This window comes from Cherax quadricarinatus, chromosome 22 (assembly GCF_038502225.1).
Source record: "Cherax quadricarinatus isolate ZL_2023a chromosome 22, ASM3850222v1, whole genome shotgun sequence".
Lineage (NCBI taxonomy): Eukaryota > Metazoa > Arthropoda > Malacostraca > Decapoda > Parastacidae > Cherax > Cherax quadricarinatus.
The window spans coordinates 26,849,034-27,081,533 of NC_091313.1; the positions used below are offsets into that span (position 1 = coordinate 26,849,034).

The 232,500-nt window shown below is 41.7% G+C and overlaps 6 protein-coding genes across 7 annotated transcripts in view; 3 read left to right on the forward strand and 3 right to left on the reverse strand.

Annotated features, from left to right (window-relative positions):
- The window catches only part of Usp14 (ubiquitin specific protease 14), a 39,642-nt gene extending 27,826 nt beyond the window's left edge, over nt 1–11,816 (forward strand). Inside the window, exons 11-12 of the mRNA XM_053778043.2 lie at nt 6,740–6,922; nt 11,252–11,816. Coding sequence (XP_053634018.1) covers nt 6,740–6,922; nt 11,252–11,352 — 284 coding nt within the window. The 3' untranslated portion in view covers nt 11,353–11,816. The remainder of the gene's footprint in view (nt 1–6,739; nt 6,923–11,251) is intronic.
- A 10,145-nt stretch (nt 11,817–21,961) lies between these two features.
- LOC128689707 (uncharacterized) lies at nt 21,962–100,407 on the forward strand. The gene is made up of 9 exons (XM_070087608.1): nt 21,962–22,182; nt 39,630–39,773; nt 41,801–41,854; nt 64,321–64,419; nt 69,591–69,752; nt 71,657–71,790; nt 79,164–79,302; nt 86,379–86,508; nt 100,114–100,407. Exons 1-9 carry the CDS (start codon nt 22,045–22,047, stop codon nt 100,203–100,205), a joined length of 1,092 nt encoding a protein of 363 aa, XP_069943709.1. The 5' UTR covers nt 21,962–22,044; the 3' UTR covers nt 100,206–100,407.
- A 303-nt stretch (nt 100,408–100,710) lies between these two features.
- LOC128689708 (tubulin beta-1 chain) lies at nt 100,711–151,757 on the reverse strand. The gene is made up of 10 exons (XM_070087607.1): nt 151,017–151,757; nt 125,977–126,085; nt 121,382–121,492; nt 119,337–119,452; nt 116,875–117,003; nt 114,968–115,167; nt 112,447–112,654; nt 111,218–111,365; nt 109,355–109,466; nt 100,711–104,385 (listed from the first exon to the last, which is right to left on the reverse strand). Exons 1-10 carry the CDS (start codon nt 151,071–151,073, stop codon nt 104,142–104,144), a joined length of 1,434 nt encoding a protein of 477 aa, XP_069943708.1. The 5' UTR covers nt 151,074–151,757; the 3' UTR covers nt 100,711–104,141.
- Nucleotides 151,758–162,638: 10,881 nt separating this feature from the next.
- Nucleotides 162,639–179,658, forward strand: LOC128689705 (proclotting enzyme). Its single transcript, XM_053778088.2, has 10 exons — nt 162,639–162,816; nt 168,054–168,293; nt 168,730–168,863; nt 170,078–170,173; nt 170,814–171,266; nt 172,098–172,258; nt 173,433–173,596; nt 173,908–174,006; nt 174,206–174,366; nt 178,655–179,658. Exons 2-10 carry the CDS (start codon nt 168,221–168,223, stop codon nt 178,835–178,837), a joined length of 1,524 nt encoding a protein of 507 aa, XP_053634063.1. The 5' UTR covers nt 162,639–162,816; nt 168,054–168,220; the 3' UTR covers nt 178,838–179,658.
- Nucleotides 179,659–180,552: 894 nt separating this feature from the next.
- On the reverse strand, nt 180,553–193,555 carry LOC128689706 (galactoside alpha-(1,2)-fucosyltransferase 2-like). 2 transcript variants are annotated; one of them, XM_070087605.1, is made up of 9 exons: nt 193,173–193,555; nt 189,068–189,675; nt 188,597–188,779; nt 186,436–186,514; nt 186,023–186,142; nt 185,566–185,651; nt 184,257–184,364; nt 183,113–183,272; nt 180,553–182,034 (listed from the first exon to the last, which is right to left on the reverse strand). In XM_070087605.1, exons 1-9 carry the CDS (start codon nt 193,234–193,236, stop codon nt 181,829–181,831), a joined length of 1,614 nt encoding a protein of 537 aa, XP_069943706.1. In that variant the 5' UTR covers nt 193,237–193,555; the 3' UTR covers nt 180,553–181,828. The 2 variants fall into 2 exon arrangements, with proteins under 2 accessions (XP_069943706.1, XP_069943707.1); XM_070087606.1 differs by lacking the exon at nt 184,257–184,364.
- Nucleotides 193,556–193,990: 435 nt separating this feature from the next.
- Nucleotides 193,991–200,209, reverse strand: LOC128689870 (glutamate receptor-like). The gene is made up of 5 exons (XM_053778367.2): nt 199,868–200,209; nt 198,721–198,971; nt 195,950–196,145; nt 194,766–194,909; nt 193,991–194,221 (listed from the first exon to the last, which is right to left on the reverse strand). The coding sequence occupies exons 1-5, from the start codon at nt 200,207–200,209 to the stop codon at nt 193,991–193,993; spliced, it is 1,164 nt and encodes a 387-aa protein (XP_053634342.2).
- Between the last annotated feature and the right edge of the window lie 32,291 nt (nt 200,210–232,500).

Below are 232,500 nucleotides of genomic sequence, written 5' to 3' on the forward strand. Positions count from 1 at the left end.
GCGGGAACGCTTCACTCTGGAGGTCCCAAGGTGGTAATAGCAGTGATGTATAACCCACCACAGAACAGCAGGAGGCCAAGGCAAGAGTACGACGAGAGCAATAGAGCGATGGTTGACACACTGGCTAGAGTGGCCAGAAGAGCTCATGCATGCAGGGCAAAGCTCCTGATCATGGGTGACTTTAACCACAAGGAGATCGATTGGGAGAACTTGGACCCACATGGGGGCCAAGATACATGGAGGGCTAAGATGATGGAGGTGGTACTGGAAAACTTCTTTTGCCAACACGTAAGGGACACTACAAGAGAGAGAGGAGAGGATGAACCAGCAAGGCTGGACTTAGTATTCACCTTGAGTAGTGCAGATATCGAGGACATCACATATGAAAGACTCCTTGGGGCCAGTGACCATGTGGTTTTAAGCTTCGAATACACAGTAGAGCTACAAGTGGAGGGAGAAGCAGGAAGGCCAGGACGAATGAAGCCAAACTACAAGAAAGGGGACTACACAGGAATGAGGAACTTCCTGAACGGGGTTCAGTGGGACAGAGAACTGGCAGGGAAGCCAGTTAATGAGATGATGGAATATGTAGCAACAATATGCAAGGAGGCTGAGGAGAGGTTTGTACCCAAGGGTAACAGGAATAATGAAAAAGCCAGGATGAGCCCATGGTTTACCCAAAGGTGCAGGGAGGCAAAAACCAAGTGTGCTAGGGAATGGAAGAAATATAGAAGGCAAAGGACCCAGGAGAATAAGGAGAGCAGTCGTAGAGCCAGAAACGAATATGCACAGATAAGAAGGGAGGCCCAAAGACAATATGAAAACGACATAGCAGCGAAAGCCAAATCTGACCCGAAACTGTTGTACAGCCACATCAGGAGGAAAACAACAGTCAAGGACCAGGTAATCAGGCTAAGGAAGGAAGGAGGAGAGACAACAAGAAATGACCGTGAAGTATGTGAGGAACTCAACAAGAGATTCAAAGAAGTGTTCACAGAGGATACAGAAGGGGCTCCAGAAAGACGGAGAGGTGGGGTACACCACCATGTGCTGGACACAGTGCACACAACCGAGGAAGAAGTGAAGAGGCTTCTGAGTGAGCTAGATACCTCAAAGGCAATGGGGCCAGATAACATCTCCCCATGGGTATTGAGAGAGGGAGCAGAGGCGCTATGTGTACCCCTAACAACAATATTCAATACATCTATCGAAATGGGGAGATTGCCTGAGGCATGGAAGACAGCAAATGTAGTCCCAATCTTTAAAAAAGGAGACAGACATGAAGCATTAAACTACAGACCAGTGTCACTGACATGTATAGTATGCAAAATCATGGAGAAGATTATCAGGAGAAGAGTGGTGGAACACCTAGAAAGGAACGATCTCATCAACGGCAGCCAACATGGTTTCAGGGACGGGAAATCCTGTGTCACAAACCTACTGGAGTTCTATGACATGGTGACAGCAGTAAGACAAGAGAGAGAGGGGTGGGTGGATTGCATTTTCTTGGACTGCAAGAAGGCGTTTGACACAGTTCCACACAAGAGATTGGTGCAAAAACTGGAGGACCAAGCAGGGATACAATGGATCAGGGAATACTTGTCAGGAAGACAGCAGCGAGTCATGGTACGTGGCGAGGTGTCAGAGTGGGCACCTGTGACCAGCGGGGTCCCGCAGGGGTCAGTCCTAGGACCAGTGCTGTTTCTGGTATTTGTGAACGACATGACGGAAGGAATAGACTCTGAGGTGTCCCTGTTTGCAGATGACGTGAAGTTGATGAGAAGAATTCACTCGATCGAAGACCAGGCAGAACTACAAAGGGATCTGGACAGGCTGCAGACCTGGTCCAGCAATTGGCTCCTGGAGTTCAATCCCACCAAGTGCAAAGTCATGAAGATTGGGGAAGGGCAAAGAAGGCCGCAGACGGAGTACAGTCTAGGGGGTCAGAGACTACAAACCTCACTCAAGGAAAAAGATCTTGGGGTGAGTATAACACCAGGCACATCTCCCGAAGCGCACATCAACCAAATAACTGCTGCAGCATATGGGCGCCTAGCAAACCTCAGAACAGCATTCCGACATCTTAATAAGGAATCATTCAGGACCCTGTACACCGTGTACGTTAGGCCCATATTGGAGTATGCGGCACCAGTTTGGAACCCACACCTAGCCAAGCACGTGAAGAAACTAGAGAAAGTGCAAAGGTTTGCAACAAGACTAGTCCCAGTGCTAAGAGGTATGTCCTACGAGGAGAGGTTAAGGGAAATCAGCCTGACGGCACTGGAGGACAGGAGAGATAGGGGGGACATGATAATGACATACAAAATACTGAGAGGAATTGACAAGGTGGACAAAGACAGGATGTTCGAGATTGGACACAGTAACAAGGGGACACAGTTGGAAGCTGAAGACACAGATGAATCACAGGGATGTTAGGAAGCATTTCTTCAGCCACAGAGTAGTCAGTAAGTGGAATAGTTTGGGAAGCGATGTAGTGGAGGCAGGATCCATACATAGCTTTAAGCAGAGGTATGATAAAGCTCACGGCTCAGGGAGAGTGACCTAGTAGCGATCAGTGAAGAGGCGGGGCCAGGAGCTCGGACTCGACCCCCGCAACCTCAACTAGGTGAGTACAACTAGGTGAGTACACACACACACACACACACACACACACACACACACACACACACACACACACACACACACACACACACACACACACACACACACACACACACACACACACACACACACACACACACACACACACACACACACACACACACACACACACACACACACACACACACACACCCTCCCTCTCTCCCTACCAAGCTTCCAGATGCTAATAGCAGTTGTAGGAAAGTGTCCGGTGACTGTATATGTATATATATTATGGAACAATAGTAATAAAAAAAATTTTGTGTTGTTGGTTTATGTAAACAAGTTTTGTATATATGATGGTAATGTTTGTGCAGTTATTGTGTTGCATACAATGAGTGTATATATGTACATTGCAATTTTCTTTGGTCTCACGGGCCACATAAGATACTTGGAAAAAAAAATATTGGAAAATAGAAGAAACCTTTGAATGGGAGAAAATATAAGTGTACCAGGTGAGCGACATTCACCGCTGTTGCCATACGTGGCTCATTTTCTGCAGCTTCATGCCTCTATTTCTCGGTAGGTATTGATCACAAAAAAAAAAAAAATTAGGCTTAAAACTCTAAGCAAATTAATCCTAACATTTTGCTAAGATTTTTTTTTTTTTTATTTTGTGACACATGGAGACAGTTTCAGAATTGGGGTTGAGACAGTCAAAGGGTTAAAGAGTGTATTTTCAACAAATTTTTGTCTATATATCTGAACAATGATGAAATTTTTTTTTTTTTTTTTTTTTTTTTCTTTTTGGGTTTTTCTTTCTCTTTGGGTCACGCTGCCTCATTGGGAAACGACCAACATGTTAAAAAATAAAAGTATGCACGTGTATACAAGGGTAACATTAATGTATGTAGTGTATGTAAAGCATTATACCTCCGGGGGAGTTTTTCCTGCAAATTAATTTTTGAAGGGCATTTATTTTCAAGAATTTTGGGGTGCCAGGGGTAAATGTAAATGGGGAGCCTTTAATTGAGCTATGTGTAGAAAGAGATTTGGTAATAAGTAATACATATTTTATGAAAAAGAGGATAAATAAATATACAAGGTATGATGTAGCACGTAATGAAAGTAGTTTGTTAGATTATGTATTGGTGGATAAAAGGTTGATGGGTAGGCTCCAGGATGTACATGTTTATAGAGGGGCAACTGATATATCGGATCATTATTTAGTTGTAGCTACAGTTAGAGTAAGAGGTAGATGGGAAAAGAGGAAGGTGGCAACAACAAGTAAGAGGGAGGTGAAAGTGTATAAACTAAGGGAGGAGGAAGTTCGGGGGAGATATAAGCGACTGTTGGCAGATAGGTGGGCTAGTGCAAAGATGAGTAGTGGGGGGGTTGAAGAGTGTTGGAATAGTTTTAAAAATGCAGTATTAGAATGTGGGGCAGAAGTTTGTGGTTATAGGAGGGTGGGGGCAGGTGGAAAGAGGAGTGATTGGTAGAATGATGAAGTAAAGGGTGTGATAAAAGAGAAAAAGTTAGCTTATGAGAGGTTTTTACAAAGCAGAAGTGTTACAAGAAAAGCAGAGTATATGGAGAGTGGGAGAGGCACTGTCAAGAAATTTTAATGAAAATAAGAAAAAATTTTGAAGTGAGTTAAACAAGTTAAGAAAGCCTAGGGAAAGTATGGATTTGTCAGTTAAAAACAGAGTAGGTGAGTTAGTAGATGGGGAGAGGGAGGTATTAGGTAGATGGCGAGAATATTTTGAGGAACTTTTAAATGTTGAGGAAGAAAGGGAGGCGGTAATTTCATGCACTGGTCAGGGAGGTATACCATCTTTTAGGAGTGAAGAAGAGCAGAATGTAAGTGTGGGGGAGGTACGCGAGGCATTACGTAGAATGAAAGGGGGTAAAGCAGCTGGAACTGATGGGATCATGACAGAAATGTTAAAAGCAGGGGGGATATAGTGTTGGAGTGGTTGGTACTTTTGTTTAATAAATGTATGAAAGAGGGGAAGGTACCTAGGGATTGGCGTAGAGCATGTATAGTCCCTTTATATAAACGGAAAGGGGACAAAAGAGATTGTAAAAATTATAGAGGAATAAGTTTATTGAGTATACCAGGAAAAGTGTACGGTAGGGTTATAATTGAAAGAATTAGAGGCAAGACAGAATGTAGGATTGCGGATGAGCAAGGAGGTTTCAGAGTGGGTAGGGGATGTGTAGATCAAGTGTTTACATTGAAGCATATATGTGAACAGTATTTAGATAAAGGTAGGGAAGTTTATATTGCATATATGGATTTAGAAAAGGCATATGATAGTGGATAGGGGAGCAATGTGGCAGATGTTGCAAGTATATGGAATAGGTGGTAAGTTACTAAATGCTGTAAAGAGTTTTTATGAGGATAGTGAGGCTCAGGTTAGGGTGTGTAGAAGAGAGGGAGACTACTTCGCGGTAAAAGTAGGTCTTAGACAGGGATGTGTAATGTCACCATGGTTGTTTAATATATTTATAGATGGGGTTGTAAAAGAAGTAAATGCTAGGGTGTTTGGGAGAGGGGTGGGATTAAATTATGGGGAATCAAATTCAAAATGGGAATTAACACAGTTACTTTTTGCTGATACTGTGCTTATGGGAGATTCTAAAGAAAAATTGCAAAGGTTAGTGGATGAGTTTGGGAATGTGTGTAAAGGTAGAAAGTTGAAAGTGAACATAGAAAAGAGTAAGGTGATGAGGGTATCAAATGATTTAGATAAAGAAAAATTGGATATCAAATTGGGGAGGAGGAGTATGGAAGAAGTGAATGTTTTCAGATACTTGGGAGTTGATGTGTCGGCGGATGGATTTATGATGAGGTTAATCATAGAATTGATGAGGGAAAAAAGGCGAGTGGTGCATTGAGGTATATGTGGAGTCAAAAAACGTTATCTATGGAGGCAAAGAAGGGAATGTATGAAAGTATAGTTGTACCAACACTCTTATATGGGTGTGAAGCTTGGGTGGTAAATGCAGCAGCGAGGAGACGGTTGGAGGCAGTGGAGATGTCCTGTCTAAGGGCAATGTGTGGTGTAAATATTATGCAGAAAATTCGGAGTGTGGAAATTAGGAAAAGGTGTGAAGTTAATAAAAGTATTAGTCAGAGGGCAGAAGAGGGGTTGTTGAGGTGGTTTGGTCATTTAGAGAGAATGGATCAAAGTAGAATGACATGGAAAGCATATAAATCTATAGGGGAAGGAAGGCGAGGTAGGGGTCGTCCTCGAAAGGGTTGAAGAGAGGGGGTAAAGGAGGTTTTGTGGGCGAGGGCTTGGACTTCCAGCATGCGTGCGTGAGCGTGTTAGATAGGAGTGAATGGAGATGAATGGTACTTGGGACCTGACGATCTGTTGGAGTGTGAGCAGGGTAATATTTAGTGAAGGGATTCAGGGAAACCGGTTATTTTCATATAGTCGGACTTGAGTCCTGGAAATTGGAAGTACAATGCCTGCACTTTAAAGGAGGGGTTTGGGATATTGGCAGTTTGGAGGGATATGTTGTGTATCTTTATATGTATATGCTTCTAAACTGTTGTATTCTGAGCACCTCTGCAAAAACAGTGATTATGTGTGAGTGTGGTGAAAGTGTTGAATGATGATGAAAGCATTTTCTTTTTGGAGATTTTCTTTCTTTTTTGGGTCACCCTGCCTCGGTGGGAGATGGCCGACTTGTTGAAAAAAAAAAAAAAAAATTGAAAAAATATGCATTGAGATACAGTCTCTCCTCTCTTGATGGATTTCCATTCCTAAGACCACGATAAACGAATTCATTGCCGAGTGAGGAGCATTCTATAATGGTAGTGGGGTTGAGTCGGCCCTCTTTGATATTGTTTTAATGTCACCTTTGCACCATTTATAACATTTCTGGTATATTTTTAAATGTTTATACAGTAGTGTACTCTATATTGTAATAAACAAAATAAAGGAAATCAGCTCTAATATGCATTATTTAGGCATGCATACTGATCCGAGAGCCTGTCGCAAGTCCGAGTCGCCAGTAAGTGAGGAGAGACTGTACTGTAATGTGGCAGTAAATTTGGGTTAATTCCTTTGATTTCCCTAATGCGATATAATATCTAGTTTATATAATTTTCATTTTTCTTTAGATTATGGGAGCAACAACAGTGGATTCTACAAGTTACAGGCTGTATTAACTCATCAGGGAAGGTCATCATCTTCTGGTCACTATGTAGCCTGGGTACGGTGGAAGGGTAACGAATGGTTGAAGTGTGATGATGATGATGTTACTTCTGTTACAGAAGAGGATATCCTCAAATTATCTGGAGGAGGTAGGATTTGGTTGACAGTGTTACTCAGGTTAACATTGATTGATTTCTACTAGATTTTCATATGATCTGTATTTGTATTTCTCGTGTCCTCACGTTGAGACTTTTTTCCCCCAGGTTAGCCAGGTATAAGTTGATGGGGCACTGCTCATAAGTATGCATAAACATTCAGTTTCTTGACCTTACTGTTGTACTCTTTTTTTTTTTTTTTTTTTTTTACATGGTAAATTGTTTTCCACATCGTATGGTAAAAAAAAAAGTTGCACAATACTGTGCACTAATCCTTTGAATAATATGATTTTTATTGTTTAATTTTGTTTAGATTATAGATCCATAGAGAAAGAATTTTGTTGAGTGAGAACCTGTGCCTTACATAAGTAAGCTTTTGTAGACATTCCTAATTACTAAATTCTATAAAATGAAAATAAATATAGACTCTTAAGGGTATTGAGTAGTCATAGACTCAGTGTTTAGAAAACATTTACTGATTATTTTCTGAAAAATCTTAAGGGCTTGGTCTGTCTTTCAACACACCGGCCGTATCCCACCGAGGCGGGGTGGCCCAAAAGGAAAAACGAAAGTTTCTCCTTTTACATTTAGTAATATATACAGGAGAAGGGGTTACTAGCCCCTTGCTCCTGGCATTTTAGTCGCCTCTTACAACACGCATGGCTTACGGAGGAAGAATTCTGTTCCACTTCCCCATGGAGGTAAGAGGAAATGAACAAGAACAAGAACAAGAACTAGAAAGAAAATAGAAGAAAACCCAGAGGGGTATGTATATATATGCTTGTACATGTATGTGTAGTGTGACCTAAGTGCAAGTAGAAGTAGCAGGACATACCTGAAATCTTGCATGTGTATGAGACAGAAAAAAAGACACCAGCAATCCTACCATCGTGTAAAACAATTACAGGCTTCAGTTTTACACTCACTTGGCAGGACAGTAGTACCTCCCTGGGCGGTTGCTGTCTACCAACCTACCAACACACCGGCCATATCCCACCGAGGCGGGGTGGCCCAAAAGGAAAAACGAAAGTTTCTCCTTTTACATTTAGTAATATATACAGGAGAAGGGGTTACTAGCCCCTTGCTCCTGGCATTTTAGTTGCCTCTTACAACACGCATGGCTTAAGGAGGAAGAATTCTGTTCCACTTCCCCATGGAGATAAGAGGAAACAGACAAGAACAAGAACTAGAAAGAAAATAGAAGAAAACCCAGAGGGGTATGTAAATATATGCTTGTACATGTATGTGTAGTGTGACCTAAGTGCAAGTAGAAGTAGCAAGACGTACCTGAAATCTTGCATATTTATGAGACAGACAAAAGACACCAGCAATCCTACCATCATGTAAAACAATTACAGGCTTTCGTTTTACACTCACTTGGCAGGACGGTAGTACCTCCCTGGGCAGTTGCTGTCTACCAACCTACTACCTAGAAGGGCTTGGTATATACATTAAATGAAAAGTTTCAAAAAGAAAATATTAATGTGATTTCTGTCTTATACTTTAAAACATGGCAACTTCTGATATGATGACTTGTTTAAATGTTCTGTATAAGTTATATAAATAGCATTATTTGACAATGTATGGCATACTGTTATTTTTTTTTTAACACCACCTACCATTTCTGTGAGGCAGGATGACCTAAGGAGAAAAATGAAAATTTTTTCTTTTACATTTTAGTAATCTGTACAGGAGAAGGGGTTACTATCCCATCGCTCCCTGCTATAAATTTATTTGTTTAAATTTATTGCTCTCGTGCTTACAATGCAGGGAAAACACTTGTTAAGTCATATTTCATCAGTGACTAATTACCAAAAAATCCATATAATAAAAAAACATTGTTTATCAGAAAATTAGACCATTCATAAAATGGAAAATTGTGCAGTTTTAGCTTTTATAAATGACAGTTGAATTCAATTCCAAAGATTAAATCTCAGTACTGAGATAAATGTCTTTTTTATATTGGTCATCTCTTCCCAAGATGGTGTGACTAAAAGATAAAAAATTCATTTACTATCATTCATTCAACATCTGTCCTGCCAGAACTACATACAATCACAAATCAGATGACCCACTAAAGTGCAGCACCCCCACCCATCCATCAGAGCAGGCACTGGTACCTTGAAGCTGGTGAAAGGCTTTTGATCTAAAGAATTGGAGCTACTCTTCATTTTCTTAGATTGAATCTGATTGCCTTTCAATCCCCAAGGCACTGTATGACCTCTACAGTTTTAACTCGCCCAACATAGAGTAACTAAATAAATAAATCATGATCTGGCCATTTTCTGTCTGTTTTATTTATCTACGATGCTGATGTTATTGAAATTATATACACTTCAGGAGACAGGTTTGGTGTACAGCGGAACCTCAATATTCGTATGTCACCATATTCATATAAGTTGACATTTGTCCAGTTGTTTTGAGAAAAATTTGACTTAGTATTTGGACGTTGCCCTGATATTCAACTTAAACAAAACGGTCCATCTGGACAAAGTCCAACGAAAACAAAGCATCATGCGCTCAGTCTCTCATCAGCTTTTGTTCATTAAGTTTCGTTTGCACAAGCTCTGTGAAACTTTCTGGCATTTCATTGTTATTCTTTTTGATGTTTTTTAAATATTTTCATTGAAAATAAGTAATCATGCCCCCCCAAAAATAGTAGTGATCCAAACAACCCTAAAAGCAGTGAGAGCAACAAATAAAGTAAAAAAAGAACTCATTGCGAAGTGGGTAAAGTGTAACACATGTATTTCACTTTGAGTCAGAGCCTGTAGTGAAGGATATTGTTTCTCTGGGCCACTTCCATGGGTTTGGAAATGGATGATGAGGATGTAGAGGAGTTGGTGGAGGATCACAAGAATGAGCTCACCACAGAACTTCAAGATGTGCACAAGGAGCAGCAAGAAGTGGTTGAGGAAATTTCGTCAGAGAAGGGAAGCAGTAAGGGCAATATTTCCACTGCAGTAAATTAAGGAACTGTGTGTTATCATTGGGCTCAGACTCTGAGCCTGATGGAAAAAATGGCATCCTAACATTACTGTTGTGAATAGGAGCATTGACCTGTTCATGACAATGTTGTTGACCACTTTAGAAAAATTTTGAAAAGTCGTCAAAAACAGACAACGTTGGACAGCTTCTTTAGTAAAGAAAAAAATCAAATGGTTGTGAATCCCCATCCTCTTCAAGTGCTACTGCACAGAGACAGAAAAGAGAAACAACACCAGACTGGCAGTTACCTGATATTTTTATGGAAGGTGACACTCTTTCCAAACAATAACATATCTCCACTTAAATTTTCATGTATTTGTTTTAAAGTTTTCATGTATGATTTCATGCATGCAAATATTATTATACAGGTTTGAATAAGCAATATTTTCACTTAGTTTTTTATAATTGGTATTTTTTTGGGGTCTGGAATGGATTAATCCAATTTACATTATTTCTTATGGGAAAAATCTATTCAGTATTCGTATGACTTACTATTTGGACAGCCTCTGGAATGGATTAAGCTCAAATATTGAGGTACCACTGTAATGCTTACTCCCAAATAATACATGGTAGGCAACAACCATCCAGGGAGGTACTACCATCCTGCTTTTAGCCCTGTAATATTTCTTTTCTAGTTTAGAAGGCATGGTCTGAGACAGCTGTAAGAGAGATGATCCCAGCCCCATTAACAGATAACAGGTCTTCTTTTGCTTCATAAACTTCGTCCCTTACAGTAGTTTTGCTGTCTTGGTTCTCCTTTGTGTGTAGCCTTTTTTTAGCAGTTTGACTTCAGTAGACATTTACTTGACTGTTCTTTATCCTGTCTAGAGCCTTGTGTGGTTTGTTTTTGCCGACTTATACCTTTTCCTTATTATTGTGGCATTGTAAACATAAATACTATATAAAGGTGTTTATCCCAACTGGGAATAGTGTGGGGCATATTTCTTACCTTTAGGGGACTCTTACTACTGTTGTTACTTTCACATCTTGACATTTTATCCTTCCCTGTGACTTGTGTTGTCTTACAGATATTCCTGATTTTTAGTCATCCTGTCATCCCTGCTTATATCCCAGATTTGTTTAGTATTATTGTATGTGGTTCTATGTCAAAGGTGCTCTTGTGATTTAGAGCTGTGTGGTTTATCCATCCCTTTCTTATTTTCCTACCTAATCATCTTCAACCTGTTATAGGCTTCTTCTTGTCTTAGCTGGAAAGACATACATGTATTTCCCATTCCTGTAATTGCTTATGCTTTATGAGGAATTGTTTTTTAGTTTGTATTTGTATGTACTTTTTTACAATGTTTATAATTTTATATTTTTTTTTGTTTTTAGGAGACTGGCACTGTGCTTACATTTTGTTGTATGGACCACGGATATTGGAAGTAGTAGAAGACCTCAAACCAGTGGATGAGGTCAAAATGGAGGCTGAGTGAAATGGCTATATCTAAATAGTTTGTGATCTTGTTGGTAAGATTGTCAAATATGAAAATATCAGGTCGCTTCCTACATTTTTGACCAATAAAATGTGATATGCAGGGTCCTCTTATGGGTTTCGGTTAATGAATTCTTAAGTTATGCCTCAAAACTGATGGTAATGGACTATCCAGACTGTTAAGAATTCTAAGCTGAATATTTTTTTCATTAATTTGTTTGAGAGGTAGTTAAATAAAGCAGCCTTTTGTAATCCTTATGAAGACCATTTTAATTCCATGAATAATGCCCATCTTCAGGGAAGTATTTTTTTTTTTAGGCAAGATATAGTATTTTATTAATTTAATATCTTTATGAGACATCCTGTTATAAAGATATGGATTATTGCCTTTTTGTACTACTGTAATTGTTTGTCTCTACCTCTCAAAGAAAATCGTTACTGTAAAATAAATTTTATTAATACCAAGTTTTTCTTTTATCATTTACCTAATATATCATTGTTAGTTTAGTACTGTACAATAACATTCCTCTGCTCAAATTTAATATTAGCAGTTCATTCAAATTTATAGTTAAAATTAAGAATTTCAAAAGGAATTTTCAGAAGAGCAAAATCTTTGAATTTAAATTCTGAACTCGTACGTTGAATAATATGCAGAGTGTAGCAATGCGAGTTGTCAGCTAGGTGCCATATCTTGCCCAAATGTAGTAACTTTTGCCACAATTCAAAATAATGTATCATTAATTTTATATTTAGCCTCATTTGTTAACTAATGAGAAACTGAAATTAATTCTTAAGATTTGAACAGAACAATACAGTAGTTGTAAGTTATTTTAAGGCTGCAAAAAGTACTCTGCATAACCAGGGGGCTTTATATACAGTGTCAATGATATCATATTTTATGTACTAATTGTTTCCTTGTGGGCTCGCTGCTTAGTTTTGATTGTAATAACAATCTGTACCAAATGTAAACCAGAAATTCTTTTTAGAATTTTTTTTTTTTTTTCCAACAAGTCGGCTGTCTCCCACCGAGGCAGGGTGACCCAAAAGAGAAAGAAAATCCCCAAAAAGAAAATACTTTCATCATCATTCAACACTTTCACCACACTCACACATTATCACTGTTTTTGCAGAAGGTGCTCAGAATACAAAAGTTTAGAAGCATATACGTATAAAGATACACAACATATCCCTCCAAACCGCCTATCCCAAACCCCTCCTTTAAAGTGCAGGCATTGTACTTCCCATTTCCAGGACTCGAGTCCGACTATATGAAAATAACCGGTTTCCCTGAATCCCTTCACTAAATATTACCCTGCTCACACTCCAACAGATCGTCAGGTCCCAAGTACCATTCGTCTCCATTCACTCCTATCTAACACGCTCACGCACGCTTGCTGGAAGTCCAAGCCCCTCGCCCACAAAACCTCCTTTACCCCATCTCTCCAACCCTTTCGGCTTAGCGCTTCTTTTTTTATTATAATAATAATCCAACCCTTTCGAGGACGACCCCTACCCCGCCTTCCTTTCCCTATAGATTTATATGCTTTCCATGTCATTTTACTTTGATCCATTCTCTCTAAATGACCAAACCACCTCAACAACCCCTCTTCTGCCCTCTGACTAATACTTTTATTAACTCCACACCTTTTCCTAATTTCCACACTCCGAATTTTCTGCATAATATTTACACCACACGCTGCCCTTAGACAGGACATCTCTACTGCCTCCAACCGTCTCCTCGCTGCTGCATTTGCCACCGAAGCTTCACATCCATATAAGAGTGTTGGTACTACTATACTTTCATACATTCCCTTCTTTGCCTCCATAGATAACGTTTTTTGACTCCACATATACCTCAATGCACCACTCGCCTTTTTCCCTCATCAATTCTATGATTAACCTCATCCTTCATAAATCCATCCGCCGACACGTCAACTCCCAAGTATCTGAAAACATTCACTTCTTCCATACTCCTCCTCCCCAATTTGATATCCAATTTTTCTTTATCTAAATCATCTGATACCCTCATCACCTTACTCTTTTCTATGTTCACTTTCAACTTTCTGCCTTTACACACATTCCCAAACTCATCCACTAACCTTTGCAATTTTTCTTTAGAATCTCCCATAAGCACAGAATCATCAGCAAAAAGTAACTGTGTCAATTCCCATTTTGAATTTGATTCCCCATAATTTAATCCCACCCTTCTCCCGAACACCCTAGCATTTACTTCTTATACAACCCCATCTATAAATATATTAAACAACCATGGTGACATTACACATCCCTGTTTAAGACCTACTTTTACTGGGAAGTAGTCTCCCTCTCTTCTACACACCTTAACGTATCCTCATAAAAACTCTCTACAGCATTTAGTAACTTACCACCTATTCCATATACTTGCAACATCTGCCACATTGCTCCTCTATCCACTCTATCATATGCCTTTTCTAAATCCATAAATGCAATAAAAACCTCCCTACCTTTATCTAAATACTGTTCACATATATGCTTCAATGTAAACACTTGATCTACACATCCCCTACCCACTGAAACCTCCTTGCTCATCCGCAATCCTACATTCTGTCTTACCTCTAATTCTTTCAATTATAACCCTACCGTACACTTTTCCTGGTATACTCAGTAAACTTATTCCTCTATAATTTTTACAATCTCTCTTGTCCCCTTTCCTTTTATATAAAGGGACTATACATGCTCTCCGCTAATCCCTAGGTACCTTCCCCTCTTTCATACATTTATTAAACAAAAGTACCAACCACTCCAACACTATATCCCCCCCTGCTTTTAACATTTCTGTGATGATCCCATCAGTTCCAGCTGCTTTACCCCCTTTCATTCTACGTAATGCCTCACATAGCCTCCCCCACACTTACATTCTGCTCTTCTTCACTCCTAAAAGATGGTATACCTCCCTGGCCAGTGCATGAAATTACTGCCACCCTTTCTTTCTCAACATTTAAAAGTTCCTCAAAATATTCTCGCCATCTACCTAATACCTCCCTCTCCCCATCTACTAACTCCCCTACTCTGTTTTTTAACTGACAAATCCACACTTTCCCTAGGCTTTCTTAACTTGTTTAACTCGCTCCAAAATTTTTTGTTATTTTCATTAAAATTTCTTGACAGTGCCTCTTCCACTCTATCATCTACTCTCCTTTTGCACTCTCTCACCACTCTCTTCACCTTTCTTTTACTCTCCATATACTCTGCTTTCTTATAACACTTCTGCTTTGTAAAAACCTCTCATAAGCTACCTTTTTCTCTTTTATCACACCCTTTACTTCATTATTCCACCAATCACTCCTCTTTCCTCCTGCCCCCACCCTCCTATAACCACAAACTTCTGCCCCACATTCTAATACTGCATTTTTAAAACTATTCCAACCCTCTTCAACCCCCCCACTACTCATCTTTGCACTAGCCCACCTTTATGCCAATAGTCGCTTATATCTCACCCGAACTTCCTCCTCCCTTCACTAAATATTACCCTGCTCACACTCCAACAGATCGTCAGGTCCCAAGTACCATTCGTCTCCATTCACTCCTATCTAACACGCTCACGCACGCTTGCTGGAAGTCCAAGCCCCTCGCCCACAAAACCTCCTTTACCCCCCCTCTCCAACCCTTTCGAGGACGACCCCTACCCCGCCTTCCTTCCCCTATAGATTTATATGCTTTCCATGCCATTCTGCGTTGATCCGTTCTCTCTAAATGACCAAACCACCTTTTTAGAAATGGTTTATTTTATTTGCATGATAAAAGTCTGTGAATGTTGGGGAACTAAGCAGGCTACATTCATCCCACCCAAGTTATTTATCTCTTGAAATATGAAAGAAATTGACATTTATGTTATATTAATCAACACTTAGAGATTCTCTTCCGAATTATTGACAAAATACTCCTACCATATCTCCACCAAAATTGGGCAGATTCCTGTTATTCATCAGATTGTGTTATTGAGATGTACAGTTTACATTATCGATTCTCGTCTTTATTAGTTTAGTGCTGATAAATATAATGATAATAATAATAATAATATACATTCATGTTTTGTAGCTTTTAACACCCAGTAAAAGTAGGAATGTGTGATACCACCATGTCTGCTTAATATATTTATAAATAGGATTGTAAAAGAGGTGGATGGTAGGGTAATTGGGACAAGCATGAGATTGATATACAGTGGACCCCCGGTATTCGATGTCATCGGTATCCGATAAATTCGGTATTCGATGCATTTTAACGCAAAAATTTCGCCTTGGTATTCAATGCGATTCATACGAGACGTGTGCACGTGTGGCCTGAACTGCCCCGTGTGTGCCAGTGTTTACAAGCCAGGCAGTGTGCGCGCATCTAAGGATACATTCGGTACATTCCATATTATCACTGTTTTTGGTGCTTTTTTTTTTTCCCCCAACAAGTCGGCCGTCTCCCACCGAGGCAGGGTGACCCAAAAAAGAAAGAAAATCCCCAAAAAGAAAATACTTTCATCATCATTCAACACTTTCACCACACTCACATATTATCACTGTTTTTGCAGAGATGCTCAGAATACAACAGTTTAGAAGCATATACGTATAAAGATACACAACATATCCCTCCAAACTGCTTGTTTCTGCAAAATAAGTCACCATGGGCCCCAAGAAAGCTTCTAGTGCTAACCCTTTGAGAAAAAAGGTGCTAATGACTATTGAAATGAAGAAAGAGATAATTGCAAAGTACAAAAGTGGAGTGCGTGTGTCGGAGGTGGCCAGGTTGTAGAGTAAACCCCAATCGACCATCTCTACTATAGTGACCAGGAAAACTGCAATCAAGGAAGCTGTTCTTGCAAAAGGTGCAACTGTGATTACGAAACAGCGACCGCAAGTGTTAGAAGATGTTGAGAGACTGTTATTGGTGTGGATAAATGAAAAACAGATAGCAGGAGATAGCATCTGTCAAGCGATCATTTGTGAAAAGGCTAGGCAGTTGCATGACGATTTGGTAAAGAAATTGCCTGCAACTAGTGCTGATGTGAAAAGTCATAAAGGAATGAGAGGTACAGGCCTCTATGGGCAGATATGTTGTGCGACAGAAGTCCAGTGACTCTCAAGCTGGTCCTAGTGGCATTAAAAGAAGGGAAGTAACCCTGGAAAAGGACTTGCTACCTCAAGTCCTAATGGAAGGGGATTCCCCTTCTAAACATTAACAACTTCGACACTCCCCTCGTCCCATCCCATCAATCATCACCAGATCTTCATTAAAGGTAAGTGTCAATTATTCTATTGTTATTATTGTATTGTTACTGTAATGATTCTATTGCATTAAACTTAATATTTCATGTGGTAAAATTTTTTTTTTCATACTTTTGGGTGTCTTGCACGGATTAATTTGATTTCCATTATTTCTTATGGGGAAAATTGATTCGCTTTTCGATATTTTCGGTATTCGATGAGCTCTCAGGAACGGATTAATATCGAATACCGGGGGTCCACTGTATAAGGCTTAATGCCAAGTTGGAATTATCACGGTTGCTGTTTGCTGATAACAGTTCTCTTGGGAAACTCTTAAAAGAAGTTGTAAGGCTTGAAGTTTGCAAGGATGTGTAAAAGAAATTCAAAGTTAATATAGAAAAGAGGAAGGCGAGAGTAACAAGAGGATTAGGCACCGAAAGATTGGATATTAGTGGAAGAAGAAAGCCGATGTCTTGATATATTTGGGAGTGGATGTGTTGGCAAATGGGTTGATAAATGATTAGGTAAACCATGGAATAGATGATAAAAAAAATAGGTAGTGTCGAGGCATCTGTGAATGGAAAAAGGTATATCTGTCCAGATGATGCCTGGACATTTCAGTAACATTAATGGTATGCTGATTATAAAGTTGTGTGTCCTGAGAGCAACTTTTACTGTGTGCCTTGTCTCTTCAACCTGCAGTGAATATGGCCAGCTGTTCTGTTGACACCTTGAACTAAGTGTTTTTCGTACTTATTCAATGAGTCAAGTTTTTTTTTTTTTTTTTTCAACAAGTCGGCCGTTTCCCACCGAGGCAGGGTGACCCAAAAAAAAAAAGAAAGAAAATCCCCAAAAAGAAAATACTTTCATCATCATTCAACACTTTCACCACACTCGCACATTATCACTGTTTTTGCAGAGGTGCTCAGAATACAACAGTCCAGAAGCATACACATATAAAGACACACAACATATCCCTCCAAACTGCCAATATCCCAAACCCCTCCTTTAAAGTGCAGGCATTGTACTTCCCATTTCCAGGACTCAAGTCCGACTATATGAAAATAACCGGTTTCCCTGAATCCCTTCACTAAATATTACCCTGCTCACACTCCAACAGATCGTCAGGTCCCAAGTACCATTCGTCTCCATTCACTTCTATCTAACACGCTCACGCACGCTTGCTGGAAGTCCAAGCCCCTTGCCCACAAAACCTCCTTTACCCCCTCTCTCCAACCCTTTCGAGGACGACCCCTACCCCGAATATCTCAGATTTTTTTTTGGTCTGAATAGATGTAATCGGCTTTTTATTAACTTGGAACTTTCTGCAATTTAGACACCTTGTATGCATTACAGTGGAACCCCGGTTTCATCTGTAATCACTTCCAGAAGGTTGGCCGAAAACCGATTTGTATGAAAACTTAAAGTAATATTTCCCATAAGAAATAATGTAAATCCAATTAATCCATTCCAGACACCCAAAAATGTTAACAAACAATACATTTTATAGAAAATAACTAAAGTTTTACATACAGAAAACAATGAGAAATATAAATGACTAATGAAGTGGATAAATGAACATTTAACATAACTTTTACCTTATTGAAGACTCTTGCTGGCATAAGGAAGACGGCGAGGAGGGGAGAGGGAGACGTTATTGTTTGGAAGGGGAATCCCCCCTCCATAAGGACTGAGGTATCAAAGCCCTATCCAGGGTTACTTTCCTTCTTCGTCTTTTACTGGCACTAGGACCAGCTTGAGAGTCCCTGGACCCCTGTCGCACAAAATATCTGGCACTCAGAACTTTCTTTGGCCCCATGGTGGCTTATTTAGCAGTCTCAAGTACAAAAAACAATGGATTATTATGAAATGTTTTGGATGAATGCATGGAGTAATGCTCACTGAACGAGTAACAAAGGCAGACTAAGTCACGAATGTATGAGCAGCCACATCCTGAGGGCAGGCGGATATGTCTGGTACAGACGATTTCCAAGCGTATGTACAAAAACGGGGAAAATTTATCCGAAAAAAGTGGTCGAAAACTGAATTGTACGATAACCGGACGGGACGAAAACCTGAATTCTATATTTTTTATTATTATTAACACACTGGCCGATTCCCACCAAGGCAGGGTGGCCCGAAGAAGAAAAACTTTCACCATCATTCACTCCATCACTGTCTTGCCAGAAGGGTGCTTTACACTACAGTTAAAACTGCAACATTAACACCCCTCCTTCAGAGTGCAGGCACTGTACTTCCCATCTCCAGGACGGGACGAAAACCTGAATTCTATAATACTATTTAATTGACAGGAGGGTGCAGGTGCTTATTAGGGTAATTTGTGCTGTACATAAACCCCTATTTTTTTTTTTTTTTTTTTTTGTCATTGAGGAGTTCTTGATCCAAAGAATTAGATTTGACCCCCTCTTCCTTGGATCAAACCTGATTATTTTATACATATTTCCTGTTTGTTCCAACCTCTCAAGAGAGGGGCTCATGATTCATCCTTCCCTTCCGTGAATTGAACCTGAATGCCTCTCATTTCCCAGGAGCTATATGACCTCATCAGATTTAGCACTTCCCCTGAATAACAGGGTTAGTACTCCTTTCTCTGAATAATAAGTACAGTTCTCCAAATAAAAAAAAATAGTCTATGAATTAAATGATTAATTATTTTCCCCATTCGGGTGGCACCAGAATTTCTATACTAAGGGGCATAGGGGTTGCTATCTGGTTGGAAAGCTAGGAAACTTGTTTTGAAGCAGCATTATTATTATTTTGGGGCTGAAACCACTCCAACTCCCCTCCCCCCTCCTCAATCGTTGGCACTGCCACTGTCCCTATTAGATTACAGCTTTCCATTCTCCTTCAGTTAAATATCTTTTATTTTGGAACCCCTTCAAGAGGAGTGGCTATATGCTGAGGAGTGGCACTTGACCAAAGAAACTGAAGCTATTCTTCCTAAGATTAAAACTGATTGCCTCCCATTTCCCATCTTATTGTTATCTTCCCAAACACTAGCTTTCCCATTTTATACTTTCCCACAAATATAAAAATCTGAGTCTGTGCTGTATGACCCATGCAGGTTTAGTGCTAGTTTTTTTTTTAATATGATGATAAATAGTAATGCATCTCTGCATGTACATTTATAGTGAACAATTTAATATGTTCTGGTGTGTGAAATACTGCTGCAGTATCTTCCCATTCCTTGCCAGGCAGGCGCCTACCCTCCTGGGATGTTCCTCCATATTCTCCCCCTCAAGGAAGGTTCCTTGACGCTGGTGAGGGGCTCTTGGTCTAGGGAATTGGATCTGTGTTCCGGTTCCCTGAATTAAGCCTGAATACCTTCCACATCCCCCCACAGGCACTGTATAATCCTACGGGTTTAGCGCTTCCCCCTTGATAATAATAATCCTCCATACTCTTGGTCTAAGAAACTGGACCTGTGTTTCCTTTCCTTGGATCAAATTTGAATATTTCCTATTCTCCCCCAGGAGTTGTATGACTACCTACGGGTTTAGCTTTTCCCCGAGTACAAAAAAGATGTCCACATTGAACGTTCCACTTCACTTTCACTTGGTATTTGCTTCCTTGTCTGCTCATCTCATGTCTCGGTAACTTGTACCTCTCCTGCCCTCCCTTCATGCTGGTGAAGGGCTCTTCATCCAAGGAACTGCAGCTATCCCCCCTTCATGAATATAATATTCCCGGTGAGTGGCTCTTGATTCGATTCAAGGAATTAGAACTAATCTTCCTTGGATCAAAAGTAATTACCTCCCATTCCTCCAGACAATACATGATTCATGAGCATTAAAAAATAGTTATACTCAAGAGCATAATTTTTAAAGGGGGCGGACGGGTAAGCCAGTGGAAGGCCTCGGTCAAATGACCAAAAGCTCCAGCTGTGGGTCATCATATGACTAAAACCCGCGTCAGGAAACTCGTTTCTTGATAAACCTTGCTGTATAGTCCTTGTGGCTTAGCGCTTCTTTTTGATTATAATAATAATTGATAAACCTTACCTAACTTTCCACGATCCCACGGGTTTACGCTCCTCCGTAATAAGTATACAATATTTCTTTCTGCAGTATTACAATATGCAGTTTACATGTAATAAAATATTGTTAAGCACTAAAGAATAAGTAAGTTTATTAAGGTATACACAAATATAGTTACATAGATCATCATACATAGCAGCATATGTGTAGAGAATCCAGGATGATCCGAAAAAGTCAGCATGCGATGCATTTCGGGCAGATCAGGATAAGATAAGATTTTGTTCGGATTTTTAACCCCGGAGGGTTAGCCACCCAGGATAACCCAAGAAAGTCAGTGCGTCATCGAGGACTGTCTAACTTATTTCCATTGGGGTCCTTAATCTTGTCCCCCAGGATGCGACCCACACCAGTCGACTAACACCCAGGTACCTATTTGCTGCTAGGTGAACAGGACAATAGGTGTAAGGAAACGTGTCGGAATTTCCACCCGCCGGGAATCGAACCCGGGCCCTCCGTGTGTGAAGCGGGAGCTTTAGCTACCAGACCACCGGGCCACCACCAGTTTAACATACTTTTTATTGTGGGTAATATAACACAAAAACCATATTGTAAAAAAATATAATAACTAAGATTAACATAATCTTAACTTTTTTAACTTAAAATACATTTCCTCACCCTACACAAGGTGTGGTTGCTTTGATGACTGGCTGTTGATCCAAGGAATTCGGGCTCCCCCTCCTCTTTTTCTCATCAAATCTGATTGCCCCTCATTTCTCGGGTGCTGTATGACCCATACAGGTTCAGCACTTCCCCGTGATTATAGAGATACAAACGGAGCAGCGTCGTGCATCAGGCACCTGGCACATTGATTCATATTCGCTACTGCGTCACCAGACGCACGATTACAACGCTTGGCTTAAATGCTAAATAAAGATACTTACAAAACCTATTCTCAACATAAATATTTACCATCACAGAAACAACCGTGTCGTCTTATTAAATCTTATACCTTGAAACCATATACATATATTATTTGTATATAATAATTGCAATTTCACGTTTAGATATTTCCTCGATGATTTCACATTTATATTGCATTTCCTTTATACTCTCACGTTAAGTATATATTTTCTTAATTTCACTTTTATGATATTTCATAACAAGGTGCCCTGAAAGAAATGTTGATCAGGCTGACCCCTCCCCTCCCCCCCGTTGATGTTTTGAAACTGGTAAGATGCTCTTGATCTAAGCAGTTGGACCTATCTCCCATTCCTTGGATCGAACTTGATTGCCTCCTATTTCCTCAGGCACTGTATGCATCCTACTGGTTTAGTGTTTCGCCATAATCCTAATAATAAAAGATATGCTTGGCAGAGCTGGCACTGAGCTGAGGCCGTAGTGCACGTCAGACCTTCACGGCGGACGCACCTGCAAGTAAAGGCTCTTTCCTCGTCTAACACCATTATGGGGGGTGATCCACAGCCAGCAGCTAAGAGAGAGACTCGCTCTAAAGTTAAGGAAGCGGTCTCGACGGAGGAGCAAGCGATGGAGATGGTGAACGAGGAGATAATGACATTGTATGAACTGCTGGAGCGGCAAGGGGTGAGTTAATACATTGTTGGGCAGCCAGCAGCTCCTCGACCTGTTGTCCTTTGCCAGATTTCCCGTTACATCAGCACAAGGGCATGTTTAATGTCTTGTTCCCAGTTTCCAGACCTTTACGGCATTATTAATAACAAAATCCTTCTTGGATAGCCACTGTGTACGGGTTTAGCGCTCCCGTGATTATAGTACGTATAATCTAGATAAATGATAAACTTTATTTCAGTAAAGTATATCAATAATATCACTTATAAGTATTACTTGTAAGTATCCCTTATATTACTTGAATTTTTGTTGTTGGAAGTTTTAGAAAATTAGCTGTTACGTTTGTGGCAGTTATTAGTCAATTATAGATGCAGATAATCAAAATTTCAGAATTACTGGACAGGACAAAACTTGGCCTATACTATACTTGAAATTTACTCAGTTAATTCATAATAAAAACTCACATTAAGAAGATATAATTGTCAAGTTTAGCCGAGTGGTACTAGTTACTTTAGTTACAATACTAAATATAATGAGCTAGTATATGCATCTGATATATGGGTATTGACTGAGAGCAGGAAGAACAGGGACAATTAGATAAAAACAGGTTTCGGTATTTGTTGGCAAAGTGTATTGTCAGGTTCTTATGAATGTACGCTTGTTTCCCCAGGCGCTTTATGAACCCCCTACGGGTTTAGCGCTTCCCCAGGAATATAGTAATTGTAAACATACGTTTAATATGGAGATCCGGGCTCTTTGAGAAGTCTCACAAAAAGCTAACTTATTTCACCCCGAAATGTGTCACTCGTCACTCCATGAAAGAAAATGTTACAACGTATACTGAAGATTGAGACACATATGCAACATATGGGAATCTTGATTCAGGAAACGTTTCGCCACAGTGGCTTCAGTCCAATACAAAGTAGAAAGGCGTAAGGAGAGGAGGAGTAGTTTGAGGTAATCAGTCCCTCAGCCTGGAGTCGATGTGTTCAGTCCATCAATCTTGTAGAATGTACAGCATACGATACGATAGGACTCACAGGTAAGGACCCACGAGGGGCGAGGGGCAAGTGGGGACAGTGCGAAGAACAGACGGTGAGAGGAATGTCTTGAGTTGAAGAGAGAAGAGTCAGGACTAGACCCAACTGCTAAGCCTGGATAAACAATAACGAAGACGACATAAAAGACAACAGGGACTCTGCGGGAGCTGACTGCAACTGACTGGAAGCACATCAACTTGCAATGACTGGATATGGTTCAGGGACACGTTGCTGCAAAGGCGACGCAAACGCACATCGCAAGCACTTCAGCCCCAAAAACGCACAAAGACAGCTATACGGCAATGGCACTTTTAAGTTATTTGAAATTTTAAGCAAAAGTCAGATAATTTATGTGTATTGTGGTGGAGGTGCCGGATCATTCAACGATTGAAAAAGATTTACATCATTGTAAGGACGTCTGAGAGTATCTGCTAAGTATGTAGTCCAGTAGTCATGATATGTTTCAAGTCTGTCAAGTTGTTTGTCACTAAGTGTCTTCCAGTATACGTTCAAAGCTGGTGTGTTTGTCGTGAGGTAGAGAGATTCACTGGTGGCAAATTCGTCCCACCTCACTCCCAACACCCAACGTAATGCACGATTCTGGATACGTTGAAATTTTAGTGCGTTTGTCTTGGCGATTAACGTCAGAGCGAGTGGAAAGTAAGAGAGTAGAGGACGAATAAGTGCTTTGTAAAGATGTAGTTTTGTCTTGGGACTGGCTCCTCGCAGCTTATATAACCTTGAGAGTGCAGTTCCCGCCAGTGTGGTCTTTGCAGTAATGTGAGATTTTAAGTTCAGTGTGTGGTCGAGGGTAACACCAAGGACAACTGTCGAGAAGGAGCGTGGGATGGGGGTACGGGAGGTGCTTGTTTTGAGTTCGACAGGAGTGGGGACATCACGCATTCCGTGGAAGTAAGTGATTTTTGACTAATTTGGGTTGGTTTTGATGCGCCATAATAATTCCCAGGCGGTAATCCTGTCGACCTCTCTTTGTGTTCTGCGTGCAAAGAAACGAAAGTTTTCATGTGTTGTGAGTTGAGTGATGTCGTCTGCGTAAGAAAGGGTAAGTGTGTTTGGGTAAAGAGGTTCAGGTAAATCATTCGTGTAGAGTATATATAGGGTGGGAGACAGGACAGAGCCTTGGGGTACACCCGCTTTTAATGTGAAATAGTCCGAATAATGATCTCTGAACCGTATACGCATCATTCGGCCATCTAAAAAGTGACATAATAATTTCATCATATTTATAGTTAAGTCAAAGGATGTGCAAAGTTTGTATTTTAATCCTTCATGCCAGTGTCAAAAGCTTTCTCTACATCTTTGGCGACAAGGGCGGAGGTACAGTTCTGGGCTTTATTGATACGTACAGAGTTCAGGATTATATTCAAAACGTCTTGGGTAGATCGTTGTTGTCGGAAACCGAATTGTCTTTCAGTAAGCAAGTTATGTGTCTCTAGGTGAGTCCTGAGTCTCATATTTACAAGTCGTTCAAAGGTCTTACCCAAAATTTCTAGGAGGCTAATAGGTCTATAGTTCTTGGGGTCAGTCAAGTCTTTCCCAGGTTTTGGTATGAGACATGCAGTTGCAGATTTAAAGAATGGGGGGAAATAGCCAGATGCAAGAGAGGCATTAAAGAGGTCAGTGATAGCAGAAGCAACAGAAAGTGGAAGGTGACGAAGGACTGAATGTGACAGACCTGAAGCACCTGGAGCTTTTTTTGGAAGGTGTGTTAGTAAGGAGTGAACATCATTTACAGTAAAAGGAGAGTTTAGAGGATGTGTGGAAGATAGGGTGTTTAGGTTTATGATTGGATCAGGATTGGTTAAATCTTCATGGTTGGATACCCATTTCTCTGTCTAATGTGTGTGCTATGACAGCTTGGTCTGGTGGATGTGGGTGGAAGATGTTTTCCCATATGTCTTTGAAAATATGTACCGCTTCAGCAGGGTCAGAGATCTGTCTGTTGTTGCTGTTTGTGTGTCTAAAGGTTGTGGATCGAGGGGTGCCTGTAAGTTTCCGAATGGATGACCAGAATGCTTTGGGATCTCTTGTACGCTGTACATCTGTATTGTTTATAACTGATTGCCAGTGTCGGGCGTGGTCATCTAGGCTATGGATATGTGTACGTAAAATAGTGAGGTCCCATCGGATGATATTGAGTCTGTTTTGGTTTGCTAGGAAACGGTGTCTGTAACATGTGAGTATTCTTTTTGTTCTTTCTGATGGGCGAAAAGAGTAACGTACTTTGTGGTGTGTCATTGGGACAACCTCTGTAGCAGTTTGGGTAATTGATTGTTGAATGCGTTGAATTTGTGTCTATGTCTGATACTGGTCTATTGTCATAGTTGTGTGTGAGATCAAGAGTGTTTAGGCGTTGTTTGAACAGATCCCAGTCCGCCTGAGAATAAGCTGGAGAGGGGCGAACTGGAATGAGTATAGGATTTGAGGAAATATGGAAAATGATAGGAATGTGGTCAGATCCAGAGAGCGGTCCTGGTGTTGTGTAGTGATGTAAGCGATTACTAGCTCTGTTTGTAAAAAATTTATCAGGGATGCCTTGGCCATTGTGTGTATAGACTGTTGGGAAGTAAGGTCCGAGGTGTATGAGATGTTTCTGTGTTACAAGTGTATGAAGTTGCCTTCCACGCAAATTTGTGGAGTTGTCATGGAAGTCTGTGTGTTTGGCATTTAGGTCGGCAAGTAGGTATTCAGGGAGATGTGTATGATTAAAAAGAATGGTTAAATCATGAATGTTAATGTTTTGATGGGGTCTGGTATATGTCGTGTACAGGATGATGGGTCCGTGTATCGTGTAAATTTTCACAGCCATGCTGTGAGAATATGTAAATGGAAGGGATAAGAACTCATGTTTAATTGTACTTTTAACAAGAATAGCTACGCCATTCCAGTGTTCAGCAGGAGATTGACGGGCTGTATATCCTAAGTGTCTGACACGTTGATCATCACGTACACACGTGCTGTTTAATAACAACACGTCTGGTTGTTCTGATTCAACGAGGTCAGCAAGAATGTATTTGTTTGCGTTATAAGCTCTTATGTTAAATTGAATAACCTTAAGGGCCATGGTTGGGGTTACTTGAAGGTCGGAATTGTAAGTCTTTCCTATTTTTTTCGTGCTAACCCATCATGTGTGTACCAGCACCTGATCTATATTTGGTCGGTTGTGTTTTACGGTTACTGGATTGAGATCGGGAAGGGGAAGGTGAGAGGGGCCTGGAGTAGGAGGTGGGACTAGAGGTAGTGTTAAGATGAGAGGATGAGTTGGGGCGAGAGGGAGAGGGCGAGGGCGAGGGTTGATTCATTAAGTGCTGAACTTCATCCAGACATTTGTTGAATCCGGGAGAGTTGGTATACTGTTGTGGTCGAGACTTGAGAGTAGGAGAACGAGAAGGACGAGTAGAGGAAGAATGAGGTTGAGATCGTTTGGTGTTGGAGCCAGAGCTGGTGGAAGGATTAGAAGGAAAGGATTTTGGCATATGGGTGGAAGGAGAAGGGGCTGCTTGAGTAGAAGCTTGAAGAGGAGTTTCTGGAGTGGAGAGAGAGGAGTTGGGAAAAAGTTCATCCTTAGGAAGAAAGAAATCAGGAGGGAAAATGATGGGGTCAAAGTTGTTGGCTTTCAAAAGATCATTCAGCATCGTTGGATAGTTGGCGCTTTTAAATGCTTTATGACAGTATACAGCAGTGAGCACAATGGTCTCAAGGATATTAGAATGTTTTGAGGATGAAGAGGCCGAGGGAAGGTTTGTTTGTGCAGCAGCAGCATAGGAAGGATAAGTTGTAGAAGTGGTAGCAGGAGGAACATAAGAGTTTGGTTGGTAAGTGGATGAGAATGTTGTCTGTGTTTGTGAGCATGGAGTCAAGACTGGGTTTGGGAGGTTCAGAGGTTGGTCTTTCCGTAAGGAAGAAACATATTCCTTACGAGTAGGGCAGTTGAAAGAAGTAGCAGAATGTGCCTGAGAGCAGTGCAAACATTTTGGAGGGTTGGAACATTTTTGCCATGTGTGGCCTAGAGAAGAACACTTAGAACACAGCTGTTGCTTGTCACAAGTATTCTTTAAATGTCCAAACTCAAGACATTTGTAGCACTGATGAATAGCGACATAGGTAGAAACAATGAAGTAGGTGGAATAAGAAAGTAGTTAGCTCGAACACCATGTTTGAACAATTTATCAGCCTCATCTGGAGTGGAACATCTGATTTTAAGGATATTAGAACGTTCAGGATGGAAAAGTTCCTCAACTGTGACTTGATTTTGAGATGAAATGTCTCTCATCAAGTCGTCTTTGTTCTGAGTGTATTCGTTTAGCAGGGATGAGTCAACAAATTTTGCCACGACTGTACTCCTGGCCTTATGATCAGGAGCCCAATCGATAGCAAAACCTGCCTGAAAGAGCTTTTCTCGGACTTCCTTACTTGTACATAGGTCATAGTTGACAGGATCAAGATTAACCTTACATCCGGTATGAGTCTTGAAGATGTTTATCATTCGGGCCTGGGTAATGTTGAAAAAGGTAGAGGCATAGTCAATCGTATCCTTGTCAGCTTTAGAGTACTTTAACATCAAAGCCATTGTCGGAAAACTGGGTCTCTGTGCAGTTGCCATGATGGCAACAGCACAGGTGGATATGCTGCTTGAATCGTGAGTGGCGTCTAAGGGGCATCAAGTGCGTAATTCTGACAGGTCATGTTTGTGTTGTAAGTGTACCTGCCAAGATGAGGCTTCCCGTGCGTTAATTACAAGGAATGCAGCCACGGGCACCGGACCAGACGAATACTCCCACCGACGCAGGAGCAGGTCCAGCCGATCCAGAAAAAAAGAAGAATTTTTAGAGGAGAGAAAGGTGCTGGTGTCTCCAGAGCGATGTAGTCAAGCCGATCCACTGTGTGGGGATCTTTAACCACCTCAATGAAGAGGGCTTGACTGTCCTCTGAGGAGATTACGGCACAACAGAGAGCTAAACCCGTGTCACACACAAAAAAAGATATTGTTTAAAAAAAAGCTGTCTAATTCTCCGAGATGCCTTCACAACCGAACATAGGGAAGAGGATGTCGGTAAGCAAGGATTACACATACACAGAGTGCAGAGGTGTGGTGGTGATGCTCTTGAACAATATATCAGCAGGTTACATCCAACAGGTTGAGGTGGGAAGACTTCACCCAGCTGCAAGAGTGCAGAGGCCAACGGTCTGCCTTTGGGCAGGCAGCCAGCGACGCACCAAGTCCTGGAGCCAAGATGAAGAGTCTCCAGAAATCAACCAATCAGGCAATGTCTTCTTGAAACAAGAAAATCAATGCAATATTTCCTCAAACACACCAAAAGCTTCTTCCAGCAAGTGGATCGCAAGGCAGCCAATCAGGAGCAAGCAAAGCATGCAGCCAATCAGGAGCAAGCAAAGCATACAGCCAACCGGGAGCAGGTACGTCTGTCCAATGCGGAAGCTAGCAGAGGAATGTCTCCTGTACAGCATAGGGCCGTAGACGTGGCTTATATACTGTAGTGAGGTGAGGTGAAGCAGGAGGGGGGATCATAGTGGTACCATCCTCTAGTCGAAGTACGTCTTCGTCCAAAGGTTGGACAAGTGTAGAAGAATTCTTTGTAACAAGATCCCAAGTGTCTCAATCTTCAACTTGTCGGTTTTTCAAACCATTCATCACAACTGTCAGACACTGCAGCATCATGGCCACTAGTAGAGGTAAGAATGTAGTCGTTGGGAGGTCAGGTCCCTCTCAAATCCAGCCATTCTCACTAGTAGAAGTTGTCCAAGTTGATTTCAGGTCTGTACCAAGATACCCTTGTGTTGCAGTGTCTGACAGAGTGAACATTAAAATGGTATAAAATACCGACAGGTTGTTAGGTAAGACACATATACAACAGTTAGGTATCTATTTCGAAATAAAGATACCTAACTGTTGCATATGTCTTGCCTAACAACCTGTCGGTATTTTATACCATTTTAATGTTTACCTGGAGAGAGTTCCGGGGGTCAACGCCCCCGCGGCCCGGTCTGGGACCAGGCCTCCTGGTGGATCAGAGCCTGATCAACCAGGCTGTTACTGCTGGCTGCACGCAAACCAACGTACGAGCCACAGCTCGGCTGGTCAGGAACCGACTTTAGGTGCTTGTCCAGTGCCAGCTTGAAGACTGCCAGGGGTCTGTTGGTAATCCCCCTTATGTATGCTAGGAGGCAGTTGAACAGTTTCGGGCCCCTGACACTTATTGGTCTCTTAACGTGCTAGTGACACCCCTGCTTTTCATTGGGGGGATGTTGCATCGTCTGCCAAGTCTTTTGCTTTCGTAGTGAGTGATTTTCGTGTACAAGTTCGGTACTAGTCCCTCTAGGATTATCCAGGTGTATATAATCATGTATCTCTCCCGCCTGCGTTCCAGGGAATACAGGTTTAGGAACCTCAAGCGCTCCCAGTAATTGAGGTGTTTTATCTCCGTTATGCGCGCCGTGAAGGTTCTCTGTACATTTTCTAGGTCAGCAATTTCACCTGCCTTGAAAGGTGCTGTTAGTGTGCAGCAATATTCCAGCCTAAATAGAACAAGTGACCTGAAGAGTGTCATCATGGGCTTGGCCTCCCTAGTTTTGAAGGTTCTCATTATCCATCCTGTCATTTTTCTAGCAGATGCGATTGATACAATGTTATGGTCTTTGAAGGTGAGATCCTCCGACATGATCACTCCCAGGTCTTTGACGTTGGTGTTTCGCTCTATTTTGTGGCCAGAATTTGTTTTGTACTCTGATGAAGATTTAATTTCCTCGTGTTTACCATATCTGAGTAATTGAAATTTCTCATCATTGAACTTCATCTTGTTTTCTGCAGCCCACTGAAAGATTTGGTTGATGTCCGCCTGGAGCCTTGCAGTGTCTGCAATGGAAGACACTGTCATGCAGATTCGGGTGTCATCTGCAAAGGAAGACACGGTGCTGTGGCTGACATCCTTGTCGATGTCAGATATGAGGATGAGGAACAAGATGGGAGCGATTACTGTGCCTTGTGGAACAGAGCTTTTCACCGTAGCTGCCTCGGACTTGACTCTGTTGACTACTACTCTCTGTGTACTGACTGGGGAGATTTAAACTTGCGACACCTAAAATGGAGGAATGTACCTGGAGTTTACCTGGAGAGAGTTCCGGGGGCCAACGCCCCCGCGGCCCGGTCCGTGACCAGGCCTCCTGGTGGATCAGAGCCTGATCAACCAGGCTGTTGCTGCTGGCTGCACGCAAACCAACGTACGAGCCACAGCCCGGCTGATCCGGAACTGACTTTAGGTGCTTGTCCAGTGCCAGCTTGAAGACTGCCAGGGGTCTGTTGGTAATCCCCCTAAAGACAGTTCCTGATCAGCCGGGCTGTGGCTCGTACGTTGGTTTGCGTGCAGCCAGCAGCAACAGCCTGGTTGATCAGGCGCTGATCCACCAGGAGGCCTGGTCACAGACCGGGCCGCGGGGGCGTTGACCCCCGAAACTCTCTCCAGGTAAACTCCAGGTATGTGTGCAGAGATCACCCCAAGAGGCAGCTCAGATGAAAATTCACACACCCACACACACACACACACACACACACACACACACACACACACACGAGTTATTAAATCTTTGCACCAAATTCACCTTAAACCAGCAAATATTAGAGCCTACAAGAATAAAAAGTACGCTGGACCTCATCTTTACTAACAACGATGATCTGATACGTAATATAACTATCAAAGACAATACACTCAGATCACAACATAGAGGTACAGACATGTATGCACAGGGCTCCTGGCCAGCAAAATGTGATCAGTCATGAGGGTGTCTTCACAGAGTTAAACTTCAATAACAAAAAACATACAATGGGAACAAGTCAACCATGTCCTAAATGAAACAAGCTGGGAAGATATCCTAAACAACACAGATCCGAACCTTTGCCTAGAAAAAATGAACTCTGTGGTTCTTGAGATTGCTCACTGCACATTCCCGGCTTAAGAAAACGAAAGAGACGAAGGCGAAGAATCACAGAGATGCTGAGAGGGGCCAATAAATTTGAAATACGAAGGAAGACACTGATCAATGAAATAACAAATATCAAACTTTAGCTGAAGAATCTTACAGGAGACAAGAATCGCAGGAAGAACTAAAAGCCGTAAAGGAAATTGAAAAATAAAGCAGAATATGTACTTATGCCAAATCTAAGGAAAAAAAACATCCAATATTGGGCCCCTGCTTAGGCGAGATAGGACATACACAGATGACAGCCAAGAAATGAGCGAGTTAGTAAAGTCCCACTACGACTCAGTGTTCAGCCAGCCGTTACCCAGGCTAATTGTCGACAATCCAAATTAATTCTTTATGAACGAGACCCAAAATTTGGTCATCTCAAGAATCTCTGATATTATCCTAACACCACAAGACTTTGAAAAGGCAATGACATGCTCATGCACTCTGCCCCGGGCCAAGACTTATGGAACTCTGTATTCATTAAGAGCTGCAAGAAGCCCCTGTCATGTGCCTTCAGCATTCTATGGAGAGGGACCTCTTCAAGGGGGGCTCCTTGGCGTGGTGAAGAGGCTCTTGGTCTGAGGAATTAGACCTATCGGTCTTCTTCCTCAGACCGAACCTAATTACCCCCCAATCTCCCCTCCCCTATCCCATCCTCCCCATCCTCCCCTTTTTCCTTTCCTCCTCCCCCTCCCCACTCCTCCCTTTTGCCCTTCCTCTTTTTGTCCTTTGGGATTTCTCCCACAGGCGCGCTAGTTCCTGGGTAGGAGAAAGGATACCGGGGTCCATCCCATTCCGTTGAGGTTCTTAGCGGTGGCGTAGTTTGCCGTGGAATCTGGATCGCCTGGGGATGTCCCGATCCCTCTCCGGTATCCCGGAGTAGCTTTGGGTGTCTCGGGCGACGAGTGTATCTCTGGAAGCCACCTTTCGGATTCCGGGGGTGGTGGCCGAAGGAGGTATGCTTTGTGGCGGATATCCGGCCGCCCTCTCTTTTGTCCACCGAGGTAGCTCGGCAGATGTGAGGTTGCTATCCCGGATTGTTAGTTTACTAGCATGATGGGTAGGGTATGGCACGGGTTCCATGCTGCATCTGCGCTACTTGCGGTGCTGAGGTCCTCTTGGGCGCGGAGGGAGATTTCTGGCCCTTTCATTCCTCCTAGGAACTATCCCTCCCCGGTCCCCCCTTTTTTTTTCTTTTTTTTATTTTTATTTTCTTTTCTTCTTTCTTTTTTTTTCTTAAAAACAAAAAGAAAGAAGTAACCTAACCATGGCAGCCCTAGTCCATGAACCTGGTACCCCCGGGCCCCTTCTTGATACCGCACCCCGTTCTGACCCCGCCTCGTCTTTGGACCACTCTTCAGACATTCCTCATGCCTCTGTACCTATTGCCGGTGCTGTTTCCTCACCCGCTTCAGGTACTGAGGCCTTGACTGACTCCTTTGATTTATCAGACCTTCGCTCTCCTCTGACTATGCTTCCGGCCTCTCCCTCTACGGTGCGGCAATTTTCAAATCGCCGACCCGTTCCACGTCGGACCAACTCTGGTCCCACGCCTAAACGTCAACGACAATTACCTGCTGATGATACTTCTCCACCTTCACCTTCTCGTTCTTCTCAGAAACGATCGACACGTCCTTCACTACCTTTCCACGCTCAGTTTCAGACTGAACAGTGGACTAAATTCTTCACTTTACGACCAACTTCCTCTACTGCCTATCTTTCTGACCATAGTATTGGCAAGGCACTCCTACGCCATGTTGGTAAAGATATTTCTTTTCATGCTCTTAAGAGCGGTACGCGCATCATTACCGTACAGAATGCTACCCAGGCTCGTGAGCTCTCTCGTCTTTCCCATATAGATACTGTTCCTGTCACCCTTGAAAAACATCATTCCCTCAATTCTTGTAGTGGTACCGTCATTCTGCCCCATACCATAGTTCAACAAAATTTCCAGACATGTGGCACCGACATTCTAGAACAGCTGGAACTCCAAGATCTCCCAATCCTCAAGGTAGACACTTACGTTCTTCCTGCCCGTGGGCGGAGACGATACCCTAGCAATGTGGCTCGTTTAACTTTTGACAGCCGAGAACTCCCATCCTCAGTTTATATAGCAGGACATCGGTTACAAGTTCGAAAGGTGATCCCTACACCACAACAGTGTAGAAATTGCTGGCGATTTGGCCATCCAGCGAAATATTGCAGATCTATCGCCGAATGCCCAGTCTGTGGTGCCGATGACCATTCTAATACGTCTTGCAATCGATCTCCCTCTTGCCTTAACTGTCATGAGGCTCACCCTTCGTACTCTCGCCGTTGTCAGGTCTATTTAAACGAGCGGGAAATCCGTTACCTCAAAGAGACAGAAGGTCTCCCTTATGCCATGGCAGTTTCTCATCTCCGCCTCCAAGGGAGACTCCCACGTGTTTCTTATTCCCGTGTTTCAAAACGTCCCCCCACTTCTGGTATCCCATCTTCTACACCCACCTCTGTGGTTACCTCTCCCATAATCACTCCTGTATCTAATCCTTTTGCTGTCCTCGGCTCAGACGTCCCTACTTCAACGCCTCAGTCTAATCTCGCTTCTTCAAGTTCTCTCTTACAAGCCTCAGTATCGACGAGACCTCGTACGACACCTCTTCCCAATCGTCCCTCTACTTCTCAAAAGTCAAAAAAAGGTCCGGTAACACCTCCTACCCATCTTCCACCTCCTCATTTTACCCTCCCTGTCTCTGTCCCTAGTTCTTCCCCTCTCACTGGCTCAGTTACAAGTGTAGAGGTTCACCCTCCTCCTCGTAATGTACCTTCCTTCCCTGTTCCCTCCCAAGTTTCTTCCTCTTCTGCCACCTCCCAGGTTCCTGTCTCTTCTGTCCCCTGCCACGCTTCTCCAGTTCCCTCCACCCTTTCGCCCCCCCCTACCTTGGTACAGTCCAATACAGTTCCAATCTTTACTCATCCTCCCCCTACCATTCCCAATATTGTCTCCCATACGACATCTCTGAATTCCGAAACACTTGAAGCAATCTCTGAATATATTGCAGAGACCAAACCATCAATGGACACTGATCCACCTTCCGCTCTTTCTCTCTCCTCTGCTCCATCTGCGCAACTCCTTTCTTCACAGCGCACCGTTCCTTCGCTGCTTGAACATTTTCCACTGCCTCCGCATGTGGACTTTTCTAACCCTTCTAGTCCGTAGGAACCCTTACCTGCGGATTTCAAGTATCTTTATCATTGCCAATCATGGCCTTTTTACAGTGGAATATACGCGGCCTCAGGGGTAATCGGGGTGAGCTTCAGATGTTACTCTCCCAGTTTGCCCCTGTTGGTGTTTGCTTACAGGAACCAAAATTACACTCTGCTGTTATTTCTCACATCTCAGGCTATAATTTATTGTATTCTTCAGATCCTTTTCCTGATGGGACCTTTAATGAAAGTGCCCTTCTTCTCCGCACTGATATTCCGTACCATCAGCTATTTGTTCATACTTCGCTGCATTACACAGCAGCCCGTATCCACTTACATAGGTGGTATACGCTCTGTTCTTTATATCTCTCTCCTTCTCGGGCATTATCTATTCCAGATTTTGCCTTCCTTGTTTCGTCATTACCGCCACCGATTCTGTTACTTGGTGATTTTAATGCCCACCATTTCCTCTGGGGGGGGTCTCACTGTGATTCCCGTGGAATTCAGTTAGAGGCTTTTCTTGCCACCCACCCCCTCCATGTTTTAAATACAGGTACTCACACCCATTTTGATCCTCGGACTCATACTCTCTCTTGCATCGATCTCTCAGTTTGCTCTTCCTCCGCCGCATTAGACTTCACTTGGTCTGTTCTCCCGGACTTACATGACAGTGATCATTTCCCAATCATTCTTACTTCCCCTTCATATTCGCCACCTCTTCGCACCCCACGCTGGCAATTTAATCGGGCAAATTGGAACCATTACTCACACCTGACTGTTTTTAAAGAGGTTCCTTCTTCGTCCTCCATCGATGAGCTTTTACACCTCTTCTCGTCCTCCGTTTTCACCGCAGCTTCTCATTCTATACCCCAAACTTCGGGCAGGCATTCTCAGAAATGCGTGCCTTGGTGGTCTCCTGCTTGTGCTCGTGCAGTACGTTTGAAACGCGCTGCATGGGGCAGGTACCGGTACAATAGAACCACAGAGAGACTCCTTGATTTTAAACAGAAGCGTGCGATCGCTCGCCGTGTCATCCGTGACGCTAAACGCACTTGCTGGCGAGATTATGTCTCCACCATCACCTCTGCTTCCTCTATGAGTGCAGTCTGGAAAAAAGTACGAAAACTGAGTGGTAAATATTCTCCTGACCCGGCTCCTGTTCTGCGGGTTGCCGGTGTTGATATAGCAAACCCACTAGATGTTGCCAATGAAATTGGCAATCATCTGGTCCGTATTTCTCAGGGACTCCATCTATGCCCCTCATTTCTTTCCTCAAAGTCTGCCAGAGAGTTAGCACCCTTGGACTTTTCTTCTCTCAGAGAAGAACAGTATAATGTGCCTTTTACACTTCAAGAACTGGAGGCAACACTCTCAGCTTGTCGATCATCGGCAGCTGGGCCCGACGACATTCATATTCGTCTGCTACAACATTTACATCAGTCAGCCCTTGCAGTCCTATTACGCCTTTACAATCTTATTTGGTCACAAGGAGTTCTTCCACAGCTGTGGAAATCCGCCATTGTTCTCCCTTTCCGCAAACCAGGCACTACGGGACATGAAACCTCCCACTATCGTCCCATTGCTCTTACCAGTGCAGTTTGCAAAGTAATGGAACGTCTAGTAAATAGACGTTTAGTGTGGTATTTAGAGACACACAACAGTCTCTCCACTCGTCAATATGGCTTTCGTAAGGGACGTTCTACCATAGACCCCTTACTGCGCTTGGATACGTATGTTCGTAATGCCTTTGCGAATAACCACTCAGTTATTGCCATATTTTTTGACCTTGAGAAGGCATATGACACAACTTGGAGGTATAATATTTTAGCCCAAGCCCACTCCTTAGGCCTTCGAGGCAATCTACCATCCTTCCTTAAGAACTTTTTAACTGACAGGCATTTCCGTGTTCGGGTTAATAATGTGCTCTCCCCGGACTTTATCCAAGCTGAAGGTGTCCCCCAGGGATGTGTTCTGAGCACAACACTTTTTCTCCTTGCTATTAATGATTTGGCCTCTAGTCTTCCATCAAATATTTGGTCGTCACTCTATGTTGATGACTTCGCTATTGCCTGTGCAGGCGCTGACTGTCACCTCCTTACAGTTTCTCTCCAGCATGCAGTCGACCGTGTTTCCAATTGGGCCACCACACATGGGTTTAAATTTTCCAGCACTAAAACCCACCAAATCACTTTCACTAGACGCTCTGTCATCTCCGATCATCCTTTGTACCTCTATGGCTCCCGTATCCCTGAACGTGATACAGTCAAGTTTCTGGGCCTCCTCTTTGATCGTAGGTTATCCTGGAAACCTCACATTACCTCTCTGAAGGCAACTTGTCACAGCCGGCTGAACCTTCTTAAAACCCTTGCTCATCTTTCGTGGGGAGCTGATCGTCGAACCCTCCTTCACCTACATTCCACCCTTATTTTATCGAAACTTGATTATGGTGACCAGATCTATTCAGCGGCATCTCCTGCTACTCTCTCTAGCCTTAACCCCATTCATCACCAAGGATTACGTTTATGCCTTGGTGCTTTTCGCTCTTCCCCTGTCGAAAGCCTCTATGCAGAAGCGAACGTTCCATCCTTATCCGATCGCCGTGATGCCCATTGCCTGCGCTACTATGTACGCTCTCATGATCTCCGCAATCCTTCCATTTATAGAATGGTCACTGATATTAGTAGACATTCTTTATTTGTTCGCCGCCCCTGCTTACTCCGTCCCTTCTCTCTTCGCCTTCATTCGCTCTTGTCTTCTCTTCAACTACCACCTTTCTATGTACATGTAGCATCTCACTTTTCCCTACCCCCCTGGGAAGTTCCAGCTGTTCGAGTCTGTTCTTTCTCCCTCCCTTGCTCGAAAGCCCAACTGTCTACGGTCGCTTCCCGCTCTCTTTTTCTTGACCACTTTCACTCTCATTCTCATGCCATTGCTGTGTACACAGATGGCTCTAAGTCTTCTGACGGCGTAGGATTCGCAGCAGTGTTTCCGGACAGCGTCGTACAAGGGCATTTACTATCTTCAGCTAGTATTTTTACTGCTGAATTATATGCCATCCTTACAGCACTTATCCGTATTGCATCTATGCCTGTGTCATCATTTGTGGTTGTCTCAGACTCCCTTAGTGCTTTACAGGCTATACAAAAATTTGATACACCTCACCCCTTAGTCCTCCGTATCCAACTTTGGCTACGCCGCATCTTTACTAAGCATAAAGATATTGTTTTTTGTTGGGTCCCTGGTCATGTTGACGTACAGGGCAATGAACAGGCAGACACTGCTGCACGGTCAGCAGTACATGACCTACCAGTTTCTTATAGAGGTATTCCATGTACGGACTATTTTGCTGTAATATCTTCCCACCTTCACACCCGTTGGCAACAACGTTGGTCTACTATACTCGGCAACAAACTTCAGTCTATTAAACCGAGTATAGGTTACTGGCCGTCTTCTTATCACCAGTGTCGAGGTTGGGAGACTACTCTCTCCCGTCTTCGCATTGGCCATACTCGTCTTACTCATGGATATCTCATGGAGAGGCGTCTTGCTCCTCTCTGTGAGAATTGCCAAGCTCCATTATCAGTCAGCCACATTCTGTTGGACTGCCCACTTTATCAACGAGCACGCAGAATTTACCTCTGTCGTCGTCTTCGCCCCGCTGCTCTCTCTTTACCTTCCCTTCTCGCTGATGGACCCACCTTTCATCCGGACTCTCTCATTGACTTTTTGACAACGACTGACTTACTTCACAAATTCTGATACTTTCAGCCCTTTCTACTTGAATCTCTTGCTACCCTCTACCCCCGTACTATCCCCTGCCCCGCTGTTTTCTGTAACCTGCTGATCATCCCCCCTCCCTTCTGCCATCCAATTCCCTTGCTTCCTTCCCTACCCTGCAGCGCTGTATAGCCCTTGTGGCTTAGCGCTTCTTTTTGATTATAATAATAATAATAATATGGAGAGGGAGCATGGACACAGGGGTCATCCCACACTCACTAAAAACAACAGACATTGCCCCACTCTACAAAGGTGGCAGTAAAACAATTGCAAAGAACTCCAGACCGATAGCACTAATATCCAATATAAAAATATTTGAAATGGTTCTAAAAAGCAAGATCGCCAACCACCTAGATACTCATCAGTTACACAATCCAGGGCAACACAGATTTACAGCAGATTGCTCTTGCCTGTCCCAGCTACTGGACCACTATGACAATGTCCTGATGCTATAGAGGATAAAATGCAGATATAGTATACACAGACTTTGCAAAAGCCTTCGACAAGTGTGACCACGGTGTAACCGCACAAAATGCGTGATAAAGGAATAACAGGAAAAGTTGGTAGATGGATCTATAACTTCCTGACCCTTCAAGGAAGGTTCCTTGATGTTGGTGAGGGGCTCTTGATTTAGGAAATTGGATCTGTGCTCCAGTTCCCCGAATTAAGCCTGAATGCCTTCCACATCATCCCCCCAGGCGCTGTATAATCCTCCGGGTTTAGCGCTTCCCCTTGATTATAATAATAATAATATAACTTCCTGACAAATAGAACACAAAGAGTAATAGTAAACAGAGTAAAGTTCGAAGCAGCTACAGTGAAAAGCTCTGTTCCACAAGGCACAGTACTCACTGCCATCCTATTCCTCATCCTCATATCCATCGAAGACACCTCAAGACTCCAAGTGGACATCAACTGAATCTTCAAATGGGCCACTCAGAACAATATGAAGTTCAATGAAGAGAAATTTCAACTACTCAGATATGGAAAACTTGAGGAAATTAAAACTATTAGGGTGTACAACAAATTCTAACCATACAATAGAGCGAAAAAAGTAATGTGAAGGACCTGGGAGTGATAATGTCAGATCTCACCTTCAAAGGCCACAACAATGTATCGCCTGCATTCCAGGGAATACAAATCAAGGGACTTCAACCGTTTCCAGTAATTTAGGTGCCTTATCGTACTTGTGTACCGTGAAACTTCTTTGTACACTCCAGCAGTTTCGCCTGCCTTGAAGGGGGAAGTTAGTATACAGCAGTATTCCAGCCTAGAGAGGACAAGTGATTTGAAAGAAATCATCATGGGCTTGGCGTCCCTAGTTCTGAAGGTTCTCATTAGAAACTTATCCAGGTGGGAGACGGTTATTGTTAAAAAGGTTTTTCCCAGAATGGCATGTCTTGGACCATTATAGAGATGTGATTTGGTAATGTTAAATTTTTCCACTCTTGTTAGTTGAACAAGAGTGAATGGGAGGTGGTGACGCAGCCACTAGTGGAGGCCGTGAGGCGGGCGCAACTTCGCCGAAGGGCGGCCTCTATCGCCAGATGGGCGGGCGTCCTCTTGGTACTTCTCATCGTAGTCTACCTCCTTCTCCAGGTATGTCTATCACACCATTCTGATTCGTGTTTTTTTTTATCGTGCCGAATAGGCAAAACTTGCGATTTTGGCTTAAACATCAACGCTCTTGCCGAATAAGCAAAATTTGTGTATCCAATAATTTCGCAAAAATCATTCTGGACCTAACGAAGAAAATATATTTCACTATGTTTATTTAATTATTGTAAACATATCTAAAATATATTTATTTTGATTAGGCTAAATTAAATTGTGCTTGTTATAATAAGGTTAGGTAAGTTTTCTAAGGTGCTTTTGGTAAAAAATTATTAATTTTTATATTACCATAAATGAAAAAAATGTATCTTTAAACGTATAAGAGAAAATTTTGAGAGGACTTAATTTTTAAACGAGTTCTTGCTAAGTGACCAGTTTTACGTATTCGGCACTATACACGCACACAAATTATATATATATATATATATATATATATATATATATATATATATATATATATATAAATATATATATTTATATATATATATTTATATATATATATATATATATATATATATATATATATATATATATATATATATATATATATATATATATATATTTATATATATATGTATATATATTTATATATATATGTATATATATATATATATATATATATATATATTTATATATATATATATATATATATATATATATATATATATATATATATATATATATATATATATTATTGTTCCCACGGAGCAAGTATTGATCAATAACAACACTGCACTAGCCATGGAGTCGAACCCATTCTGTTTTGGCCTGTATGGTTTAGTGGTCTAAAGCATCATGCGTTTTCTCTCACCATGAGGGGGGCCAAAACAGCATGGGTTCGACTCCTTGGCTAGTGCAGTGTTGTTATATATATATATATATATATATATATATATATATATATATATATATATATATATATATATATATATATATATAACAACACTGCACTAGCCAAGGAGTCGAACCCATGCTGTTTTGGCCCCCCTCATGGTGAGAGAAAACGCATGATGCTTTAGACCACTAAACCATACAGGCCAAAACAGAATGGGTTCGACTCCATGGCTAGTGCAGTGTTGTTATTGATCAATACTTGCTCCGTGGGAACAATAATAATATATATATATATATATATATATATATATATATATATATATATATATATATATATATATATATATATATATATATATTTATTTATGAATAAACAATTCGCGCAATTCGGTGAATTGCTCGCCAAATTGTGGTTGCAAGGGTCGTCTCAGTTCCTGGCCCCGAGTCTGCTGCCGCTAATATTAGGTTTCACTCGTGTCTGCGTGAGCCCTGTCTTACCTATTCTTAAAACTATGTATGGATTCTGCCTCAACCACTTTTCTGTCTAGGACTTCAAGCTGTGATCTCGTGTACCGTAGACCCGCCTCTCAGTTTCTCCCAGTTAGTTCCTCTAGAGTATTTTGTACGTCGTTATCATGACACCTCTAGTTCTTCTGTCATCCATTGTCGTCAGGTTTAGCTCCTTTAGTCTCTCCTTGTAGGTCATACCCCTCCGCTTTAGAACTGGCTTCGTTGCAAACCTTTCCATTTTTCCAGCTTTACATGCTTAACCAGATATGGGAGTATAAGCGACCAGGGAAGACTAACAAAATTGAATTTAATGACAGTGGAGGATAGAAAAACGAGAGACAATATAACACATAAAATACTCTGAAGAATTTAAGTGTAGAGAGGGACAGGCTGTTTGAGAAGCAGTAAGAAGGTACTCGGGAGCACAGCTGGAAGTTAGACATGACCATAGGGATGTCAGAAGTATTTCTTCTGTCTCAGTGTGACAGTGAAATGACTTAGTCGAGGAAACTTGCCGCTTCTCCAAGCGGCAAGTTGAGAAGCTGGGCTAGGAGCTAAAACTTTGCCCCTACAGCCACGTTTAGGTGAGTACATGAGCATGAATATACACGCTCATATTTGTTTACTTATGTGAAATCCATAGTTATAATTATCTTGATATATTGCAGATAGCGTGGGTGCAGAGGATGATGACGGTGGTATTCCGTCACTGTCTGTTGCTGGTGAGTGATGATTTACATGTACTGTTGTTGCTTAAGTATGACTAAAAAGTCTTTTAATGGTGAGCTTTCGTATATGTAAGGTGCTTTCTTTTCATAACATTTTGTTTGAGTCGTGTTCATTTCTCTTAAGACAACTTCTAACCTGATGCTTAAAATATTAGTTGCAGCTAGGAAATTTCGCAATCCCGTAGCAGTTCTTTCATTCGATCTTCCACACAGTGTGTTATTACAATCTCGAAATACGAGATTATTATTATTATTATTATTATTATTATTATTATTATTATTATTATTATAAAAAAACTAAACCCACTGGGGACATGCAACGTTGGCAAAATACGAAAGCGTAATAAGCTATGTAAGGTGATTGATTAGCGTCCATAATGCTAGGCTGTTTTCCTGTCATCTCCAGTGCGATTAGAAAAAGAAAATGTTTGTTTGCATTCTGGTAATTGTGTAAACACTTAATATATAGTATTGGGGGTCTTATTACACGCCTTGGCAAATGTATGCGCATCTTTGTTCACATGCACATAAAAGCTGCATACCTCTTAACCCGTTCGGTTTCTCTGCACAATTATCTGTGATAACTACATACAGCTTGTAATTATGGGATTTGAAATCTGTATATCGTATGTACTACGATCACCTCTGTATACTGTATGACTTGTCTAAATAATGAACTGAGGTGGATTGAACATGGTGTGCGTGACAAATGTACCGTCTCCCGCACAACCTCACAGGTGACCAGACGGGTTCCACTAGGCTGCTCCCACACACTCAATACATTCACCTCCAATTTCTTCTCCCTTCTCTTGGTGATGAGGAAGATATTGTTGCATCTCGACACTAGTTACCTGATTTTGTGGCTAAGAAAACCCAAGTTAGTCGAGGTCCAAAAATAAAAAAGTAGAAGATGCTATTAGCGTGTATTAATAAATTCACTGGGAATCACTAAACCCATCGATAAGTTGGATGTAAGGTGTGAGAAAGTAGCTCTGATTCCTTGGATCAGGGCTCCTTCACTAACATCAGAGTGGAATCTCACCCCTGGAGGACTTTAGCTTTTAATAATGCGAGGGTCTATTTATAGGGCCAGAGCAATAATTATTTCTACAAGTACATGTACAATGTATACAGGCTTGCTGATATCAATGACGTACTATTATATAGAAAGTCCCTTGTTATGCAGAGTATTTTGAACAAATTAGGTCAACTTTATCCCCAGGATGCGACCCACACCAGTCGACTAACACCCAAATACCTATTTTAGGGATAGGTGAATAGGGACTAATGTTTCCACCCGTGGTTGAGGTACCAATGAACTAATTGTAAATAGTTAAACCTCATGTGAAGGAGGTTGGAGATATCAGAAACCTGAAGTCATTGTAACGGTGCATAGGTGTTTGTAATATAGGTAATAGATGGCTTATCTTCGTATCAAGGTATAATTAACCTTCTATCGTTTGGCAAAACCTCATTCGGTTTGTGCGATGTAGTTCTGGTCTATATAGCATAATGGACAAAATTAAGGCGAAACGTATCATACGAAAAAAAACTCTCTATGGAGGTAAATTATGAGTAATAAATTAACATTTTCGTGAAAGTCAGAATCTCAGGTGATGTTTTTACAAGGAGGTGGAAGCGCAACTGAAGAGGAAGCCGCTAAAAATATCAAACTAAAACACAGCTCGCAGCAACTGTGATAATTGAGAAATGTGGCAAATTTATTACAAAAAATGCAAATAGACTTTGGCTTGAGCAAGTAACTCTACCCCAATGAGAGTACAAAAGAACCCCTATAGGGAGGTTCCTTGATGCCGGCGAGGGGCGCTTTGTGTAAGGAATTGGTCCTCCCTTTCCTCGAATCAGATCTGATTTCCTCCCATTCTTTCAGGCTCTTTATGGTGCCTGCAGGTTTGGTTCTTACCCTAGGATGATGAATTGATGATGATGATGATAATAAAAGCTTCGATCTTGACCAGTTTCTCCTTTCTGCTTCTAAGCACGTTTTACATGCTTCTCGAAGCCGGGTAAAGGTTTATTAAAATGGTCTTCACGATATCAAATGCAGGAAGCACCTTGTCCTCATACAGTGGATGTTATATAGTGCATTCCAGTTCCCGTATTTCTGAACGATCTACGCTGCTACACTTTTCAGTCATTGACTAAAACAACGAAAGTAATTTAATTAACGTACATTACTTTAACGTTATTCCCAGTTTACGAAATTTAACTGTAAACCAAACATTCATTGTGTAAGATTGTGAGAATGGGTTGACTGTGGGGGTGGGTGGGTGGGTATGTGTGTCTGAGTTAATGCAATTAATTAAGCTCTGTTGCTAGAAGAGAATATCCATGTATAATTATGACGGAAAAACTCGAAAGATAGTACTTTTCAGTTTGTTTGGTGCACGTTTACTCTGTTCTTCACTTTCAGTGATAGTAACATGAGATGAACAAGAAAGTGGGCGACTCGGGTGCAAGTCATTGTAACGTGTGTTTGTGTGTGAAACGCGGAAACTGAGCCACGGTACTGTGCTACAAAGATGCGAATTGTTGTAATGATACATAAGTAACTGAGGCGTCGCTGCTGTAGTGCAGTGCTACTGTCAACCAGTGTACAGATCATCACTGTTGTAGCATCTGTGTACCATAATGTGCACTTTGTAGTCGCCGTGCTGTATGACACTTTACTGTCATTGTATGAGTTAGTGTATTGTACGAGTCAGGAGTTGTGTGAAGCATTGTAGTTTGTAATTATGCTAGTAATGCGCTATGCGTCATTACTGTGTCGATCGTTATAATGTAAATCATTGAATTGAGTCATTATAATGTCATTCATAGGGAAGTATTAAACCCGTAGGGGTCAAACAGCGCCTGGGTTATGGGAAGTTATCAGGTTTGATCTAAGGGAAAGGAAGGGAGGGGGAATTTCAATTCCTAAGGTACCCCACATCTTGAAGGGGGAATGGTTTATTGGTTTAAGACTAGATAAAGTTTTGCCCGCAATACTGTGCATCTTATGGGCCTTCAGATTATTGTATTTCTTTATGTATGGTAATTTTGAACGTGATTGTCTGATTTGAGAGATTACTTTCCAGGTTTAATTTTAGCATTTATTTCCTACAATGATTTTTTTTAATACACATGTTTAACTCGCCTGATGTACTGGTCAGAGCTGAGGAGTGAACTGGTATTTCCTTGCTGACTTAACCAAACTTTCTTATTGCAGTCGTGTTTTTTGTCAGTAGATGCAAGTACTATATACATTCTGTAAGCCGGGAGTTGAATATTCTTGTAGTTAAGATTAGTAATGATTAATAAGTTTTATTTAAGCTAAATTTACTGATATTTTAGACCCGTTTTAAATTTCTACAATGTTTGCCTAAAGACATACTTTTATAGGTATTGGAGCCCTTTGAATGTGTATAAACGAACGGATTTCTGTTGTCTTTTCCACGGTTATTTCTTATTTATATGCGCGTGTTTTATAACAATTTCTTCCCACGGTGTCAGTAAATAAAGGTTTAAATAGTCATTACTCCGTAAGTAGTTATTATATATGCCTCATGCATAATTTAAAACTTTCACAATGATTTTATTTAGTAAATTAAGTAGAATTTAACCTATAATAACCCAGCCCCCGTGCTGACCCAGCCCCAGTGCTGACCCAGACCCAGCCCCCAGCCTTACTGCCAGCCCAGACTCTCCTAGGGACACTACCAAAACCACCAGAAAAACAGTAAATATACAACCATCTAGAACCGTAAATATACAACCATCATTGCACAAGACCGTGGCCCACAGTACAGATGTTGGAGAGGAGTCTCCTCCTTCTTCCTCTACTGGGGAAAGTAGATGGAATCCAGGACGGGGTCGCCCTGGCTTGGATACTGAGGATTATAGTGCAGTCCCAGAACCTGCAGAAATTGACAACACACCTCCCAACAATTCTCAACCAAAGGTGAATTTGTGCAGATATTATGCTTGGGGCATCTGTAAGCATGGAATAACAGGGAAAAAAATGGGACATGCAACTTTGAGCATCCCAAAAAAATGTAGCAACCTCATGTCTAAAGGAGTGTGTCGTTCTTCTTCCTGTACTCTCTTTCACCCAAAAATGTGCGACTCCTCGGTCCTCCAGAAGCAGTGTTTACCTGGAGAGAGTTCCGGGGTTCAACGCCCCCGCGGCCCGGTCTGTGACCAGGCCTCCTGGTGGATCAGAGCCTGATCAATCAGGCTGTTGCTGCTGGCTGCACGCAAACCAACGTACGAGCCACAGCCCGGCTGGTCAGGAACCGACTTGAGGTGCTTGTCCAGTGCCAGTTTGAAGACTGCCAGGGGTCTGTTGGTAATCCCCCTTATGTATGCTGGGAGGCAGTTGAACAGTCTCGGGCCCCTGACACTTATTGTATGGTCTCTTAACGTGCTAGTGACACCCCTGCTTTTCATTGGGAGGATGTTGCATCGTCTGCCAAGTCTTTCGCTTTCGTAGCGAGTGATTTTCGTGTGCAAGTTCGGTACTAGTCCCTCTAGGATTTTCCAGGTGTATATAATTATGTATCTCTCCCGCCTGCGTTCCAGGGAATACAGGTTCAGGAACCTCAAGCGCTCCCAGTAATTGAGGTGTTTTATCTCCGTTATGCGCGCCGTGAAGGTTCTCTGTACATTTTCTAGGTCAGCAATTTCACCTGCCTTGAAAGGTGCTGTTAGTGTGCAGCAATATTCCAGCCTAGATAGAACAAGTGACCTGAAGAGTGTCATCATGGGCTTGGCCTCCCTAGTTTTGAAGGTTCTCATTATCCATCCTGTCATTTTTCTAGCAGATGCGATTGATACAATGTTATGGTCCTTGAAGGTGAGATCCTCCGACATGATCACTCCCAGGTCTTTGACGTTGGTGTTTCGCTCTGTTTTGTGGCCAGAATTTGTTTTGTACTCTGATGAAGATTTAATTTCCTCATGTTTACCATATCTGAGTAATTGAAATTTCTCATCATTGAACTTCATATTGTTTTCTGCAGCCCACTGAAAGATTCGGTTGATGTCCGCCTGGAGCCTTGCAGTGTCTGCAATGGAAGACACTGTCATGCAGATTCGGGTGTCATCTGCAAAGGAAGACACGGTGCTGTGGCTGACATCCTTGTCTGTGTCGGATATGAGGATGAGGAACAAGATGGGAGCGAGTACTGTGCCTTGTGGAACAGAGCTTTTCACCGTAGCTGCCTCGGATTTACTCTGTTGACGACTACTCTGTGTTCTGTTAGTGAGGAAATTATAGATCCATCGACCGACTTTTAATGTTATCCCTTTAGCACGCATTTTGTGCGCTATTACGCCAGTGTTACAACATCGACTGCCCTGCATACCATCTAAAAGGGACCAGGAGGCACAGACCCCACAAGACAAACAATAGTAGCTACGACAACCCAACTCCAGGTGATTTTTTAGTGGCAGGAAACGGAAAAAGAAAATGGAAGGAAATAACAAAAATAGTCCACCTCAGAGCCTTGTTGGACTGGAGGCGCAGCCAGTGGCCACCCATGGCTCTCCAGAATTACAACTACTGATACCAATAACAAAATCCCCCCAACAAACACAGAATACAACCTCGTTCATATTTGCTAATATACAGGACCTTAAGCCATCCACCAACAACAAAATACCTTTTATAGTGGACTTCTAGAGGAGTCTAATGCAATGTTTGCAGCCTTCACAGAGACTCACACAAAAGATCACTTTGACAGTGAAATATGGATAAGTGGTTACAACCTTTTTAGATGCGACAGAAAAAACAGGCAACAAGGGGGGGGGGGTTGGCCTGTATGTTAAAGAGTCCCTTATCTGCACGGAGTTGCTGAACACCACAAATGAGGTAGTTGAAGTTCTATCAATAAAGATCGAGAACCAAAACCTAGTCATTGTGGTTGTATACAAGCCACCAGATGCAACCTCACAACAGTTCAAGGAACAGCTACTGAAAATTGATTACTGTTTGGAAAACCTTCCAGCTCCATCCCCAAACATCTTACTGCTTGGTGATTTCAACCTAAGGCATACAAAATGGAAGAATGTAGCAAATAATGTTATAGCTGAAACAATCCATGGAGGTAGCGCAGATGAAAGGTCACACACACATGAGCTACTAAGTCTCTGTGAAAAACACACCTTAAGCCAGCAGATAGTGGAGCCAACAAGACTAGAAAACACACTTGACCTTATCTTCACAAATAATGAGGACCTGATAAGAGACATAAGAATATCAAAAACAACTAATTCCGATCACAACCTAATCGAAGTCCAGACGTACATGCATAGGTGTCCTGATCAGCAGAATGCATGTACCTGTGAAGGTGTCTTCACAAAATACAACTTCAACAACAAGAACATCAACTGGGACCAGGTAAACCATGTCCTAAACGAAACATGTTGGGAAGATGTCTTAAATGACATGGATTCAAACCAGTGCCTTGAAAGGATCAACTTCCTGGCAGCCGAAGCATGTTCTAGGCATATTCCCCTAAGAAAGAAGAAGAGCAGGAGTAAACTGGAGAGAGAAAGGCGCTCCCTCTACAGAAGACGACGAAGAGTCACTGAGCTCCTCAGGAGCGATAGAATATCGGATACACGAAAGGAGGTGTTGACCAGGGAAGTGGAAACTATCGAACTTAAGTTAAATGACTTTTACAGGAACCAGGGGAGGCAGGAGGAGCTTAAAGCTATTAGTGAAATTGAAAGAAATTCAAAATATTTCTTTTCATATGCCAAAAACAAGGCAAATACCACATCTAGTATCGGGCCCTTACTCAGACAGGATGGGACTTACACAGATGACAACAAGGAAATGAGTGAAATATTGAAATCCCAGTACGACTGTGTTTAGTGAACCACTAATCGGTCTGAGGATCGACGACCCAAATGATTTCTTCATGAATGAGCCTCAAAACTCCATAAATGTATGCCAGATTTCCGACATTACCCTAACTCCGATAGATTTTGAAAAAGCCATTGACAACATGCCTATGCACTCAGCCCCGGGCCCAGACTCGTGGAACTCTGTTTTCATTAAGAACTGCAAGAAACCCCTCTCTCATGCCCTAAGTACACTATGGAGGAGGAGCTTGGACATGGGTGAAATTCCACAGTCACTTAAAACAACGGATATAAGTAAGTAAGTAAGTTTATTCAGGTATACACAAATACAGTTACATAGAATTATCATACATAGCAGCATATGTGTAGAGAACCTGGGATAACCCAAAAAAGTCAGACAGAGTGACTTATTTCCATTGGAGTCCTTTTACCTTATTATTATAATATAAAGGTTATAATATTTTCTTATTATTCTACAATGAAGATAACATCTTATTATACTAAAAAGACTATCTACTACACGAGGGTCATTACTAGGAATAAGGTAAAATTTACACGTATGTTAGCTAAAAAATAGAAAATCATTCCCCTCCCTTTCTGTAGCTACATTCATCAGACACCTTTTGGCACTCTCCTTGAACTGGTTCATGCTATGACTGGCTTTGACATGCGCGGGTAGTCTGTTCCATTCCTTTATTGCTGTACAATAAAAGGTGTTTGAAGCCTGGCCAATGACTGTGGGTACTACAAAGTTGTGCTCTCTCCCCCTAGTACTATGATTGCTTTGGTTCCCAACCTTGACAAAATTGACAGCAAGATATTCTGGACACTGTTTGTGAGCAATTTTATAAACATGATTTAGCTTCAGTTGTTTTACTCTGTCTTCAACATTCAACATATAGCCCCCACTCCATGAAGGTGGCAGCAAAGCATTAGCTAAGAACTATAGACCAATAGCTCTGACGTTCCACATCATAAAAATCTTTGAAAGAGTGCTAAGAAGCAGGATTGCAAATCACCTGGATTCCCAAAATCTGCACAATCCAGGCCAACATGGGTTCAGGGCAGGTCGCTCCTGCCTCTCACAACTACTGGATCACTATGACATGGCCTTGGATGCACTGGAAGAAAATCAGAATGCAGATGTAATATACACAGACTTTGCAAAAGCATTTGACAAATGCGATCATGGCGTAATAGCCCATAAAATACGTGCTAAAGGAATAACTGGGAAAGTGGGGAGATGGATCTTCAACTTCCTAACAAATCGAACACAAAGAGTAGTGGTCAACAGAGTTAAATCGGAGGCTGCCATAGTGAAGAGCTCTGTTCCACAAGGCACAGTACTCGCCCCCATCTTATTCCTTATCCTCATATCAGACATAGACAGAGATATACACCACAGCACCGTATCATCCTTTGCGGATGATACTAGGATCTGCATGAGGCTGTCATCTGCTGAGGACGCGGTTAACCTCCAAGAAGATATAAACAAAGTTTTCCAGTGGGCAACGGTAAACAATATGATGTTCAATGAGGACAAATTCCAACTACTCCGTTATGGAAAACTGGAGGAGATAATAACTAGAACAGAGTATACTACTGACTCCGGCCATACAATAGAGCAGAAAAATAATGTAAGGGACCTGGGAGTAGTAATGTCTGAGGATCTCACTTTCAAGGATCACAACAGTGCCACGATCGCACGTGCAAAGAAAATGATAGAATGGATAATGAGAACTTTCAAAACGAGAGATGCCAAGCCAATGATGATCCTTTTCAAATCACTTGTTCTCTCTAGGCTGGAATACTGCTGTACATTAACATCTCCATTCAAAGCAGGTGAAGTCGCAGATCTAGAGAGTGTACAGAGATCCTTTACTGCACTTATAAGTTCTGTCAAGCTCCTTAACTACTGGGAACGCTTGGAAGCACTTGACTTGTACTCGTTGGAACGCAGGAGGGAGAGATATATCATAATCTACACTTGGAAAATCTTGGAAGGAATGGTCCCAAATCTGCACACACAAATCACTCCCTAGGGGCGCCATTGGTACACTAAGGGAAAACACCTTAAGTGTCCGGGGCCCAAAACTGTTCAACAGGCTCCCATCAAGCATTAGGGGAATTGTCAATAAGCCCCTGGCTGCCTTCAAGAGAGAGCTGGACAGATACCTAAAGTCAGTGCCGGATCAGCCGGGCTGTGGCTCGTACGTTGGACTGCGTGCGGCCAGCAGTAACAGCCTAGTTGATCAGGCCCTGATCCATCGGGAGGCCTGGTCATGGACCGGGCCGCGGGGGCGTTGATCCCCGGACTAACCTCCAGGTAGTGCTCGTGGTTCTGATGATAGCTTCCTCAACTGGCACACGCAAACCCGTGTCGATCCCAGCATGGGTGAAACGTTGGGCATGTTTTCTTACACCTGCTGCCCCTGTTCACATAGCAGGAAGTAGGTACCTGGGTGCTAGTCGACTGTTGTGGATCACACCCTGGGGAAGAAGAGTAAAGGATGCCATTGGAAATAAGAGTCCCCTATGACGCACTGACTTTATTGGGTTATCCTGGGTGGTAACCCACCGGCTTAAAAAGTCGAACAAAATCTTATTCCTTCAGGTTACAAATAGAGTACCAGCTTAATAACGAGCGACGCTATCATCGTAAAGCAATATATTGGGTTCACCATCTGTAATGGGTTTTCAGAGAGGAAACTTTCTTCCATTTTCTGCTTGGTGTTCTCTGGTTAAAAAGTGAACTGTTGCTTGGGGCGAGAATGGTAGTGTTAGGGTGGAATGTCGACCTTAATGGTGAGGTGGGTTACGCTCCCTTCCTTCCGTGACTCGCAGCGCAATCTTGTGTGGACAGGCAAGGCTCGCTCTTGGAGTCCAGGGAGAGGGAGGCTGGGCTTCCTTCTGGGAGGAGAGAGCGATGGAGGGGGCTGCATCGAGGAACCGGGGGAGGGGGAATGCAGCGAAGAACCAGGGGAGGGGGGTGCTGGGTGAGTAATCAGTTGGGGGATTTCGGCGGAAAAGTTGGATCACCAGGGAGGAGGAGGAAGAGAGAGGAGGGAGGTAGGAGAGGAAGGAAGATATAGGAGGAGGTGGGAGATGAAGCAGGGGAAGGGAGGTGGAGGAGGAGGCGGCAGTGGGGAATGGGGTGGGGGGCATTTTTGGAAGAGGATGTGCAGTTGCGGCGGACGGAGACGACGACGGCATTTAAGAAAAATAAGGGAAGCAATGATCCCTCTAGGAAGAGGAGGAGCAGAAGCAAGGCTTCCTCTTGGAGGTTAGTTCGTTTAATATCCTTATTATGCACCCCATACCCATCCTGTGGGGGGTAGTCAAAAGATTAGAGGTACATAATGGGTCCAGAGACTGGGCCCCAAAGTTTTGATAGCTGAACAAGTTACAAAGTTAGTTTAATATGTTTATTATGCACCCCATACCCATCCTGTGGGAGGTAGTCAAAAGATTAGAGGTACATAATTGGTCCAGGGACTGGACTCCAAAGTTTTGATAGCTGAGCAAGTTACAGAGGTAATAAACTCTCAATTTACAAAGGTAATGAACTCACAATTTACAAAGGTAATGAACTCACAATTTACAAAGGTAATGAACTCACAATTTACAAAGGTACTAAACTCCAGGTAGGTCTGGTCACAATCATGACAAGTTACAAAGGTATTTACAGATTACAGAGGTACGTAATGGGTCCAGGGACTGGGCCCCCAAAGTTTTGATAGCTGAACTAGGTACAAAGGTAATGAGCTCACAAGTTACAAAGGTAATGAATTCCGTAGAATGGTTACTTACGTTTATACATGGCTACAATCATGAACAAATTATAGTGTAATGAGCAATTCACACTTCCACACCCGGTCACAACTGTAATGAGTTATTGGTGCAAATATTGATTGTTGAGACACACACACACACACACACACACACACACACACACACACACACACACACACACACACACACACACACACACACACACACACACACACACACACAACGTGAGTGAGTACACACACACACACACACACGACTTACAAAATACTGAGAGGAATTGACAAGGTGGACAAAGACAGGATGTTCCAGAGACTGGACACAGTAACAAGGGGACACAGTTGGAAGTTGAAGACACAGATGAATCAAAGGGATGTTAGGAAGTATTTCTTCAGCCACAGAGTAGTCAGGAAGTGGAATAGTTTGGGAAGCGATGTAGTGGAGTCAGGATCCATACATAGCTTTAAGCAGAGGTACGATAAAGCTCATGGTTCAGGGAGAGTGACCTAGTAGCGACCAGTGAAGAGGCGGGGCCAGGAGCTTGGACTCGACCCCTGCAACCTCAACTAGGTGAGTATAACTAGGTGAGTACACACACACACATGGAGCCACATGGGGGTCCCGAAACATGGAGAGCCAGGATGTTGGACGTGGTGCTGGAAAACCTCATGCACCAACATGTTAAGGACACTACCAGAGTGAGAGGGGAGGATGAACCAGCAAGATTGGACCTTGTGTTCACCCTGGGCAGGTCAGACATTGAGGACATCAAGTATGAGAGTCCCCTAGGAGCTAGCGACCACATGGTTCTGTGCTTTGAATACATAGAGCTGCAAGTGGAGAGAATAACAGGAGTAGAATGGGAAAAGCCTGACTATAAAAGAGGGGACTACATAGGGTTGAAGAACTTCCTGCAGGAGGTCCAGTGGGACAGAGAACTGGCAGGAAAGCCAGTAAATGAAATGATGGAATATGTAGCAACAAAATGCAAGGAGGCAGTGGAAAGGTTCATTCCCAAGGGCAACAGTAACAACGGGAAGACCAGAACAAGTCCCTGGTTTACCCGACGGTGTAAGGAGGCAAAAACAAAGTGCAATAGAGAATGGAAAAAGTACAGAAGGCAGAGAACACACGAAAATAGGGAGATCAGTCGCAGAGCCAGGAATGAGTACGCACAGGTAAGGAGGGAGGCCCAGCGACAGTATGAAAATGACATAGCATCGAGAATCAAGACTGACCCGAAACTGTTGTATAACCACATCAGGAGGAAGACAAAAGTCAAAGACCAGGTGATCAGATTAAGGACAGAAGGTGGAGAACTCAAAAGAAATGATCAGGAGGTATGTGAGGAGCTGAACAGGAGATTTAAGGAAGTTTTTACAGTAGAGACAGGAAGGGCTGTGGGAAGACAGCACAGAAGGGAACATCAAGAGGGAATATACCAACAAGTGTTGGATGACATACGAACAACTGAGGAGGAGGTGAAGAAGCTCTTAAGTGACCTTGACACCTCAAAGGCGATGGGATCGGACAACATCTCCCCATGGGTCCTTAGAGAAGGAGCAGAGATGCTGTGTGTGCCTCTAACCACAATCTTCAACACATCCCTTGAAACTGGGCAACTACCTGAGAAATGGAAGACAGCTAATGTAGTCCCCATATTTAAGACAGGAAACAGAAACGGGGCACTAAACTACAGACCTGTGTCTCTGACATGTATTGTGTGCAAAGTCATGGAGAAGATTATCAGGAGGAGAGTGGTTGAACACCTGGAAAGGAACAAGATTATAAATGAAAACCAGCATGGGTTCATGGAAGGCAAATCTTGTATCACAAACCTCCTGGAGTTTTATGACAAGGTAACAGAAGTAAGACACGAGAGAGAGGGCTGGGTAGATTGCGTTTTCCTAGACTGCAGGAAGGCCTTTGACACAGTTCCCCACAAGAGATTAGTGCAGAAGCTGGAGGATCAGGCACACGTAAAAGGAAGGGCACTGCAATGGATAAGGGAATACCTGACGGGAGGCAGCAACGAGTCATGGTATGTGAAGAGGTATCACAGTGGGCGCCTGTTACGAGCGGGGTCCCACAGGGGTCAGTTCTAGGACCAGTGCTATTTTTGATATATGTGAACGACATGATGGAAGGAATAGACTCTGAAGTGTCCCTGTTCGCAGATGACGTGAAGTTGATGAGAAGAATTAAATCGGACGAGGATGAGGCAGGACTGCAAAGAGACCTGGAGAGGCTGGACATGTGGTCCAGTAACTGGCTTCTCGAATTCAATCCAGCCAAATGCAAAGTCATGAAGATTGGGGAGGGGCAAAGAAGACCGCAGACAGAGTATAGGCTAGGTGGACAAAGACTACAGACCTCACTCAGGGAGAAAGACCTTGGGGTGACCATAACACCGAGCACATCACCGGAGGCACACATCAACCAAATAACCGCTGCAGCATACGGGCGCCTGGCAAACCTGAGAATAGCATTCCGATACCTTAATAAGGAATCGTTCAAAACACTGTACACTGTGTATGTTAGGTCCATACTGGAGTATGCAGCACCAGTCTGGAACCCACACCTGGTCAAGCACGTCAAGAAGTTAGAGAAAGTACAAAGGTTTGCAACAAGGCTAGTCCCAGAGCTCAAGGGAATGTCGTACGAGGAAAGGTTAAGGGAAATCGGACTGACGACACTGGAGGACAGAAGGGTCAGGGGAGACATGATAACGACATACAAGATACTGCGGGGAATAGACAAGGTGGACAGAGGTAGGATGTTCCAGAGAGGGGACACAGGGACAAGGGGTCACAACTGGAAGCTGAAGACTCAGATGAGTCACAGGGACGTTAGGAAGTATTTCTTCAGTCATAGAGTTCTCAGCAAGTGGAATAGCCTAGCAAGTGAAGTAGTGGAGGCAGGAACCATACATAGTTTTAAGAAGAGGTATGACAAAGCTCAGGAAGCAGAGAGAGAGAGGATCCAGTAGCGATCAGTGAAGAGGCGGGGCCAGGAGCTGAGTCTCGACCCCTGCAACCACAATTAGGTGAGTACAATTAAATGAGGTGAGTACACACACACATGGTAATGCATTATTTACAGCTAGCAAAGTCAGGGTATTTCTCCAGAATGGTCTGAGTTGTTTCTAAATTCATTAATTTGATCACACTCCAGTACATAATGACGCAAGGTGTGACAATAGTCCATTTGGCAAAGTTTACATTTCGTTTGGTCTACATCTGGTGGTGGTGATTTAACCTGCCAAAGATACTTGTAACCCAGCCGGAACCGGGCAGTAGTGACATCCAAGAGTCTGCTTATCTTGTTGGATGCACCATAGACATGTGGCTCCTCCTGCATGATGGAATGATGATAGATGGACTGACTTGTGTCAATCTCCCTAAGTCTTAAGTCAATAAAGTTCATTTGAAGTTCTTTTCGTATTACCTGGAGAGAGTTCCGGGGCTCAACGCCCCCGCGGCCCGGTCTGTGACCAGGCTGCCTGGTGGATCAGAGCCTGATCAACCAGTCTGTTGCTGCTGGCTGCACGCAAACCAACGTACGAGCCACAGCGCGGTTGGTCAGGAACCGACTTTAGGTGCTTGTCCAGTGCCAGCTTGAAGACTGCCAGGGGTCTGTTGGTAATCCCCCTTATGTATGCTGGGAGGCAGTTGAACAGTCTCGGGCCCCTGACACTTATTGTATGGTCTCTTAACATGCTAGTGACACCCCTGCTTTTCATTGGGGGGATGGTGCATCGTCTGCCAAGTCTTTTGCTTTCGTAGTGAGTGATTTTCGTGTGCAAGTTTGGTACTAGTCCCTCTAGGATTTTCCAGGCGTATATAATCATGTATCTCTCCCGCCTGCGTTCCAGGGAATACAGGTTTAGGAACCTCAAGCGCTCCCAGTAATTGAGGTGTTTTATCTCCGTTATGCGCGCCGTGAAGGTTCTCTGTACATTTTCTAGGTCAGCAATTTCACCTGCCTTCAAAGGTGCTGTTAGTGTGCAGCAATATTCCAGCCTAGATAGAACAAGTGACCTGAAGAGTGTCATCATGGGCTTGGCCTCCCTAGTTTTGAAGGTTCTCATTATCCATCCTGTCATTTTTCTAGCAGATGCGATTGAAGGTGAGATCCTCCGACATGATCACTCCCAGGTCTTTGACGTTGGTGTTTTGCTCTATTTTGTGGCCAGAATTTGTTTTGTACCCTGATGATTTAATTTCCTCGTGTTTACCATATCTGAGTAATTGAAATTTCTCATCGTTGAACTTCATATTGTTTTCTGCAGCCCACTGAAAGATTTGGTTGATGTCCGCCTGGAGTCTTGCAGTGTCTGCAATGGAAGACACTGTTATGCAGATTTGGGTGTCATCTGCAAAGGAAGACACGGTGCTGTGGCTGACATCCTTGTCTATGTCGGATATCAGGATGAGGAACAAGATGGGAGCAAGTACTGTGCCTTGTGGAACAGAGCTTTTCACCGTAGCTGCCTCGGACTTTACTCTGTTGACGACTACTCTGTGTGTTCTGTTAGTGAGGAAATTATCGATCCATCGACCGACTTTTCCTGTTATTCCTTTAGCACGCATTTTGTGCGCTATTACGCCATGGTCACACTTGTCGAAGGCTTTTGCAAAGTTTGTATATATTACATCTGCATTCTTTTTGTCTTCTAGTGCATTTAGGACCTTGTCGTAGTGATCCAATAGTTGAGACAGACAGGAGCGACCTGTTCTAAACCCATGTTGCCCTGGGTTGTGTAACTGATGGGTTTCTAGATGGGTGGTGATCTTGCTTCTTAGGACCCTTTCAAAGATTTTTATGATATGGGATGTTAGTGCTATTGGTCTGTAGTTCTTTGCTGTTGCTTTACTGCCCCCTTTGTGGAGTGGGGCTATGTCTGTTGTTTTTAGTAACTGTGGGACGAACCCCGTGTCCATGCTCCCTCTCCATAGGATGGAAAAGGCTCGTGATAGGGGCTTCTTGCAGTTCTTGATGAACACTGAGTTCCATGAGTCTGGCCCTGGGGCAGAGTGCATGGGCATGTCATTTATCGCCTGTTCGAAGTCATTTGGCGTCAGGATAACATCGGATAGGCTTGTTTTAATCAAATTTTGTGGCTCATAAAAAATTCATTTTGATCTTTGACTCTCAGTCTGGTTAGCGGCTTGCTAAAAACTGAGTCATATTGGGACTTGAGTAGCTCACTCATTTCGTTGCTGTCATCTGTGTAGGACCCATCTTGTTTAAGTAGGGGCCCAATACTGGACGTTGTTCTTGACTTTGATTTGGCATAGGAGAAGAAATACTTTGGGTTTCTTTCAATTTCATTTATGGCTTTTAGTTCTTCCCGCGATTCCTGACTCCTATAAGATTCCTTTAGCTTAAGTTCGATGCTTGCTATTTCTCTGACCAGTGTCTCCCTACGCATTTCAGATATATTGACCTCTTTTAGCCGCTCTGTTATTCTTTTCCGTCGCCTGTAAAGGGAGCGCCTGTCTCTTTCTATTTTACATCTACTCCTCCTTTTTCTTAGAGGAATATGCCTTGTGCATACATCGAGTGCCACCAAGTTAATCTGTTCTAGGCATAAGTTGGGGTCTGTGTTGCTTAGTATATCTTCCCAGCTTATATCGGTTAGGACTTGGTTTACTTGGTCCCACTTTATGTTTTTGTTATTGAAGTTGAATTTGGTGAATGCTCCCTCGTGACTAGTCTCATTATGTCGGTCTGGGGCTCCACGCATACATGTCTGAACCTCAATTATGTTGTGATCTGAGTATATTGTTTTTGATATGGTGACATTTCTTATCAGATCATCATTGTTAGTGAAGATGAGGTCTAGTGTATTCTCCATTCTAGTAGGCTCTTATTATTTGCTGGTTTATATTGAATTTTGTGCAGAGATTTAAAAGCTCGTGTGAGTTTTCATCAGAGCTTCCTCCTGGTGTTATTACTGCAACAATATTATTTGCTATATTCCTCCATTTTAGGTGCCTTAAGTTGAAATCCCCCATGAGCAAGATGTTGGGTGCAGGAGCTGGAAGATTTTCCAGACAGTGGTCAATTTTTAACAGCTGTTCCTGGAATTGCTGGGATGTTGCATCCGGAGGCTTGTAGACTGCTAACTGCAAACTGCTAACTGACAACCCAAGATTTTAATCTACTCCATCTTTGAAAGCATACAGCTTAGCCAATTTATCAGTTCTATCATGCATCTGAAGACCAGTGTGAGATGGAATCCAGAGCATGTGCACTCTGACTCCACTGTCCACAATCTTACCATACCTATGTCTGGCTTCTGACACAAGCATGCCACAATTTATACTTAATGAGTTGAGAGCATTTATGGATGACAGAGAATCAGTTACAATTAAAGTGTCAACCTTAGATACATGGACACATTTGAGTGCAAGGAATATGGCAAACAGTTCTGTTTGAAGGGTAGAGGCCCAGTTATTGATGCGTGCTCCAATTTCTTTATGAGAGCCATCACTCTGTGTGACAACAGCAGCACTACCAGCTGCACCAGTGGACTGGTGAACAGAACCATCGACGTAAATAATTTGTGAAAGAGTGTTCTGTGACTAAGTTATCAATACAGCTTAAAAATGGAGGAATGGTAGTTTGGAATGGGGTAATATCCCATGGAGCAGGGAAATGTCTCTGTTGTCTAACTTGATATAGGTCATGTAGCTGGTTCATGCGGAGGTCGGTTCCAGTTTTTTCGATCCATCTGGAAGGATGTTCACCAGTGCTGACTAAAGTTTGGAGGGCTTCTGTGCAGGGGTTTGAATGGGCTAGCCTAAGCATATTGACCCCAATAAGGATATTTCTTTCAGTAACACGATCTCTTATGCTTGGAATATTAAGGTCTTTCCTCATATTTAAAATTTTGGCAGTACGAGGGCATCCTAGGATGATCCTCATTGCTTCGTTTTGCAGTTTTTCCAGCCCTCCAAGCTTCCAGTCAGACACGAGTGCAAGTAGTGGCGCCGCATAATCAACCAATGATCTGATATAAGCAAGATACATCATTTTCACAATTTTAACATTAGCACCATACCTGGGATGAAAACCTGCCACAACTCTAAGTGCTCTCAGCCTTTCTTTGTATTGGCGACAAAGTCTCGTTACAACAGGTCCAAATAGTGGAACCTCAAAGCCTAGATACCTGTATCTGCTTACATATTCTAGAAGAAACCCATCATGCAATTCTGCCGAGGAGGACGCCTGTTGAGTATCTTTGTTTTATCCCCTGAGATTATTAACCCCAGGTCCTGACACGAGGCTAGTACATGATTAAGAATGTTTTGGGTGTTGGAGAATCCGGTGTTGTGAATCATTATGTCATCAGCAAAACTAACCATATAATGATGGGGCTGGCTAGGCATGGCATTAAGTAAGGCATTAATCAAAATGTTGAAAAGGGTGGGACTAAGCACACCTCCCTGTGGGGTTCCTAATTCAAAATCTTTAGTTACATTTCTATGTCCCTGGAACAACACAGACGACTTTGTTGGACAGGTAACCTTTAATTCAGCGGAGAAGCCATCCTCCAACATCCATTCTGGCAAGTTCACTAATGATTACATGTCGGTTGGCTACATCAAAAGCGGATTTAAGGTCAAGGAACGTAGTGTATGAGCTGTCAGTGTGCAGAGTGAGAAAGGTGATAATGCAATGATGCACACTCCTTCCATGCATGAAGCCATGCAACCGGGGTGACAAGAATTCCTTAATTCTGTGCATAAGACGATTAAGAATCATCCTTTCGAATGTTTTACACAAGCAGCTAGTAAGGGATATTGGGCGAAATGAGTTTTGTTGATTGGGCTTCGGAATGGGAATAATGAGGCTATTGGTCCATGATTTAGGGAGCTCCCCAGTGACATAACTCATGTTATATAATTCAAGAAAGGATTACCTGGTACTCGACACAGCAATCTGAGTATGTTGTAAGTAATACCATCCTCACCAGGCGACGTGGAGTTGCCCTTAGTGCTGCATCAAGTTCATAATTAGTGAAAGGAATGTTGCAGTCATCTGCCTTGCTGAGCATAAAGCAAACAAGTCTCTCCCTTGCATCATATTTGTCCATTAATTTCGCCTGTGTGGTACTGGGAAGACTGTCATAGCTAGATGTAGCAGCCCAAGCACTGACTAACTCATTCGCCCTATGCAAGGGATGAGGGTGCGCGATCTGCCCAGTTCTGTTACCCTTAATTCTATTTATGTCCCTCCATGCCCGGTTAAGTGGGGTGTGAGCATTGAGACCATTGACAAATTGTTCCCAGTCTGTTTACCGCAGCTCTGTCATACGCTCTCTGGCAGCAGCAAGGGCAGTTTGGAAGAGGCTCAGCATTTCAGGGGTACGATGGTTTCTATAGGCTAGGCCTAGTCTGCGAGCAGTACGTTTCAATGTTTGAAGTTTAGAATGTTACAAGGGTAATGAACATTTACATGTCTATATCTGGTCAGTCATGACCAAGTGTAGATCTCCCTGGAAGAGGAAGGAGAGTGCACACACACTCTCTCTCTCTCTTCTCATCTCTTCTTTCATCTGCTCTCTCTCTCTCTCTCTCTCTCTCTCTCTCTCTGTCTCTCTCTCTCTGTCTCTCTGTCTGTCTCTGTCTCTCTGTCTCTCTCTGTCACACACACACACACACACACACACACACACACACACACACACACACACACACACAGGCAAAAACTAGGTGTACTAGAGAATGGAAAAGGTACAGAAGACAGAGAACTCAGGAAAATAAAGAGATTAGCCGAAGTGCCAGAAACGAATATGCACAGATAAGAAGGGATAAGGAGGGATATGTTGTGTATCTTTATATGTATATGCTTCTAAGCTGTTGTATTCTGAGCACCTGTGCAAAAACAGTGATTATGTGTGAGTGTGGTGAAAGTTTTGAATGATGATGAAAGCATTTTCTTTTTGGGTCACCCTGCCTCGGTGGGAGACGGCCGACATGTTGAAAAAAAAAAAAAAGAAGGGAGGCTCAGCGACAATATGAAAATGACATAGCATCGAAAGTCAAGTTGACCCAAAGCTGTTGTATAGCCACATCAGGAGGAAAACAACAGTCAAGGACCAGGTAATCAGACTGAGGAAGGGTGATGGGGACTTCACAAGAAAAAACCGAGAGGTATGTCAGGAGCTCAACACGAGATTTAAAGAAGTATTTACAGTGATAACCAGTAGGACTCCAGGAAATCAGAACAGGGGGGTACACCAGCAAGTGCTGGATGAGGTACATATAACCAAGGAGGAGGTGAAGAAGCTGCTATGCGAACTTGACACCTCAAAGGCGGTGGGACCAGACAACATCTCTCTGTGGGTCCTTAAAGAGGGAGCAGAGATACTGTGTGTGCCAGTAACAAAGATCTTCAACACATCAATTGAAACTGGGCAACTCCCTGAGGTATGGAAGATGGCAAATGTAGTCCCAATTTTTAAAAAGGGAGACATGAGGCACTAAACTACAGACCTGTATCATTAATGTGTATAGTATGCAAAGTCATGGAGAAGATCATCAGGAGGAGAGTGGTGGAGCACCTGGAAAGAAACAAGTGTACAATTGACAACCAGCACGGCTTCAGGTAAGGAAAACCCTGTGTCACAAACCTACTGGAGTTTTATGACAAGGTGACAGAAGTAAGACAAGAGAGAGAGGGGTGGATCGACTGCATTTTTTTGGACTGCAAGAAGGCCTTCGACACAGTTCCTCACAAGAGGTTACTGCAAAAGCTAGAGGATCAGGCACACATAACAGGAAAGGCACTGCAATGGATCAGAGAATACCTGACAGGGAGGCAACAACGAGTCGTGGTATGTGACGAGGTGTCAGAGTGGGTGCCTGTGACAAGCGGGGTTCCACAGGGGTCAGTCCTAGGACTTCTGTTCTGTTCTTGGTATATGTGAATGACATAACGGAAGGGATAGACTCAGAAGTGTCCTTGTTTGCAGATGATGTGAAGTTAATGAGAAAAATCAAATCGGATGAGGATCAGGCAGGACTACAAAGAGACCTGGACAGGCTACAAGCCTGGTCCAGCAACTGGCTCCTTGAGTTTAACCCTGCCAAATGCAAAGTCATGAAGATTGGGGAAGGGCAAAGAAGACCGCAGACACAATATAGTTTAGATGGCAAGACTCCAAACCTCACTCAAGGAAAAAGATCTGGGGGTGAGCATAACACCGAGCATATCTCCTGAGGCGCACATCAATCAGATAACTGCTGCAGCATACGGGCGTCTGGCAAACCTACGGATAGCGTTCCGATACCTCGGTAAGGATTCGTTCAAGACTCTGTATACCATTTACGTCAGGCCCATACTGGAGTATGCAGCACCAGTTTGGAATCCACTCCTAGTCAAGCACATCAAGAAATTAGAGAAAGTGCAAAGGTTTACAACAAGACTAGTCCCAGAACTAAGGGGATTGTCCTACGAAGAAAGGTTGAGGGAAATAGGCCTGATGGCACTGGAGGACAGGAGGGCCAGGGGAAACATGATAACGACATATAAAATACTGCACGGAATAGACAAGGTGGACAAAGACGGGATGTTCCAGAGAAGGGACACAGACACAAGAGGTCACAATTGGAAGTTGAAGATTCAGATGAATCAAGAGGGATGTTAGGAAGTATTTCTTCAGTCATAGAGTAGTCAGGCCGTGGAATAGACTAGAAAGTGACGTAGTGGAGGCGGGAACCATACATAGTTTTAAGGCGAGGTACGATAAAGCTCATGGGGCAGGGAAAGAGAGGACCTAGTAGCAATCAGCGAAGAGGCGGGGCCAGGAGCTGTGAATTGACCCTTGCAAACACAAATAGGCGAGTACACACACACACACACACACACACACACACACACACATACACACACACACACACACACACACACACACACACACACACATACATGCAACAGGCCTAGTGTCTAATCGACATGTGCCTAGGACAAAATGGTAACTAACTAACAGCTAAGGGGAATGTCCCTACGAAGAAAGATTGAGAAAATCGGCCTGACGACACTGGAGGACAGGAGGGTTAGGAGAGACATGATAATGACATACAAAATACTGCATGGAATAGATAAGGTGGACAGACAGGATGTTCCAGAGAGGGGACACAGAAACAAGGGGTCACAATTGGAAGATGAAGACTCGAATGAGTCAAAGGGATGTTATGAAGTATTTCTTCAACCGTAGAGTTGTCAGGAGGTGGAATAATCTAGCAAATGATGTAGTGGAGGCAGGAACCATACATAGCTTTAAGACAAGGTATGACAAAGCTCATGGAGCAGGGAGAGAGAGGACCTAGTAGTGATCAGTGAAGAGGCGGGGGCAGGAGCTGAGTCTTGACCCCTGCAACTACAATTAGGTGACACACACAGTGAAGAGGCAGGGCCAGGAGCTATGATGCAAGCCCTGTAACCACAAATAGGTGAGCACGCACACATTATGTGTATACTGTATCAGGTTCCATATTTTGTATGAAATACTTTCCAGGCTTCATTCATGGATTTCATTATAATTATTCTACTATACTCCTGGTTAAGGGTTAAACTTGTATGTCACAAGTACCTTTGTTAATGTACTTGATATGCTACCATGCCCTCCATGTTTTATCACTAACTAGTCTGTATTCATCATGTTATGTCCTCCTCATTACCTGTCACCTGCCTGATTTTTATAGCATCACTGCAAGATAAGTGTGCATCACTCTTGCTTGTTGTATTCCGAACTGATGTGTAATAACTACTCTTCATTATCTTTACAGCTCTTACCACGCTGGGATTGGACTCGTATTTACTACTCTGATTGTTTCATCATTAACCCTTATTATGTGAGCCGCTCCTTGACTGAGGATGACTGCAATGTAAGCTCAGTATTGTGAACATTTCTGGTACAGTATTGATTATTCATATTGATGTTTAATTTATGGTGCTTCTGTGTATTACATACATATGTCTTTTCTTTTTTTTCCTTAATATTTTTCTGTTTTATTTTGTAAATAGTCACTGTGTTGTATGGTACTACTTTTGAAAATGCACAAATTTGACATCAAAGAGAATACAGGAGTTACGTTATATAGTACCCTATACAGTGGAACCTCTACTTACTAGTGCATCCATGTGCAAGTTTTTTGAGATAGGAGCAGTCGCTCAGTCAATTTTTTGCTTCCAGATGCAAGCGAAATTTCCAGATGTGAGCGGGCCTCGAGGGAAGTTCCTTGATGCTGGTGAGGGGCTCTTGCTCTTAATCTAGGGAATTGGATCTCAGTTGTTTGTTGGACTATCTTATTGAAACTTGGGCAATATATGGTGGAGAAATGCTTCTTAACGTACACCAAAAATGAAAGAAATCGGACCATAAATAACTGAGTTCACTTCTCAGCCATTAGTCGCCCCTTAGCGGAATTTTTGTATGATTTTTATGGTTGTATTCTCTTTTTTTGATATTATTGATAGAATGGAAGATATATTTCAGAAATAGATATGATTTTGATTGGTTTCACAATGAAAAGTACCTTGAAACTGAGCTCAAAGTAGCAGAAATGTTCGATTCTTTAGCTATGTTCAAGAGTAAACAATATGCAGTTATGAATGGGTTGACATTATTTATACAATTATTACAATAATGCAGTAGTGTACATAACAGTAAATCTTTGTGTGAATAAAAATTATAAATTATTTATATTGTAATAATAATAATAATTTTAGGTAGTAGGTTGGTAAACAGCAACCACCCAGGGAGGTACTACCATCCTGCCAAGTGAGTGTAAAATGAAAGCCTGTAATTGTTTTACATGATGGTAGAATTGCTGGTGTCCTTTTTTTCTGTCTCATAAACATGCAAGATTTCAGGTACATCTTGCTAATTCTACTTACACTTAGGTCACACTACACATACATGTACAAGCATATATACACACACTCCTCTAGGTTTTCTTCTATTTTCTTTCTAGTTCCTGTTCTTGTTTATTTCCTCGTACCTCCATGGGGAAGTGGAACAGAATTCTTCCTCCATAAGCCATGCGTGTTGTAAGAGGCGACTAAAATGCCGGGAGCAAGGGGCTAGTAACCCCTTCTCCTGTATAAATTACTGAATTTAAAAAGAGAAACTTTCGTTTTTCTTTTTGGGCCACCCGGCCTTCGTGGGATACGGCCGGTTTGTTGAAAAAAAAATAATAATAATACATGTCAACAGAGTAAAGTCCGAGGCAGCTATGGTGAAAAGCTCTGTTCCACAAGGCACAGTACTCGCTCCCATCTTGTTCCTCATCCTCATATCCGACATAGACAAGGATGTCAGCCACAGCCTGTACATTACAGAGTCACTTGTTTGCACAGAACTGCTTAATGCCTCAAATGATGTAGTGGAAGTTTTAGCAGTAAAGGCCGAGAACCAAAACCTAGTCATTGTGGTAGTCTACAAGCCTCCGGATGCAACATCCCAGCAATTCCAGGAGCAGCTGTTAAAAATTGACCACTGTCTGGAAAATCTTCCAGCTCCTGCACCCAACATCTTGCTCCTGGGGGATTTCAACTTAGGCACCTAAAATGGAGGAATATAGCAAATAATATTGTTGCAGTAATAACACCAGGAGGCAGCTCTGATGAAAACTCACACTCACACGAGCTTTTAAATCTCTGCACAAAATTCAATTTAAACCAGCAAATAATAGAGCCTACTAGACTGGAGAATACACTAGACCTCATCTTCACTATCAATGATGATCTGATAAGAAATGTCACCATATCAAAAACAATATACTCAGATCACAACATAATTGAGGTTCAGACATGTATGCGTGGAGCCCCAGACTGACATAATGAAATTAGTCACGAGGGAGCATTCACCAAATTCAACTTCAATAACAAAAACATAGTGGGACCAAGTAAACCAAGTCCTAACCGATATAGGCTTATTCCTCTAAGAAAAAGGAGGAGTAGATGTAAAATAGAAAGAGACAGGCGCTCCCTTTACAGGCGACGGAAAAGAATAACAGAGCGGCTAAAAGAGGTCAATATATATGAAATGCGTAGGGAGACACTGGTCAGAGAAATAGCAAGCATCGAACTTAAGCTAAAGGAATCTTATAGGAGTCAGGAATCGTGGGAAGAACTAAAAGCCATAAATGAAATCGAAAGAAACCCAAAGTATTTCTTCTATGCCAAATCAAAGTCGAGAACAACGTCCAGTATTGGGCCCCTACTTAAACAAGATGGGTCCTACACAGATGACAGCAAGGAAATGAGTGAGCTACTCAAGTCCCAGTATGACTCAGTTTTTAGCAAACCGCTAACCAGACTGAGAGTCGAAGATCAAAATGAATTTTTTATGAGAGAGCCACAAAATTTGGTTAACACAAGCCTATCTGATGTTATCCTGACGCCAAATGACTTCGAACAGGTGATAAATGACATGCCCATGCACTCTGCCCCAGGGCCAGACTCATGGAACTCCGTGTTCATCAAGAACTGCAAGAAGCCCCTATCACGAGCCTTTTCCATCCTATGGAGAGGGAGCATGGACACGGGGGTCGTCCCACAGTTACTAAAAACAACAGATATAGCCCCACTCCACAAAGGGGGCAGTAAAGCAACAGCAAAGAACTACAGACCAATAGCACTAACATCCCATATCATAAAAATCTTTGAAAGGGTCCTAAGAAGCAAGATCACCACCTATCTAGAAACCCATCAGTTACACAACCCAGGGCAACATGGGTTTAGAACAGGTCGCTCCTGTCTGTCTCAACTATTGGATCACTACGACAAGGTCCTAGATGCACTAGAAGACAAAAAGAATGCAGATGTAATATATACAGACTTTGCAAAAACCTTCGACAAGTGTGACCATGGCATAATAGCGCACAAAATGCGTGCTAAAGGAATAACAGGAAAAGTCGGTCGATGGATCTATAATTTCCTCACTAACAGAACACAGAGAGTAGTCGTCAACAGAGTAAAGTCTGAGGCAGCTACGGTGAAAAGCTCTGTTCCACAAGGCACAGTACTCGCTCCCATCTTGAAATTGCTGACCTAGAAAATGTACAGAGAACCTTCACGGCGCGCATAACGGAGATAAAACACCTCAATTACTGGGAGCGCTTGAGGTTCCTAAACCTGTATTCCCTGGAACGCAGGTGGGAGAGATTATATACACCTGGAAAATCCTAGAGGGACTAGTACCGAACTTGCACACGAAAATCACTCACTACGAAAGCAAAAGACTTGGCAGACGATGCAACATCCCCCCAATGAAAAGCAGGGGTGTCACTAGCACGGTAAAAGACCATGCAATAAGTGTCAGGGGCCCGAGACTGTTCAACTGCCTCCCAGCATACATAAAGGGGATTACCAACAGACCCCTGGCAGTCTTCAAGCTGGCACTGGACAAGCACCTAAAGTCGGTTCCTGACCAGCCGGGCTGTGGCTCGTACGTTGGTTTGCGTGCAGCCAGCAGCAACAGCCTGGTTGATCAGGCTCTGATCCACCAGGAGGCCTGGTCACAGACCGGGCCGTGGGGGCGTTGACCCCCGGAACTCTCTCCAGGTAAACTCCAGGTAAACAGATCTATGAGATGGCCACAAGATATAAAATAAACTAGATTTTTTTTTTTCAACAAGTCAGCCACCTCTCACCGAGGCAGGGTGACCCAAAAATTAAGAAAATCCCCAAAAAGAAAATATTTTCATCATTCAACACTTTTGCCTCATGCATAATCACTGTCTTTGCAGAGGTGCCCAGACACAATAGTTTAGAAGCATATATGTATATATCTGTATATGCCAATATCCTAATCCCCGGTTTCCCTGAATCCCTTCACTAAATATTACCCTGCTCACGCTCCAACAGCTTGTCAGGTCCCAAAAAAACATTCGTCTCTATTCACTCTTATCTAACACGCTCGCACACGCTGGAAGTCCTAGCCCCTCGCCTACAAAACCTCCGTTACCCCCTCCCTCCACCCTTTTCGAGGACGACCCCTACTCCGCCTTCCTTCCCCTGCAGATTTATACGCTCTCCATGTCATTCTACTTTGATCTATTCTCTCTAAATGACCAAACCACCTCAACAACCCCTCTTCAGCACTCTGACTAATACTTTTCTTAACTCCAAACCTCCTAATTTCCACACTCCGAATTCTCTGCATAATATTTACACCACACATTGCCCTTGGACAGGACATTACCACTACCTCCAGCCGCCTCCTCGCTGCAGCATTTACAACCCAAGTTTCACACCCATATAAGAATGCCTTCTTTGCCTCCATGGATAACGTTTTTTTGTCTCCACAAATACCTCACCGCACCACTCACCTTTTTTCCTTCATCAATTCTATGATTAACCTCATCCTTCATAAACTTATCCGCTGACACATCAACTCCCAAATACTATTGGAAAACATTCACTTCTTCCATACTCACTCTCTCCAGTGTGATATCCCATTTTTCTTTATCTAAATCATTTGATACCATCATCACCTTACTCTTATCTATGTTCATTTTCAACTTTCTACCTTTACATGCCCCCCCAAACTCATCCACTAACCAGCTCAATTGGAAGCCATTGAAATAACCAAAACAGTTAAGAATCTTCTGTTGGATATTACTGAAAGAAATCAGTAGAACCAGCCAAGATATTATTATTTTTTTAAAGAATGCAGAACAGTAAGATGCCTGCTCTGGAGATTTATGGGATTTCATTATAAAAAAGATAAATTTACAGAATTGTAGAATGGATGTCTAGACAAAGATTTGCTACCTTAGAAAACAGTGTTAGTGTGCAGCATTATTTATAGCAAAAATACGTATAGGAACACAAGCAGGGGTGAGGATGTTGCAGTTTGGATGGGCATTTGAACTGTGATATAAGCACACTTCTGGCAAGACAGCAATTGAGTGAATGATGACTTTTTTTTTTGCTTTTTCACCATACGTCGGGAAATTGCTAGTGTGTGAAAAAAATTTGTATGCGGTATGATAGTGCAGTATTCTGTAATTAAAATCTTTAGATTTATGTACTGTATTGTGGTTTACAGGTGTGTGAATCATTGGATAAGGTGGACCGTCTGACAAATGTTTCATCACAAGTGGTGTCAGAAGATTACCTGAAGAATGATATACCTTTCATTGTGACAGATGGCATGGATGACTGGCCAGTAATGAATACTGAACAGTTCTGGTTTGACAATATTACAGAGGTCAGTACAGTTTAGAAAATAAATTACTGTATAAAATTACTGTGTTTCTAAGTTAGGGGTCACCCTTCTTTGGTAGGAAATGGAGATTGTCATATATTCTAGAGGGAAGTGAAATTTTAACATTTGTAATTTTGATTATTTCATATGCTTTACATTAAAGTATGTACTTAGTTATTAAAATATCTACAGGCATTTAACTTTTTTGGTTATGACTACTGAAGCTGCAAAGTTATCTAATTTTGCTCCTTATACTGCATCTGAAAGCTATTTCAAAGTTGGAAGAGAAAGTAACATTAGATTAGATTAGATTTTGCCACCGAAGTAGCTAGTTTATTGTGCACCCAATATCCATCCTGTGGATGGTAGCACAAGAGCACATGGATACACAAAAGGCCTAGGAACTAGGCTCCAAAGGGTTAACAGGAATACATATGGATATCTACATATCTATAGTTCAATTAATATGTTACAAACAAATTTAGAAAATTTGCTTAGTATATATGGTATCTTATTTTCATTAATAAGATATCTTGACATGCCACATAGGTTATTATACTGTCTATCTCTGTATTCCTCAATAAGTGGACAATTAAGCACATAGTGTTCAAGACAGTGTCCATATGCCTGATCACATAATTTACATTGTTTGATCATCATCTGTGTCTCCCAAACTGCCAGAAGTACTTGTAACCAAGCCTAAGCCTGGCCACTACAACATCAGTCAGTCTGTTCACATTGCAAGTTGCTCCATAAACATACATGACAGGGTGGATAATGAGAACCTTCAAAACTAGGGATGCCAAGCCCATGATGACACTCTTCAGGTCACTTGTTCTATCTAGGCTGGAATATTGCTGCACACTAACAGCACCTTTCAAGGCAGGTGAAATTGCTGACCTAGAAAATGTACAGAGAACCTTCATGGCGCGCATAACGGAGATAAAACACCTCAATTACTGGGAGCTCTTGAGGTTCCTGAACCTGTATTCCCTGGAATGCAGGCGGGAGAGATACATGATTATATACACCTGGAAAATCCTAGAGGGACTAGTACCAAACTTGCACACGAAAATCACTCACTACGAAAGCAAAAGACTTGGCAGACGATGCAACATCCCCCCAATGAAAAGCAGGGGTGTCACTAGCACGTTAAGAGACCATACAGTAAGTGTCAGGGGCCCAAGACTGTTCAACTGCCTCCCAGCATACATAAAGGGGATTACCAACAAACCCCTGGCAGTCTTCACGCTGGCACTGGACAAGCACCTAAAGTCGGTACCTGACCAGCCGGGCTGTGGCTCGTACGTTGGTTTGCATGCGGCCAGCAGTAACAGCCTGGTTGATAAGGCTCTGATCCACCAGGAGGCCTGGTCACAGACCGGGCTGCGGGGGCGTTGACCCCCGGAACTCTCTCCAGGTAAACTCCAGGTACTTATCTATGTTCATGTTTTCATAGTGGGTTATAGATCTACTCAGGCTTCTAACTGCATTCCTATAACAATCGTTTTCATTATTTACTTCTCTCCTAATATTATTCCTAATGCTAGACACAGATATACCAAAGTTATATTCTTCATTTTCCTTCTGGGTACTCTTCTTGGCTAACATATCAACAGTATTTAAGCAGTTTTTTGGTGAAATTTCTATTTCATTGTAATTCTCCTTCGAAAATTTTAGATATCCAATGGTTTACAGATTTTATCAAAATCTGTAATGTTCATTCAGTTTTTTTTTTTTTTACATTGTGGCACTTGTCTACGTATAATTCCATCATACATTTATCAATTTATTTACGTACTCATTTAAATTGATAGGTGCACCTATTGAGAAAGTATATAGTTTGGATGCTTTTTGAGTGCAGTATTAATTACTCATTATGTAACTTTTTTGTGAATGGTGAGCAGATGTACCTGAGTGAGGAACTCCGTACTATCTACCCTTGTGAATTGACCTCAAACCTCCGTCTTCGTCCTGATGACTTGAGAAGTTTCTTGAAGAAAATTCATAATCCAGATATACATCGCTGGTATGGTCATTGGTAAGTTTCCTCCTGCTATTGAGAGTGAGGTAGTTTCAAGATAACTAAAAAATATTAATGTAAAATATATAGAAATCCAGCTTTGGTGGAAAAATCATTTAAACTTGCTAGTTTATAGTTGCAGTTGCCATAAAAGTCATTAAGCTATCAAAGAATCTCTAACCAAAGAAAAGTCCATAGTAGCTCTGTAAACAACTTGTATGGATACAGTACAGCCTCTCCTCGCTTAGCGACATACTCGTTTACCGATCCCTCGAACTTATGATGGGCTCTCTGACCAGTATGCACACCTAAATAATGTATATTAAGAGTTGATTTCCGGTATTCTGTTTATTACAATATATAGTACACTACTGTATCAACATTTAAGAATGTACCAGAAGTGTTATAAATGGTGCAAAGGTAACATTAAAACAAAATCAAAGATGGTTGATAAAAACTCGCTACAGGTCCGCCATCACAAATCCGGCAATCAGTTATTCGGTTCCTTCAGTTATTCGGCACTAATTTTAGCTAGCATAATTTCAAATTTCCAGGGTCGCCACACCAACCTGCTGGTACTGTTTGGTGGAGCTACTTGCTGCATAAGTCATTCCAATTTCTTTTTCTCCATTTATTGTTTTAACCTGCTTACTTTTAGCCCTAGCCATGGTTCCAGTGAATAAAAGAAATGCTTCTCATTATGTAAAGCACCTACACAGTACATTATCCATTAAAAATAAGGTGGTTTTGAAGCCACTGTCGGTTGCCATGAGCTCAGTCTCATGAAGCAGGAGAATATGCTTTATTATTATGCTAATATCAACACTACAGCTTATTTGCCTATCACAATTGATCTAATATGACATAAGAAACAATATAAATAACACAATACATGTTAAATACTCCAGAATGAATAATATTTCGCATAACACCGAGCAGTTCGACAGAGTTATGAAGAGGATATGGTAAACAAATACCATTCTCCTATCCTTGTCTTGGTGGCTTATATTAGAGAAAACGGAGTATAGCACAGGGCTAACTATGATATACACTCGTACTCCACCATAAACATGAAACAAAAGTTATTTTCTTTCCATAGATTATCACACACAGCAGCATATGTGTAGAGAACCTAGGATAACCCCAAAAAAAGTCAACGTGGCTTATTTTTAATACCTGGCTTGGGTTAGCCATATATGATTTTTGGTAAATATTCGATTCCCAGCCAGGGTAGAACATTAAACGTGTTTCTTTACACCTGTTGTCTATGTTTACCCATCAGTAAATGGGTACCTGGGTGTTAGTCGACTAGTGTGGGTGTTATCCTGGGACACTGACCTAATTTTCTTGAAATACTCAGCATAACAAGTGCCTTTCTATACAGTAGTATGTCACTGATGCCAGCTAGGCCTGTATACCTTGTACATGTAATAAATAAAGATATTATTATTATTATATTATTATTTTCTCAGTTGTTTGTTGGGTTATCTTATTCAAACTTGGGCAATGTATGATGGAAAGATACTTCTTCACGTACACCAAAAATGAAAGAAATCAGACCATAAATAGCGGAGTTCACTTCTCAGCCATTAGCGGCCGCTTAGCGGTATATTTTTGTATGGTTGTTATGGTTATATTCTCATTTTTTCGGTCTCATTTGATAGAATGAAAGATATATTACAGAAATAGATATGATTTTGATTGCTTTCATGACGAAAAGTACCTTGAAATTGCGCTCACAGTAGCGAAAATGTTCTATTCTTTAGCGAAGCTCAAGAGTAAACAAATGACGTCACCGTCCAATGCCTGTCCGCCTGCCAGTCTAAATTCCAGTACGGAGTCAAGAATGCATTGACATTATTTATACAATTATTATAATAATGCAGTAGTCTGCATAACAGTAAATCTTCAATTTTTTTTTGTGTGAATAAAAATTCCAAATGGTAAGCAAGAGTAATATAAGAGGGGCCTGTAGCCGTGACTAATGAACAGAGAAAATGTTATTTTAGTGCCAGGAATGTCTGCATTGTGCAAGAAAGGTATAAAATACCGACAATATGAAAGTTAAGACACATGTGCAACATCTGGATATCTTTATTGTAGTAGACGTTTCGCCATCCAGTGGCTTTATCAATACAGATTCTAGGACATAATAGGAAGACAGTAGAACTATATACAAAAGATGAGGTAATCAGTCCCTCGGCCTTGGAGTTAGTGTTCACAGCATCGTGGTGGAGGAGAGTCTGGAGCAAAGGCAAGAAGACTGGCGCTTTTTATAGGCGTCAGTGAATGGGACGGGCAGCAGACGAGGGCAGTCACTGGTAGGCGGGATTCCCCAGTGGAAGTAGGTCCTTCCCAAAGAGATGGGTTAGTTGCAGCAGCCGTGAAGAAGGTCTTGTAGATGTCCTCTGAACCAAGATTCCATGATGTTGCAGTGTCTGACAAGTTGTGCAAGAAAGGTATAAAATACCGACAATATGAAAGTTAAGACACATGTGCAACATCTGGATATCTTTATTGTAGTAGACGTTTCGCCATCCAGTGGCTTTATCAATACAGATTCTAGGACATAATAGGAAGACAGTAGAACTATATACAAAAGATGAGGTAATCAGTCCCTCGGCCTTGGAGTTAGTGTTCACAGCATCGTGGTGGAGGAGAGTCTGGAGCAAAGGCAAGAAGACTGGCGCTTTTTATAGGCGTCAGTGAATGGGACGGGCAGCAGACGAGGGCAGTCACTGGTAGGCGGGATTCCCCAGTGGAAGTAGGTCCTTCCCAAAGAGATGGGTTAGTTGCAGCAGCCGTGAAGAAGGTCTTGTAGATGTCCTCTGAACCAAGATTCCATGATGTTGCAGTGTCTGACAAGTTGTGCAAGAAAGGTATAAAATACCGACAATATGAAAGTTAAGACACATGTGCAACATCTGGATATCTTTATTGTAGTAGACGTTTCGCCATCCAGTGGCTTTATCAATACAGATTCTAGGACATAATAGGAAGACAGTAGAACTATATACAAAAGATGAGGTAATCAGTCCCTCGGCCTTGGAGTTAGTGTTCACAGCATCGTGGTGGAGGAGAGTCTGGAGCAAAGGCAAGAAGACTGGCGCTTTTTATAGGCGTCAGTGAATGGGACGGGCAGCAGACGAGGGCAGTCACTGGTAGGCGGGATTCCCCAGTGGAAGTAGGTCCTTCCCAAAGAGATGGGTTAGTTGCAGCAGCCGTGAAGAAGGTCTTGTAGATGTCCTCTGAACCAAGATTCCATGATGTTGCAGTGTCTGACAAGTTGTGCAAGAAAGGTATAAAATACCGACAATATGAAAGTTAAGACACATGTGCAACATCTGGATATCTTTATTGTAGTAGACGTTTCGCCATCCAGTGGCTTTATCAATACAGATTCTAGGACATAATAGGAAGATATCCAGATGTTGCACATGTGTCTTAACTTTCATATTGTCGGTATTTTATACCTTTCTTGCACAACTTGTCAGACACTGCAACATCATGGAATCTTGGTTCAGAGGACATCTACAAGACCTTCTTCACGGCTGCTGCAACTAACCCATCTCTTTGGGAAGGACCTACTTCCACTGGGGAATCCCGCCTACCAGTGACTGCCCTCGTCTGCTGCCCGTCCCATTCACTGACGCCTATAAAAAGCGCCAGTCTTCTTGCCTTTGCTCCAGACTCTCCTCCACCACGATGCTGTGAACACTAACTCCAAGGCCGAGGGACTGATTACCTCATCTTTTGTATATAGTTCTACTGTCTTCCTATTATGTCCTAGAATCTGTATTGATAAAGCCACTGGATGGCGAAACGTCTACTACAATAAAGATATCCAGATGTTGCACATGTGTCTTAACTTTCACAATGTCTGCATTGTTTATTCTGGACACTTGAAATTGGCATCTGTTGAAATTTGTGTGAAATTGGCCAAATTGCCAATTTCTGACCACTTTATTGGGTAGTTGAAATAAGTGAATGGGCAGTGTCTTGTATTCAGTTGACAGACTAGAAGTAAATAAGTTTATTCAGGTATACACAAATACAGTTACATAGATCATACATAGCAGTGTATGTATAGAGAACCTAGGATAACCCAGAAAAGTCAGACAAAGTGACTTATTTCCAGTACCTGGCTTGGGCTTGCCATATATGACTTTTGGTAAATATTTTTTTTTCTCGGTTGTTTGTTGGGCTATCTTAATGAAACTTGGGCAATGTATGATGGAAAGATGCTTCTTAACGTACAACAAAAATAAAAAAGACGGACGATAAATAAGGGAGTTCACTTCTCAGCCATTACCCGCCTCTTTGCAGTATATTTTAGTATGGTTTTTATGGTTGTATTCTCATTTTTTGGACTCATTTGATAGAATGGAAGATATATTACAGAAATAGACATGATTTTGATTGCTTTCATAATGAAAAGTACAGTGGACCCCTGCATAACGATATTATTTCAATCCAGAAGTCTGTTTGGGTACCGTTATAGACCGAATTTGTTCCCATAAGAAATATTGTGAATTAGATTAGTCCTTTTCAGACCCCTAAATTTTTTTTTTTTTTTCCCAACAAGTCGGTCGTCTCCCACCGAGGCAGGGTGACCCAAAAAAGAAAGAAAATCCCCAAAAAGAAAATACTTTCATCATCATTCAACACTTTCACCACACTCTCACATTATCACTGCTTTTGCAGAGGTGCCCAGAATACAGCAGTTTAGAAGCATATACATGTACGTATAAAGATACACAACATATCCCTCCAAACTGCCAATATCCCAAACCACTCCTTTAAAGTGCAGGCATTGTACCTCCCATTTCCAGGACTCAAGTCCGACTATATGAAAATAACCGGTTTCCCTGAATCCCTTCACTAAATATTACCCTGCTCACACTCCAACAGATCGTCAGGTCCCAAGTATCATTCGTCTCCATTCACTCCTATCTAACACGCTCATGCACGCTTGCTGGAAGTCCAAGCCCCTCGCCCACAAAACCTCCTTTACCCCCTCTTTCCAACCCTTTCGAGGACGAACCCTACCCCTCTTTCCTTCCCCTATAGATTTATATGCTTTCCATGTCATTCTACTTTGATCCATTCTCTCTAAATGACCAAACCACCTCAACAACCCCTCTTCTGCCCTCTGACTAATGCTTTTATTAACTCCACACCTTCTCCTAATTTCCACACTCCGAATTTTCTGCATAATATTTACACCACACATTGCCCTTAGACAGGACATCTCCACTGCCTCCAACCGTCTCCTCGCTGCTGCATTTACCACCCAAGCTTCACATCCATATAAGAGTGTTGGTACTACTATACTTTCATACATTCCCTTCTTTGCCTCCATAGATAACGTTTTTTGACTCCACATATACCTCAACGCACCACTCACCTTTTTTCCCTCATCAGTTCTATGATTAACCTCATCCTTCATAAATCCATCCGCCGACACGTCAACTCCCAAGTATCTGAAAACATTCACTTCTTCCATACTCCTCCTCCCCAATTTGATATCCAATTTTTCTTTATCTAAATCATTTGATACCCTCATCACCTTACTCTTTTCTATGTTCACTTTCAACTTTCTACCTTTACACACATTCTCAAACTCATCCACTAACCTTTGCAATTTTTCTTTAGAATCTCCCATAAGCACAGTATCATCAGCAAAAAGTAACTGTGTCAATTCCCATTTTGAATTTGATTCCCCGTAATTTAATCCTACCCCTCTCCTGAACACCCTAGCATTTATTTCTTTTACAACCCCATCTATAAATATATTAAACAACCATGGTGACATTACACATCCCTGTCTAAGACCTACTTTTACTGGGAAGTATTCTCCCTCTCTTCTACACACCCTAACCTGAGCCTCACTATCCTCATAAAAGCTCTTTACAGCATTTAGTAACTTACCACCTATTCCATAAACTTGCAACATCTGCCACATTGCTCCTCTATCCACTCTATCATATGCCTTTCCTAAATCCATAAATGCAATAAAAACTTCCCTACCTTTATCTAAATACTGTTCACATATATGCTTCAATGTAAACACTTGATCTACACATCCCCTACCCACTCTGAAGCCTCCTTGCAAAAGCACTTACAAAAATAAACTTACATAATTGGTCGAGTTGGGAGCTGATTGTTATCCGGGGGTCCACTGTACCTTGAAATTGAGCTCAAAGTAGCGGAAATGTTCGATTTTTGCCGATGTTCAATGAACTTGTAAGCCAAGTTGGTTAATTTTATTAGGTGTATTCTAACCTAACCACTCTGTAATTCGGCAAAGTCAGTAATCCGGCACACTACAGGTCCCAATGATGCCGGATTTGTGATGGAGGATTTGTACCATTATAATATACTCCTCACTTAGTGATGAATTCGTTTACTGACATGTTCTTAGGAACGGAACTCTGTCATTAAGTGAGGAGGGGCTGTATTATGCTAATAATTATGGGAGAAGAATGAGAGGGGCACCAGGGTAGACAGGTACAGGATGTGGCACAACCATAGCAGCAGCAGCAGCAGCGGTGTCAAGCTATGCCAGAACATTAATTAGCGAGTGTATTGTAGGCAGGGCTGGCAAGGGTACCTAAAAGAGTGGTATTAAAGGTAGTCATAGAAAGCGAGATGTCATGGCCGCAGGAGAAAGTGAGGTAGTGGCTGAACTGCTGCAAGTTGAAGTTAGGAAGTATGAGGTGAGGAGGTTGAGGTGACTCATCTATAGTAGGGACAAATGCAGTGAGAGACTCAGTTGTGGCAGATGATTGCCTATAAACTGCAGTCTATCATCATCATCAGTGATAGATACACAAGCAGCAATTTTTAACTTTTATCTGGACATTTCACAGCAGTTTATAAAGTCAGTACCCCCATACCTTTACTATTAAAATCTCCATCATTACTGGTTGCAATCCTTTCCCTTTGACTCATGTTCCTTACCCCTAAAAATTCTGATTGCCATCCAATCTACTTAAAAACTGTCGAACATTTAAAGCAGTTAGGTGATGACTTCTGCAGTTAGGTAAGGAGTCTCATTATTATTAGATTTGGGGAAAGTGGCAAATCTACAGAGATCACACAGTACCTGGGAAATGGGAGGTAGTCAGGTTCAACTCAAGTAATACTTGGCAACTCAATGGCTTGGATCAAGAGCATCAAGGCACTTCTTTTGGATGGAATAAAGCTTTTTTTGAGATGCCACTCACTAGTTTCTGAAATCCTAATTTTCATTACAGGCTCCCATCTCTCCCTTTCAATACAGAGCATTTGTTAAGAGCATTTTCAGGTGAGTGCTTACAAATCCTTTTTTTAAATATATATTAAGGTTCTTATATTGATTTGCCATTAATAACATATAATTTTAACAGGGAAAATTGTAATAAGAAGGCTGCGAAGGCCCTGAGGCAGATATATCGCCGCCCTTATTTCATTCCCCATATGGTTGATCTGTCCGACTCAAACTGGGTCCTTATATCATCCGATTTTCGGGGAAAAGTGTATAAAGAGGTAAGTAACCAAATAGAGTAATGTTTGGCAGTTATATTTTTTATATCTATTATATTTGTTACAGTGGCTATTTATTCCAAAATGAATTTATTTTAAGAACTTAAGAACATAAGAAAGAAGGAACACTGCAGCAGGCCTACTGGCCCATGCGGGGCAGGTCCATGTCAACCCCCGGCTTAGACCAATAGCCCAACCAGTCAGGTCACCTCCACTTAAGGAAGGAGCATGGCTTCTGACCCAGTAGCACCAGCTAGTCAGGGCCAACATTAAAAATTTCAAGCTTTTGTTAGCTATAGTCATCTTGAGTGTTATTGAAACATTTATTCTAAGATGGTAACTGCAGAAGTTACTCTTCATGATTTCTTAACTTTTCTATGGACACTGGCACCACATAGTTGACATAGTTTTGACCACAAACAAATCGCATGTCAGGAAACCTGACATGAAATGTTTAGAAGTACACTTTACAGTAAAACCTGTAATTAATGGACCTCTAACAGATTTTGACAGTTATGGACTAAAATATTGGCTGGACAAGAGTTGGAAGCATATGACAAAATGTAAAACAGTCCATAATTCTGGATTTTGTCCATAGTGATAGTTTCTGGTTGTCTTCATAATCATCAGACCAGGTCTGATGACTTGAGCAGCCATGTGCAGGACCTGCCTGGTTTTGTTGTTTCTAGAGCCATAGGCTGCCCGTGCTAGTTTCTTGTTTGTATTTACATGTATGCTCGTTGCCTCCAATTTTCCCTGAATTTACAGTGTTTTAAGTATATTAGGTAAAAGAAAATGGCTTCTAAAGCAAGTGGTGATGCCGGGAGAAAAATGTGTAATTCTGTGCTCAGTAGAAAATTTAACTAATAAAAAAAGGTTGAGTCTGGCATCTCAGTATCACTGTTATGCAAGGAATATGATGTTAAAAAGTGCCTCATATCCACAAGCAAGGACACACTTAGAGACTATGCTCTTAAGTTTAGCATAGATGCTAGCTAAACTCAAAATAAAAGTTAGTCTGAGTTGCCACTGTCAATCACAGCAGTTTACATCTTGTCTCTCCACCACAAAAGATAAGTAAAATATGTAACTGTAAATTATGTACAGTACTATAAAATTACTATGTAGCACAATATCCCTATTGTTAGTGCTTGGTTGTCTTCTGGATTGGTGGACCAGGTCCTCCGATTCTGAACTTCGACCATTTACGACAGACGAAGTTGTAACATCACGATAGGAAACAAATCACAGAATGGGTGGGACTCAAATCCATGGCAGGCAAGCCCTAAAACTCAGAGGCCAGTGTGGCAACCACTGGGCCAGAGCCAGCTGGTCCACTGGTTAATACACTGGCCTGTGAGTTTTAGGACTCACCTGCATGGGTTCAAGCCCCATCCATAATGTGATTTGATTTTGTCCATTTATCATCTTGAAAAGTTAATTTCATAATTTAGAAGTTTCAGACAATCATACACTCCCCCCCCCACTAGTCCATTAATTAAAGGCTTCACTGTATATAGTATTTTTCTGCATATTATCGTACTTTGAAATACAGTAACAAATATTCTGTGCGTTTTAACATAGAAAGTAAAGTTCTGTATATGCTAGTCAAACCTCAAGGGGATTAACTCTGTATTAGGAGGTAACAGAAGATCACAACCATAGAGATCTTGAATTTTGATCACATAGGTTGCTGCAGAAGCGCATCATATATCCCAATGCAATAGCATATTAAAAGAATTAAGAGTAAGATGGAGTGCAGATGAACAAGGAGGCTTTAGGAAGGGTAGGGGGTGTGTAGACCAAGTGTTTACAGTGAAACATATAGGTGTACAGTATTTAGATAAGGGTAAAGAGGTTTTTGTGGCATTTATGGATTTGAAAAAGGTGTATGATAGGGTGGATGGGGGGCAATGTGGCAGATGTTGCAAATGTATGGAATAGGCGGGTTATTGAAAACAGTGAAGACAGTAGGCATAGTATCAAAGATACAGTACTTTGTTCCACAATCAGCTCCTTGCACTGTATCATTCACTCATCTACCCTTATCTCACATATGGAATTTGTGCATGGGGATCAACAACATTCAATCACCTAAGGCCACTAATAACATAGCAAAAGGCTGCAGTCAGAATAATGATAAATTCCCACTCCCTACAGCATACTCCACCAATATTCAAAAGTCTTAAATTGCTCAACGTTAAGAACATCCATACTTATTTATGTGCCTGCTACATACATAGAAAACTACACTCAAACATAAACCCTCCACTCAAACTTCTCCTCGCCAACCTTAACAGGACACACGACCACAATTCAAGACACATCTCTTTTTGATGTACCCCGTGTTCATATCTCACTGTGTATAAACTCTTTGCACATAAAGGGCCCCAAAATTTGGAATACATTACCAGTAAATACTAAAGGAAACAGGTCTGAACACCAATTTAAAGCTTTTATAAAAAATCACCTACTCACCCTAAACTAAATACTCAATACCCAGTTACCTAAATCTTAAAACTTCAAATCTAGATGCCCAAAGTTCATACATTATTAATACTACATTGTAGTATAAATACCTACCCTTAAAAATACTGCCTTACACCCAATTGTAGCATTCTCAGACTACTTTCAACAACTCACAATGTTATATTCCCATAATATAATTTCAGTATTCATTATTGCAACTATTGTAATTAGAGTAAAATTACTGTTTACTATAAAGAAAAAAAGGTGTACAACTTAATACTAAAGAAATTGATCATAGTTTATTTAAGTAGTCTGTAAGCCATAAAGTCTGCCTATAATGCCTAGGCATGATAGTGGCTCTTTGCACTGCAGATCATTATTGTAATTTCATAGTCTCAATGTAATCTTGCAAAGAAATAAAATTTGTTTGTTGTTTGTTTTTGTTTGAGGATAGTGAGGCTCAGATTAGAGTATTTAGGCGAGAGGGATATTGTTTTCAAGTAAAAGTAGGCCTTACACAGGGATGTGTGATGTCACTATGGTTGTTTAACCCATAAACGGTCCAAGCGTATATATACGTTTTTTCAACATTTGAAAGTATGTAAAAAAATTAGATCTTTTTTTTTTTTTTTTTTTTTGTACATTTGAAAACGTAAAAAAACTTTGATTTACTTTTTTTTTTTTTTTTTTTGTTATATTTGAAAATATGTAAAAAAAACATAGATCTACTTTTGGAGCACTACGCATGTGAACGTAGATCTGCTTGGACCGTTTACGGGTTAATATATTTATAGATGGAGTTGCAAGAGGTGTGGGATTAACCCATTAAGGGTCTGTCCCTTAGATCTACGGCTTTACGTTCAGGGTCCAAACCGTAGATCTACGCCATGAGCTCAGCTCACTCTGATAAACTGTGAGTGGTACATTTGGGCCTAGATATGAGAGAATACATCTATGTGGTATGTGTGCACCACATAAAACAAATCCTGCAGCACACTGTGTATGAGAGAAAAAACTGAGACCATGATTTTCGATTAAAACAGTGACTTTGCAGTGTTTTTTCGTATGTTTTTTATAGTTGTATTTGTGATTTCTTGGTCTCATTTGATAGAATGGAAGACATATTACAGAAATAGAGATTATTTTGATTGGTTTTAGCACTGGAAATGGCTTGAAACTGAGCTCAAAGTAGCGGAAATGTTAAATTTTTGCCGATGTTCAAGAGTAAACTAACGACCTCACACGTCTAATACACGTCAGCTGGTGGGTCTAATATACATTCACAAATGTGGTGATAATATTTATACAATTATTACAATATTGCATAACAGTAAATCTTTATTTTTTGGTGTGAATAAAAATTCATTATGTGAATAAAAAATCAAAATGGAATTTATTTGTAAAGCCTCAAAACATAACTAATGAACAGAGGAAATGTTGGTTTAGTGCCAGGAATACCTACATAGTTTATTCTGGACCCTATTTTGAAATTGGAATATTTTGAACTTTGTGTTAAATTGGCCAAATTACCAATTTCTGATCATTTTATTTTGTGATTGAAACAGTTGACTTGGCAATTTCTTGTGCTCAATCGATAGAATAGAAGTAATACTAGTGAAATAGCTAAGAATTTGGTCGACTGGAATAATGTAATTGGCCTAAAATGAGAGTCAAAGTAGGCAAAATTGCCGATTCGTAAATATCGCTGACACATCAAAATTCGCGAGAGCATAATTTCGTCAATTTTCCATCAAATTTCGTACTTTTTGTTTTATTACCTTCACAAAAAGATTCTCTACCATTTCATAAGAAAAAATATTTTTTTTTTTTTTTTTTTTTTTTTTTTATAAATTCTTGGACACTGGGGCACCACTTCAGATTTTGGCCTTGGACACTGAAGGGGTTAAAAGAAAAAGACTCCAACACAAAGTGGAAGTTGTCACAGTTGCTCTTTGCTGATGACACTTTGCTTTTGGGAGATTCTGCAGAGAAGTTGTAGAGGTTGGTTGGCTAGTTTGGTAGGATATGTAAAAGAAGGAAATTAAAGGTGAATATAGGAAAGAGTAAGGTGATGAGGATAAAAAAATTAGGTAACGGAAGATTGGATATCAGGTTGGAGGGAGAGTATGGAGGAGGTGAATGTACATACACAGATATCTGGGAGTGGACGTGTCAGCAGATGGGTCTATGAAGGATGAGGTGAATCATAGAATTGATGAGGGGAAAAAGGCGAGTGGTGCACTGAGGAGTCTGGAGACAAAGAACATTATCCATGAAAGCGAAGAGGGGAATGTATGAGAGTATAGTTATACTAACAGTCTTATATGGGTGTGAAGCATGGGTGGTGAATGTTGCAACAAGGAGAAGGCTGGAATCAGTGGAGATGTCATGTCTGAGGGTATTGTGTGGTGTGAATATAATGCAGAGAATCCCTAGTTTGGAGATTAGGAGGTGTGGGATTACCAAGACTATTGTAGTGTAAGCGCATCTCTAGCAAGACTGTGATGGAGTGAATGATAAAAGTTTTTCTTTTTCGGGCCATCCCGCCTTGGTGGGAAACAGCCTTTGTGTTTATAAAAATAATAGCATACTTGATCAACTAAAAATTGTTGAGAGATGTCTAGACTGACCCTGTCATCAGATAGTACAGTACGTATTTTTCAGAGATGGCATAACTAGTATGTACATGATTACAGCTTAATTAGAAATTATAGAGCTGTATATATCTTAACAGGTTAAAATGTAATCATTTGTCCTAAGGCTGTATTGGGTGTTTGATCCTGAATCTGGCCATATCTGACATCTCAGTCCAGCTTATGAAGCACACTCTTTAGTATCAAGGGTACCATTTCATTGTCAATATCACCCTGCCTCGGTGGGAGACGGCCGACTTGTTGAAAAAAAAAAAAAAAAATTACCAGCTAATGTAGATATAATCAAATGTAAACTTTCCCAGATGGGAAAGTATTATGTGCTGGAATACAATAAAATTAATTCATTCAGAGACAACCCACTCAGAAATGTTCAAGAAATGTCAAAATATTTATCCACAGTGTCATATTATCAACCATTCTGGAAAAATACCCTGACTTTTCCTATTGTAGATAATGTATAGTAACGTTTAAATTCGAGTATGCCTTGTTAAAAGATAAGGCAATACAGCCTCTCCTCACTTAGCGATGTACCGGTTTACTGACGCCTTGGACTTACAACATACTCTCTGACCAGTATACATACCTAAATACTGTAATGTAAATTAGAGCTGATTTTCTCTATTCTGTTTATTACACTATACAGAACACTATCGTATAAATGTTTAAAAAATACCAGAAATGTTATAAAAGGTGCAAAGGTGACATTAAAACAATATCAAAGATTGTTGACACAAACCCACTGCCATTATATTATGCTCCTCACTTAGTGGCGAATTTGTTTACTGACGTGGTCTTAGGAACAGAACTCTGTCGTTAAGCGAGGAGAGGATGTATAAATAAGCCAAAATCACGCAAAGCAACACTAATATTTTTGTGACTTACTTCATGTCTGCATAAATAACTCATTATGTTGTAATAAAGTTGGTAGAATTACCGACAATATGTAAAGTAAAAGGACACAAGTGCAACTAATGTGACATTTTATTGTGGCAACGTTTCGCTCTCCAGGAGCTTTATCAAGCCATTACAAACAATACATGGACACAGAGGGTATAAAGGCTGAGCCTTTATATACCCTCTGTGTCCATGTATTGTTTGTAATGGCTTGATAAAGCTCCTGGAGAGCGAAACGTTGCCACAATAAAATGTCACATTAGTTGCACTTGTGTCCTTTTACTTTACAACTCATTATGTTGTAACCAGATAAACATATAAATAGTTCATTACCACTGTAATTTGTTTAACTATCAAAACTTGGGTTCAGTTCCTGGACCCATTATGTGCATAACTAGCTAGCTTAACTTGACTCACAAAATCGTAATGACACCACTGTGTCCACCACTGTGGACACAGTGGTGCCTATGCTAACCCTCCTATGGTGTAGAAATATACCTAGTTGGACAAATCTTATTGAAGCTAGCTGGCCCAGTGGCTAACGCGACGGTCTGGAGTTTTGAGACACTCTGACCGCGGGTTCAAACCCTACCCCTGGTATTTTTTTTTTTTTTTTTTAGCTAGCTTAACATGGAACAAGTATCCAAGCTTTCAATAGAAAACTATCACTACTTCCACCAAGTGCCAGATCAATCAAACTGATGGTTATGTGGGCAGACTGGCAACATTTACAGCCTGGTTGATTAGGCATTCTACATATTAATATCACTAAATGGTGAGAACCTTTCTAAGTGAATGTGAAGTGTACACTTTGGTTGTATTGAAAGGATTGGAGAAGGTTCCAGTCTCCCCAGCATGTAAGTTTTATAAGTGGTGCAATGTCAGTAAGAGTTAATCTTATCCCCATGCTAATTTTATCCCCATCCTGCAGGATGTGGGCCTGTAATGCACAGAGTTAAACTGTGGGGATTTATGCAAACTATATACATTTAGGCTTGGAAATATAATTTTCACGTTAAATGTATTAATATTGTTACACTTAAATAATCCTTTCTCCCGCAGATAGACTTCCAGACAGAGTTACTATGGGTGGCTCAGGTCCGGGGTTGGAGTCGCATAAGGCTGGTGCCTAGGGAACCTTGTGACCATTTCTGTCCCGAGCTGCTCGAAACTATTACAGAGAGCCAAATGAGTAAGTTCAATAATTTCCATTCAGACAAATTGATATCCCCATGTGTGACAGTTTTTAACACCTATGTCATTCCCCATCAAGGCAGGGTTACCCAGTAATGAATAATTATTTAATCCTTAGCTTTCTCTTCAGAACTGAATGGACATGACAATTCAGAGTGCAGGCACTAATGCTTACCAGTAGAACTCGAGGCTGGCTAACCAGTTTACCCAGATCCCTTTGTAGATATTACGTTGCTCTCACACCAGAAGTACATCAGATCCTTAAAACTACTTTTTTTACACTCGCTTCACTAACACACACAAGCATGTGTGTGTTAGTGAAGTGTGTTATTATGACGTAACAGTATTCACACAAAAAAAAAAAAAAATAATCATTCAGCACTGACTCAAATTACAGTCTTTCCTGGGACATGCCATACACCCTCTTGGTCAACTTATTTCACTCTTGTCATCATTAATATTTGGCAGATCTAATGACAGGATGGATAATGAGAACCTTCAAAACTAGGGATGCCAAGCCCATGATGACACTCTTCAGGTCACTTGTTCTATCTAGGCAAAAATATTGCTGCACACTAACCACCTTTCAAGGCAGGTGAAATTGCTGACCTAGAAAATGTACAGAGAACCTTCACGGCGCGCATAACGGAGATAAAACACCTCAATTACTGGGAGCGCTTGAGGTTCCTGAACCTGTAGTCCCTGGAATGCAGGTGGGAGAGATACATGATTATATACACCTGGAAAATCCTAGAGGGACTAGTACCGAACTTGCACACGAAAATCACTCGCTACGAAAGCAAAAGACTTGGCAGATGATGCAACATCCCCCCAATGAAAAGCAGGGGTGTCACTAGCACATTAAGAGACCATACAATAAGTGTCAGGGGCCCGAGACTGTTCAACTGCCTCCCAGCATATACTATAAGGGGGATTACCAATAGACCCCTGGCAGTCTTCAAGCTGGCACTGGACAAGCACCTAAAGTCGGTTCCTGACCAGCCGGGCTGTGGCTCGTGTGTTGGTTTGCGTACAGCCAGCAGTAACAGCCTGGTTGATCAGGCTCTGATCCACCAGGAGGCCTGGTCACAGACCGGGCCGCAGGGGCGTTGACCGCCGGAACTCTCTCCAGGTAAACTGCATTGTATAGAATTTCTGCCCCCAGTTGTTTTCACAAGGAGACATTAATTTCTTAATTGTCTTGCATTGCTGAATTCTAGGCCTAGAGAATGTAAAGCAGTCAAGTTTGATCTGTGGAAAATAGTAGCTGCAATTCCTTGGATCAAGACCTTCATACCTTCAACATCAAGGCACCTTCCCTTTGAAGGGTCTGTCCATTGCATGCTTAAAAATGCCATGTAATTATTTCTAAGGCTTAAGTAGGGTCTGACATCCTCAATGTAATGCACCTACCATCTGACTTACGACCGCTCGACATAGGTCCACTTGACTTATGACCATGCATCTGGCAGCTGGGCTGTACCGGCTTATGCATACCACTGTACAATATTTGATGATACTTGCGGCGGCAGTGCGCCATGCAGGCAGCATCATACTGTATTAACTGTACTAACTGAACGGTAAATTTCACCATGGCCCCTAAGAGGAAGTCTGAATCTTGTACTGGAGATTGTGGCAAGAAAGGCTCTTACTCTCGAACTCTATTTGTTTTCACTGTTGCACATAAACCTGTATATCTGTCTGTCTTTATGTCTTTGTGTGTGTGTCTGTCTGTCTGTCTTTGTCTACCTGTCTGTCTGTCTCTGAAGTGCTCATTAAGAGTGTAATTGCTCTTGATGCCATATTAATAATGATAACACGATAATAATCACTCTGAGGTGCATTAAATGTATATAAAACATTAATATAGACATTTTGCTTAATCCATCTATGATTTTGTTTCAAAATTATATAATAAACATGCTATGTAACAAACATAAATTAACAAATATGAGATGTTTTTCTGGTCGGCTTCACAGAGTGAACAAAAGCCATTCATGTCTGGGCTGGTAATAACAACTGGTTTATTTACCAAACTCGCAAACCTTCTACACTCTCATTCTCTCTCTCTCTCTCTCTCTCTCTACATTAAGACTACAGATATTTTAAGGTAAGTGAACACGATTATTATACAGTGGTCCCTCAATAATCGTCCATAATCCGTTCCTGGAAGTGGGACTATTATCGAAATGGACAATTTACGAATCAATTTTCCCCATAAGAAATAGTAATGTAAATTCAATTAATCCGTTCCTGACACCCAGAAGTATTAAAACAAAAAATTTTTTTACATGAAATATAGATGTAGTACATAAACAATACAGTGGCACATGATGAATTAAACATTAACAGAATAACACTTACCTTTATTGGCGATTCTTCTTTGTGTATGGAAGACTGGAGAAGGAGACTGATTGGATGATTTATTGTTTGGAAGGGGAATCCCCTTCCATCAACACCTCGGGTACCAATTGCTTTTCTGGGGTTACTTCTCTTCTCTGTTTCTTAATGCCACTAGGACCACCTTGAGAGTCACTGGAGTCCTGTCTCGCAAAAAAACTGTCCAGAGAGCTCTGTTTCTGGCGTCTCTTTAAAACTTCCCTAAAATGGGCCAAGACTCTGTCACTGTACAAGTTGCCGATATGGCTTGCAACATCCTTCTCTGGGTGATGTTTCTCCATAAATCTTTCCATCCTACCCCACATTTCAAAAATCTCCTTAATTTCTGAAGAAGGCACCTTCCTCCATCTCCCTTCCTCCTCCTCCTCTGCAGCAAGATTCTGAGCTGCGATCTGTTGCTCTTCCTGCTGAAGCTCTTGCAGCTCCTCAGTGGTTAGCTCTTCGTTGTGGTCCTCCACCAACTCTTCCACATCCTCCAAACTCACATCCAACCCCATGGAACTCCCCAGTGCCACAATGGATTTAACAACTGACATAGGCTCATCAGGGTCAGCCCCAAACCCTTCAAAATCCCTCTTGTGGACACAATCTGGCCACAATTTTCTCCAAGCAGAGTTCAAAGTCCTGGTAGTCACTCCCTCCCAAGCCTTACCTATAAGGCTTACGCAATGGAGAATACTGAAGTGTTCTTTCCAAAAATCTCGTAGGGTCAAGTGAGTGTCTGAGGTCACATTCAAGCACCTTTCAAACATTGCTTTGGTGTAGAGTTTTTTAAAGTTTGCAATGACCTGCTGGTCCATGGGCTGGAGGAGAGGAGTGGTATTCAGGGGCAAGAACTTTACTGTGATGAACCCAAACTCCTTCAGAATTAGGTCATCCAAGTTTGGAGGATGAGCAAGTGCATTGTCCATTACTAGGAGGCACTTGAGATCCAATTTCTTTTCCAGGAGGTAATTCTTCACACTAGGGCCAAACACTTCATTGAACCACTCATCAAAAATTTCCCTCATGACCCATGCCTTACTATTAGATTTCCAAAACACACACAATTTACTCTTCATAACATTGTTTTTCTTGAACACACTGGGATTTTCAGAATGGTACACTAGTAACGGCTTCACTTTGAAACCCCCACTAGCATTAGCACAGAACATTAGCGTCAGCCTGTCTTTCATAGACTTGTGTCCTGGCAGCGCCTTTTCTTCCTGAGTAATGTAGGTCCTCTTTGGCATTTTCTTCCAAAAGAGGCCTGTTTCATCACAATTGAACACTTGTTCAGGTTTGTCCTTCACTGTTTATGTACTCCTTGAATTCATGTACATATTTTTCAGAATGTAGGATTGCGAATGAGCAAGGAGGTTTCAGAGTGGGTAGGGGATGTGTAGATCAAGTGTTTACATAGAAGCATATATGTGAACAGTATTTAGATAAAGGTAGGGAAGTTTTTATTGCATTTATGGATTTAGAAAAGGCATATGATAGTGGATAGAGGAGCAATGTGGCAGATGTTGCAAGTATATGGAATAGGTGGTAAGTTATTAAATGCTGTAAAGAGTTTTTATGAAGATAGTGAGGCTCAGGTTAGGGTGTGTAGAAGAGAGGGAGACTACTTCCCAGTAAAAGTAGGTCTTAGACAGGGATGTGTAATGTCACCATGGTTGTTTAATATATTTATAGATGGGGATGTAAAGGAAGTAAATGCTAGGGTGTTCGGGAGAGGGGTGGGATTAAATTTTGGGGAATCAAATTCAAAATGGGAATTGACACAGTTACTTTTTGCTGATGATACTGTGCTTATGGGAGATTCTAAAGAAAAATTGCAAAGGTTAGTGGATGAGTTTGGGAATGTGTGTAAAGGTAGAAAGTTGAAAGTGAACATAGAAAAGAGTAAGGTAATGAGGGTATCAAATGATTTAGATAAAGAAAAATTGGATATCAAATTGGGGAGGAGGAGTATGGAAGAAGTGAATGTTTTCAGATACTTGGGAGTTGACGTGTCAGCGGATGGATTTATGAAGGATGAGGTTAATCATAGAATTGATGAGGGAAAAAAGGTGAGTGGTGCGTTGAGGTATATGTGGAGTCAAAAAACGTTATCTATGGAGGCAAAGAAGGGAATGTATGAAAGTATAGTAGTACCAACACTCTTATATGGGTGTGAAGCTTGGGTGGTAAATGCAGCAGCAAGGAGACGGAGGCAGTGGAGATGTCCTGTTTAAGGGCAATGTGTGGTGTAAATATTATGCAGAAAATTCAGAGTGTGGAAATTAGGAAAAGGTGTGGAGTTAATAAAAGTATTAGTCAAGAGGGCAGAAGAGGGGTTGTTGAGGTGGTTTAGTCATTTAGAGAGAATGGATCAAAGTAGAATGACATGGAAAGCATATAAATCTATAGGGGAAGGAAGGAGGGGTAGGGGTTGTCCTTGAAAGGGTTGGAGAGAGGGGGTAAAGGAGGTTTTGTGGGCAAGGGGCTTGGACTTCCAGCAAGCGTGCGTGAGCGTGTTAGATAGGAGTGAATGGAGACGAATGGTACTTGGGACCTGACAATCTGTTGGAGTGTGAGCAGGGTAATATTTAGTGAAGGGATTCAGGGAAACCGGTTATTTTCATATAGTCGGACTTGAGTCCTGGAAATGGGTAGTACAATGCCTGCACTTTAAAGGAGGGGTTTGGGATATTGACAGTTTGGAGGGATATGTTGTGTATCTTTATATGTGTATGCTTCTAAACTGTTGTATTCTGAGCACCTCTGCAAAAACAGTGATAATGTGTGAGTGGTGTGAAAGTGTTGAATGATGATGAAAGTATTTTCTTTTTGGGGATTCTCTTTCTTTTTTGGGTCACCCTGCCTCGGTGGGAGACGGCTGACTTGTTGAAAAAAAAAAAAAAAAAAAATTCAGCCGCCTTGTGGTCCGAACTGGCAGCCTCACCATGCCTTACCACACTGTGTGTGCCAGTACGCTTCTTAAATCTCTCAAACCTTAAATTCACTCGCATCACTAGTTGCAGGCAATTTCTTTACCAAATCGTCATGCAACTGCCTAGCCTTTTCACAAATAAGCGACGTCATAAGACTATCTCCTGCTAATTGTTTCATTTATCCACACCAATAATAACTTCTCAACATCTTCAAGTACTGGTGATCTCATTTTTGTCAGCATATTTACCCCCTTTGCAACAACAGCGTCCTTGATTTCCTTTTTCTTGGCTATGATGGAAGATATGGTTGTACGGGATTTGTTATACATCCTGGCCAGTTCGCCCACACGTATGCCACTATCATATTGTTCAATGATGTTTTTCTTAAATTCAATCGTATTTCTCACCTTTACCAAAGGCTTGGCACTAGGAGCTTTCTTTGGAGCCATGGTAGCTTATTTAGCACTTAAATAACTTGCAAGCACTAAAATAAATGGAATAGTATTTCGCTGGAGCACGTGAGGGGACCGTCGCTCTCTGGTAAACAATGGCACACTGGCTGGGAAGGAAAGGCCGAGGCGGCTCAGAGCGTGAGTATGCGTCCGGGACGAAGGACTATTAGCGAGTTACTGGACCATTTGCAAGCCAATATTTTGACGAAAAAACAGGACTATTTCCGAAATGGACGACTTTCAGGCCGGACGATTATTGAGGGACCACTGTATTATAGTTTAATAATAATATTAGTACATACATATTATTGTAATATTATTTTTATTAATTTAGGGCACTGGAGCACATATCCACTGTCTGGATTTTTTGGGTTATCCTAAGTAATTCATACTATGTATGATAACTTTACTTATGTGTACCTGAGAGAGATAGAGATTATATATATATATATATATATATATATATATATATATATATATTTTATAGGTAGTAGGTTGGTAGACAGCAACCACCCAGGGAGGTACTACCGTCCTGCCAAGTGAGTGTAAAACGAAGCCTGTGATTGTTTTACATGATGGTAGGATTGCTGATGTCTTTTGTCTGTCTCATAAATATGCAAGATTACAGGCATGTCTTGCTACTTCTACTTACACTTAGGTCACACTACACATACATGTACACATTTATTTATACACACTCATCTGAGTTTTCTTTGATTTTATCTTAATAGTTCTTGGTCTTATTAATTTTCCTTTTATATCCATGGGGAAGTGGAATAAGAATCTTTCCTCCGTAAGCCATGCGTGTTGTAAAAGTCAACTAAAATGCCGGGAACAATGGGCTAGTAACCCCTTTTCCTGTAAAGATTACTAAAAAGAATAAGAAGAAGAAAATTGTCAAAGTGGGAAGTCTGAATGTGCGTGGATGTTGTGCAGATGATAAGAAAGAGATGATTGTGGATGTTATGAATGAGAAGAAGCTGGATGTCCTGGCTTTAAGTGAAACAAAGCTGAAGGGGGTGGGAGAGTTTCAGTGGAGAGGAATAAATGGGATTAGGTCAGGGGTTTCAAATAGAGTTAGAGCTAAAGAAGGAGTAGCAATAATGTTGAAGGATAAGCTATGGCAGGAAAAGAGGGACTATAAATGTATTAATTCAAGGATTATGTGGAGTAAAATAAAGATTGGATGTGAAAAGTGGGTTATAATAAGCGTGTATGCACCTGGAGAAGAGAGAAGTGTAGAGGAGAGAGAGAGATTTTGGGAAATGTTGAGTGAATGCGTGGGGAGTTTTGAATCAAGTGTGAGAGTAATGGTGGTTGGGGATTTTAATGCTAAAGTGGGTAAAAATGTTATGGAGGGAGTAGTAGGTAATTTTGGGGTGCCAGGGGTAAATGTAAATGGGGAGCCTTTAATTGAGCTATGTGTAGAAAGAAATTTGGTAATAAGTAATACATATTTTATGAAAAAGAGGATAAATAAATATACAAGGTATGATGTAGCACGTAATGAAAGTAGTTTATTAGATTATGTATTGGTGGATAAAAGGTTGATGGGTAGGCTCCAGGATGTACATGTTTATAGAGGGGCAACTGATATATCGGATCATTATTTAGTTGTAGCTACAGTTAGAGTAAGAGGTAGATGGGAAAAGAGGAAGGTGGCAACAACAAGTAAGAGGGAGGTGAAAGTGTATAAACTAAGGGAGGAGGAAGTTCGGGTGAGATATAAGCGACTATTGGCAGAAAGGTGGGCTAGTGCAAAGATGAGTAGTGGGGGGGTTGAAGAGGGTTGGAATAGTTTTAAAAATGCAGTATTAGAATGTGGGGCAGAAGTTTGTGGTTATAGGAGGGTGGGGGCAGGAGGAAAGAGGAGTGATTGGTGGAATGATGAAGTAAAGGGTGTGATAAAAGAGAAAAAGGTAGCTTATGAGAGGTTTTTACAAAGCAGAAGTGTTATAAGAAGAGCAGAGTATATGGAGAGTAAAAGAAAGGTAAAGAGAGTGGTGAGAGAGTGCAAAAGGAGAGCAGATGATAGAGTGGGAGAGGCACTGTCAAGAAATTTTAATGAAAATAAGAAAAAATTTTGGAGTGAGTTAAACAAGTTAAGAAAGCCTAGGGAAAATATGGATTTGTCAGTTAAAAACAGAGTAGGGGAGTTAGTAGATGGGGAGATGGAGGTATTGGGAAGATGGCGAGAATATTTTGAGGAACTTTTAAATGTTAAGGAAGAAACAGAGGCAGTAATTTCATGCACTGGTCAGGGAGGTATACCATCTTTTAGGAGTGAAGAAGAGCAGAATGTAAGTGTGGGGGAGGTACGTGAGGCATTACGTAAAATGAAAGGGGGTAAAGCAGCTGGAACTGATGGGATCATGACAGAAATGTTAAAAGCAGGGGGGGATATAGTGTTGGAGTGGTTGGTACTTTTGTTTAATAAATGTATGAAAGAGGGGAAGGTACCTAGGGATTGGCAGAGAGCATGTATAGTCCCTTTATATAAAGGGAAAGGGGACAAAAGAGACTGTAAAAATTATAGAGGAATAAGCTTACTGAGTATACCAGGAAAAGTGTACGGTAGGGTTATAATTGAAAGAATTAGAGGTAAGACAGAATGTAGGATTGCGGATGAGCAAGGAGGTTTTAGAGTGGGTAGGGGATGTGTAGATCAGGTGTTTACATTGAAGCATATATGTGAACAGTATTTAGATAAAGATAGGGAAGTTTTTATTGCATTTATGGATTTAGAAAAGGCATATGATAGAGTGGATAGAGGAGCAATGTGGCAGATGTTGCAAGTATATGGAATAGGTGGTAAGTTATTAAATGCTGTAAAGAGTTTTTATGAGGATAGTGAGGCTCAGGTTAGGGTGTGTAGAAGAGAGGGAGACTACTTCCCGGTAAAAGTAGGTCTTAGACAGGGATGTGTAATGTCACCATGGTTGTTTAATATATTTATAGATGGGGTTGTAAAGGAAGTAAATGCTAGGGTGTTTGGGAGAGGGGTGGGATTAAATTATGGGGAATCAAATTCAAAATGGGAATTGACACAGTTACTTTTTGCTGATGATACTGTGCTTATGGGAGATTCTAAAGAAAAATTGCAAAGGTTAGTGGATGAGTTTGGGAATGTGTGTAAAGGTAGAAAGTTGAAAGTGAACATAGAAAAGAGTAAGGTGATGAGGGTGTCAAATGATTTAGATAAAGAAAAATTGGATATCAAATTGGGGAGGAGGAGTATGGAAGAAGTGAATGTTTTCAGATACTTGGGAGTTGACGTGTCGGCGGATGGATTTATGAAGGATGAGGTTAATCATAGAATTGATGAGGGAAAAAAGGTGAGTGGTGCGTTGAGGTATATGTGGAGTCAAAAAACGTTATCTATGGAGGCAAAGAAGGGAATGTATGAAAGTATAGTAGTACCAACACTCTTATATGGGTGTGAAGCTTGGGTGGTAAATGCAGCAGCGAGGAGACGGTTGGAGGCAGCGGAGATGTCCTGTTTAAGGGCAATGTGTGGTGTAAATATTATGCAGAAAATTCGGAGTGTGGAAATTAGGAGAAGGTGTGGAGTTAATAAAAGTATTAGTCAGAGGGCAGAAGAGGGGTTGTTGAGGTGGTTTGGTCATTTAGAGAGAATGGATCACAGTAGAATGACATGGAAAGCATATAAATCTATAGGGGAAGGAAGGCGGGGTAGGGGTCGTCCTCGAAAGGGTTGGAGAGAGGGGGTAAAGGAGGTTTTGTGGGTAAGGGGCTTGGACTTCCAGCAAGCGTGCGTGAGCGTGTTAGATAGGAGTGAATGGAGACGAATGGTACTTGGGACCTGACGAGCTGTTGGAGTGTGAGCAGGGTAATATTTAGTGAAGGGATTCAGGGAAACCGGTTATTTTCATATAGTCGGACTTGAGTCCTGGAAATGGGAAGTACAATGCCTGCACTTTAAAGGAGGGGTTTGGGATATTGGCAGTTTGGAGGGATATGTTGTGTATCTTTATATGTGTATGCTTCTAGACTGTTGTATTCTGAGCACCTCTGCAAAAACAGTGATAATGTGCGAGTGTGATGAAAGTGTTGAATGATGATGAAAGTATTTTCTTTTTTGGGGATTTTCTTTCTTTTTTGGGTCACCCTGCCTCGGTGGGAGACGGCCGACTTGTTGAAAAAATAAAAAAAAAAAAATATATATATATATATATATATATATATATATATACATATATATATATATATATATCGAGAGAGAGAGAGCCAAATTCAGTCAGCCAGGCAGCCAACCACCCATCCGGCCAGCTAGCCGGATACGTATTACATATGTTCCAGAGTTGTTTCTCTTAGGGCATGGGTTACAGGACATTCTGGCAGGATGACACTACCAGTGGTATTCTCCCATTCCACTGTGTCAACAATACTTAACCCTTTGACTGTCGCGGCCGTATATACAGTGGACCCCCGCATACTGGACGCCTTGCATAACGGACAATCCGCATACCGGAGGCTTTGATCGCTAAAATTTTGCCTCGCATACCGCCCAAAAACCCGCTCAGCGCCCTTCGTCCGAGACGCGTCCAATGTGCGGCCTGAGCCACGCTCACATGTTCCGCCGGTGGCATTGTTTACCAGCCAGCCTCCGCGGTAACATCCAAGCATACAATCGGAACATTTCGTATTATTACAGTGTTTTTGGTGATTTTTTTCTGGAAAATAAGTGACCATGGGCCCCAAGATAGCTTCTAGTGCCAACCCTACAGCAATAAGGGTGAGAATTACTTTGGAGATGAATAAAAAGATCATTGATAAGTATGAAAGTGGAGTGAGTGTCTCCAAGCTGGCCAGGTTGTATAATAAACCCCAATCAACCATCGCTACTATTGGTGTTACAGCTGCTGCTGCTGCTGTACCACCGTCAGCTGCTGCTGCTGCTGTAGCATCGTCTGCTGCTGCTGTAGCATCGTCTGCTGCTGCTGTAGCATCGTCTGCTGCTGCTGTAACATCGTCAGTTGCTGCTGTAGCATCGTCTGCTGCTGCTGTAGCATCGTCTGCTGCTGCTGCTGCTGCTGTAGTACCGTCTGCTGCTGCTGTAGCATCGTCTGCTGCTGCTGTAACATCGTCAGTTGCTACTGTAGCATCGTCTGCTGCTGCTGCTGCTGCTGCTGTAGCATCGTCTGCTGCTGCTGCTGCTGCTGTACCACCGTTGTTGGTGTGGCTTATTGAGAATACCAAGAAACAATTAACCCCAGAGGATTTGCCACCCAGGATAACCCAAAAAAGTCAGTGTCATCGAAGACTGTCTAACTTATTTCCATTGGGGTCCTTAATCTTGTCTCCCAGGATGCAACCCACATCAGTCGACTAACACCCAGGTGAACAGGAAAAATGCCTGGAACTAGTGCTCATATTGGTGAATTTAGAGCCAGCAAAGGTTGGTTTGAGAGATTTAAGAATCGTAGTGACATACACAGTGTGATAAGGCCTGTTCTGGAAGAAAATACCAAACAGGACCTGCAGTACTCAGGAGGAAAAGGCACTCCCAGGACACTGTCTCATCAGTCATTGCTGCATCTTCAATAAAGGTAAGTGTCATTTATTCTTCATTTAGTAGAGTAGTACATGCACAATATATATTGTGCATGTACTACTCTACTATTGTGCATGTATCCTTCTCTTTGTGTGTAGGAAAATGTATATTTCTTGTGGTAAAATTTTTTTTTTCATACTTTTGGGTGTCTTGCACGGATTAATTTGATTTCCATTATTTCTTATGGGGAAAATTCATTCGCATACCGAACATTTCGCATAACAACCAGCCCTCTTGCACGGATTAAGGTCGCTATGCGGGGGTCCACTGTATATGTCTTACGAGGTACCGTGTTTGACGTATATACATGTATACTCATAAATTCTAGCGGCTTCAAATCAAGCAGGAGAAAGCTGGTAGGCCCACATTTGAGAGAATGGGTCTATGTGGTCAGTGTGCACCATAAAAAAAAAAATCCTGGAGCACGCAGTGCATAATGAGAAAAAAAAAAAATCTGACCATTTTTTTTTTTAATTAAAATGCCGACTTTGTGGTTTATTTTCGTATAGTATTTATGGTTATATTCTCGTTTTCTTGGTCTCATTTGATAGAATGGAAAATATATTATAGAAATAGAGGTGATTTTGATTGATTTTACTATAAAAAGAACCTGGAAATGGAGCTCAAAGTAGGGGAAATGTTTGATTTTTGCCCATGTTCAAAAGTAAACAAATGATGTCATTGTCCAATAAATGTCCAACTAGCCATTCTGATATGCAGTCATGAATGGGTTTGTTATTTATACAATTATTACAGTATTGCAGTAGTCTGCATAATAGTAAGTCTTCTATTTTTTGTTTGAATAAAAATTCAAAATAGAAACCAAGAGTAATATCAGAGGGGCCTGGAGACATGACTGATGAACAAAGAATGTTATTTTAGAGCCAGGAATGTTTGCATTGTTCATTCTGGACCTTATTTTGAAATTGTCATTTTTTAATTTTCGTGAAATTGGCCAAATTGCAAATTTCTGACCACATTATTGGGTAGTTGAAATCGGTAAATGGGCAGTTTCTTATACTCGATCGATAGGAAAAATGGAGTTCTAAAGAAATAGCTATGAGTTTGGTCTACCGGAACAACGGAATTAGCCGAAAATAGGGCTGAAAGTGGGCGAAATCGCCGATTTGTAAATATCATCGAGGTCGCTAACTTCACGAGAGCATAATTCCGTCAGTTTTCCATCAAATTTCGTTTTTTTTTTGGTGTCATTACAATCGGAAAAAGATTCTCTATCATTTCATAAGATTTTTTTTTTTTTTTTTTTTTAAATTTTGCGACACCAGGAGACACCTCAGGATTGGGGGTTGCGACAGTCAAGGGGTTAAAGATAGCAGTAACGTATGATACTATACAAGATGTAAAATTTACAATACAGTTCACTACCATGTATACATTTTATACAGTACATAAATTATTAAAATATATCAATAGAAGTAAATTATGGTAAAAAGAATGAAATAATGATTGTGCATTACAGTACTATGTAGGTAGTTTATGTAGTAAAAGTGAGACATTATGCCCTACCCAGTATGTCGGCAATTTTCAAAGGTTTGACTTGTGTCCATTTTGACTTAGGACCAGTTGGTCGGAACCAAGCTCAGTCGGATGGTACTTGTGTTCTTTTCTTGCTGTTAATCATAAAAATCTTTTTAAATCACTGTATTTCAATTATTTTTTATGTGCAGTATTTAAGTTTAAAATGCTTTGGTTTTTATTATTATTCATAGGGAAGTACTTAATCTGTATAGGTCATACAGCATCTGGGGAATGGGATGTAATCAGGTTTGATTCTGGGAAGGGGAGGATAGCTCCAGTTCCTGGGATCAGGAGCTGTTCAGCAGCATCTGGCACCCATTCCTCTGGCCCTCAACCATCTATGAAAGAAGCTTTGGATATCAAAATATAGCACTATGAAGCACTGTATATCATTTTCAAATGAAAAAGTTGCATGTCCTTTCCAAGACAGGGTTTCCATAATTCTAATTATGAAAATTGTTCATGTCATTACTATTTAGATTTTTTACTTGGTAAATAAGACAGTCAGTGCAGTTAAGTCTTTATTAGTACAACATTTCACCCATGAGTGGGCTTTATCAAGTACTTAACTTCAATGCATTAAGTGTCTGTTTACCACTTCTCCGCATTACACTTATACTAAATATACATGCTGTAAAATTAATTTTATTTTACTATTCATTATGAATTGTTATAACCCTTATCTGGTATTTTAATTACATGGGTAATTATTATTTCAGTTGTGGTAACAAATTTACTCTGGAAATTTGAATACATCCCTGGAGAGCACACAGATAACTTGGCTGTTGCTGTTGGTGGCTTCTGGACGTAAATTACTGTACGGTATTTATAAAGTCTGACACGGTATAAAAAATCCAAGCTATGAGGGTACTGAAAGCTTTCACATGTCTAACTGTATAAGGATCCTACAATAAAGTTTAATGGATTTCACATAAATATTTTAAATTAACCTTTAGAAATAGAATTCTACAAGTTGAGAATTAAAAGAAAAATATATACATAAGTTAAGCTACTTCCCTCTTTTTTTTCTTTTTCATATGAGGTTATTCAGATAGTACATTAAAGATTTTTATGTATACATTATTTAATGTTCATTTAAAACTTTAGCTAAATAGGCAACATGAGCTATGATATATAAAGGACTAAATTATACAAATTTCTGAATACAGGTCCAGTTGAATGCCTGATTTATGGCATAACCAAAATTTCAGTGCAATATTGTAGTGATGCAGTATTTCATAAATGCAATGATTGCTGTATTGATACAATCATTGTGTGGATGTATTTCACATCACTTGTGCCTTTATTACTGATGGTGTGATCAATTCTTTAAGTAGGAGCATATATGGTGAAGGTACAAAATTAACATATTACAATAGGGATTATGGGATAAAATCCAATACGTGTATTTAACCAGTATGACTCGCAAAATCATAACGTGATTCCAAACCAATCACAGAACTGTTGGGGCTTGAACCTGTGGCAGGCAAGTAAACCTCACCAAGGCCCCAAATGGAAATAAGTCACTTTGACTTTTCTGGGCTATCCTATGTCATCTACACATGCTGCTATGTTTGATATATAATTTATGTAACTGTACCTGAATAAACTTACTAACCACTGGTCCATGCCTAACAAGATTCATCCAATAAGGTATACATGTATTTCTGTACACCATAAGAATGTTGGCATGGGCTCCAAGGTGACCACACAGGCAGGGATTAGTCTGTAAAAAAAAATCCTGCATGTGTTGTCACAGTAGGGCCTGTGCTAACATTCCTATGGTGTATAGAAAAACAGCAGGACCCCTGTATCCGCGGGGAGATACGTTCCAAGGACTTGCTGTGGATACAGAAACTGTGGAAAGTAGCAAACCCTACATACAAGTCCTGTACATATCTATTATTAAAGTTTAATTGATTAATTATGGACAGTAAGAGGAGAATTATCACTTTCACTGATGAGCACTTTATGGCTTCTCTTAAGCTGTAAATAACTGCCAGCTTCTTTACTTTTGCGCTTTGAGCCATTATTATGCAAAATTAGGCGGTATTTTTAGGCCACAGTGAACCATGGATAACTGAAACGTTGGATACCAAATCAGTGAATACAGGGGTTCTACTGTGTACCTAGTTGGGTCAATCTTGTTAGGCCAGCATAAACCAGTGGTTAAGCACACTGGCCTGTGAATTTTAAGACTTGCCTGTTATGGGTACAAACCCCCAACTGTTCTGTGATTTAGCTAATAATAAAAACAGAGTACAGTTCTCATGAACAGATGTAACAAGGCATCTGGTACCCATTAAGAATTATTTCCTTAGTACTGAATGTAATTTTTAATACCCATAAAATTATTTACATGTTAAATATAATTACACTGGGTAAGCAAAAATTGGTTACCATCCTGATAGTGTTTTAGGAAGTACTACATGCTTTATAAATTTCATTTTCAAGCATTTCCTTAGTCTTTTATATTAGAGCATCAATAGGGAGGTCTGGAGCTAATGTGGATCATTGCTTTACTAAGAGCATCAATAAAAACATTTAAAATTATTTTGCTCATTTTTTAAATTGTATGATTAGTGATTAATTATATATGACAGAAAGGAGGCAAAAGTTGTTACTGATAATCAGTTTGTTCTTAAAAGGTAAATACTTTTATGTGCACAAAATAAAACTTTTAATTTTAATAACTTTTATATTATTTATATATATATTATCACACTGGCCGATTCCCACCAAGGCAGGGTGGCCCAAAAAAGAAAAACTTTCACCATCATTCACTCCATCACTGTCTTGCCAGAAGGGTGCTTTACACTACAGTTTTTAAACTGCAACCTTAACACCCCTCCTTTTATATGTTAATAATATAACACACCTGATTAAGATGTGTAGTATTTGATTCTGTTAGGCGAAATTTCTGTGTAGGCGACGTGTTTGTGGGGTTGAATCTGTTGCAACTGTTCAGTCAATTAGTACTTTTAAACTGGTAACTAATGCTGCTTAGGATTAATGTAGTGACTCCATCAAGAGGCACTATAATAATCCTTTCTATTACATAATGTGATTGATTGATTTTACAATACAGTAATTGCTTTTTTTTAGTACCAAACATGCAAGCACATATACTATATGAAAATTTATACCATGTTAAAACTGACACTAATTATGGTAGTGTACCGTAGAAAGGACTGTTTTGCCACCACCATTAATATAAGATTATGGTAAATCTTAAGAGCAGGTTTTAACCACCTTCTGTGTAAAGGGACAAAATTATTTTATACCAATGGCAACGTTTTTTTCAAACAGTTTACAAGATAACATCAAGTTCAAGCCACTTTTTTAACCATGGTAATCCTGAAAAGACAGCTCCATGTTGCTATGTGCATTTCAACCTCTGAAGAGGTATAGCACTCACATAGGTATGTATTATTGGGCATATAATTAATGTTTGGTTCTGATTAAAACAAGTGGAACAGTAGAGTTTCTTTGTTGCAACATTTCGCCTGCAGGCTTCTTCAGTCTAGTGCATAAGAGACTAAGTATCAGATACAGTAGAAGTGTTCAGCTTCATAGTCTCAAAGTGAACTTTGATCAAGACATCTTTATGATGAACAAAAGACCGAGGAACTAACCACCTCAATATTACTTCAAGGCTGAGAGATTGATCACCTTCTCACTGCTGCTTTCTGCCATATTTATTCATCTCTGTATTAGTGAAGAAGCCTGCAAAGCAGGCAAAATGTATGGACAAAGATGCACAACCATGACACACATCTAGTCAGTATTGTATATCATTAATATAATGTCTAGTTTTGCTCTTGACAAAAAAGAATGACTGATGATAGCTCATGATGGAAGCACAAAATTACTCTTAATCACTGGGGAAAAAAAAAACATTCAGTTCAGTGTAGAATGTCCATCAACAGGAACAAATTGATGGTTCGGGTTAACATTTTCCTCAATTGCCACAAAGCTGTAGTTGTTACAGTTTAAAATATTACAGAATAATTGGTAACAATATTTTGAAGGTAAAATGCTAAAAATTTTTTTTACAAGTTATAATGTACCAATAGTTTGTCAGCACTGAAGTGTATATGTAAACAATAATAAATTAAGTACTAACCAGATAAGGTTATACAGAAAAAGTATAGATAAAACAAAAAGTTTAAATAAATGTTATAAAATAAATCCCATTCATAAGAAATATGAATTATGAAGACTTAAATTTGATACAAGGCTGATATGGGAACAAAGAGAAGGAAGTACATACTACAACCACTGAAAACTTTAAAAGAATTACCAGCATGATAAACTAAACACTGGATGGGATACATGCATAGTTCTGCTCCTGTAACTACAAATAGAACCTCTTACAATTTATGTACCATTCTTCATAAATTAGCTGTTGGAAAAGGATTTTTCTAATAGTAAGGGCAATGATGAGTCTATGTGATGACTTTGGGCCAGGACTGTCACCTGGCTAACCTCTCACCAAATTTAATAATGTTTATTAATGGCAAGTTTGCCAATTTGGTATTTTAAAAGATATACCGAGATTTTCAACTGTGGTAATGTTTATACAGTTTAGGTGAGCGATAATGAATTTTCATTGGAAAAAAAAGGACATGGCCATACATGTAGGCAAATGTACTTTATACACATACATGTGAATTTCTTTATGCAGTTCTTATTGTATCACTTTCTTTTTAATTAGCATTCTAATGTGGAATAGTGTCATTCTGCCTTATTCTTCATGCTCTGGCTCTGCATCTTGTTCAGGCTCCTGATCCAGCTCGTGTTCCAGTTCAGGCTCTGGCTCTGGTTCTGGTTCAGGTTCTGGATTGTGGTGTAGTTCCTCCTCATCTTCCTCTTCCTCTTCCTCTTCATCATTAGTGGCTTCTTGGTACTGTTGATATTCAGACACCAAGTCGTTCATATTTGCCTCAGCCTCTGTGAATTCCATTTCATCCATTCCCTCTCCTGTGTACCTGAAGAATTAAAGATCTTTAGGAGAGAGAAACTCATTTCCTCTCACTCATAGCAGTAGGAAGGCGGTGCAACACGAGGTCATAGTATTCAGGAAGTGTAACACGAAGTCACTGGTAGTACACGTGGTGCAATAGTCACTAGTACCACAGTATACAGGCAGTGCAACAAGGTCAGTGGTAACACCAGCAGTGCATCACAAGGTCATTGGTAGTATACAGGCAGTGTGAACTGATCACTGGTGGAAGAAAGTAACACGTGTTCTCACACGAGGTCTTGGCTTGGTAAACTGCTCTAAAACCTATACATGTACAAAATTTACTATCCCATACATAATGAAGTTATGTACAATCTGATTAGGGGATCTTGATTCGAGGAACTGTACTCTTACTACCCTCGAGTCAAACCTGAACGTCTTCTACTCCCCAGTATGACTTTCAGGTTTAGCACTTCCCCATGATTACTACTAACCTACACAAAATTTTGTACACATACATTTTTGGGCTTGGTGTATTGAGTAAAGGTCCTTCTGAAGTCTTGTATGTTGTCTGTGGAGACTAGTGTGATGTCAGTGGTGGATTTCTGAAGGATGGGAGACAGTGTCTGCAATGATACCTGTGGACATGTATCTTTGCGTGTCATCTTACTGGCCCCTGGGTTTGTGATTAAAATCTTCAGGTTTATGCTTGCTTTCCTTCACATATTACATATATGCGAAGGAAATTTAAGGTGAAGGTATGCTTGATATATAGTTAAATTCCTTGTTCAGGAATTCTTTACTGCTGATTCTGAATGCCCAGTAGAAGAACCTAATATCCTTTTTTCGGTTTTTCAACAAGTGGAAAAAAGAAGTGGATGAGGTAATCCTTGTTGATAGGCATAAATTACTGCTTTTTTCAAGATCCAGTCTTGGCTAAAGAGTTGAACATTTGCTTCCACTTCCAGTGTAAATTGTATGGAGCATTTTATTTGGTTAAGACATTTTTGGAGATTTAGTAGGTCACACCATTGGGTATGATGACCAGAATGTCACTTAGGTGCCTTAACCAGGTGATGTATCATGGTATATCACAGAACTGGTCCTCCAGATGTTCTAGGTGCAGGTTTGTCGAGAGAACACTTAGGGGTGATGCCATTACTAATACAAATTTCTACTTGCTGATGTCCCCAAAGAAAAGGTCATTAAAAATCATGCATGTTTGATAAAATTTATAAAATTAGGGTTAGGTGGTGAATTTAATTTTAGCTACACTAACTAACCTAAATTCCACCACCTTGATCAAAGCATGCATGAACTTTAATGTCTGTTTCTACATGACAAGCAGAAATCTGAATTAGCAATTCAATTCAAGTTTATTCCCTATAAGGGTTACAATGTGGGGTTTACAGGTTTTGGGTATTGTGTGGTTTACATGTTATAAAATACTAATTACAGAGGGGGCCACTAGGACGCCTAGCATGGCTAGGCATTTTGAGCAGACTTAAATTAATTCTTAATACCATAATCTGTAAGGATTTAATGTTAAGGCTAAGTGACCATCTTAATTTGTGAGTTTAGAAATGTGAATGCTTTTGTTTTGGCACAATACAAAGTGTCTATATTGGAGTATCATAGGCAAGCTTATGACTAGTTAGGATTTATTATTTTAAGATTAAGATTAGTATTTCTGGGTTTATAGTCAGTGGGTGAGCGAGTGTAATTGTGAACCACCAGGTGGTTATCATGTAGTTAGTTGTCAGGGTGTATCAGGGGGATAAGATGTTTTCTAACTGTAGTTTTGAAAGTGATGAATGTGTCTGCAGTTCTAGAGTTTTCAGGTAGGGTGTTCCCGATTTTAGGTCCTTTGAAATACATTGAATTTTTGTAAAGGTTTAGTCGAACACGGGGAATGTCAGAGATGTTTGTGTCTGGTGTTATGCCTGTGGATCCTGTCACAACTATCAAGAAAGCATTTTAGGTCAAGGTTAATATTGGAATTTAAGGTCCTGTAGATACAGATTGCACAGTAGTAAGTGTGGATGTTCTGAACATGGAGTAATTTTAGATCTATGAAGAGTGGGGGGGTGTGTTGCCAGGGATGGGATTTAGTGATTATTCTTACTGCGGCTTTTTGTTGGGTTATTATTGGCTTTAGGTGTGTTGCTGCAGTTGAACCCCAAGCACAGATAGCATAGGTGAGGTATGGATATACAAGTGAATGGTATAGTGTGAGAAGGGCAGTTTGCGGCACGTAGTATCGTATCTTGGAGAGGATCCCAACCGTTTTGGATACTTTTTTTATGTGTTGGATATGGGTGCTGAAATTTAGGTTGTTGTCGAGGTATAGGCCAAGGAATTTGCCCTCATTATGTCTGGCAATTCGAGTGTTGTCGATCTTAATGTTAAGTTGCGCAACACCTGCTCTGCTACCAAACATAATATAGTAGGTTTTGCCAGTGTTAAGTGTCATCCTAAGTGTAGTCCTGACAAACCTGTACCTAGAACATCTGGAGAAGGACAAGTTCTGCTATATAAAATGACATCAACTGGTTAAGGTACGAGATGACATTCTAGTCATCGTACCTAGATGGTTTAACCTACTAATTATTCAAGAATGTTTTAACCAAACAGAACCCTGCATATAATTTATACTAGAAGAGTAAGCAAATGACACCCCTACCTTTCTTCAATGTCAAACTCGTTAGACAAGAATCAATCTTGAAACAAGCAGTAATTTAAGCCCACCAGCAAGGATTACTTCATCCACTTAGTTTTACAACCCCAGTTTCAAAACCAAGGAGTACTGATTAGGTTCTTCCTATGATGATTCAGAATTATCAATGAAGAACTCCTGAATGGGGAACTTTATATCAACAATACCTTCATCTTATGTTTCATGTAATTTTGTTTTTGAAGCATGAAGCTGAAGATATGTATCTCATCTCCAGAAACCAAAAGACTACACTATCTCCCATCCTTCAGCAATCCACCACTGACATCATTGCAATCTCCACAAACACCATACAGGACTTCACAAGAACTTTTACTTAACATACTTAGCCAAAGAGTGGAGGTTGTGACCAGGCATGCACTGGTGGGTAAAGATTCACATTCAAGTAACCTGACTCATATCCACGCCCATGATACCACACGTGTTAAACCACACACACACACACAAACTCACACTTACTCTAACTCTCACTCACTCAATCACACACACACACACGTGGTCCAGTAACTGGCTTCTCGAATTCAATCCAGCCAAATGCAAAGTCATGAAGATTGGGGAGGGGCAAAGAAGACCGCAGACAGAGTATAGGCTAGGTGGACAAAGACTACAGACCTCACTCAGGGAGAAAGACCTTGGGGTGACCATAACACCGAGCACATCACCGGAGGCACACATCAACCAAATAACCGCTGCAGCATACGGGCGCCTGGCAAACCTGAGAATAGCGTTCCGATACCTTAATAAGGAATCGTTCAAGACACTGTACACTGTGTATGTTAGGCCCATACTGGAGTATGCAGCACCAGTCTGGAACCCACACCTGGTCAAGCACGTCAAGAAGTTAGAGAAAGTACAGAGGTTTGCAACAAGGCTAGTCCCAGAGCTCAAGGGAATGTCATACGAGGAAAGGTTAAGGGAAATCGGACTGACGACACTGGAGGACAGAAGGGTCAGGGGAGACATGATAACGACATACAAGATACTGCGGGGAATAGACAAGGTGGACAGAGATAGGATGTTCCAGAGAGGGGACACAGGGACAAGGGGTCACAACTGGAAGCTGAAGACTCAGACGAGTCACAGGGACGTTAGGAAGTATTTCTTCAGTCATAGAGTTGTCAGCAAGTGGAATAGCCTAGCAAGTGAAGTAGTGGAGGCAGGAACCATACATAGTTTTAAGAAGAGGTATGACAAAGCTCAGGAAGCAGAGAGAGAGAGGATCCAGTAGCGATCAGTGAAGAGGCGGGGCCAGGAGCTGAGTCTCGACCCCTGCAACCACAATTAGGCGAGTACAATTAGGCGAGTACACACACACACACACAACAGGCCTAGTGTCTAATCGACATGTGCCTAGGACAAAATGGTAACTAACTCCCTGGGGACTATACAAACAATTCCTCTCACATCTGCTGTTTACAGTACAGGAGGGCACAGCTTTACAGCGTTTTGCTAATGCAGCAGTTTTCAATTATACCCATTCTTCATTTATGCAGACTTTCTACAATAAATATATTCACCACTCCCTATAAGCTAAGGATGATTATATTTTAAGGTAAGTAATGTGTGTACTACATGCACTTTTTAGGTCTATTGCTCACTTACCATATTTTGCGGGTTATTAGATGCATTTTTTCCATAAAATGTCTCTGAAAACCACCCTACATCCTATAAACTGAAGGTCAGTGATGCAAGCTATAAGTGAAAAAAAAAAAAAAAAAGGCTCTGGTGGCCTGGTGGTTAACGCTCTCGCTTCACACGGTGAGGGCCTGGGTTCGATTCCCAGCCAGAGTAGAAACATTGGACGTGTTTCTTTCCACCTGTTGTGACCCCCGGAACTCTCTCCAGATAAACTCCAGATAAACTACAGTGATTTTTGCTTTAGAACGGTAGCCTGTAATCTAACCTGCTGTATAAGCAAAGCCCTCCTGTATGTACTTGAAAGAGTCCACTGTTGGGCGACACCTTGTACAAATAAAGATTCGCTTTGCATTTGCGAGTTTCTCACTAATAATAGGTCTGAAGTCTATCAAAATAATAATTTATAGGGGAATGCTAAACCATAGGGGTCATGCAGCACCTGAGGTAATGGGAAGCATTCAGGTTTGATCCAAGGACAAGGAAATCAGGTCCAATTCCTTGGATCAACAGCCCCTCACTTGGATCAAGGAGCCTCCCTTGTTGGTGGGCAGGAGGTTATTAAAATAATACAATACAAAGGCTTCCTGCCACCTTACTGTAACAACACATTCAATAATCTTACCAGTGAAGGAACGCTCTGCGACGAAACATGGCTGAGAACTGATCTCCAATACGAACAAACAATTCCTGGATGGCTGTTGTATTACCAATGAAGGTGCCAGTCATTTTGAAGCCTGTGGTAGGTAAATTCATAATGGATAACAAATTTCCTAATATATGTTCTCATCATATGCAAATACTATCCTGTATTAAACCAACATCACAATGTTGGCAACATCAGCTGGATAAGTGAAACAGGAATGGTGAAAACTATTATATTCTTAGGGAAGCATTAAACTCATTGGGAGTCATACAGTGCTTGAGGAAATGAAAGGCTTTCAGGCTTGATTTAAGGAATTTGAGCACTGATCAAATTCCTTAGATCAAGAGCCCCTCATCAACATCATGGAACCTCTGTGGGAGGGGGAGGGGATGAAAACACTAAATGGTAAAAAATCCTTATGGGTTTAGCACATTCACATTATAAAATAATTAAAAAATCTAATTATCACATGTAAAGCTGGATGCTAATTTCCATGTAATAACTTAAGAATGAGTATTCTGATTGGCTTCAAAACTTCAAATGCTGCAATTAAACTACACTGGAAAGCTTTGCTGCACTCTGTACTATTCATTTATATGCACTGAAAGGGGACTAAGCTTATGGGATACATGCAGTGCTATATGACCCTTCCCTTTAGCGGTTGGTTATGATTTTAATACATGTAATAATTATGGGACACAGATCTCTCACTTTATGCAGTTACAGTACTTTGAATGTTTTACTATATCTCTAAATATAAACATGCAAGATAACAGGTATGTCTTGCTACTTCTACTTACAGTTAGGTCACACTGCACATACATGTACAAGCATATATATACACACCCCTCTGGGTTTTCTTTTATTTTCTTTCTAGTTCTTTTTCTTGTTTATTTCCTCTTATCTCCATGGGGAAGTGGAACAGAATTCTTCCTCCGTAAGCCATGCGTGTTGTGAGAGGCGACTAAAATGCCTTGTGGGATACGGCCGGTTTGTTGGAGAAAAAAAAAACTAATACTGTTCTAATCAACTTAATTATTTTCATAAGAAAGAATGAGCAAATTTTTAATGAAATCCTTTGATTAATTTTCAATTTATGGGAAGTGTGCTAATCAAAAAGACAAAGGGTGCCAAAAAATGTGTGTATAACCAAAGATATCTGAAGTGGCCTTCAGTAAAAACATTGCACCGTACAATGAAATCACTCGGTTTGTAAAGAACTTGAATTCTGGGGTTTGATAGTGTATGGCAACCAGCCCCAACATTGAAGAAAATTTGAAGCAAAAGAAATGCTTGAATTACCAGTCTCGGGGGAGAAGTCACTATTTCGGGAAATGTGGTCATTTATTGCAACTGTGTTATGTAAATATGCTTTAAAAAAGAAAAACAGTTCATGTGGTACAAAACTGAGGACATACAATAGTAACTGCAACAAATACTAATCACTTTCTTCTTAGGCATCCTTCATGTTATTGTAGTACTCTGCCTGTTAGCTCGTTATCTCTGCCTGCTATAAGGCCAATTATCTAATGGTTACAATCATAACCATGATTTTTTTAAAGAGGTGGACAGGCAAGCCAGCGGAAGTCTTTGGTCAGATGACCAAAAGCTGCAGCTGTGGGTCATCATATGACTAAGATTCACATCAGGAAATACATGTCCTATTTTCTGGCAAACACTGTACATCTGCCTGTTCTTTAGGTCTATGTACATGGCGAAGAACTTTTATCCTTTCATTGGATTAAACTTAATTGCCTCCCATTTTCCCGGTGCTGTATAACCTTTATGATTTTTGCACTTTTCCAAGACTTATATTTTAAATGAAAAATTTAGGAATCTTACCGCGGGGAGGAATATCACAAACGGCTGTCTTCACATTGTTGGGGATCCACTCCACGAAGAAAGAACTGTTCTTGTTCTTCACATTAAGCATCTGTTCATCCACTTCCCTCATTGACATGCGTCCCCTGAACACAGCCGCCACTGTCAGGTACCTGCACAATGACTATCACATTTTCCTATCAAGTCTTCTTAATGTTTAAAAGTGCGTTGTAAATGTTTAAGTATGAAAGTCAAATGAATAAGTCACAATACCATAGTTGGGACATTTCACAGCCAGAAAAGACCTCCAGCTTAATGACCATTTGCTTAATGTAACTTGATTAATGACCAAGGAAAAAAAAAATGAGATTGTTCCCCCACTTAACTATCCCACTCTAGTATATAACTACCAAATTTGTGATGGCAAACTTCTCTCCTGATTACCTACTGTTTGCCCATTCAATGACCAGGTTACTGGGCAATATTATGTACTGTTGCATTTTCTTTTTAACAATTTCTCTTTGTATATGATATGTGTGGGGAAAGCTTTTGCATTTTTTGGGAAACATCAAGAAATGAGGACTCAAAGTCAAAAGGAGAAATTATCACAGCCTCAATTTTTTTTTTGACAGTACAGTAACTTTTTAAATATTACTCTAAACTAGTTTATGCTGGCATTCATAAGAAAAGCTGAACCAAAAATGAAGAGATTTGCGAGTAGGAAGTGATTCAATTGAGCCTAATTTGAATAAATCCTATGGTTCATTTTCAGTTTGATAAGCATGTGCAAACCCAAAAGGAAACATACTCTGCTTGGTTTTTAACAATTTATCTTTAAATATTGCTTTGAACTGGCTTGCAAATTAAATATTTCATGTTAAGCAGTAAATCCATATGGGTCATTCAGCTCAAGACCTGGTGGAAACTCAATCCTCTGCCTGCTGAACTGATGACAAATGCACTTCCTATCCAAGAGAGTTGGGTGTGTAAATTCAAATAAGCATGTTTTCAATGAGATCCTTCTGTGGTTTATTTTCAATTCGAATTTCATGTGCCAAGTCAACAGAAAATTGTACTCCCAGCAAGACATGATACATGTATGGTAAGCTCTTTTTTATATTTTCATCAAGAACCAAAATAAAATAGATATGGAATATTATCCTAGTCCCTACCCCATTACAACAAAGGCTCTTACGGAAAATTATATATACATTTTTAACATTTTTCACATACGCAGCTGGAAATTTAAGGTACCTGCCGTTACGCGGGTCACAGGCACACATCATATTCTTGGCATCAAACATCTGCAAGGTAAGGTCTGGCACGGAGACATTGCGGAAGGTATGGTTGCTGCGAGAGGTGAGAGGCGCGAACCCTGGCATGAAGAAATGAAGGCGAGGGAAAGGAACCATGTTGACAGCTAGCTTCCTCAAGTCTGCATTCAGTTGACCGGGAAACCTGTGGGAAACACATCAAGTGTTCATCACAGCTGACCAGTTCAAGTCTCCTGATACCATCTACCCAGTCTCATTCCCATCCTCTTGCAACTAATATTTAGTGTAATTCCACTATAATGGTATATATATTTCATTATAACATACAGAAAAATACTTTATTAAGTTAATGACATTTATTTGCATCTGTAATATGTCTGTTTAATAGCTAAACTAAGCATTTACATAGACTACACACATTCCAGCTTGAAATTAATTTTCGCAAAAGATCTCCCTCACAGGCGGCGCCAAATTTGGAAGGGAAAAGGGCGCTGAAGCCCAAAAAATTTCCATCAGTCCGCAATTATACTATTTTCACTATGTATACATCTTGTGATAAACCGTATATCAGAAACTAAGACAGATGACTGTAGTGATACTGCTCCTGTGGGGAGCAGCAGCAGGATAATACTGCACCATCTCTCGGGGCCCTTAACAACAACAACAGCTTGGCGTGTGTCATGGGCGCCAACACATGGTGTGTGATTCTCTTCTCTTATATCCATATACAACGCAGCTGCTGGCATGGCTGACGCAGCAGGTTGTGTAGCGGGATTTTCAAGGATAGCTCCTGGTCAAAGAGGATGACCAGGTCCCTACTTAACAGAACTCAGTGTGAATGCTTTGAGAAGATACCAGAGCAGCGAACGGACATCCCAGTGCATCGTTTCAGCGTAAACAGTTGAAGTGTTGTGCAGTTTTAGAGGATTTGGTGTTGTCGAGTCAGGACCAGTCAGCGTCTCTCCCCCTCTCCGCTGGGGAAGAGGGGGAGGGTGTGTGTAGTAAACAGTGACCCTCTCATAACGCCTCACCCCTGCGCGTCTCCCCCGCCTCACCCACCCAACTCCCAGCGCCACCCCATCTGTAGAGGGTACTTCTCCCCTAACCCACGATGTCAGCGATGGCACTTCAGGGAGTGCCGGGCTCACAGGAACTTCCACTACAGGGACAGCATCATGGAGTTAGATCGCGAGGCAGCTGCCAGGTGTGCCACAGGCAGTGTGTACTCAGTTCCTCAAGCTTCAACATCCGTGCACACGAGGGCCTGGGATCTTCAATCAACTTGGCGTCCACTAGGACGCTGACATGTCCCTAGGACAGCTCTCCATCGGGCTGCTAACGGAGTCACTGGCTTCTTGGACCTCTTGGGGAGGGTCGATGGTGCTCATGCAAGCAGCAGATCCCTGGGCAACTTGCTGCTGTTTGCAATGGCTGTCTGCCGAGGAGAGACAGGCACCTAGCAACATCTGTTGTTGGGGCAATGGATGAATTCCCTACTATGTTTGTTAACTGCTCATTACTCTGTAGTTTGTCTATGATTGTAATCATGTCATAACGTGTTTATCATTCATTACCTTTGAAACTTGTCATGATTGTGACCAGCTCTACCTGGAGCTCATTACCTTTGTAAATTCTCATGATTAATGTGTTTATGATTCATTACCTTTGCAATTATTCATGAGTGTGACCAGCTCAACCTGGAGCTCATTACCTTTAACTTGGTCATGATTATGACCAGATCTAGTTCATTACCATTGTAACTTGCTCAGCTATCAAAACTTTGGAGTCCAGTCCCTGGACCAATTATGTACCTCTGTAATCTTTTGACTACCGCCCACAGGATGGGTATGGGGTGCATAATAAACATATTAAACTAACTATATCCATATATTAGTGATGCAGATTACATGGTGAGTTTAAATATGTGGCCTGTAGTTATAACTTTTCTCTTGACATATGCAAGACATCACCCTCCCTGTAGAAGCAGTTATTAGATGTACTAGTCATTATATTTTGTTGTTGCAGAAGTACTATGAAGATTCTATGTACAATAAAGCCTAGAGATAAGGCCTGTGTTTCTATCACAACAATGACATCTTTGGTATGTGTATATAAAAGGCCCATAAAAAATTAAATGTAATGTGACGAGACCAGTCACTGGACTGGAGTTTTAAGAGTGAATAAGCCTGGATAAGAAAAATAATAAAGGATCTAGATCAAGGAGGGACTGTGTGTATGAAGGCTGAAGTGGAGGTACTTAAGGCAGGCACTGATACCAGACATGGTACACAAGACTACAAAAAATGGTTCTACATTACCATAATTTTTAAAAGGGTGGACCGGTAAGCCAGCGGAAGGCCTCGGTCAGATGACCAAAAGCTCCAAAGGCGGGTCATCATCTGACCAAGACCCGCGTCAGGAAACATTTATCCTGTTTCGTGAAGAACCTTACCTAACCTAACCTAACCAGACATGGTGAGACATGATGTGGAGGTACCTGAGGCAGGTGGTGATGCCGGACATGGTGAGAGAAACAAGGTGGTTGAGGTCACCATAGGTAGGAGTGGCCAGCTTGAGGGTACGGAAGCAGATATCGTAGAGGGCCTCGTTGTCAATACAGAAGGTCTCGTCTGTGTTCTCTACCAGCTGGTGTAGCGAGAGTGTAGCGTTGTAAGGCTCCACCACCGTGTCTGATACCTGCACCAGGACACTACTTGTATTTCCTCTGCACGTACTTAAGCATAAAGGAACAATGCAGTAGCCTCACAGACCCGTACTTAGAGTGAGCACAGGACCTTGGCAGGTCCTGTGCTCACGCCCAGTCAATTATTTAATCCAATACTTGGTTCTCTGCAGTTTACACATGTACATGTGATTCCAAGAATGCACATATACATTCCAAGATCATGGAATTTAATGCTTATAATATCATGTAGTGGAAATAGGAGAAGGCAAAATCAGACTACATTGTATTCTCTATGTAGTCAGATTTTGCGAGTGTCATACGGAGAAAGAAAAAGATATTAGAATTATCAAAAATAAATTTTCACCAGAAGACCAAACAGATGAAATAAAAACACAATACACTGGCTAACAATAAAATAGGTTTCAAATATATAAATGGAAATTGGCTGAAACGCTGTTTACAACATAAATTAGACAAAAATTGCAATATGTGTGGTGTCTACGTCTTAAAAAAAAAAAAAAATGGATCGTCAAGCAAAGTTAAAAATGTTTGTGATTATGATAAGCTAATATGAGTTAAAGATGAGATAACACACAAGGTTATACAAGGATGTGAAATAATTATTTTATTTAGTACCGTCATCAGGGATAACAAGAGCCCACAGAAGTAAATCAAGAAAATGGAACCAAAGGGATACAGGGAAAATTTTCTTCATAAATAATGTGGTGGAAGATCGGAATAAATCGATGGAGGAGGTAATCAGTGCTACTAACATTGGAAACCGAAAAAAGTGATGAACATAGTAATGAAGACGGAACACTACAAGCATAGCTCTGCTCCAGTACTTATAAATAGGTAATTATATACCTATACCCATGCATAGGCACACAGGTATAAACGTTAATTCTTCCACTTCTCCCCCTCCTGCTATTATAAATTAAAGTTCCACCACTGACGTAATCATAAAGAACACAACGTAAATTAAAAGTCTCTCTCCCTCTTTTCCTTCCTAGGAAGATTATTGTTTCAATATAATGCTAACCCACATAATTATTTGAAATTAAAAGTAATATAGTGAAGCACTACATGGGAAAGTCCAAGAATAATACACTACTATGATACAGTATGTTAAGTAAAAGGACAAGTGCAACTAATGTGACATTGTGGTAACATTTCGCTCTCCAGAACTTTGTCAAGTTGCCACAATAAAATGTCACATTAATTGCACTTGTGTCCTTTTACGTAACATATTGTTGGTAATTATACCAATGTTAATACGACACAGTAGTCCTCAAGGGATTTTGTCAATTTTTATTAGGATACATATATACAAAAGACCATTAAAACCAAAAAAAATAATACCCAAGAAGTAGCAAGACGAGCAGTTGCTAAGTCATCGCTGTATATTGTTTTTCTCTTAATTAACGAGCGATGCTCAGACACTAATATAATATTTAAGTCTTCAGCACAAGCCAGTTCGTTTGGGTTGGAGACGTACCTTATGGGCTGGGCACGTACCTTGTGGGCTGGGCACATACCTTGTGGGCTGGGCACATACCTTGTGGGCTGGGCACATACCTTGTGGGCTGGGCACATACCTTGTGGGCTGGGCACATACCTTGTGGGCTGGGCACATACCTTGTGGGCTGGGCACATACCTTGTGGGCTGGGCACATACCTTGTGGGCTGGGCACATACCTTGTGGGCTGGGCACATACCTTAGGGCTGGGCACGACGGAGAAGGTGTTCATGATACGGTCAGGGAATTCCTCGCGGATTTTTGAGATGAGAAGAGTACCCATCCCAGAGCCGGTGCCCCCTCCCAGGGAGTGCACCAACTGGAACCCCTGAAGCACACCGTGAAGTTAATACACCAAGATGTTACAGACACATCTAATTATACTCAGTCAGCTTAGACATTTTCTTATATACGAAAGAATATACAAGTTAGCATGTAAAGGCAAGAAAAGTAGCTACATTGCGAGGATGCAGAGGAGACATTATCACGACATTCAAGTTACTCAGGGATATTGGTAAAGTTGGCAAAAATAAATGTCTGTGAAGAGGTGGACGGGAAAAGAGTAGAACAGGAGGACATTCACTTCAATGCTGAAAATATTTACGAGACAGTGAGAGGGCAGGTGCAGTAATATGTTGGTAGAGAGTAATACTCCAGTGAGCTACCACTGAAACGGAAACCTGTTAAAATTTTTGTTCTCTGAAGCAAGAGTCCTTCACAACATTAAGGCACATCTACTTCCCTTATAAAGATCATTGTAGAGGTTGTGAAGGGATGAGCAGTACCGGGTGAGGTAGTGGAGGCTCACACCTTACACAGTTTTCAAAGTATATACATATATATATATACATATATATATATATATATATATATATATATATATATATGTATATGTATATGTATATGTGTGTGTGTGTGTGTGTGTGTGTGTGTTAGTTACCATTTTGTCCTAAGCACATGTCGATTAGACACTAGGCCTGTGTGTGTGTGTGTGTGTGTGTGTGTGTGTGTGTGTGTGTGTGTGTGTGTGTGTGTGTGTGTGTGTGTGTGTGTGTGTGTGTGTGTGTGTGTGTGTGTGCGCGCGCGCGCGCGCAAAACAACCACTGAAAGAATAGAAATTCCAAGCGCTTTCGTGACTACTCACATTATCATAATGTGATAATGTGAGTAGTCACGAAAGCGCTTGGAATTTCTCTATTCTTTCAGAGTGGTTGTTTTGCATATTCTGAAATCACCTGTTTACTGTGATCTTATTGCATATATATATATATATATATATATATATATATATATATATATATATATATATTCAAGGTAGTAGGTTGGTAGACAGCAACCCCCCAGGGAGGTACTACCGTCCTGCCAAGTGAGTGTAAAACGAAAGCCTGTAATTGTTTTACATGATGGTAGGATTGCTGGTATCCTTTTTTCTGTCTCATAAACATGCAAGATTTCAGGTACGTCTTGCTACTTCTGCTTACACTTAGGTCACACTACACATACAAGCATATATACACACACCCCTCTGGGTTTTCTTCTATTTTCTTTCTAGTTCTTGTTTATTTCCTCTTATCTCCATGGGGAAGTGGAATAGAATTCTTCCTCCGTAAGCCATGCGTGTTGTAAGAGGCGACTAAAATGCCGGGAGCAAGGGGCTAGTAACCCCTTCTCCTGTGTATATTACTAAATGTAAAAGGAGAAACTTTCGTTTTTCCTTCTGGGCCACCCTGCCTCGGTGGGATACGGCCGGTGTGTTGAAAGAATATATTATATATATATATATATATATATATATATATATATATATATATATATATATATAGACTGCCAACAGGAGTGAAGAAAAATAATAAAAGCCTTGTCACAACATTTCGCTTTTAGGTGAACATGCCTTGAAAAAAATTGTTCTTAGAGCGAAACGTTTTCCTCAAAACTCTTGTCCTGCTACATGGACGTCTCTTAACGCAACGTTAGGGGTCAAGAAGTACATTAACGAAGAAGCATGGAAGTCTGCATCAACCTGGTCTACAATGAATAACTTTCAACAGGTATCATTAAAGGCTTATCTGGAAACTATCAAACTGTTACAGTGTATAAAAGATTTTTTTTTCTATTGAAGCGCCTGGATGTCTCTTATAGATTTAACTTTTTTGTTCATGAACCTATCACTCTTTTGAAGCAAAAAAATATATCCTCTGCTGCATGGTCACTAACGGGGTCCCACAAGGATCTATGCTTGCCCAATCTGTTTTAAATTAATATAAGAAAAAACTTTTCCAGAAGGAATAATAACTAATAAATGTTTGATTATACAAAAGACAGTCAAAATTAATGTTAACTAGATGACTAAGATAAACTGAACAGGTAGACATATTAATTGTACAGTTTGACGTAGGAAAGATGAATGGGTACTAGACTATTTTTTTTTTTAAATAGAAGCGATAGATTTACGGAACAGAATTTAAGTGGTGGTTTGTGCTTGATTCACGGGAAACTATGTATGATAAACTCAGCACAGAAGACTGAAAGCCTCAAACATAATAGCTAATGGTGCAGGGAGAGTGACCCCAGTAGCGACCAGTGAAGAGGCGGGGCCAGGAGCTATGAATCTACCCTTGCAACCACAACTAGGTGAGTACACAGACAGAGACGAACACTTACCTGGAGACAATCGCAGTTCTCACTCTCCTTCCTGATGATATCGAGGACGGAATCGACCAGTTCTGCGCCCTCCGTGTAATGACCCTTGGCCCAATTGTTGCCTGCTCCACTCTGACCTATCAAATATACACACACACACATTATCCCACTTACAATACCTCTCCACGCTTCTATAACCACAACTTTGGATCTAAATACTAGGGCTGCAGACAATAGTGAAGACATTTTGCAGACCAAGCTATTATTAGGACAACATTTCGAACTGTCCTCTCTCCAGGTGTTCGGATTTCACTCTGTAAACAGAGTGAAACGAATTGATAAAAACGGCTTTTCGCTCTCTAAACAGAGCGAAAAGTTGTCCCAATAAAATCCTGTTTTGTGTAGTATCTTAACAATAACATTACAATGGATAATGAGGCAAGTGCAGTGTAATGCGAACCTTCACTGACATCGCATTATGCTGCATTCGTCTCTCCATCCACCGTGTCGGGATTTTACATCACTTCTCTGGTACCATCTTGTTGGTATCACAATACCATTTCCCAGGTTAGGTCTTAGTCATATGATGACCCAATGGAAATAAGTCACTGACCTTTTTTGGGGGTTATCCTAGGTAATTTACACTATGTATGATAATTGTACTTATGTATACCTGTGCCTAAATAATCTTAAGCCACTGGAGCTTTTGGTCTTTGACCGAGGCCTTCCACTGGCTTACCCTTCCACCCCTTTAAAAATTGAGAATCTTAATCCATTAACAATACAACCAGAAATCTCAGTGACACATTACTGATTTTTTTTATAGAGGGATAAGGGAGAGGGATCTTGATTCAAAGAATCTGAGCTGCTAGTCCTGTACTCCGATCAAACGTGATGATCCCAACTTCTTTGCTCCTATCCCTTAGGCACTGAATAACCCTTACTGGTTTAGAGTTTCTACGTGAATATAACAATAATGCTAATACCATCAATAACAGAAAAATAAATGATAAATGAAATAATTCCCATAAACACCTCAATTACTGGGAACGCTTAAGTTCCTCAACCTGTACTCCCTAGAATGCAGGCGGGAGAGATACATGTTTATATACACTTAGAAAATTCTAGAGGGATTAGTACCAAACTTGCACAGGAAAATCACTCCCTATGAAAGCAAAAGACTCGGCAGACGATGCAACATCCCCCCAATGAAAAGCTGGGGTGCCACTAGCACGATAAGAGACAACACAATAAGTGTCAGGGGCCCAAGACTGTTCAACTGCCTCCCAGCATACATTAGGTTGATTACCAATAGACCCCTGGCTGTCTTCAAGCAGGCACTGGACAGGCACCTAAAGTCAGTACCTGACCAGCAGGGCTGTGGTTCGTACGTCGGGTTGTGTGGCTAACAGTGACAGCCTGGTTGATCAGGCCTTGATCCACCATGAGGCCTGGTCACAGACCGGACCGCGGGGGCGTTGACCCCCGGAACCCTCTCCAGATATACTCCAGGTATCGATAAAAAAAATATCAAGTGGGGGCGCGCAGGAAAGAACCAGAATGTTCCGGGAAGTACCAAGGTGCACAGGGAACTACTAAGACGTGCTAGGAAGTACGGGATGTGCGGGGAAACACCAGGATGTGCGGGGAAGTACCAAGGTATACCGGGAAACACCAGGGTGTGCGAGGGAAGTACAAAGGTATACCAAGAGGTACTAGGAAGTACCAGGAAGCACCAAGGTGTACAGGGAAGTACCAGAGTATAAAGGGAAGTACCAGGATGTACTGGGAAGCACTATGGTATACCGGGAAGCACCAGGGTGTGCCGGGATGCACCAGGGTGTGCCGGGAAGCACCAGGGTGTGCCGGGAAGCACCAGGAAGCACCAAGATGTACCAGGATGTACCAGAAAGCACCAAGATGTACCAGGATATACCGGGAAGCACCAAGATGTACCGGGAAGAGCCAAGACGTACTGGGAAGTACCATGGTATACTAGGAAGTACCAGAATGTAGCGAGAAGCACCAGTGTGTGCCGGAAAGTACCAGACGAAGAAGGAACTCACCGAAAATGAAGTTGTCAGGCTTGAAGAGTCCTCCGTACGTTGATGACCTGACGGCGTCCATGGTGCCAGGTTCCAGGTCCACCAAGACTGACCTGGGCACGTAGCGACCTCCTGCGGATGCCACACACACACACTCACCAGTTGTAGGATCATACCTCACGTTATAACTAAGAATAGCATTTATGTTTGAAACCAACAAATGGGCAGGAACAGACAGGCGCACGCAGACAAAAGGATAGACAAGAGGGCATTTCCACACAGACAGTCATTCAGATAGACACGGGCAGTTAGCTATAGATATAAGCATTCATTTTCTCTTAACACGGGCGTTTCGGGACGGACACGGACACAGCCAACATTTACCTGTAAAACAGTAAATTAACAAGAGTCTTATCGCTGGAAAATCCGCATGCAAAAGGAAAAGATAAATATAATTTTCACTTTATTGGCGAAGACGTAAGTTGGAACTGGCGAGATGGAAACCCAGTTATACACATCTGAAGTTATGGAACCTGACAACATATCTTGTATACTGAAAAAGTATGGATATTTAGGAAGCACATGGACATATGAAGTCATTCAACATCTTTGTCAAAAGGGTATTTACACTCTTACACAACACTCGTAAACTAATATTTGCCCCAAAAATTTGAAGTCCATCACAGTAAGTTAAAATAACCTGCATCACAATTAGTTTGGTAACACATAATATCCCCCAAATTTCCATGAGGTCTCTACAGGTTTTCACGTTAACTACATAAACCACCACTGAGGCAGAGAAATCAAAGCCAGGGATAAACTTGAAATGTGCTTCATAGTGAGCGGCAAGCCACGCGCCTCACAGCTGCAGCAGATGGCTGTCGGTGAGGCATGACCTAACCTCAGTCTATAAAGAATTGTTTTATAGTGGCTATTGTTGCAGAGAAAAGATCCAAATATTCACTTCCTATCGAATCTACAATAACTTGAACCACTATGAGCCCATTGTGCCTGCCACTTCTCAAAGATATATCAGTGTATGTGGCTCATGAAGTCACTGGGAAGGAGTCTACTATAGTGCGAGTTCGATGTAGCAGTCTTTGCCTCGGCCACACCCACTCATTACCAGGGCTCTCCTTGTGAAGGAGAATCTTACAAAGGCATCAGAAGGATCCTGCCAGGAATGTAATGGTTTACCTGGAGAGAGTTCTGGGGGTCAACGCCCCCGCGGCCCGGTCTGTGACCAGGCCTCCTAGTGGATCAGAGCCTGATCAACCAGGCTGTTGCTGCTGGCTGCACGCAAACCAACATACGAGCCACAGCCCGGCTGGTCAGGAGCCGACTTTAGGTGCTTGTCCAGTGCCAGCTTGAAGACTGCCAGGGGTCTGTTGGTAATCCCCCTTATGTATGCTGGGAGGCAGTTGAACAGTCTCGGGCCCCTGACACTTATTGTATGGTCTCTTAACGTGCTAGTGACACCCCTGCTTTTCATTGGGGGGATGTTGCATCGTCTGCCAAGTCTTTTGCTTTCGTAGCGAGTGATTTTCGTGTGCAAGTTCGGTACTAGTCCCTCTAGGATTTTCCAGGTGTATATAATCATGTATCTCTCCCGCCTGCGTTCCAGGGAATACAGTTTTAGGAACCTCAAGCGCTCCCAGTAATTGAGGTGTTTTATCTCCGTTATGCGCGCCGTGAAGGTTCTCTGTACATTTTCTAGGTCAGCAATTTCACCTGCCTTGAAAGGGGCTGTTAGTGTGCAGCAATATTCCAGCCTAGATAGAACAAGTGACCTGAAGAGTGTCATCATGGGCTTGGCCTCCCTAGTTTTGAAGGTTCTCATTATCCATCCTGTCATTTTTCTAGCAGATGCGATTGATACAATGTTATGGTCCTTGAAGGTGAGATCCTCCGACATGATCACTCCCAGGTCTTTGACGTTGGTGTTTCGCTCTATTTTGTGGCCAGAATTTGTTTTGTACTCTGATGAAGATTTAATTTCCTAGTGTTTACCATATCTGAGTAATTGAAATTTCTCATCGTTGAACTTCATATTGTTTTCTGCAGCCCACTGAAAGATTCGGTTGATGTCCGCCTGGAGCCTTGCAGTGTCTGCAATGGAAGACACTGTCATGCAGATTCGGGTGTCATCTGCAAAGGAAGACACGGTGCTGTGGCTGACATCCTTGTCTATGTCAGATATGAGGATGAGGAACAAGATGGGAGCGAGTACTGTGCCCTGTGGGACAGAGCTTTTCACCGTAGCTGCCTCGGACTTTACTCTGTTGACTACTACTCTGTGTTCTGTTAGTGAGGAAATTATAGATCCATCGACCGACTTTTCCTGTTATTCCTTTAGCACGCATTTTGTGCGCTATTACGCCATGGTCACACTTGTCGAAGGCTTTTGCAAAGTCTGTATATATTACATCTGCATTCTTTTTATCTTCTAGTGCATTTAGGACCTTGTCGTAGTGATCCAATAGTTGAGACAGACAGGAGCGACCTGTTCTAAACCCATGTTGCCCTGGGTTGTGTAACTGATGGGTTTCTAGATGGGTGGCGATCTTGCTTCTTAGGACCCTTTCAAAGATTTTTATGATATGGGATGTTAGTGCTATCGGTCTGTAGTTCTTTGTTGTTGCTTTACTGCCCCCTTTGTGGAGTGGGGCTATGTCTGTTGTTTTTAGTAACTGTGGGACGACCCCCGTGTCCATGCTCCCTCTCCATAGGATGGAAAAGGCTCGTGATAGGGGCTTCTTGCAGTTCTTGATGAACACGGAGTTCCATGAGTCTGGCCCTGGGGCAGAGTGCATGGGCATGTCATTTATTGCCTGTTCGAAGTCATTTGGCGTCAGGATAACATCGGATAGGCTTGTGTTAACCAAATTTTGTGGCTCTCTCATAAAAAATTCATTTTGATCTTCGACTCTCAGTCTGGTTAGCGGCTTGCTAAAAACTGAGTCATATTGGGACTTGAGTAGCTCACTCATTTCCTTGCTGTCATCTGTGTAGGACCCATCTTGTTTAAGTAGGGGCCCAATACTGGACGTTGTTCTCGACTTTGATTTGGCATAGGAGAAGAAATACTTTGGGTTTCTTTCGATTTCATTTATGGCTTTTAGTTCTTCCCGCGATTCCTGACTCCTATAAGATTCCTTTAGCTTAAGTTCGATGCTTGCTATTTCTCTGACCAGTGTCTCCCTACGCATTTCAGATATATTGACCTCTTTTAGCCGCTCTGTTATTCTTTTCCGTCGCCTGTAAAGGGAGCGCCTGTCTCTTTCTATTTTACATCTACTCCTCTTTTTTCTTAGAGGAATAAGCCTTGTGCATACATCGAGTGCCACCAAGTTAATCTGTTCTAGGCATAAGTTGGGGTCTGTGTTGCTTAGTATATCTTCCCAGCTTATATCGGTTAGGACTTGGTTTACTTGGTCCCACTTTATGTTTTTGTTGTTAAGTTGAATTTGGTGAATGCTCCCTCGTGACTAGTCTCATTATGTCGGTCTGGGGCTCCACGCATACATGTCTGAACCTCAATTATGTTGTGATCTGAGTATACTGTTTTTGATATGGTGACATTTCTTATCAGATCATCATTGTTAGTGAAGATGAGGTCTAGTGTATTCTCCAGTCTAGTAGGCTCTATTATTTGCTGGTTTAAATTGAATTTTGTGCAGAGATTTAAAAGCTCGTGTGAGTGTGAGTTTTCATCAGAGCTGCCTCCTGGTGTTATTACTGCAACAATATTATTTGCTATATTCCTCCATTTTAGGTGCCTTAAGTTGAAATCCCCCAGGAGCAAGATGTTGGGTGCAGGAGCTGGAAGATTTTCCGGACAGTGGTCAATTTTTAACAGCTGTTCCTGGAATTGCTGGGATGTTGCATCCGGAGGCTTGTAGACTACCACAAAGACCAGGTTTTGGTTCTCGACCTTTACTGCTAAAACTTCCACTACATCATTTGAGGCATTTAGCAGTTCTGTGCAAACAAGTGACTCTGCAATGTACAGGCCAACCCTTCCCCCCCCCCCCTTTTGCCTGTTCACTCTGTCACATCTGTATAGGTTGTATCCTGGGATCCATATTTCGTTGTCCAAGTGATCCTTTATGTGGGTCTCAGTGAAAGCCGCGAACATTGCCTTTGCCTCTGCAAGCAGTCCACGGATGAAAGGTATTTTGTGGTTTGTTGCTGGCTTTAGACCCTGTATATTTGCAAAGAAGAATGTCATCGGACTGGTGGTATTGTTGGTACTGGGGGGGGGGATTTTTTTTCTGGCATTAGTATCTGTATCTGTTGGTTTATGGTATGTTAATCTCTCTGAAAACACTAAAACATGAAGAATTCCTCGAGTCCCACTCAGTGTGTGCATCAGATTTGCCTATATAACTCTTCAAAAGGCTGCCTCGATACTGATGAAGGAGTGATAATCCAATGAACATGTGCTGCCCTGCATTTCCCTGGATCAAACCTTATTTCCTCCCATTCCTCAGATACTTTAATACCCCTCTGAGTTTAGCACTTTCCCAAGATTATAATAACAATGAAGCGAAAAACTAATCTGCAGTGTACGATGATATGGGACAGTGATCTGTAGAGTGAGAGTGAAGACTAACCTGCTGCCTCGTTGTAGTACACGACAATTCGTTCTAGTTGCAAGTCGTGTGTACCTGTGTAGAGACCAGAGGCAGCCACCCCGTGCTCGTCACTGATCATCTCCCAGAACTGTCAACAATAACAATGTTAGCAACTACAACGTTAATTCATGGTGAGGTTTAGCGTTAATATTAACCCATATGATTTACACAGTACTAAAACCGTTAAATCATGTGCTTTGAAGATAAAAACAGCCATCATTAACACTATTCAATTATTCTAAAACTTTGCGTGTATCAAAACCAGTTTGCATATGATTTTGAAATACAAGACACTCAAAGGATTCAACCAAGTGGATAGTGTTAGTGTGAAACGTGAGGCACTGGGGTAAGGGAGCCTACATGGTAACTTAAATTCATATCAATCACAGAAACTCTAAAGAAATAATACTACAGTCTCATGGTTGATGAGTGGAATGAGCTAGCCGAGATGGAAAACATACATTCTTAACACTCATGAATGTGATGGGGCCCAACAGACCAGAATCCAATAAGACTGGGTGACTATATATTAAAAGAAAGGACTATGAGTTAAAATCGTGTAAACATGAGTGAATACACATGAGGGAGAGAGGTGCTTGCTGTCTATCTACTGTATCACTAAGTAAACAACCAAAGTAAAATACTGTGCGTATGTGTAATGATATCGACTCGCTGATTCTGACAGGCATCTACAGACCCTCACACCAAGACAGTGACCATAGTAATTGTTTATGGGGCGGGCGAAACTGCTCAGATTCTAAATAAGAAAATGTAGTTTAATTAATGGGAGATTTTTACTTTAGTCATATTCATCAGAGGAATCTGACAGTAAATGTAAGGTCTGATGACTTTCCAGATGTACAGTAGTACAGGACTTCTTTTTATAACAGTTTGCCGCACGCGGCATTAAAACACTACTAACCACCTTATGAAATGAAATTATCATCGTCTAGCTATCTAAGAACCAGACACATGGAGATGCAAGTGCCTGGAGGCAGCCCTTGTATCAGTCTCCAACATTAATAATAATAATAATAATAATAATTTCTCCAAGCCATACAAATAAGGTATATAATGTATTAGTACAATAGTAGGCATTAAAAAAAAGCCACTAATTATGCAATGCATTTCGGGCAACTAATCATAAGGCTTACATACTACTTAAGAACTAAACACAATATTATTTAAGACTTCTTGTGTAATTAACTACAGTCATAAGTACAATAAGAAAGGTAGCTAATGACAAACGGTAAATTACAAAAGAAATGCATATTATCTAAACTCGTTGAGTGGCCCGGTGGCCTGGTGGCTAAAGCTCCCGCTTCACACACGGAGGGCCCGGGTTCGATTCCCGGCGGGTGGAAACATTTCGACACGTTTCCTTACACCTGTTGTCCTGTTCACCTAGCAGCAAATAGGTACCTGGGTGTTAGTTGACTGGTGTGGGTCGCATCCTGGGGGACAAGATTAAGGACCCCAATGGAAATAAGTTAGACAGTCCTCGATGACGCACTGACTTTCTTGGGTTATCCTGGGTGGCTAACCCTCCGGGGTTAAAAATCCGAACGAAATCTTATCTTATCTTATCTTATCTTCAATGATCTTCAGGTTTATGGAGTTACTGAATGGAGACGGTGAAAATACAGCAAGTTATTTAAATTACAATACAAATATATTACCAATTATGTATGGGATTTGAAGGAAGGCTGGAATAACAGGAACAAATATGGATGAAAACAGGTTATATGACACAGCGTATTGAGGTCTACAGGGAATGAAGGATGCTTAAGACACCTTCTATACTATTCCACTCTCTTTCCCTATATATGATCATTGTGCCCATACAATGTATGTGTTGGCTTGACAAATCCCAAGGAGGGTAAATCGTTGTCTTGATAAATGCCTTGTTAAGTTACATACATGTCCATTTATCTAACAAATATCGGTATTGCAACCAATAATTACACAAAGCCAAATACGTCAGCAGACCCTGACAAACTATTTTTAAATGCTCCAAAGATGAACTAATCTCTTCAATATATCACTACAAATGTGTATCGTACGTGATATACGGAAAGCATGCAAACGCTATATCCATTTACAAAGTATAGATTAAAATATAAATCAATCAGCCTGGGAGTTGGATTTAATCACGCTTAATTCATGGGGAAAGGTAGCTTCAATTCATTGGATTACGAGCCCTTAACCAGCATCCCGGTGCCTCCCGGGAAGAGTAACATTTCAGCAAATACCTTCATATCTTAGGTGACTCGTCGTGTTGTGCCCCATCTATCACAGATGATCAATTGTAATAAATAATTCAAGCGGCAGGACAACAGTGTTATACAGCTGGGATTTCTTGCAGTTAAGATATCAGTCTGTGCAATTAACTGGTTTTGACTATTCGTGTGTACGGGTGGGAAGGGAGCTCTACCTCTTGGCTCCAACTTTAACTTTTGCTATTGGTGTGAAATGACCCTCTTAAATAGATTTAACCCCTTTTTTGACGTTCACTTTTACTGTGTTACTGTTCGGTTTGTTTCACTTTACTACTCGTTGTTGAAAAAATGGTCTTTAACATTCTTGGAAAATGGCTCGTGAAATCACAAAATTTATGGGGTAGAGACAGGAGGCTGGTGGAGATTTGGATGATACGTTCTCCTTCACAGAGTACTAGCACAGCTTCGGGAGTGGCAAGTCCTGCCTTACAAACTTAAGTCTTACGACATGCTGACGTGAGCTATGACAGAGCAAGAACACTACCTATTCTTTGACAATAAGAAGACTCTTGAAAACAGTAGCGCAAAATAGACGTACACAAGCTGAAGAAGGTTACGGCAACAAAGCAGTTAAAAATACACGAAAAAAAAAGAATTATGTAACCCTTATAGAGAATAAACTTGATTTGATTTGAAGTACTAACATGGACGAGAGTAACCAGGTGAGCCCCCAAGAATTACCTGGTTACAGTTTACTACACTACGCGGTTACAGTTTACTTCACTACGCGGACGATGCAAAATTAATGAGAATACAAACTAAAACAATGTAAAAAAAACCTTATAAATTACAATGTAAGAAAATGCTACAAATTAAAAGATACAAAAGGGGTTACTAAGGATGCAACCTCAAAAAATGTAAATAAATGAAAATAAGCGTAATAGAGGAGACAGGAGTCATCCTGAGATGACAACCTATCGAACATGGCAATGAAAAAAAATGGGAGAAAACCTTACAAAGTATGACCAGAATAACGTCAGAGGTGCATGCCAGACTTCAAACGTAGGAAGGACTTATACAAACTAATGCAAAAATCCTTCAAAACACTGCATCATGAATGCAACACCGATACTCGAGTATTCCGTACTACCGTGGAGTCCTCGTCTAGTGAAGCATAAACAAATTTGAGAGAGTTGCAGCAAAGTTTGAACTAGAACTGCGGAACTACAAAGCAAGAACTAAGAACAGGAAACATTCAAATATATAAAAACACTGGTTGAAGGTACAAGTGAACCCTCGTGGAGAAAATGAAAGTTACTCAAGAATAACACTGTATATTTCGACCTGTAGCAAAGTCGCTTCAGTAGACTGAAGAAAAATGATCATGACATTAAGTACTCCAATGTATACATACTACGTTGAAGAATCAGCGTGAACAGACAAGAGGAAGCTGTACATCCAAACAAGGCACACAGTGAACCACTTTACGTAGTAAAGTAGTACGAACGGGGAAGCAGTGTAAGAGCTATTCACGTTCCCAAGTTTTAAAAGCAAACTCGTATACAGATCAAGTCACTCAACAATAAGGATCCAAGAGAAGGAGATCAACAGTCACAAACCCAGCTAGGTATTATACATAGGTACATACACAAGTATGATAGACAGGCAAGCACTACACTAAATCACATCCGCCGATCTAAAGTTATACGATCCTGGTACAAGATCTCACTTCCTGCAGACACAAGGCAAATACGAAGACATGCACAGGCAGCGTGACAGCTATCTTGATAAGTTGGGAGGAGCAGCAGCAACAACAACAGGAGGAGCAGCAGCAGCAGGAAGGAGCAGCAGGAAGGAGCAGCAGCAGGACAAAAAAAAAAGGACAACCTGAGGCAGCCATGACCACAGCATGTCCGTGTCACTACCTTTATCAATCTTCCAGACCAATTCCAGTTCTACCTGGATCAAAGATCAAAAACACAGACACTGCAATTCTTGGTGGTCACAGCGGTTACATTCGTGATTAGGTTCCGGCTTTTAATTTATAATTTCTCTTCTGTGAACTAAATCGATTCCAATCAGGAATCTGTCTTAGGAATCTCACCTAAGAATGTGTTTCTAAATTTGTCTCGTGTGGCATTCAAGAATGTGACTAAACTACTTGAGAATTTATTTAGTAATGCAATAAATGAATAAAAAATGTTAATTAAGTTTTCTTAAAAATTCTCAAAGATCTATTATTTCCGGCACATGTCAACTATATGAACCTGAATATTTCTATTTTATCTACGAATAATCTTTTCTACACAAGTACTGATTTTCTTTTATCAAACAGGTACTGTATAAAACTATAGTTCATTAGAGAGTTTAGTTTTATCAAACTGACAATGGGAAATTCCTCTTAGACTGTACCTAGTTTATCTTAAGATACCCAACCATGAATATAACACACGCAACAACTGGTGGTTTCTTAAATAAATGTTTCTTACATAAAGATAACCAAATATGCCTTTGATTTAATAATACATTAATAACTGTAGTAGTACAAGAATAACACTACCTAGTATACCATGGATAATTAAATCAAACATCCGAACTAGTGATAAATTAGACATGTGCAACACTTTAGAATCTTTATTGAGGTCCTGAGGAAACTTTTCGCCATACTGTTTGGCGAAACGTTTCCTCAATAATGATACCCAAGTGTTGCACGTGTCTAATTTATCACCTTTTCGGTTCTCTGAACCATTTATCTACGTCTAAATTAGTACACAAGACTTCAGAGAATATATCTAGGGTATCCTCAGAACATCACTACTCGAGCTCTCATATTTTTCGTCTCCACAGGTGCACTAAGTATCTAGGTAGCGCACTCAGCTTGCATACTGAGGGTCCGTAGTTCGATGACTGGCACGGGTGGAAACTTTGGCCATGTTTCTTATACCTGTTGCCCCTTTTCACTTAGCAAGAAGCAGGTATCTGGGTGTTAGTCGACATCAGAAAAATGGTGAACTTTGCTACAGAATTCTAGCACCTACGAGACTTGCAAAAATGAAGCAAAGAAAGCTACCTGGAGTTTACCTGGAGAGAGTTCCGGGGGTCAACGCCCCCGCGGCCCGGTCTGTGACCAGGCCTCCTGGTGGATCAGAGCCTGATCAACCAGGCTGTTACTGCTGGCTGTACGTAATCCAACGTACGAGCCACAGCCCGGTTGGTCAGGTACCGACTTCTCCAGTGCCTGCTTGAAGACATCCAGGGGTCTATTGGTAACTGCTGTCTAATGGCCGGAGGATTCTACAAGGAATTGAAGCAGGCAAAAAGTATATTACATATTTCCTCACCAACTCCAAACATGTCAGGATATACGGACTCTTGAGAACACAAACTTATCATTCCCAAGAGACCAGTCACCTTAAGGATAGGCAATGTGCTATACCAAATGGCAGGTACGCTGGTAGATCATTTGTCGAAACTCCTGGGTACCATTAGCCAAGCCTACGACACACTAGTGATCTACAAGTAGAGCTGTCAATGTCATGATGGAAAACAAAATGGTAGCCAATTTAGAAGTCATGTTTCTCATTACTCAGGTCCACAGTAATCAAGTTATCGTCTTGCTTCGCCGGAAAACCATCTGCTGTCTGGATCTTCCTCTTCCCAGCAAAAATTTTACCGTTTCCATGGAACTGTTTCAGATCAGCTACTTTTTCTTCAATACTACCTTTTATGAATAGAAATACGGGATGGCGATGAGCTCACCTCTCAGGTGTTGTCCCTGATAATCTATACTTGCAATCCCTCGAAACTAAGTGCTTAGCTGACACCGTCTCTGCTTCCTTAACGTGTCCTTGTCTGTAGCCCAAGAGGTCACTGAGGCAGAAATCTAACAGAGCACGACGCAACAGATCAAGCATTAACTGCAACCCGACGTAACCTGCAGCTTAAAAATATGAATAATGAAGAAAGGAGAAGGGTAGAGACCCACAGGAAAAAAAAACCCACGGTAAAATAAGGGATAACAATGGGGCTTGTGACAAGAAACTGGATAATGTGAGGAAGGTGTCAGGGGAAGGAAGTCGAGTAGCGAATGATGAGAAAAAAAGAATGTGGGGGAGCAAGGTAAAAGCCATCATAATTTTCAGACTAGAAAAATGTAAAATAAGGCATGAAACTGATTGAAGAAAGAACAAGTGACAGGAGATGCTAGAATTAAGGGGAGCAGAGAAAGTGGAAACTTATTTGATTTGTTAAGGATCAGAACGTCAAGAACTCTAATCATGCTATGGAGATTTATTTTGCAAAAGCTAACGCGAGAACATTTCTTTGAGACTCTAAATTTAGAAACGTAAAAACTACACTTAATGCTAAATCAATATGGGCCATTCACTCAGCGTTGGTACATACAAATAGAATTCTATATTCATGAAGCAACACAGGTCATAATCACTATAACAGGACACTATAATGGATGTTCTTTATTTATCATTGGAGAAGGGATCAGGTGAGGGACCAGGGGAAGAGGGGAGGAGAATGGAACATCTAGTTGAGGGACTTATCCCGTACCGACTCTTAACCCCCATCCCCCTCATGATACTTTCCCAGCTCCAAAATCATCCGTAGTTTCCTCTCAACTCTGACCCAACCTCAATATTCCTTAAAACTCCAAACTTGAGCCTCAAAATACTCTCATTACCCCCACCCTCCAGTAACTATCCTACTACTGCACTAGACACTTTTTCTCTCTCTCCAAACCCTTTCCCAACCGCCTATTCAGGTTTATCCACTTCTCCAGTCATATGATGACCAGCCACTGGTGCTTTTGGTCATCTGACCGAGGCCGTCCACTGGCTTACCCGTCCACCCCTTTAAAAATTAAGATTATATCGCGGAGATACACTGCTTGAAATACTAGGACAATAACAAGAGTTACTGATAAACAATGATAACAGCTGGGTCACGAGGACGTAAGGAAGAACTGCCAGACAAGAACTCTTAATCCAGGGAATTAGTTACCCTTCACTTCCTTGGATTAAACCTGGCTGACCCTACGGATTTAGAGTTTACACGAAAATATATCGGTAAGGGAGTGGAATGAATTACGAACAGCTTTGACAAGGGTCAGAGAGATCAACAGCCAGGAATACCAGTCAATAAATAGTTCCAGGAACAAAGTTATCCGAGAACAGACCTTTGAAGAAAAAAAACATTTACAATCAGACCACGATCTATGGGAAAGTACAAGCACTAGGATTGAGTTAAAGGTGGTATATTTCTGGTGCTGCTGCTGATACTAGTGGCGCTGCTGCTGATACTAATGGTGTACCTGGTGTGCTACTTGGCAATAGTGCAGCTTGCTATTGACCACAGTGAAAGAAAATCAATTGGGCGAGTCAGGAGGGAGTAGTAGGGTGTGGCCTCCCTCCCGTCAGCACGACCTCCTTCCCGTCCACCCTCCCGTCAGCACGACCTCCTTCCCGTCCACCCTCCCGTCAATACGATCTCCTTCCCCCTCTCTTTTATAGCTTCGAAATGACTAGGTTTTTAAATTTTGACATGTAATTATAATATCAAGGAAGCACTAAACACGTAGGAAACATGCAAATCTTGGGGAATAGGAGATAATCACTTGATAATGATTCTCTTCGAATTCGGAAGGGGTAATAACCCAGGATAAACCAATAAAGTCCGGGTGTCATCAGACTTTTATTTCCACTGGGGGTCCATTAATAATTTCCCCATCCCCCAGGATGCGACCCACACCAATCACCCAGAAAGGGGATTGTTATAATAATCAAAAGGAAGCGCTAAGGCCAGCTTCAATTCATTGAATCAAGATCCCATCACCGGTATCAAGACTTGTCCCCTTCAAGGCGGACTTGTAGTGTATCTTCACTTTTACACACGATAAATTAGAGAAATTTTTACTACTAACGCTGAGACGAATATATTTTGTTCGATATTAACTTGTAATATTTTATGTCGTTTCCTGTGGTATTTCTGCTCTACACTACGTCTGTGACATATAATTCTCCTTCAGATCAGTGTCAATTACCTCCCATTCCCATAGTACTATACGACCTTTACGGGTTTAGCGCTTCCCCATAACTACAATAATACTATGATTTGCTATGAAATCCCTTGAAGACAAACATTGTACTGCAAATGGGAGTTTAAAGGGAATACTGTCTTTTATTCATTAGAAGTTATTTAAAACTAGACATGTACAACACACTAGGTCAAGAAATATATGCGAAGCCTACACTGACAACTCCAAAATTTCTATGTAGGAGGGGCTCTGAGGGGGATGAGGTATCTGGTAGGTACAGGGGGTGAACCAGGGGTCTCGTCATGAAGGCCACGTTATATTTTATTTGCGGGGAGGGCCTTTGGGAAAAGCTGATGGAGATATTAGAAGGGTGGTTTCAACCCCCTCCAGTCCCCCTCCTTCCCTCTCCGGCGCCGCCACTGGCCTAGCATTACAGTTGAGTCAATATCGGCACGAGACGAAGTAGGTTAAATCATTGATCGACATATTGGAATTCTTTTTACATCGTTGAATTTACAAACTATGAGCTATTATCTTAGCTCATTTCACCTCTCGGTCCTAGCTATCTGACCCACACTCCAGAACACCACCCACAACAGTAGACTAACACCTTGGCAACTGCTCACTGGTACGCGACTAGGACCAAGGACACTTTTCCATTAATCTTCGTTATTCTTTAGCGAAAAAAGGCAAACCGCTAGAAATCAGATCTAACGAACCATAAAATTTCTCCCCAATTGGGAATCTGGTTAATAAGAAATGCAAAATACTTTAATGTTGAAAAAAAACGTTACTTTGTTATTCACAGAGGACAAAAACTGCAGCATTGCAAGTTATATTTGAAAGTAATGCAACAAGTGTAAGCCGAGGTATAAACCGGCCATCACTGGCCTCAACAAACACGCCTCTGCATACATGTTTTAGACTCGAAGAGCCCCAGATGCTTCCTTCTGAAGTATGTTATGCATGCTGGCTGACCACACCTGCAAGCAGACGCTATGTTTCCCGTGAGGAAGATGTATACGATATTTACAGAGCACTTGCACGCTTAGAGTACATGCACTCATACACACTATCAAGTTAAAATTCTCTCTCTCTCTCTCTCACACACACACACACACACACACACTACTAGGTACATCTTCACATTAATGCAAACATCTAATCAGCCAGTCCCGTAACAGCACCTCAATGCCTAAAAACATGCAGACATGGTCAAGAGGTTCAGTTGTAGTTCAAACCAAACATCAGAATAGGGAAGAAATGTGATCTATTATAAGTGACTTTGACCGTGAAATGATTGTTGGCACCAGGCAGGAATGTTCGAGTTTCTCAGCAACTGCTGATCTGGGATTTTCACGGACAACAGTTTAGAGAGAATAGTGTGAAAAACACAAAACATCCAGGCTGCGGCTCTGTGGGTAAAAACACCCTGTTAATGAGAGGGGTCAGAGAAGAATGGCTGGTCCTCCCTTACAACAGTGATACACAGAAGTGCATCCCTGAATGCACAACACGTTGAACCTTGAAGTGGATGGATCCAGGAGCAGATCACACCAGCTTCCACTACTATCAGTTAAGAACTGGAAATTGAGGCTACAATGGGCATAGCACCGCGAAAACCAGACAGTTGAAGATTGGAAAAGTGTCGCCTGATCTGACAGTCGCGATTTCAGCTGTGATATGCAGATGGTAGAGTCAGAATTTAGGGTAAACCTTTGGGATTTTATGGAAAGAGAAATTCGCAACATGAATGTGCAGCCGACAAATCTGCAGCACCTGCGTCTTGCTATCATATTAATATGAACCAGGTTCACTAAGGAATGTTTCCAGCACCTTGTGGAGTCCATGCCACGGAAAATTCAAGCTGTCCTGGGGCAAAGGGAAAACCCTACGCAATACCATAAGGGTGTACCTAAAGAAATGGCTACTTAGTAATTATACACTAATACACACACTAATACATACACTCACACACACACAAACTCACACACTCACAGGAATCGTTCAGGACCCTGTACACCGTGTACGTTAGGTCCATATTGGAGTATGCGGCACCAGTTTAGAACCCACACCTAGCCAAGCACGTAAAGAAACTAGAGAAAGTGCATAGGTTTGCAACAAGACTAGTCCCAGAGCTAAGGGGTATGTCCTACGAGGAGAGGTTAAGGGAAATCGACCTGACGACACTGGAGGACAGGAGAGATAGGGAGGGACATGATAACGACATACAAAATACTGAAAGGAATTGACAAGGTGGACAAAGACAGGATGTTCCAGAGATTGGACACAGCAACAAGGCGACACAGATGGAAGTTGAAGACACAGATGAATCACAGGGATGTTAGGAAATATTTCTTCAGCCACAGAGTAGTCAGTAAGTGGAATAGTTTGTGAAGCGATGTAGTGGAGGCAGGATCCATACATAGCTTTAAGCAGAGGTATGATAAAGCTCACGGTTCAGGGAGAGTGACCTAGTAGCGACCAGTGAAGAGGCGCGGCCAGTAGCTAGGACTCGACCCCTGCAACATCAACTAGGTGAGTACAGTGGAGACGGTGTTGGAGAGAGCCGGTTACACTTGCGTGTTCGCTTCCTTTTGTCAAGGCAACACCAGTGTTTTCATTAAAATACTGATACTCTCTGCTCTGGTGTGCCCAGTGTTTGCTATTTTAAACCAAAAAGTTTATCTAGACTCTTCCCTTGAGTTATACATTTTTCGCATTATAATCAGTGACAAACACGTAACAATATGCACTAGACATTTCTCTCTCACACCTCATGTACTGTATGTGCCAACTTTGTATCAGCAATGTGTCTCTTAAATCTTCTGTACCATATTGTGTAATAAAATATACCTATTAGTAAAATATATATCATGACAGAAATTTTAAAAGCAGGGGGGATATAGTGTTGGAGTGGTTGGAATTTTTGTTTAATAAATGTATGAAAAAGGGGAAGGTACCTAAGGATTGGCAGAGAGCATGTATAGTCCCTTTATATAAAGGGAAGGAGGACAAGAGAGATCGTAAAAATTAAAAAAGAATAAATTTACTGAATATACCAGGAATAGTGAACGGTAGGGTTATTATTGCAAGATTTAGAGGTAAAACAGAATGTAGGATTGTGGATGAGCAATAAGGTTTAAGAGTGGGTAGGGGATGTGTAGATCAAATGTTTACATTGAAGCATATATGTGAGCTGTATTTAGATAAAGGTAGAAGTTTTTATTGCATTTATGGATTTAGAAAAGGCATATGATAAGAGTGGATAGGGGAGCAATGTGGCAGATGCTACAAATATATGGAATAGGTGGTAAGTTACTAAATGCTGTAAAGAGTTTTTACGAGGATAGCGAAGCTCAGATTAGGGTGTGTAGAAGAGGGAGAATACTTCCCGGTAAAAGTAGGTCTTAAACAGGGATGTGTAATGTCACCATGCTTCAACATCCGTGCACACGAGGGCCTGGGATCTTCAATCAACTTGGCGTCCGTCCCTACGACAGCTCTCCATCGGGCTGCTAACGGAGTCACTGGCTTCTTGGACCTCTTGGGGAGGGTCGATGGTGCTCGTGCAAGCAGCAGATCCCTGGGCAACTTGCTGCTGTTTCCAATGGCTGTCTACCGAGGAGAGACAGGCACCTAGCAACATCTGTTGTTGGGGCAATGGATGAATTCCCTACTATGTTTGTTAACTGCTCATTACTCTGTAATTTGTCTATGATTGTAATCATGTCATAACGTGTTTATCATTCATTACCTTTGAAACTTGTCATGCTTTTGACCAGCTCTACCTGGAGCTCATTACCTTTGTAAATTCTCATGATTAATGTGTTTATGATTCATTACCTTTGCAATTATTCATGAGTGTGACCAGCTCAACCTGGAGCTCATTATCTTTGTAACTTGGTCATGATTATGACCAGATCTAGTTCATTACCATTGTAACTTGCTCAGCTATCAAAACTTTGGAGTCCAGTCCCTGGACCAATTATGTACCTCTGTAATCTTTTGACTACCGCCCACAGGATGGGTATGGGGTGCATAATAAACATATTAAACTAACTGTTTAATATATTTATAGATGGGGTTGTAAAAGTAAACGCTAAGGTGTTCGGGAGAGGGGTGGGATTAAATTATGGGGAATCAAATACAAAATGAGAATTGACACAGTTACTTTTTGCTGATGATACTGTGCTCATGGGAGATTCTAAAGAAAAATTGCAAAGGTTAGTGGACGAGTTTGGGAGTTTGTGTAAAGGTAGAAAGTTGAAAGTGAACATAGAAAAGAGTAAGGTGATGAGGGTGTCAAATGATTTAGATAAAGAAAAATTGGACATCAAATTGGGGAGGAGTAGTATGGAAGAAGTGAATGTTTTCAGATACTTGGGAGTTGACGTGTCAGCGGATGGATTTATGAAGGATGAGGTTAATCATAGAATTGATGAAGGAAAAAAGGCGAGTGGTGCGCTGAGGTATATGTGGAGACAAAAAACGTTATCTATGGAGGCAAAGAAGGGAATGTATGAAAGTATAGTAGTACCAACTCTCTTATATGGGTGTGAAGCTTGGGTTGTGATTGCTGCAGCGAGGAGGCAGTTGGAGGCAGTGGAGATGTCCTGTTTAAGGGCAATGTGTGGTGTGAATATAATGCAGAAAATTCGGAGTGTGGAAATTAGGAGAAGGTGTGGAGTTAATAAAAGTATTAGTCAGAGGGCTGAAGAGGGATTGAGGTGGTTTGGTCATTTAGAGAGAATGGATCAAAATAGAATGACATGGAGAGCGCATAAATCTGTATGAGAAGGAAGGCGGGGTAGGGGTCGTCCTCAAAAAGGTTGGAGGGAGGGTATAAAGGAGGTTTTGTGGGCTAGGGGCTTGGACTTCCAGCAAGCGTGCGAAAGCGTGTTAGATAGGAGTGAATGGAGACGAATGGTATTTGGGACCTGACGAGCTGTTGGAGTGTGAGCAGGGTAATATTTAGTGAAGGGATTCAGGGAAACCGGTTATTTTTATATAGCCGGACTTGAGTCCTGGAAATAGGAAGTACAATGCCTGCACTTTAAAGGAGGGGTTTGGGATATTGGTAGTTTGGAGGGATATATTGTGTATCTTTATACATATATGCTTCTAAACTGTTGTATTCTGAGCACCTCTGCAAAAACAGTGATTATATGCGAGTGTTGAATGATGAAAGTATTTTCTTTTTGGGGATTTTCTTTCTTTTTTAGGTCACCCTACCTCGGTGGGAGACGGCCGACTTGTTGGAAAAAAAATATGTATGTTTGTGTGTGTATGTATGTGTATGTGTATATATATATATATATATATATATATATATATATATATATATATATATATATATATATATATATATATATATATATATTACTAATAGGTATATTTTATTACACCATATGGTACAGAAGATTTAAGACACACATTGCTGATACAAGATGGTACATACAGTACATGAGGTGTGAGAAATACATGTCTAGTACATATTGTTACGCGTTTGTCACTGATTATAATGCGAAAATCTCATCCAGCTCCTCAGAGCTGGGGTGCGTGCCCAAAATACAGCAGGTATAACCCCTCTAAACAGCCGCACTGAGTCGCTGGAACAGAAAACTAGCTGCCCTGGGATCCTTAGTTACCCTGATGAGTCTTTTGCCTAGCTCCTTAAGGAACTTAGATGCACTCTTTCCCCTTGAGCCTATGATAAACATATAATGATGGGCAAGTTCTCCATATTTTCTAGTCTTTTGGGACTTCCTGAAGCTGGCAGCTGCCCCTCCTTCCTCCCTGGTGTATTGAAGATAGGTATCAGCCAAAGTCGATGCACATGTGTTGTGCCACACCACCTGCTTACCGTCTGTCCAGGCCTGAAGAGTGATACCATCTGGATGCTTCTGGCTGCCATCAGATGTGCATAGTTGGGGTGGCTCCCTTACTGCTGGGCATCCGGCTGTTGTGAGGCTCCTCTTGATAATATTAACCTCAAGTCTTGCAATCTTTCTCTCTGATTTATGGCGCACAAGACCATGGTACCCGAATCGGTTTATATATTTATTGTTATTGACTATTATTAATATTGCTAGTATTGATATTATTCCAATTGTATTTATTGACACAGTTTTATAATCTGTCAATGCCAGGAATTTATAATTATCAGTATCAGAATTACCTACGTAATGACCGTATGAGTATCGCGTCTATTTTAAAAAGACCACAGCACATTATTAGGGTACTCATTCTTCATAGTAACTATATAAATTGCGTAATTTAATATGGTCGTAGGTGAACTGGAATTATATACCCCCCTACCTTTCCTGACATCTTTTAATTAGATCATATTGGCCAATAAGGTGACACTCGCCCTTTGGAAGTGCTGTAATATAGCCCTTACCTACGAGATGTTTTAATTTACTCATCAGATCTCAGTCGAAACTATTCAGGTTTGATAAAATTAGTCAGGAAACAGGACTAGAGTTTCCTGACACGAATCTTAGTCATATGATAACCCGCCACTAGGCCTTTTGGTAGTCTGACCAAGGCCTTCCACTGGCTTACCCGTCCATATTATGAAGAGACCGTTTATACTCGGGCTAACTTTTCATTATGCCGAGTATGTAATAAATATGAATTTCCAGACCAATGTAACCATGCCGTGGTTTGCTACACATGACTTTTTTAATACCCCATCAAATATTTCAGACGAGTGAAAAAGCGGCATTCTATATATTTCACCATGAATATTTCTTTTCACGGACACTTTTTCCATTCTCTAATTCGCCGTAAATTGATAAAGTCCCTGGTAGACGAAACGTCTACACAATAAAATGCCATAAACAGCATCGTGGGTCACATTTACACAATGCTTTAACATGGAATTACCAGGAGAGTTAATGACTGTCCTTAAGTTCCACCTTCCTAATGGTGCTCCGTGAGTCTAGTAGAGAGCGATTCAACATTCATTTCGCTCAGCGTTGCGCATGGGAAAGAGACAGCAGGAGACCCCACGCTCCATATCAAGGCTAGGTGCTGCGAACTACTGACTGCAGACTAGCTGTAAGTTAGCAATTCCAAATTAGGATAGTGGGAGACAGCACATTATAAAAGAAAAAAATCCCTGCATGGATATTAACCTTGAGACATGTGTGGACATGACGGTAATGGCCTAAAGGCATTGGTGCTAACACCTGATAAGTGACGGTGATGATGGGTGAAAGGTCATGGTCGTAGTGATGGCAGAAAGGTGGTGGTCGTGATGGCTGAAAGGTAGTGGTCGTGGTGACGGCTGAAAGGTAGTGGTCGTGGTGACGGCTGAAAGGTAGTGGTCGTGGTGACGGCTGAAAGGTAGTGGTCGTGGTGACGGCTGAAAGGTAGTGGTCGTGGTGACGGCTGAAAGGTAGTGGTCGTGGTGACGGCTGAAAGGTAGTGGTCGTGGTGACGGCTGAAAGGTAGTGGTGACGGCTGAAAGGTAGTGGTCGTGGTGACGGCTGAAAGGTAGTGGTCGTGGTGACGGCTGAAAGGTAGTGGTCGTGGTGATGGCTGAAAGGTAGTGGTGACGGCTGAAAGGTAGTGGTGACGGCTGAAAGGTAGTGGTCGTGGTGACGGCTGAAAGGTAGTGGTCGTGGTGACGGCTGAAAGGTAGTGGTCGTGGTGACGGCTGAAAGGTAGTGGTCGTGGTGACGGCTGAAAGGTAGTGGTCGTGGTGACGGCTGAAAGGTAGTGGTCGTGGTGACGGCTGAGAGGTAGTGGTCGTGGTGACGGCTGAAAGGTAGTGGTTGTGGTGACGGCTGAAAGGTAGTGGTTGTGGTGACGGCTGAAAGGTAGTGGTTGTGGTGACGGCTGAAAGGTAGTGGTTGTGGTGATGGCTGAAAGGTAGTGGTCGTGGTGATGGCTGAAAGGTAGTGGTCGTGGTGACGGCTGAAAGGTAGTGGTCGTGGTGACGGCTGAAAGGTAGTGGTCGTGGTGACGGCTGAAAGGTAGTGGTCGTGGTGACGGCTGAAAGGTAGTGGTCGTGGTGACGGCTGAAAGGTAGTGGCGGTGAAGGCTGAAAGGTGGTGTTAAGTAGCTCCTTGTGTAGGATCAATAACACCAACAGGTCCGCCACTATCCCCCTCCACAGTAATTACCCACTCATTGTTGCAGCTCTCTTGCACGATACCCAAGAGAATATTTTCCTCTAATTTATCACTCGCGAGACAGAGGGGAAGTATGCAGTGGTCAGCTGGTTGCCAGTGTCAGACAGCACGAAGAATGCGGAAGACGTCTGTGGACCGAACTGCATTATCGTCTACATGTGTGGGGGATGAACATATGTGGGCGAGTTCTACACGTGTGGGCGGATCTATACACGTGGGGTCCAAGCGCGTCTTCGATTAATTAGTAATTAAGAAAGTATACAATAAATGAGCTATCTCGATATCTATCTATATATATATATATATATATATATATATATATATATATATATATATATATATATAATACATATATATATAATGCGTGTGTGTATGTGTGTGTGTGTGTAAATAAAGTTAATTAGTACCAACATTTAGCAGAGCTAACAACACACGTCCATGAAGACATACTACGCAACAGACGTCATGAACGTCAGTGGCAGTATTATCCCTGTGGAATATTTTCTAACGAAACTTGCTCCGCAAAACTACAGTTCCGAAAAGTCTTATTCAGTGAAGACTGTTTGTCATTCATCACGTTCTCTGTCTTATGTTTACGCTGACGCGAAGATACACACAAGTACGTATATAGGCAAAGACATACATACGAAAACACGTACACACAACGCAGACATGCAAACGAGAACTATGACTCGTTTACCCCCCCCCCTTTTCCTCCCGAAATTCAAGTAGGTAATTACACACCTTGACCTTGTTGAGGTAATTATAAGAGGCGGGCGATCATGAGGTCAAGACCCTGGAGACTAGACACTGGAGGTGGTAGGAGGGGGCTTCAAGCCACGCATGAGAACCCTGGGGTAGACTGGCAGGATACCTGGCATGCCGTAACCTACCCTTGTACCGCTAGCGATACCGGTAACCAGGTATATGATACCGACCGACATTTTACCCTAAACGTTTCGGCCCTGGCATCCTATATGCTCTTATTTGCTTTGGTGCGCGAAATGTCTATTAAAATCTGCCCACGTGTATTACATACTTGCAAGTGTTAATAATTTATATCTTCGAAAGAACTCAAAATAAAGGTTGTATGTGATAACTTCAGTTTTAGAAAGGGTTCCAGAAAGTACTTGTACGGCAGTAGAGTTGTAGAAGAGTGAAACAATTTGACAGCTAGATTTATTGAAGCTAACATCCTGAACGGCTACAAAACGTAGGACTGACACTTGCACTAGCGAGAAGGCTTTAGTGATACAAGGGGTGATACAAGAAGGGGGTTTCCTAAGTGGATACGAGGGGAGGGGATACAAACAGGGGTTTTCTTAAGTGGAGACGGGGGAAGGTAGGTGGTTCTTTAAGTGGAGGATAGCGTGCTGTTCTACATGATAGATCAATACCAACTGTAAAAGTCAAAATTCCGTAGAACATGCAGTTATTGTTATAATTACGCTCATGAAAAGCGCTACATTTTTGTCATTCCTTATTAAGCGACCATGAAGGAGCTCCTGACCCCAGTAACTGTACTCGCCTCTCCTTTGACTCGAACTGTTTCCTCCCATTCCACAGGCGCTGAAAGACTCTAGGAGTTCTGCGATTATCACCCGGTTAAAATGAAATTAATGACCATACAAGAAGGCCTAACATTATCATTATTATTATTAGTCATTGTGAAGAAGTTATCACAAAGGTCATACAAAGTTTTAAGAGAGTATATGGCAGATTGGAAGAGATGTCTCTCTTGGATACCATCATCCCACAGCAAGTGACACCCGACTCTCACGCTCCTCGCTGCACATAACCCTCCACACTTGACACACTGGAACATATCCATATTATACGATACCAATAAGTTGATGAGCATAACACGTACAACACTAGGAATCTTTGATGACGAAACGTTTCGCCTGCGCTTCAGGCTTCATCAGTCGAATGGAAGATAACCCAGAGGTGAATATGTCAGTAGTGTTACTGAATCCCTATGTAATATACTTGTGTAGTATAGGTACTTCGTACCAGCTATATTATATATAGGCTCCCTGTCCAGTTAGGCTCACTCTCACAAGACTAAGTTACCAACCGCCCAACGAGTGTATTCCTTACTCCAATATTCCAGTCGAAAATATGGGATAACCAGAGTGAAGATGGGATAACTCTTCCACTCTCACTATCATCATAAGAGAACTTAGAAAAAACTTCCTTCAAATTAAAGACTGTAAAACATACTGACCATATGAGGTAATCATAATACCACTTAGCAAAATGACAGGACAATTATTAGTTAAAGCAAACAAACTCTACTCTGATATTTGCTTAATATAAAATTACACTTCAAGGACAGTTATAGATTGCTCTTATTCAAGGACTGAACTCAGGGAGAATAATATCAAGTGCTCAGGGAGATTAATACTAAGGGAGACTGAATTTACAGGGAAATTATAAGGTGCTAAGCGGATTAAAATAAAGTCTAGCCTCCACTAACAGCTCGAACCTTCAGCTTCCACCAGAGAGAGATGGTTCAAGCCTCAACAGTCTTCCAGTAAGTCCTTCCTAAATTCTCATTACACCAGCTTGCAAGTCCAGCTTACCCTCCCCCGTAACTGGGGGTCTTCCTAATGTAAACTATCTTCACAAATATAAACTGCAGACTTAGTCTCAAGATATCACTTGAATGCAGAGATGAATCACACACCTGGCGACATCAGCCTTGGTGGAAGGTGAAGCAGACGAAGCGGAGACAAAGTTTGATGCAACAAGTCCATCAGCCTTGGTGCAAGATAATCATATAATCAATGCCTTGATTATCCGTATCTTACTGACAGTGGCTAAAGACATTTATGTCAAATTCAGGACATTTATTAAAGTAATAGCTGAATAATAAATGTGTATAATAAATGTCGTGAATTGAACATGAATCAGGTTTGAAACTGGCGTCTCCTCGTTACCCCCTCCCCCCGCCATCATGGCTGACAGACTGATCACTTAAATTATTAATTCATGTATTCCACTACCCCATCATCAATATTATTTTTCTGTATTGAGAGAGACAGACAGACAGACACAGAGACAGAAGGGATTGCATCCTATATATCACTGTTCGATGATATGTAAAGAAAATAAGGATGGCAGAGCGGAGATGAGCTGTAGGAAAACGACCTAGTTGTAAGGATAGTCAGCACAAAATGGTCACTGAAATTTAACCAAAATAATGATAGACATGCAAATCGAGGATGGAGGTACTGAGAATAGAATACAACATGAGGCACAAAAATAGGAATATCGCACAAGGGAAAAATATCTTGGAGGCAACATCACCCTGAACAAACTGGCGAAGTGTACATAAACCGCATATAACAGCAGCAGCATATGCAAGGCTAGCAAATAGCTGTACTGACTTCACAGACAAACAAGAGACTCTTGGACATTACATATGTGAGACTTATCAAAGTACGCAGCACCGGCATGGAGCCCACACCTAGTCAAGTATGTTAGGAAACTTTACAAGAGCAAGAGGTAAAACTAGCCCAAGAGATGACGGGACTCAGCTAAGCTACCATAAATTTAAGGAAATAAAACGGAAGAATTTAACAAGCACAAGCACACGCGCGCACGCACACGCGCACGCACACACAGCACATCAAAAAAATTAAAGTGCAAAGGTTTACAACAAGACTTGTCCCAGAGCTAAGGGGAATGTCCTACGAAGAAAGGTTGTATGGGAAATCGGCCTGACGACACTGGAGGACAGGAGGGTCAGGGGAGACATGATAACTACATATAAAATATTGCAAGGAATTGACAAAGTGGACAAAAACAAGATGTTCCAGAGATGGGACACAGAAACAAGGGGTCACAATTGGAAGCTGAAGACTTGGACGAGTCAAAGGTATGTTAAGAAGTATTTCTTCAGTTAGAGTTGTCAGGAAGTGGAACAGTCTGGAAGGACAGTGGAGCCAGGAACCATACATAGTTTTAAGACGAGGTTTGATAAAGCTCATGGAGGAGGGAGAGAGGACCTAGTAGCTATCAGTGAAGAGGAGGGGGTCAGGAGCTATGAATGGACCCCTGCAACCATAATTAGGCGAGTACAATTAGGCGAGTACACACACCTGCCGCATAAACTTTGCCTACCTTCGCTTATCACTGAAGGCGTGAGGGAGCTCCATTAAAAACACCGATCAAGAGGCCATTGACCCAGGGTGGTGGTAGTGGCCACTTGTGTGCCACTACGGGGGAACAATTAACATCCAGGGGTGGCGCTGAAGTGAACACCTTGAAATATGCGACAGATTCTTGACTAAAGTAAGAACCTGGTACTAGACTGACAAAATTTTGAGAGAGAGAGAGAGAGAGAGAGAGAGAGAGAGAGAGAGAGAGAGAGAGAGAGAGAGAGAGAGAGAGAGAGAGAGAGAGAGAGAGAGAGAGAGAGAGAGAGAGAGAGAGAGAGAGAGAAATAGAAACTTCTTGTTAATCTGAGAGAAGGGATCACAATCAACGTCACTCAATAATACAGAAATCTAGTCTCATTTTCGACAGTGAAAACGACCGCTATAATTACGTTATGTAAAATGTTTTACTTAAAATATAAAATCTTGTTTACATACGAATAAAAGAGTTAAACTATTTAAGGCAAATTCCGGCCCGACACGCACACATGTCTTCCCCCAAACTGTACTTTTCAATGCATATCGTAGCAGACTACACACGGTCTATTGGATGACGGCTTCCCTCACAATCCGCACCTTCTTCATATATCTTATAAGTAATGGCTCACAAATTGCTATATAGTAGACGTAGCCTAACCATGGCTACAATGTCTCGCTGAGTCACACTGAGCCCGAGTTCGCGAGCCGCATGTGGGCTGGCAAGCCCTGGTCTTACTTTGTAATCAAAGCAGTTAATTATTTATACCTCTGGAATTTCTACTTGACCCCCATGGAGGCCAGGATGCAGAGTGTGTGGCCTAGAACAGTCTATATATGTTCAAGTTTACCAATTACCTAGAGTCCCCCGACAGTAACAAACTGGAGGAGTGTTTAACTTCTTGGCGCAGATAGACTAGAAAGCTAGAACGGAATAAGGCGTCAATTCAATTTCTGAATGGGATAATGCGCTCTTATCAACATACTAAAGATGCATCATACCTTAGTAGAACGGTGTGTAATAGAAAAGAAATTTTCAATATAAATTAAAATAAAAAAAATGATCTAATAAATAACAATGCTTATAAATGACCATAATTTTTAAAGGGGTGGACCGGTAAGCCAGCGGAAGGCCTCTGTCAGATGACCAAAAGCTCCAAAGGCGGGTCATCATCAGACCAAGACCCGCGTCAGGAAACACTTGTCCTGTTTCCTGACGAACCTTACCTAACCTAAATGATTTATTTAAGATAACGTCAGTAACAATTTGTCTTTTGAGAGAAAAATTACAAGAAAAGCTCTTTATAAAAAGACAAGGTATATTAATAAAAGATCAATAGAGAGATTGCAAGATAAAACAATGTAAACAATTCTGCAGCAGTGACATCAGCTGGTTCAATAATAAACATTCAGACATGACATATGAAAATAATTCAGCAACAGATGAAGTCATGGCCGAAGAAAAGTTAACCAAGCTAAATAAAATAAGTGGAAAATCAGTACATTATAATTAAGGCGAGGGCAGATATCTTGAGGTAAGTAACAGAAAAGATAGCTACAAAGGATAGATACAAATCCCCGCATTAAGAGCTCGCCAGTCTCAAGGAACCTCCCTGGACGGTTATTGGTCATAGCAAGGTCCAAGACCAGAACCCATACAAAAAAGTCATCGAGACATTGTAACTCACTCTTATATCCCAGGGACAGTTGGACAGTCTCTCGCATCACAACGACAAGTAAAGCTGAAGCAACTAAAGAACATAGTAGCTCACTGTTGTTGAGTTCAGCAATGACAGTTTCTCGCCTCCTCTCTGATCATAACTTCGTTACCTATGTCAACTAACTTTTACCTTCATAAGGCCTTAAAAATCTACAACTCATTACTCATTGCACATACAGATTCAGAAAAATAATCCATGTAACAAATCACGCCTAAGATGTTAGAGCTCAAAACTATAGGCAACTCTACTAGTAAAGGACAGCCCGTCTCAGGTTACTTAAAAATTCAAGGTAACTGGAACACAATTAATTATAAATCAAGACTTGCTTAGATATGCCTGTCAGACGCTGAAGGTTGGAAGGGAAGGCAATACTGTCAATATTGACTTTCAGCACTTGTATTTCATAGCCACCGCTGAGACGTATACTACTGGTGATGCCTCAGCCACTTCAAGATCAATAGTCGGCCCACGCAAGGGATTCCTCAGTAAAAGCCGACCCAGGTAAGTTACAGGTGACACGGATAGATATTTGGTGCCTTTTTTTTGCTATATTTCTGTGATTACTTTGTAAAAGAATATCTTAACTGATCTCTAGACTACTGTAAATGCAGTCCATGTATTCGTCATCTCACACATGGCAGTACAGCACTAAGCCTTAAGCCTGACAAACAAGAGATTCCATTCTCCACAAAATCTACTACGTACAACACGTTTCTATCAGCTATGTATAACGCTATCCTGGTCTCTCAGATCACAGAGTCCTGCCTGGGTAAGACCGCATAGGGTCATCGGTTATCACACACCGTCTTGCCACCCCTCCCCCAAGCGCCGGCACCACTGAGCTAATTATCTTACAAAAAGACCTGTCAGTTTTTTTTCATATGAATAAACCAACTAGTTTATTCCTGCCGCATGTAAAGCAGTGAATGTGGTGGATGTGTGACAAATGGCATTAATAACATTCTCACCAAAATTTCAGCTTCAAAGATTAAACTGTTCGGGCTTCAGCAGCTGCAAATTTGTCATTATTTCATGCAGAAGTAAATTCTTAGCGTTGTCATGTTACATCATGAAACTGATACAGGTTTCGATTAATTTCATGTCTGAAAAACTCTGCGCCGGTCACTGATACTGGTTACATAATTCTCAAGTCACAAAACGCAATGATGTCATGTTATTTGAACACATGAATTGCAAGATTTTTTTGCAGAATAACAACCTTAGCAGAGCTTTGCAAGTACAGGTAAGTTATCAATGACGAATAAATGAAGCGACTGAAAAAAACTCAAATATAACCCATAAAGAAATTCCCAATTTAACAATTACGTCACAAATAGCAGCTGTGACATCCCTGAAAAAAATCAAAGGTGTGATATATGGTTACAGCTGATTATTATGGTTCAGCAAGCTAGTAAAAGCCTCTATTTATGTAAAATGTTTATATGGTTTTACGAATAAGCAGTAACGAAAGTCATATATGCAGGAAAGTACTTCGAAGCTGATAGCAACTGGCGCTCTGAGAAATTATTCTCTATCAAGCCTAATAACCTATATTAGGCTCGTTAATTGGGTTCATTACAACCATAGGTCATTATTCACTCTTTATACATTAGATATCCAATAATGCATCCGATTTACTATTTAATTAGTTAAGTGATCCACCAGTTATCAAGGTTGATCCACGGAAGATGCATTCAAGAGATGTATATTACTTGTTGACACAAGTACCCGAGGTTCACCGTGACATCACATATGAGCTGGCACCTCATACCGTGACATCAGTCACGCGTCATTGAATAGCTGTGTCATAGCTGGAGTCAGCTATTTTATTAATGTTTCATCCATGGCTTTATTAGCTGTGATTCTACAATGTCCTTAAATTACGGCTCAGTAATCTGGATGCTAAACACGATAAACATAAATAACAATGAATTTGCAGTTTTGTCTGAGCGTATCCTAGTGTTTGACTAGTAACTTGTTAATAACACGACTGGAAACAATTTACGGAATGGGCAGGATACAAATCTGCTTGGTTTATAAATGTCTTGCAACTGGTTCGAATCCTGCCCATTATTACAAGTGTCCGTGAGAGAGAACCACTCTACTTACATGTTGCTGTACATGTCTGTACGATCGAAACCTAGCCCAACAAAATAAAAAGAAACGGGCGATATCGTAATATGCAATATAACCACAGTGAAAAGCAGTAACGTTCCAAGAGCTTTCGTGATTTCTCACATTATCGAAGATAATGTGAAAAATCCCGGAATCGCTTGGAATACTACTATATTTAACTGTGGTTATATTGCTTGTTACTCTGATGGGTTCCTTTACTTGAACCTTAATATATATTCACGCAGAGAACCGCTAATAACCAAATTAAATAAACAGATAGGTAACGTCTGACAGTATGGTAGACATCGTTGTTGCATAGTTTGCAGTCACGTGATCGTTATTTGCAGTGAAGGACGGGATTTAGTGACTGTGCATCAAGTGTTGTGTACATAGTCTAGCTTGTACCTGCATGTTGATGTGTCAAGCCATGTAGTAGTGACTGACACCATGTGACCTGCTTCCCACTCCTTGGATGTGGTGTTAACAAGGTATCCTCAAACTACGGTGGAGCCGATGATAAAAAGGTGTAAATACATACATACATACATACATACATACATACCATACATACCATACATACCATACATACCATACATACATACAAGAGTACTGCATAAAAAAGTATGGATACTGACCTTTGAGCCGACCTGGTTGCCACACTGGCCGGCCTGCACGTGAATTATCTCTCTCATGGCGGCTTTGCACGATCTGCTGCAAAACTACTAGTCTCTCTTGAAGTATGAATGGACACACTTGTTACTGCTATTCCTACTTGCTAGCCACAGTTAACGAGTGTTGCGTCAGAGGTCGTCTGTATCATTATTGACAACCTTTACACTCACTACACTGATGGTCTCAGGTTCAGAGGCTGGTTCATGAGTCTTTTTCTTCATCTGACGATGTCGGGAGACCTAGCATCTTTTGTCATAATTAGATTCATTACAGAACTCCGCCAAGACGACGTAGTAAAGAGGCCAGTGGTGATGCGCGCCTCGGACCGTGTTCAGTGATAGTAATGTAAGGATTTAATCACTTCCTTTCATCTAGAGTTTAAGACTGAAGTATTATGTTCTTTTATAATTACAAATGTAGCCAAGAGGATGTACATAGTTTATGACTCAGATACAACAGTGGCCAAGAATATTCCATCTCTACGTCACATGACGTGAGGAGGACGACAACCTGGACACATTTTCCCTGGCTGTGTCACCCCACCGGAGGATTTGTCGTCTTGTGTCACACCAGCAGAGCGAGCAGCAGGAGTGGCAGCAGCAGCAGGAGGCTAAGCAGGGTGGGTGCTGGTGTATGTGTGTGTGTGTATGTGTGTGTGGGTCGACGCAAGAATGTCCACACTCCGCGCACTTAGTCCAGCACACTCGCGCACCCACGACTGCCATCCATTGCTTATCAACCCATACTCCACTTAACTTCCTTAACGTGGATGAAATTCGACACTTCTCATAAAAACTGCATTAAACGAATTAGTTAACCTATTATATTCCTATATACTAGAGGACGCAAGAGCGCCTGCCTACCAATTAACAGCGATAACTTTAATTTCATAAATCCCAATTAGTAACTGATGTCCAGGAGTACCACGTGCCGGCGACATATGTTATTGAGTGTAACTTATAACTAAATTGAATGTTCATTGAGATATGCAAATATATGTTGTGTGAGAGTACATGCTACGGTAGCAAGAGTGTATTAACAGAAGTGTACCGATGGTAGTAATGTACTGATAGTAGCAAGGTACACTAATAGTGTCTGATTGCAATGATAGTAGCAGAATGTAGTGATAATAACAGGGGTTGTAAGCAGTGTACTGATAGCAGAGTACACTGATAGTAACAGTGTACTGATAGTAAGAGTATACTGACAGTAGCAGAGTGTACTGATAGCAGCAAAGTGTACTGATAGTAGCAGAGTATACCAATAATATGATTACCTCTGCCTTCGCTCACAGTCAATAGTGATTGTGGATGGCAGCAACTGACTTGAGGCTGTCAGCCGGAAGACAGAGCGCGATATTAAAGCTTATATATTCCTTAATTTCTATTATTACCTACAAGGATACCTTTTTTCCAAACACTATAATACTTCCAGCAGGTACTGGAGTATCTTACACACAGAGTTGGAGTAAAAGTGCTGGAGTGCTGTCATACACTAGTTACAACACTCCCGTAGGTATGGAGTATCTTACACACAGGACTGGAGTGTTCTCTTGTACGGGATGCAAGGTACTTTTTTCTTTTTTTTACACATTTTCCTCCTGGATACGAACCACAACAGTCGGTTAAGACATAAATACAAAATTTTAATGCTATGTGAACAGGGTAAGTAAAGATGTATACCTGGAGGGTGTGTCGGGGGTCAACGTCCCCGCGGCCCGGTCCATGACCAGGCCTCCTCAAATATGTCTCCGCGGATCAGAGATTTAGATTCAAGATTGTTTTTCATGATGCTAGTGAAGGGCTCCTCATGCAAGGAACTGGGGCTATCATCCCCATTCCTTGGGTCGAATCTAATTACCCTTAAATATGTTATCTTCTATTCCCCAAGCACTACATAACCCCATGCACTGTGCGACCCCAAGCACAATTGTGACCCCCAAGCACTACATGATCCCAGGCACTACATGACCCCAGATACTACATGACCCCAGGCACTATAATATTACTATAGTATTAACACTTTATGTAATAGCACTAGTCATAGCAATATAGTAATAGCAGTATATATAATAGCACTATAGTCATAACACTGTGCTAACAGTACTGGGTAATACCACGAGAACAAGACAAGCCTGGCCTGAGTACTGTTATTGGCACAACTCTATACAAGAGTCACCTTCTTGTGAAATACTGTTTTTACACTCTTGATTATACTGGCTGAAAACCCTACATTAAAGCCCTGTCAAAGGTACACCAGCACCTCTTCTACCCCAGGATGCCACCCGTTACTCACTTTTGGGTGCCTACATTAGTCACAGGTGAACAAGGGGCAAGAGATGAGTAAGGCAATTTAACCCAATAGAATTGGTGTCAACAGGGGTCAAAAAGGGTAGTAGAAAAAATACCACACTGATGACTGCTACATGGGAGAGTCTGGTGTGCATAACCTTATTAAGATATTTGCTGGATTTCGTAAATTTGAAAAATTAAGCATTTAAATAATAGACTCGCATAAAGCCCGAGTTATGTTCCTGAAATTAACTCTTTTTGTGCTCTACCGTTGTGCCACAGGACATCATGCGACCTTGGATTCTGTATTATACGGGAAACTCTACACCTGTTAATATATTAAGTATCATGCAGAGAAATAGCTCTCATATTATATTTTGTAATATTTACTTTCCAAGTAAAATATATACCTGGGCTGAGTGTATCCCACTGTAATGAACAGTTTGACGTTATTGTGACATTCTCCCTTACGAGGCCGTGACTCTAATGGCGGCGCCCATCAACACAACACAAGCCAAGCGAGACTAAATGTCGGGTTTACATCAAAACAGATAGGCGACACCAATGTGTGTGTGTGTGTGTGTGTGTGTGTGTGTGTGTGTGTGTGTGTGTGTGTGTGTGTGTGTGTGTGTGTGTGTGTGTGTGTGTGTGTGTGTGCTCACATATTTGTACTCTACTCCTTGTGGTTAACAGATAGAGTCTCAGCTCCTGGCCCTGCTTCTAAACTTGCCGCTTGCCTGATTTATTCCCTCCTTGCCTTGTAGGTCCTGTCATACCTGTTCTTAAAATTATGTATGAAATCTTTCTCCGCCACGAGTACACTGAGAGACAACACAATAAGTATCTGGGGCCCAAGACTGTTCAACTGCCTCCCAGCATACATAAGGGGGATTACCAATAGACCCCTGACTGTCTTCAAGAAGGCACTGGACAGGCACCTCAAGTCAGTACCTGACCAACTGGGCTGTGGTTCGTACGTCAGCTTGCGTACGGCCAGCAGTAACAGCCTGGTTGATCAGACCCTGATCCACCATGAGGCCTGATCTCAGACCGGGTCGCGGGAGCGTTGACCCCCGAAACCCTCTCCAGGTAAATTGCTTCGTCGTCAAAGTCATTCCACTTCTTGACCCCCCTGAGCCTGAAGAAATACTTCCCAACCTTACTGTGACTCATCTATGCCTTTATCTTCCAACTGTGTCCTCGTGTACCCATTTTTTCCCTCTCGAGCAGTATATCCCTGTCCATCCTATGATATCCTTGGAGTATTTTGTATGTCATTATCCTGTCTTCCCTAATTCTTCTGTTCTCTGATATCATCAACTTCAGTTCCCTTAGTTTCTTCTCATAGTTAATGCCTCATAACTCTGGTATTAATCTCGTTGCATACCTCAGCACTTTTTCGTTTCTTGATATGCTTTCTAAGGTGTGGGTTCCATGCTGGTGCTGCATACTCCAAGACGGTCCTCACATATGTCGTATAGTCGAGAACGACTCTTTGTTGAGATTCCCGAAAGATAAATCTTAGATTCGCCAAATGAGGATTCAACGCAGAGATTATATGGTTAATTGGTGGTGCCTATGGTGATATACTAAGCGCTCTGCTCACCCTGAGGTCTTTATCATTAAATCAGATTTGTTGCTGTGATGTGTATTTTTTTTTTTTTTGCTAATTATATACACGCAAATAACATGGGGGGTTTCCATGCATTAATTCGAGAACATCTTTATGGATTTATTTCAGATTTTCATCACAGGTTTACCTTATTTATAAGAAGGTTTGGATTACTGCTGAAATGTGTAGGGGCTAATTTACCAGTTATATTAAAAAATTGATTTTTTTTTTGCGTGATATCTTGAGAATGTAACTTCCGAGCGGTTTTAAACTTAAAGTGCCTGAGTACTTTCCTCAAGGGAAGGTGTGTATTGCTATTTTTTTTATATTTTTATTTAAAAGGACACAGTACAAGATATAAATAAATAAAAGAACACAATTATTAACCGTTTGAAAATACAATGACCTACCATCAACCCCATAGCATACCACAAGTGTTACATTCATATTGTATTAAAGAATATACCATCACCGAACAATGAAACGAACAGGATAACACCTGCTCAGAAAAAACATCAACAAATTCTAAACCTACAAATCATGCCTATTATACAGTACAGTAAAACCTCCTTGCACAAAGTACACAGATGATATGATGCAGCATACGAAGGATAAAATCATACATTACAATAATTAAACAAAGGCTAACCCAACCCTACAATAAAATTACAAAGACATACCACATAAAACTTCCCGCTAATAGCAGGAAACTCTTAACATAATAAAGAGCGAGAGAGCTCCAGCACCGAACAAAAAAATTAGCAAAAACCAAAAACTCAAAATTTTATGTCTGTGTCCACATAAATCCCCCACAACTCTGTACAATTAGACCCCTTGCACAAAGTGCACAATAAATATTATTTAACATACAAAAATTAAAATTATAAGAACATTAATTTAAACATTAGGCAAACCAAAGCCGACAATAAACATTACATTGGTACATATCACAATGAAACTCCCCAATAAACACTGGGCAGGAAACACCCTCAAGTAAGACATAACATCATATACGCAAGTATCAACCTATACAACTAACAAAATCCTAACATAAGGTATCAAAACTGTCTAGTTACAGGACATGAAAACCTTATCTCCCTATTTGAAACACTAGTACATCATTGCTGTTTGTTTTTTTTTTTTTTTTTTTTTTTTTTTTTTTTTTTTTTTTTTTTTTTTTTTTTTTTTTTTTTTTTATAAACATTCTAAAATATAATATATAAAAAAAATTATTTTTTTTTTTTTTTTTTTTTTCCAAGGTTTAGTCATCATGGTTTTAATTAAGGTTATCCTGTATGCAGTGAACATAACCATAGATTCCAAATCCTCATTCATCTCCCTTCCACTCTATTTATAACCCTCCCACCATCCACACTACAAAGAAGCCTAAACCAACTCACCCTCATGCATCCCCCGGTAGGAGACCAACCCTTTGCCCGCCCTCTGGGTTCATGAGGAGGAGGCCCCCCACAGTGAGATTCCGGTAACCCTCCGAGAAGCTAACTACCCACCTCCCCCCATAGACTTGCCTATTCCTACACATAGTTCTATAAAATCTCGCTGCTAACGCTTTTATCCTCAACTCTCCCCTAACCTCCCTCATCCCCCAAGATACATGTAAATAATCCGTCATAACATACATTAAGGCTCTACCCACATCACCCGGCACCCCGGTTACATCCAACATTAAGGCCCTTAGGAATGGCCATTGCCCCCCCCCCAAAAGTCTGATAACTCTCACCATCCATAACCTCACCCCCTCCAAAGAGGGACAAAAATATACCGCATGAAAAGCCGTTTCGATGTCCCCACAATGCAAGCATGAGTCCTCTCTCACAAGACCCATTTTATACAACACATCCCTAGAGGCCAATATTCCCATCAGAAACCGATATACTAACTCTCGTACCCTTGCTGGTATTCTAAGCAAGCCAAACTTCCTCCATATGCCTATCCAGTCATATGTTGGATATACAGCAAGCCCCTGTAAAACACCCTTGCCCACCACAGCACCCACCATTCGTTTGACCTTTAACGTGGACACCTGTTTAACATGTAATAAAACCCTCAACATGTCCTCACAATACCTCAAATCCCTTCCACACCACCATCTTCGTGCATCCTCCATTACCCTACCTACCCTGACACCTCTGTTCCCCCCAGTCCGTATATATCTTTGTTTAATATATAAAGCCATTACTCTATGACCCAATGACATCAGGCCAAGACCCCCACGTCTCCTCTCCGTCATCACCACGTCCTTGCTCAACCATGCCCTCCCAAACCCCCACACATACCTTAGAACCTTCCTCTGGATTTCTGCAATATCTTTTGCTCTTAAAGGGAACACCTCAGCCACTCCCCACACCTTACTGTACACCAGAGAGTTGACCACTAAAACTCTCTGCTGTAATGTTACGTCCCTAGCCCTTAAGCCTCCTAGCCTACCCAAAACCCTGCTCGTAACTAATTCCGAATTTATCTTCCTACTCTCCTGCACTTCCGCCATGTACCATATTCCACAAACCTTAATTCTGTCCACTACTGACCATCCCAACCCCTCCCCCAAGCTCCCTCCCACCCAATCCCCCACCTCTAATAGTCTCGACTTCATTAAATTAACTCTCATACCCGTAGCGGCCCCAAAAATCTGAATGATTCCACCAACTTTCCTTAGATCTTCCTCATGCCTTACCAGCACAGTAGTATCATCTACGTACCCCACAATCCCCCCCCCGCCCACCCCCCCTAATCCCGTGTTCATTCATCACCTCATCCACCAGCCCATAAAATGGATTCTGTACACAGGCAAACAATAACTGAGAGAGTGGACAGCCCTGCCTCAAACCTCTCTCCATCAGTACTGGGTCCCCCAACTTACCATTAATCTGTACCCTAATAACTGCTCCCTCATACAAGGTTTGCACCCATCTCACCACCTTCTCCCCCAAACCCAACTGTTCCAAACAAACTTTTAAGAAATCCCTATTCACACAATCATACGCATTAGCCCAATCTAAACCAAGTATTCCCCCTCCGGTGCAGTCCTCAATAAAATCCCTTATGTGACTATGTCCGTCCCTCATACTTCTTCCCGGAATGCCAAACTGTCCCCCATGTATCACTGATCCTAGGACCTTCTTCAGTCTATTGCCCAGAATTTTAGCATAAATTTTATAATCAGCACACATTAAGGATATCGCTCTATAATCACTCAGTACTTTCCCTTCCTTCTTTTTCGGCACTAACACAACGATCCCGGTTTTCTGTGTTTTCCCCATCCTCCCACTGCGCCACATATAATTCAAGACTTCCACTAAACCATGCCTAATACACTCCCAATAAACTCTATAAAAATCATTCGGTATTCCATCTATGCCCGGCGTCTTACCCTGACTCATCCCGTAAACCGCCTCCTCCACCTCCTCCTCACTAATACTCCCCTCCAGCATTTCTTGTTCCTGTTGTCCTAATACAATATTACTCTGCATATCCCCAAATACCTTCTCACTTGCATCACCTCTGTTCCTCCTCCATTTCTCCCTAAACCAATAATCTGCATAAACACTAATGCTGTCCGTGTTAGTAAGGCCTTGACCCTCCACATAACCTCCCCCCCCTGCAGCGACCACTATGTGCGCTATGGTAGTCACCATTTGCCTTTCCCTAAATTTTCGCAGAACGTAACCTGACGGTTGATCACCCTTTAACACCTCCTCTAACCCCGCTCTAACTCTAATTGCGTTAAACCTGTCATTATGTAACTCTGCAATCCTACACCTTAAACCATCCACATCCCCTCTCATACCTTCCCTACCCCCCCCGTCGCAAAACGCATTCAGTTGTCCCTCCAGATAGTTTTGCAAACCATACCGCCACCGTGCCTGTTCCCTACCACGTGCCCTGAAAAACTCTGCAATTCCTATCTTAGCCCTCACCTCCCACCAGTCAAGCAAATCCATCTCACCATCCCTGCCATCCCAGAAATGTGTCCACCATTCCTCAAAGGAAGAGCCAACATCCCCCTCCTGCAGTAGCCTCACATTCAATTTCCAATACCCAGCATATATACGTACTATACCATCCACCCGCAGATCAGCTATCACCGCCCTATGATCCGAAAAACCGACATCGAAAGCTCTCACCCTCTCCACACCTATCCCCTTCATTACATATATCCTATCTAACCTCGCCTCATAATTTCCACGCCTGAACGTGTGCTCCACCCCATACTCCCCCCTCCCCACCACATCGACAACTCCTACATCCCTTAACACATCCCTTAGCGCACCCAAGACACATCCCGCCCCCCTCGGTGAGACATCCCCATACCTAATCACACAGTTCCAGTCACCCCCAAGAACAGTTATGGAAGGTAGACCCCGCAAATAATACATCAAAACATCACGAACAAAATCAACTTTCACTCTAACATTGTTGCATGCCGGCATATAAACTCCAATGAAACATACTCTCCCCACCCCCCAGTGCCCATCTACCCTCACGACCCTCCCCCCTCCCCCCTCCTCCCAACCCATGACACGCAATGGGCTGGTCTCCTTTACAGCCACTGCCACCCCTCCTTTTAATTGTAAAGCATTACTGACAAATAGGTTATAACCCCGCAAACGCAATTCACACCCTAACCTATGGTTATGCTCCTGCAAAAAACATACATCTACATCAAACCTTCGTAAAAACCATTCTAACCAAACCCTTTTGACCTCAGATTTAAGACCATTTACATTTATTGTGACACACTTGAACTTCCCAGAAAAGGCGGCTTACCTCTATGCCGCTGTGGCTTACTCAATTCGCCTTTCATGGTACCCATACCATTTTTATCATGTTTCCTAACCTGTCCACCAACCCCCCCTTGCCCTCCCCCACCGAGCTTCCCCGGCACACCCCCTCCCCTGGGTGCCTTCTCCCCCACATCTACCCATGACTTCTTCCCAGGTCTCTGCCCAGGTGTTAAAACCTCATCAACGTCCAAGGCACCCGCCGTCCGTTTGCGTGAGCTCTCACTCACACACATATCTACCTCATGCGAGTCCTCCTGATGGACTTCCACCACCACTTCCGTGTCCACTCTGTCATTCCTCAAATCCTCGACCTGTCCCTGCTGCTTATCCATCAGCTGCACCTCACTTAACTTCTCGGGTCCGTCCTCCCCGTCCACCGGCTCATCCAAGAACTCCTGCAGCACTGCTTCCAACATCCTCTCCTGGGTAGACTCCTCCACGTCCACCCTTCCCTCAGGCGATGGGGGGCTCTCCCCTGTCACCTCCGGGAGGGTAACACACGTCCCCATCACCTCTTCCACCTTGTCCACCTCCTCACTCCAGAGATTCGTCTTCTGTCCATCTGCTACCCCCAACTCCACATCCACAGTGCACGGTTGCTGATCCACCATCCACGATAACGCCATCCTAGGGGCTTGCCTGCGAGGACACTGCGCCGCCATGTGCTCATAAGAATCACATAATCGGCAAGTTTTCCTCTGCCCCGCATAGTGGACAAATACCTGGGTCCTATAGTTTGTCAGCGTTACATACGAGGGTATTGGCCGCCTCAATGACATCTTCAGGGTGCAGGACCCCTCGGGCAGCCCTTCAAACGGCCCGTCCCTCCACACCCCCATATTAGCCGTATGAACAGTTCCATAATCGCTGAAGGCTTCCTGAATGCCATACGACGTTGCCTCAAATGGTACATTACGCACCTTTACCCATGTGTAATATTTCGAAACATCATGTAGACACACCTCTACTGCTGAATTAACACTCATCCTCCTTTCCTGGAATTCATCCACAATCCTGGAGTAAAAGCCGGCTCTTGTAAACTTCACAAAAACCCTTGACATTCCATTTAGGGCCACACCATACAATTCATCGTTCGATATCCCGTAGACGTCTCTAATGATGGCCGATAACAGTACATGCATCGTCGCACTGCTTAACGTTCCTCGTACTAATTCAATACAGACAGTATTCACTCTCCTGTTGATACGATCCGCCATGTTGGTGTCTTAGTCCAGCAGTCACCACCAGGTGGCGTGTAGGGAGACTCAAGAAGCGTCCTCTCTTCCCAGTGGTCGAGAGACGAATGTGTATTGCTATTGGACTGTGTAAGTCTTGCCGGTTTTATTTAACGAATTGGGTTGACTAGAAAATGTCTCTTCTTATTGGTTTTAGACTTTCAAAGTGGAAGATTCGAATCGGTTTTGTCCTTTGTGTCGAAAAATTGAGATACTAGTTTCCATGCATTAACTTTTAAATGATTCTTTCGTCTGGCTCTAAATCTTCACTATTGATATTTAACTGCACAAGAGACTTATGCCGCACCCTGCACTATTCCTTTCACTTGGCTTAAAGTAGAGGGGTCTGGGATTATGCGATACCGGGATACCTTTCTCGGATCGCGCAGTGACCAAAAACACACGTAGTTGTCTGCGTGTGGGTTCATTTGTGCCACAGAGAAGAGTTTGTCACGCATGTGTATTGATTTTCAAATAGGTAATACAAATAGGTAACTAAAAATATAGGTAACTTAAACTAGGCAATTGAAAATAGGAAACTTAGAACAAGTAACTACAAATAATTAGAAATGGGCGAGACAGATCCCTTCGCATGTTTCTCGTTCCTTGACTAATCACACACGAACAGCGGACCACTTCCTAGTAGCGAGGCAGCCATCCACACCTCACTATCTCAACTTTTACTCAGTGCTACCGTCAACGACGTCGGAGAAATGGTGTTGTAACCTTGACACACTCCCCGAAGAATGTACCTTTTTAGCTTATGTGAATCGTATATGATGAGGTAGATTTTTTTGTTTCTTTAATATAGGTCCTGTTGACTCCGACTCTTGAAATATTTATAACAAATGCAGTTCTTATTCAAATGTTTTATTAGTGACAAACTCCCAGATACATTTTGTTTTCGTTGTTTATCTGGAACAAGTGGTTGCTTGGTTAACATGATTTAAAGCCTATCTACTACGCGAGTGCCATGAAGGCTGCATGCCACGTCTTCACCACCAATCAAGAATACTTTAATTTCTAAAGTTGGGATTAAACTCTCGGCATAAACACACTGAGAAACATACACCACCTTTCCTTTATTTATACACTTCTCACTTACGTGTCTCAATGCAAAAACGTAATCTATGCACCTGTTTTCCCTTCTGTATCCAATATGATCCTCTGAAGTCATATTTTCTGCCTTTTCAATAATTTTGTCAATGACAATTAAAAAGATTATCTAGTATAATTAACATATGCATTTTTCTATAATACCTGTAATATGTAGCCTCAACTTATATGAACCTCCGCTTCCGTAGCAGTTAATGTAGCTTGCGTGGGGCCGGTTACCCAACATTTTTATCCATCATGATAAGTCACATTTTTATGCATCATCATAACCAGAACGAGAATGTATAGGAAGATACTTATTATACGAGATAAAAAAAATATCTAACCATAAGAAATACTCGAGTGGTCCTGGACGAGAGCATCGTCCTCTTGGCTGCACTCTGTGTTATGTTCTGTCAAGCAGTAAGTCCAGGAAGATCCCTCGCAGGAAAGTTTAAGGTGCAGAAGAGGATGATTTGGCAACTGGTACGAATGTGTGTAGTGACTATGAGATTGGCATCAGCCAGTCAGTCACTGCTGTGGCAAGTAACAGGGAGGAGGTGATTCATCTCCTCTGATGCTCGCTAGAACTCCCGGTTTTCTGCCTGTGTGTACGTTGAAGATTTCTCGACTGACAGGATTATTAAGGCTGTAATCTCTGGTCTGTAGCCACTACTCGTGCAGCGCAAGGAGTGGAGGCTCGATTCTTCGTCAGTTGATTGCAGGTGTTACTTTTGAGTTTGTTAGAGAAGTGCTGCTGAACTTAAGCGAGACGTCTACTGGATGAATCATACTTTTAGTTACTAAAATTTCTTGCATGGTAATCCATAAAACGTTACGTAACATTGTTAGGGTTGTTAATTTGTCAGGGAAAATAATCTGACGCTGCTTTTAATTGTATATTACCACTGAATGGTTTATAAGAACATCTTGAAAGGTGTGTCGGTGTTTATATAGACTCACGGTCACATTGTGTGTGGTAGAGCACTTGACTCCACCACTGGTGTGTGTGGTAGAGCACTTGACTCCACCACTGGTGTGTGTGGTAGAGCACTTGACTCTACCACTGGTGTGTGTATGGTAGAGCACTTGACTCCACCACTGGTGTGTGTATGGTAGAGCACTTGACTCCACCACTGGTGTGTGTGGTAGAGCACTTGACTCTACCACTGGTGTGTGTATGGTAGAGCACTTGACTCCACCACTGGTGTGTGTATGGTAGAGCACTTGACTCTCCACCACTGATGTGTATGGTAGAGCACTTGACTCCACCACTGGTGTGTGTATGGTAGAGCACTTGACTCCACCACTGGTGTGTGTGTGGTAGAGCACTTGACTCCACCACTGGTGTGTGGTACAGCACTAGACTCTCCACCACTGGTGTGTATGGTAGAGCACTTGACTCTACCACTGGTGTGTGTATGGTAGAGCACTTGACTCCACCACTGGTGTGTGTATGGTAGAGCACTTGACTCTCCACCACTGATGTGTATGGTAGAGCACTTGACTCCACCACTGGTGTGTGTATGGTAGAGCACTTGACTCCACCACTGGTGTGTGTATGGTAGAGCACTTGACTCTCCACCACTGATGTGTATGGTAGAGCACTTGACTCCACCACTGGTGTGTGTATGGTAGAGCACTTGACTCTCCACCACTGATGTGTATGGTAGAGCACTTGACTCTCCACCACTGGTATGTGTATGGTAGAGCACTTGACTCTCCACCACTGGTATGTGTATGGTAGAGCACTTGACTCTCCACCACTGGTATGTGTATGGTAGAGCACTTGACTCCACCACTGGTGTGTGTATGGTAGAGCACTTGACTCTCCACCACTGATGTGTGTATGGTAGAGCACTTGACTCCACCACTGGTATGTGTATGGTAGAGCACTTGACTCCACCACTGATGTGTGTATGGTAGAGCACTTGACTCCACCACTGGTGTGTGTATGGTAGAGCACTTGACTCTCCACCACTGATGTGTGTATGGTAGAGCACTTAACTCTCCACCACTGGTGTGTGTATTGTAGAGCACTTGACTCCACCACTGGTGTGTGCATGGTAGAGCACTTGACTCTACCACTGGTGTGTATGGTAGAGCACTTGACTCCACCACTGGTGTGTGTATGGTAGAGCACTTGACTCTACCACTGGTGTGTGTATGGTAGAGCACTTGACTCCACCACTGGTGTGTGTATGGTAGAGCACTTGACTCCGCCACTGGTGTGTGTATGGTAGAGCACTTGACTCCACCACTGGTGTGTGTATGGTAGAGCACTTGACTCTACCACTGGTGTGTGTATGGTAGAGCACTTGACTCCACCACTGGTGTGTGTATGGTAGAGCACTTGACTCTCCACCAATGGTGTGTATGGTAGAGCACTTGACTCTTCACCACTGGTGTGTGTATGGTAGAGCACTTGGCTCTACCACTGGTGTGTGTATGGTAGAGCACTTGACTCTACCACTGGTGTGTGTATGGTAGAGCACTTGACTCCACCACTGGTGTGTGTATGGTAGAGCACTTGACTCCACCACTGGTGTGTGTATGGTAGAGCACTTGACTCTCCACCACTGGTGTGTATGGTAGAGCACTTGACTCCACCACTAGTGTGTGTGTATGGTAGAGCACTTGATTCCACCACTAGTGTGTGTATGGTAGAGCACTTGACTCTCCACCACTGGTGTGTGTATGGTAGAGCACTTGACTCTCCACCACTGGTGTGTGTATGGTAGAGCACTTGACTCCACCACTGGTGTGTATGGTAGAGCACTTGACTCCACCACTGGTGTGTGTATGGTAGAGCACTTGACTCTCCACCACTGGTGTGTGTATGGAAGAGCACTTGACTCGACCACTGGTGTGTGTATGGTAGAGCACTTGACTCCATCACTGGTGTGTGTATGGTAGAGCACTTGACTCTCCACCACTGGTGTGTGTATGGTAGAGCACTTGACTCCATCACTGGTGTGTGTATGGTAGAGCACTTGACTCTCCACCACTGGTGTATGGTAGAGCACTTGACTCCACTACTGGTGTGTATGGTAGAGCAATTGACTCTCCACCACTGGTGTGTGTGTGGTTGAGCACTTGGCTTTCCACCACTGGCGTGTGTGTATGGTTGAGCACTTGTCACTTCAGTAGTGTGTGTGTGTGTGGTAGAGCACTTGGCTCTCTCCACCACTAGTGTGTGTGTGGGGTAAAGCACTTGGCTCTCTCCACCATTAGTGTGTGTGCGGTAGAGCACTTGGCTCTCTCCAACACTAGTGTGTGCGGTAGAGCACCTGGCTCTCTCCAACACTAGTGTGTGTGGTAGAGTACTTGTCATTCTCCACAACTAGCTTGTGGCTGTTGAATATTAAAAAAAAAAATGACAGATTTAGCACAAAAAGGTGAGACATGCCTGGTAAGTCAGTCATAATTAAAGGGATGTTAAGGTACGAAGAGCCAAGGGTTAGAACATGAAACAAGCGTCAGTGTTAGACAAACTGTTCGTCAGCACCCGTGTGCGCTGGCGTTAGTGCGCCCCAGAGCACTTTGTCAACATTACTTGTTTGTGTTTTCTGCACGTCATAAAAGTTATAATACTTCTCGTTTTAAACCTCGTATAGTGTGTTTCTTCTTTATAATAAGAACAAAAAGGCACAATACCGTGACTGGAACGATACACAAATAACCCGCACATAGAAGAGAGAAGCTTATGTTGACGTGTCGGTCCGACTTGGACCATTTAGTTAGAAAAAATAGTCGAAGTCGGAGCGAAATGTCGTCGTAAGCTTCTCTCTCCTATGTGACGGTTATTTATGCATTTCTTTATATGTCTGTTTATAGATTTAAAGCTTGATTTTAATCGGCATTTCAGAATTTATTAATTATATATATATATATATATATATATATATATATATATATATATATATATATATATATATATATATATATATATATATATATATATATATATATAACAAGTCGGCCGTCTCCCACCGAGGCAGGGTGACCCAAAAAAGAAAGAAAATCCCCAAAAAGAAAATACTTTCATCATTCAACACTTTTACCACACTCACACATTATCACTGTTTTTGCAGAGGTGCTCAGAATACAACAGTCTAGAAGCATATACGTATAAAGATACACAACATATCCCTCCAAACTGCCAATATCCCAAACCCCTCCTTTAAAGTGCAGGCATTGTACTTCCCATTTCCAGGACTCAAGTCCGACTATATGAAAATAACCGGTTTCCCTGAATCCCTTCACTAAATATTACCCTGATTGAGACGCTTATGCCGCATATGGGAATCTTTATTCAGGAAACGTTTCGCCACACAGTGGCTTCATCAGTCCAATACAAAGAGGAAGGCGTAAGGAGAGGAGGAGTATGAGGTAATCAGTCCCTCAGTTTGGAGTCGATGTGTTCAGTCCATCAATCTTGTAGAATGTACGAAGGTACATTCTACAAGATTGATGGACTGAACACATCGACTCCAAACTGAGGGACTGATTACCTCATACTCCTCCTCTCCTTACGCCTCCCTCTTTGTATTGGACTGATGAAGCCACTGTGTGGCGAAACGTTTCCTGAATAAAGATTCCCATATGCGGCATAAGCGTCTCAATCTTCAACTTGTCGGTTTTTCAAACCATTCATCACAAATATTACCCTGCTCACACTCCAACAGATCGTCAGGTCCCAAGTATCATTCGTCTCCATTCACTCTTATCTAACAGGCTCACGCACACTTGCTGGAAGTCCAAGCCTCTCGCCCACAAAACCTCCTTTACCCCCTCTCTCCAACCCTTTCGTGGACGACCCCTACCCCTCCTTCCTTCCCCTACAGATTTATATGCTTTCCATGTCATTCTACTTTGATCCCTTCTCTCTAAATGACCAAACCACCTCAACAACCCCTCTTCTGCCCTCTGACTAATGCTTTTATTAACTCCACACCACCTCCTAATTTCCACACTCCGAATTTTCTGCATAATATTTACACCACACATTGCCCTTAGACAGGACATCTCCACTGCCTCCAACCGTCTCCTCGCTGCTGCATTTACCACCCAAGCTTCACATCCATATAAGAGTGTTGGTACCATTATACTTTCATACATTCCCTTCTTTGCCTCCATAGATAGCGTTTTTTGACTCCACATATACCTCAACGCACCACTCACCTTTTTTCCCTCATCAATTCTATGATTAACCTCATCCATCATAAATCCATCCGCCGACATGTTTGGATTAATCTGTTCTTGTGTGTGTGTCAATATGTATTTGAATTATTTAATTGAATCTGTAGTAACGGAACAGCGTCTCGTTTTCTGTGTGGGTCATTGCTTGTAAGTGGAAGGCAGCTCTAAATTTCTTAAATCAAGAACTCTTCACTAACATCAGTAATTTTTCCTCTTAAAAAAATAACTTTCTTCTGACTCGCAGAACTTTCCTGCTTGGCACTTCATCACATCTCCCGTCATCTCTTCTTTCATTTCACTTCTCCACTGGACTACACAGTCCCTCTGTTGTACCCCTGGTTTCCCTGACACTTCTTACATACTCCTTTACAGGTTCATTTCTACTAAGCAAAGCACTGGACTGCATCCTTGCGCTCCAAGTTGGGATTCATTCTCTCTTATATATCTGATGTGTACCTATTATGTAAGGCTTCCATCTCGTACTTAGGAAACGGAGGATCGAGCCTCTATCCTCTTGCTGAATGACCCACGCAGGTTCAGCGCTTCACATGAATCTAATTTTATATCAGATGCCTCAAATATATGATTGTGATCACCAGCTTCTCATCATCACTGGTTAGGGTTGAACTTAAGATTCTGACCCAGTCTCTAATAAGCCGTGTCAGTCTCTAATATGCCGTATCATACCTACTGATGAAACTGTGAATGAACTTTCTCTCTTAACACTTATCTAATTCACTTCATTTTATTTTTCTGCCAGCCAGAGACTGAAGAAGTATATCCCAACATTACTCGGCTGAGCCTGTAGCCTCCACCTCTTTTGATGCTGAGGAAAAAACAGTTAACAAGTTACATTTATTATAAACAAGAGAGTGAACCAGGAGCTCCGGTCTGAGGCCTTCCAGACCCGCGTTATATGAAGAGAAGATGGTGATGATGGTGGTGATGGTGGCGGTGGTGAACCTCCAGGCACTGGTCAGTGCTTTCCATCAATACAACGGTAGGTTCCCCATCACTCGCGGTGGTCTCTTCAAGCGGGGTGGGTCCTGATGTCAGTGAAGAGCTCTTGAACCGAGGAACCGGAGCTACACTCCCCTTCCTTTAATCGAACCTGCTTACTTCCTGTTTCACAGCGCTGTATGACCTTTAAGGGTTTAATCGCTTCCCCGTGAATATAACAATAATAATAATCACTGAGTGTTCTGGTGCCTGGCGATGGAGCCATTGATGAGATGTGTGTTGATGCACTGTCATTACGTCGTGTTATACTGTCCTAACTCATCATGCTGGTGTCGTAATCTCTTCATGGCACACTGTCATAATTCATGGTGCTGTCAGAGCTCATCATGAGGTTACCATTGTACTTTATGGCACCTGATCTTACTGATAGTGGGTTTGTACTGATGACTAGTGCTCTCAAGTGTGTTCTGTTGCAGGAATGATCCATCCAGTACCTTCTACTGCCACCACCATCACTACCCCTACCAGTCCCTTCACCACCGTCACCATCACCACCACCACCAGCTTCGTCACCACCACTATCACTCGTGTCACCACTGCCCCCCACATGGTAAATCTTATTTAAGTTATTTTCACATCTTTTTGAAGGTATACCAGAATACGAGTATTTGATATTTAATACGTGCACATTTCGGACATCAGCGTATTCGGCCTAAGAGTGCTAAGTCTCAAGGTTGCCACAGCTCAAGTTTTACAAAAGCTCTCAATGCCTTTTAACTTACCAGATAAATTTATTAATACTCACAGCATTACCGATATAATCTACTGAGCTTTAATTCCTTCTCTATAACATATAACCCCTCTCTTCCCTATATTCCTCTATCATTTTCCCCATCACCATTATTAATCCCTGTAATCTCCTGTGAACCCCCTACGCAACAATCATCTCTCATTTACAACTCATTGTACGTTTCTCATCGCCCCTGTACACCTCTCAAAACATCACCCTACTCTGCAGTAATTTCCTTCATGCGTTTTATCTCCCAGCTGTGTATGAACTGGTAAACCAATGGTGCAGACTTTCAGTCTCCCTTAGAAGTTCAGCGTTAATTTGTAATATCGTTGAAACTAATCCAGAGTACACCTCCGCTTCGTTTGTACTCTGTTTTACAAAGGTGTGGTTTATACATTTTAAGACACATGCAAAATTGGGAAACGTTTCGCCTACGCAAAACACTTTTGCAGTCGAATGCAAAGAAGATTAATACACTGGAGATAGCTGAAGAAGGGAGTTTGAGGTGTTGAGTTCCTCGACCTTGATAAAAGTAGAGGAGAAATTTTGAGTGGGTTCAATCCTTGGCATGTCTTATTCGTCTGTTTGTCAGCACTGTATACCATTAATATAATGACTCGTTTTAACCCCGGGTTTTACTAAACGAAGTGCTGGTCTCACACCCAGTGTTAGTAAAACCGATGCCATAACAAATAATAAGACGTGTATTCTGTGAACAGAACGCTGATGAAGTGTATAACTGTCCCTGTCTCCTAAAACGCAAATATGTTCATCATTGAGGTCATATGAGGGCTAAGCTTCCTTCTTATCTCATGTAGCGACCACATACAGTGCATTGTCTTGTAGGAACACTCGGCCTTTAAGCGAAGTCTCTCCCTCTGGTAAGGACAACTAGGCGAGTGCAAATAGGGAGTGTTTGTGTCTAGCACATGGAGGATCAAGCCTCCATGGTATTAGAGCTTAAACATGAATTATTTTATGTTTTCCCCTCTGATGAGTGGTCAGGTTGCTCACCTGCCTCCCTCCTGCAGGTGGTAGTGACGACAACACACGGTCCTCTACTACTGCGTCAGCGCCGCCACCTCCACTCTCTCCTGCGGCCTGCGCCCATGGTCAAGACTATGAAGGTGAGAGTCTTGTCCTCTCCACCCCTCTCACTGTGCTTCCAGAGAGATGAAAAATGTGCTTTAATCATTGTAGCAACTTTACTACATTTAATGTCTGCCTGTTAAATCACAGCACCACATAAAATACATATTATAAACATTAATAAAGCATCATCAGATGGCTACACTAACACAATACACATTTACACCGACATGCATATACATACACTGACATACACACACACACTGAAGTACACATACATTGACGTACACGCAGACCTACACACACACATACTGACGTATTGTACGTGGATGAGTGAATAAAGAGAAACCTTACACTGCTCTGAGCTCAGCAAAATATTCCTCAGAAAACAGTCAGTTTTTTTTTAAGAAACAAATTCCTCTTAAGGTTTCAGTGTAAAAATCGAACAATCATACACACGGATTATCAACAGTGATATAACTAGGTTTAATCCATGCAATAAACTATTTTACAAATACAGTAATCTGTATTTTTAATCATAATACAGATTATATATTTGAAATGTAAGAAATAAACTATATTTAAAAAGAATAATATTCGTTAATTCTTGCGTAATTCCAAGAGTTTGGAAGGAATCTTTAGACTCACTTTGTTTTCTTTCTTGTGACGGTGGGCCAGAGGATCAAGGACATGATGAGGCTGATGACGCAGGAGGGGACGCAAGCTGCCCACGACCCTCTCATGAACCAACTTCTGGAGCTCGCTAATGAAATCACAGAGTCCATGATGCCCACCGCATGGAAACCAGGCACTGCCACCACGCCCGCTACCATGGCTGATGTCTCCATTGTGTCCACTGCCGTAAATGACGCTACTATCACTCCCACAATGTCCGCCAAGGTGACAAGGACCACGGTGTCCGACACCACCAGAGTATCCAAAACCACAGTGTCTGACACCACCATGATAACAAAGACTATACCAGGTGCTGTTATAGTAAATACAGTTACCTCGTCCTCCGACATGACAGATGCAACGTCCAGCGCCACGGACCAGATATTCTTGGAACGCGTCAAGAAGGCTCTTGTGGCCTCCGGAATCGAACTAGTTCTGCCGCTCGACTGTGGACGGGTGGGTACTTTTGATTCTTGCGAGATTTAAACAGAGACCTTTTCAAAATCCCACATCCAAGTAGCATAGGCTCTCAGGCTAAATTATAAAGTCCGGTTAGCCGGACTTGAGTCCTGGAGGTGGGAAGCACAGTGCTTGTACTCTGAAGGAGGGGTTGAGGATATAAAAGTTTGGAAGGGCGTCTGAGCTGTAATGTCGGCAGGCCTCTGGCAAGAGTGAGTGATGGTGAAAGAATTTCTTCTTTTTTGGGTTACCCTATCTCTGTGGGAGACGGCTGGTGTTAAATAATAATAATAATAATAATAATAATAAGAGAGTAGTTGTGGGGATCAAAAAATTGTGAGGTGACATATTCTGAGAAAGTCCAACAGGAGTAAATGGTTTTGAAGAATCTGGAGAAATTATGTGATTATACAAGTACATTGCGAAGCGATAAACTTGTGGATCATGCGTCTCAAAAAAGGCACAGAAATCGACTAGGGAACGTTGATGAGAGATGAAGGTCTGAAAGTAGACACGAACCAACAGATTATCTTGAACTTTGTATAAATGACACATACGTGTAGAAACAGTGATAATATTTAGGTATGCTTGAATAGTGTCGGTTCCGTGTGTGGTGTGTCAGCGTTTGTATCACAGCGCCTCTATGTATCTCGCAGAGTAATAACAATGGTGGAGTTTACCCACAGTATGTAAATGAGACCCATAATGCAGGTTATGTAATTTTATTGTGAAGCCGTTTCGCCCACTAGGGACTTTATCAACTGATAAAGTCCCTGGTTGACGAAACGTCCACCACTGTGTGTCTTATTTGCCTAACCCTGCCCCCAGAACCCACTGAACACCACCGCAGCGCTGGAGAGCGGGCAGCTCCCCTGGGTGGTAGCTCTTGGGTCTCGAGAGAACGGCAGGTTCCACTACCGCTGCACAGGTGTCATCATCACCAACTTTCACGTCCTCACTGACGCTGACTGTGTCGCATCTCCCCACATGTGAGTGCAACATTTTTCTTACATAAGGCATACCTACTTATCCCATACGTAAAACTATTCTTACTGCGTTATAAAAAAGGCTTTGAGCACATATTGGACATATAGCTCTCTAAGTAAAATATTTCCTGTAAATTTTGCTTCCGCACCTGTAATTAAAAACCGTTCCTTTACTTAACTGTTACAATTATTCCCATTAGCTGTAAAGCATTTTTTTTCATATTGGACCGTTACTGTATAATTGTATATGATCTGCAGAGAATATTTTCTCAACTGATATATATATATATATATATATATATATATATATATATATATATATATAAATATATATATATATATATAATGTCGTGCCTAATAGGTAAAACTGGTCAATTAGCAAGAACTCATTTAAAAGTAAGTCCTTTCTAAAATTTTCTCTTATATGTTTAAAGATATATTTTTTTCATTAATGTTAATGTAAAAAAAATATAATTTTGCACCAAAAGAATCTTAGAAAACTTACCTAACCTTATTATAACAAGCGTAATTTAATTTAGCCCAATCCAATTAGATATATTTTAGATACGTTTACAATAATTTAATACTAAAGAAACACAATGAAATATATTTTTTCGTTAGGTTCAGAATGATTTTGGCGAAATTACTGCATACACAAATTTTCGCTTGTCTTATATGGCAAGATGAGCGTTGCTATTTAAGCCAAGATCGCAAGTTTTACATACTCGACACGACATATATATATATCGAGGGGTATTCATCTCAGTACATATACCCTTATTATAGTGATTAAAATATTCCTAACTTGTAGTATACAAGTGAAGTGCAGCCTTAATGACCCTCGAGCAGTTGACAGACATTAAACCTAACAAACTAACAGCTATCAAAATTGATTTCACATTCGTGTCAGTTAAAGACTTTCATGCGTTGTGTGTTTACATGTTGGAGTTGTTTGATAACACTGAAATAACAGCTAATACATTTCTTCAAATACAACAACCCGTTACATAAATTGACCTGATGAAAATAATAATAATTGGAAAGATGGGATACCTCGAGGATTCTTTTTTTTTTTTATCTTTATACAAATATGCAGTGTAATCACACACACACACAGTGCCAGTAGCCTCAGTAAGGTGCTAAAGACTATACAAGTAAGGGGTTTTACGGTCGGCAGCAATGTGGTTCAAGCCAGCGCGTCGGGAGTGATACCTGACCCGGACGCTGTGGAGAACTACGTGGCCGGACGCCGGATTCATCCAGATATCGAGTCCAAAGATGACCTCTTCTCCGGCATTAACATCGGCCTCCTCGAGTTAGCCCAACCATTCGTCTTTGGTGGTGAGTAGTGGTCACCTTTCAGTTATGTTAGACAGTACATCCTTGTCTGTGGTACCCTACGCTCCTGTGTATAGTAAATGACGATGATTGGGTGCTACTGAAATTGACAGTAACAGTTACAGTAATGTAAGTAGTGGTAGCATTATGAAATTTTATCAGTTTACAGACAGACGGTTTATTCCTATAATACAAACAATCACTCGTATCAACGGACAAAAGACAGATAAAAAAAATATATACATATAGTTTTCTTATTGTGCAATATAACAACTTGCAGTTCATGTAGCATAACCTTACTTGGTTTTCACCAGACCACATCCAACCTGTGTGTCTCCCTGGAGTCTTTGAGGAACAGGACACGGAGGCTTCCTACTTCGTCACCGTCGCTGGCTTCAACAACATCGTCGATCGTAAGTCTACATTTAATGTTAGTACATCAGAGAGGCGGGGCTGTGGCCATGGTGTTTGAAGAAGTAGTAGAAATACACGCAGTTACTTATGTGTTCCAGGAAGACGCTGTGTTTGCAAAGTGGTGATACTAGTCAGGTCTTATGATGAGGTGCAGCGATCGAAACACGTCTAGTTATTTTTATTTTTATTCTTATTTAGTTCCAGAAGGTCGTACAGCGAGAAGGTACCAGGCATCGATGGTAGGGGCAGAGGGCGCCGCTCCCTGCTTCTACAGAACCCGTGTCGACCCTGACTTCTCGTCCATGTTACACACACTACTCACTGATAAACACCTCTGTGTCTACATCAGCTTTGAAACGGTACCAGTGATTTACATGGTGTAGTACACATTTTTATATGACTATATTCTTTATTATATTATTATTACTATTAGTAGTAGTATTATTTATTATTTTTACAATCCTAGAGCGCCAAGTTCGTAGTTTATACAGTGGTTGGAGAGTGAAAAGTAACCAAGTTTGATCCAAGGAAGATTAGGATAGCTTCTGCATGAAATATTTTATAATACATATACGCGCACACACACACAACCACAATTAGGTGAGTACACACACACACACACACACACACTGAAGAGGGCCTCTTCAGTGTGAGACCGAAATACACAGCAATCATTTTCTGGTTAGGCCAGTAGGTCTGCTGCAGTGTTCCTTCTTTCTAATGTTCTTATGCTTAAAGCCAACCGACTGTACTAGTCAAGGCTGCTGCCTCTCACCAGCAGTGTTATGTCAAGCTTTATTAATATCACTTGAAAAAGATCTACATAGAGCAAAAAATTTTTCATAAATGAGATTTGTTCTGCAACAAATGTCTTTCATTTTACAGGGAATACAGTCACAGAAACCCAAGGCAAACGGAAACCAAGCCTGTGCACATACTATGCACTCGGTATCTGCTGGCATGGGAAATCTGGAAAAACAGATGGGACGTGCAACTATGACCACCCTAGGAAATGCCATGCCCATATGACAACAGGAAAATGCAAACTCCCTTCCTGTAAGCTTTTTCACCCTGAACTGTGTACCTCTTCAGTACAGGAAAGACTGTGCTATAACTTAAATTGCCAGGCATACCATCTAAAGGGGACAAAAAGATACAAAACATCCAGGCCATGGGAAAACCTGGGTAGCCACAGCCACTCAAGAGGGAGAGGTTTTTTAGTGCCAGGAAGGAAAAAAAACTGGCAGGAAATGGCAGAAATCGTACACCAAATCCAGTCATTCCTGGAGTGGAACCACAGTCGATGGCCTCCACTCCAAACCAACAGATACAGATACTAATGCCGGAAAAAAAATCCCCCCCCAGTACCAACAATACCACCAGTCCGATAACATTCTTCTTTGCAAATATACAGGGTCTAAAGCCAGCAACAAACAACAAAATACCTTTCATCCGTGGACTGCTTGCAGAGGCAAAGGCAATGTTCGCGGCTTTCACTGAGACCCACATAAAGGATCACTTGGACAACGAAATATGGATCCCAGGTTACAACCTATACAGATGTGACAGAGTGAACAGGCAAAAGGGGGGGGGGGTTGGCCTGTACATTGCAGAGTCACTTGTTTGCACAGAACTGCTAAATGCCTCAAATGATGTAGTGGAAGTTTTAGCAGTAAAGGTCGAGAACCAAAACCTAGTCATTGTGATAGTCTACAAGCCTCCGGATGCAACATCCCAGCAATTCCAGGAACAGCTGTTAAAAATTGACCACTGTCTGGAAAACCTTCCAGCTCCTGCACCCAACATCTTGCTCCTGGGGGATTTCAACTTAAGGCACCTAAAATGGAGGAATATAGCAAATAATATTGTTGCAGTAATAACACCAGGAGGCAGCTCTGATGAAAACTCACACTCACGCGAGCTTTTAAATCTCTGCACAAAATTCAATTTAAACCAGCAAATAATAGAGCCTACTAGACTGGAGAATACACTAGACCTCATCTTCACTAACAATGATGATCTGATAAGAAATATCACCATATCAAAAACAATATACTCAGATCACAACATAATTGAGGTTCAGTCATGTATGCGCGGAGCCCCAGACCGACATAATGAGATTAGTCACGAGGGAGCATTCACCAAATTCAACTTCAATAACAAAAACATAAAGTGGGACCAAGTAAACCAAGTCCTAACCGATATAAGCTGGGAAGATATACTAAGCAACACAGACCCCAACTTATGCCTAGAACAGATTAACTCGGTAGCACTCGATGTATGCACAAGGCTTATTCCTCTAAGAAAAAGGAGGAGTAGATGTAAAACAGAAAGAGACAGGCGCTCCCTTTACAGGCGACGGAAAAGAATAACAGAGCGGCTAAAAGAGGTCAATATATCTGAAATGCGTAGGGAGACACTGGTCAGAGAAATAGCAAGCATCGAACTTAAGCTAAAAGAATCCTTTAGGAGTCAGGAATCGCGGGAAGAACTAAAAGCCATAAATGAAATCGAAAGAAACCCAAAGTATTTCTTCTCCTATGCCAAATCAAAATCGAGAACAACGTCCAGTATTGGGCCCCTACTTAAACAAGATGGGTCCTACACAGATGACAACAAGGAAATGAGTGAGCTACTCAAGTCCCAATATGACTCAGTTTTTAGCAAGCCGCTAACCAGACTGAGAGTCGAAGATCAAAATGAATTTTTTATGAGAGAGCCACAAAATTTGATTAACACAAGCCTATCCGATGTTATCCTGACGCCAAATGACTTCGAACAGGCGATAAATGACATGCCCATGCACTCTGCCCCAGGGCCAGACTCATGGAACTCTGTGTTCATCAAGAACTGCAAGAAGCCCCTATCACGAGCCTTTTCCATCCTATGGAGAGGGAGCATGGACACGGGGGTCGTCCCACAGTTACTAAAAACAACAGACATAGCCCCACTCCACAAAGGGGGCAGTAAAGCAACAGCAAAGAACTACAGACCAATAGCACTAACGTCCCATATCATAAAAATCTTTGAAAGGGTCCTAAGAAGCAAGATCACCACGCATCTAGAAACCCATCAGTTACACAACCCAGGGCAACATGGGTTTAGAACAGGTCGCTCCTGTCTGTCTCAACTATTGGACCACTACGACAAGGTCCTAAATGCACTAGAAGACAAAAAGAATGCAGATGTAATATATACAGACTTTGCAAAAGCCTTCGACAAGTGTGACCATGGCGTAATAGCGCACAAAATGCGTGCTAAAGGAATAACAGGAAAAGTCGGTCGATGGATCTATAATTTCCTCACTAACAGAACACAGAGAGTAGTCGTCAACAGAGTAAAGTCCGAGGCAGCTACGGTGAAAAGCTCTGTTCCACAAGGCACAGTACTCGCTCCCATCTTGTTCCTCATCCTCATATCCGACATAGACAAGGATGTCAGCCACAGCACCGTGTCTTCCTTTGCAGATGACACCCGAATCTGCATGACAGTGTCTTCCATTGCAGACACTGCAAAGCTCCAGGCAGACATCAACCAAATCTTTCAGTGGGCTGCAGAAAACAATATGAAGTTCAACGATGAGAAATTTCAATTACTCAGATATGGTAAACATGAGGAAATTAAATCTTCATCAGAGTACAAAACAAATTCTGGCCACAAAATAGAGCGAAACACCAACGTCAAAGACCTGGGAGTGATCATGTCGGAGGATCTCACCTTCAAGGACCATAACATTGTATCAATCGCATCTGCTAGAAAAATGACAGGATGGATAATGAGAACCTTCAAAACTAGGGAGGCCAAGCCCATGATGACACTCTTCAGGTCACTTGTTCTATCTAGGCTGGAATATTGCTGCACACTAACAGCACCTTTCAAGGCAGGTGAAATTGCCGACCTAGAAAATGTACAGAGAACTTTCACGGCGCGCATAACGGAGATAAAACACCTCAATTATTGGGAGCGCTTGAGGTTCCTAAACCTGTATTCCCTGGAACGCAGGAGGGAGAGATACATGATTATATACACCTGGAAAATCCTAGAGGGACTAGTACCGAACTTGCACACGAAAATCACCCACTACGAAAGCAAAAGACTTGGCAGACGATGCACCATCCCCCCAATGAAAAGCAGGGGTGTCACTAGCACGTTAAGAGACCATACAATAAGTGTCAGGGGCCCGAGACTGTTCAACTGCCTCCCAGCACACATAAGGGGGATTACCAACAGACCCCTGGCAGTCTTCAAGCTGGCACTGGACAAGCACCTAAAGTCAGTTCCGGATCAGCCGGGCTGTGGCTCGTATGTTGGTTTGCGTGCAGCCAGCAGCAACAGCCTGGTTGATCAGGCTCTGATCCACCAGGAGGCCTGGTCTCAGACCGGGCCGCGGGGGCGTTGACCCCCGGAACTCTCTCTCCAGATAAGGTGAATACTGTTAAGTATTACTTTCCCTTGACGTGTAATGGTCAGAGGATCGAGCCACCACTTGTTGAGCTCAAATGACCCAGATGGGCTTAGCTCTTAACATAATAATAACTGTCCCATATCACTGTGTTGCCGGGGGGGGGGAAGTCTGGGTTGGTGATAATGGAGGGGGGTCACAGGTATATGAAGTGAGTGTGGTGACTGACATGTACTGTGTTGCAGGTGGGCAAGTCTGTGCTGCTGGTGGAGGAGGAGCAGACAGGCAGAGTTCGTGTAGTGGGTGTTGGAGGGTTCGCCAACGCTCGCTCCACCGTCCCCGTGGCCTACACCCTCGTCCAACCCTACCGCTTCTGGGTCGAACTTGTCTTAAAGAAATTCCTCGACAACGTCGCCACCCGTAGCTGAGGCTGCTACTTACATCATCGTGTTTCTATGAAGCGCTAAAACCCTGTGGATGGTTCATCGCAGGGAGGGGTGGAGGCTCGACCCTTCGTTTACTAATAACGGTTCTGTTTCTGATCACTCAGGCTGTTGGCAACCGTATCTGGTGCTGCTAGCACAGACGACTTTAATCAGGACTTCCTTGAATCAGTTGAGAAACTACTGTTCATCACATGATTGGAAAACTTTCTCTCAGAAATGTTCCTTCTTGCAAAAGAACATGTGGTTTACGAATGTGAAGCGTTAAACCTGTGTGGGTCACTTAGAGTAAGGCTTGTGGAGGCTCGATCCTCCGTCTCACTCAGCTTGTCACTACCAACCAGTAGGGGCGGTCACAGGTGGTGAGGGTCAGGGCAAGCACACAGCTGGTGTAATATGACAGTTTATCTTAAAAAGAAACAGCTGGTGTAATAGGTCAGTTTACCTTAAAAAGAAACACAGCTGGTGTAATAGGTCAGTTTACCTTCAAAAGAAACACAGCTGGTGTAATAGGTCAGTTTACCTTCAAAAGAAACACAGCTGGTGTAATAGGTCAGTTTACCTTAAAAAGAAACACAGCTGGTGTAATAGGTCAGTTTACCTTCAAAAGAAACACAGCTGGTGTAATAGGTCAGTTTACCTTAAAAAGAAACACAGCTGGTGTAATAGGACAGTTTACCTTAAAAAGAAACACAGCTGGTGTAATAGGTCAGTTTACCTTCAAAAGAAACAGCTGGTGTAATAGGTCAGTTTACCTTAAAAAGAAACACAGCTGGTGTAATAGGTCAGTTTACCTTCAGAAGAAACACAGCTGGTGTAATAGGATAGTTTACCTTAAAAAGAAACACAGCTGGTGTAATAGGATAGTTTACCTTAAAAAGAAACAGCTGGTGTAATAGGACAGTTTACCTTAAAAAGAAACACAGCTGGTGTAATAGGATAGTTTACCTTAAAAAGAAACACAGCTGGTGTAATAGGATAGTTTACCTAAAAAGAAACACAGCTGGTGTAATAGGATAGTTTACCTTAAAAAGAAACACAGCTGGTGTAATAGGACAGTTTACCTAAAAAGAAACACAGCTGGTGTAATAGGATAGTTTACCTTAAAAAGAAACACAGCTGGTGTAATAGGATAGTTTATTTAAAAAGAAACACAGCTGGTGTAATAGGATAGTTTACCTTAAAAAGAAACACAGCTGGTGTAATAGGACAGTTTACCTAAAAAGAAACACAGCTGGTGTAATAGGATAGTTTACCTTAAAAAGAAACAGCTGGTGTAATAGGACAGTTTACCTTAAAAAGAAACACAGCTGGTGTAATAGGATAGTTTACCTTAAAAAGAAACACAGCTGGTGTAATAAGACAGTTTACCTAAAAAGAAACACAGCTGGTGTAATAGGATAGTTTACCTTAAAAAGAAACACAGCTGGTGTAATAGGATAGTTTACCTTAAAAAGAAACACAGCTGGTGTAATAGGACAGTTTACCTTAAAAAGAAACACAGCTGGTGTAATAGGATAGTTTACCTTAAAAAGAAACAGCTGGTGTAATAGGATAGCTTACCTTAAAAAGAAACACAGCTGGTGTAATAGGACAGTTTACCTTAAAAAGAAACAGCTGGTGTAATAGGATAGTTTACCTTAAAAAGAAACAACAGCTGGTGTAATAGGACAGTTTACCTTCAAAAATCATACAGAAATTCAGCATAAAATGCGAGGTATGTAAATACGTATACTACTCTCTCTATTTTGACATTTCTAAAATATTTTACTGGCTTAATTAACTCAGTGTGGGTTATTAAGTAAGCGTGGCATAAGCCGCCAAGTGTGAATAAAGCCTTCATTGGACTCATTTCCCTGATAAAACAATGTACGTATTCGTTTGTTTCGCCTTGGGCGAAACGTTGTATTAAACAAGATTCCATGCTATTATGTGCCTTTTTATTTTCCCGGTGTGTTAGTAATCCAGGAAAGCCAATCACTGTGGCTTATTTCCTCTGGGGGACAATTGATCATTTTCCTCAGAATGTGATCCTATATACTATGCTAACACCCAGATATCTTCTTACTGTTAGGTCAACAGGAACAACAAGCGTACGGAACATGCCTAACATTTCCACTCGTCCTCGGTTCAAGCCCGGGTCCTTCAGTTGTGAGCCGAAGGCTCTACCATTCGAGCCACGAGCCACTTCGCTTCCTGACCTTCCCGATCTCGAAGAATAAAAGTCAGAAAGTGACTTTGTCTTCGAACTATACTATAAGAAAAAGATGGAGAATAATAAATCAACGATATTGATAAAGACGTAGTGCGTAATATTGAAAAACAAAGCTAAATATGTACAATTAAACAAAGATATATGCGCACTAAAGGACAACATGAAGGAAACTTACTGGGTATTCACTTTGACAGAAAAAATTAAATTTAGTAACTAGATGCAACACACCTCAACTTTAGTTTCCTGAACAGTGAGGATTCTTTCCGATGAAAGTCCCAGATATAACAATACCAACAGTATGATCGAAAGGCATATTAGAACACCTTTACTGGACTCGTTTCAGTCCTAGGAACTTAGTCATTTGTATCGTTTCATCCATACTTTCCAGAATACGCATACAACAATATTCACTCGGTACTATTCTTTAATTTACCCTTACTTCACCTATGGTACAGTATATGGACATGGGGATCTTAAATAACAAGTCCTCTAAAACCAATCATTACCAGGATCTTAAATAACAAGTCATCTAAAACCAATCATTACCAGGATCTTAAATAACAAGTCATCTAAAACCAACTGCCATTAGAAGAATTACTCAATCTGATTGCAGACAGTACCGCACCACAATTGAAAAATATGAACTACTTAACGTAGAAAGCCTTCACACATACTAATGTGCATATTACACATACAGAACACTCAACAAGAATATGAGCCCTGGAGAGCTGAATAAGGAAATGTAGTTCCACTAACGCGTCTCAGGGAGGAAGGGGAATGAACTGGGTGAGGTTGGCCCTCTCGTAGAAGATCCGGGAGAAGGAGTACTCGTTCATCTTGGGCTGGAGGTCCGGGTAGACGACGGCGCCTCCAGCGAGGTATCCTGCCCAGAAGCCGAAGCTTCCCATGGTAATGATTGTGTGATTACACGCCACCAGCACTGCCAGGTCAAGTTCAGGTGGAAAACCTGAAGAAGAAGTCATCCTATGTCACTGTAAGACTCGTGCAGGGGATATCAGGTAATTTAAATAAATCAATTCACAGTCATGTTCGAAAGTGCAAAAATAACATATGTTGTGAGGCAAATAACATTGCTGCAACGTAAGTGACTCGTTTTGCAGGATGAAGGACTTGAAGAAAGTTCCAGTGTCTCACATATGAAAACATGGCAGAGTTTCCAATGGATTTGTGGAAACTTCTGGGGTAACCACAAGTCTCTCGCAAAGAGAACAAACACTGCACCATGTACACGTATATCAGCAAATGTTCTGTCGGATGTCCTTAAAAATAAATTTAGGTACACTCACTTCTAGATTTCTTCCCATTATTATATTTATGTGGAACGCTAAACACTCGTGTGTATGTAATATTTAAAAACACTGGGCAAGGTACTGGCTTGGAACAGTGCACGTTCTGTGGAGGTCTTGGGATTTGTGGCTAGAGTCTGAGTTCCTGAGGTGAACTGTCCCTCTGAACTTATTGAAGTAAATATTCTGTTTCGTCATTTAAATTGTAACCCTTGTCTCACTGCTTATGTACAATCCCCATTTATCTAAACCCAACAGTGTTCTCCAGTTCCCAAATATATTATTGCACAAGGACTTAATAATAAACTGTTTGAAGAGAATAGTAATATTCACTGTCCCCATTATTTCTTATTCTTATTTTATTATTTTATTTCAAGTACTGAGAGGGTGAGTAGTGTAGAGTTAATGAGAAGTGATGTAGTCATCACTGACCTCACATTACCTCACCTCCTGTCACTCGACTCACCTCTCCTCCCACTCCCTTTACTCCCTTATTCCGCCTTACCCCCATTATTATTATTCGGATTCATTACCCCTCCCCCTTCATATGACAAGGCAAGAGCATGTAACAGTAACATGAGTGGACGGTGGACTAAACCTCAATTACAGAGGTTGTTGAAATTCACATGGAAATAAACATTATTGTACTCAACAAGGGCTGGGGAGGAGTCACACAGTGTTGGGGAGTGGAAGACAATGAAGTTTGATCCGAGAAAGGGGAAGAGTAGCTGGAGTTACCTTGAGTGAAGACGACGTCTAGCTCCTGGCCGAGGGCATCCATCACATAGTCTTGGTCATCAGAAGCCACTACGAAGGTCACACGTGGCAGGCGTTGACGGTAGAATGTGAGAGCTCGTCTGAGGTAGTCTAGTCCAGGAGGACTGATTTTGAAAAGTTTCTGTAGAAGACACCAGCAAGTGCTGCTTCAATAAGGGAAGGGAGAGAATATTTGCTTCAGTAAGAGAGTGGAGGATAATGTTTGTCTCAGTGAAGGAGAGGAGGATAATGTTTACTTCAGTGAGGGAGGGGAGGAAAGAAAGATGTTACTTCACTGAGGTAAGGAGAAATAAATACTGACTGACTGAGGGAAGGATGGACAGACGTCGCCTTAGTAAAGAAACAGGTGTTCCTATAATTTAATGAGGAAGGGAAGGAAGGACAGGTGTTGTTTTATTGGAAGTTGTGGCAGGAAATAATTGTAGTCAGGAAGGTCCTTAGACAATAGCACACATTCTCCCTTGATAAAAAATTATTCTTACGATACTATATATATATATATATATATATATATATATATATATATATATATATATATATATATATATATATATATATATATATATATATATATATCGGATGTGAAAATTTAGAAATCCGCGGATGCGGATGTTTGAGGATGTCTTACTTATTTTGTGGATGCATATGTGCATATCTGTTTACAGTAAAATGCGGATGCGGATGTAAGAAATTGTGGGGATGTTCCGCGGATACGGAAGTGGATATCCGATACATTTCTAATATATATATATATATATATATATATATATATATATATATATATATATATATATATATATATATATATATATATATATATATATATATATATATATCCTTATCCTTATCTCTGCCACAATCACCATTTCTATATTTCTCTTGGCCCCTCAAGGAAGGTTCCTTGATGTTGGTGAGGGGCTCTTGATTTAGGGAATTGGATCTGTGCTCCATTTCCCCGAATTAAGCCTGAATGCCTTCCACATCCCCCCCCCCCCAGGCGCTGTATAATCCTCCGGGTTTAGCGCTTCCCCCTTGATTATAATAATAATAATATATTTCTCTTGCTCTAAGTTGAACTTGTATCTCTGTATATCTCCAGACTCACCTCCAGGGTAGTCGGATAGTCGGTGCGACGGACGTGCACCCCGACGAAATTAGTGGGCGGTGCCCCTGTGTGTGTGACGGCGGTGACACGTCGCAGGAAGTCCTGAGCCTGTAGGAAGTACCTGTATGTAAACTCACCGAGTACCTGAGTTTCCCGTTGAGGCTATTGTGTTTACCAGGAAACAGAAATGTCTTTCCCCACGCGGGTTAGCCGGATAGAAGGCAAGTTTTTATATCATTTTAAAAAAAACAAGAGAAGGCTGGCATTATACATCCCCCCCAAAAAACAAAAAAATATTGATTTCCGTATTATGTTACGGACAATTTGCAAGGTCTTAATGGCTAATTTAACTTATTAACTCGACTGAGGTGTTCACGGGTGCGGGTCGTGAAATAAAATTATAATAAACTTCACATTCACTTCCATAATTACTTTATGTATTCCTCATTATCAACATTAAATTCTGATGAGAACGAGTACACAATGTGTCGTCACTGGGTACAGTAAACCCCGGTATAACGGTTGAAAACTATTTCTAGAAGTATATCTCTCTAGTGTTAATTAAACCTAAATATGTAGATGAATGGTTCAGAAAACCGACAAGTTGATAAATTAGACACTTATGCAACACTTGGCTATCTTTAATGAGGAAACGTTTTGCCACACAGTGATTTCATCAGTCTATACAAAGGAGAATAGTGAAGAACAGGAGTTTGAGGTAATCAGTCCCTCAGCCTTGAGTCGATGTGGTCAGTCCTTCAATATTGAAAAGGTATTGTTTTCAAGATTGATGGACTAACCACATCAACTCAAGGCTGAGGGAGTGATTACCTCAAACTCCTCCTGTTCTTCAACATTCTCCTTTGTATGGACTGATGAAGCCACTGTGTGGCGAAACGTTTCCTCATTAAAGATACCCAAGTGTTGTATAAGTGCCTAATTTACCAAACCTAAATATACAAGTTTCACGTGCAAGTTTGCCTTTCTAGGGTCATACACTAATAGAAAGTCTCTTAGAGCTTGATAAAGACTCTAAATAAGGCGACACGTCGTCACAGTAAAAGATGGCTCTGTAGCTATGTCGTTTCTTCAAATGACTATGAATAGCGAGACAAACCCTCCCAGAGCTCCTTGCCTCACTTGATGCACGACTGATTTGTTAGTTTAAAACCTATCGACTACACAATGGTCATTAAAGCTGTGAATCACCTGTACGCTACAAGTCAAGAGAAACTGAATCCCAGAGATTAAGGTAAACTCTCTGTGTGTATACATTGAGGGATACACTTTGAAAAGTTTGTGCTCTCACCTCTTGCTGCAGCTGGTGGCTGAAAGTAAACTCCATCAGGAGGTCATCCCTAAAAGCGTTGAAGATCTGCATCTCGAAGGGGTAGTCTGAAACACGAGGCAACACTTGCAATACTCACATCAGAGGCAAGAATTATTTTGGTGTAACTTTTGTTATTAAAATTCACGTTTTAAAATTTTCTCCTTGTACAGTACTATGCTTGACTAATTCTTTTTTTACTTATTTTCTTTCGTTCAGCTCCACCACAGCTGTCATCTCGACAGTCACTAACTGTCACTGCTACAATCACTAGCTGTCACCGCGACAATCCTCAACTGTCACCATCACCAGCTATCACCACCACCATCATCATTATCTATCTCCATCGCTATCACCATTAGCTATCATCACCACTCCACTCTTTCATAGGCACTACCACCATTTACCCCCACACCATAACCAACTACCACCAACTCACCGTCCACGACAATAGCTCTGGCTCCTCTCAGACCAGCAGCTGCCTCCTGCAGTGAAGTATAATCAGCCAGACAGGGCGATCCCCTCCCCACGTACAGCCATGTACCTCCCACCATCCTCACTGTCCAGAGGGATGAAGAGGAGATATAATTCATAAGGACAAAATAAACAGATCTTATCTTGTCTTTGTGTTTTTCTCTGCATGTAGTGTTTTCCTTGTGTTGACAAGTGATTACTACACTTTGATGGGACCACACTCTATCTCTGGAAGAGTGATATATAACTGGTGCGGGACTTATACCTGAGTAATTATTATGTCTGCCACTTGTATTTGTTTTATTGCTATGTAACAGCGGAGGGGAAGGGAGAATCTGCCAATAACAGTGAAGAATTTAAGGTTTCATTCTCTCTCACCTGGGAGAGGAGACATGGTGAGGTGAGGGAACATCGGCTTCAGCAGCTTCTCAACTTCTTTCTCCATGAAAACTTGTGTCTGGAATGTGGCAGTTGAAGTAGTTAACAATTTTTATTTTTGTGTTCATATCCACTTACAGCAAAGAATCACTTCAAAATACGTGAGAGAAATTATCACAAACTACTGCAGTGAAAAGTAAAATTGTGCTGCACACAGAGCGCTCCGTAAGAAAGTTAGAGATGTAAGAGCAGCTGTGTTTGTGTGTGTGTATGTGTATGAGTGTGTATGTGTGTGTGTGTGTGTGTGTGTGTGTGTGTGTGTGTGTGTGTGTGTGTGTGTGTGTGTGTGTGTGTGTGTGTGTGTGTGTGTGTGTTAGTTACCATTTTGTCCTAGGCACATGTTGATTAGACACTAGGCCTGTTGTATATGAGTACGTGTGTGTGTGTGTGTGCGTGTGTGTGTGTGTGTGTGTTTGAGTGTAGGTGTGTGTGTGTGTGTAGGTGTGTTAGTTACCATTTTGTCCTAGGCACATGTTGATTAGACACTAGGCCTGTTGTATATGAGTACGTGTGTGTGTGTGTGTGCGTGTGTGTGCGTGTGTGTGTGTGTGTTTGAGTGTAGGTGTGTGTGTGTAGGTGTGTTAGTTACCATTTTGTCCTAGGCACATGTTGATTAGACACTAGGCCTGTTGTATATGAGTACGTGTGTGTGTGTGTGTGTGTGTGTGTGTGTGTGTGTGTGTGTGTGTGTGTGTGTGTGTGTGTGTGTGTGTGTGTGTGTGTGCGTGCGCGTGTGCGCGTGTGTGTGCGTGTGCGTAGGTGTAGGTGTGTGTGTATATGTGTGTGTGTGTGTAGGTGTATGCGTGTGTGTGTGTAGGTGTAGGTGTGTGTAGGTGTGTGTAGGTGTGTGTAGGGTGTGTGTGTGTGTGTGAGTGTGAGTGTGAGTGTGAGTGTGTGTGTGTGTGTGTGTGTGTGTGTGTGTGTGTGTGTGTGTACGAGTTTGTGTGTGAGTGCGTGTGTGTGTGTGTGTGTGTGTGTGTGTGTGTGTGTGTGTGTGTGTGTGTGTGTGTGTGTGTGTGTGTGTGTGTGTGTGTGTGTGTGTGTGTGTGTGACTCAACAATCAACATTTGCACCAATAACTCATTACAGTTGTGACCGGGTGTGGAAGTGTGAATTGCTCATTACTCTGGAATTTGTTCATGATTGTAGCCATGTATAAACGTAAGTAACCATTCTTACAGGATTCATTACCTTTGTAACTTGTGAGTTCATTACCTTTGTACCTAGTTCAGCTATCAAACTTTGGAGCCCAGTCCCTGGACCCATTACGTACCTCTGTAATCTGTAAATACCTTTGTAACTTGTCATAATTGTGACTAGACCTACCTGGAGTTCATTACCTTTGTAAATTGTGAGTTCATTACCTTTGTAAATTATGAGTTCATTACCTCTGTAACTTGCTCAGCTATCAAAACTTTGGGGTCCAGTCCCTGGACCAATTATGTACCTCTGTAATCTTTTGACTACCGCCCACAGCTTTTAAAATTGTGAGTTCATTACCTCTGTAACTTGCTCAGCTATCAAAACTTTGGGGTCCAGTCCCTGGACCCATTATGTACCTCTGTAATCTTTTGACTACCGCCCACAGGATGGGTATGGGGTGCATAATAAACATATTAAACTAACTAACGCCCACAGGATGGGTATGGGGTGCATAATAAACATATTAAACTAACTAACGCCCACAGGATGGGTATGGGGTGCATAATAAACATATTAAACTAACTAGAGCAGCTACGGTAGTGGTCATGATTCATTTTAGCTTGCCTATATATGTAGCAAATTCGAGTAGAAGCTCCAAGAGAGGAAAGATAATGTACAGTGTGCGGAGAGGACAGATATACTTTCTTCCACTGTACCTTACAGTGCAACTGACTACAAGTTGACTCACGTTGCATATGCTAGTGGAAGACAAGAGTACAGATGAGGATTCACACCGTAGATGCTAGTGAACGGCAAGATGCAAGAGTTTAGATGAGGACTCAAGCCGTAGACGCCAGTGGACTACAAGAATAAAGATGAGGACTCACGTCGTAGATGTCAGTAGACTACAAGCCTATAGATGCTAGAGCACTACAAAAGTAAAAAGATTACGACTCACATCGTAGATCCTAGCGACGGCCCAGAGGCTGGCGTAGACGCCCATCGTGTTGCCCAGGCGACCCAAGATCACGAAGGTGAGGACTGGGGTGGTGTAGCCGTGCCAGGTGATATTGTACCTCACCCTCGCGCCAGCCTCCAACACTAGTACTGGCTCCTTCAACTCACCTACCACCGGCATCTCCTGTAGTCCCGTAAAACAGGGCAAATACCTTAAAATTCACAGAGAATTCTGTGAAAACAAATCTCGTGACAACTGAATATCAAAAACACTTTCCAGAAATGTGGATATGGTTGGTAAAAGCTTTTCGCAATTTCCAAGGATGTTTCATAAAAAAAAAGTCAGGAGAAAATGCAGAAGGCAAGCAGCTATTGTTGGGGCTAGCTGAGGTGTACACACGATGTACACCCGGTGCCCACATGGTGTACATACATTTGTCAAACACACAAGCACAATAATACCCACACTCACATGAGATTGAAGCCATGGGTTCACTGGACTGTATGTACTAGCGACGGTGACATCTGGCGAGGTGATAGTTGGGCCCAACTCGAGTCTCTTGGGGCTGCCTGGGCACGCCTCTCTGGCCCTCTCTACCCCTAGGGAAGTGTTCCTTATTTTCAATGATCCTTGTGTTACCCTTATATTGGGCGAGGTGTTTCTGTTCTCACTTACACTATTGCGATTTACTGAAACTTGCGTTTTATTTTTAAACTCATTTTCCTTACTTTGTGGCTTTAAATTGGCATTTCTTTCTTCTATCGAGCCTATCAGTTCTGTAATAAAATTTCTTGCACTTTCGAATGCTTTATTTTCAAGAACATTCATAACTTGTCTAACGGAGGTTTCGTATTTTACCTCGTCTTGTGTTTCAACGTAATTAGTGTGACTATGTAACAAATTTTCAGATACCTTCACTATAGACGCGGTGTCATGGATAGATTTTTGCACATCCCCTTTCTCTAAGATTAGCTGGCTAGTGTTGGGTCTTGAGTCTCGGTCATGGCTCAGCGATGAGACTTGATCTAGCACTCTGAGTCCCTCTGTTGACTTCAGCAAACTTTCGTTGTTAACTACCACTGAAAAGCAACAAAAACAACAATTATCGAAACATGTTAATTTGTCACATTACCTCAACACTGATTTATCTTTATGTATTAATTTATTATATTACCAACAAAATTCACGATTGCATGAAGCTGAAAATATCCCTGAGGCTTTTTATCACTATGTAATAAAATCTGGAGTGACAGACCTACTTGATATTCTACAACAGATAAAAATATAAACGTGAATTACTGGTAATCATTTTTATTATTGTTGTATAATCTTAGTTTAGTGTGATGAGATAGGGCTGGGCCAGGCACTGTGAACTGACCCCTGCAACCACATATAGGTGAGCGCGCGCGCGCGCACACACACACACACATGCATCAACATGTTAGAGACACTACCAGAGAGAGAGGAGAGGATGAACCAGCAAGGTTGGACCTTGTATTCACCATGAGTAGTTCGGACATCGAGGGTATCATGTATGAAAGGCCCCTGGGAGCTAGTGATCATGTGGTTCTGTGCTTCGACTACACAGTTGAGCTCCAAGTGGAGAGAATAGCAGGAATAGGCTGGGAAAAACCAAACTACAAAAGGGGGAACTACTCAGGCATGAGGAACTTCCTTCAAGACATTCAGTGGGAGAGGGAACTGACAGGAAAACCAGTACAAGAAATGATGGACTATGTAGCAACAAAATGCAAGGAGGCAGAGGAGAGGTTTGTTCCCAAGGGAAACAGAAATAATGGGAAGAACATAACGAGTCCTTGGTTCACCCAAAGGTGTAGGGAGGCAAAAACTAGGTGTACTAGAGAATGGAAAAGGTACAGAAGACAGAGAACTCAGGAAAATAAAGAAATCAGCCGAAGAGCCAGAAACGAATATGCACAGATAAGAAGGGAGGCTCAGAGACAATATGAAAATGACATAGCATCAAAAGTAAAGACTGACCCAAAGCTGTTGTACAGCCACATCAGGAGGAAAACAACAGTCAAGGACCAGGTAATCAGACTGAGGAAGGGTGATGGGGAATTCACAAGAAACGACCGAGAGGTTTGTCAGGAGCTCACAAGCTTTAAAGAGGTATTTACAGTGGAAACCAGTAGGACTCAAAGAAATCAGAACAGGGGGACACCAGCAAGCGCTGGATAAGGTACATATAACCAAGGAGGAGGTGAAGAAGCTGCTATGCGAACTTGACACCTCAAAGGCGGTGGGACCAGACAACATCTCTCCATGGGTCCTTAAAGAGGGAGCAGAGATATTGTGTGAGCCATTAACAAAGATCTTCAACACATCATTTGAAACTGGGGAACTCCCTGAGGTATGGAAAATGGCAAATGTAGTCCCAATTTTTAAAAAGGGAGACAGACATGAGGCACTAAACTACAGACCTGTATCACTAACGTGTATAGTATGCAAGGTCATGGAGAAGATCATCAGGAGGAGAGTGGTGGGGCACCTGGAAAGAAACAAGTTTATAATTGACAACCAGCACGGTTTCAGGGAAGGAAAATCCTGTGTCACAAACCTACTAGAGTTTTATGACAAGGTGACAGAAGTAAGACAAGAGAGAGAGGGGTTTATCGACTGCATATTTTTGGACTGCAAGAAGGCCTTCGACACAGTTCCTCACAAGAGGTTACTGCAAAAGCTAGAGGACCAGGCACACATAACAGGAAAGGCACTACAATGGATCAGAGAATATCTGACAGGGAGGCAACAACGAGTCATGGTACGCGACGAGGTGTCAGAGTGGGCGCCTGTGACAAGCGGGGTTCCACAGGGGTCAGTCCTAGGACCTGTGCTGTTCTTGGTATATGTGAACGACATAACGGAAGGGATAGACTCAGAAGTGTCCTTGTTTGCAGATGATGTGAAGTTAATGAGAAGAATCAAATCGGACGAGGATCAGGCAGGACTACAAAGAGACCTGGACAGGCTACAAGCCTGGTCCAGCAACTGGCTCCTTGAATTTAACCCTGCCAAATGCAAAGTCATGAAGATTGGGGAAGGGCAAAGAAGACCGCAGACACAATATAGTTTAGATGGCCAAAGACTGCAAACCTCACTCAAGGAAAAAGATCTGGGGGTGAGTATAACACCGAGCATATTTCCTGAGGCGCACATCAATCAGATAACTGCTGCAGCATACGGGCGCCTGGCAAACCTACGGATAGCGTTCCGATACCTCAATAAGGATTCGTTTAAGACTCTGTATACCATCTACGTCAGGCCCATACTGGAGTATGCAGCACCAGTTTGGAATCCACACCTAGTCAAGCACGTCAAGAAATTAGAGAAAGTGCAAAGGTTTGCAACAAGACTAGTCCCAGAGCTACGGGGATTGTCCTATGAAGAAAGGTTGAGGGAAATCGGCCTGACGACACTGGAGGACAGGAGGGTCAGGGGAGACATGATAACGACATATAAAATACTGCGCGGAATAGACGAGGTGGACAAAGACGGGATGTTCCAGAGATGGGACACAGACACAAGAGGTCACAATTGGAAGTTGAAGACTCAGATGAATCAAAGGGATGTTAGGAAGTATTTCTTCAGTCACAGAGTAGTCAGGCCATGGAATAGCCTAGAAAGTGATGTAGTGGAGGCAGGAACCATACATAGTTTTAAGGCGAGGTATGATAAAGCTTATGGGGCAGGGAGAGAGAGGACCTAGTAGCAATCAGCGAAGAGGCGGGGCCAGGAGCTGTGACTCGACCCCGGCAACCACAAATAGGTGAGTACAAATAGGTGAGTACACACTCACACACACACACACACAGTCTAAGGACCTTAATCCGAGTAATAACACCACAGTCATTTGTTTCCAGTCAGTCTTAAACGTTATCAATATCCTCCTCTTCCTCACCCCTCATGTGTGTGTGTGTGCACGTGAGTACGTGCGAAGCTTCCGTGCTCACAAGGTGTACCGTAAGAGGATCGACTTCCGGAAGGTGCCTGCGTTACGTTCTCACCCGCTGAGAACAACAGTTACTGTAGTTATCATTACCCAGTACACTATAATTAATTATAATCATGGGGAGCGCCAAACCCGTAGGATTATACAGCGCATGTGGGGGGACGGAAGGCATTCAGGTTCAATTCAGGGAACCGGAGCACAGATCCAATTCCCTAGATCAAGAGCCCCTCACCAACGTCAAGGAACCTCCCTTGAGGGGTACCCAGTACACTACTACTGTAGTTATCATCACCCAGTACATTGCTACTGTAGTTATCATCAACCAGTACATTGCTACTGTAGCTATAATTACCCAGTACACTGCTACTGTAGTTATGCCTGTCAACATCACCCAGTACACTGCTACTTGCTGGGTTATATTGGCTAGGCATTCAAGGTGGAAGGGAATGGGGGAGGGAGAACCATGGCGCTGGTGAAGGGCTCTTGATCCAGATAATTGGAGATATACCCTTCATTGGATCAAACATGAGTACGTCTCATTCCCTACACACACACACACACACACACACACGTAATACACAAGATATATACAGGTCTACTCACCAAAAAAGGTCAACATGGCCGCTGACAATGCAATTACCAGTATATGCTTCCTGACTGTCATCATGTACGGTAACACTCAGGCCCTAGGCCTAATCATCCACCGATGATTACCATATCCGATAAGCAGTTTATCCACAACGAAAAATAACGCAGGCGTTTTTGTAATGTATTAATCAGTCTCTAGAAGCATATTATGATTAAAAAATGTCAGCGTAGGCACTGATAAACTTTTCAGGTCCAATTAACGCCTAAGGTTTTTGAGTATCCATATACTGTTGTTTTACCATCCACTGGATGTATATAGAGTGCACATTAAACTAGCCACTTCAGAGGCAAAATAAAAATAAACATCAAGGGAGGAAGCAGAGCAGAGTGTAAGACGAACGGGTGTTATGTTAGTGAGGTTGACTCAGCACTGGTGAAGCCAGGGAGGACCCGTCGTTATAGCGTTATGGAACGAATGGCTGCCACCACACACTCTCCTTAATCGTCCTCCACCTTCTATAACGAGTGTGATGCTGGAAACAACACAGTCGTTATATAGAAGAATGAGAGATAATGTGCAGAGAAAACTTTAATGCACAACGTTTCACCCAAGACGAGACTGCAATGACACAATTGACAGATGATGTTTCTCCCCGCTGCCAGATACTATCCTCCACTTTATCTTATATAGTTTTTGATGGTGGTAATGTATTCTATTATACTTGTAGCGAGCTGAGGTAGGATAACAGCTCTTAGCCTGTAATTCCTACATTGTAAAAAAAATAAGAACCCAAGGTGCGGTAACTCAAAGAATAACACCACACCAACAGAAACTAGATCATCAGAATGCGAGCCAGTGAAGACGAGGCTGTAGAAGTAAGACTAGAGTGAAACAGCAGCTCCAGCAGCAGCACCACAGCACTGGCTGCCCAGCTGATCACCAGGATGAAGAAGACACCCTCCAGATGATGCAGGTTAAGAGGTCCTTTCTTCTTGCGTTGCTGCCTGGCTTCCACACGCTCCCATTTCTCTCTGTCTCGACCCAGTAACTCCTCTATCTTTTCCTGGCGGAGAGAGTGAACAAACTTTATCTTTCAAAAAAGTGTGGATCAAGTTCATAGCTAGGTCACATATTGGAGAAAAATCTTTAGACGACGCCTAAAAATTTAAATGTGCTGGTCTGTGCCAAAATCCGCTATCCTGCTCATAAACTGCTAGCCAACTGCTAAATCTGCTCTATTTCTGCTAAATTTGCTATCATGCTCCTAAATCTGCTAGCTTGCTGCTAAGTCTGCTGTCCTTAAATCTGCTATCCTACTCCTAAATCTCCTTGCCTTCTAAATCTGCAGAATTATTTTTCGTAAAACAATTGTAAATGTATATAAAAACTTCTAATTAACAATAATGATTTAACCATAGACCGGTTAGCCTCCCATCGCCACCGAGTCAAGGTAAGCTAATAAAGGAAACTCATTCACAGTCGTTCATTCAACTGCTGCCTTGCCAGGAGTGTGGAGGTATCGCTGTTCAAATGAACCCTCCGAACTGTGATCAAAAGTATGTAATACAAATTAGTAATCACACACGGCATACGTGAAAGGTAACCACCTTGTACCAGTGAGACACTAGGCCAGCCTCCACCAGGTGCCGAACTCCCTGGTCAAACTTGTACCTCCAGGCAGTGTTCTTCGGGTACAGCCAGGCGAAGTAGCTTGGATACAGCTGCTCCTTCATCATATATGTATGATTCAACTGGAAACATGGAAACATCAAACTGGAAAATTACCTGATACGCTTGAGAGAAGAAATGATATATTCAAGAATAAGCTGTTATCAGGAGAGCGTTTGATTTATGTTGATTTTTATCAAGTCACACGATCGACACATCGAAAGGTTATCCCGGTGAAAGCTTGTTCTGCGAAGTGTCTTTACAGCACTGTCTCCCGTAAGTCTGGAACCATAGGGGAAAATCAAAGAGGTTAGGAATAAAGACTTTAATTCACCATTATTACTGACACGCGAAGGCAGACGAGATATCCAGTGAACAAGTACACGTACACGGTGAATGGTATCAGGAGTGATGTTACATGCATTGATAGTGCGCTCTGCATTTTCTCCGGATAGAACAATGTCTTTAAGGGACACCATAGATGCATCGAAATGACGTCGGGGCTCATTGCCGGCCATTCCACAGGCCCTCTACGCGCCATACATTAATGATCTTATAGTTCCAGACTTACGGGACTCCATGTATAGTCTGCAACACGCCATTTACATTAACGTTTTATTTAGGTTACGTAAAGAGGTATATCTTCCGCAAACGTTCTTACAGCTTGATAAGGTTTTCTACTAAGAATGTAAACAATAGATAGATGTATATTACTTCTCAGATAAGGGAACTCGAGAAGCAGCCACCTACTTGTGGTGAGTTTTGGGTATTTTGGGCGACTGCTGGTAGGTAATTAATCATGTAAATAGTTGATAGTTGTTCACAGTGCATATATTGTCTATAGCTTTAAAATATACTATGTCTACCTTTCCAGAGATAAAATTTGACTGTATCTCATTCCACAGGCGCTGTATGATTCCTAAGGGATCATACAGCATCTGTATGATCCCTTAGGAATTCTTAAGGATCATTCAGCGTGAATATAATAATAATGTACGGTAATAATAAATATACTGAAAATAAGCGTAATAATAACTACAATTCTCAGATATGACACTGTTGATAAAGCTCCTGCATGAGCAATACGTCATGAAGTGTTCGGCGCACAACTTTCGTGTCTTACCTGGTACTGGGTCTTGAGGAGGACCTTGCTGTAGGAGTAGAGTTCGACAAAGGCGTGTGTCTGCTGGGTCATGAGCGCCAGCACCTCGTTGTACTCCTGGCACAGGTCTAGCTTTCTCCACAGCCTGGTGTACTCGTCCGACTTGGAAGAGCGCAGAGCCTCCGGCACGAAATCACCGTAGTTCACCATGGCTAACCTGAGGAGGGTTATAAAACTAATACTATTAAAATGTACATTCGTGGAGACAACACATTCCCTAGGCCCTAGGGAATGGATGAAGGACCCTTCGCCAGCATCAATGTGGCTGTGGCATACAAAGAGTACGTAACCTTCATTCGGCGCATGTACACACCCTCATTTACAGGCTATCTCCCCCAACCAGCGAACCAGGTGACTGAGGGTAGACGATGGGGCCCCGTCGTTCAACCAGTACCCAGATGGTTTTGGCAATCGCAGAGGTTATGTGGGTACCACTCTCCTGTCTGCCCTTGTCATTCCCATTCTAGAGCTGGTTGAAGCACGGTCTGCTCTCTAGTGGCTTCTATTCTGCCTTGCTTACCGTGGAGTGCACTAATACCTATTGCTGTACATAGTGTATATAGTGTACATACTTCTGTTCTAAACTGGTGAAGGATAATATAAGTCAAAAGTTTTCTGCTGTGTTTATTTTGCTCCCTTTACACCCAGGATAACAGGCCATTTGGACTCCTGGGTTGTAATAGTGGCCCTCTTGAAGGGAGACGTAGAACTGTTAGCAAAGCAAGATACACGAGAAAAATATTCGCAAATGAATTCAATGAAGAACTGTATGATAAAAGTTTTGACGGATTGATATACGAGTTATAACCACTGATACTTCGAGTCTAAATAAAAAAAAACTGCGCTGTATCACATAGCGTCATGAGCCATGTGACATGATTTACTAACACTGGGTCTAAATCTGTGTTAAGAGCATTTGTAATATCAACAATTAAAACCAACGTAATTATCCAGTTTTGGTAATTTTCACATCAACTGTACTAAGAAATATTAATATTTTCTATTAACTAACACACACTAAGCGTCATGAGAATATAAATATTGTTTATGAAGGCAATAAAAATATTTGTTTAAATGTTTTAGTTATTAACGTTCTCTATTGGTGAGTTTTTTTTTACATGGGACAGGTTATACATACTAAGGTATATCATTATATACAATCCTACAAGTAGATGAATACACGTGTAACAGTTTGATATCTTAAATTATTGTGTTTCGCCGACTCAGCAGGACTAACCACTTCATATCTACATATCTCTGTGTTGCTGTTTATGAATTTCGAATGAAATAGCCTACTGAGCAGGCGAAAAGTCTCGACAATAAAGACATCAAATTGCCGCACGATCAGTTTATGTCCGTCAGTGTATGTACGATGAGAGTAAAATACCTATAAAAGGGATAAAAGTATCCTTAACTGGTGGGGAACAGGTTACAGTTAGGTTTCATGACCCTCGTGTAGTCGATAGGCTTTAAAACCTAATAACGCAGTCTATATCTCGGCAATTTTTCTTCTGTCAATAGTGTGATACGATTCCGGCCACTAAATGGGAAAAGGTGATATAAGTTACTTTGTATATGAAGCAAGTGTAAATAAGTAAACATCGGTTGAACAGAAAGCCTTCCTAAGGCCATTAACCAAGTGGATACAACCATGGAAATAAATGCAAATTCAAATAACACACTTCATTGGGTTTATACGAGGCTTTTCGTTAACGGACAGCTCATGGTTGTACATACAGTGCATTGTGAGTGGCTCTATTGAAGAAAAAATGTTTATCCAACCATTTCCTAAATGTATGTTCAATAATGCTTCTGACAGTCTATTCAATATGCAAGTTATTGCACTACAGAAAATAGCATTTCACTTCGTGGAGATAAAATTTTAAATTTATATACCATTATTAGTTAGTGCTACAAAGGGAAAAAAGAGAGGGTCTTAGAATCCACTGCTTACAACTAAGACCCTCACATTTTTTCTGATATTCTTATTATGACCTGATGAAGAATCCTGAGCAATTTGGATAAGCTATGCAACCTATAACTATTTTCCCATTTGAATAGAGTGGTTTGATTATACAATTTATTCACTTGCTGCCTTGTGAGTTGACATCACCGTTCAGATGGCGCTCCGAACTAAAACATCCCCACCCCTCCTTCAGAGTGCAGGCACTGTACCTCCCACCTTCAGGACTCAGTCCAGCTCACCAGTTTCCTTGAGTCCCTTTATAAATGTTTCCTTGCTTACACTCCAACATCACGTCAAGTCATATAATCCACTTTTCTCCATTTACTCCTATGTAACACGCTCACACAAGCCTGCTGGATGCTGAAGCCTCTAAAACTCTAAGCTTCTTTTACCCCTTCCTTCCAACCGTTTATGGGACGACCCTTTCCCTTCTTTTTTTGCTAATTTCCATTGGGGTCCTCGGGCCACCCTCAATCAACTAAGTCCTCGCCTCCAGGATGCGATCCACAACAATTGCTTTATTATCAGGTGTCGATTAACTTCTCCGTGAGCATAAGCAGTAAGTGTAACGAAATATTTTCCCTGCGTCTTGTCTTGGCCAGGATTGATCCCGGGTCCCCTCAGCTGTGGTCCGAACGCTCTACCACTGAGCTACGAGTCATTGCTTTACCTCATCCCCTAGATAGGGCCGGCACCAGTGAACAGATCGTCAAGACTCGAGTTAAATTTTTTTTCTCGATGAATAAATTAACAAAGAGAATTTTACCTGTAGTTGGAGTGGGCCAGCTGATGGAGGGTGTGGAGGCGCTCGGGGAACACAGGAGTGGTGACGAAGGCGATGAGGTTGGCGATGTAGGCTGTAGTGAGGATGAAACAGTAGAAGAGCCACGAGGCTAAGAACAGTCGCTGCCACTGCGCCCTGGGCAGGACCGTGAGCTCCTGGTTGACCAGAGTCCGTAGCATGTACATCCACGTACCTCCCAGTCCACCCAGCAGCGGTTCAGGCTGTATCCGGTCCTAAGAAGACAATAAGAAGCTTCAGAGCTCAGGGAATAAGGAATCTGATCAAGGAAAGAAGTTTATCCATAGATAATGCACAAAATAGTGATACGCTTGTGTATGAGTGAGGCATCACCTTCATATGTTGCAGTGAAGAGGAACCTAGAGGCTGTGCGGATCTTATGTCTGGGATCAATTTGTGGTATATTATAATATATTCGAAAACAAACGGTAAACCCGTATGTGTGGTGTAAATATTATAAAGACTAAAGAATAAATAACTTGCTAAAAACTAAGGAACAAATAATATTAACCAAATAAATGCTAAATAATATAAATATTACGGAATAGAGAATTTCTGAGACAGTGTGGTAGCATGAAATTTTTAATTCAAACAATGGAAAGGTATTTTTTGAGGTGGTTTGAACTAGTAGAAAAAATACCAGGGTAGGACAGCACACACTTGAAGAGGTGCATTAATCTGGACGGGATGGAAGTACTAATAGGTAGGGCTTTAATATTCAGACGTGTGATTTTGTTAGATATGAGTGACGGGAGGCAGATGTTCTATGATATTTGATGTGCTGTTGAAGTACTCGTAAGATAATTTGTCTTAGGGGACTTGGGGGAAACCAACTAGCTGAATTTGAGTGTTGGCAGTTGTGAAGTACAGTGTCTGCACTCTGCAAGTTTTGAGGATATGAGGCACTTAGGCAGTCCAGCAGTAGACTGTAATATGTGTGTTCTTTTTAGAAAGACAAGAGGGCAAGCAATTTTAAATATGTCTTCTCTGTATCACCCCCATTTTTGTGGGAAAGTGACAATGAGCTAAAATTGTGAGTGAATTTCATTGAAAACAGTCTTATTCACATTTCCTTTACAACAGTGTGTGCGTGAATTTACCCCCATCTTACCTGCAGGGTCATGATCACAATTACTGAGACGGCTGTAAGAATGACAGCGAACCAGAGAGAAGGTTGGAAAGAATAATATATTCCTCTCCACTTGGCCAGCGGTGCCGGGTTCATCAACATAACGCCGAACCCTTCCATCCAGTACCAGACACCGAAGTCAAAGTCCTTTCCGCGAGCTTCAGTGACTAACATAGTGTTCACTGTGAAATTCTTTTCTTTGCGGTGAACCATTCCGAGGATGCCGTTCCAGGAACCGTTCACAAAGGAGCCCCACATGCAGTCTTGAGGCTTCGTCGTCATCGTGTAACGGAAGTTGAGCATTTCAGCGATGGCGTCTAACATGCAGACCACAACACCGTCACCTTTTCCCTTTGGGGCATTATTCTTCTGGTACAGAAACGGAGAGTCGTCATTCCATGTTGCAATATGAAATTGGTAACCTTCGAATGACGGAAAACGGTCAATAAAGACACTTGCCATTGTGACATTCGAGGTGGAATTCCAATTTCCTATGAACTTCAGCTTATTGGTTTTGGAAAAGGGAAAGAATGTATAAAGACCTGTTGTATTAGGAAACCTTGGAGAAGCCTTATTAAACAACACCAGCTTTTCTACTCTGTGAAATGATTGATTTATAATATTTTTAGATATACCTTGAAACAAACTAAAAAGCATCACATATTTAGGATTCCATTGAGGCGATACGGCCTCAAAAAATGGACGGGGATTTTTCCTGAACAAAACAACGTGGATAAATCCTATTCCTCGAAGCACCGCCGCATTCTGGTTTTTGGACCAAACGGTCCCGTTATTATCCAGATTAACTAGGACGTGAGGAATATCCTGGAGGGTTGGTTGGGCCAATAACTGGTCAGCGACTAACATGTCGTCTCCAAGATCGAGATACAAGACTATGTTGCAGCCTGCCAGAGGGCCACTCAGTACCTCCTGCAACACCTTTGAACATAGCGAGACGGTCGAAATCGCTTTCAGAAATCCCAAGCTCTGGTTAGTCACCAGCAACACACTTATCAATATAGTGAACTTCATCGCAAAATCCAAGCATCAGTTAACTTTTGTACATAACGCAGTGAGTGTTTTTGAGAGAGAAGTTGAGATGAGTCTGGTGTTGCATTCGCAAGCCAGAGTAATGTAAATATATACTACAAGTGTACCTCACGCATGCGTCTTCCTCGGGAAATTTTATAGGTCGCTCAAAATGTTAAGGTAAACATATGGCATCGATTTAATATTCTGTCTACCAATGAGTGGAACGCTCGCAAACAAATACTCATAATGCAGGACAGCAAGGAAAGCATTTAGAGTCGATTATTGAATGGATGAAAGGAATGTAAATTTCTGATTGGTTGTTTGCTTGTTAAATGATCTGGAGTCGCCACAGCTGAGGCAGCACACGCACTGTGGGAGTAGTGATGGAGACCATTGCGTGTATTTACCCGTATGTTTCGACTCTCCCGGAAGCTGAACTCAGGTTGAGGAGGATTTTATGCAGATTATTAACCGGGTGGATTATTAACCCAGGATAACCCGAGAAACCAATCATTGTAACTTAGTTATTAGAGTCCTAAGTCCATTGGTAAGACAAGATTTGTATGGATTTTTAACTCAGTGGGTTAGCCATTGTGGTCCTTCAATCTTGTGTCCCCCAGGATGCGACCCATATCAGTCGACTAACACCCAGGTAACTACTTACTGCTTGGTGAACAGGGACAGTAGGTACAAGAAAACATGTTTCCACCCGTGCTGGAGATTGAACCACAGACAAAGTGTGAGGCGAGAGCGTTGCCAACCGAGACGTGGATAACTTGCTTGTCTTGGGTCATCGTCTCTTATTAACACTCCAGGATTAATAATACAAATATAAAACACCTCAATTACTGGGAGCGCTTGAGGTTCCTAAAACTGTATTCCCTGGAACGCAGGCGGGAGAGATACATGATTATATACACCTGGAAAATCCTAGAGGGACTAGTACCGAACTTGCACACGAAAATCACTCACTACGAAAGCAAAAGACTTGGCAGACGATGCAACATCCCCCCAATGAAAAGCAGGGGTGTCACTAGCACGTTAAGAGGCCATACAATAAGTGTCAGGGGCCCGAGACTGTTCAACTGCCTCCCAGCATACATAAGGGGGATTACCAACAGACCCCTGGCAGTCTTCAAGCTGGCACTGGACAAACACCTAAAGTCGGTTCCTGACCAGCCGGGCTGTGGCTCGTACGTTGGTTTGCGTGCAGCCAGCAGTAACAGCCTGGTTGATCAGGCTCTGATCCACCAGGAGGCCTGGTCACAGACCGGGCCGCGGGGGCGTTGACCCCCGGAACTCTCTCCAGGTAAACTCCAGGTAAACTCAGGGAAGGAGCGCTACACCGACCTGCGTGCCATAACACACTGGTATACAAGGGAAGAAGGCTGCAGATGTTGCCAAATTAACCACAATGAGGATCGATCAAGTGCATTATAACATAGGAACCCTGACACATGATACATAAACCGCCGACAGAAACATAGCGGAAATAAAGCAACTTCTATTGGAAATACTTTTTGTATATTATTTATGGATATTTTAAGTTATGTACGGTTAAAGAGTGTGTCCAGAAAGACGTTGACGCCTAGAAGGCAAGCTTTTTTATTTGATATATGTCTAAAATGGAGTTTTTTTTTTTTAAATAGCCCCAGTAGCTGTCACTACTGGTAAAAAATAAATAGTTGAGAATCCCACTAATAGATTCCCATCCTCACAGAAGTTTATTAAAGAGAAAACGTTGGTTTCCTAAGGTGAGAGACTGCTATATCAAGACTGACCTCTAAAAGTTAAGTAAGTTTATTCAGGTACACACAAATACAGTTACATAGATTATTATACATAGCAACATATGTGCAGAGAACCTAGGAAAACCCATATATATATATATATATATATATATATATATATATATATATATATATATATATATATATATATATATATATATATATATATATATATATATATATATATATATATATATATATATATATATATATATATATATATATATATATATATATATATATATATATATATATATATATATATATATATATATATAGGTAGTAGGTTGGTAGACAGCAACCGCCCAGGGAGGTACTACCGTCCTGCCAAGTGAGTGTAAAACGAAAGCCTGTAATTGTTTTACATGATGGTAGGATTGCTGGTGTCCTTTTTTCTGTCTCATGAACATGCAAGATTTCAGGTACGTCTTGCTACTTCTACTTACACTTAGGTCACACTACACATACATGTACAAGCACATATATACACACCCCTCTGGGTTTTCTTCTATTTTCTTTCTAGTTCTTATTCTTGTTTATTTCCTCTTATCTCCATGGGGAAGTGGAACAGAATTCTTCCTCCGTAAGCCATGCGTGTTGTAAGAGGCAACTAAAATGCCGGGAGCAAGGGGCTAGTAACCTCTTCTCCTGTATATATTACTAAATGTAAAAGGAGAAACTTTCGTTTTTCCTTTTGGGCCACCCCGCCTCGGTGGGATACGGCCGGTGTGTTGAAAGTGTTGAAAATATATATATATATATATATATATATATGCAGAACAAGCCACATAGGAATGGAAAGCTTTAGCTCCAGATGTTTCGCACTCTCGTGCCTCTTGCGAGGGTGCGAGGGGACGGAGGAGGAAGGTATGTGGGTCGGTGGTGGCTCTCTTACTCTGATATGGGCTGCCACTGATATATTCTGCCTTGCCTCAGAGAATTTTCCCTCCTACTTATTGCTGTCTTGCAACATTGCATAGCTCCTGCCGACGCACTAGAATGCGAAAGATCTAGAGCTAAAGATTTCCATCCCCATGTGACTTGTCCACCCGTGGCATTGCTGCTGGACACCTGCTCACCCGTGGCACTGCTGCTGGACACCTGCTCACCCGTGGCACTGCTGCTGAACACCTGCTCTCCCGTGGCACTGCTGCTGGACACCTGCTCACTCGTGGCACTGCTGCTGGACACCTGCTCACCCGTGGCACTGCTGCTGAACACCTGCTCTCCCGTGGCACTGCTGCTGGACACCTGCTCACTCGTGGCACTGCTGCTGGACACCTGCTCACCCGTGGCACTGCTGCTGGACACCTGCTCACCCGCGGCTCCTATTCCATAAATTCAAATATGGGAAGGATGCACAAAATAAAATACCGAGTACTGAAGATGGTTCATATTTGTTTCGTTGCTTTCTACTACCGAATTAGGGATTATATCTCTTTCATACAAAAGAAAAATCATAAAATATCTAAAAAAAAGATGAAAGTCAGTTTTTTTTTTTTGCTAGAATATACAAAATTTAGCGTCTGACTCTGTGGCTGTCTCTTATATTATTCTGTCCCTGTCTAGAGTCTAGACAGTTGACAGTCAGTCCTACACAGTCTTGAAATGATCCATAGAATCTTCCGTTCTCTGCCTATGTACTCTCATGTACTCCCATTCACTTCCATGTACTAATGTTTACTCCCAGGTACTCTCAAGATATCCAAAACTCCTTGCCAACTTTAGTATATTCGTTGTGTTTAGTGGGCAGCCAGGTCAGGAACTGTCATGTACAAGTCAGTCTCTCTTGGTTAATTGTTTACATGCTCCAGGGACAGTATGGGTCCTTGCGGGACTCTGCTGATCGCGCTCAACCATCCCGACAATTTCTTTGCAAAATGCGTGACTGCGAGTGCATTTGCATACCTGCGTGAACTTGTGGATATACTGTAAGAACATATTGAAAATACATTGCGGTAGGCCTATTTGTCCTTGCCATACAGGTTCTATATTCACCTGTAAGAGGTTTTCATGACAACAGCAGTAACGATAGTAACGTACCGTTCACACTTATTTATCTATTGAAATCTATTTTCAGAACTACGCAAATTATTTGCTACGAGGATGATCAGCAGACCATACCCCGGCCGGGATTGAACCCGCGGTCAGAGAGTCTCAAAACTCCAGACCGTCGCGTTAGCCACTAGACCAGCTAGCCACAATAAGATTCATCCAACTAGGTATATTTCTACACCATAGGAAGGTTAGCACAGGCACCACTGTGACCACAAATGCAAGTTTTTACAGACGAATCTCCAGCAAGCGTGGCCGTGACGAACTCTAGCTCAAGTCCCCTCACTGCCGTCAACATGACTCACTAGCTGGTCTAGTGGCTAACGCGACGGTCTGGAGTTTTGAGACTCTCTGACCGCTGGTTCAATCCCGGCCGGGGTATGGTTTGTTTGCAATCGTGTCATTACGATTTCGTGAGTCATGTTGACGGCAGTGAGGGGACTTGAGCTAGAGTTCGTCACGGCCACGCTAGCTGGAGATTCGTCTGTAAAAACTTGCATTTGTGGTCACAGTGGTGCCTGTGCTAACCTTTCTATGGTGTAGAAATATACCTAGTTGGATGAATCTTATTGTGGCTAGCTGGTCTAGTGGCTAACGCGACGGTCTGGAGTTTTGAGACTCTCTGACCGCGGGTTCAATCCCGGCCGGGGTATGGTTTGTTTGCAATCGTGTCATTACGATTTCGTGAGTCATGATCAGCAGTTTTTTCCATTCAGCTAATTCTCGTCATTGTTTTGTCGTTGTGGTCGTCAGCGCTGAAAGGTCGTTCACCTGTACACTGCCTTACAGGAAGAGATAATGAAATATTTAAGGGGAAAACGGAAAATAAACAATGGGTGAAAAGCATCTATGTCATTCAAGCAAAGTCATATACTGGATAATGTTCATGTGATATAATGTAGATAATGCATCGAATGAGCATTCTAAGAGTTGAAGAATGAGACACGTGGCTTCTTCGGTCAAATGCAGAGACGATGAGGAGGAGTTTGAGGTAATCAGTCCCTCTGACTGGATTCGATGTGTTCAGTCTATTAATCTCGAGGCTTGTACAGCATAACCTACATACAATTCATTAACACTTATCTCCACCCCCCTTCAAAAAAAAACTGCCACTGAAAAGTGTGTCACTGACTAATAATGAAATTTTGGAAATCTGAGGACGGGTTCCAGTGCTCTCATGCGCGCCCTCTAACTAAATACACGAAGCTACCTTTAAACATTAAAAATTTTACACACGTCATGTGAGTGTTGCTACGCCGGCCAGACAGACCTCACAACCTTCACCAGAAATTGTTGTCACTCAGAAAGAACAAAAGAGCACAATACCGTGACCGGAACAATACACAAATAACCCGCACATAGGAGAGAGAAGCTTTGGACGACGTTTCTGTCCGACCTGGACCACTTACAAGTCACCCTGTGTGTTAGTTAGTTACCATTTTTGTCCTAGGCACATGTCGATTAGACACTAGGCCTGTTGTATATGAGTACGTGTGTGTGTGTGTGTGTGTGTGTGTGTGTGTGTGTGTGTGTGTGTGTGTGTGTGTGTGTGTGTGTGTGTGTGTGTGTGTTGTCACTCACTACAGGTGTTCGCACACACATTGTGTTTAATCCATGAAGAATCACATGAGTGATGTCTTACTGTCTCTCATCTGTAGTTTTTGTACGGTATCGGAATGTTTACATGAAAGACTTAGCAAGAGAGAAGGAATAACGGCGGGGCACAAACGGATACAAAAATAAAGAGATAGAGAGGAGGTGAGAAAAACGGATGTGTGTGTATACAACACAGGTACAGTACTGACAATGTTAACTATTTCCTGACAATACTGACTACCTCCTGACAATACTATTTCCTGACAATGCTGACTACCTCCTGACAATACTATTTCCTGACAATGCTGACTACCTCCTGACAATGCTGACTACCTCCTGACAATACTATTTCCTGACAATACTGACTACCTCCTGACAATACTGACTACCTCCTGACAATGCTGACTACATCCTGACAATACTATTTCCTGACAATGCTGACTGCCTCCCGACAATACTATCTCCTGACAATACTACCTCCTGACAATACTATCTCCCGACAATGCTGACTAACTCCTGACAATGCGACCACCCCCTGACAATACTGAATACCTCCTGACAATACTGACTACCTTCTGACAATACTGACTACCTCCTGACAATACAAACTACCTCCTAACAATGCTAACTACCTGACAATGCTGACTACCTCCTGACAATGCTAACTACTTCCTGACAATACTGACTACCTCCTGACAATGCTGACTACCTCCTAACAATGCTGACTAACCCCTAACAATGCTAACTACTTCCTCACTAACAGAGCCACACACCTTTGAAGGTAGTAATTACGTCTCAGGAGAAGCATTTCTCTTGTGAGTCTTACTCGGCTGTCTCTGCCACTCGCCGCCTCGACGAACCCAAATAATGATGTGTCTATTTGTCCGGAACCTGCTCGCGGGTACCGGATACGCTTCCGCCGCTCCGGAACAGACTCCCGGTACTCGGTTACGGTCGGGCTGCTCCGGTAATGTGGACTCACTTGCACTGGGTAAGTGGATTAAACAAGGCGGCCTGGTCCAGTGCAACGTTCTTTTGATTACCAATTGATGTTTTCCTAGTCTGGGAACCGACGTTCTGACGCGAGGCGAGTCCTAGCCTGTCTACTCGAAGGAGGAGCCGCTGGTGCAGAAATTGAGGTTCAGTTAACCCCGTAGATAGAACTCGATGTTTATCCTGTGGCTGGGGTGTTGTTGGTGCCCTCCCTTCCTTGGGAGCGGCAGGATGTTGAGGATTTTTAGAAGTGTCTAGCGTTGTCTTAGGTTGTTAGGACTGCACCAGACATCATTTAGACCATGCAAGACGTGGTTGTTATTACTACACTACACCAGGTTGTCAAGACCCCATGTAAGACTGGTTGTTAAGGCCACACAGGCGAAGCACAGCGTCAAAACTGGTATAGTTACAGTGTACATCAATGTTGCTTTGGTTACAGTGTATATCAGTGTTGTCCTGGTTACAGTGTACATCAGTGTTGTCTTGTTTACAGTGTACATCAGTGTTGTCGTGGTTAAAGTGTACATCAGTGTTGTCTTGGTTACAATGTATATCAGTGTTGTCCTGGTTACAGTGTACATCAGTGTTGTCGTGGTTAAAGTGTACATCAGTGTTGTCGTGGTTACAGTGTATATCAGTGTTGTCGTGGTTACAGTGTACATCAATGCTGTCCTAGTTACAGTGTACATCAGTGTTGTCTTGTTTATAGTGTACATCAGTGTTGTCGTGGTTAAAGTGTACGTCAATGTTGTCCTAGTTACAGTGTACATCAGTGTTGTCGTGGTTACAGTGTACATCACTGTTGTCGTGGTTATAATGTACATCAGTGTTGTCGTGGTTAAAGTGTACGTCAATGTTGTCCTAGTTACAGTGTACATCAGTGTTGTCGTGGTTACAGTGTACATCACTGTTGTCGTGGTTATAATGTACATCAGTGTTGCCGTGGTTACAGTGTACATCAGTGTTGTCCTGTATGCTATATGCACACATGCATAATATGGCGTTACCAGGCTCCTTCAACACTGTTATTAACGAGCTCTTCCGATTGAACAACATGCCAAACTTTACTTTCCCAGACTCTCCACCATCTGCCGACATCATCAAGCTCACCAAAGAATTAGGCAACATCACAACACCTGAAATTCCATCCCCAAGAAACGACCAATCAGCGACTTCCAACATCACCACCGCTGTGGACCAATCACCTGAGTCTTCCACCTCTGCTACTACTACTAACGAACCACCTGCTTCATCTCCAACTCAACCACCAAAAGCCAAGAAAGCTAAGACACTCCCTCCTGAAAATCCACCTCAAGATACTCGAAGACCTGAAGAAATGGAAGAGGAAACAATATTTAGACCAACTGAACCCCTCACCTTCTATACATATAACCCTCACACCCCGTCGCTATATGCACCTCAGGTCATCTATTCCATGCACCATGGTAGTATCAAGTACACTGTTGCTCCTGGATGCGATCCCCACACTGAAACTGCCCTAATTGCAGACTTAGAAAAAGACAGCAAAAGTCTGCTCAAACTTAGATTATTATTAAAACCTGCTTTCAAAAGACTTCAAAATGGCTCTACGACAGGAACGAAAAACTAACAAAACGCAGATATGAAGAGTGTTATCCACCAATCAACGCTGATCCTCTCTCTCCGCATACTTAACCAATCATACTGAAACATGCCTCCCTCTCCATCCCGCTTCCCGCCGATCTCCAGCAACCAATCGCCAACCAGATCTACAGATCAACCACCATGATGCAGCCTGCACAGCTTGCCCACGTCGTCCACATTCTCAGCCAAGTCCTGTTCTCTCCAGCTCTATCCCACGATCGTCTCAGCTGCTGGGTTAAGCCCTGGCTCTATTTCTACAACTACGAACACTCCTCTCCTTCGCTATTCTTCGTCTGTCCCGTCTTCCCCGCTCATCCCATTGGGATCTTACCTGAACTTGTTCGTTCGTTCGTTCGTCCTGGTTACAGTGTACATCAGTGTTGTCCTGGTTACAGTGTACATCAGTGTACATCAGACTGAGGGACTGATTACCTCATCTTCTACTGCCCTCGTAAATCATCTCTGTGCTGAACCGAGCAAGCCACTGGTTAACATAACATATTCATTCAAAATAAAAATACCCAGATGTGGCACAAGTGGTGCTGTTGATGCTGAATCTCCCAACGGGCCAGTAGGCCTGTTGCAGTGCTCTCCCTTTCATATTTTTTTTAATGAAAGAAGCACTGCAACAGGCTTACTGACCCATGCTAGGCAGGTCCAAGTCACCTACTGGCCTAAGCTAGTCAGATCCAAGTCACATCCATTCAAGAAGGATGGAGCACTGAATCAGACCCACTTGATCTTCAAGAACAAACATAAGACCATAAGAAAGAAGGAACACTGCAACAGGCCTACTGGCCCATGCGAGGCAGGTCCAAGTCTCCTACCGGCTTAAGCCAATGCCCTAACCTAGTTAGGTCAGGTCACATTCACTTAAGGAAGGAGCACGGCATCTGACCTAGTAGCACAAACTAGTCAGGTCCAACTCACACCCGCCCGCACCCACTCATGATTCAAGTCGAACCGAAACATCGTCATAAGCTTTTCTCTCCCCTGTGTGTGGGTTGTGTGGGATCTCTAACGAAAGCAACACTAAAAAGCTTAGGAAGCTTCAAATATAGGTTAGATAAATACTTGAGTGAGAGGGGGAGATTTGAGTGGGACACATTGGAGCTAATAGGGGTAACACTGGTAACGGGTTGAGCGAATACATTTTAGTGGGTTTGGGTGTGACAAGGACCTGCCATGTATGGGCCAGTAGGCCTGGTGCAGTGTTCTTCTTTATGTCTTATGTAGAACTCACGCGCAGTGCGCGTGAGGATAGCGAAGTTGGAGATTCGGCGACTGACCGAGGAAAACAAGAAGATTCGTAGTAGTCCTCCTGTTTTGAGTCCTCAGGTCAAGAAGGGAAACTGGTCAGTGGCTAGACAGCAGGGAACGAAGTTGACGATCAAGAAGACGAATGGAAAGATAGAAACGATGAAGAAGAAAGAGACTGCCGTGGAAACTGTTGTGGAAACATCTAATACATTCTCAGTGCTACCCGACGAATGTGAGTCGACTACTGGGAACATCACGACGAACGACACCAAGGTAGGTAAGAATATTGTTGTTGTTGGGGATAGCCAAGTTAGGTATATGGATAGGGCGTTCTGCTTGAAGGACAGGAGTAGGAGACAGAGAGTTTGCTTTCCTGGGGCTGGGATGGAGGATATTGTTAGCCGTCTGGATGACATCATGAGAGGTAATGGGAGCAATCCTATTATCTGTCTCAGTGCTGGAGGCAACGATGTTGGCAGACGTAGGAGTGAAGACCTGTTTAGCAGGTATAGGTCAGCAATAGAAATAATTAGGAGTAAGGGTGGGAACCCTGTCATATGTGGTATTTTGCCAAGGAGAGGAGTTGGAAATGAATGGTTGTCCAGGGCAATTGGTGTCAATTGCTGGCTGGACAAATACTGTAAGGAAAATGCGGTAACATTCATTGACAACTGGGACCTCTTCTATGGCAGAAATGATATGTATGCCAGGGATGGGGTTCACTTATCTAGGTCTGGGGTGGTAGCACTGGCAACTGCAGTGGAGGGAGCAGTTAGGACTTTAAACTAGGAATAGTTAGTGGTATGGGTTTTGGCAGGAAAACAGTGAAGTCCCAGTGTAGTAATATTACGAGTTCTAGGGGAACTAGTAATAAGCAGAACGAGGTAGATATTGAAAAGCCAGGGACTCTGGGTGATAAGGACAGTAATAGGTTTAGTAGAAAAACAGAAATGAGCAGGAAGGGTAAAGAGAAAGGAGAGTCTTTCAATGTTTATTATGATAATTGCCGTAGTGCTAGGAATAAGATGGACGAGTTGAGATTAGTTGCTAGTGCAGGTAACATTGATGTATTTGCCTTAACTGAGACGTGGTTTAATTAAAAAAGTCGGGATATGCCTGCGGAATGTCATATTCAGGGTTTTAAATTGTTCCAAGTAAATAGAAGTATTGGGAAGGGGGGTGGGGTGGCATTGTATGTCCGAGATCGCTTGAACTGTTCCATAAAAACGGGTATTAAGTCTGAAGTAACACATACAGAGTCTGTTTGGATAGAATTTTCAGAGGGGCATGAAAAACTGATTTTAGGAGTGATATACCGTCCCCCAAACTTAGATAGGGACCAAGGGAGACTACTATGGGAGGAAACTGTTAAGGCCACAAGGCACGATAATGTAGTAATTCTAGGAGACTTTAACTTTAGTCATATTGATTGGAATTTCTTGACTGGGAATTTAGAATCATACGACTTCTTAGAAGTAGTTCAGGATTGTTTTTTGAAGCAGTTTGTGACAGAACCTACAAGGGGAAATAACCTGCTTGACTTAGTTATGGCAAACAATGAATCCCTTGTTAATAATTTAGAAATTTCAGAGGAACTGGGTGCTAGCGATCACAAATCAATTACATTAAGCATTGAATGGAAGTACGATAGTAGCGATAACTCAGTAACAGTCCAAGATTTTCGCTTAGCAGATTACGATGGGCTTAGAGAACACTTATCATCTGTTGACTGGGGTAACGAAGTGAGATATCAATATGACAGTTTTCTGAACACTATACATGCTGCTCAAAGAACGTTTATCCCATATAAAGAAATTAGATCAAATAGAAATTACCCAAAATGGATGAATAATAGGCTCAAATATCTACTAGGGCATAAGAAAGGAATTTATAGGCGTATCAAAAGAGGTGAGGGTCATCTTATGAATCAGTATATTGACATTAAGAGGGACATTAAAAAGGGGATAAGAAAAGCTAAAAGGGACTATGAAATTAAAGTTGCTGGGATTCTGAAACTAACCCAAAAAGTTTTTTCAAGGTCTATAGAACAAAAGTTAGAGATAAGATAGGTCCCCTTAAAAGTAACTATGGGCATCTTACTGACAAAGAGAACGAAATGTGCTCGATTTTTAATAATTATTTTCTCTCAGTTTTTACACAGGAAGACACTAACAATATTCCAGTAATTAATTTTTATAGTGGGCTAGAAGAAGATAAATTATGTAACATCACAGTCACTAGTGAAATGGTTGTGAAGCAGATAGACAGACTGAAGCAAAATAAGTCGCCGGGTCCTGATGAGGTTTTTTCAAGGGTTCTTAAGGAATGCAAAATGGAACTCTGTGAACCATTAACTAATATTTTTAATTTATCTCTTCAAACAGGTGTAGTGTCTGATATGTGGAAGATGGCTAATGTAATTCCTATTTTTAAAACAGGGGACAAGTAGTTACCGTCAAATTACCACCCAATAAGCCTGACCTCAATTGTAGGCAAATTACTAGTCAATTATAGCTGAGATTATAAGAAGCCATCTCGATAAGCATAGCTTGATTAATGATACTCAGCATGGATTCACAAGAGGCCTGTCTTGTCTAACTAATTTATTAACTTTCTTCAGTAAAGCTTTTGAGGCTGTTGACCACGATAAAGAATTTGATATTATTTACTTAGATTTTAGTAAGGCTTTTGATAGAGTTCCGCACCATAGACTGTTAAAGAAAGTGGCAGCTCATGGCATTGGGGGAAAAGTGCTCTCGTGGATCGAGTCATGGCTCACTGACAGGAAGCAGAGAGTGTCCATAAATGGGGTTAAATCCGAGTGGGCATCTGTAGCAAGTGGCGTTCCACAGGGATCAGTCTTGGGCCCGTTGTTGTTTATAATATATATCAATGATCTTGATGAGGGAATTACTAGTGATATGAGCAAATTCGCCGATGACACAAAGATAGGTAGGATAATTGATTCAAACGTAGATGTTATGGAACTTCAGGAGTCAAACTCTATTCTTGGTCAGAAAAGTGGCAGATGCAGTTCAATGTAGATAAATGCAAGGTTCTGAAGCTTGGGAGTGCCCATAACCCTAGTACATGTACTTGTAAGTTAAATGATGTAGAACTTAGCCATACAGATTGCGAAAAGGACTTGGGGTTATGGTGAGCAGCAACCTTAAACCAAGACAGCAATGCCTAAGCGTACGTAATAAGGCAAATAGATTACTGGGATTTATATCAAGAAGTGTAAGCAACAGAAGTCCAGAGGTCATACTGCAGCTTTATACATCATTAGTAAGGCCTCACCTAGATTATGCAGCTCAGTTCTGGTCTCCATATTACAGAATGGACATAAATTCGTTAGAAAACATTCAGCGTAGGATGACTAAATTAATACATAGCATTAGAAATCTTCCTTATGAAGAAAGATTGAAGACTCTTAAGTTACATTCACTTGTTAGACGAAGAATGAGGGGAGACCTGATCGAAGTGTATAAGTGGAAGATAGGTATTAATAAAGAGGATATTAATAAGGTCTTGAGGATGTCTCTCCAAGAGAGAACCCACAGTAATGGATTTAAATTAGATAAGTTTAGATTTAGAAAGGACATAGGAAAGTATTGGTTTGGAAATAGGGTAGTTGATGAGTGGAACAGTCTACCTAGTTGGGTTATTGAGGCTGGGACTTTGGGTAGTTTCAAATTTAGGTTGGATAAGTACATGAGTGGGAGGGGTTGGATTTGAGTGGGACTTTCACATCAGAGCTTATTTCCTGGGTGGCATTGAAAATTGGGTTGGGCAAATGTTTTGTTAGTGGGATGAATTGTAAAGGACCTGCCTAGTATGGGCCAACAGGCCTCCTGCAGTGTTCCTCCTTTCTTATGTTCTTATGTTCTTATCTCCGCGACGCCAGTCGCGCTTCCACGTGTTGTCTTACCTGACGAATTCACCTGCTTGGACGTCCTCGGCTTCCCCACTTTAATGAAATTCCCGAAAGCCGGAAACGACTAACGAAGCTAGACATCAATCCTCCGGGTAATGAGATGTATCTCTCACTCGGATAAATATATTTCCATATTCTTTTTCTCGTGTATTTCTTTGCCAGCAGACTGTTATGATGATGTTCTGTGTATGGAGGATCTGTCATTAGTCAACTGTAGCTTACAATACAATGCTGTGAGAGGTCTCTACCTGGAGGGTATTCCGGGAATCACCGCCCCCGCGGCTCGGTCCACGACCAGGCCGAGAACACTTCAAAATCAGCTAGGTATTTAGCAAATAAATTAAGATTAGTACCCTAGGGACTGGCTTAAGAGCAAATAGAGGAACACTGCAGTGGATTTATAGGTTGTTTGGAGAAGTATATGCTAGGGAGTGTTTGAGTATACAACATTTACTAGTCTCGCATGCGTCTCTAGTCCTAATTTCTTGTTTCTTTGCACATTCCATCGAGCTGGTACATAATTATCTACTCAGTAACAAGACATGAAGTAGCAGCCGAATCCAAATGATGAATTTCTTAAAGAGTGAAAAATAAAAATGTATGAGTGCTACACGCAAAGAGAAGAGATTGTTGCTCCATAATTTATGTAAAACGGATTTTCATGCAAAAATTGTGCGTAAATTGGAGGTGGGAAAGGAGTGAACTTTGGCGGGATGGGGTGGAAAGGTGTTTGGAACGGGTGTGGAGGGAGAAGGAGAGGTTAGTTTAGGTTAAGTAGGTGGTGGTTAGGGTTCATAGTGGTGGTGAGATGAAGGACGGAATAGAGCATTACGGAGGATGTTTTGGTGAAGTAGAGGACCGCGACAGTCCTTTGTTTTGGGGATGGCTGTGGTCTAATGAATTTGTGTTGTGATATGAGGTTGTGGGGTAGGTGATGTGAGGCTGTGCGGTAGATAATGTGAGGTTGTGTGGTAGATGATGTGAGGCTGCCCGGTAGATGATGTGATGTGTGGTAGACAATGTAAAGTTGTGTGGCAGATGTGAGGGTGTACGGTAAGTGATACGAAACTGTATTATGTGTTGTGAGGTTTGATGGTTAGAAGGATGTATGAGGTCGCTTGTCTTGCAGTGAACTTGATAATGCCATCGTCGAGTATTCCAATAAAGGTTCATCAACTACGTCAGTTTCAAAGGTTACGTTTCAGCAAAGCTGAAATTACTCCTACGTGGGTATTACCATCTCTCATCATGGTCTCTCACACACAGCGTAGTGGAACTGATGAGAAACATCTTACAAACATTATGCCTCGCAGGAAACCAGCATTTGAACTCAAAGTCAATAGCTTCCCTGACCATGACATAAATTTTCAGGTTTAGTAACCGGCTTGGCTCAATGATGGTCCTTTTGATAAGTTAGACGTGAGGTGCAGCGGCGCAGATCACAAGCTTGGTGACCCGAATATATCACGTACTAATAAAATTTAATATTCTATGAGGGTTAAAGATAATTGCTTTCTATTGTGGAAGATGCAGTGGTAGTTATGGAGAGGGAGAGTTACTTTGTAGGGGGAGAGGGAGAGTTACTTTGTAGGGGGAGAGGGAGAGTTCCTGAGAGAGAAGAATGCTCCGGTAAGGGTCCTCCATGCAAGGATGCTCCTGGGAAGGGTGCTATAAGGAAAGGTGCTATAAGGAAGGGTGCTATAAGGAAAGGTGCTATAAGGAAGGGTGCTATAAGGAAAGGTGCTATAAGGAAGGGTGCTATAAGGAAGGGTGCTATAAGGAAGGGTGCTTTAAGGAAGGGTGCTCCGGGTCAGGATGCTCCTCTATAAACTAAACCAGAGGCCGAAGCCGAATAAAAAAAGAGTATATTAATTAAATTTCGAAGAATTTGACAATTTTTTTTCCTTTTCGTTAAAACGAGTCTTATTATCACGGAAATATTACATGTACCTCAGTGACATAACAGGCTGATATGTGAGATATAACTCTTCAATGATGGCCACACGTTGTACACAAAAGATAATTATAATCGTAATTATGCAGTATATATACACAGTACATAAAAATCTTTGAAAGAGTGCTAAGAAGCAGGATTGCAAATCACCTGGATTCCTAAAATCTCCACAATCCAGGGCAACGTGGGTTCAGGGCAGGTCGCTCCTGCCTCTCACAACTACTGGATCACTATGATATGGCCTTGGATGCATTGGAAGAAAATCAGAATGCAGATGTAATATACACAGACTTTGCAAAAGCATTTGACAAATGCGATCATGGTGTAATAGCTCATAAAATACGTGCTAAAGGAATAACTGGGAAAGTGGGGAGATGGATCTTCAACTTCATAACAAATCGAACACAAAGAGTAGTGGTCAACAGAGTTAAATCGGAGGCTGCCATACCTGGAGTTTACCTGGAGAGAGTTCCGGGGGTCAACGCCCCCGCGGCCCGGTCTGAGACCAGGCCTCCTGGTGGATCAGAGCCTGATCAACCAGGCTGTTGCTGCTGGCTGCACGCAAACCAACATACGAGCCACAGCCCGGCTGATCCGGAACTGACTTTAGGTGCTTGTCCAGTGCCAGCTTGAAGACTGCCAGGGGTCTGTTGGTAATCCCCCTTATGTGTGCTGGGAGGGAGTTGAACAGTCTCGGGCCCCTGACACTTATTGTATGGTCTCTTAACGTGCTAGTGACACCCCTGCTTTTCATTGGGGGGATGGTGCATCGTCTGCCAAGTCTTTTGCTTTCGTAGTGGGTGATTTTCGTGTGCAAGTTCGGTACTAGTCCCTCTAGGATTTTCCAGGTGTATATAATCATGTATCTCTCCCTCCTGCGTCCCAGGGAATACAGGTTTAGGAACCTCAAGCGCTCCCAATAATTGAGGTGTTTTATCTCCGTTATGCGCGCCGTGAAAGTTCTCTGTACATTTTCTAGGTCGGCAATTTCACCTGCCTTGAAAGGTGCTGTTAGTGTGCAGCAATATTCCAGCCTAGATAGAACAAGTGACCTGAAGAGTGTCATCATGGGCTTGGCCTCCCTAGTTTTGAAGGTTCTCATTATCCATCCTGTCATTTTTCTAGCAGATGCGATTGATACAATGTTATGGTCCTTGAAGGTGAGATCCTCCGACATGATCACTCCCAGGTCTTTGACGTTGGTGTTTCGCTCTATTTTGTGGCCAGAATTTGTTTTGTACTCTGATGAAGATTTAATTTCCTCATGTTTACCATATCTGAGTAATTGAAATTTCTCATCATTGAACTTCATATTGTTTTCTGCAGCCCACTGAAAGATTTGGTTGATGTCTGCCTGGAGCTTTGCAGTGTCTGCAATGGAAGACACTGTCATGCAGATTCGGGTGTCATCTGCAAAGGAAGACACGGTGCTGTGGCTGACATCCTTGTCTATGTCGGATATAAGGATGAGGAACAAGATGGGAGCGAGTACTGTGCCTTGTGGAACAGAGCTTTTCACCGTAGCTGCCTCGGACTTTACTCTGTTGACGACTACTCTCTGTGTTCTGTTAGTGAGGAAATTATAGATCCATCGACCGACTTTTCCTGTTATTCCTTTAGCAAGCTCTGTTCCACAAGGCACAGTACTCGCCCCATCTTATTCCTTATCCTCATATCAGACATAGACAGATATACATCACAGCACCGTATCATCCTTTGCGGATGATACTAGGATCTGCATGAGGCTGTCATCTGCTGAGGACGCGGTTAACCTCCAAGAAGATATAAACAAAGTTTTCCAGTGGGCAACGTTAAACAATACGATGTTCAATGAGGACAAATTCCAACTATACTCCGTTATGGAAAACTGGAGGAGATAATAACTAGAACAGAGTATACTACAGACTCTGGCCATACAATAGAGCGGAAAAATAATGTAAGGGACCTGGGAGTAGTAATGTCTGAGGATCTCACTTTCAAGGATCACAACAGTGCCACGATCGCACGTGCAAAGAAAATGATAGGATGGATAATGAGAACGTTCAAAACGAGAGATGCCAAGCCAATGATGATCCTCTTCAAATCACTTGTTCTCTCTAGGCTGGAATACTGCTGTACATCAACATCTCCATTCAAAGCAGGTGAAATCGCAGATCTAGAGAGTGTACAGAGATGCTTTACTGCACGTATAAGTTCTGTCAAGCACCATAACTACTGGGAACGCTTGGAAGCACTTGACTTGTACTCATTGGAACGCAGTAGGGAGAGATATATCATAATCTACACTTGGAAAATCCTGGAAGGAATGGTCCCAAATCTGCACACAGAAATCACTCCCTACGAAAGTAAAAGGCTGGGCAGGCGATGCAAAATGCCCCCAATACAAAGTAGGGGCGCCATTGGTACACTAAGGGAAAACGCCATAAGTGTCCGGGGCCCAAGACTGTTCAACAGCCTCCCATCAAGCATTAGGGGAATTGCCAATAAACCCCTGGCTGCCTTCAAGAGAGAGCTGGGCAGATACCTAAAGTCAGTGCCGGATCAGCCGGGCTGTGGCTCGTACGTTGGACTGCGTGCGGCCAGCAGTAACAGCCTAGTTGATCAGGCCCTGATCCATCGGGAGGCCTGGTCATGGACCGGGCCGCGGGGGCGTTGATCCCCGGAATAACCTCCAGGTAACCTCCAGGTAGGAGGTGGGAAAAAAAACTAAAAATCTTCCTTAAACATTTACTGATAATTTTTGCCACCTCCCACGAAGCCTACTACTATAAATCCCATTTTATACACAAACAGTTTTTATTATTTACTTGAGGTCATTATTATGAAAATCATTTATTTATTTACTCAAAGCCACAGTTAAATGTTAATATTTTTATATATTATTTTATATATTATTAGGCTCCGGGAGAAGCTTTATAACATAACTGAGAATAAATTATAGTAGTATTATTATGGCTTATAACATGATGGTACTTTTACTGTGATCAGTTATTTTAAGGTTTATATTGTGTGTTGCTTGTAGTGAGTGTTGACGTGCTTGTTACTCCAAGCATTGTGTTAATGCTCACCTTACACTCTACGTTTCTTGTCTCAGAGAAACTTCATTCGTTGTCCAACTTACCATTACCGTTTAGGAGCTCACAAATCGTTAAACTGTTCAGAAATGCTGAAGTATTTGCTGCGCGTTTAAATGTACAACATATTTTCAACGATGAGTCGGTTTTCGTGCAGCAAAATTGTGCCTGGTGTTGAATGTTATGCGAACGCCATGAGCTTACCACCAGAGCAAAGTTGACCACTAGTTCCGCTGCCTCTGAAACTCAATTTCCTTCCCTTGGGGAGTTGTGCAGGGACCTGCCAGGTAAGCCATGGCCTCACTCGCATCAAAGGCATCCTCAAACTCGAGGAATATCCTCTCTGAGTGATGATGAAGTCCGCCGCCGCATCCTACTGAGTAGGATGTATTATAGATTCCAGTGTTTTGCGGTTTTGTCCGAGGGTGTCCTTAGCCCCCAGGAGCTTCCACGGGCTGATGATTAGGACCAAGCGTATTATACATCGTCTGTCAATTGTTGCTATTCTACTGGACAAGTCATCCTCCTTTAAGATTCTTCCTTATGTTCTATTCACTCATATATATGCTAAGTAAACGCTTAGTAAACACACAAAAGAACAGGAACTTGGAACAGAAACCTGACCGAATTTGCTCGCACAGTATCTGGAAGCAGAGAGCGAGAGAGAGAGAGAGAGAGAGAGAGAGAGAGAGAGAGAGAGAGAGAGAGAGAGAGAGAGAGAGAGAGAGAGAGAGAGAGAGAGAGAGAGAGAGAGAGAGAGAGAGAGAGAGAGAGAATGTGATATCATCAACCTCTCCAGCAAGTAATTGTAGCATATCTTTTCGAACCTTCCATACCTAAACTACCTATGGGCGGCTTAACCACTGACACACTCCATATTATAGGGACATCCTTGGAAAGAAAGTTATAAACAAATAGTGTAATTAGACCGTCCATAAACCAGATGGTGGACTACTGCCTCCTGTAGTAGTCCACTGTACCTCCATAGACCCACGAGTCATCACACTCCAGTGACTACACTCACCTAACCTCTACCCCTCCTGCCAGTGTATATATTCGTGCAATCTGTACCCTATCTTTGACTTGATAAATACCTTAGCATATCGCAGTGAAAGCATTTCCTGTAAATATCGTCTCTTCACTATGTCTGAGATTATTAAAATACCTAACAAGTGAGAAATATCACCTTCCACAGCACGTGAGCGATAAATATATCTCATTACGTTTTACTGCACAAGATTTAGTTCAGTCTTCTAAATTATTTATTTCTCTCGTTGCCCCAACAGAAAATGCAAACAAAATTCCCTTTGATGACCTGAGTGATTATCTTAGATTCAGAATACGTCTTCCCAGTTTTAATCAAATAATATTCTAACCTAGATTATCTTCTCAAAGTTGGCCACCATCACGATCTCTCCTAAGTTTTGCCACGCGTCATTAGGAAGATAACTTTTCCCATAGCGAGCTGCTAATAGCGACTGTCTCCTCTAGTTAGAAAGTTGAAACTGTGAGTGCCTCTCTTTATGGGTCGCGGTAAACACTGCCGGACGGACCAACCTTCACCTTACGATTTACAATTAGGGGTTATGGCCTCATTTATTGTGTCACCATAACAAAGAAGATAAGGAGAAGATAAAGGAGAAGACGAACTTTTTATGATTATTAACCCTGGAGGGTTAAAAATACAGGATAACACAAGGAAGCTAAGTAGTGTTGTTTATTTCTTTTGGGATCCTTATGTCCTCTACCCTAGGATGCGATACACAACAGTCGATTATTTACTGCAAGGTGATGCTTAATTTTTCTTCTTATTAAGAGAATTATTTATCTACTGCCAGGTGAACCAGGGCAGCAGGCGTGAGGAGACTTGCTCATTCCTCTCGCCTCGTTTGGGTAATTGATCCGGGGTCCTCCCTGTTGTGGTCTACTGGCGAGTAATGGATCCCATGTGTTTCCTGTTGGTTGGGGTAGAGAAAGCTGGGCTGTAGTAGGCTGGAGTGAAGCAGGCTGGGGGAAGAGGAACAGGCTTGAGTGAAGTAGGCATCTTGACCCGAGCGACTGTATGGCCAGCGCAGGGGAGAGTTGATTGCCAATTTGTCATGTGATTGGTGTTCTCCATCACCGGTAATGGGAAGGCCAGAGAGTGAGTGTGCTCACTAAAACCAAGATTTAATTCATTAACGGACCCGATGCTTCATTTGCATCGACAAATACGCTTTCGTCCCGGCTGTTCAGTGCTCGTTCAGTGAACATATTCCAGCAGGGAACGCCGCCAAATGATGCAGAAAGTAGAGCTTTATGTGTGCTCATGGTAATTGACATGGAATGAGGCAGTAATTCTGACACTTGGGATAAACAATGTGACTTTTTTTTTTTAAAGTTACGTTCGAACATAACACTGATAGCCTCCACAGGTCACCTAGCTTAACCTAACTTAAACCTACCTTGACCTAACTTAAACCTACTTTGACCTAACTTAAGCCTACCTTGACCTAACTTACGCCTACTTTGTTCTAACTTAAACCTACCTTGACCTAACTTAAACCTACCTTGACCTGACTTAAACCTACCTTGACCTGACTTAAACCTACCTTGACCTAACTTATCCAAATAGTGTAACGTGTCCTAACGTATCATGATTCTATCTACCTTATCGTAACTTAATTGAATTTAACATAACTTAATTTAGCCTAACCCAATTTAACATAACTTTACACGATTTAACTGAACCTGATTCAAATGAACTCACACAGAAAGAAATGTAACCCATGTCTTTCTGGTTACATTAGGTTACGTCAGGTTAAATTAAGTTAGTTATCTTAGTATTAGGAAATCACAGAACGGGTAGGGATCGAACCCGTTCTGTAATTGGTTTGCAATTGTGCTATTACGATTTTGTGAGTCATAGAATCAGGCTTCGTTTTAACAGGCTTTGTATTACCAGCGTTCGTATTATCAGGCTTAGCATTACCTGGCTTCACACTACCAGGCTTTGTATCACGAGGCTTCGCATTATCAGGCTTCGTATTATCAAGCGTCGCGTTATCAGGCTTCGTATTACTAGGCTTCGCATTATCAGACCTCGCCTTATTAGGCTTCGTATTACCAGACTTTGTATTACAAAGCTTCGTATTAACAGGTTTTTATATTAGCAGATTTGAATGAAAACTCGTGAAATTACATTTGATTTACTGTATGTCCGCTATACCAAGATACAGTTGTGTCGCAGTGTCTGACAATGTGAATCTGATAAAGGTTTACGATACCGACAAGTTAAGTGGCAGCGACCTGTCCAGTAGGTTTGCTGTTACACTGTCTCTCAGTGATTACCTTCTGGCTTCTGCTAGTGGGCCCCGCCTCTTCTGTCGTCAAGACTTTCTGCGCCTCACTTTTGGCAGTAGTATATTAGTCTCCATACTGTTGCTTCAGCATTTTTCCAGGTTATGGAGCAGACCTCTTCTCCAGACTGAAGGACTGACCACCTCAAAACTGCGTCTTCGAGGGTGGTGGACTGATTACATCGTCTTGACATCTCTACAGCTTCTGCTGCCTCCTCTGTACTCCACTGAAGAAACCTACTGCGTAGGCGAAACGTTTGGGAATAAAGATACCCAACTATTGGACGTGTCTTACTTATGAGCTGTTGTTGTTATTGTAGTTTCTGTTATTATTATAGCTACTGTTGCTGTTATTATTGTAGTTGCTGCTGTTGTTGCTATTATTGTAGTTGCTGATGTTGTTGCTGTTATTACTGTAGTTGCTGCTGTTGCTGTTATTATTGTAGTTGCTGTTGTTGTTGCTGTTATTATTGTAGTTGCTGTTGTTGTTGCTGTTATTATCGTAGTTGCTGCTGTTTCTATTATTGTAGCTGTTGCTGTTATTATTGTAGCTGTTGTTGTAGTTACTGTTGTTGTTAATATTGTAGCTGTTGCTGTTGTTAATATTGTAGCTGTTGCTGCTGTTAATGCTGCAGCTCACAGTCTTGGGTTATCCGGCACCGCCTCAGCTGATCAAAATCTGCTTCATCTTCATGTTATAAAAACTCCGCATTAATGGGATAAATAAACACCATTTCCAGAGTTTGCACTAAATTAAATCTGCATACAAAGTTTAGATTGACCTAAGAAAACTTTCCGCAGAGTTTTAAGTGAAACCTACAAAAATTTGTTAGCTCAAAACACCCTCAGGAAACGGGGGAATTTTGCGTAGTATAAGAGAGTTGAAAATGTTAAATTTAGTTAGTCACACACACACACACACACACACACACACACACACACACACACACACACACACACACACACACACATATATATAGGGAGGTACCACCTCTAGAACTTTACAGGGGACCCTCATCCTCAGAGAAGACAGATGTACCTCATGGAAAACTCAAGGTTCTTCCCGAAGCTGTTTGAATATTTTCTTCTCCTACCACCCCTCTATTTTATATTACATGTTAACTTTATTAATAGACAGGATACATTGATAGAAAACACAAATATGAATACATTGGTAAAATATATCAAAGGTTATGAATCTACTCCAGCGCCTCCGAAGCCGGATGCGAGACCAGTATGCAGTATGCATGCATTTCCCTTATATACATACACACACACACACACACTATATATATATATATATATATATATATATATATATATATATATATATATATATATAGTTAAGAACAGATTAAAAATATAGTTTGCTAACAGAGTTCACATGCATTTGGTCATGAGTAGAGAGGATTAAACAATATTTTTTAATACAAGAAATGGGTCAAGTTTGCATAAACCAGGACTCGTATTAAAAACTCAAATCTTCCTTGGATCCCCCCCGTCCAGTCTATCCAACATATACCCTACAGTAGCTCTTTACTAGCGAGCTAAGCGATTCTTTTTAAACGAAGTTTTCATAGCAGTACATGAACATTTAAAAGCTAAATTTAAAAAAAAAATACTATACGGAAACGCCCTCGCTTAGGATAGAAAACTTATGACGACGTTTCGGTCCGTTTTGGACCAGCCAAGACATAATATCGACAGTGAACCAAAACGGACCGAAACGCAGAAAAGCGGATTATTTGCAGAATACCGTTATTGTTCCAATAACGGTATTGTGACTTTTATTTTTCATTATTATTATAGCATAATGCCGACAAGTATTATTGTACTGTAATATCGCCGAGTATTACTGTACTATAATATAAGCAGCTTTTATCTTTGGTGTACATCTTTTATGCTAGCACTGTATTAAATATTTTAATTTACAATTTTACTTGGTACTATTCACTGGACTGAAAATCAGAATCTCTCATAGATTTTCAGGATTTTATCGTCGATACCTTAACGACAACAAATGCAAATCGCTATTAGAAAAAAACGAGAAACTATACAGCCAAACTTTTACTGAGATAACGTTTCGCTCTGTTAATATAGGGACATCATAAGAACATTAGTTTTATTACGAGGGCCTCTGGCCATCCATACATAAAACACAGAAGCCTAGAAGTAGGAGTTCTTCAGGCCATTATACATGCTAGACACAACTGCTAGGACCTGTGATCGTCAGGCTAGCCACTGCTTCGTCCTCTGCATTTTCATTCAATTACTCGAAGATTTCAGAACATTTTTCCACAGCCTCTAACAAGACCTTATCTTCCTTAATCTGGTATTAATGTGTACGGTGGCCTGTAACCTTGTATCAGTATGTATAGTGGCCTGTAACCTTGTATCAGTATGTATAGTGGCCTGTAACCTTGTATCAGTATGTATAGCGGCCTATAACCTTGTATCAGTATGTATAGTGGCCTGTAACCTTGTATCAGTATGTATAGTGGCCTGTAACCTTGTATCAGTATGTATAGTGGCCTGTAACCTTGTATCAGTATGTATAGTGGCCTGTAACCTTGTATCAGTATGTATAGTGGCCTGTAACCTTATATCAGTATGTATAGTGGCCTGTAACCTTGTATCAGTATGTATAGTGGCCTGTAACCTTATATCAGTATGTATAGTGGCCTGTATTATTATTATTATAATCAAGGGGGAAGCGCTAAACCCGGAGGATTATACAGCACCTGGGGGGGGATGTGGAAGGCATTCAGGCTTAATTCGGGGAACTGGAGCACAGATCTAATTCCCTAAATCAAGAGCCCCTCACCAACATCAAGGAACCTTCCTTGAGGGGATAGTGGCCTGTAACCTTGTATCAGTATGTATAGTGGCCTGTAACCTTGTATCAGTATGTATAGTGGCCTGTAACCTTGTATCAGTATGTATGATTGCCTTTGGCACTTGTAGCAGTATGTATGGCTGCCTTTGGCACTTGTATCAGTATGTATTGTTGCCTTTGGCACTTGTATCAGTATGTATGGTTGCCTTTGACACTTGTATCAGTATGTATGGTTGCCTTTGGCATTTGTATCAGTATGTATGGTTGCCTTTGACACTTGTATCAGTATGTATGGTTGCCTTTGGCATTTGTATCAGTATGTATGGTTGCCTTTGGCACTTGTATCAGTATGTATGGTTGCCTTTGGCACTTGTATCAGTATGCATGGTGGTCTGAGGCTGTCGTATCAACAAACTAGTGTGGGTTGTCGCATATATCTCCTGGACACAGACTATGCATCACCATTAGCCATCAGCTGGGTCGATAACTGTGAATTGTGGTGACAGTTTGGGATATTACTGCAGGTCCTGTGGTCATCGGAACCATTTCTGCCGAACCTGTGGCTATCTGAAGCATTATTTCATTATACATTTGTATGCTGAGCGTTGCTTACTGCTGCAATCCTCTGAATGCACTCTGTTTTATACTCAGAACTGATATTGACCAACAGTTCCACTCGTGCTGGGGATCGAACAACGGGAACTCATTGTGTATTGTATGGTCAAATTCATTTTTTATTTCTTCTATGCTGTACAAAGATAATGTAGTTTACATGTAATAAAGCACTGTTAGGCACAAAGGAAAGCCACTGTATGCGCCATTTACGCTGGAAACAGGCGAGTGCAGTTAGGTAGCGTGTTTACCTGGCTATTAGCGGATAGAGGATTGAGTGTCCACCAGTCCATGCGGTGAGTGACGCACACGGGATTAGCACTGAATAAATGAAATGAACATGAAGGTTCTCGAGTCACACATACCGGGAACCCATACAGGGGAGGATCCAGTCCTCGGCTCAGATATGTTAAATTCCTTTAATCAGTGTAATGGTGATGCTTTTAAGGCAGAATTTGCTGTCTTGGCACATAAAGTAGCATTTTTTTTATATATAATATGAGCGTAAATTCGCTGTTGATAACACGACGATAATTCGTCTGAACGTCATGAAATCATTAATTTCTATTCGCGTTAAATAAGTCAAACAAAATTTAGGCTGACCTAAGATAAACTGATTAAAATTAATGTAATTAATTTTAGTAATGTTAAACTAGCTTGTGAAGTTAGTTTTAGGAGCAAAATTAAAAAGTTTAAATGTATATTAACTGATTAAGAAACACACACACACACACACACAATATATATATATATATATATATATATATATATATATGTATAGAATATATATGTATATATATATATATATATATATATATATGTATAGAATATATATGTATATATATATATATATATATATATATCCAACATGCTCAGGGCTGCAACATCAGATAGGGAGATTGCCCGTCTCCAGGCTGTGAGTGCACCTCACTCCGGGGACTTCCTCCAAACAGTTCCCATATCGGCAATGGGAACGCGACTCGACCCTAAGACCCTCCGTATTGCAGTGGCTCTGCGCCTTGCTGCCCCAATTCACACAGAATATATGTGTATTTGCGGCGAAGTGCAAGCAGACCAATACGGTCTACATGGTCTTAACTGTTCCAAAACCAAGGGCTGGCATGCAAGACACAACGAGGTCAACGACATCATTAAGAGAACCCTTGCTACAGCTGGATGCCCTGCCGAGAGGGAGCCACGATCACTTGCAGCAAACAATACCCACAACCCAGCAAACCGCCCCGACGGGATCACCATCTATCCTTGGAAGAATGGCAAGCTCTTAGCATGGGACTATACCTGTGTGTCCACACTGGCTGACACCTATATCCGTCACAGTGTGGGGCGACAGGGAGGAGCTGCTGACCACAGGGAGGAGTACAAGATCAGCAAGTACAGGGACATTAGCCAACAGTATCAATTTGTCCCAGTGGGATCGGAGACCTTGGGATCATGGGGAAAAAATGCCACACGTTTCCTTAAAGAATTGGGTTCCAGACTCATCGACACCACCAGGGACCCAAGGGCAGCCACTTTCATGTTCCAGCGCCTCAGCGTCGCCATCCAGAGGGGAAATGCTTGCTGCATACTTGGCTCACGTCCAGCCTCGGAGGAGCTGGAGGAAATTCATCATCTTTGATACATTGTGCCATTGTATTCATGTTTATGTTTTTTTCTGTAAATGTATTTTGTTTATTAATAAATGTTCACATAGAATAATAAACATATAGGGGGTGGTAGGAGAAGAAAATATTCAAACAGCTCCGGGGAGAACCTTGAGTTTTCTCTGAGGTACGTTTATTGTCTTCTCTGAGGATGAGGGTCCCCATTCCAGCCATAGAGGTGGTACTTCCCTATATATTTTAATAATGTAAAAAAAAAAAAAAAAAAAAAAAATATATATATATATATATATATATATATATATATATATTATATATATATATATATATATATATATATATATATATATATATATATATATATATATATATATATATATATATATATATATATATATATATATATCACAATATGCAAACCAACCACTGTGAAAAAATAGTGAATTTCCAAGTGCTTTCGTGATTTCTGACATTATCAAGGACCATGATAATGTGAGTAATCACGAAGGCGCGCTTGGAAATTCACTACACATGTGTGTATATATATATATATATATAAAGTAGGAGTATATATATATAAAGTAGGAGAAACTTTTAGAGAGGGTGTGGTAGGTAAGTTTGGGGTGCCAGGTGTAAATGATAATGGGAGCCCTTTGATTGAACTTTGTATAGAAAGGGGTTTAGTTATAGGTAATACATATTTTAAGAAAAAGAGGATAAATAAGTATACACGATATGATGTAGGGCGAAATGACAGTAGTTTGTTGGATTATGTATTGGTAGATAAAAGACTGTTGAGTAGACTTCAGGATGTACATGTTTATAGAGGGGCCACAGATATATCAGATCACTTTCTAGTTGTAGCTACACTGAGAGTAAAAGGTAGATGGGATACAAGGAGAATAGAAGCATCAGGGAAGAGAGAGGTGAAGGTTTATAAACTAAAAGAGGAGGCAGTTAGGGTAAGATATAAACAGCTATTGGAGGATAGATGGGCTAATGAGAGCATAGGCAATGGGGTCGAAGAGGTATGGGGTAGGTTTAAAAATGTAGTGTTAGAGTGTTCAGCAGAAGTTTGTGGTTACAGGAAAGTGGGTGCAGGAGGGAAGAGGAGCGATTGGTGGAATGATGATGTAAAGAGAGTAGTAAGGGAGAAAAAGTTAGCATATGAGAAGTTTTTACAAAGTAGAAGTGATGCAAGGAGGGAAGAGTATATGGAGAAAAAGAGAGAAGTTAAGAGAGTGGTGAAGCAATGTAAAAAGAGAGCAAATGAGAGAGTGGGTGAGATGTTATCAACAAATTTTGTTGAAAATAAGAAAAAGTTTTGGAGTGAGATTAACAAGTTAAGAAAGCCTAGAGAACAAATGGATTTGTCAGTTAAAAATAGGAGAGGAGAGTTATTAAATGGAGAGTTAGAGGTATTGGGAAGATGGAAGGAATATTTTGAGGAATTGTTAAATGTTGATGAAGATAGGGAAGCTGTGATTTCGTGTATAGGGCAAGGAGGAATAACATCTTGTAGGAGTGAGGAAGAGCCAGTTGTGAGTGTGGGGGAAGTTCGTGAGGCAGTAGGTAAAATGAAAGGGGGTAAGGCAGCCGGGATTGATGGGATAAAGATAGAAATGTTAAAAGCAGGTGGGGATATAGTTTTGGAGTGGTTGGTGCAATTATTTAATAAATGTATGGAAGAGGGTAAGGTACCTAGGGATTGGCAGAGAGCATGCATAGTTCCTTTGTATAAAGGCAAAGGGGATAAAAGAGAGTGCAAAAATTATAGGGGGATAAGTCTGTTGAGTGTACCTGGTAAAGTGTATGGTAGAGTTATAATTGAAAGAATTAAGAGTAAGACGGAGAATAGGATAGCAGATGAACAAGGAGGCTTTAGGAAAGGTAGGGGGTGTGTGGACCAGGTGTTTACAGTGAAACATATAAGTGAACAGTATTTAGATAAGGCTAAAGAGGTCTTTGTGGCATTTATGGATTTGGAAAAGGCGTATGACAGGGTGGATAGGGGGGCAATGTGGCAGATGTTGCAAGTGTATGGTGTAGGAGGTAGGTTACTGAAAGCAGTGAAGAGTTTTTACGAGGATAGTGAGGCTCAAGTTAGAGTATGTAGGAAAGAGGGAAAATTTTTCCCAGTAAAAGTAGGCCTTAGACAAGGATGTGTGATGTCACCGTGGTTGTTTAATATATTTATAGATGGGGTTGTAAGAGAAGTAAATGCGAGGGTCTTGGCAAGAGGCGTGGAGTTAAAAGATAAAGAATCACACACAAAGTGGGAGTTGTCACAGCTGCTCTTTGCTGATGACACTGTGCTCTTGGGAGATTCTGAAGAGAAGTTGCAGAGATTGGTGGATGAATTTGGTAGGGTGTGCAAAAGAAGAAAATTAAAGGTGAATACAGGAAAGAGTAAGGTTATGAGGATAACAAAAAGATTAGGTGATGAAAGATTGAATATCAGATTGGAGGGAGAGAGTATGGAGGAGGTGAACGTATTCAGATATTTGGGAGTGGACGTGTCAGCGGATGGGTCTATGAAAGATGAGGTGAATCATAGAATTGATGAGGGAAAAAGAGTGAGTGGTGCACTTAGGAGTCTGTGGAGACAAAGAACTTTGTCCTTTGAGGCAAAGAGGGGAATGTATGAGAGTATAGTTTTACCAACGCTCTTATATGGGTGTGAAGCGTGGGTGATGAATGTTGCAGCGAGGAGAAGGCTGGAGGCAGTGGAGATGTCATGTCTGAGGGCAATGTGTGGTGTGAATATAATGCAGAGAATTCGTAGTTTGGAAGTTAGGAGGAGGTGCGGGATTACCAAAACTGTTGTCCAGAGGGCTGAGGAAGGGTTGTTGAGGTGGTTCGGACATGTAGAGAGAATGGAGCGAAACAGAATGACTTCAAGAGTGTATCAGTCTGTAGTGGAAGGAAGGCGGGGTAGGGGTCGGCCAAGGAAGGGTTGGAGGGAGGGGGTAAAGGAGGTTTTGTGTGCGAGGGGCTTGGACTTCCAGCAGGCATGCGTGAGCGTGTTTGATAGGAGTGAATGGAGACAAATGGTTTTTAATACTTGACGTGCTGTTGGAGTGTGAGCAAAGTAACATTTATGAAGGGATTCAGGGAAACCGGCAGGCCGGACTTGAGTCCTGGAGATGGGAAGTACAGTGCCTGCACTCTGAAGGAGGGGTGTTAATGTTGCAGTTTAAAAACTGTAGTGTAAAGCACCCTTCTGGCAAGACAGTGATGGAGTGAATGATGGTGAAAGTTTTTCTTTTTCGGGCCACCCTGCCTTGGTGGGAATCGGCCGGTGTGATAATAAAATAATAAATATATATATCAACAAGTCGGCCGTCTCCCACCGAGGCAGGGTGACCCAAAAAAGAAAGAAAATCCCCAAAAAGAAAATACTTTCATCATCATTCAACACTTTCACCACACTCGCACATTATCACTGTTTTTGCAGAGGTGCTCAGAATACAACAGTTTAGAAGCATACACATATAAAGATACACAACATATCCCTCCAAACTGCCAATATCCCAAACCCCTCCTTTAAAGTGCAGGCATTGTACTTCCCATTTCCAGGACTCAAGTCCGACTATATGAAAATAACCGGTTTCCCTGAATCCCTTCACTAAATATTACCCTGCTCACACTCCAACAGATCGTCAGGTTCCAAGTATCATTCGTCTCCATTCACTCCTATCTAACACGCTCACGCACGCTTGCTGGAAGTCCAAGCCCCTTACCCACAAAACCTCCTTTACCCCCTCTCTCCAACCCTTTCGAGGACGACCCCTACCCCGCCTTCCTTCCCCTGTAGATTTATATGCTTTCCATGTCATTCTACTTTGATCCATTCTCTCTAAATGACCAAACCACCTCAACAACCCCTCTTCTGCCCTCTGACTAATACTTTTATTAATTCCACACTTTTTCCTAATTTCCACACTCCGAATTTTCTGCATAATATTTACACCACACATTGCCCTTAGACAGGACATCTCCACTGCCTCCAACCGTCTCATCGCTGCTACATTTACCACCCAAGCTTCACACCCATATAAGAGTGTTGGTACTACTATACTTTCATACATTCCCTTCTTTGCCTCCATAGATAACGTTTTTTGACTCCACTCACCTTTTTTCCCTCATCAATTCTATGATTAACCTCATCCTTCATAAATCCATCCGCCGACACGTCAACTCCCAAGTATCTGAAAACATTCACTTCTTCCATACTCCTCCTTCCCAATTTGATATCCAATTTTTCTTTATCTAAATCATTTGACACCCTCATCACCTTACTCTTTTCTATGTTCACTTTCAACTTTCTACCTTTACACACATTCCCAAACTCATCCACTAACCTTTGCAATTTTTCTTTAGAATCTCCCATAAGCACAGTATCATCAGCAAAAAGTAACTGTCAATTCCCATTTTGAATTTGATTCCCCAAAATTTAATCCCACCCCTCTCCCGAACACCCTAGCATTTACTTCCTTTACAACCCCATCTATAAATATATTAAACAACCATGGTGACATTACACATCCCTGTCTAAGACCTACTTTTACCGGGAAGTAGTCTCCCTCTCTTCTACACACCCTAACCTGAGCCTCACTATCCTCATAAAAACTCTTTACAGCATTTAATAACTTACCACCTATTCCATATACTTGTAACATCTGCCAAATTGCTCCTCTATCCACTCTAGCATATGCCTTTTCTAAATCCATAAATGCAATAAAAACTTCCCTACCTTTATCTAAATACTGTTCACATATATGCTTCAATGTAAACACTTGATCTACACATCCCCTACCCACTCTATATATATATATATATATACATATATATATATATATATATATATATATATATATATATATATAT

Coding starts and splice junctions, on each gene's coding strand:
- LOC128689707 (XM_070087608.1), top strand. CDS start 22,045: ATGGGGGGTGATCCACAGCCAGCAGCTAAGAGAGAGACTCGCTCTAAA. Junction 39,774..41,800: donor TAGTCTACCTCCTTCTCCAG/GTATGTCTATCA, acceptor GATATATTGCAG/ATAGCGTGGGTGCAGAGGAT. Junction 64,420..69,590: donor TGACTGAGGATGACTGCAAT/GTAAGCTCAGTA, acceptor TGTGGTTTACAG/GTGTGTGAATCATTGGATAA.
- LOC128689708 (XM_070087607.1), bottom strand. CDS start 151,073: ATGAGAGAGATAATTCACGTGCAGGCCGGCCAGTGTGGCAACCAGGTC. Junction 121,493..125,976: donor GTACTACAACGAGGCAGCAG/GTTAGTCTTCAC, acceptor TGGCATCCGCAG/GAGGTCGCTACGTGCCCAGG. Junction 117,004..119,336: donor AGAACTGCGATTGTCTCCAG/GTAAGTGTTCGT, acceptor GGTGTGCTTCAG/GGGTTCCAGTTGGTGCACTC.
- LOC128689705 (XM_053778088.2), top strand. CDS start 168,221: ATGGTGATGATGGTGGTGATGGTGGCGGTGGTGAACCTCCAGGCACTG. Junction 168,864..170,077: donor TCACCACTGCCCCCCACATG/GTAAATCTTATT, acceptor TCCCTCCTGCAG/GTGGTAGTGACGACAACACA. Junction 171,267..172,097: donor TGCCGCTCGACTGTGGACGG/GTGGGTACTTTT, acceptor CCCTGCCCCCAG/AACCCACTGAACACCACCGC.
- LOC128689706 (XM_070087605.1), bottom strand. CDS start 193,236: ATGATGACAGTCAGGAAGCATATACTGGTAATTGCATTGTCAGCGGCC. Junction 186,515..188,596: donor CCGTCGCTAGGATCTACGAT/GTGAGTCGTAAT, acceptor GCCACATTCCAG/ACACAAGTTTTCATGGAGAA. Junction 182,035..183,112: donor AGACGTCGTCTTCACTCAAG/GTAACTCCAGCT, acceptor CTTCTTCTTCAG/GTTTTCCACCTGAACTTGAC.
- LOC128689870 (XM_053778367.2), bottom strand. CDS start 200,209: ATGTTAGACGCCATCGCTGAAATGCTCAACTTCCGTTACACGATGACG. Junction 194,910..195,949: donor TCCTCAAGACCCAGTACCAG/GTAAGACACGAA, acceptor CCATGTTTCCAG/TTGAATCATACATATATGAT. Junction 194,222..194,765: donor TAGTGTCTCACTGGTACAAG/GTGGTTACCTTT, acceptor TCTCTCCGCCAG/GAAAAGATAGAGGAGTTACT.